The sequence below is a fragment of the Podarcis erhardii genome, assembly GCF_964252035.2.
Source record: "Podarcis erhardii genome assembly, chromosome: 3".
Classification (NCBI taxonomy): domain Eukaryota; kingdom Metazoa; phylum Chordata; class Lepidosauria; order Squamata; family Lacertidae; genus Podarcis; species Podarcis erhardii.
The window spans coordinates 28,269,429-28,557,786 of record NC_138507.1 but is presented as its reverse complement, the minus strand read 5'-3'; the positions used below and the strand labels follow the sequence as shown (position 1 = coordinate 28,557,786).

Below are 288,358 nucleotides of genomic sequence, written 5' to 3'. Positions count from 1 at the left end.
TGAGCAAGGCTGACTCCACTACTTTCCCTTATATAGAGATGGAGATAGCACAATAGTGGGCTATTGCCAGTGCAATGCTGAGAGATGTTCCTTCAGGCCTTGCCTTGTTGTGGGACATTTTGAAAAATACGTTTGGAGGGAAGCTTCCCACTTAAGGACTATCCAAACGCTACTCACTGACCAGCAGATTATATCTTTCTCACATTGTGTATATTTTTCTAACATTTGTTGTTGATTTAGTTTGTTAGTCAGCATTTATTCTATTTAATTATAGTTTTATTTATTCAATTTATATACTGCCCTTCAGCATAAGATCTTGGGTTGGTTCACAGAATAAAATATAGGCTAAAAACAAGTAAATAATTAAAAACAAAACAGCAAAACCATAACCCACACACACTTAAATGGCAGTAGAATATTAAGCAGCCAAAGGCCTCATTGAAGAGGAACATTTTCACCTGGTGCCTGAAAATCTATAATGAAGGTTCCAGGCCAACCTCCCCAGGGAGAGTGTTCTACAAATGGAGATCCACTACGGAGAAGGCCCATTCTCGGGTTGCCACTCTCTGGATCTCATGTGGAGGAGGCACATGAAGAAGGGCCCCAGATGATGAACGCAGAGTCTGGGATAGTTTATATGGGGAGAGGCGATCCTCTCAGCATCCTCACTATTCTGTTTTGGAAGATTTAACACATAAATACTAATGAACATTCAGGTATGTGGTTGGTTGATGCACCAGTGACATAGCGTGGGCCTACACAGATGGTTGCCCCGGGCACAAGATTTCAACACCTGGTGCTGCCTCAATACAGTGGTACCTCAGGTTACAGACGCTTCAGGTTACAGACTTCGCTAACCCAGAAATAGTTCCTCAGGTTAAGAACTTTGCTTCAGAATGAGAACACAAATCGAGCAGCGGTGGTGCAGCAGCAGCGGGAGGCCTCATTAGCTAAAGTGGTACCTCAGCTTAAGAACAGTTTCAGGTTAAGAACGGACCTCCAGAATGAATTAAGTTCTTAACCCGAGGTACCACTGTACAGCTGCACACTTCCATCGCTGGGCTTCATTGAAAATGGCTTCTCCATGTGAATCAGGAAGTGAACTCTCTAGACAAAGGAACAACTGTTCTTTTCTTATCTCTGCAGCTGTAATCTCCTGGGTGACGCGGACACTGACACTGTTAGGCAGTTGAATGTACATGCGTACTCTGTCCATTTCCCTCTCTCTCGCACCTCACCTCCTTCTGCACGGCCCCGGGCACTGGCAAACCACGCTACACCACTGTGATGCACTATTGAACTTCTTTTATGAATCTGGACATTCCTTAATGAGGAGTTTCTTTAGAAATTGAAATGCTTGGTTGCGATAGAAACCCTTAATGGAGGAAGAATGACAGAGCTACAGTTGGGCTGATCTCTTAATATGCACAGGATAGCAAAGGTTTTTAAGACATAGCCCAGTCCAACTGACCTACAACCTCTGGTCCCTGCTCCACCCATCTAAGACACTTCTTGATAGGTTTCTCATCACTAGTTTGAGGTGCTGTTTTTTTCAGCAGCGAGCTGGCATCATTCATATACGAAGCTTTGCATATCCATGCAGCATTAAGCAGCAACTGACTGACATGTTTTATTTAGCAGTAAACTGCTTTTAAGAAATGCAAAATCATCTTGATACCTTTTCAGATTTACCCAGGCGTATTAGATGGTTAAAATAATGCATAGGAAAATGTGCTGGGCTGACAGTAGCGGCTCGTCCGTCTCATTACACTTCTGCTGGAAGGCGATTTTTATCACATAGCATTACTTATGAATCACTGCAATGTACAGAATATTTGAAAGCAGCTTGTGGCCATTTCTCCCCCTTCTCTGTGTACAGAATCGTGCATGGGGAGGGAGAGTTAGGCCTCAGCTTCTGTGCCAGGGTTAGATGATTTATCGAATTTCCTTGCCCAATTATATTATACCATTTTATATGGCAACTTATCACCTCGGAGAGTCGTTTTGTGTATACAGAGGCCAGGAAAATGCTTTATAGATTCCAACCCTCAAAATATTTTTCATATTATATTAGACGCGTTGCCATTTTCTAAAGGTCTCTGCAGTCTTGGGCAAAATATGTCGTAGATTCAGTGCACAGAGGGACCAAGGGAACTTTAATTCAAATCTGATTTGAATGATTTTCAGCAATGCAGACTGGGTTTGCTCTTGATATATTTGTCACTTGAATTTACATCCCGCCCTCACAGCAAGGTCATATGGTGGCTAGCTGCAACCATATGCATAATAAATAATCAATAAACCATTTTAAAACCCTAAAGATAGCAGATGAAAACAAAGAAGTGAAGAATCTAAAAGCCATTAAATATCATTAAAGGCTCAAGAAAACAGAATGCTTTTCTCCTGGTAACCTTAAAGCACATTATCTCCCTGGGAACAAGAATTTCCAGCACCCTTAACAAACTACAGATCCCAGGATTTCCCACGACTGTTAAAGTGGTATAATAATGCTTTAAATGTATGGTGCGGATGTGAGCTGACTGACACACTCTTCTTCCTCCTCTAGATTCGAACTCACCACAAGCTGCTTGTTTGAATTTCCCAGAACCTCTGATCAGTGTCACATTCTGAAGACAGGGGAGAGAGATTTCTAGGCCATTAAGGAAAACATCCCCAGTCATTAAAGAACATTAATGTTCTTTCGAGAAGCCCCCAACTACCCATTAGTCTCCCAGGCAAAAACTATAGCGATCGGGCCATTCGTGCTAATCAAGACAGCAAAATTCATAAAATATATTCAACACATTAGCACAACTTCCAATTAAGACAGGGGAAAGGGTGGGAGTTCAGCATCTTTTGCTAATGGAATCATCAAAGAAAGCTTGTGCTTGTGGTAATACAGCCACGTTGTAATTGCATTTGCGTCACTGTCAACTTTGCGGCGTCGGAGGGGGATTGTTTCATTTGAGAGCCAACGCGAGAAGCCAACATAATAAATATACGGGCAGCAAAATGCAGTGCATTAGAGCAAGTTCGCCTACGAAAGACGGGAAATGCAGATGACGACTTTGGACAGGGAAACTGGCATCAGAGATCAAATGCTCAGGCTGAGCTTTCCCATCACCTCACATCAATAAACTCAAAGTCATTGCAGAGTTCTGTGTGCTCAAACTCATTGATTTTAAGATTGTGTAACTCTGTGCTGGATTGCGGCTAACACGTCTCGAAAGAGGCAGCTCATACATGCGTATGCGATTTATTGAAAAGGGGTGTTGATGCGTATGTGAACTGGATACAAGAGCCTAGACATACTGTTCCCCCTCCTCCTGCTGTGGTACAACAGCTAAATAGCCAGGCGTTCCATTGTACTAAATCATCCTCTCTCTTTTCCTTTCTGTGATTTCGAGTCAAACCAAGATGCCCTCAATAGGTTGCTGGATCGCAGCACACACCAACCTCAGGCAATACAGCGAGTGGCCCAGGGATGATGGGAGCTCTTGGAGGGCCACATTGTACCTATTGCTGGATTAGATGACGATCCACAGTGAAATAATTATTGAATTTGACCTGTCTGCCGGGTACCTCTCTCAAAAATTCTTCCCTCTTAAGGTTGTTTGGCATAATGATATAGAAAGGTTTGTTTCTGCCACCTGGTTGGATCGAATAGTTTTCTGTCACCTTCCAGTTTACCTGTAGGAACCTCTACGACTTGCATGACAATATTTTATTTTATTTTTAAATTCCGCTTACAGAAATGTGGGTGCTCCAGCTTAACTTCTGCTGTCACAGACACACCATGCTCACAGTTGGTGTGGGGTGGGCCTAAAGAATGGAAACGGGAGACTGGCAATGGGTTGAATTAGGACACAACTTTATTGATTACAGGAAAGAGTAGGTTTGGCTAAGGTACTGGACATGTATCCAGCATCAGGCAGCCCACCTACTACCTGATAGGAACCTGGTGAGGTTGATCTTGTGCTGGGGAACCATCCCAAACATGGATTGGTGCATGAGATTTTATTTTTAAAAAAATTCTGGTTACAAAAATTCTGTTGCTCTTGTCTATTTTCCCCCACTGGAAGGGAAAACTTGATCCATAGCTCAACGGCTTCAGGCAACAGCAAAGCTATGTTTTCTGTTGCATGTTCATAGTGCAGTTAGGGATCAAGCAGAAATTTTAATGCTACACTTCCCAATCCACACCTCCTGAAACAGTACGTGAAACTGAAGTGGAGCTGTCCTTCAAAATGTTCACCTTCCCCATTTTTGCTAGGCAGTTCTCTAGCCAAATATTGCGTGTAAAAAAATGTGTATACTGTGTGTAAGAAATGTGTGTATCTAAATGTAAAATAGCATGCAGTAATGCGTGAATTATGCGTGCAGATGTGTGTATATCTGTACAAGTTCATGCTAAAATGCTGATGAATTTTCACGAGAACTTGTTTTTTTTAAGAAAAAAGTTCACAAGCTGATGTGGAACTGTGAAGAATGGAACATAAGACAGGACCAATGAGAGACAGAGAGACACAGAGGTTGACAGATGCATCCGTCTCTAGACGCAACCAAGGTAGCAGCTGGGCCTCCAGCTGTGTGGGGCTATCCAGGTGGCCCCTAGTTCCTGCTGTAGCCTTCAGAACTCAGTCCTCTGTGCCATCCCTGCTGATCTGCAGCTGGGAAACAGCTAAAAGTTTGTTAGAAACACATACGCATCCCTTTGCATTTGCAGACTTTGCTGCCACCTGTAAGTCGAACCAAGAAACTTTGCGCAATTTACTTTGGCATGCATAATAGATTCTACCCACAATATTTTTGGTTGCCTTTCTTACAGAACTTGGAAGCTGTTCAGTTCAGAATTCATCAGGGCCGGATTACATGGTTTTAGAATAACTGTTCAAACAGCCTTTTTAAACCGTGTAATGGTGGCCCCGATGAATTCAGTTCATTGTGTTCTAGCTGAGGCTGAAATAAACAAGACTGTGACATGGGAGCACGAGGGGATTCTGCTGAAAAGATGCCAAGTTCTAATTCTTTTTGAGGATCAACAATGAATCCCCAGCATAAATGTCAGGTGTTTGATGAACTGTACAAAGTGGCAGAATCCCATACTTAACATCTTTCTCCATCTGGAAACAAAATCCTAATGTTTGACTGTTGTCTCTGAGGTTAGGTGGTTCAGTATCAATTGGGTCTGGTGCAATTATCAGGCTTGCTGGTCACAGTGTTTTCTTGCAAACAATCCCTCATCTTTCCCCGCAATAATACGGTGAGGTGACAAGCTGCTCCTGTTGAAATTCCCTTTTCTACACAAAAGATGATGGTCACCAGACCATCCTGTTGCCCACTGAATTTGACCTTGTGTAAACTGCTTCACTGATAGATGCCAGTTAACTACTTGGTACTTCTGTCACCAAGTGCAATATTTGCAATTGCATTTTCATATTAAACTTCCATAGAACCATTTCATAGAATAATCAAACTGTAGGGTTGGAATTGACCCGAAGAGTCCGCCACCTTCCAAGGTAGTCAACCACCTGCTCCCACCAAAAATACAATTTCTTATGTTCCTTATAATCTTTATAACTTTTGAAGGTAATTTTCAGTGGGGAAACTATGGGAGTAAAGGGTTTAAACCTCCTTTTCAGGGGCAAATCTGTCAGCTTTGCCTTATCTCATTTTCTAATTTTCATAATCTTAAATTTAGTTTTCCAGATTTCCACATCAGTTCGCCGTTTTTGAAAAAAATCCACATGAAAATTCACCAGCATGTTAGTGCAAATTTCTCCCAATGTGCATATTTTTTTCTTTGCCTAATCTACACATTTGCTGTTACAGTGCCACCCTCCTCTAGCAGTGACTAAAGTGAGGTGTGATAAAAGAAACTCAAGCAGACAATGATTTGGGTTTTTTAAAAATGGGCACAACTTTGTTGATTACAGATGTAGGTGGAATTATGGCTCAGGCATTTGGTGTATATCCATTTTGGCCTCCTGCTAGAGGACTGAAACCGCTGCAGGGTTGTGCCAAGGATTATGGCCTCCCCACTGCTGGAAGCTCTATGGCCATCTGACCCACACTTGGCTTCGGGACAGAGACTTCCACCTCTAACAGGGTCCCCTGAATATGCTGCTGGTTCAGGACAGGGTGATGCACTGCTTCTCCCAAAAGCTTCAAGACTAGGATTCCACCCAATGCCTTAACAGCCAAAAGTTGTGCCGTTTTGCTATGGGGAAGGCCAAACCTCTAGACTGGCCAATTGTCTACAGGCAAATTCCTTCCTGGCTCCGAATACGGCAACCACTGGCAACCATAGCAAGGTCAGGAGGCACAAAGCATCAGAATTGATTAAACAGAATAAAACATAGGGAATAAAGCAAGGTTAAAGCAGAAAGGGACGTGGTTGGTGCTGTGGTCTAAAACCACAGAACTTAGGACTTGCCGATCAGAAGGTCGGTGGTTCAAATCCCTGTGACGGGGTGAGCTCCCGTTGCTCTGTCCCTGCTCCTGCCCACCTAGCAGTTTGAAAGCACATCAAAGTGCAAGTAGATAAATAGGTACCACCTTCCGGCGGGAAGATAAAGGGCATTTCTGTACACTGCTCTGGTTCACCAGAAGTGGCTTAGTCATGCCACATGACCCAGAAGTTGTACGCCGGCCACATGACCCAGATGTTGTACGCCGGCTCCCTCAGCCAGTAAAGCGAGATGAGCACTGCAACCCCAGAGTCATCCGTGACTGGACCTAATGGTCAGGAGTCCCTTTACCTTTACCTAAAGCAGAAGATTGGAGAGTGAAATATTTTTAAAATGCATGATAAGGAATTGACCTAAAAAGTAACAAGCGATTAATGATAAGGGAGGGTTTGCTCTTTGGGTGAGATGTGGAAGGCATGCACAGCTGGCTTTTATGTGTTGCTGCCCAGCTGGGTGTAGCAACAGCCAATGCCTGACCAGTCAGCAGGGCGCTGCCCATCAGGTGGGGCCTCTGACTGGCCCATTTGAAGCTAGCCTACTGGCAGGAAATCCTGCGTGGTGATTCCACCAGTAGGGGGAATTCCCACCGGCCAGCAAACACATGATTTTGGCTGTCACCGATGGCGGCCAAGGGCGAAGGGCTGCAACCGCTGCCCACCTGAGAAAGAGGTGAGTGGCCATTTGTGCAAAGCATATTTCTCCCAATATTTCTATATGCCAAAATGCACACCTTACCCTAGTACATGTAATTTTGTAAAGATTATTGGACTGGAGAACTGCACTGCAGGTGCAGATTTTGAAAAATGACTGGTTTTTGGTTTGCATATTGCAGGCTTCCTCAAACTCAGCTCTCCAGGTGTTTTGGGCCTACAACTCCCATGATCCCTAGCTAGCAGGGCCAGTGGTCAGGGATGATGGGAATTGTAGCCGCAAGGCATCTGGAGGGCCTAGTTTGAGGAAGCCTGGCATATTGTTTCAGAAAGTGTGAATTAAGTAGGCTCACCTTTAAATGCAAACTGAATTGAACTTTCCCATCTCAGCTCATGCCACGGCCTCAGTCTGGATTGAGGTACCCTGTGGCTCCTTTCCGTTAAGAAAGAGACAAGAGAAGGTCCAAGTACGCTATTACATTTTTTTTTTCCTTTCCAAAAAAGGCATTGAACATAATGTGTTGTTGGCCCTAATAGTCCATTTTCCCTTCCTCTGGTGCATGAAACCACTTTCTCAGTACTTCAGCAAAGGTCTTCTAGCTTTATGTGCCCCCATATCACAGATCCTGTCGACGTTATGGATGATAATGCTAGCTTGGACTCATAGACCCGTTTTTTTAAAAATAGCTGTCATACATTATAAAGGCTCCCCTTTGTTATGTGTGCACTGTGGTTGGTTCTAATTAGAGCACCAAATTACTTAAGAAAACAGAAGGAGTTAGGTTGTTCTCAAGCTTGTAATTATCTAACCACTGCATGAGCTTCACAACACCCCCACAGCTCAGTGATTTCTACTCCATCTTCCTAATGCACAATCTTTGAAAACTCTTCCACATGTTACTACTCACAAACTTTCATACTGCCAAGTCTTCAGCCTTTAATTCTGCATTGTATGGGAACATAGCAGAGACAGTAGTGCTTGAATTACAGTGGTACCTTGGGTTAAGAGCTTAATTCATTCTGGAGGTCCATTCTTAACCTGAAACTGTTCTTAACCTGAGGTACTACTTTAGCTAATGGGGCCTCCTGCCACTGTGCCACCTTCACGTGATTTCTGTTCTCATCCTGAAGCAAAGTTCTTAACCCAAGGTACTATTTCTGGGTTAGCGGAGTCTCTAACCTGAAACGTCTGTAACCTGAAGCATCTGTAACCCGAGGTATCACTGTACTGGAGTCTGCAGAGTGACGATTTATCACCCTTACTTTTTGTGTGGTTGTGTTTGCTCTTGTTCTTAGAAGGCAAATGTGTGTGTGTGTGTGTGTGTGTGTGTGTGTGTCTGTCTGTCTGTCTGTCTGTGTGATTTAGGCAAAATTTCAGAAAGGCAGGTGATACATTTTGCAGATTTTATTAATGGTTCACCTTCTCCCCCCTCCAATAATTCAAGCACTGGTTTTCAGAGTGCCTGAAGCAGGTACCTTTTGCAAGACATTGCCACAGAGAAGCAGAAGGATGTCAATTAGATTTTCCTACCATTTCAGACATTCAAGTACAGTCATACCTTGGTTGTTGAACGCCTTGGTACGTTTTGGCTCCCGAACACCAAAAATCCGGAAATAAGTGCTCCAGTTTTTGAACGTTTTTCAGAAGCTGAACATCCGATGCAGCTTCCGCTTGGGTGCAGGAAGCTCGTGCAACCAACCAGAAGCCACATCTTGGTTTTCAAATGGTTTGGGAGTCGAAGAACCAAGGTTCCACTGTATAGAATGATTAATCTGTAGTTAAGCATTTATCGGTACCATAGGAAATTGTTTTTTGTTTCAGCATAAAAGAAATTAGTGAAGGGTTTTTCAAACACTCTTTGCCAGCTAGTGCAAGGGCTCTTGCAATAGCAGATTGATGTCTTGTAAAGGTAAAGGACCACTGGACTGGTAAGTCCAGTGGAATTCAACTATGGGATTCAGTGCTCATCTCTACTTTGAGGCCGAGGAAGCCAGTGTTTGTCCTCAGACAGCTTTTCCAGGTCATGTGACCAGCATGACTAAACTACTTCTGGTGCAATGGGACACCATGATGGAAGCCAGACCACATGGAAATGCCATTTATCTTCCTGCCACAGCGGTACCTATTTATCTACTTGCGCTGGCATGCTTTCGAACTGCTAGGTTGGCAGGAGCTGGGACAGAGCAATGGCAGTGTACCCTGTCACACAGATTCAAACTGCCAACCTTACAATTGGCAAACCGAAGAGGCTTGGTGGTTTAGACCACAGCGCCACCTGTGCTTGTAATGCAACGTAACAGAGGAATCCTGTGCAAAGGTTGTGCTAGCAGAGACTCACAGTTGTGAGCTATCTGCTTACACAGTCTTTTGTGCAACAGCGTTTCAAAGCATTTCACATTGGACACAAACCCAAATAGGTAAGCTTAAAAGCTAATGTGTGATGTTTCCATCATACCAGTATTATGAGGCTACCCATGACTTCTGAAACCAGCTTTGGTCAAGTACCTAATTGCAGCATCATATAAAGCTGTTCTAGGGTACAAGTACAGGTTGACTTGCCTAGGGGGCTTTTGTCCTCTATGGGAATCATCTGTATATCAGCAGACTGGAGACAGTTTTTGTTTTTTGTTTAAAATAGTTTTGAAGACAAGGGATCACTGCTCATTCTATTTTTGACCGAAGGTAACCACTAGATTATACAGGGTTTTGCATTATTTCAGAAGCTTGCAAAACCTCTTTGACCAGCAACAGTGGATGTGTGTATATGATGGGAACTGACACAACTGTCAAACCACTTTCAGCTCCCTTTAAAGCTGTCGTCTCTTTCCATCCCTCTATGTCCTTCATGTGGTAGCACACTATTAACAGAATTCAAACTGAAGCGGCGTATCAGTAGGAGATTGCTTCACCTTTCCTCATCACACAGGAAGTTGCCCTGATAAAGTCTCTGTGCACCACCGCGATGTGGGCTGATCTCAGATATTTTTAAAGCCATCGCGTGAGCTATCTCCCTCACTTTTTGCATTCCTGAGAAGTGGCCTGAAAAAGTCAAGGTATAAATTTTCTCTCAAGGCAAACAGATCTGGAACTGGTCAGCTGAAGGAGATACTGTCTGGGAACTGCACATTTACAAAGCTTCTGAGCCCTTTGGAGGGAGAGAAAGCTCCAAATGCGATCAATAATAACATTAAGGATTTGTAAACCCTTTTTGTCCTGGAGAAAGTGCTTATACACTGATTGAATAAAGAAACTCCAGGAGAATAACTAAACTTTATGCCCAGGCAATATGATGGTGGTGCTGATTCAACTGTGCTATGTCAACAGATGCTCTTTGCTCATTGAAATGATACCATTTGGTCGGCCTTTATTTTATCTGTCAGGTGCTGAGAAACTTCCCAAACTCCTTTCTGTATAGTCAGCTGCTCTTCACCTACAAAACTGATCCATCTTGTTACGTGTGCATATGACAGAAACAGCATTAAAATTTAAGGGCACCTATATGAGGGCAACTCTGAAAAATCCTGGTTCAGATAAGTACACCAAAGGGTTTTTTTATCTTTGACTTCTGGGTCTCTTTCAAATGTAAATTGGGTTACCAACACAGCAGCTCTGTTTATGAGTTCTGCCATATGAACAGGTGCTTTATTAAAAAAAAAAAGTGTTAGGAATACAGGTGCAAAAGGCCCTTTTGCAAAGTATTCTAATATCGTCCTCATTTTTTTTCTCTTTTCAGAATGGGGAAATGCAGTCATTTAGTGAGAAAATGCAAAGCTGGTAGAGAACAGGTTTGACAGCAAATTGTGGCCTACTTTGCAAACCAGGGACAATCCCCGCAGACCCATCTTTGAGCAGGTTAGAACCATATGTTTCTCTACGTTTTCTCTTTATCTCCTTAGTTACACCAGTGGAGAAGGAGTTCTTTTTTCCTTCTTCAAAAAAATCCCCTCTAGCATGGTTACAGCTCCCATCATTTCTTGTCTCCCTATTAATAAAATGAAGCAAACTAATTAACTAATTAAGTTAACAGGTGCCAGTCATTCAAACCTAAAGCGCTACAAGATAGGCAAGAGCCAGGGAATTCTTTTTCCAGAAGTGTCTGTACTTCAAGTTTTAAACATAATGATGCTGAAACAACTGACTAGGACTTCTTCTTTTCTTAAATACCACTCTGATCAGTACTTGAGGCGCTCACCTGTGAGGCAATTAAGATTGCTGTTCCTACATTTAAATATGTTGGCAGCTTTCCCGCCAAATCCTCTTGATGTCCCCCTGGGTCTCAAAGGTCTTCAGGAAGATAACGGTTGTTTGTACAATGATTCTGACAAGCTTCTAGTTAGAAAAGCGAGGGGGGTTTTGAAGACTTTCTCCATTTGAAAGTTGCTTGCAAATGTGGGGGGAAGTCATAGATGCGAAGGAAGGAAGGAAGGGAGGGAGAGAGGGAGGGAGGGAGGGTTGGTTTCTGGACTGCCCTTTACTTCTGCTGCTCTGCAAGAAGAAAGAAGAGAATAGGGGAGACATGTAAAAGCAACAGAAGGGACTGTTCACCCTCCCTGTCTGCAGAGGGCCGGCTTTACAATTTATATATTTATTTCAGCATTAAAAATATATATTGTAAAGCTTCTTGGGGGCCTTAGCTGAAAGGCAGTATATATATACACAATACCATATATATATACTCAGGGCTTTTTTTCAGCTGAAACTTGCTGAAACTCAGTCCCAGCACCTCTCAGGTGGGTGCCTTTGCCATTCTATGAGAACAAGGGAGGTGTTCATGGTGAGTTCCGGCACCTCTTTTTCTGGAAAAATACCGCTGTATATACTGAATGGCGGTATATAAACGCAATATATAAACAACTTCATTTGCATAGGCAACAGAATTGTTGCATGCAGTGTCAGAAATGGCACCTACCAAAACCCCACTGTTTCATATTTTCTCATCCGTGTTGACTCTGTGGCTTATCCATACTTCCTCTCGTCCCTCTTCTAGGGAAAACTACTCTTTATTGCTCAACCAGAGCAAACAGCAATCGGGTTTTCTATGGGATGCTGTTTGTTCTGATTTAGAGCTAAAGAGCAGGCTTTCTCTGGGAAAGGAGCGGGGCTTCACTTTATTCATTTGTGTTAACCAAAGCATGTCAGCCTGAAAACTGGTTTATTTGTTGCAATACAGGTAAGACTAAAGGGAGCAAAATATGCAACTGATAAATATATGAGCAAAAAGAATTCAGGTGCGTCATGCTGACACCCACAGAAGCTTCCTAAAAACAACAAGAAGAACTACACATAACAATGAAGCTATTATTGTTGCTCTTATTTTTTAAAAAACAAAGAGAGTGGCATAATCTATACTCTTAAATATTTAGCTGATTATTCACTGGGGAATAATTTTAATCAGTGAGGCTGAGAGCACCCCCCCCTCACTGCCTTAATTTCTGAGGCTATTTTAGTCCTGTTGTTTTATTTGGAAAGGGTATGGGAAAGATGTATTCAACATGGCATTTTCTTCTGGCCATGAGTGATAGGTTTTCTGCAGCAAATTATTAGTTCGATTAAAATCCTTCATCATCCTGAAGATGCACGTAATAATGTTTCAGTGATATGCAAATGCATTGAAATTAGATAAATTAGTTGAAGGCATCACAACCTCCAAAGTCTTGTATCAGCCCTTTCTTTTGAATATTCTCATGAGATTTGTGACGTATCGTCTATGTTCAAATATGGGTTCATTGGGAAAGTTGGGGCAGTATATAACGCTAGCACTTCTGCCTCAATTTCTAATGTCCCTTTTGCACTGCAATGCCTGTTGCATGACGTTATGCTCAATTTTAAATGGTGGGAAAGAATTCTGTGCCAGGATACTGCCCCAAATTTGTTACATGAAATTACAATGCAAAACTCCCAAGATCTTTCAGAGTTAACTGGGGTGCAAATAGATTATTTTTCCTAGAAACAGAGGACACAGACAGGAGCACTGAACTAGATTCCACTAGATTTCCAGAATTGGCTTTATGTCATGTGAAAGATCACTCAAAACACAGAAATTAATGTGTAAGGAAACAGAGTACCTTCTGTATGCAAGGCAGATGAGCTACAAAGTTTACAGAAGTGTAAGAAAGAAAGCATTGTGCCATGAAAAGCGAGGCGTAGGCTTGGGAAAAAACAAACAAAACAAAGTATTTCATTAGGTGAGCTCCTCACAAAATATTTGCTTCATATGATGCTTCTGAGGTGTCAAATGTGTCTCTGTTATGAAGGCCTCTCAGATCCCTCCCCCCCAAAAAAATCCAATTTGGATATCAGCAGGTGTCGAGTCTAGAAATGTTTTAATCAGTCATAGGACTGCTTAAAATCAAATGCGTGGCATATCCATGATATACAAAACACATTACGTTTTATGGAGGGGGGGGGAATACAGTGAACCTAATGACCCATTTTAAGATCTGCCCCACTTAATTCCTACTGACTTGCCAGTTGCCATTGCTTGGCCCTCTTTCCAACTGAAAAGGGTTTCCTTTCTGCAGAAGTCAGCATAGCATTATTCACATTAAGCATGATTACCCGCTGGATTCAATGCTGAAGTTGCTGACCAGCTGGCAGAAGAAAGATGGCAAATCTGAAAAAAATAAGTGGTTTTATATGCTGCCGTAAAACTCATTTTCTAGCCCATGCCATGCAGGATCAAAGAGCTATTCAGCCTGCACAACTGCTATATGCTTGCATTAATGCAAATGATTTGATACTTTTGAATTTATATTGTCTAGTCTTTCAGAAGGAAAACTTGGGGTGCACAGAGATGTCCATTTCCTATAAGCATTGTTAGATGCTGCCTGAAGTCAGACTTTCTGCTGATGCAATGGCTGAGGAATTTGTTCAGTCTGCTTGGGGGCAGACCTTGAGAATACAGTGCCCTCTGCAAGGCAGAAATTTAACACACACACACACACACACACACACACACACACACACACACAGGTGTTGGGCTTTGGAAAGGAGGCCCAGGGCTCTGGCAGGGCCCTAGAGCCCTCCGGTCTCCTTCTCAAAGCTGAGCAAGTTCTAACTCAGCTTTGGGAAGGGAGTGGGAAGACTCTAGGACCCTGTCAGAGCCCTCATGTCTCCTTTTGAAAGCAAGTACTTACTAGGTTTGGGGAAAGAGGCAGCACCATGTGTACTGCCCTATATCAGCCTCTGATCTGCTTTTCGCAGTGAACTGACCTGATCTGACACTCCTCAACTTGCTTGCAGAGTGGAGTGCAGCTCTCAGGCAGATTGGACACTTTTCCAAATTTTTGGATACCGTTTCGCTGCACATAAGAGATGTACAGAAATATGCACTCCACCTGAAAAATGAGTACAAAAATGGACATTTTTATGGAAAACTGCATTGAAAAGTATTCAAAACGTGTACAAAGCACATAACATTCAAATCTGACTTTGGATTAGATTTGTTAATACCAGTGCAAGCTGAATTTTAAAAATTGCAAAAAAAAAAGATCATAAATGTATATTTGTATATTTGCAATAGTTACAATTTGATGTGCCTGTTTGGTTTTGATTCTTTTGATTCTTCTCTTACAACTCTGTTAGCATGGGGGGGGGGGGAGAAGGAACCACCAGAAATATTTCCACGGCATGCATATAATGTTTTTTGTTTTCATATCTTACATCCTTTTAAATTAAGGAAGTGTCTTTGAAAACTTTGCTTAGACGAAGAATAATGAGAAGCAGGAGATTGGAAAAGTTTTGTGGCATATTTGGGAAGAAATACGTTATATTTTATTTCCTCAGCAGAATTATTTTCATGGGTATTGTAGCCCCCACTGATCCCTGAATGCCATTGATTTCCACTGCCCTTCTCTTAATAGAATTTATAGGAGAAAACTATCTGAGGCCTGTATTCAGCGCCTCCTTCTGAATGGTGAAATAGTGCTGAAACATATGGTATTGCAGTGCTGCCTGTCAGCTGTGCTTTTTGATAATACAATACTTAGTAGAGAAGTAAACTTGTCGGGAACAGAATATACAGTTGCTTCAACATAGCCATTTAAGGCAGTATGACAGTGTTGTATATTCTTGCATTGTGGAGCTTTTTCAGGTTTTTAAATGTAGGCTATAAATGGAGGTCATTCACTTTGTGTGTGCTGTTTGATTTAGGTTGTGTGGGTGTGCATGATTGCAGATGGTAAATTTGAAGCTCCTAAGTTGTGAGGTATTCTCGAGCTGGTTTGTAAACATATATGGGCTTACTGAGGGTGTCAACTACAAAATCCCCCTATGCTTTTTGACAGTGCATAGGTCCACCATATCACTGAAGCTTGGTGCTAGTAGACTAACTGAAACTGAGCCAAGCAGAGCATCCACATCTAACCAGCTGCATTTTAAATAGCTTAATTAATTAAAAGATATCTGTGATCAATTATAATAATGAAATCTGAACTGAGGTAGAGTTTTCTTGGGGGGCAGGGGATGTACAAAAAATATGGCTTAAGCAAAAGTTCCAAAAGTTCCAGTGTAAATTCTAGAGTAGATGTTTAGGTATTGCAGGGTGTGTGTGACAAAAATGATTATAGTGATTGTTATTTACTGCACCATCTATGGGCCCAGCACCGTAGACAGACAAAAGCCACGGAGTACCATCCTCAAAATTGAAGCTAACCAGCGTGAGGGAGAGCCAGAGAAAGAGGAGGAAAGGAATAGTTGCAGTTGAAACAAAAGTTAAACACACACAGGTAGCACACTCTTGGTTTGGCTTGCTTTTTCAGCAGTAATGCTTTGTGGCTGATTTGTCGCACTTCTGTGTTCTTAAGAATATTTGGTTTTTATAAATTTTCATGGGTTTACAGCTCTGCCCCACTCACTGTGAAGCAGTCTCCTTCCTGAGCACAGAGCACAGTTTCTGAACCAATACACACATTGAAACAATCTCTAGTCCAGAATCCCCACTTCTCCATATTTTACAATGCAGTTCCTCAACAACAAAAAATAGACACAGCGATGAATATATTTGGGGAAAGTGTGCACAGAAACTAGAATAAGGGCAGCGAAGTTGTGTCTTCACTCCAGTGCAGAAAAAGGTTCTCCCACACCAGAACCACAAACTGTGAATATGGACTGAACAAGGGGAGAAAGGGGAATTTTTGTGAAACCTTTCACAAAGTCCATCTCTGCAGCAGCAAACTTTCATTGGAGCTCAGCCCAGACCATTGCTTCATATCTGACAAGAACTTTCTGAGGTCCAAGAGGCAACCTCTTCTCTTTTACAACCATACATTACGAGCAGAAATTGCATCTAGATCTTCTGAATGAACATTGTAAGCTCTGCTGGTGAATTATATCCCATGGCTGTTTATAGGTGAAAATTCTTGATAGGCCTTGTTGCAGCATACAAATGTTGTTCTAGACATTTTGTTTCCCTATACAGAGTTTGCTGTTTCTGCAGGAAAGTATAATATAAGAAGAAGCCTCTAAAACCATAACCTGACAGAATTTGCACAAGCAGAATACGTACCAGCAGACGTTAAGCTTCATAAGTAGTGCAGGAAACTAGAGTCAGGAAACTGTGACCCTTCAGAAATTGCTGGACTTAAACTCCCATAATCCCTAACTCTTGGCCATGCTGGCTTGGAGTCCATCATTGGTGTCCAGAACCAGCTGAAATGGTACTTTCCCTGTTGTATTTATCTTATTTCAGCATTCACTTCAAGCAGTGTAACCTGTTGCAGCTGTTAAGTCAGGGCCTTGATTTCCTCCTGTTTTGCTTGTGAGAAGAATTCCACTCCACCCCTCTCATCCTCCAGAAGTTTATTTGTGACTGGGGCGCTGGATTCCCTTTTTAATGGTTTCCTGCTATTTTTATGTACAGTACTTAGTTTTCCAGACTGATGAGAAGGAGCCTCATTTGTGCAGATGGGAAATGCTTATTATGCTAATAGTGTTCTGCATTGTTAGCAGAGATTATTAGACTAGTTGTAAGAATTGCCTCCAGTGGAATTAAGTAGGTGACAAGGTAAAACGAAGAGATAAATGACAGCAGCCGAGCAAATGGATTGCACTAAAGGAACGCGGCTCAGAGTCGAGAAGTCAGAGGCTGCTCAATTTCTTACAGAATGGGTTGATCAATACTGCCCTTTCATGCCCGCGAGGAGCAGGTTCAGCTGAAAGGTAATCGACTCAACTACTTCATGGGTTACGGTGAATCTGCGAGAAACGGGGCTGTACATTTTAAATCCCATAGCCGAGACAGATTGCAATGAGTCACTAACAGTGATGGATTCTTCTGCCAGAATAGCTCCATAAAGGGCTCTCTCCTGTTAAAGATGCAGGACCTTCCAGGACAAGATGCTGAGAAGAACAGGTTGCAGCAAGGCATCCTGTCCATAACATTAAGCTTAAAGTCACTGCAGCATCTTACTCATGTCCAAAACCCTGGTAATATTTGAAAGGAAGAAAATCTAAAATGTCAGAATGGTCAGCACGGAGGAAAACCAGAATACTTAAAACATGTTCTTGTTTTTCTTATTTTAGGGAAAGACAGCCAGATCTTTTAAATAGTCGAGCTATCCTGCCAAATATTTAGAACATGTGCTTTGCAATTGGGTTGGCTCCCCCCTCCCATTTAAACCAATGAATTGTAAAAAGTACAGCTCAACTCATCAGGACTTATAAGAAGTTGGAGAAACCTATACATTGGTGGCAGGTGTGTTGGCTCACCATATCAACTGGGTTGCATCGCTAACATAGACTACGTCTATGTTTGTTCCACAACTATCTTCACTGTTTGATAGAAGCTATCAATTTAGAGTCATTAAAAGCTCATGGTATATGATGCAGTGCAAAGCTATTGCCTGCTAGCCCAGACCACTCTTTTTAATGTGTGTGACTCCTCAGCAGCAAGGAAGAGAAAGCAATGTGCTCCTCAAACTAGCAGTGAACATGTGTGTGCGTGTAGGGTCACCGCTGGAGACAGCCAAAATATATTTTATTTCCCTGCATTTATCACCTCTCCTCCGACATTCCCCTATGTTAAGTGACTATGAGTGGTGTTAGAAAGGTGGGGTAATAAATCCCAGTGTAAAACAAATTCATGACCTGAGGGTGGATGCAGTCTTTCCTTTCCATGGATGGAAGAGATCCTTCCAATAACAGAAGGGCCCTGTGATCCAGAATTGGTTTCCCACAGGAGGAAGAGGATGGAGGCAATTCCCCCTAGCACCAACTCCAGTGTGTCTCCAGAGGGTCTCCCAACACCCCCAGAGAGCCACTTTGGGAGGGGCAAAAGGGCCTACTCCACCCTTTAGTGGGGGTATCTTGTGATAGGAGCAGCACTTGCAGCAAATGTGGATCCAACCCACTGGAAATTTAACTACTGTATGCATTCGACAAAGAGACCTGGGGACCAGCAGCCCACCCTGGCAGCAGAGGAGAGGCAAATCACACAGTGTCATGTACGTACTTGATTGAAGACCTTTGGGGGTTTGCAGCTAGCTGCGGGGCCACTTATTCAGCTGCAAAGCAGCATTTTGATTTGTCTGAGGAAGTGGACAATTGAATAAGGAGGTGAAAGAGAGGCCATCGCACACTCCGTCTCCCTCTCTTTCTCCTTTTCTCAGGCACAGAAAGGTCAGGCTTCATCTGTCATGCTTAATCAGCTGATGAAAAGTCTGCAGATGCCCAAAGTTCTGGCTCCTCTATTTTCGGCATAAATCTTAATGGGAGAATCGCTCTGTAATGTGTTACTTCCTGAAATGTGGAGCTGCTCTTTTGAGGAGTGTGCTGCAGGCTCCTGGTAGCGTGGGGAGTCTCCCTGGGTGCCACACTTTGGTCTGGTGATATATGTGACAGCTTCCTGAATACTGATTTGCTTATGATAAGGCTTGGGTATTCAGCCTTTGGTGAGGGATTTTAACAAAGCGAAGAGCTGTCTCTGCCTTGCCTGGAATGTGAGGCAGATAGTTTAAACATTGTTAATTAACAGGCGGCTGCTTAACGAAGGAAAGAAAAAAACAAGAAAAAAACCAGGAGGCCGACTGACAGGAACCCTATGTGGGGGACCTCTCTGTAATTTAAAACGACAAAGGAGTGACAGTAATGTCTTCTGACAACGCTGTGTACAGTAGGATTCCAGAGATAGGAGCAGGCTGGTTGAACACTTCTCTCTCTCACACACAGAAACTCTTCATGTTCACTGATGCCCTGATCCCAAACCTTCTTACTCAAAGAATGCTACAGATTGCAGTGGGATTTAATATGAGTTGGAACGATCGTGTTGTCGTTGTTTTATTTAGCCAGTCACTTAGCAGTGAAAGCAATAGTTACGTCAGCATTATAACCCTATGTGGTTATTGCTCTCACACAAATAGGGTCACCACCTTATGAGGACCTACCCACATTTGCCTTCCCTCCTCCAGCATCAGGAGACTAAAATGGCTTCTTAAGGAGATAATGGAACTGAGACTTTTTATGGAGGTAACAGGGTCCCATGCCTATTGAAACCCTTTCACATGTGGAGTGAGCAGTGTTTAGCTACTGAATCTTGGCTGGAAAGCAGACTTTGCCTGTTCGTTTATTGCATTAATATCACACCGCCTTCTCCAAGGAGCTCAATATGGTGTACATGATTTTCCCCCTCCTCATTTAATCCCCACAAGAACCCTGTGAGGTCGGTCAGGCTAAGAGGCAGTGATTGGCCAAAGGTCAGCCAGGGAGTTTCTTGCAAGCACATACAGTGGTACCTTGGTTCTCAAACTTAATCCGCTCCGGAAGTCTATTTCAAAACCAAAGCGTTCCAAAACCAAGGTGTGCTTTCCCATAGAAAGTAATGCAAAATGGATGAATTCATCCCAGACTTTTTTTTAAAAAAACCCATAAAACAGTAATTTAACATGAATTTTACTATCTAACACAGGCTTCCTCAACCTCAGCCCTCCAGATGTTTTGAGACTACAATTCCCGTCATCCCTGACCACTGGTCCTGCTAGCTAGGGATCATGGGAGTTGTAGGCCAAAAACATCTGGAGGGCCAAGGTTGAGGAAGCCTGATCTAACGAGACCATTGATCCATAAAATGAAAGCAATAAACAATGTACTGCAGTCACACAATCAATCAATCAATCAATCAGTAGCTGAACTGGGTTCCACACAGTGACAAAAACAAAACAAAAAAACCCACAAAAACAAATAGCAAAACCAGATAGAGCTCAGCGTAACACTCAGAATGGAAGTGTGGCACTCAAAAAGGAAGTGTGGCACTCAAATTGGAAGCATAACACTCAAAATGGAGCATGTTCTGCTTCCGAAAAAAGTTCGCAAACCGAAGTGTGAGAAGAAGAAGCTGTAAACAGGGTACAACCTAAGATGTATCAATCTAAACAAGGAGTTCTCCAAGTGACAGGTCAGAGGCACAGAGATAGTCTGGAAATGTAGATGTCCCTCACTTTATCTGAGGTCCAAGAGGCAACATAAAGGTAAAGTTAAAGGACCCCTGACAGTTAAGTCCAGTTGCAGACGGCTCTGGGATTGTGGCGCTCATCTCGCTTTACAGGCTGAGGGAGCCAGCGTTTGTCTGCAGACAGTTTTTCTGGGTTATGTGGCCAGCATGACTAAACCTCTTCTGGCGAAACCAGAGCAGCGCACGAAAACGCCGTTTATCTTCCCGCCAGAGCGGTACCTATTTATCTACTTGCATTTTTGGTGTGCTTTCGAACTGCTAGGTTGGCAGGAGCTGGGACCAAGCAATGGGAGCTCACCCCATCATGGGGATTCGAACTGCTGATCTTCTGATCAGCAAGCCCAAGAGGCTCAGTGGTTTAGACCACAGCGCCACCCGCGTCCCAAGATACAACATATATGCATATTAATTAAAGTTTTGTGGAAACATGCATTATACTACGGGAGATGGGATGCAAAAATGCTTACTTTAGGCAAAGCTGTATGCAAAAAAGTATGTATTAGGATGAATGTTCTAAAAAAAGAATAAAATAAATCCATATAACAGCTTCATGTAGAATTTCTTTTTACAAAATTCACAAACTGAGGCAAAAATTGGGGAAACGGAATTTCCAATTGGAAAAAATGAGAAATAGAGAGAAACTGGGAAATGCTTCCATTCCTGTTCCTATTTTGTGCACAGATAGGACAGAAAGTGTTGAAAAGGGGTCATTTCATCATGTGTGTGTGTGGACAGGGGAGTAGTCTGTAGTGGCTACATGGGTTGGTCATTAGTTTCCCAGAGCTCATACAGCCAGAAATAGTGAATGACATTCCATCGTGTCCATTTGTCTAAGGCTTAATAAAACACAGTACAATGCCTAGCAGTCTGTCCTTCATCCTGACAAGTAGAGGTAGCTGTGATCAATGTGATTTAACCCTTTCTTTTCTGTGCCCCTGACCATTCCAATGTAGGACAATGGTGGTCCCAACCACAGAAAAGTTAAAAACAGGTCAAGCTAGCCGCATAAACAAGGTTATACCCACAGCCATGTAATACCCTATTGGCAATGCATATAAAACACTGGAGCTGTTTTCTTTCAGTTTTGTTTTGACTACATTCACTTTGGCCGGCAACTGTTGACCACCATCCTTTGGACTGGCCTGTAGGACTGTCGTCATTTGTGAGCATTTATTTAATAATATTTCAAAGGTTCCATTTCCTGCCAGTTCGTCTCTATTTCACCAGCTCCACCCACGTCCTTAAGTATCATTTCCTTCTACACTATCTATAGCAAATATCTTCTATAAGGTGGCAACCGCAAAAGAGAAGTATTATCTCTGTGTGCAGCACCGTTTTCAGGAAGTGTAGCATCAGTTTTCTCCCCCCCCCCTTTTCTTTTGACACAGCCTTGCTATTAAATTCAAAGAAGACTTAAGCAAATACTGGACTAAATTTGTGTGTGGATCTCAGGGAATTCTATAGAATCAGATTAGCTCCTTGGGTCTTATTCAGAACGAAAGCTGAATGGTGAGAGGCCCACGTTTACTCACAGCATTACTACGTCCAAATGAAGGTAAACCCCATTACTTATACAGGCAGTGAAATAATGCAGTCGTCCCAGTAAAATCAAATCCAGGTACTCATCTCCCAACATTGTGGTAACTATCTACCTATTCAAAGTGTTGGTGTTGACCTTTAAAGCCCTAAACGGGCTCGGTCCAGTATACCTGAAGGAGTGTCTCTACCCCCATCGTTCTACCCGGACCCTGAGGTCCAGCACAGAGGGCCTTCTGGCGGTTCTCTCACTGCAAGAAGCAAAGATACAAGGAACCAGGCAGAGGGCATTCTCGGTAGTGGCGCCTGCCCTGTGGAACGCCCTCCCATCAGATGTCAAAGAGATAAACAACTACCTGACATTTAGAAGACATCTGAAGGCAGCCCAGTTTTTAATGTGTGACATTTTAATGTATTTTTAATCTTTGTTGGAAGCCGCCCAGAGTGGCTGGGGAAACCCAGCCAGATGGGCGGGTACAAATAAATTATTATTATTATTATTATTATTATTATTATTATTATTATTATTATTTGAAAGTACAGGAATGTGCACCATTCTACCCTCAAATGTTTTGCGCTAGTGGCAAAAAACTACCCTCTATGCAGCGGTGCTTCAGTGTTTGCTGGTGCCAGGTGGTAACACGGTGTGTGCCAGCCCAGCCCTTGCTGCCGATGCTGCTGGGAGGGAAGGAGTGGGGTGCCTGCCCAGTCCACACCTCTGGAACCAAGCTGGACCACGCTGCCTGCCTACCTGTGCAGGGAGGAGTCCGGCTGGCCAACACGGCCCTTGGCAGGCGTATCCCCCTGACGCTGGCCAGGTGGCTGTGGAGATCACACAGGGTCCCCAGACGTTTCACCGTCTATTGATCCCTGTGCCACCTCTTTATTTCTTGCTGCCACCACCCCAGCCCTACCTGGGACAATCCTGAGTCCAGTCAGGGTTAAATTGGAACATAAACTTTTGTTTATTTATTGCAGTTTAACAAGCATGTGGTTTCATAAACAGTATCAGTCAGTTACATTCATGGGGTGCCTATCCAGTCCTATAACTTTCGCTACCTGCTCTCACTCACTAAACCACCTCTCCGATATTTACTTGTCTGCCTAGCCCCTAACTGTTTCTGACTCAGCCTATTTCGTTACACTAACTCAACCTCCCCACAACTCTAGCCCAATTCACTCCCACTCCAACCAACCACCCAACTCCCAATGAACTCCTCCACGAACTCCCCCCAGAGCTGGTTTTATAGTCCCTCTGACTCCACCCCCCTGGTGTCCTGATTGGGTAACCTGTTTAACTATTTCACCTCCAGCACTCTTGTGTTAATGTCACAGTGACCATTCAGGAAGGGGATTGGGGATGCAGCAGCAAAGCCAGGCCAATCTCCAGAACCCAGAGACTCGTGGCAGAAGGCAGGATGGGATAGGGATCCCTGTGGGGGCACTTGGTTCATGCCCCCTCAAAATTGTGCACCTGGGGCTACAGCCCCCCCATGCTGCGCCCCTGCATGTGTGGCATTAGCACTGACCAATAGAATTCCCGATTCCGCTTCATACCTGAGATAAAAGCTTTTTTCCACCTTGTCCATTAGAGCATGACAGCCTGGATTCTTCTAGTGCTGATGTCTGACTTGGAGCTTGTCTGCCTGCAGTAGTAGGTCAGGATGCTTATTTCGTTCCAGCTGCTTCTTGAACCATGCTCAGTTCTCCCCAAATGCTGCCTTAGACCAAAAGGGGAAAAAAGAAAATAATAACCGTGAGCGTTAAACCATCATTAGGACAAATGGTGACAATTAAATGTAATTAATAAACACTCTCCCATGACAGGGCATATGCATGCTGTGCGTCTTGAGTGGACAATACACGGAAATCGGCACACCTCATTACCCAAATGAATGGCTATTGCACAGCCCATCTTCTACTATAAATAATGTACTTGAGAGAAATCTTCTATTTTCTCAGGCATGTACACATTTCCCACAATATTAGGCTCTTTCTAGTTACAGGATGCTAGGAGGCACCTTGCTAATCACAACAGTCCAGATGGTTGGCTCTCTTCTTGCCAAGGAGGAGCACTGGGTATCCTTTTAATGTTCATTTACATAAGTTGCGTGTTAAGGAAGGCGCCTCTTCCAACCCAACTTGGTTTTTTGGACTCAGTCCCGAAATGTGTTGCGGGCAACCTGAGAAACATAAATCACTGGCAGCCACTGAGGCCGCTTGCTTAACACCTTGCAGAAGCTGGCATCAACGTACCTTTTAAGAGATTTACTGCTTCTTTTTAATGGGTCACTATCTACCTTTTTGGGGTTGTAAGCCTTCTTGGGTGCAGACATGTCAGTCTCGGTTAGAACTTCATCGCCAGATTGATGCTCATGTTAAAACTCAGTAAAACCAAGGTTGGATTTTTCTTACGGCCTTGGCTGTGATTTGTATTGCCTGACTTCCTTTCCCTAAAACAAAGCCAGTTTTTAAAAATAAACTAATAATAAAAACAGCAGGAATAACAGAATTAACCCCTTAAGCCGCACACTGAATGATCCCTGCTGCTGTGCTACTGACAAAGGTCTATTTCTGGTCTGTGCCAGCTTCAGATGTTTTCATAAGTCTGACCTGTCCCATTTCTGCACAGGCCTACAAAATCTGCTTAAAACCGCGCTGAGAAACAGTCACATTTTTTGGTCTGCATTTCAGCCCCAAATATGCATCTCGATGTACATTTTTTTTAGCCAAGAAGGGTAGGGAAAGTGCAAAAAACTATAGGATAAGTACATTCCAATCTCCCATATTAGTGCAGGAAGTGCTAATCAATCTGTTTGCTTGAAAATGTGGACTGGAGTGAATACTTCAGCACTTCTACATCTGGGTTATAAGGGGGACCTGGAGACAAGACGGGTTTGCATAAACTGTGACCCTTTCAGAGGCTCAATTTTATGTATTTATTTATTTTGCTGCTTGCCTGGTATTGAAAAAAAATCAACCAACCAACCAACCAACCAACCAACCAGGGCTGTTGTCAGGCTCCTGTCGGGGCATGATCCATGATTGCATCTAGCTTCGTGGGTCACAAGTGATGCACGCCTAAGGGGAAGCTGACTGAGCTATTTTGAAGCAAGCTTGTGTCTGGTGTTGCATCTTGTTTCAAAGGGTAATATTTAGCAAAACATCGGGAAAATGTTCTCCCCATCCACAGAAAGATCTGAATGATTTGTCATCACCAGGGGAGAATTAATTCACATAGCTTCTTATTGTGCTGCCGCTAATGCCCCTGTTGCTCTTACCTCTGTCGTGCTGCAGAGCTGTGGTAGCGCTACATTTTAATCATTTTAATTAAAGAAAAATCTAATGTACTACTTTTCTTTTTTTAAAAGAAAGTAGAAGGACAAATTCCAAATTATCTATTCTGGCAGGATGAAGTGGCGATGAGGAGCAGGGAGGATGGGTAGGTGCCCCCACTCCCTCCACCCTGGGGAGGAACTGGGATGCCACTCCTGAGAGATTGTTTCTGAAGCACCACTGGCAGTGCCTGGCTCCACCTTTGCCTAAAAGAATTGGCCAGGGATAGTAGGTACCAGTGGCGTAGCGTGGGTTGTCAGCACCCGGGGCAAGGCAAGTAATTTGCGCCCCCTAACCCATGGATTTGCGCCCCCTAACCCTAACCCCCAGTTGTTGCGCCCGGTGTGGCTGGCCCCCCCTGCACCCCCCACGCTACGCCACTGGTAGGTACTGTTCATAGAAGACTTCTCTCATTTTTTTTTGCTGTAGTCAATTCATGACACATTGGAGGGTGAAAAGGGGTCACCAAACTTTTTGGTCCATGCAAACAAGTGAAACTGTTGTGGGCAGGGCATAAAAAAGGTAAAGGATTCATGGATGGTTAAGTCCAGTCAAAGGTGACTATGAAGCTGTGGCACTCATCTTGCTTTCAGGCTGAGGGAGCCGGTGTTTACCCACAGACAGCTTTCCGGGTCATGTGGCCAGCATGACTTCTGGTGCAACGGAACACTGTGAAAGAAACCAGAGAGGACGGAAATGCTGTTTACCTTCCCACTACAGCAGTACCTATTTATCTACTTGCACTGGCGTGCTTTTGAACTGCTAGGTTGGCAGGAGCTGGGACAAAGCAACGGGAGCTCATCCAGTTGTGGGGATTCAAACCACCAGTCTTCTGATTGGCAAGCCCAAGAGGTTCAGTGGTTTACACTACAACACTACCCGTGTCCACAGGGCAGGGCATAACACGAGTACCCACCACGACTATTATATGGCCAACAACAGAATGCTTCTTTAAGCCTAGTTTCAGTGGACAGTGGGGAGCCTGTGGGCACTAAGAAAGACGTCTGAGGGTGCATGTGTGCTCACATGTGCCACATTGGCAACCCCTGCTAAGAACTTTGATTAGTAGTTAAATCGCTACAGCATGTGGCCTGCATCAGGGTGACTCATTTTGTGAGAGGAGGGCAGCTACCAGCTCTAGAGCAGAAATATTTCATTGTTTTAGATATTATGGCTGACAGAAATTGGACTTCACTGACAGCACTATAGGAAGCCTACGACACAACAGGAGCGTAGATTCTATGCCTGGATTACTCTCAGGTAAATACTGCAAGAGGAATTATGTGGTCAATTCCGCTTTCTTGGCCTCAACCGAAATATTTCCAGGGAGGGCAGCTCTGTCAAAATCCAACCAGTTCCCTTTGTGATTCCTGAGTTCATTAGTACCTCAGTTTTTCTATCTAAACCAGGCCCTGAGCAATGCTTTCATTCAGGGACAGCCCAAAGTAGAATAGCAAATGGTCTCTCCAACCACAAGTCAATGTGCATACAGCTGAAGGCTGGCCAAGTTATTCTGGCACCTGAGGCAGAAAATCTCAGAAGAGCTTCTGGGAGTAAAACTGAAATGATAATCAATTAAATAACTATCCATTCACCGCCCATTTGTGACACCGAAAATCAGCTGCCTAAGGTGTCTGCCTCAATCTGTCTAATGGTAGGGCTGGCTTTGCTCTCACTTACAGATGAACTTCATCCTTGTTTTTGAACTCTTAAAGCTATATAAACACAACTTCATCATTGTTATGCATGCGTCTTGAACTCGAGTTCCCCTGTCAATATAAACTGAACTTGGAGCAGAGTTCATCTCTTAGGGTGAAAGTTACTCTTGGGGTCCAATGGACCTCTGTAATGGTGGCTTTGTTTTTTGTAATCACAAGAATGTATAGACTTACATGCGGGGGGAGGGGATATAATTCACTGCTCTGAAAGTGATCTGATCACATAAAAATGGAATTTGTGATACAGCGTTTTCTCTACCCTATTTTGTGAAGTTATTGCAGCAGAATGGACCCTAGCTAGCTTAGCTATTTCACAGATTCACGTTCTATTCATTTCAATAGGTTAAATTACTGATAGTTGGTTAGTGAGTTTTATCTATTTTTTTAAGGCCAATATTCTAGGCATTCTTGGTTTTGTTCCTCTCTTCTGTAATGGGCCCAGTATTTCAAATATGCTTCTCTTCAATTTTCTCCTCCATGGCTTCCTGAGAGTCAAGTGAGGATCTGAGGTCAACCCTGTCGTATTCAATGCACACCAGTAGGTTTTGCATTAGACTAGATGGGGAAGCTTTGGTCCTCCAGATGTAGAGTTCCATCAGCCCCAGCTAGCATGGGCAATGGTCAGGGATGCTGGATGTCATTCTCCAGCAACATCTGGAAGGCCACAGTGTTACATTATGTTAGTCTTTGCTCACTGAATGTGGTGCATATAACATCTTTTGCTCCTTGCTGTTGTTAAACTGGAATAACTTTGAAAGCCATTAGAATATTAAATTCAAGCTAGAATATCAAAGGGTCTGTTGGACCCAAGTACTCTTAAAAATGATACTCTTAATACTCTTGATACTAGGAATGGCATGGCACAAAATGGTTTGCTATCATGACATGCATAATATGTAAGCATAACAAACAAACAAAATAGATGTTTCGGTTGTCCATAGGAGCAGGATTCGGATTTGCTAAAACTGCAATATTCAAACCAAATATTCAAACCAGATATTTTCTGTGGCATTTTTGCTAGGACCACATATTAATTGAACCACATATTAACACAGGACAGGCTTGGTTAAAAAGAAGCAATAAGGGAACAATATAAAATAGTGATATGCTGCATGAGTAAACCAACCAACCAACCAACCAACCAACCAACCAACCAACCCACCAACCCAGAACTCTAAAATTTCATATCCTTTATAGGGGGGAGTTCTCGGAATTAAACCTATATCTTTCAAAAGCAGAACAGGAGGTTTAAATACTCCTCACCAGCACTATGAACAGAGTGAATAAGGTGAATTTTATTATCACTTCTCTGCTGCAACTGACTTCCCTTTTGTGGTGGTTAAACTTTTCTATTTGGCATGCAAGAGAATCTGAACAAAAACCTTGCTCTGCCTAGCCACTTTCCACCAATAGGAGGATGAACAGTGGTTCTGTCCAACGCTGTCTAACTGTCTGCATTTAACACTAAGTTTTTTTTTCTTTTTCTTCCTAAGGGAAGAGATGCTGTTTCCCTTGCTCATGTCTAAACCATGAGAATGTTGATTTCCTAACATTTTAGAATTACTTTTCACTTTTAAAAACATCTCTGTGACATTAAACTCTACACCTTAAAAAAAACAAAAAACCCAAAAATCCACACCGAGAATGGTTTTCTTCAAATCTATTTCTGTCTTGCCTTAAGTGCTAGAAGATAACCCCTGAACTGTACTTAAACAATAAACTTTACAAAAGTCCAACAGAAGCTCATTAAAGCCAAGTAAAACATTGTTATATTCAACACATCCCCTGCTATATTTACATATTTCCTGAACAGGATGTCATCAAGATGCTGGCGCTGATAGCACATACAATGCTATAATATACTTGCCAACAATAAAAATACTTGCAAAATAAAACAAAAATATCCATGTCTTAAGACATAGTTATCATTTATTGACTAGGCAAAAATGTTACTTTGCTATTGTCAAATGAGTTAGCCAAAATCACAGTAGCATGCGTAGTCACAGCAATGAGAATAAGCAAAGTTCTACATTTGCTGAAGTCCAACGTTCTACAATGATTGTGTTGGCTATCTCTTGGAACTGATATGTGCCCTAAAAGGTGATATATTGATGGACTTAACAGTAATGATTTTGCAACTTTTCAGTCCCACTGATTGTTAGATTGCACATTTCCCCAAAGCGTAGGAACCAGTTGTCTAAAATGATTGTAACCTAGATATATATATACAGTGGTACCTCAGGTTAAGTACTTAATTCGTTCCGGAGGTCCGTTCTTAACCTGAAACTGTACTTAACCTGAAGCACCACTTTAGCTAATGGGGCCTCCTGCTGCTGCCGCGCCGCCAGAGCCCAATTTCTGTTCTCATCCTGAAGCAAAGTTCTTAACCTGTGGTACTATGTCTGGGTTAGTGGAGTCTGTAACCAGAAGCATATGTAACCTGAAGCATATGTAACCCGAGGTACCACTGTGTGTGTGTGTGTGTGTGTGTGTGTGTAGTCTAAGAAAAGTATTGTGTGTTGTGTGTTGCTTCCAGAGGAACACTATAGATGTAAAATTAAGCCACTGCATGTTAGTTTTCAATAGGCCTTGGGCAAGGTCTTAGAGAAGTAACCCAGAGCCACTGTGGAGTCCCTATTCCCCCACCTGGAAAACCAATGTATAGTTCTTAAACCTGGAATGGTGATCAGGTAGCTGTGGGTGCAGCAAGGGATTATTACATTGTTCAATGTTTGTTTGGACTAAAGTGCGGTTTCTGACAGGATGAGGAGAAAACTGGGCTTTGGTTTTTATTTTAAAGGACTACAGTGGTACCTCGGGTTACAGACATTTCAGGTTACAGACACTTCAGGTTACAGACTCCACTAACCCAGAAATAGTACCTCGGGTTAAGAACTTTACTTCAGGATAAGAACAGAAATTGCGCACCAGTGGTGTGGCGGCAGCGGGAGGCCCCATTACCTAAAGTGGTACCTCAGGTTAAGAACAGTTTCAGGTTAAGAACGGAGCTCCGGAACGAATTAAGTTCTTAACCCAAGGTACCACTGTACTTTCTTTCAGTGGTGGGCCAGTTCTAAGGAAATCATTATGTGATTGACAGAAGACTTGTGAGGTGCCATGCTGCTTCTCTCCTCAGTCTTATTGATTTGTGCTTCTGTATATCAATTTGTTCCTGGTGTCTCCAGAAGCAGGGTCAGTTCACCCATGAGGCAAAGTGAGGTGACCACTTCGGGTGGCAGGATCCACAGCGGAGGGAGATAAGTTCTCCAAAGAATGCATCATGTGCCTGCAGCATGCTCCATGGAGGCAGGATTTCATGGCAATCCCCATCCCATGCCACTTCTACAGTGGCCATTTGGTTCCCAGTGTAGATCTATTTCCCCAGCTTGCCCACAATGCATATCTTCACTCATTCCCTTATTCCCTGCCTGGGGGGTGGATTTTGTGTTTCGCCTCAGGAGCCAAAAAGTCTTGGACTACTGCAATGCGCTCTACGTGGGGCTACCTTTGAAGGTGACTCGGAAACTACAACTAATCCAGAATGCGGCAGCTAGACTGGTGACTGGGGGCAGCCGCCGAGACAACATAACACCGGTCTTGAAAGACCTACATTGGCTCCCAGTACGTTTCCGAGCACAATTCAAAGTGCTGGTGTTGACCTTTAAAGCCCTAAACGGCCTCGGCCCAGTATACCTGAAGGAGCGTCTCCACCCCCATCGTTCTGCCCGGACGCTGAGGTCCAGCGCCGAGGGCCTTCTGGCGGTTCCCTCATTACGAGAAGCAAAGCTACAGGGAACCAGGCAGAGGGCCTTCTCGGTAGTGGCACCCGCCTTGTGGAACGCCCTCCCATCAGATGTCAAAGCGATAAATAACTACCTGACATTCAGAAGACATCTTAAGGCAGCCCTGTTCAGGGAAGTTTTTAATCTGTGATATTTTAGTGTATTTCTGGTTTTTATGGAAGCCGCCCAGAGTGGCTGGGGAAACCCAGCCAGATGGGCGGGGTACAAATAATAAATTATTATTATTATTATTATTATTATTATTATTATTATTATTATTGGACTGGCCCTGTCCAGAAGTAACTGGACTCTGTTGCCACCACACCTTCGCTGACCTCTTCCTCCTGGCCCAAAGAGCTCATTCCACCCCAGGTCCCCAAGTAACAACCTTTCAGCTGCTATTATTATTATTATTATTATTATTATTATTATTATTATTACTTCAAGATCTCACGGCCCTCTCTTGTACTATTGTGGTGATGTGTGAACACAGAGAGAGTGAGTTGCTCTACTTGAAACTGGAGTAACTGTGCTTTTCAAATTCACATACTGTGAAAACCTTTTTAAAAAATAAAAAAATCCCCCCAAAAATAAAAATCCCCAAAGCAGTTCTGAAGACAGACAGCCATTCAAAGAGAGAAGACAAACATAATGGATTTTCTCCCAATGAAAGATCTTTCAAGTGTCTATAATTGAGGCCCATAAACACAGCCTGTTGCATTTGATTATGGATTTTAAGCGTGATTGACGCTGTTGCATGCCATGCATTAGCATCACAACATAGTTGTGTGTGGAAAGGCCATGTCAAATCCCACATCTTTGAGGAGTGCTGAGAAATCAGCCCGCTTGCAGGAAGGTGTGAAGGATGTTTTTAAAAGCTGCAAAATTTTAGCAAAGGTAATGAGGTGGGCGGCGGCACCGATGATAATGTGTCAGTGTTGCTGCATGTCACACAGATGTGTGGGTGTGATGAAGACTGCTAGATATGTGGGCGGAATGAGTCTTTTTGCAAAAGGATGTCAAAGCTTCAGCATCCTGTCTTGGGATTGATTTTGTAAAAACCAGACATAGAAAATGCTGCTTTCTAGCAAAAGAAAAATGTCACTTTTGTGCATTTCAGCATTTAAAACCTGATGCAAATACACTATCCTGGGCATATAAGAATACAAATGCATTGTGGTGTTTATGGGAACCTTCTGCAAATTCCTAGCTTCACAAGAAAAGCATCTGTTAAATTAGAGATTGCATAAGAAGAGCTATATGAGCAGAATAGTAGCTGGGAATGGAACAAATGCTTTAGACTTCCTAGAGCAGCGGTAAGCTAATGTGGAGCCCTCCTGGTGCTGTTAGACTCAGGAATAATTGGGAACAATGGGAGATGCAGTCCAATGATGCCTGGAAGGCACCATTTTGGCTACCCATCTTCTAAAATGCTAAAATGATTTATTTAGGAAATCAGAATAATGGAACTTCATCAATGTCTTACACTGTGCTATTTTTCGAGAAAAAGTGGTGCTGGGAATTACGGTGGTACCTCAGGTTACATACGCTTCAGGTTACAGAGGCATTAGGTTACAGACTCTGCTAACCCAGAAATAGTACCTCGGGTTAAGAACTTTGCTTCAGGATGAGAACAGAAATCGTGCTCTGGTGGCGCGGCAGCAGCAGGAGGCCCCATTAGCTAAAGTGTTCATGTTCTTCATGTTAAGAACAGTTTCAGGTTAAGAACGGACCTCCGGAACGAATTAAGTACTTAACTTGTACTATGAACCCCTCCCTTGTTTTCTTATAATGGCAACGACACCCACCTGAGAGGTGCCAGAACTGAGTTCTGGCTGAAAAAGAAGCCCTGGTCTTACATTGGTTACTGGTCCCAAGGCAAACAAATACCTTTGAGTGTTACATTGGCAACTGTATACAGCGGTACCTTGTGTTACGTATGAATCCCCCTTATGAATCCTTTGGGTTACGTGTTCCGCTAACCCGGAAGTAGATGCCCCTTGTACCGACCTTTGCCCTGGGATGCGAGCGGAAACTGCGCTCCGGCAGCGTGGCAGCAGCGGGAGGTGCCATTAGCGAAAGCGTGCCTCATGTTATGAGAGGTTTCTGGTTACGAACGGACCTCCAGAATGGATTAAGTTCGCAACCGGAGGTATCACTGTATTGGAAAAGGAAATGCTCTCTGTATGCACGGCAAACGAAGGAGCACAATGAGGGCAAAGGCAGAGGAAGAGGGCATGAATATATATGGCTGCATTGGGTATGCATCAGGCAGCGAAGGATCACTAATTGTATTGTATAATATCCAGCATTTTAAAACCAGTCTCCCCCAAGTTGGTGCCCTCCATATGTTTTGCACTACAGCTTCCATCAGCCCCTGCCAATGAAGTTAGAGGGCACCAGGTTGGGGTAAGCTCTTTTGGAAAGAATAAAATAAGTCTTATACATTATGGCCCAGGGCTCCCAACAAGACCTTTTGAATTAAAGTTCTAGTTCCACGGGTTCAAATTCTCTCCTCCGCCTCTCTTTTCCACAGACCTGTTTGCTTGTTTTTTGTTTTGTTTTTAAAGCTGAAATGATAAAATGGAACATACCGTATGTATTTTTCTGAAATGAAATCTCGAGGAAATAAAAAAACACACACCAGTCTTCCAAATCATTTTTCATATGTTTTGAAGTTTCTAAAGAGAGCATCTTCCAGGAATTTTATTAAATGAAGCCCTGGGTAGAGAAAAATCTCCCACTAAATGTCAGTTTCGGGTTACTACAAAATTGCTTCCAGCACAATATATCAGAACGTGCATTATTTCTGCATTATCCTCTTCACGTGTTTCTTCCTCACACACCATGGCATTGCCAGGCCTGGGGCTTTGTGTTTTTGTGTGGTGTGTTTGTGTTAGCCTTTGCTCAAGACACTTAACATTTGCCACCTACTGAGGAAGGAAAGGCCACTTCTCTAGAGCACAGTGGCAAGTAAGTCACTTGGGTCTGCAGTCTCTCTGAGATGATGCTTTCATCTCAATGAGCAACAGTTATTCGTTCTTCTGCTCACACAGAATCAGTAGCTGCACTTAATGGCTCAGTGTTTAATCTTATTTCATTTATTTATTGCCAAAATTGCCACACCTCTCATCTCCTTACAACGGTGATGGGGAACCTGTGGCCTCCAGATGTTTATTTTTATTTTACAGTGGTACCTCAGGTTAAGAACTTAATTCATTCTGGAGGTCTGTTCTTAACCTGAAACTGTTCTTAACCTGAGGTACCACTTTAGCTAATGGGGCCTCCTGCTGCCGACGCCACACAATTTCTCTTCTCATCCTGAAGCAAAGTTCTTAACCCAAGGTACTATTTCTGGGTTAGCGGAGTCTGTAACCTGAAGCGTCTGTAACCTGAAGCGTCTGTAACCCGAGGTACCAGTGTATTTGATTTTGGAGCTTATAGCCCACCTTCCTATGGTAGATTGCAATAGATAATTACATTCACAGATGTAACAAGGTAACTTAGCTTGCAGAAGCTTTATGCTTCCAAATTATTTAAAGTACATCCTGTTAAGTTGTGGGTGAACTTATCAGAAGACACAGTGATTCTTCAAACAGCTCTTGTTTATTCACAGGCCAGAACAGAACTGAACTGAATGGTTCAGCCAGCCTGCTTATATAGAGCTCCACCAGAACGCAACAGTAACCATTTTCTGTGACTAGCCAATCACTGAACGTAACTTTTGATCCCTTATTTGCATATGTGGACCTGAACTATCTACAGTATCCCCCTGCTGGCCCAGGGTGAGAACTTCAGTACATAACACATCCTACCTGCAATGTTAGACCACATCTCCCATCATCCCTGACCGTAGGAATATTGGCTGGGGCTGATGGAAGTTAGAGTCCAACAACATCTGGAGGGCCACAGGTTCCCCAGCCCTGCCTTAGGCCGAGCATTTCCAACATGCTGAATAATTATAAGGATGAGGAATCTTTGGCCGTCCAGATGTTGTTGGACTACAACTCTCATTATCTTCAGGCAGCATGTTTAGTGGTCAGTGAAAGTGAGAGCTGTAGTCTACCAGCATCTGGGTGGGTGGGCACTATTTTTCCATCTCTGTTTTAAAGGCAGTCTATTTCTTTGTAGGTCTCATACTGACTTACTTGCATAATGTTTGACCTATGAGACATGACTCTCAAAAGAAGCTTCAGTTTTTGCTTTGATTGTGTCTGAAATTGATACTTGTGTCGGGTTTCTCTTGTTGAACAGAGGATAGGAATATATGAGGCTTCCTTATACTGAATCAGACCATTGATCCATCTTTTGTGCCACTGCCAGATTGTTGTTGTTGTTTAGTTGTTTAGTCGTGTCTGACTCTTTGTGACCCCATGGACCAGAGGACGCCAGGCACTTCTGTCTTCCACTGCCTCCCGCAGTTTGGTCAAACTCATGCTGGTAGTTTCGAGAACAGTGTCCAACCATCTCGTCCTCTGTCGTCCCCTTCTCCTTGTGCCCTCCATCTTTCCCAGCATCAGGGTCTTTTCCAGGGAGTCTTCTCTTCTCATGAGGTGGCCAAAGTATTGTAGCCTCAGCTTCAGGGTCTGTCCTTCCAGTGAGCACTCAAGGCTGATTTCCTTCAGAATGGAGAGGTTTGATCTTCTTGCAGTCCATGGAACTCTCAAGAGTCTCCTCCAGCACCATAATTCAACAGCATCAATTCTTCGGCCATCAGCCTTCTTTATGGTCCAGCCCTCACTTCCATACATCACTACTGGGAAAACCATAGCTTTAACTATACGGACCTTTGTTGGCAAGGTGATGTCTCTGCTTTTTAAGATGCTGTTTAGGTTTGTCATTGCTTTTCTCCCAAGAAGCAGGCGACTTTTAATTTCGTGGCTGCTGTCACCATAAAAGGTAAAGGTAAAGGGACCCCTGACCATTAGGTCCAATCGTGAACGACTCTGGGGTTGCAGCACTCATCTCGCTTTATTGGCTGAGGGAGCTGGCGTACAGCTTCCGGGTCATGTGGCCAGCATGACTAAGCCGCTTCTGGCAAACCAGAGCAGCGCACGGAAACGCGATTTACCTTCCCGCCGCAGTGGTACCTATTTATCTACTTGCACTTTGATGTGCTTTTGAACTGCTAGGTTGGCAGAAGCAGGGACTAAGCAACGGGCGCTCACCCCGTCGGGGGGATTCGAACTGCTGACCTTCTGATCGGCAAGTCCTAGGCTCTGTGGTTTAACCCACAGCGCCACCCGCTGTCACCATACCGAGCCCCAAACCTTTTAGGGGCCAGTGACAACGGATCAAAATAATATTGATTTGATCTTGAAAGAAAATTACAAAAGTGCAATAGGAGATAATTTGCAAGGGGCTGCCCAAGATTTCAACTGCCTAGGAGCCTCCACAGGGTTTAAACCTGCACTGTTTTTTGGGGGTAGGGGCCCTCTTTTGTCCTCTCTTTTGTCAATGCATTAATTGGCCATCCCAGTTATAAATTAGGATCATTCTAAGAACTTGTATGTGGCAGAGCAGTTTTGGGAATCCTGATTAATGGAGCTGAAACTGAAGAACCATTGAGTATGATATACTGGAGAGTGAATCTCCATATACCGTATTTTTCGTCCCATAGGGCGCTCCGTCCCATAGGACGCACCTAGTTTTTTGGCGGGGAAATAAAGGAAAAAAATTCCCCCTTTATTTCCCCCCCAAAACCAGGTCGGGGAACAGCAGTATGGCGGCGCTGCACCTCCCCGCTGTCCCCCGAGCTTGTGGGGCTGGCCGATGTCTGCCCGGCGCACAGGGTGCTCTGCTTCAGGGCGTCCTGCGCGCCGGGCGGCAGGCTGCTATCCGCAGCGTGGGGAGCCCTGTGGGAACTCCCACAGGGTTCCCGATGCTGTGGATGTCTGCCCGGCAAGAGGGGCGCTCTACTTAAGGGCGCCTCTCGCGCCGGGCGGCAGGCTGCTATCCGCAGCGTGGGGAGCCCTGTGGGAACTCCCACAGGGTTCCCGATGCTGTGGATGTCTGCCCGGCAAGAGGGGCGCTCTACTTAAGGGCGCCTCTCACGCCGGGTGGCAGGCTGCTATCCGCAGCGTGGGGAGCCCTGTGGGAACACCCGCAGGGCTTCCGACCCTGCAAATGTCTGTCCGGCGCGAGGGGCGCTCTACTTAAGGGCGCCCTGCGTGCTCGGCGGCAGGCTGCTATCCGCAGCGTGGGGAGTCCTGTGGGAACTCCCGCAGGGCTCCCCACACTGCGGATGTCTGCCCAGCGCGCTGGGCGGTCAGCTTCAGGGCGCCCCACACGCCGGGCGACAGGCTGCTATCCGCAGCCTAGGGAGCCCTGCGGGAACTCCCGCGGGCTCCCTAGGCTTGCTGATAGCTTCCTGAAGCCTGGAATTTGCCCCATAGGACGCACACAGATTTCCCCTTCATTTTTGGAGGGGAAAAAGTGCGTCCTATAGGGAAAAATATGGTACCTCCATCCTGTTGTAAGAAGGTTAGTGGCTGAGTAAAGGTATGGGCTTGTTTTGAAGCTGGTTGTCAGCAGACAACGCTGAAGGTGGTCGTCTGCCAAATGGGAAGTGATTCTGTAACTGAAAAGTGAAGTCAGGAAGGACAATCAAATCATGCAGAAGTGATCTGATTCCTTTCCTCTTTCTTCTTCCCCATAGGACCCCTCTTTTGGAGTGGGATGATGCTCTGAATTAAGCAGCAGAAAGCCACTTCCTAAATAACCCAGGACTCTCATTTCTCACAGCAGCATTTAGAATGATTCACATTTTTTTTTCTATTTTAAATTGATTATACACTATCAGTGATGGGATTAAAAGGGGGTTGTAATCAAATGATTTCTACTCAGGGCAAACCATTGAAAGTAATGAACCTATGTTAGTCAATTTCATTCATTTCAGTGGGTCTGCTCTGAGTACGACTAACATTATATACTGCCCATAATATTTACAAATAGTTCAACAAAGTTTATTCATCTGATTTGAATCCCTACTTAAAATGTGCACATTAGCATAATCAAGAATCAAGCTGCAGCTTTTACTTTAGAAAAATTGTTAACTTGCCTTCACCCCAAACCATGGACTCCACTACGATGTATTCTCCCTGTACGTGTGTAATATTTATTCTCTAGCACTACTTAGAGATTTTTGAAATGGCATATAAATGCTTTTAAATAAATGAAGTTAATAAACTATTAAAGGAATTTTTTATAAAAAAAGCAGAACAAAATCTGAGAAATAAACCAAAAGCTATCTAACGAGCTAAGGCAAAACAGTACATGTGGAAAAAATAAATATTCAGAGATACAATTCAATAACTACAATCTCCTTTTAGATACAATGCATATATATGGGCTGGTCAGGAAGTTCCATCTTTATTTATTGTTTTGAAAATCTTGCTCTTCAAAATCAAAGAGGCATTTGAAAACTGAGCAATCTTTCCTCCCCCCCCCCCATACAGAGGATTGTATAGCTGGAGAGTAAAACTATGCTTTATTTTTTTTCCCCCTTCTCGGTGAAATTTCAGGGATAAGCTGAGTTGGAGGGTGCTTTCTATCGGCAGAGCAATTCAGGCTCCCTTTGCTTATGGCGATGCTGAGAACTGGATGGAACTGCCTCTTTGCTAGTCCTGTCAGCCTTCGTGGCCCTTTGGGAATGGGGAGGATCACACGATAGCATCAAGTTCAAGGTAGTCCCATTACCTTGGACCCAGGCTGCTGCTCATAGCTGGGCTGCGGATGGAAGAATGGTGGTCCTAACATTCTGTAAAGCGTTGGTGGGTGGTGGGGTGGGGTCCAGTTTGGATTGCTCCCTACACCATTTTTTGTTGTTGTTTAGTCATGTCTGACTCTTCGTGACCCCATGGACCAGAGCACGCCAGGCACTTCTGTCTTCCACTGCCTCCTGCAGTTTGGTCAAACTCATGCTGGTAGCTTCGAGAACACTGTCCAACCATCTCATCCTCTGTCGTCCCCTTCTCCTTGTGCCCTCCATCTTTCCCAGCATCAGGGTCTTTTCCAGGGAGTCTTCTCTCCTCATGAGGTGGCCAAAGTATTGGAGCCTCAGCTTCACGGTCTGTCCTTCCAGTGAGCACTCAGGGCTGATTTCCTTCAGAATGGAGAGGTTTGATCTTCTTGCAGTCCATGGGACTCTCATTTAGCCACACACAAACATGAAATGCACTCCCTTTCCCTATTTTTGTGACCTTTGGTGGGATCAGTTGGACAGGAGCTAAAACATTCTCTTGCTGCTGTATTATGGAAGGCAACCCACCGCAACATGCAGCAGAGCCTGATCCTCTTGGCGGTTTCCCTCCATTAAAAGTGGCACTTGCAGCCACATTACAAAAGGCAATCTGCAGCATTATGCTCAGAAATGCTTTGCCGCTGCCAGGGGGAAGGGATCCCAATTTCACAGCGAAGGAGGGGGGGTGTCTCCCCTACTCCCATATAAAAGGTTGTGCTCCCTGAAACGTCACCTCTTGACAAGGAAACCTCGTGGAAATTTGGGCCGGCCCTAAATATATCTTTGTACGAGGATACTTGAAACTTGGCAAGGGTTCTTGCAATATCACTAATTCCATCTCTTTGCCATGTGAGGATCATCCACTTGGTAGGCGCTGGCACAGAAACAAATTTCAGTCACAAAATACAGAGGCTGGGAGAGGCCCAGGAATGGTTCCAACGTGCTGGCAGTGAGTATCCTAATAGATTCACAGCAGCCCACCTTCCTCTTTCTTTCAAAGAAAATCTCCATTGTATTAAAAGTACTTGGAAAGGTGTTTGTGATTGGTTGCCATATTTTGGAAGACAGCATTTCAGCGGATAATATTATAGGAAGAAACACGGGGGGAATGTCATTTCCTCAATTAATTTTGCTAATGAATGAGCAGTGCCATTCTGTCCGTGTCTACACAGATGCTGTAGTCTAAACCACCGAGCCTCTTGGGCTTGCTAATCGTAAGGTTGGCAGTTCGAATCTGCATGACGGGGTCAGTTCCTGTTGCTCTGTCCCAGCTCCTGCCAACCTAGCAGTTCGAAAGCATACCAGTGTGAGTAGATAAATAGGTACCTCTGTGGTGGGAAGATAAACAGTGTTTCTGTGCGCTCAACACTCGTCATGTTGTCCTATGCACCAAAAGCAGTTTAGTCATACTGGCCACATGACTTGGAAAAGCTGTTTGTGGACAAACACCAGTTCCCCCAGCCTGAAAGTGGAGTTGAGCGCTGCACCCCATAATCAAATTCGACTGAATTTAATCGCCCGGGGGTCCTTTACCTTTTACCTTTACCTTACTCAGAGCTGAGTCCCTCTGAATTCAGGGGGGCTCATTCCTAAGTAAGTAGGTACTGGACTGCAGCCTAACACAGGCTTCTGTAAAGTAATATCTCATTTTAGGCACATTTTGCTTGCACAGTTTCAACCATATGCATTTTAAGGCAGGCTGCTTGAAATTGTCCCAAGCAAGGCAGAGAGCTTAAAAGCTCGATTTGCGCCCAGTCTGCTTGGGGTGTTGTTGGACTGGGAAAGCCACTTCCACCCCAACATGCCCCAGCGCAATTGGGGGGATTCCCGGCCGCATCGTCTCCTGGCCAGCCAATCGGCTGGCTCTGGGGGCATGGCCTGCCCTATTTAAGACCTGTAACCAATAAAGTTGTGGCCTTATTTAGCCCATTAACCTTAATAATTGTGTCATGTGTCATTATTTCCACTAGTGGGGGCGGGAACTCACCACGCAAGCAATCTGAGTTCCTGTGACATCTCATGCAAGCATTCCTGGCCTACCAGAATCGGCATACTGAGTAAGCCTTGCCCCCCAAGCAAGGCAAATATCTTAAGAGCTTGTATTTCACCAAGTTTTAAGCTTTTGAGCTTCCCTCCTTGCTTGCTAGACAAGGCTTACTATGAATCACACATGCATTTAAAACTTGCCTGAGTAACGGCAGTTGTCTTCCTTGGTGGGATAGGAGATTGCTATGCACAGGGCAGAGTGGGGTGGAAGGATAAAGAAGAAAGGCAGAAGGTCAGCTGGGCAAATAACTGTGATTATGCAGTAGCTTAATTTGTTCGTGAAGTATCACTACCTCTTGAATTGGATTTGGAGATGCCACCCTCATTTCTCTTTTTGGCAAATACATCTATCCATTTGTGGGGATAAAGACTCAGACTGCCTTCACATACTAGCTGCGTGAAAGGGGTTCCATGTGTTGGATGGGATTCAACATTTCACAATAGATTGTTAGCCTCAGGATATCACAAGACTCTGCTGTATTCACTACTGCAGACTAACACCACTACCTGCCCAAAGCTGAGCAGATAAAGGAGAAGTTGTTGCTAGAGCATGTATGCTTAGAAATGTCGTTGAGATCACCGTGTTTACTGATCTAATCTAGTAGTTGCCAAAAGTGCTAACAGATATTGAAATAATCATGATTGTGGAATATTGAGATTATTTGGAATTTAAGGCCAGAATTACGCCTTTAACTGATGCATGAAACAAATTCTCCTATTACTATCTATAGTATTAAGGAAAATACTGGTAAGCTCTCGCTTCGTTAGAAAATTTGTCCAAATAGGTGAAATACCTCCTCATGTTGGGAGACTCTGAAGTTCACCTGCACCTCAACATTTGTGCTGAAAGTTCTCAGAACTTTTAGTCTAAACAGTGCAGACTCTTTCTAGAAAACGGCACTTTTGCGTAGGAATTCCTTTCCTGCTGTTTTGGAAGCTCATGACAACATGGCTTTTCAGGAAAGAATTTTATATAGTACTGGAAAACACATGGATAATTTTTTAGCACTGAAATGTTCTTAATGCTATCATTTTGTCTCTGCTACAGCAGTATTAATTGTTTATAGGCTTTTTAAAAAACAGATAGCTTTGTCATTATGTTTTTAATGCATTTTGTTGTTTTATGGAGGGGTTTTATACTGATGCTTCCAGTTACGGTGTTGTATTTATGTTCTCCCCCTTGTCATGTGCTGTGCACCACCTTCGGCGCCACCTCTTGGCATAGAATTGCTGTGTGTACACACTTGATAGACGCTTGAAGTACATCTCTAAAGTGGGGGGAAGCTGCTTGCATATCTCAGGTACCATCTTCTCCAGCTTTATACACTTCTGTCACCCAACACCAATCCAAGGCATGCTGTCCAGACATAGCAATACAGTTTACAATTGCTTAAATGTAGCAGGTCCATGTCAGTATTGTAACAAAGCCACAATGAGAAATACTAGCCTGCAAGTCATACTGAGATGATTCTGAATGGTTTCTGCTAAGGATTCTCATCCTTACGTCTATCCTTATCCCACTCTATGATTCTTGATACATACCGGGCATCCATTTTTTTCAGATGGGGTAGGGATAGGGATAGGGGGGGAAGTTGGGTTCAGTTTGCGTCTAAAAGTGAGCCTACCCAATTTGCACTTCTCGGAACACTGCAATAATTGAAACGCAGTCATCCTTTGAAATTCACACTTCATTGAATTTTGCGGTGCAATGCTCCCGCCAAACAATATGTACAAAAATGTATATTGTAGGGTAAAGTGTGCATAAAAATGTATATATATGTGTGTGTGTTTGGAATTAACATATACTATGCATTATATCAGGAAATTGCTAGAAGAAAAATGGGTATATTTGGAGAAATTTGCAGTAGAATACGGACTGAATTTTCAGAAGGACCTTAAAACACACACACACACACACACACACACACACACACACACACTGATGTGGAAATGTGGAGAGGTTGAACTTAAGATTGGAAAAATGAGAAACTGAGAAAAAAGAAAAATTGCCGGACTTGGTCATCCCTAGTTTTTTTTATATAAAGTCTTGCCAGTCATATCAGTACAGGCATCACCACACCAGCTGTGCCCTATTCTTTGTAAATCAGGGCTTCATGGAATAAAAAAGAGTTGCCTTATTTGGTAGAACAAGTGGGGGAGTTATCCAGCTTGGCTGTCCTCCTTTAGCCTTGCCTTGGGAGTCTGTAGTTCCTCAAGGGTTTTTTTTTGGTAGTTTTTTTCACTTGGGCCTGTACTTCTTCACTGTGAAATAACAAGCCCTTCAAAATGCCGGCCCGGCTTGGCAACTGACCACTGCCAGAACTACAACCGGCACAAGGACTAATTTGGGAATGTGTGGAGTTTACGGAGTGACAGTTGTGGTATCTTTCTTGGTCCTTCTGATAGAAAGCATGAAACTCACGTCAGGTCCTGCACAGTTGTTTGCAAAGTGTCAGCTTGAGAGAGTCAGGCTGTTCTCCTGTCAGCTGTGGGAGGCGATGGCAGCCCGCAGCCCATCAGATCAATCTCCAGAAAGTATAAACAGGGAGATACCCTCCCCTTTCCACAATGTCACTTGCCTGTGCCTCTACTACAGGTCATATCATTGTGTCAACACAGGGAGTCACTGATAATGGAGAAACAGGGGGCCTGAATAGATATGGGAGATAAAGGGATCCTTGAAGAAACAAAGCACAGTGAAGATTCAAGGGTTTGTTTGGCTGGTATTGTTTTTTCTCAGGAAAATCCACCACTGGAAAGTTTGTTCTTCTTGATGTGCCTATTAGCCTTGCTAAGGATTTACTAGAGGAAAGATTTCTGTATACCTGAGAAATTCATTAATATGTTAGTTATGGCAGCCTATACGAACAACAGCTTTGGGCAGTAAAAAGACTTGTAATATATTTTTCAGTGTTCCCAGCATCTCCCTTAAGGACCAAGTGTCCGAGAAGTGTTCATTTCAGAATCCTGTGCAGCCATTTCACGTTTCTCCATGTGTAACAAAAAGTGATGGTGGTTGAGGGGAGCTATACCCCCCTCCTTTGGGGGGGGGGCATTTCGCCCTTATCACCAAAACAGCCTGTTTAAACAATACAACATGTTCCATTCTTGCATCTTTTCTCCACTGACTTTCTGCCAAGACATAGCGCTTAGATCTCAGTTACTCAGCAGTCTGTGTTGTAATCTATCTAGCACAGTTTTCAATGGTGGGGTATCTAGTTTTAGCAGTCAGCATCTCCCCCAGTCAGAGACTTGCTCAGGAACTAGGAAACTGCTATCGGCTGCACTCCTTGCAAATGGAAGGTTAACTGCACAGCAGCAGCTTATACCACAAAGACCTGAAAATGGCATAACAAGAAACCAATACCCTTTCACTTCCTCCTTAGAAATGGTTTCAGAATTAGGAGAATTCTTATCTTCCAAGAGCACTGCTGGTATGGAGTCATCTGCATCTCTCAGAGTGTTGCCTCCCTTCTTTTCACCAAGACTGCAGGGATGCATTCCTTGGGGGAAAACTGGCATATCGTTCCATGAAACATGGGGTGCAGCAATCCTGCAGGTACTTAACTTGGGAGTGAGTCCTATCAAGATAAACGAGACTGACTTCTGAGTGGGCATGCAGAGCAGTGTGCTGCGCATGAAGCATATCCAGACTATGTGGGGACTATGTGTACAAATCAGGTGTCTTAATCAGTTTATAATCATGTGCAGAGCCAGTGTGGTGTAGTGGTTAAGAGTGGTGGACTCGTAATCTGGTGAACCGGGTTCACGTCCCCGCTCCTCCACATGCAGCTGCTGGGTGACCTTGGGCCAGTCACACTTCTCTGAAGTCTCTCAGCCCCACTTACCTCACAGAGTGTTTGTTGTGGGGGAGGAAGGGAAAGGAGATTGTGAGCCGCTTTGAGACTGCTTCACGTAGTGATAAAGCGGGATATCAAATCCAAACTCTTCTTCTTCTTCAAGCCAGAATAGAAAGAATTTGATGAATAAATATGCAGATAGATAGATAGATTATAGATAGGTAGGTAGGTAGGTAGATAATAGATAGATGGAAAGAGCGAGCAGTGGGTTGAATCCAACTAAACCATTACATGGGTGGAGCAATTTCCATGCCCACAACGGGCCTTCCCCTCCCTCCATGGGTCCCCGCCAAGCAGATTTTGGAGATGGTAGGTAGAAAAGGGAAGGAAGTTTCATAGTATGAACAGAAGATACTCCATTCATGCAGTGGTAGTTGGATTCAATCTTCTCTTTCAGGATTTCTGACTGCTGGAAACAATTATTTAGTAAAAATCCACTCGTATTCTTATTTTTAATCAAGCAGCAGTCATTCTACTGTGGTTAATCTCTCGTCTCATGGAATGCTGGGCTGAATTCCCTTTCCAAGCCTTTCAAAAAATATGCCCCTACTGAGAAAATGGCGTCTGATTTCTTACAGGTGAAGGAATTGCTCTGAGATGTTCGGGAAGAGGTTGCTCATCTCCCTGAGTCTCACCAGGCGGCGTGGCCAAAGGAGAGAACCTCGTACCATTCCCCACGGTTCCTGGAATTCCTTGTATGCAATGTGATGCAACTATACTCCCAATACATTTGAGGAACAGTAGATAGCTGGAGAGAGAGCCTCAAACTGCTGTGAGCAGCAGTTTAAAAAAACAAAAACCATACACAATAAAAAGAAAAAAGCAAGGGGGAAAAATGGAAACCCTTGGCCACTTTATAAGGTTAAGTAAGGTTAGTGTTAGTCCCCCCTTTTTATCCACCCCCATCTATCCCACAAATGGCTGCTGGTGGAAAAATGTTTGGGGCAGATTACTGAAGGATGTGGCTGATGTCAGGCTATCTATCTATATGCATGGGCATTTAATTAAAACAGTTGCACTTTTGACATGCTGCTCACAATACCTCATTGAAATTTTCTAAATACGACAATTGGTAGTCTTTGCACATTGCTGTGATTATTAGATCCAGTTAATGCATACTTGGGAGAGCATTCCAGATCTTTCCCCTCTGGTCCCGAGAGGACACAGTTCTGGAATTACATGCAATTTTAACCAGCAGTTTGGCACATCTTTAGACTTTACCTCATTTTGTAGTAGAAAACTACAACAATGTGTGCAAGTCAAATCACCAGGATAATTATCCCATGAGAGAAACGTTGGCTATGCTTGTATTACAGTTTTATAGTTCTCTAAAATCACATTACTTCCATTGTTCTGCTATAAAAGTTTTTTTTAAAAAAACTTGTACTTCAAAGCATTACAATGCAAGAAACATAAATATCTGGTTTCATTTTATGAAAGTTAACAAAGATTATTTCATTATCTGCTCTGCAATCACCTTGTCTTCTCCTGTTCTCTGTTTGTGATGCACTGTGGTCTAGATTAATCCCACATAACTGGGCGGGCGGGCGGGTGGGGGGCAGTTATGTTCCACAGGTGAGCCTGTCATGAGGCGGACCTCTTGATCTTTGGGTGCCTTCCAATCCTTCTTATGCTCTTCTTTGCTCTTACTCAAAATATGCTAAAGAGTAAAATTTGACAAGGAATCTTAGCCTTAGGAATTGACTCAGACTTGACTTAGGAATCTCTCAAAGCCTAAGAGAGTGTGCCAGAATGTTCTCCCTTGTGCAGTAATGTTCGTCCTAGTGATGTGATGGTTTTAGTGCTGTGGTATCTTTGCTTGGATATTTTCTCTAATGGTGGAGTGAATCACCCATTTGAAAGGAGAGAATTCAATATACCATATTGGCCTGAATATAAGCCGCACCTGAATATAAGCCACACCTTTAAAATTGGAGGGGGGGGAACACACCTGAATATAAGCTGCTTGATTCCTCATTGCTCCTGGCTGCAAACTGGGGCGGGGGGGGGAACCATGCTGCATTGCCGGTGGCCTCACTCTGTCCCTTCCTAGCCTTGGGGGAGAGGACGAGGGACTACGCACGGGGTGGGCGCTACTTTGCCACGCTCCTGGCTGCATACCATAAGGTTGTGAATATAAGGCACACTTTAACTTTTTGCGGTCGGAATTTGGGGAAAAAGTGAGGCTTATATGCAGGCCAATATGGTGTTCCATTTTGAGTTGGGCTTGGACTTCCTCAAATGTGGGACCAGCAAGGATTGTGGTTTGATTCTCACATCCCAGCCTTCGCAGTCAGTTACCTCTACTTTTTTTTAAAAAAACAGCAGGGAATAGCAATTCCATTCTGACTAAATCCATCCTGTAGGTGCCTATCATACTGCTCTACGAGGGGGTAAGGTGACTCTGTCAGTTTCAGGTTTTTTCAGCTTCTCATTTTTCCAACCTTAAATTCAGTTCTCCACATGTCCATTATTTTTAGCAGGGAGATGGTAGTGGCAAGATTTCACCAGAATCAGGAAAAGTCCTTTCAGGCCTCCCATAGCTGAGAAAGATACTCCTTAGCACCAGGAGCATGGTATTTTAGTTTCTCTTTCTTCTCCGTTTAAGAGCCATGAAAATGACAAATCTCACAGTCCACATCAGGAAATGAAGTTTCTTAAGAATATTCAAGGTCTTGAGCCTTTTGCATTGCTCATTACCCACTATCCTCTTTCAATGGGAAGCATTTTGGAACACACACTTTTTTGTGTGCACATTTTAAAGGAAGAAAATGATCACAAAATCAGGAGATGTATGTCATTCAACTGATAGTCCAGGACAAAAGCATTAGACTGCTTTGTTTTAAAATGTGAATTGAATGAATTTCTCCCCCAACCCTAAATCCAACCAATTATCAGACGAACCCTTCACACATCTCTCATCTGATCAGCAATTCCCATTGCTTTGCAAGTATTTTGTCACAAAACATGAAGAGAGTGTGGAGAGAGAGAGAGAGAGAGAGAGAGAGAGAGAGAGAGAGAGAGAGAGAGGAATGTATAAATGCTCTATGAAAGATTTGACTCTGGTCTGGTAGCCTTGTCCACACAAAAACACTACCATAGTAACTGGTTTTATTTTCATGTTTTATTGAGCTGAAACGATCGTCTTGGAGGAGACAACTCTGGGCTAATTCTAACAGTGAATTCCCAGTCAAACCAGCTTAAGGTCAGAGGTTTCCCCTCCTTGCTGTTGCTGTCATCCAAAGGAGAGAGGAATCATTGCTTTAATTATTTGCTAAGCTTTTCCTTCTTTCAATTCTGCCGCTTTTAGATCATTTACCTTTTGGGCATTTTGGATGCAGTGTAATGAGGCAGTAGACACTGCGAGCGGTTTAATATTTGCACTTAAGAGTGAAGTATGAAAGCACGAAGCTGTAGCTATAGCTGTGCTTGCTTAGAAACTCCATTAGCAGCCTCAGACAAGCAATGCCTGTAGAGCCTGATGGTGATATATAATGGAAATTAGAAAGGCAGGAGGGATGAAAGCCAAGTTTTGTGTAGTTATGGGACATTACTGACGTAGCTGTGACACTGCTGACAAGCAGTCATAAGACACCTTTTGTATACAGGCTTTGAATACCAGCTGGCAATTAGAGCACTGCCACCCAGGCAGCTCCAAACATTCAAGCTTGCTGGATAAGTTCCTCCATTCAAAGAGGATGTAGAAAAAGCTGCCTATGGTGGTCTTACAAATGTATCACTATCCTCGTGTACCAAAGTTTTGATTTTAATAATTTCCCTCTGATCTGAAGGTTTAGGCCTAGGTTCACAGAACCGTGTGACTGGTAGGTTCTCATATCTAAGGGGGCTTTGGACAGCAGCTCACAGAAACATCTTTAGAACTGCAGGGTGCTTTCAAAAACAGTTTGTGGTACAGTGTGGTGGTAGTATCTGTGGTTCAAGGGGGGTGGGAATCAAAGATTCTACTGGGAACACCAGAAATAGGTCTTTGGATGGTTGCATTTTCTAGAGCTGCAATCTGCCGGAATAGGAATAGGATGTAATGATCCTTGTAATATTTTGTGGGGGATTTGGTGTTCATATTTTAATTAACAGATTATCATACCACCTCTGATCCTGAGATTCCAGGGCACTTTACAGCAGGGTTGGAAAACCTCAGGCCCGGGGGCCCAAATGAGGCTCCTCCAGCCACCCTGACCTTTGGGGCTCTGATTAGGCCACACCCCCTCACTAGCCACACCCTTTTTCTCCAGGCCACACCACCTCACCAGCCTTGCTTCACATTCTTGTTTTCTGTTAAAATCTATATTATTGAGTGTTTTCAACAGAAAAACAATAAAAACCTAACTGATCTAAAGAAGATAGATAGAAGCAGGGCTTTGTTTCAGGGGGAGCTTACAGGAACTCAGTTCCTGCACCTCTCAGGTGGGCACCATTGCCATTCTAAGAGAAGGAGGGAGGTGTTCATGGTGGGTGGGTTCTGGCACCTCTTTTTCTAGAAAAATAGATAGAAGAGAAGGAAGAATAAGCTAGAGAAGAAAATAGATAGATAGATAGATAGATAGAAGAAGAAGAAGAAGAAGAAGAAGAAGAAGAAGAAGAAGAAGCAGCAAAACATATATCATGATTATATCTTAATCCTTTTTCCACAAATAGGTGAGTGAATCCACCCCTCTCTCACTTGGGAAATTTCCCCTCTTCTCCCACCCTCCCACCCTGGGAGAGCCTCTCTACCTTGCCTCTCACACAAGGCAGCCCACGGAGGGAGAGACGTAATTGAATTGACCATGTAAACCAGACTGCAAACGCAGAGGATAATTTGCAGGTGTGACGCAGCCGTCTCAGGTGAAACACTCCCCTCCACCACCAGTGTCTCTTAAATCACTCATGCCATCGCCTTACAGAAACAGTTTAGGGACTGCAGAAGTACCAGTGTGCCTAAAATGCCTTTGGCGTGCTCCTTTTTATTATAGAAGAGCAAGCCTGAGACCTCAGCGCTCCCAGGTATTAGAGAACTGTCATGCTGGGAAGTGTCTGTCGGCGTTTATTGACTTGCCAAGATGAATGCAACTGTTTTGGAGGGTTATCTTGTCAAGCTGAAGCACAATGATCTCACATAGCACATTTTGTGTCCTCACATGGTGTGTGGAACTTGGAAAACAGTCCCCCCCAAAATCATACTCTTTGATAAGTTTCAGGAAATGTTTACCATGGGAGTGCCCAGAGTGAGAAGTCTGCTGCTTCCAAACCCTACAAGGCAAACTTGCATACAGGTGTGTGGGTGGTTGGGGTTTTTTTATAAGGGAAAAAAGGAAGCAGAAGGAACATATGAACCACACAGTGGGACTATATATACTTTGGGGTCCTTAAAAAATTCAGAGCTTGAGAGCTGTATGAATAGAAACTTCCTATAACGCAATTGCTACATAACCCATTCAGTGTGGCATAAATTTTACCTTATTATCATTGCCTTATTATATTATCCTAAAATGAGGTACCTGCTTGCCTGACACAAAAACATTCCAGATTTCCAGGTGCTGTGTTTAGGATTTTTGTATTTGCTCTGTTTTGTAAGGATTTGAGTCAAATTATTCCATATTATTCTACCTGTGTGCTTATATTCCCTGCATTCCACTTAACTGGGTAGCATGCTTTATAAATTCTTGAAACTTGAAATGAAAGAGTATTCTGAATGGGATCACATTTGTGTGAGCCGAAAGATTAAAAAATCCATTTGTGCTTTTTTAGAAGTTGTCAAGACACAATAATCTGTTTTCCTGCTGTGTCTGTATGATATCCTCAATAATCAGTCAGTTTTATGTGGAAAACAGGAACAGAAATGACATAGAAAGCACTTCCCAAAGATGATTTTTTTTTTGGTAGCTGTAAACTGTTTTCATTCTGCTTTGTCGAAAATCAAACAACTACACTTTGCCATTAAAGAAGCTGTTAGTGAGAATCTATTAGCTAACTAGCTCCCCCTCTTGAAAATTATAAAATCTGATGGAAAATAGCAAATTGCACACAGATTAGCAATGAAATCCAAATATGTTGGTACGTTGTTTTATTCACATATTATTTTTAATGCTCCTAATGTACCATTATGTATGGAGTTGAAAAGAATGTTCAAAAATATTTTGATATTCACATAACTTTTTCAATTTCAGTATGAACATTTTCAAAGGAGAAATGGGAAATGAACATTTTGAATGTGAATTTTTAAACAAAATCTAAATCCTTTGGGCTATGATTCTCTGCATGCTGACCTGAGAGCCAGTCTCACTGAACTCTTCTTGGTTGTTTTCATTTTTGACTGTTGCAAGCATGAAATGTGTTAAGATACCAACTGTAAAATACTACTTATCAATTCATGTTATCCATCAAATGCTACAAAATTATAATGTTTTGAAACCACACATTTATAAAATACCAATTGCATTTAAAATATGGTTATATGCTGGTCATTTCTCATCCAGAACTCTAAGCCACCTTATGATGAAACATTCAGGAGAGAACAAATAAAATATTTATTCACACAATGCATAGATTAACTATGGAATTTGCTCCTATAAGATGTAGTGACGGCTGTCAACTTGGATGGCTTTAAATGAGGATTAGACAGATTTATGGGTGATAATGACTGCTCCCCACATTAAAAGGGGGCACCCTTTGCGTGGTCGCACGCAGCCCCCTGGACCCTATGTGGCACCATTAGCACAGGCTTGGCTTCGCCTTCCCCAGGTAGGATACCTAGAGGTCTCCGCCTACCTCAGCCAGTTGCCCAATCCTGGCTGGGGAGGTGTTGCCAAGGTGATCAGGCCAGGTAGGGGGAGGGACCGCCTGCCCACACAATAGGGGGAGAATCTTACCTGGGAATTGTCAGTTGGGACTGTTTGAGGGGAAGCTTTGGCTGTACACCTAGAGGTTGTCATTGCTCTCCCCTGCGATGGCGGCATAACAGGGTGGACTCTCTCTGCTTGAACATATGTTCTCCAGAGCCAGCCCCCCCCAACACTAGATAATCCTGATGTCCCCCAGATCCCTGGTGGGGGACTGGGAGGGATAAACGCCCAATGCCTGAGCCAAGGTCTACCCACATCTGAAACATAATAAAGTTGTGGCCAATTTTATTTTATTTTTTTAAAAAAATATTTATTGACAGTTTTTATTTTTAATTACAATACCAATAAGCAATACAATATAACACATCTCTTAACATAATTTTCTTAACTTCTTTGGACTCCCTCACATCTCCCGCTCCTACGTTCCTAACTATAAAATTTTATCCAGCAAATTTATCCCCTTATTTCTATTCTTATTATCTAATTTTCCAATGTTGTGTCTCTGATTTTAAATATCCTTTATTCAGATCTTAAAAATTTAAATATAACCTGAAATTTCCAAAAAATTATCTTTTCTTAAATTTAGCTTATCTTCATATTTCACTTCATCTAGCTTAATGGTGCCAAGTTGTTTGTACTCTAGCATCCTTCTTAACATTCATACAATTTAAAGTTGTGGCCAATTTTAATCCCATAGCACGTTGTCTTGAGTCATTATTCCACACGGGGCCGCCCAGGGTTTGGGGGACTCCGCCTGTCCATGCAATGCTATCACTGACCACTAGCAACCATGGATGTTTTCTATTGCTTTCACTGCCCAAGGCAGTATGCCTCTAAATTCCAGGTGCTGGGAATTGCAAATGGAAAGAGCAGTGTTGTACCCAGGTCCTCTTTGTGGGCTTTCTATAGGAATCTGGTTGGCCACAATGAGAGCAGGCTGCTGCTGGGTGAGGCAACCTTTGACCTAACCAAGCAGAGCTCTTATGAATGTGCAAGTGTGCAAGTGATTGTGGCTGCCTTTTTCTTCTCTGGTCACTTTGTTGCTGTGCTGTTCTGAGCTAAGTCATGGTTTAACTCAGCACGTCATTCAATTCTGGGCTCATGCTTTTGGACAAACTTTGGTCGCAGTTCATGATTTGTCTGGAGAAAGCCAAAACATAAACCTGGGCTTGGATGGCATGCTAAGCCAAACCACAGTTTAGCTCCGTGTATTAGAGCAGCAAAAATGAGAGAAGTCAAGTGCCCACAACCTCTGCAGGAACTTGCTTGTTCAACTATGCTATGGAATCAGCATATTGCATATTTACTATACAATATGTACTATACAGTCTATGCAGGCTTCCTTAATAGCAAATTCATAGGGGACCACACAACAAAGGATTATAGTCTTTAAAAGGAGTTTTAAAACAACAACAAACCCAAAATATGGAGCAGCGTTCAGTATTATTACTTTTTTTAACCGGATGCACTTTTTGTTATAAAGAGGGGGGCCTTTTGGCAACCAGTGACTCTCCAGTGCAGAGGTGACACAGAGAAGGTCATCTACATTAAGTAAACCAGTCTGGGCGCAGGAATACAGTGCCATTCTCTAACTACAAATGACCATCTGGATTACAGATGCAGCATCCAGATTGCCTGTTGTGTCCACCAAGTGAGTTGTCTTACCCTGGGACAAAAACTGTCATCTGTCTGTCTTGCCCTGTAGACACAAGCTTTTCTTCCAACCTGTCCACATAGATTTACTGGTGGCAAGGTCATCCAGTTCTCTGAAACATCACTCACTCAGTGTTTTTCTGTCTGGTTAGCAGCTGCCAACATGTTTGGAACAGAAGAGGAATCAGGAAGTGGAATTGCATTATTTGGGACAATTTCTTTCCCCATATAGTCCTCTCTCTCTCTCTCTCTCTCTCTCTCTCTCTCTCTCTCTCTCTGCTGTACATCTGACACTTGAGAGAAAACAAGCACAATGCCTTAGCTGAATAGCAATTCCATTATGATTAAATCTATTATGTGGGTGCCATCTCTATAAGCCATGGGGGAATCTGTCCATTTCAGCTTCTCATTTTTCCAGTCTTAAATTCAGTTGTCCATATTTCCACATTGCTTTGAATAGTGCTTTTTAAAAAAAGTTCTCATGATAATTAATCTGCATTTTAGTGTGAATTTTTCCTAGTAGTATATGTAATAAATATATGTATTTATATGTAATTTCCCCCAATATATATTTTGTTGAAAAGCAATTTCACTTAATATAATCCATTATTGTATGTTTTCCCACTAATATATAATCATGCATACTTTATCCTGCGCTATACATTTTTGTACCCATAACTCAGCTTACTTGGGTGGAGAATTGTGTTGTAAAAATCCTGGCTTTCTTTCCAAATACAGTGGATGCTCGGGGTTGCGAACGTGATCCGTGTGGGAGGCACGTTCGCAACCCACAGCATTTGCAACCCGCAGCACCATGTCTGCGCACGCGTGGGTTGCGACTTGGCACTTCTGTGCATGCGCAAAGCATGATTTAGTGTTTCTGCGCATGCATGAGCGTCCAAACCTGAAAGTAACTTGTTCCAGTACTTCCGGGTTCAGTGCGGTGCACAACCTGAAAACGCACAACCCTAAGCGTCTGTAACCCGAGGTATGACTGTATGAACTTTTCTCCAGTCAAGTAACGCATACAATATACTATATACTAATGTATGCATTTACATATATTAGTGAAAATAACATACAGAAATGGACTGTATTAGGGGAAATTACTTTGCAAAAATATGTGTATTGAGCAAAATAGAATAAACCATTTTACATGACTACATATAAATGAGTGGTCATTCATTGTAGCAGTCCATTATTGGCAAGAAATAATTAATGGCTAAATTAGAAGTGCTACCTGCATTAAATAGCACACTGATTCCAGAAGCTTAATTAGGGAAGCTAGATGTTGTGATCCATGCCAACATTCATTTCCAGGTCAGTGCAGGGAAATGCCCTTGTACAGCACCCACATGGTACCGCGATGGGCTAAGGGATATTTGGTGAGAATTTCTGAGGCATTCCCCAATAAAATGACACACGATTGAAGCTTATATTTGTCACAGCCAGTCAGATATAAATAGCATGGAGTATGACACATGATTTCATGACTTTCTCCCTGTTTTAGGATATCTAAACATGAAGAGGTCAACACAACCAATTAGACTCTATTTGAGTGCTATCCTGGCCTGGTGTTCAATAGCAATACACTTCCTGGGCAGGGGCCTGGTCCTCTGTGGCTATTGAAAGGCCAACAAGGCCACAACAGCATCAGGAAGGCTAAGGCGAGGACTTGTTGCATCACTCTTCCTCACTCTTCCACCAAGAGTTCTGATGGTGCCATCTGCTGACTTAAGGAAGAGTGCAGAAGGAATTGTAGGATTCACATGTTTTAATTGCTGCCCTAATTTACTATGCAAACTCTGTTGAGTAACTTTGGTGAAGACTCTCTCTCTCTCTCTCTCTCTCTCAAAACTATTGAGAAAATAAATGAACCAGGCCCTACTCAATCCACTTTAGTTGTTCTGACATTTGGGGGGCAAAGTGAGGATGAGTTACGTAGTGAATTTTGGCAGCCGTTAAAGAGGGAGAGAGCCATTAAAGGGAATTATGGTAGGAATGAGATTATCACTGTAGTAGTAGTAGTAGTAGTAGAACATATTACCCTCCTTCACCAGGAGGTCCCTGGGTGAGTTACAACATTTAAAATTAAGAATTCAAAATAGTTAAGACAGATTTAGGGTTGGCTCTAAAAACACACATCTCAGGTGTCAGAGTTAAAGAGGTGTGTTGTGTAGCTGAAGGCCCCCTCATTCAAATACCACAGGTTGCTGGGGACTGGAGATCCTGATGAGTGGCTTCTCTTTTGCTTCCACAGCTGACATCCAACCTCCTCACTGGCTGCCCTTTAACCCCTTGCTACTGGTAAGCCTGTCCCATGGACCTATATAGCTTTAGGTCAGCCATATCCAACCAACATGGTGCCTTCCAGATGCTGTTGGTGTCCAACTCCCATTGATCCCATCCAACATGGCTGATGAGCAGGGATGATTGGAGTTGGTGTGCAACAACATCTGAAGCAGGCCAGGCTGGGGAAGACAGCTTTCAGCCTGTAGCTTTCCTTTCACCTCTCCACTTACTTATGCCAAGATGACTCTGGAAACAGAAAGTCCTCTGTTCTCAGTCCTGCTTCTGACATCTCAGGAAGTAGCTTGCAACTTTCAAAAGCTTATGCTGTATTAAAACTAGCTATGTGATATATATGTGTGTGTTGTGCATCACACTGAGGCCTAGGTTAACATGAGGCCAATAAAATAATTGATATGATTTTGCAGCATTCCATAGGGATAAGAGGAAGCTGTGCTGAACTGCACCTTCCTAGCTTGGTTCCCTGCTCGCATGAAGGGAGGAGCAAACCCACAACAGCAGGAGACTCATTCCTATCTTGGTTTGTTAAACTGAGATTTGATCGGCCAAATCCAGGCATTCATCCACAGCTGAAAATAATGAATGCAGAAAATGTCAAATTGCTAGTAACCAGCATATGCTAATCTGGACATTTTTAAAAGTTAAATGAAAGTTCTAAATTTTTTGAAATCACGTTTAACGTTGGATTAGATTGATTGTAGAGCTGCTTTATGCTGCCATCTCTGTATCTGTTTTATCCACTCTTGAAAAAGAAATACCGTATTTTTTGCACCATAACACTCACTTTTTTCCTCCTAGAAAGTAAGGGGAAATGTCTGTGCGTGTTATGGAGGGAATGCCTACGGGTGGCATGCCTACGGATTTTCCTCCTCTAAAAACTATGTGCGTGTTATGGTCGGGTGCGTGTTATAAAGCGAAAAATACGGTACCCTGTTCTGTTGTGTGTACATCCATGGAGAATAAGGCTAGGCTAGAACCTTCCTGCATTTCCATCTGTATTTATTACTTACTATCCACCCTATATCTATGTGTGGCCAGCTATCCTAGTGACATAGAACAAGACAAACAGAAAGGCTAGCGAGGAGGGTGGATTTACTATGATTATCTCTATATTAAGAGACTACTTTACATTGCATGAAGGATCAAATGATACATATGGAGTGATCTGTTCTTCACTGCCCACTCCTGTTGCCATGGTTTTATACCACCTGTCTCCTCTTAGATTAACATTCTCAAGACAGGATTGTATTATTTTAGAGGAATATGTCAGCAATGACTTACTTTACATTGCCTGTCTAGATATATGTCATAAGAATCAGCAAATCATGTTCTCGTGTATCAGCTTCTTTCGCCGATGCTTATTATTTGAAAGACATGATCAGGCTTTTGAGTTCACTCAAAATAATTGAATTGATGTTTATAAAGAACACCTGCCCTTAAACACACACAGAGAGATAATGTGAGCAATATTTTGATTACAAACTCCATACAGGCATAAGGGTTCAGAGGAGAAATTATTAGTTGTCCATATTTCCACATTGCTTTGAAAAGTGGTTTTTTAAAGTTCTTGTTAAAATTAATCTGCCACTAATATTTCAGATATCTGGTTTAAAAATATATATATTTTCAGATGTTCTGCATCATGATGCTTTTTCTACATGCAATAGCCATTTCGTCAGGTGCCATGTTCAGCACAATGTACAAAAATATGATGCCCCACATTTATAGCACTGATGGAACAGGTGCATCTAAAAGCACACAGGGATAGTGGTATATAAAAGAGAAGGTAAAGGAGATCTGGAACTAGTTGCAGAAAATGTTTGATTCTGATTCTGGGGCCCCTTTTTTCCATAGCAGCTGAGTTGTGAAGGTGGGGCCATGGCAGGACCGGCCCTATCATTAGACAGAGTGAGACAGCCACTTGCATCTGATTTTGGGTGCCATGAAAAGGTGGCAAAGGGTTAGTCTTTTATTTGTTTTGCCAGGGACTGGAGTGAGAGAGGCACCTGTAGCATTTTCTGCCTCATGTGCCAAAATAACCTAGTCAGCCTTGCAAACCTTAACAGGGTAAGAGTGCATGTGGAGACCCTGTTTTCTGCTTTGACTCAGACGGCAAAATGTCTTGCGCCATTTCACACTGAAGGTCCTGCATACAATGGTAGGGCTTTGCTTGCTCTAACAGGCAGCGGCTCAGTAAAGAAGTGCCATGCAGAGGTCTTTCGTAGACTTACTAGAAAACAAGAAGAGCCCTGCTTGACCAGGCCAAAGGTCCATTTGGTCCAGCATCCTTCTCTCATGGCAGCCAACCAGCTTGGAAAATATTTGGTAAAGGGGATGGATTTCTGAGCTATGCCCATCTCCTCTCTGTGCAGTTCATTTTAAAACCGGGATCTTTGACCCTTCATGCAGAACAACCATATTTTTTGCTCTATAAGACTCACTTTTTCCCTCCTAAAAAGTAAGGGGAAATGTGTGTGCATCTTATGGAGTGAATGCAGTCTGTGCAGCTATCCCAGAAGCCAGAACAGCAAGAGGGATCACTGCTTTTGCTGCGCAGCGATCCCTCTTGCTGTTCTGAATTCTGGGATTCAGAATATTTTTTTCCTTCTTTTCCTTCTCCAAAAACTAGGTGTGTCTTATGGTCTGGTGCGTCTTATAGAGCGAAAAATACGGTATATGAATTTAAATGGCTTGGAAGATTTAAACAATGAATAGACTGCATTGATAATTGTGCACTTATGATAATGGGTGTGTATTTTCATTTATTTTCATTTCTAGCAGGGGTGGAGAATTTGTCGCGCATCACTTGTTGTTGGAATCAGCCTCAGCCAATGTGGCCCAAGATCAAGGGATGATGGGACTTTGAGTTCAGCAACATCTGGAAGGCCACAGTTTCCCCAACCCAGAGCTATAGATGCCAGCTCAATCATTGATAAGGGCAACACTGCAGTGCCTTGGTTTTAGCAGCCTTCGACAACCTGTGCCCTCCAGATAGTTTGGGCTGCAGCTTCCCTGTCCACCAACTTCTGGTTTTACTGTACTGTGCAACAGACTCTATTAACAGCAGAAAGAGTTCCTTCACAAATTAATCTATGCATTTGAAAAAATTTGTTTTAGATTTCAGCGCATATACTGGTGGATACCTTAGGTTGGGTTCTGAGGCAGTGAATGTAGCATGAATAGTTCAGTTGAGGCCATATTATCAATTTAGATCAGTCAAAGATCAGGCGTAGAATTATGCATTTTTATATATATATATAAAATACTGATTGGTTGGCAAGAAGGAGAAGGATGCAATTCCTTTATTGCTGAAACAATCAGGTCACCCACCACAAATTAGGTGAATACAGTGATTCCCTACACTGTGCATCCCTATTGACTTTTAGAACATGAATAACTGAAAATAACCATATTCCATTAGTTAAATGGAAAGTATTTGCTGATTGTGTTTTCCACAGCACTAATGCATATGGTTCACAACAATTAACTTAACCTAATCCCTTGCCTTTAATAACTTACCATCAGTAAATTGTCTTTCCATCACAGCACAGTATTTTAATGGTCTGTCTCAGATTATTTCACAAAAGGTGATTTCATTTTCAACTATTAATGTCAACGAATCTCTCCCATTTAATTAATACAAAAACTCTGTTGACACCAAACTCTTTGACCTTTCCTGTGACTCATCTATACTCACACAACGAAACGTTCCTGTTCATCTGGGGAATCCTCTGATGGGGCCTCAATGGAAGGGGTTTCCTCATTTAAAATTAATTTAGAAATTCAAATTTTATTCAAAACAATGCAAATTTCCATCACTTTTGATGAGAATCCAATAGCTGCATCAAAACTGCTTTGTTATGTGAAACTAGGCTGATCTTGAAAGAATCAGCAACAGGGGCCTTTAACTGGCAAAGGGAAAAGCTCCTGAATTGATCTGAAGGTGAAATGCTGCTGAAATTGCCTGGATTCGTATGTTTCCCTGGGTGCAAAAATATGGATCCTTCTTCCATATTTCGGATGTGCTATAGCTTGTCATACTAAATTAATTTTTTTTCTCACAACCGTGTAGTTTTGCTAGCTGCATGAATAGCACATTTGCAAGCTTTTCTGAATACCCCCGTGTTACCGTATTTTTCGCTCTATAAGGTGGACCAGACCACAAGACGCACCTAGTTTTTGGAGGAGGAAAACAAGAAAAAAAATATTCTGAATCTCAGAAGCCAGAACAGCAAGAGGGATCGCTTTGCAGTGAAAGCAGCAATCCCTCTTGCTGTTCTGGCTTCTGGGATAGCTGCGCAGCCTGCATTCGCTCCATAAGACGCACACACATTTCCCCTTACTTTTTAGGAGGGAAAAAGTGAGTCTTATAGAGCAAAAAATACGGTATTTTGTAGAAGGGAGTGGGTATCTTGTAGTAGGAAAGCTGGAGGGAGTGGAACTTGTCTCGACTTCAGGCTTCCAATTTTTCTGCCTTTCTTCTTAGTCTCCATTCTGTCTCGATCTGCGAAAATAAGTTATGAAAATTGGATTGCATTTTCCAGGGGCAGTACCAACACACACACCCTTTTTACTTCTCCCCATAGCAATAATATCATCGGCAGAGCCGAGCCTGTAATCTCATCTATTATAACATCTATATAAAAACACCATTTGTCTGAGAAGGAGGGCGCCCCCCCACCCTTCTTATTTCTCTGTCTTTTCTTTGCTACCACTCGTAGTTTATGTTCTGTATTGTTTACACAACAAAGAACCGTTACCAAAAGGAGGAACAAAAAAGCAAATTGTTGCAAAGATCCAAACTGCCAGAATTAGACCGTCACGTTGCAAAGTGGTAATTCTCTTTGACAGCCTCAGCTGTACCAATCATGACATTCAGCAAATTAGCCCGGCCAAGAGCAAACAGAAAGAAGAAACAGGTGTGAAACCAACTTCCTGCCTTCCAGGATAAATACATTGTACACTGAAGGGCAATGCACCTGCGCTATTGTTACAAGGAGTGGGGTCCGGGGTGGGGTGGGGGGAGAAGCTTTTAAAGTGCAAATACACTCAAATCTCAATAAAGACAAGCGAGTTCTCTGTAATTTGAAAGAAAGTGGCCATTTTCCCATCTGGTTTTATTTTTTTAAAAAAATACAATTTACAACATATTAACTCTTTAAGGAAAGATTTGATACACCGTTTAAACATTCAAAGGCTTGAATAGGAAGATGCCAGAAGCATTGCCTGGATTCTAATAATTTATAGGAAACTTCCTTACTGCCCTCACTACGAGAAGTGAGCTTACAGGGAAACAGAGAGGGGGCCTTCTCAGCAGTGGCACCCACCCTGTGGAACGCCCTCCCATCTGACGTCAAGGAGATGAGTACAGTGGTACCTCTGGTTACGTACTTAATTCGTTCCAGAGGTCCGTTCTTAACCTGAAACCATTCTTAACCTGAGGTACCACTTTAGCTAATGGGGCCTCCCGCTGCCGCCGCACTGTCACTGCGCGATTTCTGTTCTCATCCTGAAGCAAAGTTCTTAACCCGAGTTACTATTTCTGGGTTAGTGGAGTATGTAACCTGAAGCGTATGTAACCCGAGGTACCACTGTAACTATACAACTTTTAGAAGATACCTGAAGGCAGCCCTGTATAGGGAAGCTTTTAAAGTTACTCTTTTTGACTTGTTGGAAGCCACTCAAAGTGGCTGAGGCAACCCAGCCAGGTGGACTGGGTACAAATAATAAAATTATTATTACGCCAAATTAGATCATTGGCCTATCTAGCTCAGGACTGTCCATGCTAAGCGACAGTTGCTCTCTGGGGTTTCGGACTGGGAATATTCCCAGGCCTAGCTCGAGGTCCCAGGGATTGTACCTGAGATCAGTTGAATGCAAAGGAGATGCTCTACTGCTGAACCCTTCCCTATACACTTAGCCTTTATCAGACAAACTTCACAATGATAACACACAACGGCACTAAAAATACCTGATTCCCAAGACAGAAGGATTCTGGACTTTGGTGCTAGCAACTCAGTTAGAGTAATAATAATAATAATAATAATAATAATAATAATAATAATAATAAATTTTATTTATACCCCGCAGTCCCCAGCCAAGACCGGGCTCAGGGCGGCTAACAACCAATAATAACAACAAGTTGATTGAAATACAACTTAAAAAACAAGATTAAAATACATTAAAACATTAAAATGCACCCTCTTCATAGGAGGAGAAAGGGAAAAAAGAAAGAAAGAGGGGAAGGGAGTCAAATTGATTCTAAGCCAAAGACCAGGTGGAACAACTCTGTCTTACAGGCTCTATGGAAAGAACTCAGATCCCGCAGGGCCCTGGTCTCATGAGACAGAGCGTTCCACCAGGCCAGAGGCAGTGTTGAAAAGGTCCTGGCTCTGGTTGAGGCCAATCTAATTTCCTTAGGGTCTGGGACCTCTAGGGTGTTGCTATTTATGGACCTTAAGGTCCTCCGTGGGGCATACCAGGAGAGGTGGTCCCGCAGGTACGAGGGTCCTAGGCCGTGAAGGGCTTTAAAGGTCAAAACCAACTCCTTAAATCTGACCCTGTACTCCACCGGGAGCCAGTGCAGCTGGAAAAACTGTAAGAATCACGGAATTATATAGTTGAGATTCCTGCATTGCAAGAGCCATCTACTCTAACCCCCTGCAATGCAGGAATCTCAGCTAAAGCATCCATGACAGACGGCCACTCAACCTCTGCTTGAAAGCCTCCAAGGAAGGAGAGTCCACTACCTCTCACGGGAGTCTGTTCCACTGTCGAACAGACTCACTGTCAGAAAGTTCTTCCTGGTGTTTAGTCAAAATCTCCTTTCTTGTAACTTGAATCCGTTGGTATAGATCATACCCTCCACAGGAGAAAACGAGCTTGGTCCATGCTCCCATTTTGTTCCTTTAATCAGCAAGGCTGGTGTATCAGGAAGTAGGGATTAGAACAGGGGTCAGCAAGGTTTACCTCGCCTGGGCTGGTTCCCTCCCATGGAGATCGCTCTGTGGGCTGGATCGCATCTGCGCAGATGCAATTTTCTGTGTCTGCACAGATGTGATTTCCAGCGCCGCAAAAACGAGTCCCCGCTCCGCGCTGCGCCAGTTTAGTTTGGTTCGGGGGCAGCTCGTGGGCCATTTAAACGACCCCTGTGGGCAGCTTGTGACCCATGGGCCACAGGTTGCTGACCCCTGGATTAGTAGATACATCTATCAGATTGGCTGCTGAGGCTGCTTGGAGCACAGTAAGACCGGCTTCAGCAGTGGGAATTTTATTTTTTATTCCCTTTATTGGACTTACGAATTTAAATCTAGAATACAGTGGTACCTCGGGTTAAGTACTTAATTCGTTCTGGAGGTCCGTTCTTAACCTGAAACTGTTCTTAACCTGAAGCACCACTTTAGCTAATGGGGCCTCCCGCTGCTGCCCCTGCGCGATTTCTGTTCTCATCCTGAAGCAAAGTTCTTAACCCAAGGTACTATTTCTGTGTTAGTGGAGTCCTTAACCTGAAGCTTCTGTAACCTGAAGTGTCTGTAACCCGAGGTACCACTGTATAGTGTTTTGGGTAACATTAAATTTATTTATTTGCCAGTTGCTGATTTTTGACTGACTGGAATGCATTTATAGGTTTTGTAAGCTGGCTTCGCTCTCCCCACCCCAATGTATTTGATGTGAATGTTTGCTGTAAGCTGCTTTTGGCACAGCTCACTATGAAATATAAATAAACCCAATCAGCTAATCAATCCATTAAATTTTTAGTGAACATCAGCTAGAACAGAAGAGCAGAGAGAGGATTGTGAATAGATAAGATGGTATCTTCTTTGGCTTTTTTTTCCTATAGCAAATGGATGAATTCGAAACAGCAGCCTGGTTTGAGGGATGCTGTTCCTTAGCTTATCCTTACATGTAGTGAGGGAGCAATGTCACACCTTCCTGCCCCTGCAGTGCCCACCAGGCATATTTCAAAAAATTGTGGCGTCAAAAGGGACCACAAGTGTCATCTAATCCAACCCCCCTGCAATGCAGGTATCTTTTGCCCAATGTGGAGCTCTAACTCACAACCCTGAGATTAAGAGTCCCATGCTGCAAACAACCAGCACTATCAACATGCATGTGTGAGCAGTGGTGCTGCCAGGATGCCCCCCCAAAACAGGATGCCCCCCCCAAAAAAACACAGCAGGGCCATCTCACCACATTTTGAAATAAGTGATGTAATACACATTGCCTGTTGTCTTTGTGCATGGGGTTTTCTTGGCAGGGATACTGGAGTGGCTTGCCGGTTCCTGCTCCAGGTGGATCACGTTTGGTCAAAACTCTCCACTATGACCTGTCCATCTTGGGTGGCCCTGCACGGCATAGCTCATAGCTTCTCTGAGTTATTCAAGCCCCTTCGCCATGGCAAGGCAGTGATCCATGAAGGGGATCACTGCGGGAGGCAGTGGAAGACAGGAGTGCCTGGCATGCTCTGGTCCATGGGGTCACAAAGAGTCGGACACAACTAAACAACAACAACAACAACAACAACAACAACAACAACAACAACAACAATACACATTGCCAACTAAAGACCGGTGTGTTTAGGTGTGAATCCATTACGTATAGCCTAAAATTACCTAACTGCACCACTGTGTGGACTGTAATCTTTGAACAGGGTGCACATATGCAAAAATTAATTGAGGTCAATCTCCCCCTCCATTTGCAGAAGTGGGTTGTGCGATTTTGATCTTCACAGACTAGATTTTCAGCAGGGCACACTCTGCTAAAAACAACAACTCAACAACTTTCGGGGAGTCCCTAGTTTTTACTTTTTGAAATATGGCAACCCTAAATGAGGGTGACACCATCATACGCAGGGAAAAGGTAATCTGAACTGGGTCACCGTAGCTCTTATTGACCTTATCTGAACATTAGTCCAAGGTACATATTATGTAACCCAAATTAATCTTTCCCACCATCTGTCGATGTGATGTGTTTTTCTCTCGTATGGAGAAGGCTAAAGATTCTCTAAAGTTCTGTGTTGAACAACACCCACACTTTCATAATGTTTCACATCTTGTAGAGTACTGAATGGATGCTCATAGTGACTGTTATTATAGTATCCACTTAACTATCCTAGCCATCTGGGGTTTGTGATGCACACAGAGGATTATCAAATTTTCTAGAGCACTGCTCCCTCACCAGAAGTATTTCTCAGAAATGGTTTTTTATTCAACGTTGTAATAATTGGGTTGATTCTGAAGCCTCTCTCCCCCCCCCCCGAAAAAATAAATAAATAAAAACACAACAATACAGGAAAATAATTCCCTGCTGCTCTTAAGTCGAACACCTGGCCCTTTTGAATCTGATTGAGATGCATTTGACAAAGTATTATTTCCTCCCCCCCAGGCTGTATGGTAGTTGCACAAATGGTAGGTTAGCGTTCTTGGAGGCAAGGATGGATCTCGTATAAATGCTCACAAATGGCTTTTAATTTCGGTAAGGAAACAATGGGGTCCTGTTCGCACACACACACACTGCTGCCCCTCATCACTCGCAGTGCATTATTGCTGTTTGCAGAGGTAAATGTCGCTACTGAAAAGCCCGGTGAGACATTTTCAAAAGCAACAAGGTACATCCACTGTGTAGTTAGAAAGGAGGGGAATTTTTTTTTAAAGGATATGCCTTGAAGGATGACTCTATCTATTTGTCTTGATGCCAGCTCCCAAAATGCTTTCAACAGAGAGAGTGAATAGGCTGAGTGCTTTGCAGAATCACATCCTGGTCCTATGGAAGTGACAGAGAAGAGACCACTTCTCTGTGTTAGGTCCAACCAATGGATTCAATTTACAAGAAAGGAAATGATGATGATGATGATGATGATGATGATGATGATGATGATAATTTATTATTCATACCCCGCCCATTTGGCTGGGTTTCCCCAGCCACTCTGGCAGGCTTCCAACAAAGATTAAAAATACATTTAAATGTCACACATTAAAAACTTCCCTGAAAAGGGCTGCCTTCAGATGTCTTCTAAAAGTCTGGTAGTTGTTGTTCTCTTTGACATCTGGTGGGAGGGCGTTCCACAGGGCGGGCGCCACTACCAAGAAGTCCCTCTGCCTGGTTCCCTGTAACTTGGCTTCTCGCAGTGAGGGAACCGCCAGAAGGTCCTGGCGCTGGACCTCAGTGGGGGTGGAGACGCTCCTTCAGGTATAATGAGCCGAGGCTGTTTAGGGCTTTAAAGGTCAACACCAAGACTTTGAATTGTGCTCGGAAACGTACTGGGAGCCAATGTTGGAAAGGAGATTCCAACTCCACAATTCTAGGTACATTATCATGTACATTAGGAAGTACTTTCTGATGGTAAGAGCTGTCCAACAGTGGAATGAACTACCTTGGAAGATGATGGACTCCCCTTCATTGGAAGATTTTAAACAGAGGTTGGATGGCCATCTGTTAGGGATTCTTTAGCTATGATTTCTGCATTGCATACAATTGTATTAGAAGATGACCCTTGCAACTTCTTGTTGAGTTTTGTACATTATTTTTTTTACTAATACGCACATATCTGTACACACTGTCCCCTAATATCAGCATTTTTTTTTTCAATTTCAAGTTGGAGGAACACACTGTAAAATTTGGAAAGGTGCAAATTTTGAAGAGCAGCTGCATTTCAGTTATCATATTGATTCTATAACCAGACTTGTTCAGGTTAAGAACATGGTTAACCCCATCCCTTTAAGTGTTTCCCAATATTGTTGGAGGCAAGAGCACAGATTATTTCATAGCTGTAATGTATCCAGCCAACTCTACATGGTTTGTGCTTTTTGTATCTAGAGTGGGCATGTGAACCCTGTGGCCCTCCAAATTTTATTGGACCAACTCCATTGCATGAGCAATGATTGGGGATGATGGGAATTGTAGTCCAGCAACATTGAAAGATCTACAAGCTCCCGCGTTCTGATCTAGAGAGTCCAGGTTGCATAAATCTGCCATGCCTGGTTCCCTGTTATGGTTGGCGAAGACCTTTTTCAAATTTGAGTTCTGGCAAAATTGAACAGACCTGATCTCTGAAACAAGGGAGTCACAGGGGATGATTAGAGTTCGTCCTTGTTTGAAGGCAAAATGAAAAGTATATCAAAGGAATAATAGAGCTATCGGCATTTTTAAGGTGCTTGTCTATGGGCCTTCCTTCTCAGGTACCATGATAATTGTCTTGTCTGCAGAAGTTCTGCACAAGGATTTCCGCTTGTGCAATGGGTCTTGTTTTGTCTGGCAAGGCCAAATGCTTGTGTTGATGATGGAATGATAGCCTTATCACACTGTTGAATTCCTCCTGTGATTATTTCAGTTTCTTGGAACAACAAAACAGAAAAAAAATTTATGTGGCCAGTGGAGCTTCTTAAGCTCTATTTTTGTCTGTCGTCCAAAATCTCCACCCGGATCTTAAGCATCCACTTTTTGACAGCTAATGGTGTGTGTTCAGTCCCATATCACACAAATACTGTAATCAGGTATGTGCCCTGTGCCGTGTAAGCAGGATGAGAACATTTGTGTGAGAACATCTATTTAACCTAGTCTTCGGTGACTGGCTAGCTTTCCAAATCCTTTGCCATATTGGCTAAACAACCCTTTCTGCCCAACCTGATTGGATAAACTTCCAGTTCAGTGGAAGATATAAATAAGTGTCGCTTAGTAGATGTGAGGAGAAAGCTTTCTCTCTCACCTGGATGTGTTCAGCTGAAGAGTAGTTCTAATATCCCATGCCCCAAGCAAAGGAGAAACAAATAGACAGCCAGTGCAACGCCTTGAGTTGGATGTACCGTAAGTATCAAGGCAGGCCAGTTGAGGCAGACTAAGGCTGGTAGACTGGTGCTCAGTAACCCTAACGGACCAGCCTCCAATGAGGTTTCATACAGGAGCTCCCAGGTTCAGTTCCTGACAATGCTGGAAAAACATTCTAGCCTGGTATAAGGCAATTTCCTGTGATCCTATAGCTCAGCTTCCAAGAGTCTGCAATCTACTCACAGTATTAAAAAACTGACAGTGATCTACCCATTGTCAGAGTTGCTGAGCTTTTTTTGGGGGGAAGCTTTGAGGGGGAGGCATTTTGATGGGGGTTCAAAGATCGACAAGGATCGACCAGGGACAACCCACAACCAACCAGTATATTGCAATTGACCTGTTGGACAGCCCTGCTATAGCCTACCCAAATTATTTTCTACACCTCTCTTTTCTGTCTTAAGTCTGTGGAACCGTATGACTATCAGCCACTGGTCTTGATTGCTTTATGAGTGGATCTTGGCTGTATAAATGGACGTGTGAGGTACTCTCTGAAGCATATTTAAGCAAGCTACGGACTGAATAGGAAAGTCTGCATTATTATTATTATTATTATTATTATTATTATTATTAAAAATTTGTCGTGGCCATCTTCTCTTGGGCAAGTTGCAAGCATGCAACCTGACAAGTTAAACAGTTAAATAAAGGATTGGGTGGGAGGGAGGGAGATGTGCTCCTTCTCTTTCCACACAATTATCATTTTCAAGTGGGGCCGAGTTAGTCGGAGCAGATGGTTTATCTTTCCTGGTAGTTCCTCTAGTTAGACAAATGAGACTCATATCATTTCGGCATCCTTACTCTGTCTTGCAGTACCAATGGAGCCATTCCAAATCTGACGCGCTGTGTTTTGACTTATTTAATGCCGCTGTACTTTTCCCGCAGTAAACATGATTATCCAAATACTTTAACTTGAGAGCTTCTGCTTTCCTCTGTGGTGTAATTAGTCACACTGCACTCGCACTGCATTTAGGAATAAACACACAATTGGAGCATCTTCCAAATGTGCCTATATTCCCATACAGCTGCTTACTTCACTTTATTCTTCTTTGATTGCTTCAAATACACAGCGCTACAGCTGGGCAGCAAATGAGCAAATCTGCAAAGACATTCCCTTTCCCTTTTTCATTTTGCGAGAGCCCACCTCTTCAGGTATGTAGGTGTCGCCCCATGCGAAGCGAGAGCTGAGCACAAGCTAAGTTTTCTTGGATTCTATTATTGAAGAACTTGGCAGGATATCTATTAGGCTTAGATTTCAAAGCCAAAAGAGTGATCTGAGATCACACACTGGCAGTTCTACAGTGGTAATTTCCATGTTTAAAGAATACTTATCACCAGCACTGCAGCGAAAGAGGCAACGTTGCACAGAAAGAGCCTCTCGTGAAATTAATTTTGTGTTTATTTTATTAAGCAGCAGTTTCCAAATGACTTTTTCTCCCAACAACATGAAGTATTTTTCCTGATTTTCCTTAATGTCGTGCATTTTAATGGTTTTTTTAGGAGGAAACAAATATATACTCCGAGTTTGTACAGAAGTTTAGAGAGCTGTCTTACCCAGACACCTTTCCCTGAAATTCTTTAGTCGTCTTCCTGGAAATAAAAGAATGATTGGGAAAAGCAAGAAAGGAATTGGAAACAAAAGAATGAATCATTTGTAGGTAACCTAGAGTGTGGCTCATAGGAATGTGCCTCCCCGTCCTGGCTTCTACCTCTTCCAAAACACATCTGGAATCATATCACACTGAGCCTGCTGTACAAAACTCAGGGTATGGTCTGGAGGTATACATGAGGACAGCACCTTGCCGAAGCTAAGCACGTCTGGTTCTAGTCAGTGCCTGGATGGGAGACGGCATGGGAACCATGTGCATGCCGGCCCCCTGGAGTTAGAAATGTGAGCAGATTATTCAATAAACAAAAGTAAGCAATTCTGGAGATTTGACTACCCTCTTCTCTGTAGCCTTTGCTGATCTCAGTCTATATTAGGAATGGAAGAGAATTCCAATTTTGTTTAGCTAATTTGCTAATTTGCGCATCTCAAACTAATACATGAACCAAAACACAACTGCCCTTCAAAATGTGCCCTTTGTGGTGCAGTTTTCCAACCAGATTGTGTGTGTGCTTGTGCGCCTATACATATATATGGGAAATGTGCATAAGAATTAATAAAAAAACAACATTGCGAATGTATTACATTCGGGGAAATACCGGTAGCTTGCAAAATGTGTATATTACTCAACAATGCATGCAAATTATGTATATTAGGAGAAAAATGCACTGAAATGCTGGCAGAGCTCATGAGTATTTTTTTTTTTTAATTAAAAAAAATGCATAATGGTAAGGAAATGCAGAGAACTAAATTTAAGACCGGAGAATTGAGAAACTAACTTGACAGCTTCATCCATCCCAAATCTTAATGGTGGGGTTTTTTTTTTTGTTTTTTTTTTTGGTATATAATTTTTATTACATTTTCTGCTTTACACTTTAGAATATTCATTTAAACCATTTTAAAATGTCAGTGACTTCCCTTATTCTCTTTCCATAGTTCATTTTGCATATCATAATTCCCTGCATATTTTACATAAACTAAACCATACCATTCATTATTCCACTATTACCTCCATCAAAACTTGTTTACACTGTTGAATTTATCTTACTGCTGCCAATGTTTTGAAATGTACACAATTCCCCTCATATATTCAATAAACATTTTCCAATCTTCTTTAAATGTATATTCTTCTTGTTCTCTTATTCTATATGTCAAGTCTGCAAGCTGTGCATATTCCATCAGTTTAAGTTGTCATTCTTCTTTAGTTGGGACCTCACTCATTTTCCATCAGATCTTAATGTTGTCCTTATCCAAAATTCTAAACCTATTCACTTTTTTCATTGCTCACACCCTGTGATGCCTCTTTTTCAAAACGCTGCTGTTTCCTCCCCTTCCCTCTTTCTGCATCCAACACATGTTTACCTTTAACACCTTTCACCGCCTAGACTCATCCTATCACTTATTTCCTGGCATGTGGGAAAATGGGGAACTGCTTTTTACTTAGTAGGATCATTGTTCCATCTAGCTCTGTAATGTCTACATGGAATAGCAGAGGCTCACAAGGGTTTTCCCGGCTGCCCTACCTAGAGGTACGGGAGATTGAACCTGCATTTGGTACCTTCGGTCTGCAAAATAGATGCCCCAATATTGAGTCATGCCACCTCCTCTGCCTGGGACATTTGCTGTTGAACTGTATGACTCTCAGGCTGCCGTCCTATCCCTCCATACCTAGGAGTAACTCAATGGGACTTACTTCTGAGTAGATATTTTAGGATTGTACTGTCAAGTTGCCCACAACCTCCTCCTCCCTTAAACGATTACATCCATTTGCCAGTATCCCTTGCTTTGCTCCTCTACCTGAGATCTTTTAAAAAAACCTTGAAACTCTTGGATTTGGGGATTAAGCGCATATTTTATGCACGTCCTTTGTTTTGCATGTGTAGGTGATCATAGTTCCATTACTCCAAACCAACAGGAAGCAGACCTGCTGCTAGAAAGGTGAAAATCACCTTTCTAGAAGCACAGACCTAAGGTTATGTCACTGGGAACTAATGCATTTGGTTTTGATACAGAGTTGACTTCCCAGATATGCTTGACTGCTCAGTGGGGCAGGATATCACCAACACTCTTAGAAGAATTGGACTTGTTGTGAATTAGCTATGGGGCTACATTCAAGGTGCTGGTTGTGATGTAGAAAGCCCCATACAGCTTGGAACCAGGATACCCGAAATATTGTCTCACTCCTTTTATACCTAGTGAGGATCTCCTGGAGATACTATCTTTTCAGGAGGTCTGTTCCGTACGATGTAGGAATTGGGTCTCTAGTGTTGTGGCCCCAACCTTTTAGAATTCCCTTCCCTTGAATATTAGACAGGCACAATCTCTGTTGCCTTTCCAGTGTCTATGGAAGACCTTCCTTTTCCAACAAGACTTTCAGGTAGAGATCTTACCCAGTCTCCATCGGTATGGAAATTGTTTTTGAGATGTTTAAACATGCACTTTAAGGGGTGCAGCTTAAACTATATAATTGATATCCTCAACTAGTTCATCTCCCCTCAGTCTTTCTCCTAGCACATTCATTATGCTTAATTTTTTCATAGTGATTTTCAAAAGGTGCTCTATCAATGAAAAGGAAAAGCTCAAATATTCCAAATAGTGTAGTTTTAAAAAGAAGAGATGTGCCTTAGGCCAGGCTTCCTCAACCTCGGCCCTCCAGATGTTTTGAGACTACAGTTCCCATCATTCCTGACCACTGGTCCTGCTAGCTAGGGATCATGGGAGTTGTAGGCCAAAAACTTCTGGAGGGCCGAGGTTGAGGAAGCCTGCCTTAGGCCATGATGGTGCCTGATACAAATCTGAATATTTGTGTATGACAGAAGTCAAAGATCTCTCTCTCTAACTAAAAAAATGCAGATATAATTTTACTAAGTTTGTGAATTTTGCAATATTGTTCTTGTTTTCTATTTTTTTTTAAAAAAAACCTTAACATTTTAAAAAAATCTCTTGGCTAATCCTTTTATTAACTATGTTTGTTCTTGAAAATTAAAATTAGATTTGACAATCTTTCCCATTTTTTTAAAAAAAGAAATACACTTTCTTCTTTGAGGGACAGCAACAAACTCAGTGGCATCAGTGGTGAGGTATTGAATCTGCAGCCTAAGAAATTAAGTGAAATGCTTTTGTCTATCGCCGCATGTAAACAAATTGAATTACTTCCTTATTTGGGGCTTTGTTCCTTCAGCAGAATAATTTGCACTACTTGAGGGAAGCAACAGCTGCTAATTAACAGCAAAGAAGAAGCACTTTATCAGTAGCAGAGAGTCATTTTTCTCTCCCAATTTTCAATACAACCTTTTCCCCCCTCCCCCTCCCCTGCCAAGATGTTTTCATGAATCATTGTTGAAAGAAAACCTTGTCATTAACAATGGGGTTTCAGTGAGACTACCTGTGCGCTCCTGCTGGGGGTTAGCCAGGGAAGGCTGACAATGCATCTGAAAGTGCCATTTCCCCAGGCTTAAAAAGCAGAGCTGACAATTAAGCAAGCATAAACCAGGTCAAGAGACGATGACTTTCTTCATCTTAAACACACAGGGAGACATAGACATTTAAGTCTACACGGCCAATTTCCTACAGGACAATCACTGCCATGTAGGAAGTAGTTTATTTACAATTTGTACACATATCGTGTGGTGCCTGAGGAAATGTGAAGTGGCTTGCAGGCTGGGGGAGAAGTCGCTGCAATAGCATCCCAGCAGGTGAATCGCTGCTGCTTCCTGGAAGGCAGCAACCATGACAACTTGCTTTCGAACCATGACAACTTGCATGCCACCTCACCAACCAATGGCGTAGAATGGGTGGGGTCACAAGGGGCAGTTGCCCTGGGCTCAAAATTCTTAGGGCCCCAAAATTTCAAATGGAAAAGAAAGTAATAATAAAAAAATAGTGTGCCCTCCCCCTCACACAGATAATCGTCCAATGTGTTACATGGGTGGATTTGGGCAACGGTCGGTTGCTAGGGTGCCCTCTGCAGAGATTTAGAAAGATACCCACTCCCAGTCACTCCCCTGCCCCGCTCTCTGCCATGCTTGATGCTCACAGGCACCACAGCTGCCACTTGAGTAGGTCGCCAAGTTATTGCCCCTTTATTGTTGTCTTGCCCCGGACACTGGCAGCCCATGCTACACCACTGCCTAACCCTGCCCATTCTCCCTCTTGATAACCCAGAGTGACCTGTCTGCCGGGAAGCTGGCATAGCGATCCCACCTCACTCTGCAGAACACTTCGGAAGAAAACGAGCATGGATTTTTCTGGGCAAGACCAAAGGTCTCTCTAGTGCAGCCCTGGATTCCCAACATGGCTAGTCAGAACCCTTTTGAGGATAAGGCAAAGGTGGCTAATCGAAGGGCCATATCTACCATTCAAATATTTTTGTAGCCACCCAAAACATTTAAAAAGTTTTTGGGGGGGGGCAGGAATGACAAATGGGAGAAAGGTGGCTACATCGCTAAGAAGCCCCAACATCATAACCTTTATACAGAGCTATAGAACTACCAGCCACGTTAGACAAATCAGATATTCTTATTTTCTTTTAAATGTGAAGTATTAATTTTAAAATATACATTCTTAAGTATAATAATAGTGGACGGCTAGATTTTAAGGCTGCAATCCGAACAGGGTTATTTTTGGACTTAGAGAACAACTTTGTATTTGATGTCTGTCACCAGGCACTTTGAGAAGGCTGATCGTAAGGTTTTCACTGCCACCTACCCATGTCTAGCACAGTTTATTTTTGTCAGTTTCTGTTTAGACATTCTTCTTTCCTTCCTCCACAGTGCTACTGTTTTATTTTTCAAGAACAAATGGAGCATAAGAAGAAATCCAGTTCCATTACTCTTTGAGATATGCCCAGTAAAGGCAAAAGGCAGCAAAAGCAAGCACACGAATGTCCTATGAATTTCAAGGGGGTGGGGTGGGGTGGTAAAGCATGTATTTCAATGATACTGAAACCAGTGAGAGTTACTGAGGGGTTGCATATGCCCTACAAAAGTCATCACCCCTTTTCAAATAGACTTGTGTTGGAGTTAAAGAGTAGGACAACATACATCTGCTAAAGAATTAAGATGTGTGATTTTTTTGTTTTTAAGTTTATACAATGATACAGATGGGGGGAAACAAAATTCTGCTACTCAGAAATGAAGGCTGCAGTGCTATAACCAGTGCCGGATTTATGTATAAGCTGAACAAACTATATCTTAGGGCCTCACTCTCTTGGGGGCCCCAAAAAAATTTAAAGGAAAAAAAACTGGATGTACATTTCCAAAATATAAGATAAAAAGCAAATAAAATAAAACCTACATACAGCAACAGTGTTTTGTGTTGTGTAGGCTCCTATTAGGTACATATTTTGTTATGTGCAAATGGCTTTAGGTACCTTTTAGGTCCATAAATGACCATATAGCATATATTCAACACAAAAAACAGCGACAATTTGTTGTTGACAAAGGACAGCTACCTTCAGTAGCTTAGGGCCTCATCAAACCTAAATCCGGCCCTGGGAAATTGGTCCCAATGAACTCAACTCAATCTGAAATGACACACAAAGGATTGCGCTGAAAATCATCGCAAACCTGAGGTGTGTGGAGCCAGCACCACTCCCACTCTTCCTCCCTTTCTTCCTCACCTCCTTTTCTTCCTCAGCTCCTCCAATCTCCCTTCTAGGACTGCCTTCTTTATTTCTGTTTTGGTACTGCTGCAGCAGAGAGCTCTACTTCTCCCTGCCATACTTTGGGAAAAGGACCTGGGTGGACCTCCCTCAGAAGGATCCACACTAAGGACCACCTGTGATACTGCTTTGCTGCGTCACCTTGTCATCTTTGATGACACGTAGGTAAAACTCTTAAGAATCTTTAATGCAATGTTCAAGTCAAATATTAAGCTAAACTTCTAGCCACTGCAGCAAAGTGTTGTTGTTGTTGCTGCTGCTGCTGCTGCTGCTGCTGCTGCTGCTGCAGGTTTTCTTTCTCCAACCTTGCCCAGAATGCCTCACTCTCATTGTTGTTTAGTCGTTTAGTCGTGTCCGACTCTTCGTGACCCCATGGACCAGAGCACGCCAGGCACTCCTGTCTTCCACTTCCTCCCGCAGTTTGGTCAGACTCATGTTTGTAGCTTCGAGAACACTGTCCAACCATCTCATCCTCTGTCGTCCCCTTCTCCTTGTGCCCTCAATCTTTCCCAACATCAGGGTCTTTTCCAGGGAGTCTTCTCTTCTCATGAGGTGGCCAAAGTATTGGAGCCTCAGCTTCACGATCTGTCCTTCCAGTGAGCACTCAGGGCTGATTTCCTTAAGAATGGATACATTTGATCTTCTTGCAGTCCATGGGACTCTCAAGAGTCTCCTCCAGCACCATAATTCAAAAGCATCAATTCTTCGGCGATCAGCCTTCTTTATGGTCCAGCTTTCACTTCCATACATCTCACTCTCATACGCTCCAACAATTCTCCAATGAAAATAGGAACGTCCCATTCCATAATGTTAATTTCCCTATTTATACCCCACACATCTTACTGGGTTGCCTGAGCCACTCTGCGTGGCTTCCAACACACACACACACATATACACATAATAAAACATTGAACATTCTGAAACTTCCCTATACAGGGCTGCCTTCAGATGTCTTCTGAAGGTTATATAGTTACCGTACATCTCCTTGGCTCATAACTCCATACCTTCCAACATTTCTCTGTTATCACTTGATTTACAATTAGTTTTGCTCTTTGTTCTGAGTAAATAGCTTGGACTCCCCTCCTATCTTTTTCTCCAAATTCCATCTCTTCTAGGACTTTTTTCATAAAGTCCCAAGAGATATTATCAAAGGCTTTCTCTGTGTCTATAAACATTAGGGCCGCTTGTTTTTCATTTCTAACTTTCAGGTATTCTATTATATTCAAAATGTTTCTTATATTATCTTTCATTTGTCTACCTGGTAGAAACCCTGCTTGATCTCTATGAATATATTCCTCTAAAGCCTTTTTTAATCTGTTTGCTAAGATGTACACAAACAGTTTGTAATCATTGTTTAATAGAGAAATAGGTCTATAATTTTAAACTGACATCAAATCTGGCTCTTGTTTTGGAATTAGTGTTATATATGCTTCTTTCCATGTCTCTGGAACCTTCCCTATTTTTAAAATTTCATTCATCAGATCTTTTAGAGGGTCCACAAGCTGTTCACTCAGTTTCTTGTAATACTTAGCTAATAGCCCATCCGGTCCAGGCTATTTCCCAACTTTTGCTTGACTTACTGCATTTAAGACTTCTTGCCCTGTTATTTCTTCAATTAATACTGCTAACTTATCTGTTTTTATTTTTGGTAAATTACTCTTTTTAAGATATTCCTCTATCTTTGGTATCTTTTCTGTTCCCTTTTTATATAAATCAGCAAAGTACTTGACAAAGGCTTCCCTAATTTCTTTTGGTTTTTCTGTTATCTTGCCATTTGCCTTTATTTTGTTGATATAATTTTTTGACTCATTTTTCCTTATCTGCCATGCTAATAATTTTCCTGACTTATTGGCATACTCGAAATAGTTTTGTTTGCATCTTTTAATTTTCCATCCTATTTCTTCATTAATAACCATTGAATATTGTGTTTGCAACAACCTAATTGCAAATACAAGTTTATTATGCAATAAAATTACTCTGCACAGAGGCCCTAAGTCTGCTAAATCCCAGGGAGTATCTTGGTCTAAAGAGCATTTTTATCGATTTAATCAAAAAGTAGGAGAAGGAGTTTTCATAATGAGGCACACAATGATTGCTGGAGGAGGTGTGAGCTCTTCTCTGCTCTTTTCTGCCAGTTCTTGCATATGTGTTGATTGAGCCATGTTGTGGAGTGTCAAACAGTCCCATTCCGTTTTGAAAGTTAGAGAGGATTCACACTTTGCATGGCACTGTAGTTGCATCAGTGTTTGACCAGTGTTACCACAGTAAATACATTCAGAGTGAAGGAGATACAGATCACTAAATTCACTTGACACATGGCAGGAGGGAGGGCGGCATTTGGTTGAACTCAGTTGACTGGCTGACTCTGCGTCTCACCAGCACATCTCTTTCTGTTCCTTTTATATGTTGATGGATTGTACTTGAGATACAGGTGAACGGAACAGGACAGTTCTGCTCAAGAAGTGTTCCAGAATTCTGGCATTAGTCCCACCCTAGCTTAATTCTGCTTGGAAATTCAGGTCCCTGGAATTGGGCTGGTGGAATTCTTCACATGTGCTGTTCACTTCAAGACCACCATTTTAATTTTAGTTAAGGCTGAAATCCTGTACCCACTTAGGTAAAGGTAAAGGGACCCCTGACCATTAGGTCCAGTCGAGGCCGACTCTAGGGTTGCGCCGCTCATCTCTCTTTATTGGCCGAGGGAGCTGGCGTACAGCTTCCAGGTCATGTGGCCAGCATGACTAAGCCACTTCTGGCGAACCAGAGCAGCGCACGGAGATGCCGTTTACCTTCCCGCCGGAGCGGTACCTATTTATCTGCTTGCACTGGTGTGCTTTCGAACTGCTAGGTTGGCAGAAGCAGGGACTGAGCAACGGGAGCTCACCCCGTCACGGGGATTTGAACCGCCAACCTTCTGATCTGCAAGCCCTAGGCTCTGTGGTTTAACCCAGAGCGCCACCCGCGTCCCTGTACCCACTTACTTGAGAGCAAACACCACTGAACTCAATGGGACTTTTGAGTAGATGTGTATAGGATTGTGCTGTTGGTTGGAATCAGCAATTTTTTAAACAATAACAACAACATCTTTGGTTAGTTCTTTAGGTAAATCAGAATGGAAGATTCCTAATCTTATGGTGATTATTGCTGCCCCCCAGCCCAGGTCTCAGAATGAATACACAAGTCAGAGCAAATGAGCCAAACTAAATAACTGCCTTCCCAATTATTCAGTGCAGGTTACCCACTGTCAAGATGTGACCTAGGAATCAGTTACCTTCTGCCATCTGCTTTACTAGGGTCACCCCCCTCCCAGCTCAAAGCAGTAAGTTACTAATTGATCTTTATTGCCCAAATGCCAGGAGCAGTGTTGGACCCCCAGACAGCAATGGTTGCATTCAATGACGCCATCCCAGATTAGTAGTGCTTCTCATCGCAGATCCCACGTGCTAGCAAGTGTTTCTTGACTTGTGTTAGCCATGCAATACCTTGGGCTGCTCACCAATGTATGTTGTGTTGAGCCTCTCCTCTGACCTGCAGAAAATCTCCCAGTTATTAGATAATTAAACAGCAATGTGGCCTAACTTTAACAGGACAACATAACTATTAGGGCTGTGTGAGGCCTATCCCCACTAGAAGCAAACACTTCAGAAAGTCTGGTACTGTATGCTATTTAGACCAGGCTTCCTCAAACTTGGCCCTCCAGATGTTTTTGGCCTACAACTCCCATGATCCCTAGCTAGCAGGACGAGTGGTCAGGGATGATGGGAATTGCAGTCTCAAAACATCTGGAGGGCCAAGTCTGAGGAAGCCTGATTTAGACACCCATCCTATGGTGTCTTGAAGCAGACTACAGCACCCTTCCTGGTGTTCCCTTACTACCTTGCTTCCTATCTATCATTGCAGCTCCTTCCCTGCATCATTTATCCTATTATCACCAGGTTGGCCAGTCTGAAGACAGGGGCAAAGTAGATGTTGCAGAGTTCTACTTCCTCTTTGTCACCCAAAATAGCATTTCTCAGTTTTTTTCCCATGCAGAAGACCTATTACTTTTTTCTGCCTCTTGCTTTGAACACAGCAATCAATCAATGAATCAGTCGATAGATCCTGAATATTATTTTTAACCTCTCTTGCAATCCTAAGCTCATTTTGAGCTTTAGCCTCCCTGACATTCTCTCTGCAAATGCTGGCTGCTCATTTATCCACTTCCTTCATTATTTACCCCTTCTTCCATTCCTTATAAATCTATTCCCTTTTAAATCTCAGCTCATCTATAAGCTCCTTATGCAGCCACACTGGTTTCTTTAGATGCCTCCCACTTTTCTTTCATGTGGGAATTGTTTGTGATTGTGGCTTCAACAGCTCACCTTTAAGAAACTCCCATCCATCATGTACTCCCTTCTCTTTGAGTATTTCTAGACATGGGATCTCAGCCAGTAGTTCTTTAATATTTTTGAAATCAGCTTTCTTAAAGTGCAGAGTGTGTGTCAAACCACACTCAGTTTCCCTTTCCTATGTATAATGAATACCAAAAGAACATAGCCACTTCTTCCCAAGGTTCCCACTACTTCTATCTCATTGATCAGTTCCTCCCTGTTGGTGAAGGTCAGGCCCAAGATAGTCAATCCATTACTGTTTCTTCCACCTTCTGGGAAATGAAATTGTCAGCAAGGCAATTGAAGAATGTGTTGGACCTTACATTCTTGGCAGAGTTTGAGTTCCAAGAGATATCACGGAAGTCTCCAATGACTACTGTACATCTCCTTTTTTGAATGTTTGGTAATTAACTCTAGGAAGTCATATTCTGAGTCTTCAGTCTGGTTTGGAGGTCCATTGGGGGAGAAAATACATTAAAAAATTCTAATTTCCATGCAAATTTATTTATTTAAAATGCAGATTAAATGGGACAGAACTTTTGTATGGGTGAACACAAGCAGAAGTGACCTGGACTGGAAACAACCTGATTCATACATCTCTAGATGAGAGCAGATTTAGGGTGCAGTCCTATTCTAACCTATGAGTGAGTCCCATTGAACGCCATGAGAATTACTTCTGAGATCACACTGTGAAGCTGCTACACTATACACACTTAACTGAGAGTCAGTCCCATTGAACTGTATACAGTTTAATGTTGTGGTATTTGTTTGTTTTAAATTGTCCACAAAGGTTATTACAACCGAACAGGACAAATTTACTATGGGGGTGGGGTACGGGAATAAAACCTTCTCCTATAAAGCTTTTACCTATCCTCTACCAAATATGGACCAGAAATATAAATATAAAAAGAGAATTGTAGATCTCAATACTAAAAGGCTCTCATAAACTGTTTTGAAAAACTAAAATAGATTAATGAATGTAAAGGGTTACACTGAAATCCATTTATGTGAACTGAGATTGGTTTTGTTTCTTAAGGGTAGGGAATAACATATGAATATTGGTAACTCAGAAGCAAATGAAACAATCAGAGTTTAATGAAAACCCACAGTTTTCAGCTAATCAGTTCAGCTTGGTGACGGTTGGACTGTTATTTTGCAGGGCAAAGCAAAAAACTAAAAACCGCAATTCGATGCCGCTTAAGTTATGGTAAGAATATTAGTGGGAAATCGGTGCCACTGTGTGAATGGCATTTAAACGTTCTTTGCAGGTTGCCATAGCAACACACTTTGATAACTCACATATCGGCACCGGAATTAAACAAGGGGGCACGGGGAGATGAGGAAGGTGTAGTCTCCTTTAAGCAGATCTATAAGCATCACAGATGAACAGAACGCGAAACATTCCTCCATGAATATTCATGAAGTAAGTTGTTTTTTGTTGCCTGCCTAGTCAGCAGTCACAAAACACATGGTGTGTGTTGGCAGCATCTTGCCTAGGTAGAGGGCTATGGACTGAGGCAATGGCAGGAACCAGGACCTGTGAGGCTGACTGACATTTCCATCTGTAGCTAAGGCTGGTAATTAACAGGAAGGAGTGTGCCTGCAGCACTGCACCATCTGCTAGGGAAACGGCTCAATAAGAAAGGAGCTGGATATCATCTCAGTGGTGGCTCGAGTTGGTTCCGACATGAGGCTGGGCATCTGTTAGCTGAGGAGATAGGCTATTAGGAAATTCGACTGGGAATGAACCACATGGAAAGAGCACTCTGACCTAGCCCATAAAAGCATCTCTTCAGAAACGGCGCCTTTTTATCTTACTTACACAAGACTTCTGAAAATGGTTTGCTGAGGGACCATTACGGGTCTGTTTGAAGTAACACAATGATTCCCTCCCCCCCCCAAAAAAAACCCACCACACTGCTTTATTCCAACATGAAAATTCTTGAAATCAGGATACAGCTGTCATCTTTTGACAATGGAGCTAATTTCAGAGTGAGGATGTGAGGTTGAAATCCTTCTTCTGCCGCTTTCCTTTTTCAAAAAGAAGAAGAAGAAGAAGCTGGAATTGGCTATTTGCATTTAAGTATTTTACCATTTAACTCCAAGAACACAGACTCATCAGGGACAGAAGACTGAGAGAAAACATACCAGGCCGTGGGATGAAAATGGACACGAGCCTCTGTGGCTTTTGAAGGAATTGGCACATAAACACATGCCCGCCCGTCAAATACTCCAACGTACAGGACATTCCACTCAAACTTTGAGTAGATTTGGATGACCAGCTTGCCCACATCACGAGACAGACGCATTTACCCCATGTGGGAAGCTTGGTTACCTGGATCAGTCCCGTGTGTGAGGGGCTCTGTAGCCACCATATCAGCAAGTACGGCTTTGTTTGCAGCTGTACTAAACACCAGTGGCCGAATACTCCACTGAGCGTGACATTCCATCAGACAGCCTAATTCCATTGAGACCCTGCCAGGCAGTGAAAACACAATGCCGGTTGGAATTATCAATTACTACAGAAAAGCTATGCTATTCCTGAGGTGGTGAGGGATATAGGAGGGCACAGGCCCCAGAGAAATGAGAGTAGCAGCGACACCGTCTACAGGGGGATTCCGAGAGAAACCGGGAGTGCATTTAATTGATGCATGTGCAGCGCTCGTGACCCCATGTACTTGTTCAGCACCAGCCCCCTTAAATAGCACACAGATGGAGCTGTAGCAGATGGAGCTGTAAGATCAACTCCACCCATGCAGAATGTGGAACTGAATTTCCAATATCATCTTGGGAATCCTCCGGGTGGAAGGGAAAAAAATCTCTCCTCTTAAATTGAGGGACAAAATTCACATTTCTGGTTTGCTGCTAAAGTGCTGAACCAAGAGAAGAAGGGGACATGGGTGGCGCTGTGGGTTAAACCACAGAGCCTAGGGCTTGCCAATCAGAAGGTCAGTGGTTTGAATCCCCACGACGGGGTGAGCTCCCGTTCCTCAATCCCTGCTCCTGCCAACCTAGCAGTTCGAAAGCACAAAGTGCAAGCAGATAAATAGGTACCGCTCTGGCGGGAAGGTGGGCAGGGGTACCTTTACCTTTACTGGTGGGAAGGTAAACGGCATTTCCGTGCGCTGCTCTGGTTCGCCAGAAGCGGCTTAGTCATGCTGGAAGTTGTACGCCGGCTCCCTCAGCCAATAAAGTGAGATGAGCACCGCAACCCCAGAGTCGTCAGCGACTGGACCTAACGGTCAGGGGTCCCTTTACCTTTAAGAGAAGAAGGGGCTGCTGTGAAACTTTAGAACTACTGTTTACATCAGGGGTAGGAAATGTGTGGCCCTTCCGATGGTGTAGGATTACAACTCCCTTCTTATTCTCCGACCATTGGCCAAGATGGCTGGGAGAAGGGACACATGTTCCCTCTCTCAGGAGGGCATGGAACAAGGAATGCCGCTTCTTAGAGCAGAGATGAGAAACCTGTAGACTTCCAGATGTGTTAGAAATAAAACTCCCATCTTCCCTGATCATTGGCCAAGCTGGCTGGGACTAGTGGATGTTGCAAGTTCAACAACTTCTAGAGGGCTCCACATTCTTCCCCCTGGTTTTATATGATTCCAACCTACTCTGGGCCAAATTGGTTTGTGACCATGTGTCAGGCATACTTTTTAAAGGCTTGGGGTTGTTTTATCACATTTATGTTTATCTTGGATTGGTCCTTAGAGCCACCTGTCGATTTGCAACTGACTCTGTATACCACTTTCATGTAAGTATTTTGTCTGGGGTGATATTCATATAAACAAGATGGATACCCACAAAGAATGTGGTTATCCATTTAAGCCATAGGGATGGAGGGGGGATTATTTGGGGTCATCTGAATATGCATGAATCAATTCAAGTAACATCCAGCCTAGGCTGGGTTCAAACCACACCCTGTCTTCAACCTGCCCTCCTCCATCTGTTAAGCCTTCCCCAAGGCCCCAGAACAGGGCTGGCCCATCCCAGAGGCAAGGTGAAGCAAACACCTCAGGCGGCAAATTCCAAAGGAGCAGCTGTTTCCCAATGTAGCTCTTTATTCTCCTATTGTTCCTGATACAGATATTCACTCACCCCTTCTTCTCTGGCAGAGAGCGGGTGCAATTTTGTGATTTGCCTCAGGGACCAAAATATCTCAGGCCAGCCTTGCCCAAGACTCCGTTGAGAGTTACATTCATGGAAAGATCCAAGGGTATCATGTGGCAAAAGGTGCTATTACAGAAACTTGAAGCCCTATATAGTCCCTCCCCAACTGCAAATCATTGGTGGAGAGTCATTTGAAACAGGTTCTCCAGCCAAGGAGATGCCTGGGACCTCTTAGCTGCAAAAGGATATGTGGAATGTCATTTCCAGTAGAGGTCCTGCAAGGTCTCCCTCGTGTTGTAGTGAACACTATGCCCTTCTTGAAGGTAAATCTGTTTTCAACTGGGAAAGTGGCAAAATTTGTATGGAGCACAAGTCATGGAGCAAGAAACAAACCAAGAGAAGACCATTTCCAGTTGAGCCCAGTCTGGGAGAGAATTCAAAAGGGGTCAGACGCTTTTTGAGTTTGTATTTCAAGCTCTCCTTATTCAGAGTCTTACACCATCTTTACATATGACAGGATGTCTAGACTATGCTTTTGTGAGTGGAATTAAAAGTGCTATTACCTCAAAGTATGTGTGGTGAATATACCTGGCACAATAACTATAGAGTTAGGGAAGAACTTCTGATCAAAAACCATGTAAGAGTGGTATATAGTTTAGATCAAAGCCACAAATTGTAGTGTTTGCTCTCTGGGAAGACTACCCTTACCCTCCCCTCAGATCTTAAATATGTTTAAAACTTGATGGTTTCTGTCCTGCTGCACACCCTCTACTCCTTTGTTTCAAAGGAACTCTTCAGGTGCAGTGTGAAGTCCACAACACACACACACACACACACACACACACACACACACACACATCTTGATTCTTGGAGGAGAGAGATTGGGGGGGGGACTGGATTCCTGTGTGCTGGCGGGTAGAGATGATTTTAAAGTATTTTTCTAGCTTTTGTGTGTGTGACAGTCGGCATGCCAATTCCGCCTCTGATGATCACTTTCCTGACATTTATGTGGGCTGCCTAAGGTCTGATAGCCCAACACATCCCAGTTGACTGAATGCAGATAAGAAAGTCTTGTAGGCTGGTAGATTATGTTTGCATGTGTATGCTGCTTTGTGAAAAAAAAATAGAAAAAGGGAGAAGAATCAGGATCATAGCAGCAGAGATGCGGAACCGTAACTTTTCTGTCTCATGGAAAAAAATATACTCCTAGCTTTTACAGCCATTTTACCGATGTCAGTTTATTTCCTTTTTTTTTATTTAGCCTCACTAAATTGCAGGTTGGGTGTGGCTTAGAGTTACTTAAAATTTGAAGACATAATATTAAAAGAAGGCTGAGAAAGACCCAAGGAGGATTATTTTGAAAGAGCAGCATAGTGGGAGTTGGGGTGGGGGTGGAGGATAGGAAATATTTCAGACTGGAAATAAGAGAAACCACAAAGCCATCTGAAAGAGAAACTTATTGCCTTAAGACTAAAATGATAAAAGCAACATGCCTCTCACCCACTTTGCCTTTTCTAAATCTCAGTGCCCCATGCTCAAGAAAGCCCCAGCCCAGGTAAATCACCCATCAGACTGCAGCCAACAAAATAACATGGGATTCCAGGTTAGCAAGAATAGGAGTCAACTCCTAGGGGCTCTTCAATAAAATATTTGAGGGGGCCGCCCCCAAGTTGATGGGCATTGCCATTCAAATTGTGTGCATGCATCATGTGATCAATTATGTATGGTGGGACTTACTTGCCCCCCCCATATTTTATTCAAGTTGGCACCCCGATGGCAATTGCAGTCCAGCAACCTCTGAAAGGTCACAAATGTTCCCATCTGTGTTCTCAAATAAGTGTTGCTCTTTGTTCTGTCAATTTTCCCCCTGCACCTGTGCTCAGTCTGCAGATAGCTCACTATGGTAGCTCAATTGTGATTTAGGGTTGTTGCAGGCTGCCCTGAGTAGTGCATAAAAGGTACTGGAAGGGTGTGGTAGAAATCTCAAACTGAATAAATAAATATGGCTGCATCGTCCTCAACTCTTTCCTGTAGCAGGTAATTGAATGGAGCCTCTTCAGTGGGATTTCGGAACATTCATGATTATTGCTTAGGTCAGGTCCCTCTTGAAAAGAGCTCCGGTCGAACCTGCAAACTTGGCTAAAAACAAACAGATCCTCGAGGGCAGTCTGGAAACCCATTGGATCCAAACTGGCATTCATGCTGGCAGAGAGGGCAGAATGAACAGCACCTGCCCACAGTATATTTGGCTTTAGGCAATGTGATTAGCTATTCATTTCCATGAGCACTGAAGTCCCTCTATAAATTAAACAGAAGGGGCAGGGAAAACATTTTAGAATTCAACATGAGGGTTTAAAGAATTAATATTTGAAGGCCATATAGGAATTATTTACAGTTTGTTGTTTGTCTTTTTAAAAAAGGTCACTGTTCTCTATTTTTTTGTTCTAATCTCGTACAGATTAGAAAAGCATCACACAGCCTAGATGTATATAGCTCCCATTGCTATTGGAGACAACAAAGGAAGGGAATATCTATGAAAGACATGCTGGAAACTGACACAAGAATATTGAAAGCTTATAGCATTTGAAGCATTTTTTAAAAAATAACCCCCAAAAACAAAACCCTGCATAGAACATATATTGGTCTGTGGACTTCTCAGCAGCCTTAAAAAAAGTAAAAAATAAAAAATACAAGGAAAATGGATATTTCCCCACCCGCTTCCCCAGCACTAAATATTTAGTGGTCTTTTCAAACCTTTTGTAATCTCAACTGGAGAAAAACACTGAAAGATATTAATTCTTAGCCATGTGTCTCATAAATGAAGGCCATTCTGCTATTCTTAATGACAAGGCTGAGGCAGCAAGATGTCATTTGCTTTTTTACTCGGTTTTTAAATTGCTTTCTAAATGAACTACAGCTGTGAGGGCCAGGTGCTGTGATCCCTTTAGAAAGATCAGGAAATGATGAAATCCAAAATTTCAAAGTGTGATGGATGTCAGCTCCCGATTTGGTGTGTGTGTGAGGTCACCCTCATGCACCTGGTGCTATCTCCACAACAGCAGCAACGCTTCTCTGTGAAGAGAGAGAGGAAAAGAAAGAATTAGAGGCACATGTCGAATATCAGTCTAACAATACGAGAAACAGTTCAGAATTATCCCTTTGTTTTCTCCTCGTTTCTAAGACAGGAGTGCTGTTTATGCACACATATTCTTCTTAGAGGTACAGCAGGGCATTAAAATCAAGTTAGCAGTGAAATATCAAAGGTTGGCTGAACAGCAGCAATGTTAAACAGCCTAACATGCAGGAAATCCAGCCTTAGAAAAATAAAGGTTTATTGACTGTTTACTTAATTAGAAGCAGTAGCTGCAAGTTTAAGCACACTATTGGCTGAAATTTATGATATGGAATATAGATGGGGTGGGATCTACTATAGTTGTCCTCTTGCTGCCTAGATGCCAGCAGTATTAGCTTGCATCAGCAGAACGGTAGCCCAAGGCACATTTACGAGGGAGCAAGTCCCATGTAAAATCAGTAGGATTTATTTCTGAGCAAAGCTGAAATTCTAACCCCACTTAGCTGGGAGGAAGCCCCATGGGACTTACTTCTGAGTAGACATAGAATCATAGAATTGTAGAGTTGGAAAGGACCCCTAAGGGGTCTCAACTAGATCATCCATGACAGATGGCCATCCAACCTCTGCTTAAAAACCTCCAAGGAAGGAGAGTCCACCGCCTCTTGTGGGAGTCTGTTCCACTGTCCAACAGCTCTTATGGCCAGAAAATTCTTCCTGATGTTTAGGCAGAATCTTCTTTCATGTAACTTGAATCCATTGGTTTGGGTCCTACCCTCTGGAGCAGGAGAAAACAAGTTTGCTCCATCTTCCTTGTGATGGCCCTTTAGATTTTTTGAAGATGACTATCATATCTCCTCTCAGTCTCCTCTTTATCAAGCTAAACATACCCAACCCATTCTGTTAATAGAATCGTGCGTTTTGTGATTACATACATATTTCCTCTGAACTAAAACCCACTGGATTTTAACATGCCTTACTCCCAGATAAATAGGTCTAAGGATTGCTGCCTCAATGTGTGCTTATCTGTTGGAAAGGAAGTGAAAACAATGAATGGAAGTGAAAACAGTGGACAGAGAGAGAACACACACACACTCTTACACTTAAATATTTTATCTTCATTGTTCAGTCTCATATTTTTCTAAAACACAAATGGGACTTCATTACAATAAAAAATGCTTAGGGCGGCATGTACAGTATGTGTATGATCTTTAAAATAGCAGCACACCTGTACTCTTAATGGCAGCATTACAAATGTATGGTTGACTCAGAAGTCATGAATTTACCATCTGGATAAATGGGCCATGCCCTAAGATCATGCATTGAAAAGGTGTGGAATGAAATCTTTTAACTACACCATCCGGCAGCTTTTGCACAGTGTCTGTATGTATGCATATGTCAGTGTGAAAACCAAGAGTGCTATCTAATATTACGTGGTTCTGCAGCATCTGAAGAGACTCAGATTGCCCACTCCTGGACTGGATCAACACTCATGGTTTTTAACGTTAAGGGTTAAGGAATGGTTTTGATAATGTAGATGCACACATGACGTCCTGCTTTTTACATTCATAATGTGTTATTATCCTGTCTTTTTTATCGCTTAATTGTTATACAGTGGAACCTCCAGATACGAACCTAATTCATTCTGGGGGTCTGTCTGCACCCCAAAAATTATGTAAATAGAGGCATGCGTGGCGTGATTGAGCGCTTCGGCGCATGCATGCTCAGCGAAACCCGGAAGTATACACTTCCAGGTTTGCTGTGGCCAGAGGGATGCATAAGTAGAGGTACAACTGTATTGCTAAATTGGTAGTATATCTGCTATATGCACAGGTAACAAAAGACATGCAGAGAAGGAGGGGTGTTACTGCTGAGTAACAGACTGTAGTTTAAAGGGGATGTGTTTTGTTATGGTTACCTTCTTTGAAATGCCCTCATTTTGATATTATGACTTGCAGAAATAATTTTTTGAGAAATGCAATTTGAGTGCAGTTTGGTTACAGCTGGGAGGAGGGTTGAGTCGATGGTTCTGTGGATCAGCTACTTGGTAATTCTGAGCAGGGCTGCTGTCTCTCGTTTTCACATCTCACAGTTTGGGCACAACAGGAGGTGACACTGTTAACTGTTACTCTTTTCACTTACTTCTCTCCCCCCCCCCAGCTGAACGTAAACATATCATTAGGCAGTTACACTACTCTATATTTAGAGTAGGTTTTTAATGATCTATTAGATAAAACATTGGAGCACAATGGAAATAGCTGAAATGAAACCAGATGACTTGTAAGGATTTGGAAGGGCCTCCTTAAAATTCCAAAAGAGTGCAGGTAAACTCAGCCTTTTAATTTTGCCGTCCCTGGGATGTGTGGCTTTTGGTCTGTGAACTGATGCAATACAAGCTGAACAGAAAGAGAGTGTGTATTCTGTGTTCCTTAGCTGCAACTCCCATTTCAAGAACACAAGCAAATGGTCCCATCTGTGTGAGTCGTCCTGATTTATTTGTCTACATGCGGCACATTGCAATCTGGATTTATAAAGTGAATTGAGTGGAAAAGGCTTGTGGATGCTTCTAAATTTCAGTGGCTGGAAACTGCAGGAGAGCTGGAGAGTGCTCTAGGGCTCAGGTCCTGCTGCAGTCTTCCCATAGGCATCTGGTTTGCCAATGTGAGAACAGGATGCTTGGCTAAATGAACCATTTGCCTGTTCCAGAAGGCTCTTCTTAAATTCTTAAAGCTACTACCTTGTGTCAGGGGTTGAAACTAGATGGATTTTTTTGGACCCTCATTATTATAGAAATGATGACACAAATAATCATGCTAAGACTCTGGGAGCCAGTGAAGAACTGATAAGTGTGTGTGTGTACACACTTCATTAAGACACGTACACACGTACACATGTGTGTACACACACACTGTAATGGAGGAGTGAGGTATCTGTGGACTTCCAGATGTTGATGGCCTCTTAACTCTCCTCAACCCCAGCATGGCCAATGATCAGGGATGATGGGAATTGCAGTCTAGCAACATCTGGAGAGCTGCAGGATCTGCACCCCTGATGTGGTTGCATTTTATATTGACAACCACACTGCAGGCTTCACTCTTGGATAATTAAATATATATCTATAGCCAATCTATGTCTTTTTAAATAATAATATGTTTTGTGGTGGTTGGGATGTTGCTGTTTTTATGTGCACTTTTATGTGTGAGCAACTTCCAGCAATTCTTATGTAGAGAAGAAAGGCAATGATAGGATAGATGAGATATAAATAGGCTATATGTGTCTGCCCTTAATTTATAGTAGCCAGTGACAAATGTGGGTTTTGCATTGACTTTTCCTGCACACTCTGCTGCTGATTAGCTTCTCCAGTCTTTATATTCAGTTGACCTATCCAACTCAGCTTTTTGACTTCTAATCTGGCAGTTTTCCCAACCATGTGTTTAATCATATGACTCTGTATATTGGCTAAATTAGTTTCAATTCTGTGTGCTACTTCTTCAGCTGGTGTAAATTGGAACAATTCCATTGAAGTCAGTCAAATAATTATTCCAATTAGCATGCGTCGAATATCTGATGCTTAAAAAAAATAATCCTTCCACCTACACAAATTATTAGATCATCCTAAGAGAGTTGGGTTGTTTCATTTTTTTTACATTATATTTCAAAACAATGTTTGCCATTCTATGTTCCTGAGTGTGTCCCCCTCCATCACTTCTCTTCATACTTCTATATCTCTATAGCTCTGGGTGACAAGGGTATAACTTGGTTAGTTGTTCAAAAGAAGCAAATATCAGTTCATTCTATTGACTCACTGTTTTTTCTTGGAGATCATTAAGTATACAAGTGAAGCAAACTATCCCACACTGGGAACATCCACATTCAGGTAGGTAGCCATGTTGGTCTGATGCAGTCAAAATAAAAGAAAAACAATAATTGTCCAGTAGCACCTTAGAGACCAACTAAGTTTGTTCTGGGTATAAGCTTTTATGTGAAGAAGTGTGCATGCACACAAAAGCTTATACAGTGCCTCAGGTTAAGTACTTAATTCCTTCTGGAGGTCCGTTCTTAACCTGAAACTGTTCTTAACCATGAAGCATCACTTAAGCTTATGGGGCCTCCCGCTGCTGCCGCACCGCCAGAGCACGATTTGTGTTCTCATCCTGAAGCAAAGTTCTTAACCTGAGGTAATATTTCTGGGTTAGTAGAGTCTGTAACCTGAAGCATATGTAACCTAAACCATATATAACCCGAGGTACCACTGTACCCTGAACATACTCAGTTGGTCTCTAAGGTGCTACTGGACAATTATTTTATTTATGGGAACATCCAGTCACATTTCAAGGAAGCATGCCTGAGCTGAGTGTCAGCTATAAGCATAGCCAAAACCTTGAGCATGGAAAATTTGAACTGAGCACACAACTGCAGTTACCTAAAATTGTTTTTGTATTAGATGAAGAGATTGGGTGTTTCAAAGGAACCTCTCATCACACCCAAAGGCTTCTTTGCCCCAGAAAATCTAAATGTGACTGCTCTCTTCAAACACTTCAGTTCATGTTTCTCTTACACCTGATACTTTTATTCCATGGTGAACCCATCTCCACTGTACTCTAAGGATGTGGCTGGCAGGGCATGTCATTAGAAATGGAGAGCTTGCTCAGGCACCTACTTCACAAAGGGCAAAGTTTCACATGAACCAATGCTTTTGCGAGTACAGTGGTACCTTGGTTCTCAAACTTAATCCGTTCCGGAACTCCGTTCCAAAACCAAAGCGCTCCAAAACCAAAGCATGCTTTCCCACAGAAAGTAATGCAAAATGGATTAATCCATTCCAGACTTTTAATAACAACCCCCCAAACAGCAACGTAACATGAATTTTGCTATCTGACGAGACCATTGATCCATAAAATGAAAGCAATAAACAATGCACTGCAGTCACACAATTGATCTGGAGCTGAACTGGGTTCCACACAGTCACACACACACACAAAGAGCCACAAAAACGCAAAAAGAGACAAACCTCAGCGTAACACTTCAAACAGAAATGTGGCACTCAAAACAGAAGTGTGGCTCTCAAATTGGAAGCGTAACACTCAAAACGGAGCACGTTTGAAAAAAGTTTGCAACCCGGAACAATTACTTCTGGGTTTGCAGTGTTTATGTTCCAAGTTGTTTGAGAAGCAAGGCGTTTGAGAACCAAGGTACCACTGTACAGTATAGGCCCATTAACCTCAGTTAACATTAAAAGGTGTATATATGGGATTCACTGGGGGTTTTTTCCAGCTGGAACTCACCAGACCGCAGTTCCAGCACCTCTCAGGAGGGTGCCATTGCCAGTGTGAGAGCATGAAGGAGGCGTTCAGGGTGAGTTCCAGCGCCTCTTTTTCTAGAAAAAAACAGCATTGATGGTAGTGGTTTGCACAAAAGCTGGAAGCTTGCCCCTGCACCTTGCTGCATGTAGAGCATGCAAACTGGAGCTGTGTGCAAATCTCCCACAATCTAAAAAGGCTTTTCAGTATCCATAACTTTAAAAGCACTATTTTCCCTCACACAAATTTCCCTAACTCATATATCATACTACCATTCTCCCAGCCTCAATCCCAATTGGTCCAAATATTTTAAAAGAAATTTTATTCCCTTTTTGCATAACTTGATTTCCTTTAATATAGTATTTAAAGAGTCTAATATTTGGTGTCCAGGATGTTAAACAAACCTGTGGATACTTGACTAGACCTGGAATTCACCTGAGCTCAGAGTAGAGTCGTGCCTTGGATCCTGAATGCCTCCGTATTCGGACGTTTGGGCTCCCAAACGCCGCAAATCCGGACGTGAGTGTTCCGGTTTGCAAACGTTCTTTGGAATCCAAATATCCAACAGGGCTTCCATGGCTTCCGATTGGCTGCAGGAGCTTTGTATTTGTGTTAGTTGATAGCACTGAGCTAAGACAGTCTTGTTTCTCTAAGTCAGGCATAGGCAAACTCGGCCCTCCAAAGGTTTGGGGACTACAACTCCCATGATCCCTAGCTAACAGGACCAGTGGTCAGGGATGATGGGAATTGTAGTCCCAAAACATCTGGAGGGCCAAGTTTGCCTATGCCTGCTCTAAGTCATTGAAAGGACTAGTCAGGCAGTGGCTGTGTGGCTCAAGAAATGTGTAACATCCACCTTCTTAGTGTATCTAGTAGGAGTGTGCATTGGTCCTGAGTGTACTCTGAATACAAATGCAAATTGTGCTTTGGGGGACTTTTTCTGAAAACATTTTTCTTTATTTTTTATAACCTTTATATACCACTTGATTGTAACCCCCCCCCCAAAAAAACCCCTCAAAATAGTTTACTAAGAGCATGATCACATCATTAACAAGGAGGTGGGTTCAAATTGGATCAGTTAAAACTGAAACTCTGTTTTGCCCACCATGACATTAAAAAGGAATCTTAAAAAGGCTACTTTCCCCTCCTTACACAAAAGTGGATGAAATTTGCAGGTAAACATGCACCTCCATAGTGGACTGAGCCTGTCAAATTGAAGGCAGATCTATTAGGAGATTTCATTCACTTACATGAAAAGGAGGGAAAGTAGCTGTTGTTTTGTTCCTATGTTATAGTCAAAGAGGTTTTGGTTTTAACTGATCCATTTTGGAGCAAATGATGAATCAGAATGGTAACAGAGCAGATTCAAAACAAGATTGAGCTGCTTCCAAATACTAAAGATGTAAGGTGAATCTTGTGACTGCTTGCACACCCCAATATTTGGGGAATGCCCAGGCTCATCTGTTTGTGCTGGCAAGGGTGAGGGTTGCAGGAACAGAGAGAGCATTGTAGGCTAAATCACACTCTAAGTTTCTAGACAACTTCAGTGATGATCCCTGAACAGAACTGGCACTTTTTCCTAGATGGAAATATTGCCATACTGTTGAATAATGAATTCTGCATCACATTACTGCTGCTGCTGCTGCTGCCATCTTCAGCAATATGTTGTCTACAGAAGGGTACTTTCGCAACTCTTTTTATACTGATTTCTGTTTATTATTAGCTCTTCTTTTCTGGACAGTTGACATGCATGTTTGAATGAGGGGAAATGGCAACAGAATGGTTGCACGCCTGGAATACTTCACTAGTAAGTGGAACTTTTATGAAGTCCAGTATGATGAAAGATACACTGATTTTACAGTATGGTGAACTGATTTTTTAACAAGGGGGGGTGGCTTTGGGGTGGCAAGTAAACTCTACTTGCCAAAGAACAATTTGCAGCACGCTTTAAGGTCTCAATTGTTATTTTGCAGCTGAATCTATACTTGCCGCACACCTGATGTTATATATGATGTCAGGTGGGGAAGGGTGAGTAGGTGGCCATTGTTGGTGGCCAAATTGCAAGCACAGAAGCCCCCCACTGCTTTACAGGGAAGAATTCCTTTATGAGTCCCATCAGGGCAAGGACTTCCACTTCTGCAACCAAGTTTCCTCCCTTGCCATGCCAGTGTGTATATATTGTTTAAAGATCTTTCTCTCACACAAGATGATTTTTAAAAAACCAAATCTTTGATAAAAGCTGTGCTTTGGTATGCTTCTAAGATGTGCTTGGTGTTTGATTATCATTTCATATCATTTGGACTCACAGCTGTCCATGGAGGTGCAGGTTAATTCTGTGTCCACCAGGTATGCAGGCTGAGACCCTACCTACCCGCGGACTGTCTCGCCGGAGTGGTGCATACTCTAGTTATCTCCCGCTTGGACTACTGCAATGCGTTCTACGTGGGACTACCTTTGAAGGTGACCCAGAAACTGCAATTCATCCAGAATGCAGCAGCTAGACTGATGCCTGGGAGTGGCCGCCGGGACCACATAACGCTGGTCCTGAGAGATCTGCATTGGCTCCCAGTACGTTTCCGAGCACAATTCAAAGTGTTGGTGCTGACCTTTAAAGCCCTAAATGGCCTAGGTCCAGTATACCTGAAGGAGCATCTCCACCCCCATTGTTCACCCCGGACACTGAGATCTAGTGCCGAGGGCCTTCTGGCAGTTCCCTCATTGCGAGAAGTGAGCTTTTTAACAATCAATTGGAAGCCGTTCAGAATTATTATTATAATACAATTCTGTGATAATATTAGTCATGGCATGTGTGACGGGGCTGTCCAAGGCTAAAAGCTACAATGGGAAGTATGTACATAACTTGCCTATAAGACGAACTAGATGACACTCAGCTGAGTAAATGCTTCAGTGATTCCTGGATTCATAGGAGAGTGCAAAATGAGCCAGGTCTTGCCGAGACCTTGAACGCAACCGTCAAGCATTACCTTCTCCATGCATTTCAGAAATGACTTGGGGAATCCGTGTTAATCAGCTTAATGCCACTGTAAACGTTTTGGAGCATCCCTGCTGTAAAATTGCCAGGTGTTGTAGATTCCCCTGTTCAGGGAAGTTTTTAATCTGTGATATTTTAGTGTATTTCTGGTTTTTATGGAAGCCGCTCAGAGTGGCTGGGGAAACCCAGCCAGATGGGCGGGGTACAAATAATAAATTATTATTATTATTATTTCTTTTTTAAAAAATCAGCCACCACAAATGCAACATTTACCAGAGAAGGGGAAACAGTATGTGTGAGCAGCTTCAGAAAACTGAAAAGCATGCATATTGTTTGTTGTTTTTAAGTGCAAGAAACTATTCATGAAGTTGACCAAAAGCTTTGGTTCCAAGGCAGTTATGTGTCTGCTCTGACTTCCAGTAGTAGAGCATCTCCTTGGCATGTAAAATATCACAGGTTTAATGAGTGCCATCTCCAGGCAGGGCTGGGAGAGATCCTGTCTGAAACCCTGAAAAGCAGCTCTCAGTGCGTGCAGACAGTATTGAGCTATATGGATCAATGGCTGCCTTATATTCAAGATAAGTCAGTTTTCCTATGTTCCTCTACCAGACAAAACATATGCGCAAAATCTCATCTTGAAAATGCAGAGGAACGTGGAGATGGTCCAGTGAGTGATAGTTCAGAATAAAACACTTCTGGTATCATACATGAAAGAGTCTACAGGTGAGATCTATTTGGATGTCATCATTAGTTCCTTTTAGAGTTGACACAGCTTTTCTCACCTTTCGAACATTTTCTTGAGTGTTGAGAAATGCTTCCTTTGTTCCCTGCATTGTAAACAAATTGGCAATGTTTGGATAATTATCTCCTCTCTCTCATTTTTATTCATTACCATTGCTGTCCTCAGCTTGACTTATCCCCATCACCATTTAATTGGATTGATTGTAGCTAGCAACTCAACTTGATGCCACAAGGCTGCATCTAATGTGAAGATGTCATAGATGCCTAGAAACAAAATCATGTAGGCTATTACAGTCAATAGGATTATAGAGGGATATAAGGTAAATGAGTCTAGTGAGAGTGGAAAAAACCCCAATTCCAGTCCACCTTCGTAAAGGTAAAGGACCCCTGAATGGTAAAGTTCAGTCAAACTTGACTATGGGGTATGTTGAGGAAGCCGGCATTTTTCCACATACAGTTTTCCAGGTCATGTGGCCAGCATGATTAAACTGCTTTGGGTTCAACGTGACACCGTGACGGAAGCCAGAGCGCACCAAAATGCTGTTTACCTTCCTGCGTCAGCGGTACCTATTTATCTGCTTGCACTGGTATGCTTTTAAACTGCTAGGTTGGCAGGAGCTGTGGCAGAGCACTGGGAGCTCACCCCGTTGCGGGGATTCGAACCGCCGACCTTCTGACTGGCAAGCCCAAGAGGTTCAGTGGTTTAGACCACAGCGCCACCTGCTCCCTGGGCATCCACCTTGACACCTAATTGACAGCAAGGCTAATTCTATTGTACAGGAACTCAAGCAATGGCTGATGGTGCCCAATATTGGTCTTGGGTTGGGTTGTTTTTGGTTGTTTTTTTGCATGTTCCTGTGGAATGCACATAGTTGCCATTTCACCAATGAGCCTACCTCCACTTCACATGAATTTTCAATGTCATACCACTGTGGTCCTCCTATTAAAAAATAGCAAGACAGTCTCCCACTTTGGGTGCTTGGTATTGTTTTTCAAGGAGATCAGACATGATGATGATGATTTAATTAATTCATTAATTAAATGGATTTCTAGCCTGATTTTTAGGTTGTATGTAAGGACTGTCATTGAAGGCTGGCTAACCCTCTGGAGGTATCTTCCAATGTATGTGTCTGACAAGTGCATGGCCAATGTGACTGATACATGTTGTCCTCTGTGAGTGCAACACGCCCGCTCACTCACCACATTCAGACCACAATGTCCCTACACATTCAGCCAGTTAGACACACACAGAGAGAGAACTCTCCCGACCCTTCTATCCCATCACAGTGCTGTGAGAGGAGATGTCCCTTTTATCCCAGCACTGCGTTAAGGAGACCAAATGTTGTGGTTTTTCTTCCTGTTGTGTTGGCCTTTCCAACACTTCCAGTATTAAAAATAAAGAACAGTAAAAGATGACTATCCCACATGATCTTGTGGAAACCTTATAATAAATAAGCTGTGGAATTAACACAATGGAAAGCAAGTCCTGCTGTCTAACAAAGGCACATGTGAGGCATTACCAAAGAGTAGGATGCATTGTCCGACTCTTCGTGACCCCATGGACCAGAGCACGCCAGGCACTCCTGTCCTCCACTGCCTCCCGCAGCCTGGCCAAACTCATGCTCCGCTCTTCCTCAGTAGCTTGTTGGACGCCTTCTGACCTGAGGGGCTCATCTTCCAGCGTTATAACTTTTATATGCCTGTTGTCTTTGTCCATGGAGTTTTCTTGGCAGGGATACTGGAGTGGCTTGCCGGTTCCTGCTCCAGGTGGATCACGTTTGGTCAAAACTCTCCACTATGACCTGTCCATCTTGGGTGGCCCTGCACGGCATAGCTCATAGCTTCTCTGAGTTATTCAAGCCCCTTCGCCACGGCAAGGCAGTGATCCATGAAGGGGGTCACAAAGAGTCAGACACGACTAAACAACAACAGGATGCATTGTACTCAGATTTTGTGAGCATGGCTTTTGTACACAATTTCTTGGGAAATGGATTAGCTGTGAAAATTGGTTTGAATGGCCAGTGACTCATTGTGTGGGTGGTCAGGTATTTCAGTTCTATCTTCTGGGTGCCCCTAAACCTTTTGGTTAGCAGAAGTAGGAGGTAAATGGCAGTGAATAGAAGTCTCTATAATTGTTTTGTGGATTTCCATATATGCCTCCATAGCATCTGGTACCAGATTTTATCGGGAACGATACTGACTGAATGGACGATTGGCCTACCTCACTATGGCCATTCTGATGTTCTCATTCTATATTTGCCCCTCCTTCTCCCTACCATTTGCTTTTGACATGGGATCGATTTGCTCATTTGAAAGTCAGCTTTGCAGTTGAGGACCTAAAAGGCAAATTATGTTAACTATAGTTTTAAAATCTGGATGAAGCAAATCCACTTGTCATTATAGAAAATAGAAATCTCCCGAACTGCCCTAAAGTAACTCAGGCAGGAAGCATTCGCCAGCTTGCAAATTCTATTGATACATCCGCTTTACTACTTTCTATCCATCTGCCAAACCCACCTGCTTTTCAGATGGGTTATTTGCAATCTCTGTTAATGAGAAGCTACCATCTAATTCTTCCCTCCCCGCGCAACTTTTTCTGGGATTTTATTTAGTTACTAAAAAAGAAGAAATGTTATGATGTATATTAGTAAGTCATGCTGTGTTAGTCTGAATTACACAGCAAGCAAAATGCTGTATAAACTAATGTGCCAAAGAGTGTATTTCCATATATCTGCTATGGGTTGAAATGGGAAACATTTCGTCCAATGCGAGAAGCCAAAATTAAATAAGTTCCTGCTAAAACATAATCAAATCTATTTTTATTAGGCACCTCAAACACAAGTAAAGTAAGTTGCATTGTGAGGAGATGCGAGAGCCTTGCCATGCTTAGGCAACTGTGTGGCGTTTTGGAAGAAGACTTTCTTGTGTTATCTGTAGTAAGAATGACACAAATAAAACTGAGGAGCTTCAGCTAAATTCCACGCAGGACATGGATCTGTGTAAAATGCAGCCTCCATTGATGCTGTACCCAGGTAGAGCTAGAAAGGTTTCCCAAACACAGATGGACTCCAAAGGAAATCTTTTTCAAGGCAGCCAGTGCTCAAAAGCATGGTTCTAAAGAAATTCCACTTGCCTTCTACTGCGGGTGGCATTGTGGCATGCTGCTGTCCCATCAGTTTCACAAGTTGTGTCCCTGACTGAAGGCCTCTCCTGGTGTCTGGGGCCTGGGGAATCTGCTAGATGCCTAATTTGGTCAATAGCATCTGGGTTGAAGGGTGAGCTCACTCATGGGCAAACCTGACCGATTCCCTCAAGGACTTCCTTCAGGTCCGCTCCTGGAATTTTTAAAGGGTACCAACCATATAGACAACACCTCGAGATATTGTGGATCTTTCGCCAGCTCTCCCTGTATTTAAACTGTCATCTATCATGAGGTGAAATGGGATAGTGACCTTGCTATGGAACATTATTGGTTGCTGTATTAAGGGCCAGGGACAAATTTGTCCTTCAGTCTGGGTTTTTTTGCCTCCCTCAAAGCAACTGTCGCAACTTTGGTGGATAAGGCATTGGGTGAGGGACGCGGGTGGCGCTGTGGGTTAAACCACAGAGCCTAGGACTTGTTGACCAGAAGGTCAGCGGTTCGAATCCCCACGACGGGGTGAGCTCCTGTTGCTCGGTCCCAGCTCCTGCCCACCTAGCAGTTCAAAAGCACGTCAAAGTGCAAGTAGATAAATATGTACCGCTCCAGCGGGAAGGTAAACAGCGTTTCTGTGCGCTGCTCTGGTTCGCCAGAAGCGGCTTAGTTATGCTGGCCACATGACCCGGAAGCTGTACACCGGCTCCCTCGGCCAGTAAAGCGAGATGAGCGGCGCAACCCCAGAGTCGGTCACAACTGGACCTAATGTCAAGGGTCCCTTTACCTTTACTAAAGTCTTGTAAGCCTTGGCCTGTCCCTTCAAGGGAATGGGGTATCCTATTAAAGGGATCCTTGAGGAGATGCTCCTATCTGGATGCCCAGTTGGGGCTAGGGCCATAACTCTCCTCTCAGGTGAACTTGGTTTGGAGTTCGTACTTGGTGTATGTCAGGGATGTCCAACTAGTCAATCACAATCGACTGTTCTATCCCTGGGTAGTTTTGGTCAATCACGGTCAATTGTGGACTCCTTTCCCATTGCGGAGGCAAAAGCGCACCCAGCCCTTTGCCCTGTCCTCCAATTGCACATGATGCTAGAACAGAAGATGGAGTTTTCACTGTGAGGTTGATTGTATCCTTAGCGATCTTTTGGTGAGCGACTTTTTCCCTTCCCCCTTTACGAAATATCAGCATTCTTGTCTCCCCTCCCTAAAAAAAGCTTAACAACTTTGACCCACACCCCAGAAAAAAATGGGATAGATCACTGTTTTTTATTCTGTGAGTAGATCGCAGTCTCTTGGGAGTTGGACGTCCCTGGTTGTATGTCATAGGCCTCCCTAACCATCAAATTCTACCCCATGGGGAATTGACCAGCAGGTGGGCTGGTTGATACGGGTTATGCCCAGCGCCTAAGCCAAAGCCACTTATGTCTGTAATCAATAAAGTTGTTGCCTAATTTGCACCCAAACAAGTTTGTAATGTGTGGTCATTTCATTCATGTTGTGGGGAGGTGGGTCAAAGTGCCTGGATATTCAATGGACAACTTCACTGGACTATTACACATTCACATCATTAACACTGCACATTATTTGAAATAGTCCCCCTTCCAAATTACCTGAGAGTTGTCCATTTCTTAAGAACCATGGTTTTGAGCAATGCCTACCTTGGAAAATATATCCTTTGTAGTCCATGTGTATTTTGGAGACCTTGTTACTGAGCAATGCAATGCAAAAGGAAAGAAACAAAGGAGTGCCATTTTACAGTTTCATTGAGAGCTCATTACAAATATGTACGGGTGACTTCACCTAATTACTGTTGTTTGAGTAAATCCACCAGTAAAATATGCAATAAATAATGAAAAAGAGGTCATTATTCATTGTCCCCAGACATTCTGTTTCTTTTTGTAGGAAAGCCAATGACAGATCCTGAGAATATTTTTGACATTACTTTTGATTCATGCTTGGCACAATCTTTTTTTCTTTTTTTAACAATCCCTCTTTTGAACTGCAAGCATTAAAGAGCAACACTTAGCAACTAAAGAATAATACGGTACATATATTTTTTAATGGGTGTAAAAGTTTCTTTTAGACTACAGTCCTCTCATTCCTTACATGGTGGTCCATTGAACAGAGTGGATTTACTTCTAGGTAAACATGAATAGGATTAATCTGATTAATTTCTTAAATCTGCATAAAAAGTTGTATTTCAACAGAATGCATATTTAGATGCATATATTTTATCAAAGTGCACATTTCTGAACTATGGTGTCCTGAAATATGTACTGTATTGCAAATTTCAGAGAAGTGCGACATCTGAAGGGAAATTATGCTCCCATGTATTAGCCTCAGAGGATTGAATGGGGTGAGTTTGCTTTAAAATGTGGATCAGACAAAATTATCCTGCATTCCTACTTATCTTTGAGCAAATATGCGTAGGGCCAGACTTTTTGTGCAAGGCACTGCTTGGTTCAGTTTAATTACCATGCTACTATTAGGAGTGGAAGAAAATGTACCAGTGGATTCTGTTTTCTTTTTAAAAAAAAAGTTTTCAAAATGAAATCTCATACAGCTGGGGGGGGGGTATTTCTGTATAAATGGGGGATTCCGAAGAAAGAGAGGGAGCTTGGGCTTTGGGTTTGTTACAGGGACTTACTGTCACAGAAGGATGTATAGCAACCAGCAGGGCTTTTCTTGGCCACTCGGAACTTGCCGGAACTCAGTTCCGGCACCCTTCAGGTAGGTGCCATTGTCATTGCAGTGGTACCTCGGGTTACAAATGCTTCCGGTTACAAACACTTCAGGTTATAGACTCCGCTAACCTGGTAGTAGTACCTTGGGTTGAGAACTTTACCTCAGGATGAGAACAGAAATCGTGCAGTGGCGGTACAGTGGCAGCGCGAGGCCCCATTAGCTAAAGTGGTACCTCAGGTTAAGAATGGTTTCGGGTTAAGAACGGACCTCTGGAATGAATTAAGTTCGTAACCCGAGATACCAGTGTATAAGATAAAAAGGGAGAAATTCATGGTGAGTTCTAGAACTCCTCCCCCCTCCCCAGAAAAATAGCACTAGTAACAGGTTTTGTCGATACTGGACTGTTGCCTGGATTGCTAATGTGATCTGAGGCAGATGGGTGGTTCAGAGTTAGTCCAAGCTTAGAAGCTGGGGACATCATTCAAAGTTTCATTGCGGGGCAAAGAGATTTCAGTAGGCACTGCAAGATTTACAGCAAGATCGAAAGACAAAGCTATCACACCCACACAAAGTCAATGAAGTCTAAAAGCATTTATCTCTCTCCCCACCTCTCTCATAATGAACAGAGATAGCCCTCCAGACATTTTGGAGTACAATTCCCATTATCCCATGCTGGCTGGGGCTGAAGGATTCTTGTAGTCTGAAGCGTCTGGAGAGCACTGTGTTGGGGACCCAAAAACTAGAGGTAAGTTGCCTCTGAAGAATAATCACATGCACTTTAAAATATAGGAATGTGGTAGCTTTTCACCACCATGTTCCCCAAGAGATATCTTCCTCTTTTGCTCTTACCAAATCTTAATTGTATCCTGGGCCTGAGGAACTATTTTATATCTAAACTATGAAAATTAGAGCAGCAACTGAGGAGTCTTTTTAACTGAAACAACAACAACTTTTTTTTAAAAAAAGCTTTCTTTTTCTTCTAGGAGAATTGAAATATACTTTTAAACATATTCTCTTCTTTCAGGGACATTATCTTTTAGCATAGGCCCGAAACAAACCTGGTAACTACAGTATTGTTTTATTGATTTTTAAAATATATATATAAAAGCTCTTTTATTTTAATAACTTGCTAAGGAAAACAAAAACAAAATAAACACTATAAAAGACAATATGAAAACCAGGCGGGAATTGGGAAAGTAGCTTGTTATCTAAAAAGTCATTTTGTCGTCCCCCCCCCCTTCTTTAATTTAAACTGACTGTACAAAACATATATTAATTTTAAATTACCGATTTGAGATAGCATTAGTGGAACAGTTTTATTATATTTCTTTGTTATCCTTCTGACTTCAACTCTGGCTCAGAAATGCAATTAATTCTGCAACTTGCGCTCACTGGCGGGTGCCATTCAAGCTGCGGCTGCTTATGGGGTAGTTAAAAGGATAAAATCAAGTAGTCATTCTACTAATCCCTTTACAAGGAAACAGCTTTCTGCATAAAAAGTAGAACTTATGTGGTCATTAGCAGATGCTACATCAAGCAACCCAAAATATACACATTTAAATTCTTAAGCACAATCTATGAACACCACACAGATGGTTTCCAAGAAACTGTACCTAAATTGATTACGATAAAAATGATCTGCTGCAATTGTTTCTGTCAAAAGGGAGAACAGAATTTGTCCCAATGTGTCGCTCTGCCCACTCACGCAGAGAACCCAGCTGCTGGGACAGATGTTGCTCTAAGCACTTTATTTTAGGGTCATTAAAATGGTTACAGGGGTTAGTCATTCATTGTTTTATAAATTGTGCTTACTAGCTGAGCTCAACAGACGCTCGGCAAAAAGTTCCTTTGTAGCTGATCAGAAAAAAGTTGCGCTTCAGATCCCTGTCTCGCGCAAGCGTGGTGTCTGCATGTGTGCACGCGCATGTGTTTTAAAGTTGCCAGTGGTGATATGCACAAAATAAGGTCAAAAGTGATGTACAGTGATACCTCAGGTTACATACGCTTCAGGTTACATACGCTTCAGGTTACAGACTCCGCTAACCCAGAAATAATGCTTCAGGTTAAGAACTTTGCTTCAGGATGAGAACAGAAATTGTGCTCTGGTGGCGCGGCAGCAGCAGGAGGCCCCATTAGCTAAAGTGGTGCTTCAGGTTAAGAACAGTTTCAGGTTAAGTACAGACCTCCAGAACCTGAGGTACCACTGTACTTCCTTAATTGTTAAGCTTAGTTTATTTGAGGGTGAGGTTTTTTTGGGGGGGGGTAGGCACCTATCACATCCCCAAACAGACGAACCTCACTTCGTTAGGATGTATGTGGACCACAGTTAAAAGCTGCATTTCAAAGTCTTTGTCTTTTGGCTAGAAATATTATTCCTTTATTCATTACCAGCCTATTTGAAGCACTCCTGAACAATCTGGTCTACAAGAGATTAGGAGGCAAAATGGTCAGGCAGCCGAGGCTTAAGATTGGTCGATTACAATAGAGCAAAATGGGTTCAGGTACCACCATGCTCCCTTTGAAACAACCATGCGTTGGCAGGTTATGTTGTGTGCACCAGGCTTCCCTCAGAAATATTTGGCTAAAGTCTTTCATCGCTGGCAGGTTCTGTTCTTTTTCCCACAGCTTATCTAATTAAAAAATAGACTTTGCCTGGTGCACTTATTGTTGAATCGCTTAGTATGCCGATGAGAAGCGGAAGCGTAACAAGATGGAGGTTAGAGGATAAAGTGTTGGATCCAAACTAAGTTAGTGGAGTGAGATTTCAGTGATGGGATTTCAGTGGAATGAAGTTCAACCAACTATGTCTGCCCATTTGTGCCAGGCTGGGAGGTTTTTGATGGCCCTGCCAGCCTCAACCTATGGAGTGACACTGCTCTGCCAGTATGGAGCTCCCCAGTCTGTCTGAGGAATGTGTGGGGAGGTGGAAGTACCACCATTGGTGGTAGCCCATGGGGAGACCCACAGGGGGATGTTCTGGGGACTGGATTCTGAGCAGGTGCAGCTGCCATCACAGGACCATATTTGGCTCAACCATTGCACACTCTCCAGGCTGGCAGAGCAATTTGCCTGCACCATCACCTTCAGCCCCAACCGGCATGAGCAACAGTGCTGTGAATGTGGTGGCAGTCCTTTCACTCTCCCATGCCCAACCATAGGCTGGAACATCTAGCCCATCTGGATCCAACCTATTCTTTTTAATAGTGCCAACCTGTGAAAAATCTACTTACAGAATCCTCAGAATTTTGTGGTGCAATGCTGGAAAGTACTGCTTCAAGCAGAACCGTGTTTGAAGGATGCCCTGAAGTGTTTTTTATTTTATTTTATTTTTTTAAAAAAATCCCTTAACAATTGTTGTCTGCATCTGGAACTCTCGAGAGACAATGAAGTTGATGCTGAAAAATCATTGCTTTGACAATGGTGATCTTTGCTTCTTCTAGTACACTGGCATTAGTTCGCCTTTCTTCCTGAGTGTAAAAAATTTTTTCGGAGACACCATTGATGGAATCTTTCAAGGAGTTGGAGATGGCATTTATAAATAAATAATAGAATAGAATAGAATTTCAGAGGAAAGGCTAGCAGAATATGCTTCTCCCTCACAGGTTAGTCTGTCTTCAGCTGATGGCTTTGTGAATATGAACCTTCACAAATGGGAACTGAACTGAAGTGGAAACTGGGCTTAGCGTCTCTAAATACCACTGTCTGGAAGATGTCAGCAGCCCCCGGCTCGTTGCCCAGGAAAGTATAAAGACAAGGGAAAGTTTCTTATAGCCCTTTTTATTTCAAACTTTACAGAGAGAGGCAGTAGAAACCAGACTCTTGGATAATGGCTTTGTCCTGAGTGAATCTCCACCCCCCTTCAGTGGCATAGCGTGGGGGTGCAGGGGGGGCCGGCCGCACCGGGCGCAACATCTGGGGGGGGCGCTCGCCGCCTCCGGAGTCACTGAAGAGCCTCGGGCGCAGGCTGTAGCAGAGCCCCATGTCTCGCGGAACCGACGAGCTGTGCGCGCGTCTGGGCTGAAGGCATCTGGCAGGCAGCGGCTCTCAGCGCTCGCTGCGGTCCCTGCGTGTCAGGGCCGCGGAGGGCGCGCCAGGCAGCCCCTCCTCACAGCCCCGCCGCCACCGCTGCTGCTGCAGCTGCTGGGCCATGTTGCATTTTCCTCGCCTCTCTGTCCTCCTCCTCCTCCGGGCAAGCGGCATCGTTTGGGCGGCAGCGCCAGCGGCAACTCGCCTCAGATCACCTGACACGGACCCGCCACCGTTGCTGTGGCTACCTTACCGTAAATACCCCAGCCCAGGCAGCAGCAAGAAGAAGCTGGCAGCGGCGGCAGGTTAGGGGTTAGGGGCGCAAATTACTTGCCTTGCCCTGGGTGCTGACAACCCACGCTATGCCACTGCCCCCCTTTTCTCCCACTTCCTCGTTCATCGTCTTCATCACCTCCTCTATGGGTGCTGCTATGTGCCCTCTGTCTTTGAGCTCTTTGCTCTCCTACTTTTAAGGCCTGCCGGGTTCTGGGAGATGGAGGGTCTGGAATGCTTTCTAGTGACAACATGTCAGCCAGCTGCTGCTCCAGCTCTGCCTGCTCGTCCTCTCCCATTATTTCCCAACTTTTCCCTCATCTTCCTCTAAGCTATGACCTCTCGCAAACCCCTGTTGTAAATTTATATTGTCTTCGTCTTCCTCCTCCCTGGAAGGGTCAGGATGGGGAGGCACTGCTCCTCCTGTGCCCAGCGCCAGACATCCACTGGAATAAAACAAAAGCCAAAAGATTAACTGAGGTGTTTGGTGATAACTATTATCCAAATTTCGCTTTATCTTAGCAGACATAATAAATTCAGAAACATATTTCTTCTCTTCGAGAAAGCACTTTTATTTTCTTCCGTAACATCTGTGATTCATTATATATATATATATATATATATATATATATATATATATATTCCTGATGATAAAGCAAGCTAGATTTTTTTTTTTTATGCAGCACACAGCAGACGTAGCAAAACAAAGATGTTCACATATGCCACTCAAAGTTCTGTTATGCATACACTAGAATCTGTTCTTTTTGTACGTGCACAGGAAGATTTCAACAGCCCCGTGCATAGCTCGTAACTGAAGCGCACAGAACCTCTGTAATTTTTAAATTCCAGCGCAACCTTTCAGACACCAGCTCTTTCTAAGAAAATCAAAGTACCGTATTTTTTTCGTGTATAACATGCCCCCGTGTATAAGATGCCCCCTATTTGGAGGGACTCCAAATTAAGAAAATGGGAGGAGATTGCCAATAGTTGTTAAGCTTTCTTTGGGGCGGGGGGGTTGCCCAGAGTTGTTGAGCACCCAATTGGCAGCAGCCCTTGCCACAGCAACAAATCAGCTGCCCAATCACCGCTGACAATGTCCTGCTCACGGCTGCAGCCAATTGCCTGTCCCATCTGCACTATCCGTGTATAAGACGACTCCCAATTTGTAACATTTTTAAAATAAAAAACCCCCTCATCTTATACACGGAAAAACACGATATACTTCCTTTCAACTAGGACTCAGCAATCACATCAGTCCCTCGCAGCCTAGACCCACAATATTCTGCTTTGTTGTTATTCAAATCTCAGTGAAGAATAAGGTTGAAATGTTCCCCCAACTTCTACCTGCTAATTTCTGCCCAGTTTCAGTAGTGTATTTTATCTTCCTTATTCTCAGACTCCATTGCTCTCTGCTCACCTTGTTTCCCACACTTCCATGAGATTCACAATATGGTCCTGTTTATTCTTCCCCCATCTTCCCCCCTTCTTCTTCCCATTTTGATAGCACTGCCTCCTTTATCTGCCCCAGGGGTAGCCAACAAAATGCTCTCCAGATGTTGTTTGACTCCTGACTCAAATCAAGCCCATCCAGCATAGCCAATGGGCAGGGGTGATGGAAATTGGAGTCCACATCAGGAGGGCATCCCATTGTCTACCTCCCACAATCCATCTCTTCTCTGTAACCATCAGGATCACATTCCACCACACACACCCAGGGTCAAGGCTGTTGCTGCCCTTCACTGTTCAGCCTCACACCTGAGAGGCTGGGAGGAAGCTGCTGTTTGCTTCTCTAGATTTCCTACAGCTAACCATGGGAGGTGTTTCAACATGCAATAAGAAGATGGGATTGGAAGACAAAGAAAGAAAAGCATTTATAGCCCTGACTCGCCGCAACCCAAAGACATTTCTTGGTGAATATATCCATAAACAAATTCTTCTAACTGTTATTTTCCTGCAAAATAATAATAATAATATCAGATTATATTGTGTTTTCTCCCCAGTATTTCCAAATATGACACCAAATAAACAGAAGTACCACTTCTTGGAAGAAGGAAACAAGCCTTAAGGGAAAAGCTTGGCAGAGTTCTTGTCCAACAGTTTTTAAGTGGGAAATACATTATTTCATAACTACTCTCACCTTCTAGAAAAGTTAGGGAGACGTGATGTATTTTCGTTTGTGTTTAGGAGTACAATTCCTAGCAGCCTGGGTTCAGAAACAAACTCTTGCTTCCATATGCAAGCAAAGGAAAAACTGATAAGGTTAAGTGAGCAAATAAAAACTCATGATAGGGGAAGGAGAAATGTGTATTTTTTCATGAAAATTAAAACCTAACCTTTTTATTAGGGAGCTCAGTGTGGCATATATGGTTGTCCATGTCTCCATATTATCATCACAGCAAACTTGTGAGGGAGATTAGGCTGAGGGCTGGTGACTTGTCCAGTGTCACCAAGTGAGCTTCATAGCCAAGTGGGAATTTGAACACTGGTCTCTCAAGTCAAACTCTGGCACTCTAACCAATCCACTTAGCAGTGTGACTGGAGCCAACATTGTTATCATTTGGGTGGCTAACCAAGGCTTATTTATTTGTCCAGGCATTTAAAGAGCTTTACTGTTTTGACCTAGTCTACAGTTTAATTGCCTGGCGTGCTCTGTTCCATGGGGTCACGAAGAGTAGGACACGACTAAACGACTAAACAACAACAACTATTTAATTGAACTCTGGTCTCCCAAGTCTTATTCCAATGCACTAACTATTATGTTACAGTGCCTCTCAGTGCCTCTATGTATCTGAAGCACCTTCTAGTTTGGCTTGGGAGGGGGGGCGGGTCTCCTTCCAAACTCCAAATACCAGGTAAACATTTTAGGTGCTAAGCATGAAAGGAAAATCTTGATAACACTCCATGATATTTTCCCTTGTATAATCTTTCATCGCAAATCCACCTAGAGTGATATCCCATCATTTCTTGCATCTACTGTTAGAAAATGATGCTAATTAATGGACAATCAGTGTATAAAATATTTCTTTGACCTTGTGGGTCAAGGCACCCAGAATGGAAGAAATTGTGAGATTGGGTGTACACTCTTAGTGTGGGATGAACGTGCAATGAGAGAAGGAAGAAATATTGCGTGGTTTGCTGTTGACTCTCGGTGTTGGTGAACCATTCGTGTAGAGAAGCAATATCAGAGTTTCAGTAATTTTGCTGTCCCTTTGGAACTGATGCTGATGTGAATTTAGCACTCCTTGCATTCTTCTCACTTTCAAATAAACAACATCAAACGAAGCCACCATTAAAAGTCCAGAATAGATGCCTCTAAAAAGAAGCTGGTCCTGTCATCTCTCCTAAACACTTCTAATTTCTGGGAGTCGAAAACAGAGCATAAAGAGATGTTCATGCATTTGGATCACTTCTAGAGAGCAATCTTCTGGCTCGGAGAAGCACCAGCTGCTGCCTAGGTGTGTTTTTCCACCCATGTTGATTATCTTATCTAAGGCAGCTTTCCTGGTAACCGTAAGCTTTTCACTCACAATCAGGTTGAGTTTAATTAAGGTAATTAAGGTAGTATGTAATAAATCTCTCCGTCAAATGAGACCCTCCGTATTGTTCCGTGTCTGCAGCTTGTAAACACGAGCCTTTCTAACCTCTGCACATCAGCAGTTCTTAAGAGATGGAGCTGCCTTGGGCTTGGTCTGGAAGCTGCAGCCGGTGGATGATGTGGCAGAGATGAGGACACGTGACACCTTTATTAGCGCCTGCACTCACTGCCCATCTGCTACCGAGCCAGGCTTGAGGGTCTTATTGCAACTTACAAAGCTCTAAACAACTTGGGTCCAGCGTACCTTAGGGACCACCTGAGCTCAGTTTGCAGGTACCAGGAACAAGGGACGCGGGTGGCGCTGTGGGTTAAACCACAGGGCCTAGGACTTGTCGATCAGAAGGTCGGTGGTTCGAATCCCCGCGACGGGTTGAGCTCCCATTGCTCGGTTCCTGCTCCTGCCCACCTAGCAGTTCAAAAGCACATCAAAGTGCAAGTAGATAAGTAGGTACCACACCGGCGGGAAGGTAAACGGCGTTTCCGTGTGCTGCTCTGGTTCGCCAGAAGCGGCTTAGTCATGCTGGCCACATGACCTGGAAGCTGTACGCCGGCTACCTCAGACAATAAAGCGAGATGAGCGCCGCAACCCCAGAGTCATTCGTGACTGGACCTTATGATCAGGGGTCCCTTTACCTTTTTTAACAACTTGGGTCCAGCGTACCTTAGGGACCACCTGAGCTCCAGCTTATTGGTGAATGTTCAGTTTGCAGGTACCAGGAACAGGGTCTTCTTAGCGGTGGTTCTACAGTAATAGGATTCTCTTCCCGGGGAGATCCGACAAATCCACTCTTCCCACAGTTAAATGTTGGAAACCTTTTTTATTCCCTGCAAGGCATTTTATGCATGCTTTCAGCAGTTCTTAATGACTATTTTGTGCTGGTTTAGTGTTGTGTTTACTGCTTTGTGTTTACTACTTCAGTGTTTATATATTAGTATATTTTATTTTATATAGGAGCTGCTTTGATAACTGTTGTTAAGAAGGATATAAATTACTTGAAATCAATAGGAAAAAAATTAGAGGCAAGATGTGCAGAACATCTTGCAACAGATGTTTATATATCCCCCCCATGCATTCTTTCCACTTCTATAAATACTGATGTCTGTGGAGCCTTTGTAAATGCTAGTATAATAATTTATCACCATATAATAGTCATGCCTCATTCATATGCCATGCTGTATGCTCTCCTTTAAGTGTAAATGCCAGGCTTTGGGGTCTTGAAGGAAGAGTTGCAAAAGTGTGTTGTGTGTTCTGGTGGGCTTACTTTTTCAGGACTGGCAGCCTGGAGACAGACATGTACTGACAAGGCCAGGGATTGGACAAAAGATTCCTGCAGGGCAGGGGGTTGGACTAGAATTCTATGGGTCTATGGGTTATGGGCATTCAGCTAACTTTTACTCAGACTAGACCCATTGGAATAAGACACCAAAGTTGGTTGTGTGGTCAGTGGGTCTATTCTGAGTAACAGCTTTCTGGATAAAACCCTGATGTTGTTGGACTCTCTTTCCCATAAGCCCTAGTCAGAAACCATAGGATCATAGAATTATAGACTTGGAAGGGACCCCCAATGCAGGAATCCTCCCACAGTGGTTCCTGGGTGGGCTTGAAGCACCAACCTTTTGGTTAACAGCCAGATGATCTGACCCATTGCACCACCAGTGATGGGAGTTAATTCAGAAAGGAAAGAGGCAGTTAGTGATGGCTCATGGGGCTGGGGGTGGAGCCAGTGGCATATTCCCAGGGGTGGCACTGCATGCATTGGGACTGGGTGGGGCAAAGCAGCAACAGCAAGGTGGGGGAAGGGACCCTGAGGTGGCAGCAGCACCGCAAGAGTGCGCACACAAGTTGGGCCACCACCACTAACCCAGGTGTCCTCCAGCTTCAAAACTGGCTCACCTGTAGAATGCAGAAATTAACAGTTAGGGAAATACAGTGGTACCTCAGGTTAAGAACTTAATTCGTTCTGGAGGTCAGTTCTTAACCTGAAACTGTTCTTAACCTGAAGCACCACTTTAGCTAATGGGGCCTCCCGCTGCCGCCGCGCCGACAGAGCACAATTTCTGTTCTCATGCTGAAGCAAAATTCTTAACCCGAGGTACTATTTCTGGGTTAGTGGAGTCTGTAACCTGAAGTGTATGTAACCCAAGGTACCACTGAATAAGGAAAGCAGAATAAACAGTTGTGTGGATGCAGCCCAAGTTACAGACCACCATGCCTTTTCAAGAGGACTCAATTTATAGTGCTCTTCCAGGCACAAAGCAACCAATCTGGAATACTTATATTTATTTGTTGTGAACAACTTTGAGAACAATGATGGCACACAAACCACTCTCACGTTCAGAATGCATTTGCAACTGCAGTTGTTGTATAGAACTCGAGCAACACAGAAACAAGAAGTTTGTCGTTTTGGTTTTCAGGAACTTTTTGAAAGCGAAACTAGTAAGGCAGACAAACTGAGTGCAGCGGTACCTCGGGTTATATACGCTTCAGGTTACAGACTCCGCTAACCCAGAAATAGTACCTCGGGTTAAGAACTTTGCTTCAGGATGAGAACAGAAATCGAGCGGCGGTGGCACAGCAGCACCGGGAGGCCTCATTAGCTAAAGTGGTACCTTAGGTTAAGAACAGTTTCAGGTTAAGAACGGACCTCCAGAACGAATTAAGTTCTTAACCCAACAAACCACTGTAGTTTATTTATTTTAAAGGAAAAAGAAGGGTGGAAACCAGTCTCTTCCCTCTTTAGGACACAGACAGATTCATGCAGCGATACTGTGAAGCTGGTCCAAGTCAGGTTTATCATTGTTTCACATATACTTGAAAGCTTTCTTAAATAATCAGGAGGCAATGGCGAATTTGGCGTTTTGTCTGTCTTTGTTTCTCTTCTGTATTGACCCTTTCCCACCCTCCATGTTTGGGGAGCCTGAACTTTGAGTAATTATCATTCCAAATAATAATAAAAAAATCTGTCTCTTCAGAGTTGGGCCAAAACATGTTTTAGGCCAACCTATAATTTAAAAAATAAGGAAAACAGTTGAACGGGTCAGGAGGGCTCCTTTGTACTTATAAATGTTATGTTGGTTTGGATATTGGCAGCATTGAGGTTTTCATATGTGACTCAGTGCCAGTTGATAGCCTGTAAGTTGGATCAGTTCTTATTTGATTTGTGGGCCTATTTTCTTTCCACTGGTTCTCATTATGGTTCTCATTTGAGATTTATATATATTACATACATGCACACTTGCCAGTTGTTGAATTTATCTCCTTCTCTTTGTTGTTAATGGATGTTGCATTTTATTAGGATTTTTAAGTTTATTGTCTCTTTTCTTCAGCCACATTTAATTTACATTTTTCCCCAGCCATTTTCAAAATACTGGTGCAAAAGAAATTGTTGTTGTCAGTACCAATTCTATTTTCAGTTTATACAGAGAGCCTGCGGTTCTTTTATTAATTGCTCTACCCATAGCCAAATCCTTATCTTTGCTCAAATAAACCTAATTGTATCAATAATCATAACAATCTTTGATGTGTTCACTACAAATGCCTTTTATGTTGATTAACCTAAAATTGTTGTGCCAGGAAGCAGAAAGTCATTTGGTAGTCTGTCAAAGAAGCTAACCTCAAAATATGGCTTCGTACAGATTTTTATATACAGAATGTAAACCAGTAACCATTTTGTAAATATGAGAAAGACTTGCATTCTGGTCGTAAATGCATTTACTTGGAAGTAAATCCCAAGGTGCCTACAAACTATTTCTAGAAAGTGTGTGCACTTAGGAGCTCGGTCAAAGGCAATCATATATTTAACATATTTATATTTGTTATATTATATATTATATTAACATATTGATATATGGCCCTTCATAAAATTAATAATAATCTGGGATTGTTTCACAACATAAATACATTTCCATAGACTGAACTATCGTAAACAGTAAATAGATCAACATCCATCGTAAGCCTGACAGTACAATGGGCAGCAAGTGCCTGGGTGAACAAATGAGATTTCAATGTGTCCCAGAAACTCACCAGAGCTTTTCTTGCCTTATTTCAGAAGGAAAGTGATTCCATAAACCAGGTGCCACAATGGGAAAAGGCCCCCTATTTATGTATACGCTGTCAGATTTTCTTCTAGTAACACCCCATTGCAGACAAAACCATCTGACCACAAAAAAACATGGCAGCCAAATGTAAGCTTGTGGGACAATGGCCATGGGGCTGTGGCTATAGGCTTTGAGAGGCCAAGGCTGGATCTACACTGACCTTTTTAACGTTACAGTGGTACCTCGTGTTACAGACACTTCAGGTTACAGATGCTTCAGGTTACACCGCTAACCCAGAAATAGTACCTTGGCTTAAGAACTTTGCTTCAGGATGAGAACAGAAATCGTGCAGCAGCAGCGCGGCGGCAGCGGGAGGCCCCATCAGCTAAAGTGGTACCTCAGGTTAAGAACAGTTTCAGGTTAAGAACAGACCTCCAGAACAAATTAAGTTCTTAACCCGAGGTACCACTGTATTGGAATGATATTAGCTGTATTGTTCTAAAACATCACAGGGCATACTCCTAACAAAGCATTCATTACTTTAATGTTGTTCCTCCGTAAAAGCAGTTCCCTTTACTGCCTGGTTCCTGGTTGCTCTGCAGTGCCTTCTGGTGTCACATTTTAATAACACATTCTTAGCATTCTTTGCAAAACGTACTGTGACCCTTACGTTTTGAAAAACATTATTCTTTCTTAATGTTATAAACCATGAGTTTAGATGCACCTCAGGAGGAGGGTCATGTTGTTGCTGTTTGCTGTGGTTATTCGGTTCTTAGAGTTTCTTTTTTATACTGGGTGGGTGTTTTTTGCCTTTAAGCAATTTATTGGAGGAGGTCAACGTGCATTAATCCCTATGCCTTGACGTATTCTGGCACACCTTTGCAGTTTGACGCAGTGCCCTGGTTTGCCCCAAACATGTAAACAATTGTTTAAAATAAGCTATTGTCAGAGCTGCCTCTAGGTCCCAGCTCACAGAGGACCAACGCTAGCCAGTAATAACGTATAAAAGTCTTTATTGAAGGTTAGTTTCCATTTCCAAACCGCAGCGTGCAACTCTACGTCTTAGAAGCTAGACCGGCGAAGCTCCATCTGAGTCTCCGCCTCCTAGACACCAGTTTAAGACTCTAGCTTTACTCCACCTCTTCCGTTGTTCTTTCCTCCTCTGGGTCCTTCTGCCCCCTGGGGTTTCCTCCTTTCTGGACTCTTCTGACGCTGACCCCCCTGAGTCTTGCCCCTCCTTCCGGCGGGCTTTAGGACCTGGCTCCCTATCCGGGCTGCCTGCTGTGCCGCTCGCCTGTACATTTGAACTTGGCGTGCGCGCCCAGCCGGTAACTTTCCTCTTGACCGTTTCCCCGCTCTCCGATGGAGGCGTGGTCAATCCTGACTCATCTCCTCTCGCTGGTGGTGAGAACACTGGTCCCGATGCCTGGGACTCCTCCCCCCCACTGCGCTCTGGTGGGGAAGCTGGTCCTGATTTCCAACTGCTGCTCTGGGAGTCCCCGCTGCCCCCTTCCTTCTGGGGTTTCCCCCTTGGCACCCCCCTTGCCCTGGCCATCGGCGCTCCCTTCTGTGAATCTTCCGATTCGCTGGAGAGGCTCATGGAATCCCTCGGACCACTTTCATCTCCTGTGCTTCCCTCGGATTCCTCCCCCTCGCTCTCCATTTCCTCCCTCTCCTGTGCCTCTGCTCCTGAGCCCCTGACAGCTATGGTTCAGTGTGTGCTAACATCCTGTGTGCCACATGGGGAAGTAAATAAGCCAAAGTCTGGCACGTCCTGATCTCTAAACCCAGGTTCATAGTTTGCTTCTCTGCAAACACACTGTAAATGAAAGCCGTTCATGGTTTGTCTGAAAAGAACCCAAGTCAAAGCCAAGATTTGCAGGTCAATGACCAGCCAGGCTCCGGCTTGTTTCATCTGCTGCGTGGCACAATCCACAAAGTGGAGGAGGATCAAAACACTTGTTTGTGTTAAACCATGGTTTGTTTAAAACTATGGGTTGACACTGCGTGCAAACCAGGTCAGTATATGTGAGCCACTCAGAGAATACATGTCAATAGGCAGCCATACAGATATAGTAAGTAGATAAATAAATGTGATCAATTATTTCAGCCATCTGGCTTAAGGCTGTGCTTTGTCTGGGCAGCAGAGACACATCTGGGATCTCAGGTCTTTGGAGGGTCCTTGTAACATTGCCAAGGAGTTACTCTGCTTCTTTCCCCTTTCTTTGTAGTCTACCTTAGCTTTTTGGAAAACACACTCTGTTGATGCATCATATGCAGAGAGATACTTCCATTGCTGCTGCGTTCCTGCTTCTAGAAGGACCTAGAAAAAATAAAATAAAATAATAAGCTGCTCCAGGCAGATTCTGGTGTTCCCACAAAGTCTCACTCCATTGTCTGCCACTGATAAGTTGGTTCACATGTGCTGTGCCAAGCGACATGCACTGATCATACCCTTTGCATGTAAACAGAATATATTTCGTCAACACGTTTCCCCCCAGAGTTAACTTTGAGACGTTTTCAAATGCCCTTGCCTGCATACATGCCGTACACTCGAAGCATGTATAAAGCATATCACTTCCCCTAAAGAATCTTGAGAACTGAAGGACTTCCGGGTTAGCACCATCGCCTAATGGCGGATTCCCTCCGAGCTCCGGAGGGAATCGGCTCAGTAGGGATCGGGTTCTGCCGTGCCAGCGACGCAGGGACCCTTAAAAACCACAGGCGCGGATGCCTGTGGACTTGGTGACTCGGTGGGCACCATTAGCGCCCCCCCCACCCGCAAAGGAGCCTTTTTAAAGGCTACGGAATGGGGGACGGGGAGCGGCGCGGTGCTGAGAGTCCTCTGCTTCCCCTGCTGAGCGAAGCCGCATGCCATGGACGGAGAGCGCTGACTTTTTCCTTTGAACATTCGGACTAAAAGCAACAACCCGTGAGTAATACAGAAATTGGACTTAAAAGGGAAATTTCTTCTTTTAAATTCGGCACGATCGGGGGAGGTGTAAAAAGGAAGTCCACCCCCCCGCCTTGTAGATAATCTAAAGCAAGGACTAGATAACTAAAGTTGAGAGAAACATCTTTGTCTTTTCCGAAGAAAAATTATTAATTACGTGATTGGACAGTACAACTAATTTTGCTGGAGGATAAGAGTCGGTTTGGAAAGTTAAAGTGCAACCCCCGGAGACCCGGGAGTGATCCGTGAGAGAGCCTGTCAAAAAGATACAGAAGACTTTGACAGCTGTCAAACTAGCTGTCAAAGTTGGGGAATAAAAGGAAACTTTGTTTCTGGTGACTCTGCTGGTTAGATTTTCTTTAATTTGGATACAAATTGTTGGGAACAAAGGAAAATAAGTTACACTGGACTTTTGGATTGAAACTGGAAAGATACTAAGTAAACATAATCCCCCTAGAGGGGATTTTTGAGACATTGCAAGAAATGGCTGCAAGTGGAAAAATACTCACTGAGTTGAATAGGACCTTCTATCTCCTGGGAAAGCTCCAGGAACTCCAGGGAGAGCTCCAGGACCAGAGCGATATTTTGACTACAAGGGTAATAACATTGAATGAAACAGTAAATAATCTTACTGGAACAGGAAGAGACTTGACACAAGTTTTTGTTGTTGAACCAAAAGCCCTTGAAGTTGGAACAGAAGCCGTTGCAGCTGGGAAGAAAAAATCTGATAAATCCGAGAAAGTGGAACAAGAGATATATGAGGATTTGGTGGAAAATGAAGGTGAAGCTACAATGTTGTGGAAGATCAAGCTAGACCAGAGGCTTGGTAGCACAAATTTGATTAAGATGGAAGTTGGAGCTTTTGGGACATATAGATTTAAAAGATTTAAGAAACAAAATTTGAGCTCCACTCTTAAATACAGAGGCCTGCTTGGAAGAAAAATGGACATTATTGGGACAGAGCTTCTTCGAGAGTTGGTGTTGAATATAAAGGACTGTCAAAAAAAACCGGCAGAGAGAAATTGAGAGAGGTCTAAGAGCCTCGGAAGTTTGGGATCCAGGTTGAGAATAGATGGACTGATGGATATTGGTTTGGGGATCAAAACCGGGAAAGGGAGGGTGGGATTTGGGAATCCAAAGGGTGTTAAAACATAATTTGTTAAGTTCTTTTTATATATATATTTTTTGCAACTTTATGGAATGTGGGAAAATCGTGGAAGGGAAATTTGGGTCGACTTTAGGAAAAAGGTTTAAGATTAAGTTAAAATTGGGTTTTTTAAATTAAATAGATATAAGGTTCTTAAAAATAAATTGAGGAACGGAAGAAAGAAGAAAAGGAAAATAACAGCATGATTTAAATAAATTATTAAGTTAAGGTTGAGAAATAAGATAAGAACTTGTTGAGCGGATAACATAAACTGGAATACAAGAAGGGGAGGGGGGAGGAAGTCTGAGAAATAAGGTGAAGGAAAATAAGGTTTTTTAAATATTATGTGTTTTTTAATTGTTTTCTTTTTTGATATATTTTTTTTGTTCTTTTAATTTTTGTTTTTTGTCTTTGTACTATTTGGAAAATTTCAATAAATATTAATTAAAAAAAAAAAAAAGAATCTTGAGAACTGTTGTTTACTACCCACAGCACTACAGTCCTTAAAAAACTACAGTTCCCAGGATTATTTTGGGGGTAGTTGTGCACTTTAAATGTGCTTTAAATGTATGGTGTGCACACAGCTAAAATGGCAAAGGATGCCACTCTGCAATGAATAGAATGGTAATAATTCAGTCTCTCGAATGTAAGTCCTCACTTTCATTGTGCAGTAAGTAACTCGCCTCTATAAAGGATGGTGAAAATGCCTTCTTGCTTCCTTTGGCGTTTATGAGGGGAAATCAGGGCTTGCTTGGTTTCTAATGATGTGGAAACTCACTTTGCTCCCACTTTGAAGCAAATGTCATGGTTCCAACACTGGCTGATTTTGCCATTACATCAGGCTGCGTTGAGCCCAAGCTCATGAAATGTCCTCGATTTCTTCCAAACCCTTCTGCTATTCCTGTTACTATACAGGACATAGACAGCATCTGTCAGTCAGCATCTACAGCTGTATTGGTGCCATTCACTTGAGCGGCAGCATCTATGCTCATTTCTCTTCTTGCCACAATGTGGTCCACTCTGTGTGGGCAGCTGGTCTCCGAAACAGCGTTGGTGGCAGGGCTGGAAGAATGACCCCCTTCCCCCTTTTCCTGTCCTGACAACCATGACTCCTCGGTTATGAGAAGATTGGTTTTGATCACTAATTTTCATTTTTGCGGCGGTGACTTGATCATTGATTGTATCCATTCTTTCCACGGGAGCCATCCAAAACTCTGTTTCTTGTTAAAACGTGAAACTCTAGCTCAGTACACTGTGCTGCTTCTACTTCAGATTATACTTTAAATGAAAATGTATGTTTTCTACATTAGATTGTGGTATAATGGAAAAATCATGCTGATCCTGGATCTCCTGCTAGCTTTGTAGTTTTCAAACTGAAGTATTTTTGCAGGGTCTTTAAAATCTCTAACCATTTCCCCCTTTTCTTCTAGTATTGGTACCTCAGGTTATTCAACCCCCATATCTCTTCTTTCCAAAAAAAGAGGGGGGGAGGCCATCTGAATGCTGAGCAGGTGGCACTATCACTGTCCACTCAGTGCACTAAAGGGCCCCCTGGCCATTAGGTCTAATCATGACCAACTCTGGGGTTGCGGTGCTCATCTTGCTTTATTGGCCAAGGGAGCTGGCGTACAGCTTCCGGGTCAAGTGTCCAGCATGACTAAGCCGCTTCTGGTGAACCAGAGTAGTGCACGGAAACACCGTTTACCTTCCCGCCGGAGCGGTACCTATTTATCTACTTGCACTTTGACGTGCTTTCGAACTGCTAGGTTGGCAGGAGCAGGGACCGAGCAACGGGAGCTCACCCCGTCGCGGGGATTCGAACCACCGACCTTCTGATCGGCAAGTCCTAGGTTCTGTGGTTTAACCCACAGCGCCACCCACATCCCAACTCAGTGCACTAGATGTCTCTATTTAGACAGGGTAAAGGCCTACAGTGACCTGAGAAATGTCCAACAGCCATACAAGGCCTCACCTTGTCTCCTCTGATACCTCTGGTCCCTTGAAGGACCATATTCAGCACTCCTGAAATAACAGAAGCTGCCCTGGTTTCTCATTTGATCCCAGAATGTCACGCTTTTCCTTAGGATGTCTCTATTTTCATCAGAGAAATGTTGGAGGCCATTGAATTTTGCGATTCCCGAGCCAAGGAGATAATTAACTATATAACCTTTAGAAGAAATCTGAAGACAGCCCTGTAATGTTTTAATGTCTAATGTTTTATTTTGTTTTTATATATATTGGAAGCCACTCAGAGTGGCTGGGACAACCCAGTCAGATGTGTAGGGTATCAGTAATAAAATTGTTGTTGTTGAATAGGATGTCCCTATTTTCATTGGAGAAATGTTGGAGGGTATATCCCATGGCATCTTGCATAACCTTAGTGTTACCTCACTCTTCCCACCAGTTCCAAGCCTTTCTCTCTGACGGTTTGCACTTGGGAGTGATAGTGAAACACTGTTTTAGATTCAGGTAGGTAGCCATGTTGGTCTGACGCAGTAGAAATAAAAAATAAAATATTATCCAGTAGCACCTTAGAGACCAACTAAGTTTGTTCTTGATATGAGCTTTTGTGTGCATGTACATATAACTGTGTAATGGTGTCCACATCACCCAGGAGATTGCAGTCACAGAGATAAGAAGAGTTGTTCCATTGTCCGGAGAGGTCACTTCCTGGTTCGTATGGAGAATTGATTTTTAATGGAGCCCAGTGACAGAAGGGCACAGCTGTATTGAGGCAGCACTGGGTGTTGACATTTTATGCCCCCTAACAATTTTGTGCCTGGGGCAATTGCTGGGATAACAGTGTTGCTTCCCCTACAAATCACATGTTAGGGCTGGTTGCGATTATGTCAATGGTAGCAGTTGATACAGGGATAGCTATTATTGCTTCCATGGTTAGTGGGAGGTAGATTTCCTGCTCCAGGTCTGGGGCTGGTGTGAAGTGATGCTGCCAATGGGGGCATGATCGTGGACTGAAAAGCGGCAGTGTTGAGGGTTCTCCTTCCCCTTGTGGCTCTCCTTCCACCCATAACTTATTCTCATTCCAGCCATTCATTTTCACTGATGGAGTCTTCTGTCAGTCTATCAGCATATCAAGTGACTTCCATATCAGGCATGTGGGGCTTCTGCCAAATCCTAAAGCCCATCAGCTGGCACAACACCAGTGTAGTATTAGCGCTCAATAAAAGTGTGTTAACCTGGCACCTAAAACTCAGCAGAGTTGGCATTAGGTAGACATTAGTCGGGTGTCTATTCCAAAACCAGGTCACTGCTACAGACAAAGGCCCTCTCTCTGATCAGCTCCTGTTTAAGAATGGATGACAAGGGCACAAAGAGAAGAGTCCCCAAGGATAATCTTGGCAGTTAGCAAGGTTTGTTCTTTGATTTGATTCTAGAGCAGGTGCAAAACTAAAACGGGTCTTAAATTGTGGTCGTGGAGGGGCAACCGGGCCCATCAGACTCAGGGTGTTCGAATTGTATTGAGTAAAACAATAAAAAATAAAGGAAAATAATCACCAGTCCTCTAAGTTATGAACATGGATCAAGTCAAAGTTAAACACATTGAAGTTGATTGATTTATATTAGTGAGTTTTAAGCACATCCTTAATTCTCTTCCATTGGAACCAACAGCACTTTTTAACAGTCCACAACCAATGCACCCGCAATGTGGAAAGTTAAAGATATAATTGTACTGTATGCATTTAATGGAAATGTTTTCCCTATGAAAGGAAGTTAATAAGTATTATTTCCTTTGGCACTCATTTTATGACTTTAATCATGGTGGCTGCATTTAGTATCACTGTGAATGTAATATAACCCTTTGGGCAACTGATTGTAATTAAGCTAATTTCAGCCTTTCAAAAACAACAACCAAACAAAACAAAAAAATGAAACCCACTACTCTTGGCTCCCCCCCTCCTTACTTGTATTTTTTTTTTTTTTTAATGTAGACAGTGCATTATATAATTAAGAAATTGGTTTATTCCAGTGACTTTGGTACAAAGCAAAGCTGTGCAAGAAAAGAGATAATGGCTACAAGTAGCCTAACCATGGAAACATTCATTGGGTTACATTGTTGATGCGATTTGCAAATATAACAGAAGGAAACGGAAAGGACATCACCAGCTCACATTAAAAATAAAAACATTTCATCAATCCTATCTTAAGCATATGAATTAATAGAAGTAGTCTTTATGTCCAAATAGGTATCTTAAATGAGACTGATGATGTTAAGTCATGCATTAAGGTGTAGAAACCGCAATGAGATCTTTGGCTTACTTTTGGTTCCTTCCATCCCAAAGGATCAGAGGAAGTAATAATGCTTTAAGAGAAAGTATATGTGCAACCTGATCCTGTAACCTTTGAAGGAACCTTCAAAGTACCAAATTCAGCAACCTTTTTTTTGTGTGCAACAGAACTTACTCTTTGGCAAAATTGCATGGAATTGTACCTAAATCACCCAACCCTCTATGCTGATTTAAACCTATGATACGCCCCACCAAGCCAACCTAAACAGAGAGGTTTTTACAATGCTTTTGAAAGTCTTTCAGACTTTGGCAAATCTCCCTATGTGCCATCACCGAAACATATATCTGAGTGCTCTTCCTATTTGAATGTAGTAGGCAGTCTAGGCTAGACTGAAAAGTTCAGTTTGCCACACCTCCAGTTCAAAATTGTGAAGGTCTCCCCTAAACTGGAAAGAGATTTCAGATAGAGGTGGGGGAGAAAGCTGGTTTTGTCCACATTTTAATGTGAACCTACCTACTCTGCACTTTCCAGTTTGATAAGGGAACTGAAAGACAGCTATTCTTTGAAAGCTGCACTCCTCTGAATGTTGTGTTGCAGTTCTCCAACCCAAGAAATGTTTCTACAGAAATATGTATATTAGGGAGAAGTAAGCATAAATTGCTTATCTTTGTGTTTATGGATAAATGCATATTGTGTTTATGCATAAATGCATTCTCTGCCTGGAAAAATTTATGCATTTGGCAAAACTGCATGCAGACAACTCGCCATTTACGAGCGTTGAAGACACATGTGCATAACAGCAAACCCAGAAGTGGCACGGAAAGGGGCAAAAACAGCCCTAAAAGAGTTCAAAAATGACAAAATGGTGTGAAAATAGTGTCTAGCAATTCAACAATCCATTTCAAGTGCAATCCCAGGAGCCTTTTGCAACAACTTTTGAGGCCTGTGGAGAGTTGGAGTTTGAGCAAGGACATTTTGAGGAGCAATTATGGTGGAGCCAGGTGGGTTTTTGAGTTCTAAAAGGGGTTTCCAAGGGTTTCCAGAGGTTAATAGGGTGTTTGCAAGCTTTTTCAATGGTGTTCCCAATATACACAATTTCACTTAAATGTGTGGTGCCTTGGAACATAACTCCCACGTAAATGGGGAGCTGCCTGTACAAAATGTCAGAGCGGTGCTGAACTTTTATTTATTTATTTATTATTATTTTATCCTGTTACATTTATATCCCACTTTCTTCCAAGTAGCTCAAGGTAGTTCTTCTGCTCCTCATTTTATCCTCACAACAACCCTGTGAGGTAGGGTAGGCTAAGAGTGAGTGACTGGCCCATGATCACAGAGTGAATTTCATGGCCAAGTGGGAATTTGAACCCTGGTCTCCCAGCACTTAGTCTAATGCTCTAATCACTACACCACATTGGCTCAAATTATTGTACAGGCTTCAGTGTGGGCCGCTTACTTTGGAATGAGTAGCCGTTTTTCCTCTCCTTTTTCTGTCTGTATCGTTCTGTACTTTTAAGTCGTACAGAGGTCTTCATGAGCCAAAGCCAACAGCCAATCTTTTATTGTCTAAATTCGCATCAGATTAGACCCATATGGCATTCAGTTCCTACTGCAGCTGATGAAAGGCTGAGGACTTAGATAATACTTTGACAAATCCCAAGTATTGGAAAGAGGTCTCCTAAGCCAGTCCGTGGGGTGGCTCAACTTTCTTCTTAGCTGCTTAATCCATTCCTAAGGGTTCTGGCATCACAAAGGTCCTGGAAAGGAGGAGAGCATTCCCAGCATGCATCTTTATTCTGTCAGAGAATGCCCATCTGGCATCGAATAAGCATAATCACCACTCTGAGCTATCTCTCCCCACTGTTTCCACCTTTGCACCACTGCAGCATAAAGGCAATCTAGAAGCCAGGGGAGACATGGCAGGAGAAGTGGCCCTCCATCCCTTTCCAAAGTCAAACTTTTTCTCACTACGTGCACTCGGCCTATCAGTGCCTGCTGCTGAATATGCGAACAGCACACAGATATACTCATCTTGGGGTTTTTTTAATGCCAGATTTTACAATTTGGCTGAAATGGACTGAGTTTTGAAACTCTGGCAGAAGTATCAGCACTCCCCTCACTTACATGCATTCCACTTGCAGATCTCCGTTCTCCTTTCACATAGAAGGGGGGGGGGATAGCGGAGAGCCAGACAAATTAACTGGAACTTGTGAGACAGTAATTGTCATGGGAACCTTGCGCAGTCCCTAAATCAATGGCTAAAAAAAAATAAATCACTTAATGTGTTTTATTTTGCCTTTCTAGTCTCCTACCGCAGCATTGTCTCATATGCTACGTGTTAGTGTGCTTTATGTATTTTGAAACGGCATCATATTGAAGATTTGTTATCAGTCATCTCAGTTTTGTTGTGGTCATTGTCCACTCCCCAGGGAGAGAGCAAGTAGAAACCGACGGCAGTTTGAGCTGTGGCACCCAAGATACTGAGATGATAAGGAACGAAGATGTGTGCAAAGCTCAGAATTGCTGTCTCCTGGCTAGGGATGGTGAATAAATTTGATTTTAAAGTTGAATCTATCAAATTTGCAGGACCTAAAACAAAATCAGAACTGAAAGTCATTTTTTCACAATTTTCACTTATCTGAATTTTGCGACGCAGTTCTCCAACAAACCAACATTTACATTCAGAAAGGCATTACATTAAGAGAACTTGATTGGAGAAATGTGCACATTAGTTAAAAGTGCATACAAAAGGTGTGTTTATTTGAAGAAACCTAAAATGCTGAATTTTTTTCCATATGGATGTGTGTGTGTGCGCGCACGCTGCAGAAATGAGAAATGGAGAGAACCATAAGTGACACATCCTTCCATTTCTACTCCTGACCCATGAAACACTACATAACCTATTTTGTGCTCTTCGTTGGAGTGAATGGGAGTGACCAATCCCTAAAGCATTCTAAGTACCTCCATGGACATCTGTGAGTCCAAAATAACCCCAACACTACACATCTGGTCCTTTAGGGTCACAGTTACTCCATTCAGGACCAAGGAGCCCCCCACCTACCTGCCCCCAGAAACAGTACAGTGGTACCTTGGGTTAAATACTTAATTCGTTCCAGAGGTCTGTTATTAACCTGAAACTGTTCTTAACCTGAAGCACCACTTTAGCTAATGGGACCTCCTCCTGCTGCTGCGCCGCCGGAGCACGATTTCTGTTCTCATCCTGAAGCAAAGTTCTTAACCCGAGGTACTATTTCTGGGTTAACGGAGTCTGTATCCTGAAGCCTATGTAACCCGAAGTACCACTGTACTTCTATCTCACTGTGATTCAACCTCAATCCTTAAGTAACGTATGGATAGGAAGATAATATATTTTAGTTAATCACACACACTCCCAGAAATCTGGAGGGACATTCCACCCAGCCATCTCCTTCAATGAAGAGATTCTGCAGAAATGACTTTTACTGAAATTACCCTGAAATGCCTTATTTAAGGAAAGCTTTTTTCATTGCAGCAAGAGAAAACTGTCTGGCGTTTCCCTGAGCCGTACCGCATCCTGTTTCGGTGGTGTGCACCTTGCACGTGAATAATGTGTTGTTGTCTCTTTTGAAAGCGCCAAAACAGCTTTCTGATTAATTTACTGTGCCACAAATGAATCCTTAAGATATAGCTTTTTATGCTTTGGAACTAGGCGGCAGAACAGCCTAACTAGTAAATTAGCGCCCATTATGCATTCGTAAGATGAAAACCCGTAATTCTTTGTGAAGGTATCTTTGACCTGTCAAACAAAATATCCTTTCTGTGAGGATGATTAGGTGGGAAATGTATTGTCCAGGTGCTGGTTTCTGCTTGCTTTAAAGAGAGAGAGAGAGAGAAAGAGATAGAGAGAGAGAGAAAGGGAATCACTAAGCTACGGCTGCTATTGTGGTCTAATCATTGGTTTTCGGCAGTAAATGACAAGCCTGCTTCCCTGTAAGTGGCAGCGACCACGTTGGTATTATTTCTTTCTTTTCATAAAGTCTAATTGTTCTCATACGTTGACAATAGCAAGAACCCTATAGATTCCAGCATAGATTGAGCAGGTCAGAATTCCATTCGCAATGTCATTTCTTTGCCTAGGTGGCTTTAAAAAGGATGCAGAGAACTAACAATTGAAAGGCCGACACCCTTACCTGTGACTAAGTCTCACTGATCATTCTGGGATGTAGGTCTTGAGAAAACATGTGCAGGATAACCTGAATGTTCCAGACCGCCTTTTCTTTCACGATTGTGATGTCTTTATCATGCAGCACAAATTGTTTAGCCATTTGCAGGAATTATTATTATTATTATTATTATTATTATTATTATTATTATTATTATTGTTGTTGAATGTGTTTCTATGCTATTTTTCATCACAAGTGAACCTCAGAGCAGTTGACATTAAAATCTTAATATGTCAGGCATTGCTTAAAATCAAACGTTGGCAGAACAATAATATTACTCCGCTGTAGCGGTTAGAGAGTTAGACTAGGACCTGGGATGCCAGGGTTCAAATTGCCACTTAGCCATGAAGCCCACTTTGGGCGATTTTGGACCAGTCGCCATCTCACAGCCTAGCCTACCTCACAGAGTTGTTGTGAGAATAAAAATGGGAAGGGGAGAACCTTGCATGCCACCTTAAGCTCCTTGGAGGAAAGGGGGAATTTAGCTATAAAGCAAATAAGTGAAACTTTAGAAAAGACTGCACTTATGTCAGGCTTCAAGGAATCAGCTTCCTCCTCCACCCCCTTTGGCATTAGATAAGCAGAACAAAGAGAAAAAAGTCTTCTTACCAGTTAGAACTTTAATGACCACAGCGAGAGAACAAAGAATCCATTTCCTAGGAATGAAGGTGCTCCCAATTAAGGGTCCCACCCACTTCTTCCCTAGTTACCTGTGAGATTTTGACCAGCTTCGGCCCATCTGAAGCTGATACAGGCTTGTCTTATCTTGAGCCCAAGCAGAGTAGTCCACACAGCAGAAGGATAATCAGTATGTGCTACATTCTTTAACTTTATTTACACTCTATGCTGAGAGAATACAAACATGCATCCTGCCTCTGTGAGAACAGAGAAGCAAAGAACACCGAGAGAACAGTGAAAAACAAGAAACCAGTATACCTCACATCCAGTCCCCCATTTCCCGTGGGAACCCAACAGTAACTGACTGTGGAATGTAAACAATTGTCTTGTGACAAGCATTTTTGCTGCACAGTGAAGAAAGCAGAAACCAACATCACCCACGTCACTACTGCATCTTGTAACCTGATGTCACAACCACAGTGCTTTCTGTGCTGCCACCTTATCTGCTCTTCTTGACCTTGGGTTGAGTGGATGAACAGCAGAGAGTCTGTTAACTCTCTCTCTCCCAGTTCTCCTCCTTCTAGCTGTTCCCCATCCAGTACTTCCCAGCTTCTGCCTTCTGAACTATGTCCCTCTGCAAACCACTGTTCCAAATCTATACTGTCTTCCTGCTCCTGGGAAGATTCAGGATCTGGTGCAGGAGCAGGGGGAGGGGAAGGTTCCCACCCTTCTTCCTCAGAGCAGCCCTCCTTATGAGATAAGATAGAATACTGGGGCAGCCAACAAGGTTTCATCAAGAATTTCCTGAGAAGATGCAGAGACAATACTGAGCTGATACTGAATTAAGCCAAGAAGAGTTTGGCTATCACTGGTACTGAAGGTACTAAACCTCATTACTCTATGGGCTTATTCACCCAGAGAGGCCTGCACTTCATTTTGAACAAAAGGGGATAATATGATGGAAGCATGTGGGGCCTCACAAGGAAAGGAATAATGATTGCTCATCCCCAATATCTGTGATCTCCAAGTGCAGCTCCACTGTAAAATGCTACTACTACTACTGCTACTAATCTGTATGACAGATGAATATTCTATAGAATCTCCATGCCACAATCAATTTTCATTTTCCTATTATATATTGTAAGATATTCTGTATGCTAATAAAATGAGGTTTGCTTGGGGTCCCTCCCCCTTCATCTCCATGCTTTGAGGTTGTCATTTCAGCAAGACCTTTGAATTTTTTCACAGTTATCACTTTAATTGAATAATTTACAATGCAAACACATCAAAAGTTTATTTATTTATTCAGTAACGGCAAAACGCCAGAGGCTAAATTCACTCTGAATACATGGTGATGGAAAACTAGTCACTGGGAAAAATATGTATGCATTAACACTATCGGAACAACATGTGATAAGATGATAAATAAATAGCGCTGGCAACTTAATGCAGTGGAGGCATCACCTCAAAGATATCTTTATGCCATTCAGTTTTTCATAAAATCTCTTTCATGGCCTTTTTGGATAATCTGGTAGAGCATTAAATTCACTTTCATGTTTCTGTTTTTCAAAAGAGTCATTCCATGTGTACCATCAAACATTTAGAAAATGTACATGATGGTCCACAAAAAGTGCAACACTCTGGATTCTAGGAGATGCCCTGATTTAGGGGTGAGTGCACTCAAATTATGCAGTCTTTGATGTCCAAGGCAGGAGGTTACTGCAGCCAATCTTGTCTGGTACATATATGAATTCTGCAAAGCATTCTGCAGCACAGATGCTAGAAAAGAGAGGCAGGCAGGTGAGAAAACCCCCTCAGAAATGTAACAAATCAGTTCAGTTCAGATTGATTAATTATAACCATTGATCATCACAATATAGGCAGTTGTATACGGTGTGATGAGGAATTTTCACTCACCTGAACACCTATCAGCCATGTTGCTGCTGCTTATAGGGAGATAGAGGGAGGGGGTAAGGTGGAGCCAATCTGAAGCTCCTGTTGGCACATGGGCACCGACTTTACTGCCACGCTCTTCCTTCTCTCCATCCTGGGTATGTGGCAGTGAGGCAGCTAGAGAGATGTCAGCTGAACAGTGCAGCTCCACAATGCTGTCTGCTATTGTTCAAGGGAACTGTTCACCTGAACAAAAACAATGTATGAAGTTAAGGTCAAAATAATGTAAACGATCGAGTTTCTTTGGTAACGTCTTTTATATATGAGCTTATGAACCGTGACTTGGGCTTTGGCTAGAGCCATCAAGAAGCTAGCAACTGTCCTCAGTACCCTGATACCTTTATTAAAAATCCAAAAATAGCAACTTTTGACACACTGACCAATCAGAAGCTAAGTTCAGCAAGGTGTTTCAGTTCAGCAACAGTAGAGGCATAGTCTATGTCGTATCTTTGTTCATCTGCCATCAAAACGTGTAGCCCAGATGTGCCCCTTTAAAGACCAATGAGAGGGAGACTTTAAAGAAAACAACAACACTGAAGAGGACGTGGGAAAAAGAGGGGGAACACCTTTCTGAAGGGACTTGGGTAATGGGGCAAAAGGACAAAGTAGGGCTGGGTCACAAAACTTCACATTTGCTGTAAGAAAAGGCTCGCAGGGTTGTTTACAACATAAAAGCACAAAACTGCCCTATGATCCATGGAAGAAGGGTGATATAGAAATTTAATAAATCATAATAGTAATAAATAATTATGCCCTTCTTGTTCCTACATCAAATGTGAAGTTGTGTGAGCCAGCTCTGCTTTGCCCTTATGCCACATTACTTGTTGTCCTTCTGGAAGGATCTGGAAGGAACCTTCCAGATGGATAGGGAAGGACTGGAGAACGTGGGCCAAGGGAACTAAGAGACAAAATCTGGCCATTGTAGACAGAAGATTCCCCCAGTGGTGGCTTCTGTTGTCATTCCTTAAGGGGGCAAGAAGAGCCTAGAAGTGAGAGAGGGAGGGCGCTTAACTGGCTTGGAAACAACACATTTTGCCGTAAACAGGAGACTAGTGTGCATTTATGGTGATGTGGTAATTATTACTTCAACCACTTTCTTTACTTCAACCATATCTCTGGTATCATCTGGTGGCAGTTGCGGGCCATCAAAGTATTCTGAGGCTGTTATTGGGATGGGTGGAGTTGTTATGCACATTTTTATGAATTGTGTGTTTTCATATGAATGCATTAATGTTGTAATGTATTTATGTTTTTCTTTGTAAATGGGCTGTAAGCCGCTTGGAGACCTCTGGGTAACAAGCAACTAGCTAGATGACCCTTGAGGTCCCTTCCAATTCTACAATTCTGTGATTCTGTGATTCTGTTAAAAAGTCTAAATAAATAATGGTTGCTGATTCTTTTTTTTGGGGGGGGGGGTTTAAATAGAAAAATGGAACTTTGATTACTAAAACATATTATGGCCAGCCTGTCTATATGTTATCATTTAACCAAAACAGTCCAGAAGGCATGCCAAATGATGACAATTCACAGTTCAGATTAACAAGAGGGATGTTTTCATAGTGTCTTACACAGATGAGCCACAGGGGAAAATACGTTATAATTTCAGGTTATTAGTAGATTTGAATTTGCGAGGCCAACATAATAGAGTATTTCCTGTTGATCTGATTGTGAAATGCAGCACTAAATCCACCCTGCTCCAAATCTGCCCAATGATCACGTTGCTCTTGCCTTAGCAAATGTCAAATTTCACAGGCCAGGTCCTGTGGGGATTTCAGAGAGCTTTCTTGATGCTGCTGTCCATGGTAGACATATATAGACTTTGGCTCGGTGCCCATAAATAACCACACCACACCACACCACACCTAGCCACCACACCTAGCCACAAACGGCCTCAGGTTTTCTGGTTATTCAGTGAGGTGTGAGTAACCACTTAACCTTGTGTCTGATGGTGCCTCCTCAAATAAAATAAGTCTTGCTCCCTCCCTCCCTCCCTCTGAATCTTGCTTCCATTCATACTTTCCACTCTGTTCCACACAGAGTCGTTTTCAACAAAGAACCACAAGATATGGTCCTCCCGGGACTGTACCTGATGAATATAGTGGAGCAACAATATCTAAAGCTCTGTGACTGGTGTGTGTATGTGTGTGTGTGTGTGGATTCTGTCAGAAAGGATTCTAGTCCATCCTTTTCTTAGATGTTCTAGTTTTCCACATGTAGGAAGCATTTCATCTGCTGGGCAAGTACTCTGTGGTGCAATGTCCACCTGTAGTCTGAAGTTGTGTCTCTCAGGCATCCCCTGACTGACTAGAAGCAACCTGTATCTCCCCAGGTAGATTTGGAATACAACATTCATCATCCCTACTCATTGGGCATACTTGAGGGGGGGTTGATGGGAGTTGGAGTCTAACAACCACAGAATAGGCATTCCCTGTTCCAGTTAACCCTGGTAACTTGATGCACAGCTTGGAGGGTGAAGCAAAGATTTGAAGATGGATTCCACAGGACTATTTATAAAATCAAGTTAAAGACTCCTGGTTCGTATCAACTCCCCTCAAACCCCATGCTCAGAGTTCCCTTTCAGTTCTATCACATTGTCTCAAGAAACAACAGGACTCAGTGGCTGGAAACATGTCAGAAGGTAGATGAGCCAAGAAGTGGCACGGTTCCTGCTATTATTATTTGTCATGCTTCCCACCAGCATCAGTACCTCTCCTGTGTGACACTAGAGGATGTACACTCGGTAGTTTAAAGTGTGATTGAAATTAGGGCAAACCACCAGTACCTTATTTAGGGAAGATGAAATAGGAATCATTTCTTCTTCTTCTTCTTCTTCTTCTTCTTCTTCTTCTTCTTCTTCTTCTTCTTCTTCTTTGCAAAATATGCATTTCTTTGCTCTGAGTTTCAGTAGGATCATATTGTAAGTTTGAAAATTAGAAACTTATTTTATGTGATATGAATTACATGTTGCCTCTCCACTTCGATTCTTGACTCTTTTAAATCTGGCAGCTTACCTTGAGGTTTTTTCAGTCTCTGTGTGCTTGCAGGTCTCTTTCAGCGGCATGTGTTATGTATTAAAGCCAGCTTTTTCTCATGTACACAGCCAACAAAGCTGGTTCTTTTCCTTGCCTCAAGTCAAAAAGGTATGGTTGCAAGATGCAGTTGCATATTTTGAAGATGCCACTCCAAAAATGTCAGACAGTGTGTCTTATCCCTAAATAAATCAGCTTAACATCATCCCCCTTAAATAAATTCCTTCATTAAATAGATTATAATTATTGATCAATACATAGATGTACAGGGTGATTTCTATCCCTGCAAGGTAACTGTATACCTTATGGTCAAGAACTAAGATATAAGGCTTGAGTATACATACAGGGTCAAGAGACAATAAATCTTCAGAACACCATCAGGGATACCAGGCAATTATTGCTGCTAAAATCAGGGCTGGCACCAGCTTTGAAGGGGTTCTGTGACTTGGTAGGTCACCAGGGTCTTGCCAGGGAGTGATGGGGGTGTGAAGTGGTGCACATTCCAATACTCTGAAATGTTGGCCAAGTCAGCTTACATGCTGCTACAATGGGACCCAGAGGCATTCTAAGAAAATTAAGATAGTGGCAGTCAGGACATACTTTAAACAAAAGTTCAGGGAGAAGAGCATTTGCAGGAGAGGGCCATCTGAGACCTGGCATTTGCCTCACTATGCCAGATGCTGATACCAGGCCTGTCAAACCTCACATGGGTTTTTAGTCCCTATTTATTTCATAAGATTTATATATCACTTGGTTGTAAGAGAACACCTTGCAGTGCTTTAGCGTGCCCCCTCCCATGTTGGATGTTCCCCATGACCTATTTCTATGCAGAACTTTCTCACTATGTCCTGGGGGAAGGAAGGAAGGAAGGAAGGAAGGAAGGAAGGAAGGAAGGAAGGAAGGAAGGAAGGAAGGCAATCATGAATTCACCTTGACTTTTCTTGCCTAAAGATTTGTGCAGTCTCAGGTATCTAAGGACCAAAAGATTTGAAACCCAAAATGGAGACAGTGAGGAACAAGAGGAAAGTATCATTCGCCTGTTTAGGATCTGCAAGGTATTCAAAAGTACATTTATGTGTACTTTATACAAGCCTAAAAAGAGTCTCTCCTCTGCATTTTCTTACATACACATTAGTTGTGAAAAGAAGGTCAAAAGAGGATTGAGGCCTCTTTTCTACCCTCTATATCAGTGTTTTCCAAACTTGGGTCTTCAGCTGTTTTCAGACTACAGTTCCCATTATCCCTGACCCCAGTCTTGCTAGCAAGGGTTGATGGGAGTTGTAGTCCAAAAACAGCTGGAGACCCAAGTTTGAGAAACTCTGCTCTAGATCCTGCCAGATGAGAAGACTTGAAGAAGAACCCTCCTGAATTCCTATTTTTGACAACTCTCTAAGAAGGGATATGAGGCCACCAGAAGAAGGGCTTGACCAGAATACAGTAGGAAAACAATGAAAGAGGCTGGCCTTTCTCAAAACAATTGTTACTAACAAATGCCCAGTTAAGTTCCCAAGCGCTCTCAGACAACTTTGCTCGTGATGAATTTCATGGATTTGCACGGTTTAAATTCACGCTTTCAAACATAAATGAGTATTCCAATTTGACTGGCAAACACAATTTGTTTCAGCTTTAAAGGTAAATTAGTAATTCAAAAAATGATATGTAAAAGCTTTAAGAGGTCATACTGGAATACACTGAAGCAGAAAATAAGGAATAAATATTTTGTTCTGCTAGACTCTACATAATAAGGCATGTCTGTTTACCAAACTGGTTCTTCAATCCTTTTGTGATAAACATGTTCTGAAAATAAATTGGGACTATAGATAGTATTTCACATATTCTTCTCATGCTATTGTGTTTCATTACATCAGGGCAAGTCAGCCCCAATGAGCACAATGAGGCTTACATCTGAGTAAAATTGTATTGGATTCTGCTGCTAGTGCATCTCCTGAAAAACACAGTGGCACAGCCAGGCTTCGGGGAATCGGGTCACTCCTCTCCCCCCTCTTTGGCAATAAATAAGCAGAACAAAGAGAAAGAAGTCTTCTTACCAGTTAGAACTTTAATGATCACAGCAAGAGAACAAAGAATTCATTTCCTAGGAATGAAGTTGCTCCCAATTAAGGGTCCCACCCACTTCCTCCCTAGTCATCCACATCACTCCCGCATCTTGTAACCTGATCTCACAACCACTGTACTTGCTGTGCTGCCACCTTATCTGCTCTTCTTGACCTTGGGCTGAGTGGCTGGACACTTTCCAGTGACAGTGAGCATGTTAACTCTCTCTCCCTCCCAGTTCTCCTCCTCCTAGCTGTTCCCCATTCAGTACTTCCCCGCTTCTGCCTTCTGAACTATGTCCCTCTGCAAACCACTGTTCCAAATCTATACTGCCCTGGGGAGATTCAGGATCCAGATCTGGAGCAGGGGGAGGGGGGAGGCTCCCACCATTCCTCCTCAGAGCAGTCTTCCTCAGCATGGTCCCTGACAGTCATAGAAAAGAAGGAGAAGGAGAAGGAGAAGGAGAAGGAGAAGGAGAAGGAGAGGAGGAGGAGGAGTAGTTTGGACTTGATATCCTGCCTTTCACTCCCCTTAAGGAGTCTCAAAGCAGCTAACATTCTCCTTTCCCTTCCTCCCCCACAACAAACACTCTGTGAGGTGAGTGAGGCTGAGAGACTTCAGAGAAGTGTGACTGGCCCAAGGTCACCCAGCAGCTGCATGTGGAGGAGCGGAGATGCGAACCCGGTTCACCAGATTAGGATTCCACCACTCTTAACCACTACCCCATTTGGGACATAAGCGGGAGGGGAGACCCTATCATTATTTCAAGTCAGCTGAAGGAGTGAGAACTTTAAAAGAGCTTCCAAATGAAGGTCTTTTTATATATATATTTATATAAAAAAACAAACTACACTCCTCTTTCAGTTGATGCAAGCCATTGTTTCAGTGAAAACATGGGGACTCGATGTGAAAATGTTTTAACATAATCCAAAAAACGGCACAACATTTCTCTGGAGCCTTGACTCATTTATTTCTAGCCTGGTCTAAATTAGCCAATTAAACATTTCAGAAATATAATTGTTTGGCCCACAAACTATGTGGACTGAACTGTTTGAATAGCTGGAATCCATAAACCCACCTATGTAACATAAGACACGAGTCATGTTTTTACCTATCCTTTTTATGGGATTAACAGGGAACTGGCAAAAAAACATGGCGATGTTGATAGGAGTTTCCAGCTGGGGTTGATTAAAGGCTGCAGACTAATGCAGTAATGCTTTGTGCTAGCACAACAGTTTAACTCAAGAGTGCTCACACAATGCAAATCCTCCCCACCGTCTGCCCGTCGAGCTGTGGCATAAAGGAAGAAGCTAATTTTGTTGTGATCTTGACCTTTGAGCTGATGCGTTCCCAAATTAATTCTTGGGCAGACGCAGGGTCCTTTGCCTTGGTAAACATGACCAATATTTGGTCAGTCACTTAGCTTGAAATGCGCAGCTCGGCGTGGTGTGGGTAACATGTTCCTAGCAGTGCGTACAAAGACCTAGAACTTATTTCAGCAGGCAGTTTGAAGAAAGTTTTCTTCCTTGATTTTTACGGTTCATTTTAACTGATCTTATCGCTAACTTATCGTACTATATTTAGAGCCCATGATGTTAAATATTTTAGCTGTTACATTGCTTTAATAGACTTGCATGTTATATACTGTATTTTAATTACGGATGTTTAAATTTGGTTGTCTTACCAATGTATTTTCATATAGGATAGCTATATTTTTTATAATTGGTTTTCTTCTTGTTATTTTGCTGCCATCTCTTATCTGTTTGTGAACTGCTTTGATATGACTTCTTGAAATAAAAGCTGTATAACATATTTTTAATGATAAATAACTGTGTTGTTGAAATAAATTATATTAAATAATAACTAAGGCTTCAATCTTAAGCATGCTTCATACCACTGAACCTGGTGGGATGGACTTCTGGATAGACATGCAGAGGACTGCATTCCAGTGAGTTGCAACAATGGCTTCTTAATGTTTCGTCATTGTGTCAAACACTTCACTACAGAGATGAAGAGAAACTCCATTTGTTGTATCGACTACTGGACTGTGACAATAGTTTCACACCATTTGCAGGTGTAGGAGGGTGTGTGGATTGTTTGTGTTTGTTTGTTTGCTTGTGTTTTTAATGTAGCCACATGTAAACTAAAGGATTGGTTCAGCTGAAACACCAAACCATACTTTGGACTGACTTGTAGTCATGTTTTTATTTTACACCAAACGATACTTTGGACTGACTTGTAGTCATGTTTGTATTTTATTTTTTTATATAATAATTTTTATTAAATTTTTAAACAATAAACAACAACATACATAAAAACATGTTCTTTTTCATTAACCACATTTCATTCTCATCTTTGGACTTCCTCACATCTCTTGTTCCTGCACTCTAAACACATAAATTTTTCTAGCAAATTATTTACTTAGTTCAATTTATATTATATAATTGTCCAATATTGAATCTCAAATTTTAGAGTTTAAATAACTCTTATTCTTTAAAAGTTAATTCTAGGATATTTTTTATCCAAAATTTGTCTTATCTTTCAATTACATTTAAATTCATATTCCTTGTTACTAATTTATTGGAGCCATATTATTACGAATCTTACATCTTTCTTAACATTCATACAATTTACAGTATTTTTGTAAATAGTCCTTAAATTTCTTCCACTCCTCCTCCACCAGTTCCTCTCCGAGGTCTCGGATTCTGCCCGTCATTTCTGCCAGTTCCATATAGTCCATCAGTTGCATCTGCCATTCTTCCAGTGTGGGCAAATCTTGGGTTTTCCAGCCTTTAGTGATGAGTATCCTTGCTGCTGTTGTGGCATACATAAAAAAGGTTCGGTCCTTCTTTTGCACACTCTGGCCGACAATGCCCAAAAGGAAGGCCTCTGGTTTCTTAGGGAAGGTATACTTAAATACCTTTTTCAGCTCATTATATATCATTTCCCAGAAGGTCTTCACTCTAGGACAGGACCACCAGAGGTGAAAGAATGTTCCTTCAGCTTCTTTACACTTCCAACATTTGTTATCAGACAAATGGTATATCTTTGCAAGCTTGACTGGGGTCATGTACCACCTGTATATCATTTTCATAATATTTTCTTTCAAGGCTTTACATGCCGTAAACTTCATACCGGTGGTCCATAACTTTTCCCAGTCAGCAAACATAATGTTATGCCCTATGTCCTGTGCCCATTTTATCATAGCTGTTTTAACCGTTTCATCCTGTGTATTCCATTTTAGCAGCAAGTTATACATTCTTGAAAGTGTCTTAGAGCTGGATTCTAACAGTTCTGTTTCTAACTTTGATTTTTCCACCTGGAATCCTATCTTTTTGTCCAACTTAAAAACTTCTTTAATCTGAGCATAATGTAACCAATCTCGCACTTTATCTTTTATTTTCTCCATACTCTGCAGCTTCCAATTATCTCCATCTTTTTCTATTATTTCCCAATATTTCGGCCATTTGGCCTCCATATTGAGTCTTTTCGGGGCCTTAGCCTCCATTGGTGATAGCCACCTTGGGGTCTTGTTTTCCAATAAGTCTTTATATTTTATCCAGACGACTTGTAGTCATGTTTTTATTCCAGCTAACCCAAGAATCCCACCCCCCATAGATCCCTGAATGCTATAAGAAGCACTAGCCTCAGAATACATGCGCAAAGAAGGGAAATTACATATCCCAGAGTTGTTCGTGACTGGACTTAACTGTCAGGGGTTCTTTACCTTTATCATTTATGTTGAGACTTTGGACAGAACAACCGATTTTTCCCAAACTTGGGTCTCCAGCTGTTGTTGGACTACAACTCCCATCATCCCTTGCTAGCAGGACCAGTGGTCAGGGATGATGGGAGTTGTATTCAAAAAACAGCCAGAGACCCAAGTTTGGGAAACCCTGTGTTAGATTTTGGCCAAAGTTCTATTTAGTCCAGAACTCTGCCACCCACACTGGTGAACCAGTTGCCCCAAGAAAGCTCATAAGCACAGCAAGGTGGCCATTCTCTGTTTGTTCTTGACACCTAGCAGTTAGCATCACTCATACTTTTTCTTCAGTGGGGGAGGAGAGTAAAGACGGTGATGTGAGCAGCAGTTTCTACCTTTTGCTCCACTGTTGTTGTTTTTTTGTTGTTTTTTTAAAAAAATTAACTTTTTGCTGCTGACCATTTTAACTGTATTAGCTGTTCCACCTACTCCTATTTACTCTCATTTGTTGAGGTCCTTACCCCCAAGGAAGATAGCCCCACTACTTAATTCTGGCTAAAAGTAATGACCTTGTCCCATTTGTTTCAGTGGAACTTAATAGCAACTGTTCTCTGGATTGGAATTCAGTTGTTTTAGGTTTATGAGATGCAAAATATAGGTCACCAACTTGATCGTTCTTTCAACTCTGATGGCTTCTTGTTTGGCTTCTGTGGGTTCTTTTGGCTTGACCGCAGCTGTGTCTTGGACAATGACAGACATATGCAACACATAGAAACATGAGAACTATCCTCCTGCTCCAAATAAATGTTTAAGGCCACATTTTAACAAAGGAAATAAAATAATATGTTTTGGGATCCATCCATTTCACATTTTGTTTGTCCTTTGCTCTTGACAAGATACTAAAATTGCATTTGAATGTTTCTTGTGAAACTCAAAGCTGAGATTCTCAAGATTTCAGGCAGCAGCTGAAAACATTGAAAAAGGCTGTATAAACCCAGCATTTTGTCACTGATTAGGTAGGTAGGTAGGTAGGCAGGTAGGTAAAGATATAAAAATCTACCTACTTCCAGTTCAGGCCCCTTTTGCAGCGTTGTGCCAGTAATGCCATCCCATTTCCTCAGTAATGCACATTTAAAAAATATTCCTCTCCAAAATATTTTAAATACATATTTAAATTTGTAGTTCTATATGTTGAAGCTGCTAGGAACTATGTCAGAATATTTGGGAAATGCAAAATCTGGTGGATATCCTACCTAATTACAGAGCAATCCAAACCCTTCATCGATGGTGTTATGTACTGAGTTGAATAGGATCCAAACTGCAGCAGTCTGATTGGTCCTAGAACAATAGGCTCCAAAAGGCAGCAGTCTGATTGGTCCTAGAACAATAGGATTCAGAATGCAGCAGTCTGATTGGTCCTAGAACAATGCAGCAGTATGATTGGCTAGCAGGAACCACCCAATCATGCTCCAGATAGAAGTGAATCCACAACCTGATTGGCCTACAGTAGAATCCTGGAATTAGCCAATCGTGTGCAGCCCATTGTGTAAATAATGTATATAAAGCAGATACTTTGAGGGGACATCCATTCATTCCTCCTCACCACTATGAGCTGAATAAAGAGCATGAAATCACTTTGCGACTCTGAGTATATTTCACTGGCGACGAGGATGGGATTCCGCTGAGCTGACTGCCACACACAGCACCGCAGCACTGCCACCTGCCGCACCGCTGCCTCGCACCGTGTATCCAGGCTTCAGCTCCGGGACACAAGGAACTCAGAATGGCAACTGACAGCAGCTTCTCGCCATTCAACCCAGCATCTGGAGACTGGGAAGCGTACGCCTCCCGTTTCACCTTCCTCCTAGAAGCCAAAGGGGTCACCGATGAAGAAGACGCCAAGAAGAGGGCAATATTCTTCAGCGTCTGCGGAGAGGAGACATTTGAAATCGCCCGGGCTCTCCTTGCGCCTGAAGACGTCGCTACTGTTCCATACAAAACAATAATGGAACAGCTGAAGGGGCACTTTTCGCCACAGCCCTCAGTGGTGGCTCGTCGAAATGCCTTCTACGCAAAGCGGCAAGCCCCTGGGGAAACCATAACTGGGTTTGTGACCTCTCTCCGCCAAGCTGCCCGGTTCTGCAACTTCTCAGAGCTGGAGAACATGCTTCGTGACCGCCTCGTCGGTGGCCTGAAGGATGAGAAGCTGCAACGACGCCTCTACGCTAAGAAGAACCTAACGTTCCAGGTCGCTCTGGAGGAGGCCCTGGCAACGGAAGCTGCTGAGAGGTCGACGCAAGAGGCACGGCTGAGCCAGCCGTCTCAACCGAGGGTCCACCACGAAGACCTCACCAACGACTCGGGATCCGACAGGGAGGAGGTGCACCGAGTACAGCAGCGCACTCAAGCAGCCCACATACCACAGCTGCCTCGACGAGAAGGAGGGAACTGCGCAAGCTGTGGAGAAAGTCACGAGAGGAGGACCTGCCGTTTCCGCAACGCAGAGTGCAGGCAGTGCAGAAAATTGGGACACATCGCCCGGGTGTGTCGGGCTCGGCCCACCCGAAGCCAGGCATCAGATGACCAATCCAAGAGCCCCAGGTCCCGGGGCCCAACGCACCAAGGCAACTCGACGGAGCTCACAGACTTCCAGGTATACCAGTTGCCCCACCCCAACGTAGAGAAAATTTATGTAGAGGTACAGATAGAGGGGGCCCCATGCCGCATGGAGCTTGACACGGGTTCAACTCTATCCATAATCTCGGCAAGGACCTTAAGGAAACTGTGTCCTACTGGGGGTCCCAAACTCAGGCCGGCCCCATTCACCCTCCGGGACTTCCAGAAACGTAAGGTCCCCACAATGGGGGTGGGGACCTTCAGGGTGCAATACCGAGGGCGGACGCGGCAACTGGACTTGCTTGTGGTCAAGGGCCCCTACATTAGCTTACTGGGGTTGGCATGGTTTGGACCACTGGGACTAGCCATCACCGGGGTGAACCACATGAGCTTACAAGTGGACGTGGACGCCATATGCAAGGAGTTTCCGGGGGTTTTCGATGGGAAATTGGGACAGTATACGGGCCCCCCCATTGCTCTACAGCTTGACCCCGCAGTACGACCAGTCAGGCTCAAGGCCCGCCGGGTCCCATTCGCCCTGAAACCCCGTATAGACGAGGAATTGGACCGACTCGTGGAGCAAGGAGTGCTGGAGCCGGTGCCTAATGCCCCCTGGGAAACCCCAATCGTCACACCCGTCAAGCCTAATGGTTCGGTCCGCATCTGCGCAGACTACAAATGTACCATAAACAAGGCCCTCATGGCCCATGCATACCCAGTGCCAGTGGTCAGCCATGTCCTTGCCACCCTGGCTGGGTCGAAAATTTTTGGCAAGCTGGACTTGGCCCAAGCATATCAACAGCTGCCAGTAGATGAGGCCACAGCAGAGGCACAGACGATTGTGACGCACAGAGGAGCGTTCAGGGTAAAGCGGCTGCAATTCGGGGTCAGCGTGGCACCAGGCATATTCCAGAATCTAATGGACTCTCTCCTTAAAGGGATTCCTGGTGTCACCCCCTTCTTTGATGATGTGTTGATTGCCGGGCCCACACCAGAGGAGTTTGAGGACCGCCTCCGCACTGTTCTGCACCGTTTCCAGATGGCGGGTCTCAAGGTGAAGCGGGAAAAATGTCTACTAGGAGTGCCTCAAGTGGACTTTCTGGGATTTATGGTGGATGCAGAAGGGGTTCACCCGACTGGGGACAAGGTACGGGCCATTTGTGATGCCCCAGCGCCCAAGAACAAGACTGAACTTCAGGCCTTCTTGGGATTATTGAACTTTTACCATTCCTTCCTTCCCCACAAGGCGGCGGTAGCGGAGCCCCTACACAGACTCCTGGACAAGCGGGCCCCTTGGGTGTGGGGCCAGCGCCAGGAGGCCGCATTCCAGGCAGTCAAGGACTTGCTTGTCTCAAACTCGGTCTTGGCACACTTCGACGAGAGGCTGCCGGTGGTGCTAGCATGCGACGCCTCGCCCTATGGCATCGGCGCTGTCCTGGGACACCAACTCCCGGATGGAAGAGAGGTACCGGTAGCATACTTTTCCCAGACACTCAACGAAACCGAGCGGAACTACTCGCAAATCGACAAGGAGGGTCTGGCAATCGTGAAGGGAGTAAAAAAATTCCATGATTTCTTGTACGGGCGGCCCTTCACCGTGGTGACTGACCACAAGCCGTTGCTTGGCTTGTTTGCCCCCGAAAAGCAGACCCCCCAAGTGCTGTCTCCTCGCGTCCTCAGGTGGTCAATTTTCCTTGCCAGCTACCAGTATGCACTGATTCACCGCCCTGGAAAGGCGATGGGCCATGCAGACGCCCTCAGCAGGCTACCACTACCGGAAACAGGCCCCGACCCAGCACCTGCACAAGAGGTTATGAGCCTGGAGCTGCTTCCTGACCGCCCCATTCAGGCACAAGAAGTTGCACACCATTCCAAGAAAGATAGGGTCATCTCCCGGGTCCTGGACTGGGTGTGGAGGGGATGGCCCAGCCGCAGCCCCGGGCCAGAATTCGCCGGCTACACAACCCGCAAACATGAACTGTCAGCCCACAAGGGGTGCCTGTTATGGGGAAGCAGGGTCGTTGTTCCCCAGCCCCTCCGCAAAAGGGTCCTCACAGCCCTACACGAGACACACCCAGGGGTAGTAAGAATGAAGGCCCTTGCCAGGAGTTATGTGTGGTGGCCGGGGATCGACGGAGAGATAGAGGCCTGGGTCAAACACTGCCAGGCCTGCCAGGAATCCCGCCCAGATCCCCCAAGGGCCCCAGTCCAGTCCTGGGAGTCCGCCCGAGCACCATGGTCACGCCTGCATGTGGACTTCGCTGGCCCCTTTCAGGGGAAAACATTCTTCATAGTGGTGGACTCCTACACCAAATGGCTGGAAGTCGCACTGGTACCGTCCACTTCTACGTCCGCAGCCATCCGGGTACTACGCAGGCTGTTTGCAACCCACAGGCTCCCTGACACTCTCGTCTCAGACAACGGGACTGCATTTACATCAGGAGAATTTCAAACCTTCACAGTGCAGAACGCCATCCGCCACATCCGTTCGGCGCCATTCCACCCTGCCACCAATGGCCAAGCAGAACGCATGGTGCGGACCACCAAGGACACCCTTCGCCGCATGACGCAAGGGGATTGGGAGTACCGCCTTGCCACATTCCTTCTAGCACAGCACAGCACCCCCAGCTCAACGACTGGCCGGAGCCCCGCTGAACTACTAATGGGTCGGCGCCTTGCAATCAGATTGGACCGCCTTCACCCCGATAGAGCTCAGGATGAGGTAGTGGTGGGGGAAGGCAGGAACCCCCGGACCTTCGAGGCCCAGGACCCAGTGTACGCAAAGAATTTTGGGGCAGGCCCTGCATGGGTACCTGCCACAGTCACCAGGGTCACGGGCCCCGTGTCGTACGAGGTGCTAACAGATGGGGGCAATGCTGGCGCCGCCACTGCGACCAGATACGGCGACGATTCCCGGGAGAAAACCAGGAGGAGGAGGACAGGTCAGAGGAGTCCCAAGGGAACAGTGGGGCAGTGAGGCCCATAGAGCAGCAGGGGCAAGCAGGAGAGGCAGAATCAGTAAATACAGAGAGGACCCGCGAGGCCGAAAGGACACCGGAACCAGAACCACGACTGAGCGAGCCGGTTGCGCCAGACCAAACAGCCCCATCCTTGGAACACGAGCCAGAACCTGAACCCCGGACCAGGGAACACCCCAGGCCGCAACGCACACGTAGGCCACCGGCGTACCTTGAGGACTATGAATGCGACCTTCCGGGCAGGACTGGAACTTAGAGGGGAGGGGTGTTATGTACTGAGTTGAATAGGATCCAAACTGCAGCAGTCTGATTGGTCCTAGAACAATAGGCTCCAAAAGGCAGCAGTCTGATTGGTCCTAGAACAATAGGATTCAGAATGCAGCAGTCTGATTGGTCCTAGAACAATGCAGCAGTATGATTGGTTAGCAGGAACCACCCAATCATGCTCCAGATAGAAGTGAATCCACAACCTGATTGGCCTACAGTAGAATCCTGGAATTAGCCAATCGTGTGCAGCCCATTGTGTAAATAATGTATATAAAGCAGATACTTTGAGGGGACATCCATTCATTCCTCCTCACCACTATGAGCTGAATAAAGAGCATGAAATCACTTTGCGACTCTGAGTATATTTCAGATGGGCAGGCTCCAGCCTCTCGCCCATGCTGGTATCAGAAGAGACTCAAGCATGGAGGAGGGAAGAGGAGAGGTCAGGTCGCGGTGGCGGAGGGCCCCAAGCTGCAAGCTCCATGCTAGGCCAGCAGCAGGTGCTGAGGAGGAGCACCAGAGGGAAGGAAGGAGGGGGTGATGGAGGGAAGAAGAGGTCACTCTTTCCCCTTTTTCTCTATTGCCACTCATGCCAGGTTCCTTGTCAGCCACACCAACAGCAATACAGTCGCCGTTGTGGGCCTGCTGGGCTGGAATATGGGGAAAAGACAGAGCCGTCTTTCCCATTGGTGTTAGTGGTTCATTGCCCCAGGGTGCCGGCCTCTCAGGGGCGCCCTAGCGAGTGGGGGAGCTGCGCAGCTTTGCCGGCAGCGTCCCCTTTCCCTGCATGCCCGCCAGCATTGCCCCACCAACTGTATGGCTGGCGGGTGTGCAGCTTCCCTCCCAAGCCTCTACATCTGCTAAAGACAGTCCTGCTGCCAGTCATTGTTGTCCTCCTGCTTCCTGGGAAAAGGCGGTGCGCAGCTGCCTTCTCGGGCGCCCCAACGCCGGAGAGCATGTTCGCCAGCACGTTTTCCTGCTTGATCGCCGCCACCACGCCGGGGATTGGGGTGGTGGGGAAGGCAGAGGACATTTTCCACTGCCCCCTCCCTTGTTTTGGAGTTGCCAGGGGGTGCCAGAGAGATCTTTCCACCACAGCACCGGATATGCTTAAAACGGCCCTGGGAAAAGACACGCCCATTTGAAGTCCAAATGTGACAGGGGACATTTTGTCCAAAAGCAGGGTAATTCCATTTTTGTAGGGACAGGGGGCAACCCTATTTCCAACTCTACATTTCTGTGATTTTAAGTTTGAACAGAAGGTGGGGAAGAAGGAAGGGAGAGAGAAAAAGGAGAAGCAGGTGTTACAGAGAAGAAGAGAAGAAGAAGAGTTTGGATTTGATATCCCGCTTTATCACTACCCAAAGGAGTCTCAAAGCGGCTAACATTCTCCTTTCCCTTCTTCCCTCACAACAAACACCCTGTGAGGTGAGTGGGGCTGAGAGACTTCAGAGAAGTGTGACTGGCCCAAGGTCGCCCAGCAGCTGCATGTGGAGGAGCGGGGAAGCGAACCCGGTTCACCAGATTACACGTCTACCACTCTTAACCACTACACCACACTATGATCCATATATTTGATGTAGTCTCATCCTTCTATGCAGGGGGAGAGTGGGTTTTAGGCAGGGCTTTTTTTCAGGGGAAACCCACAGGAACTCACTTCCGGCACCTCTCAGGTGGGCTCCATTGCCATTCTAAGAGAATGAGGGAGGCATTCATGGTGAGTTCTGACACCTCTTTTTCTTATAAAAATAGCGCTGGTTTTAGGGAGGCGTTGGGAATCTTTTTGAAGTTCCAGCGTGGCATTAAAAACTAAGCTAAACTAAAAAAAGCTCCTTACAGATATGCTACATTGCTATTTCCCCAACACTGCACCCAATTGTTCAAAAACAGTTTCAAGCAATTTAACTTCCCATTGAACCTCCTAAATTACTGATATTAAGCACTTGGTTTCACAACAAACTTAATGAATAGTTCTGACAATCTACGAGTATGGCCACTGGAAGCACACGGGCCAGATGGAATCACAGATTACAGAATTTTCCAATTGGCCTGCAATTTTCTGGCACCTGGTGCTTCATTGCTTTGATATTATGTATTATAGTTAGAATGGCAACCTCTCCTGACAGCTGAATCTAGACTTGAAAAGCTCAGTTTTGAAAAGAGAAAAAGCTGCCCACCACCGTTCTGATTCCCAAGCAGAGTTGATCTTTGAGAATGGGAGTCAGCCAGGCTTCAGGGGATTCAAATTAGTCCTTTGGGTGGCTTTGCCTTCTGCCTTCAGGCATCTTAGGGAAGGAAGATTAAACCAAGACCAAATATTAGAGGGGCTGAGGGTAAAAAGAAGGAAACATACCTGTGAAAAGGAAGAGAAGAGGAAAATTAAAGAAGGGAAATGGAGCCTCCCTCTAGCTTGTGAAGGCTGCAGCTTTCTAATTGCAAATCTGAAGTGATCTGAAATCCCAAGAAACAAATAGTGAGATGTGGTCTGAAATGCAGATATCACTTGAAAACTGGGCACCCTAGTGCTAAACCATATAGCATAGTGCTTGATCTGGTTCAGAATTTGCTACAAACCATCATCTTGAGCTTCAGCTGCCTAAGATGCGCAACTTCAGAGCCCAACTGCTTGTTATGTTAACGTACTTATGTAGCACCCTGCTTGTGGTTAACGCTTAGCTGGAATGAAATATTCAACGCAGCAATAGAGAAATTAAAATAGTAATTTATTTGTCAGACAAATAAATAAGAGGCACAGTGGTACATGGTTACCAAGCTCTGGCCTGGCCTCCTACCATCCTGGCCAGCACTTATATTCCCTTAATCCAGCCCCCTTTGCTCCTCCTGTGGCTGCCTCTGTCCAATCAGCCTGGTTGAAATTCCTATTGGCTGTTTGCTAGAACCAATCACAAAAGATACACCCACAAAAGATACACCCATTTCCTTGCCCTTATAAGGGAGACAAAGAGCTATATATATGACATATAAGTAATAATATATCTTACATGGAATCTTAATTACCAGCTCACCTCTTGCCCTCCTTGCCCTATTGCCTTCTAAAACAAATGGTTAATCTTACATTTTTATGTTCAACAGATGTCAAGGATCTTGAGTTTCACATCAACATTGAAAGATTTCCTTCATTTAAGGTTTCTAAACAAATGCCTGACAACTATATATCAAGACTGCTTGGATGGCGTCTTCTGTCTGGCAGGGGGGGGGGGCTAGGCTGGTGGCTGACTTAATTTCAGGATAAATACAACTCTTACAACCATATGAAATAAGAATCTAGCATTCCTTAAATCCTTTGCATAATTACATTTAAGCCAATATATTTAAGCTAATATATTTCATACATTTATCATAGGTAGCCTCTTAAAAGAATAAAGCTTTTCAAAGTAAAAAGGAAGAAACTCAGTAAAACAGCTTTTAAAAGAAGCCTCTTCAGTGTATACCTCCCCCTTTCCCCCTTTCCAGCCTCAAAATAAAATAGGAAGAAGCTTCTTCTTCTGCCAAGCCAGTTGCCTTTCCAACATTTAACACATTTTAACCTTTTTAACTCTCTCAGTTTAAGAAACAGCTTTAGAAGAGACTTTTCAAAAATGTTCTCTTTTCTTCTAGCTAAATGTTTTTCCCCATTTGCTCCTGGCCTTTGAACCTTAGAAAGAAGATCTGGCTCATTTTACTGGGAGGCACATTGGTATTATCTTCCCCATTCCTAATGGTGTTTTCTCAGCCTTGGGGCAGCATATGTAATTCTCCCTTTTTATGACTTTGAGAATTGTTTTTCTACTATAAATCAATGGGGCCCTCTTGTCTTAGGAGAATGGCCAAGGTTTTCTCTGCCTGGCATGAAACATTTGAAAATCCTTTTTAAGCTCATTTTTAAATACAAGCCTTGATTGAAATATATAGAAGCTTTGATAAAAATGCAGGCTTATGGTTAGGTGCCTCATTCCCCCCTTTCAAGCTCAAGGACCTTCATCCCAAGTGTCCTTGATAGCTTGACCTTCATCATATTCCTGAGGTAAAGCTCTGTATAGGGCCATGATATGAGGTAGAGTTTCATTTGAAACCATCTTGCTAATTGTACTTCTAAAACATGAAATGATACATGGCATCATACATAAAACCAATACTACTACTGTCAAGAAAAACAAGCAAGACAATAGTATCCCTTTGAGTCCTGTGACATTAGGTAACCAATTGGTGAGCCATCCCATATCCCAACCTTCCCATGTTTGTACTGGGACATGTGCTATATTCTCCATCTTTGTGGCCAACACACGGATTGCCTCACCATTATCAGAAATGTTAAAGCAACAGGCATTCCCTGTCAAGTTCAAGACTCCACATAGGCCTCCTTGCCTGGCAAGTACATAATCCATTCCCATTTTCAGCTGCAAAATGGCGGCTCTACTTTCATCCAACTGTTGTGCAATAAGTCTCAAACTCTGGGCCGTTGCATTGGTTACAAGTTCCACTACTGCTTGCAATCGAATTATTCTGTTTAGATTATAAATAGGATCCCGTGCCCCTTGTATGAGCTCACCAGGATTCCAGGAGGCAGGATCATAATAGGCTATAATGCGCTCTGGCGGCCAATCATCAGTACCGCTCCAACTTTGGGTACTTCCTCCTGCTATATGAGAAATATCAGCATTCCTTCGTGTTCGCCTGGCCGAACTAGTGGGCATAATCCACATTGGTGGTAATACCCAACCCAAGAAACAAGTCCCACTCCATTTGGAAGGGAGTTTCTTGTATGCCCATTCTCCACATATCCACCACAACCATCGGGTCTGAGGTTTTTGGTACGGGGAATACAGAAGGCGAAATACCAAAAGGGGTAGAGAGTTCACAGTGCAGTATGTTAGATTGCCTTTTTTTGTCACAGTTATGTTCCACACCACTTTCCATGCGTGAATAAAAGGAGGTGCACAGGGCAAGGTATTCCGAGTTCGATAGGTAGTACCGTGTGCCCAGGTATGACTATTCTTCTTATAATCCCAAGTATAGTGACAATGAGAAGAGCCTATCATGGGAGAATCAGCTGCATCTGATGATTTATGTACACAGAATTCCCCTTGTACAGGTATAACTCGTAATGGTTTAGTTGAGTTCCATCCGGGGAAATTCTGTATTTCAGTTTGGTGTGGCATTTCGCTTACCATACCAATAGCATCTAATGGTATCGGTAATAAGGGCATACCTCCCTCTGAATCATCTGGCCCAAGAGAGCAAACAAGGCAATTGGTCCTATTTGCAACATTAGCTACCATTTCAGCTAAACCTACCCACATATTGTGGTCATGGCTGAATCCATATTTAGCCAATTTGGTCAGATTCAAGGACCCTTCCCCTTCCCAAGGGATCAGGATTAATAATAAAATCATGTTGATGTCTAGTATATGCATTCCTTCCACAAAAGATTACCTTATTGTGATAGCAAATAATTATTAGCCCCAATATAATTCCCCCAGTGACAGAAATGGGGAACCACCAAGACCAAAACATATATCCCGAGGATCCCCAATGAGTAATATCTCTGATAATTGTTCCACAAGGGGGGGGCAGTCAATCAATTGTATTAGAGAATCTTTCCGTTCACAGTCGCTGGTTCAGACGCTCCTCAAGCTTCAGGCGTGCGCAGGTCAGCCAGCTTCCAGGTTGTGGCTGCAGCAGGCCGGTCGTCAAATGTTGCCCGTGACCTAGCCCGTTCCCGGTAGGGCTAGATACAGGGGTTTTTGGAGAGAGTTAGTTTTAAAGGATTAGAGGGGTCACCTTTGCACGTCCAACTGCCTTCAGACTTCTTCAAACGAGAGTGATGAATCCAGGGGGTCACCTCAGCTACCTTCACCGCTGTTGGAGTAGAGAGCAAGACGGTGTAAGGTCCACGCCACTTAGGTGCAAGTGGATCACGTTTCCACTCTTTCACCCATACGCTATCGCCAGCCTGGAACTGATGAATCGGCTCGGCAATGCTGCACGGCGTGCGCTCGAGGGCCCACCTGTTAAGAGAAACAAAAACACGGGAGAGAGATTGCACTTGTCCCTGTGTCACATGATCTCCTATTTGTTTAAGGTCAGCTGGAATATCCTGAACAAAGGAGGGCGGTCTCCCATACAGGAGCTCAAAAGGTGACAACTTAAGTCTTTTTGTGGGTGCACACCGAACACGAAACAGTGTTATGGGTAACATATCTACCCATCCCAATCCCGTTTCCTGGGTTAATTTTGCCAATTGGGTTTTCAGAGTCCGATTCATTCTTTCAGTTTTCCCTGAACTCTGAGGCCTATATGCTGTATGCAGTCTCCATTTTACTTGTAGGACTCGACATACATCTTGTACTACTTGATCAATGAACGCTGGCCCATTATCACTTCCAATGCATCTAGGTAATCCAAACCTTGGGATCAATTCAGTGAGGAGTCTTTTAGTTACCTCTCGTGCCTTTTCAGTTCGGGTGGGAAAAGCTTCAACCCATCCGGTAAGAGTATCTACAAACACAAGGAGATACTTGAATCCCTTAGAAGGGACCAGCTCTGTGAAGTCCACAATTAGGCTTTCCATGGGGACGTATCCCACATGCTGAATTCCAGGAGGTTGTACCGGTCCCTGCCTGGGATTGTTTTTAGCACAAAGAACACATTTCTGTGAAATGCAAGTTGCTAATTGTGATAGATTAATAATATACAACTTCCGACTGAGACTCTCTCTAGTTGCAGTACCGCCAAGGTGAGTAGATTCATGATAATTTCTTACAATTGTGCCTGCTAGATGATGAGGTACATAAATCCTATTGTCCGGCAGGATCATCCAACCGTCCTTCACAACTGCTCCTTCCTGTTCAGCCCACTTCCTCTCTTCTGGGGTATAGTGAGGTTTAACATCTTCTGGAACTACCTCTGGTATGAGGGCTGCTATAAATCCTCCCACAGGCTTTTGGGCTGCCTCTCGGGCTGCTTTGTCAGCAGCATGATTTCCTCTGGTTATTGGATCCCTTCCTCGTCCATGACCTTTGCAGTGCATTACAGCAATCTGTTCTGGAGCCCATACTGCTTCTAACAGGATTTCTACTTCAGGTCCATATTTCAAAGCCTTCCCGTGGGCTCCGATTAGACCTCTTTCTTTCCATAGAGCTCCATGTGCATGCAGGGTTAAGAAGGCATATTTTGAATCAGTATAGATGTTTGCCTTACATCCGGCTGCCAATTGCAGAGCTCTAGTTAAACCTATAAGTTCAGCCTTTTGTGCTGAGGTGCCAGCAGGCAAAGCTTCAGCTTCCACAACTTCCTCATTGGTGACCACAGCATATCCTGCTCGTCTGGCACCTTCATGCAGGTAACTGCTACCATCCGTATAATATACAACATCTGGATTTTTCAATGGCTCATCTTTCAGATCAGGTCTACTGGAATAAACTTCATCCATTACTTGGAGACAATCATGTGATTCCTCATCATCTACCTCTGGTAGGGGCAGCAAAGTCGCTGGATTGAGCATATTCACTACTCGTAGATGAATCCTGGGATTTTCACACAATAGGCCTTGGTATCTAGCCATCCTTGGGTTCGTTAGCCAATAACTACCCTTATATTCCATGAGTGTCAGAACAGCATGAGGTACATTCACATACATCGTCTGGCCAAAGGTAAATTTATCAGCTTCTTTGACAAGGCTCGCAGTGGCTGCTACTGCCCTTAGGCATGGAGGCCATCCTTTTGCTACTGAGTCCAAATGTTTAGACAAATAAGCTACTGGACGGTTCCAACTTCCTAATCTCTGGGTCAGGACTGCCGCTGCAATCCCATTCTGTTCATGTACATACAGCTGAAAGGGTTTTTCCGAATTAGGCAATCCAAGGGCTGGTGCCTCCATAAGTCGCTGTTTGATAACTAAAAAGGCTTGTTTCTGCTCAGGTCCCCATACGAATGGGTCCTTTTCTGCACCTCGAGTGCTTTCATGTAAGGGCTTGGCCAGACTACTGAAATCAGGTATCCATAGTCTACAAAACCCTGCTGTTCCCAGGAATCCCCTAAGTTGTTTTCTTGTGGTAGGTTCCTTGATAAGGCAAATAGCTTCTTTCCTCTCTGGTCTCAATGCTCGTTGTTGGTGTGAGATGTCAAAGCCCAAATATTTGACCTTTTCTAAACATAACTGTGCCTTTTTCTGGGAAACTCGGTAGCCAGCTTCCCAGAGCAAGTGGAGCAGTTCCTCTGTCCCTTCTTTACAGGTATCAAAATCCTTTGCAGCTAGTATAAGATCATCCACATATTGCAGAACCACCTTTTCTCCCGGTATTGAGGGGTAACTTGTTAGATCCCTCGCCAAGGCAGTGCCAAATAAAGTTGGGGAATTTTTGAATCCTTGGGGCAATCTTGTCCAGGTTAGCTGGCCTTTTGTTCCTGTCAAAGGGTCTTCCCACTGGAAGGCAAATATAGGTTGGCTCTGTGGTGCCAGCCGGCAACAGAAGAATGCATCTTTCAAGTCCAATACAGTAAAAAATGTTGCTTCTGGTGGGATCAAACTCAGCAAGGTATATGGGTTTGGTACATTTGGGTGCAAGGTCTCGATAGCCTGGTTTACGAGCCTCAAGTCCTGCACTGGCCTATATTCATCTGTCCCAGGTTTTCGAACAGGCAAAAGGGGTGTGTTCCATTCTGATTGGCAAGGCTTAAGCAGACCATATTTTAATAGGCAGTCCAAATGTTTCTGGATGCCCTCTGCTGCTCGCCGGGGTAAGGGATATTGCTTTACAGATACAGGGGTAGCCATAGGTTTTAGGGTTACTACAATTGGAGCTATATTCTTAGCCATTCCTGGTGGGCTATTTTCGGCCCATACTCCTGGTGGCACCTGTAGAGTTCGGAGGAGCTTGTTTAATTCTGTATTCAATGTGGGTTGGACTTGCAAGGCTGACATTAGGCGCCATGATTGTTCCTTAGGTACTGAGAGGGTAATTATTCCCGCTGCTTTTGATGGCAGTTTCATTTCTGGACCTCGAGGAGTGAAAGTGATTTGGGCCTGCAATTTGGACAGCATATCTCTGCCTAAGAGAGGTATTGGACACTCAGGTATATACAAAAACTGATGGGTTAAACGATGTCCCCCAATCTGGCATTCCAAAGGTTGGAGGAAAGACCTCTTGGCTGACTGTCCAGTGGCACTTTTAATGACTACACTTTTGGATGCCTTTTTCTGCAATAGTTCTGGGAGTACTGAGTATTCAGCCCCAGTATCAATCATAAAGTCTATTAAATGGCTCCCTAATTGAATCGTGACCGTGGGCTCCTGGAAGCCTAACTTTATGGAGTCCGGTCGTTCCTAGTCTTGAGTAAAATCCTCTTCTGCCAGTCCAATGAAATTGTCTCTACTCCGTCCCTGTCCTGGTCTCTGATATCTTCCATCTCGGATCATTCCCCGTCCCCGTCCCTGGTTTCTTGGGCCGGAGCCTGGGCCTGGGCCTGGGCCAGGGCCTGGGCCTGGGCGTACTTCTTCCAACCTCAGGGGTTCAGGACACTCCCGCTTCCAGTGACCCTCCTTCTTGCAATTTGCACATTGATTCCTTCCCAGTGGTGGATTCCTTCCTCGCCCTCGCCCTCCATTTAAGGGGCGGTGGTCTTGCTTCACTGCTGTGGCTAGCATTACCATCTTTTCCTTCTGCCACTTCTTCTTCTCTTGCTTCTCAGCCTCATCCCTATTCCGATAAACTCGGCGTGCAATGGCCATAATTTGGCTCATCAGCATCCCTTCCCATCCTTCTGATTTCTGAATTTTCTTACGAATGTCAGAAGCGCACTGGGCCACAAATGTAGCAGTAATCATTCTACTGTTTTCAGGGGCTTCAGGGTCAAAAGGAGTCCATATACGATAGGCTTCTTGCAGCCTCTCTAAAAAGTCTCCCGGACTCTCATTTGGTTTTTGTTCTACTTCTGAGACTTTAGACATATTAGTGGGCTTCTGGCATGCCCTGCGGATACCTTGCACAAGTGTCTGGCGGTAGGTGGTGAGTCTGGCCAGGTGAATTGCATTGTTTGGATCCCAATTAGGATCTTCCAAGGGAAAGTTATCTTGGAGATGACGGTCAATATTATAAATATTTCCCACTCTGGCCTGCTCACGCAAATATATCTGTGCCTTTTCAATTATGTCTCTCCTTTCCTCAGTGGTGAACAGAGTATTCAGGAGCTGGCGGCAATCTGTCCAAGTAGGACTATGAGTATTTACTATTGAAGTCACCAAGTCCATCATAGCCTGAGGTTTTTCTGCAAAAGATGGGGTGTGTGTTTTCCAATTCATCAGATCTGTAGTTGTGAATGGAATATATTGCAGGGTCGAAGTTCGAGGTGGCCGTGGTCCGGGTTGCCCATTAACCAGCGCAGGCTCCTCAAGTGCATCAAATACTCTTCTAAGAGGGGCTACTACGTGACCTTTCTCTTCACTTTGCTCTAGGGGCCTCAAATCATAGGGGATGGTATCTGTCGCAAGGCGTTCTTTTAGCAGCTTTATACGCCTGGCTGTATTGCTTGCTGACCGAGCAAGGTCTCCCTGTAACTTCTGTAATATTTCTCTGGGACTTGGATGTACAGGGGTTTGGGGTGGGCAATCAGTTGTTCCACTAAAGGAGACTGTAGATGGAGGTCTATTAGGAGTCACAGGTGGAATAACCACTTCTGCTTGGGCTTTATTATAGGACTCCAATGCCTCCTGAAGATATTTATCATAATCTATCAAGGAATCAAACTCTGTGACTCCACTCCCATTATTCATTCCAGTTTCTTGCCTTGGGGTTACAACTGGTGGAGTGTTTGGATTAAGCTCCCTTCGATGTGGAGCATAGGGTGGAGGTGGAAGCACCTCTTCCTCTGGCCCCTCAAAAATGGGTTTGAGTTTATTTGGCAAGATTCCTTTCCTAGCTTCGGCTTTTACAGCCAATAATTTGCATCGTTTGACTTTGCATTCCCTTATCCATGGAGGATTTTTATTTAATGTGCTCAGCCAGGAATCTATATATGGAAATTGTTCTGGGCACCCTCCAGTTTCTTTGGCGATATCAGTCCAAAGTTTGCTTACTAAATTTATATCAAAGGTTCCCTGGGATGGCCATCCAGTAATTTGTTTTGGCCATTCTAGTTCACATAACGTTCTCAAGCGCTCTGGCGTCATTTTGACTCCATATGCCCCTGAGAAGGCTTTCTTAAAATTATTTAACATACACTCAAGAGGTGTATTTCCCCCCTTTGAACCCCCAACTCCCATTGTATGGCCCTGTGAAGTATCCACTCAGTCACTCACAGACGCGCTTTGTGGGTTTCCTTGCCTAGATGGAGTCGCCTCACTAGGAACCGAAGTACTGCCCACTCCACACTCAGGTCAGCTACAGATTGCTCTGTACTTTCTCACACATACAATGCGCTGGATACTTCACCACACTCTACCTCCCAATCCTTCCCTTTTCCTCCACCAGACCACCATCTGATGTACCCAACCACCTAGCGTACTCAGTTTCCCCTTACTGAGACGCAGAAGTTTGATCAAGACTTCTCTTCCTCCTAATTAATTGGAGGGCCAAAAATCCCTTTGTGCACTTACCCTTGGTTGGTTCCCTGTTTCCCCCGGTCCGTCGCCGCCAGTGAGCAGGGTATCAGACAGACGAGTCTTCTGCGTTCCCCCTGGAAAAATTTACCAGTGCGCGCTTTGGGTAAGCAGTTGTCCTCTCTCTTGTACCCTGCCCAGTAGGGCGAAGGGGCTGCGTTCCAGCAGACCACTTATCCGAGTCACAGGGCACCATAAAATGTAGCACCCTGCTTGTGGTTAACGCTTAGCTGGAATGAAATATTCAACGCAGCAATAGAGAAATTAAAATAGTAATTTATTTGTCAGACAAATAAATAAGAGGCACAGTGGTACATGGTTACCAAGCTCTGGCCTGGCCTCCTACCATCCTGGCCAGCACTTATATTCCCTTAATCCAGCCCCCTTTGCTCCTCCTGTGGCTGCCTCTGTCCAATCAGCCTGGTTGAAATTCCTATTGGCTGTTTGCTAGAACCAATCACAAAAGATACACCCACAAAAGATACACCCATTTCCTTGCCCTTATAAGAGAGACAAAGAGCTATATATATGACATATAAGTAATAATATATCTTACATGGAATCTTAATTACCAGCTCACCTCTTGCCCTCCTTGCCCTATTGCCTTCTAAAACAAATGGTTAATCTTACATTTTTATGTTCAACAGATGTCAAGGATCTTGAGTTTCACATCAACATTGAAAGATTTCCTTCATTTAAGGTTTCTAAACAAATGCCTGACAACTATATATCAAGACTGCTTGGATGGCGTCTTCTGTCTGGCGGGGGGGGGGGGCTAGGCTGGTGGCTGACTTAATTTCAGGATAAATACAACTCTTACAACCATATGAAATAAGAATCTAGCATTCCTTAAATCCTTTGCATAATTACATTTAAGCCAATATATTTAAGCTAATATATTTCATACATTTATCATAGGTAGCCTCTTAAAAGAATAAAGCTTTTCAAAGTAAAAAGGAAGAAACTCAGTAAAACAGCTTTTAAAAGAAGCCTCTTCAGTGTATACCTCCCCCTTTCCCCCTTTCCAGCCTCAAAATAAAATAGGAAGAAGCTTCTTCTTCTGCCAAGCCAGTTGCCTTTCCAACATTTAACACATTTTAACCTTTTTAACTCTCTCAGTTTAAGAAACAGCTTTAGAAGAGACTTTTCAAAAATGTTCTCTTTTCTTCTAGCTAAATGTTTTTCCCCATTTGCTCCTGGCCTTTGAACCTTAGAAAGAAGATCTGGCTCATTTTACTGGGAGGCACATTGGTATTATCTTCCCCATTCCTAATGGTGTTTTCTCAGCCTTGGGGCAGCATATGTAATTCTCCCTTTTTATGACTTTGAGAATTGTTTTTCTACTATAAATCAATGGGGCCCTCTTGTCTTAGGAGAATGGCCAAGGTTTTCTCTGCCTGGCATGAAACATTTGAAAATCCTTTTTAAGCTCATTTTTAAATACAAGCCTTGATTGAAATATATAGAAGCTTTGATAAAAATGCAGGCTTATGGTTAGGTGCCTCACTTTGAAAGCATCATGCTTACACTGGCCCCTTCCTTTCTGAAATAACGTGATTTGCAGAGCTCCTAGACCCTACCCATATTGCATGCATGACCTAATCAGGACCCTATGTCTGCAAACAGTGCCTTCTAGGGCAAAAAACAGCCAGGGATCTGTGATTTTATTATATATATTTTTAAAAAGCATTTCTATGGTGCAAATTCACCAGGGAACCAATTCAGCATTCCTGCTGATGCAATTTAAACCCCTGTATCCACAAAGATAGCTGGAAATGCAATATGATGATAAGACATTCTTGTATGGACTGCTTGCTCTCTTATATAACCAAATGCAACATATTAAGCTCGCACTGTGGTCAGCCGTTCAAGTCAAAGCAGGGGGGAAAACAAGAGGTTTACAGCCCTGCTACAATCCATTGGTAGGTCACAAGTTTTTAGGTCTGCTCTTGTCAGAGATCTACAAGAATTTCAGCGCTCTCTCTCTCTCTCTCTCTCTCTCTCTCTCTCTCACACACACACACACACACACACACACACACAAACAAACCACCTTGCACTTGCTAAAGCATATTAGGGATGAAAATGGCAAAAGAAAATGTAAAATGACCCCCCAAAAAACAAACAAACAAGGAAGCAAGCTTTTGAAAAGCCTAACACATTGCCACCATCCCTCCCGTTATAGATTTTAGGTACATTTATCACCATTTTATTTTTCCAGCTGGCTCAGAATATTGTATTCCACAGAATTCAAATTGCAACTCAGGACTCAGCTATACAGCTGCAAATAAAATGTTTTTAAGTGTGTTTTAAGTGCAATATACAATGTGACGCCAGATGGTGAGCCTTATGGGAAATTATGGGAAATTCGATGTATTTTTAAAAACACTTTTGGAACGTATGTGTGTAGATTCCACCTTGATAAAATGCAATATAAGAAATAACAGAAGCAATAAAAATGCAATTAAAAATCAATGTGAATTTTTCATGCAGAACACATAGATTCAGCTTATGGACAATGGGTAGTCCACAGCATAAGGTTTGGGAACCTCTGCTCTTAGCACCCAAGTGTGAGAGTCACTGGTCTTGAGCTCAGGCCAAACCCCATTGCAGTTTAACAGCTCATCTACAAATCACTTGAGAAAGAGAGTATGGATTTGAGTTGGCTTAATGCCGCTGAAGTCAGTAAGACCAAATCATCCTCAGCCTGAGTTCTGCGGCCTTGGTGGTTTCTCGTGTACTTTATTCCCAGAGAGCCACAAATGCAGATGGAGATTCCCACAAGCGGCAGCTCCACTCATCCCTATCCATTATCCAGAAAGAGCAGGTGCTTGAAAAATGAACAAGCAGGCACCCAACACACTTATAGCTCTTCATGCGCTTTTGGGGGGTAAATAACAGATTGCCTCTATTACTCCTGACCTTACATTTCTTTGTCAAATGTATCAATCACTTCTCTCTAACCTTTAATGGGAAAGGCTAAAGTTGTTTACTGCGGCGGTTCACGTGTGCGCAACCGGCAAGGACACTGCCTGCCTTCGGTGCCATTCCAAGGAGTGGGCGTTTTTATCTTGCAACTAACTATATTTGTCCTTATTCATAAACGGGTGCTTGTATTTATGTATGTACAAGTGTGTGTGTGTGTGTGTGTGTGTGTGTGAGAGAGAGAGAGAGAGAGAGAGAGAGAGATATTTCGCAAGGAGGTCAGACATTGCCAGGAAGGTTAAATGAAAAAGTCAGCAGTATTTGGCAGAGATTTATGTGGAAAACGGATACAGGTCTGTCGAGCTCTCAGCCTGATTAAATAAAGGGTGCCCTGGGAATAGAACACAACTATGTGCATACTCTGGTAAATGAAAGTACTGCATTAGAATGCAGGTTTAGGGTCTAATTTAAAAATATAATTCATACCCAAGCAGAAGCCTTTAAAATATTGGCAGATGTCTTTATACTGTTATTTTATACAGAGGACAAAGTGGATTAAAGATAAATGTAATCCAAATAATGGTGCTGTTTCATTATTTTCACTTCTGTTTTATTTCCTTTAAAGAAATGTAATTTAGAGAGGAATATATATTCTGGGAGATCCTCTTAAATGGAGGAAGAGGAAAGCATTTGCCCGCAAATGGATGTCACAGCTTGGAAGCAAGCAACAGTACCAAGTCCAGGACTACTTCCCGCAGCCTAGGCGAAGTTAATAATGTGGCCTTTTGCAAAAAGAAAAGGAAAGAGAAAAAAGGGCACTTACATAAATGGGAACTTGAATTTTATTCCCAATCACATTGTTTTGTCAGGGTGATTAGGCTCAATTAATTACTCTCCACTCAAAAGTTCCCTGCTTTTATTGTTATCTACTGACGAAGGACAGAGGGCACAGTACTTGCTTCTGTTATACTTTTTAATTTCTCCCCATTGATAATCAGGCTGCTGGTGGAAAGTATTTTCATTTTTATTTAATTACTGTCACTACCCCTGTTTCTGGTATGGCATAAAGTTCAAATGCAGCAAAACATCATATAATGCATTTTACCCATTAACATAGTTCATCTTATGGATTCCTTTTTATTAATACAATTGTTGCCAGCAGTCCTCTTTTTCTTGAAAAAGAGGTGCCGGAAACTCACCATGAACACCTCGCTCATTTTCTGGTGCCCACCTGAAAGGTGCTGGAACTGAGTTCCAGCTGGGAGAAAAAAAGCTCACTAAAAGTTATTAGTGAGCAATCTGAAGCCGTAAAACAGGCCTTTCTGGTAGGACCATCACTAAAATCTGAGTTGCTCAGATACTGAGATGGATGTCAATTTTTCTTTAAATATTCAGGTTTTTCTTTACATATTCAAGTTTCTCATGAATTTAATTATTGTGCAAAAAACAAACAAACCAGTGGCTTGTTTTCAACTAAGCCATACTCACAATAAACCTATTGAAATTGATGGACATGGTAAAGGAAGTAATCCAAAGTATGGGCACCTAGCATAACTAAAGGTAAAGGGACCCCTGACCATTAGGTCCAGTCGTGACTGACTCTGGGGTTGTGGCGCTCATCTTGCTTTACTGGCTGAGGGAGCCGGCGTACAGCTTCTGGGTCATGTGGCCAACATGACTAAGCTGCTTCTGGCGAACCAGAGCAGTGCACAGAAACGCCATTTACCTTCCCACCAGAGCGGTACCTATTTATCTACTTGCGCTTTGACGTGCTTTTGAACTGCTAGGTTGGCAGGAGCAGGGACTGAGCAACGGGAGCTCACCCCATCGCGGGGATTCGAACCGCCAACCTTCTGATCGGCAGCTCCTAGGCTCTGTGGTTTAACCCACAGCGCCACCCGCGTCCTCTAATGCTGTCTTAAATTAAGCCAGAGCATAGTATGCCAGATCCAAACTCTGTTCAATAGTGGGAGTACTGTCCGTTTAGCTGGCCTAAACCTGGCAAAAGGCAGACAAGCGTTTGAAATAGAGTTTGACTTGTTGGGGTTTTATTTTTTTGCCAGTGTAAGGTTTGCTAGGCTGTCAGGTTGCTTCACTAAGCTGAATGGAGTTAAAGGACTCTCCAAATGTCCCTATTTTCCAGGGACGACCCTGATTTAGAGAAGTTATTCCAGTTACTGATTTAATCCTGGACTGTTCTGCTTTTCTTTAGGCTGTCCCTATTTTTACAGGAGAAATGTTGGAGGGTATGGCGTTATCCAACGCCCGAGCCGTCTGAAGGCAATCCTGTACAGGGAAGGTTTTTAAAAAACGTTTAATGTTTTATTATGTTTGTATATATGTTGGAAGCTGCCCAGAGTGGCTAGGGCAAACCATTAAGATGTGGCTGGTATAAAGAGTAAAATTATCGTTATGGAATGGGACGTCCTTATTTTCATCAGGGAAATGTTGGTGGGTATGAGTTAGGATCCAGCATAAGTCCTGCCTGCCCAGTACTGCCTTTAGTTTAGGGATCAACAACCGGTTTTTTTGTTTAAATTTTTATTAATTTTTATTAAATTTACATTTAACACAATATACATTTACACAATACACATATACAACACACTACCTTATTTTCATAACATAAAACATATCTACATTACTCTATGTAATACCTACCTATACTATACATATCAACATACCTACACACCTACCCCACACGGACACCCACCAAGTGACTTGACTTTCAGCCGTTCTCGTTATGGTACTTTATTTTTCCAACTAGCTTAAATGCATTTCATTATTTCTTTAATCTCTTCTTCTATCTTGACTATACTCTCCTTTCACTCTAATCATTTTCTGGATTCACTCAATATCTGTCAGAAATTCTTCTTTTTCCACATAAATTTTGATGTATTTCTTAAAGACAGCCCACTCCTTATTCACTTTTTGTACCATATCTCCTCTTATCCTCCCTGTTAGTTTGGCAATATGGAAGTATTCCATCATTTTAGATAACCAGTCTGTTTTAGTGGGGACGCTGCTGCTTTTCCAATTTTTGGCAATCAATAACCTTGCCGCCGTAGTTGCATACATAAATATTGGTCTGACTGTTCTTTTTATTTCCTCTGACATGATACCTAGGAGAAAGGATTCTGGTTTTTAAAAAATGAAAATCTAAACATCTTTTTCAGTTCGTTAAATATATTTTCCCAGAATCCCACTATCTCTTTGCACTCCCACCACATATGTAGAAAGGTTCCTGCCGCGTTGTTGCATCTCCAACAGACATCACTACAGTTTTTATACATTTTTGCCAGTCTGAACAGCGTCAGGTACCATCTGTATTACATTTTCATTACATTCTCTCTTAAATTATAGCATGCCGTAAATTTGATATCTCTTTTCCACAGCTGTTCCCATTGGTTTATCATTATATTTTCCCCTAAATCCTGGGCCCACTTTACCATGATCAACAACCTGTTTTTTTTATGAGGGCCACATTCCATCTGAGGTGATCTATCATGGCACTGGGTGGAACCAAATCTGATAATGGACAAAGTCAGAGGTAAAAGTGGATTAACTAACCTGAAATAGGTACTGCTCTGCTTCAGTTTTCATTATAGCATTTCTAGTCCTGCACAGATCTACTCAGAAGTAAGCTCTGCTGTGTTTGAGGGGAATACTTTGAAATAAGTATACAGAAGTGTTGTTTTTTTTTAATAGTACAAAGAAACCAGTATGACTTCTGTTCTGAAACAGGATTGAAAGCAATTACTTTATTGTGCTACAGACAGAGCAGATGCCTGCCAGTTTGTTCTTAGATAACCGGCAAAAAAAGTTAAAAATAAAAATAATTTTTAATCAAATAAAATACTGCCTCCTTCCAAGTTCTGAAAGTATATCAAAAAGTGGGAGGATGACACTTTTAACAGCCAGAGGAAATAAATAGAAAGGAAGTCTGCTAAGGTGGAAAAATGAAGCAGCTTTAGGAGTTTCAAGGGGCCACATAAAATGAGAACAGGCCCACAAGCAGCCCACCTGGTCTCTAGCTCTTATAGAATCAGATATATCAAGCAAAGAGTCCAGAAATCATGCCAGCTCACCCAGTCATTGCTAGAGATTGAGACAAGCTTTCCTCCTTATTTCATGTAGCCTTACTGCCACCCATGCCTTCCAGCATTCCTTTTCTGCTAGATAGAGTATATGTTTGTGAAAATCATGTGACACTGAACGTATTCCTAGTGTTGGGCCCTACCTGGTGCCTCTTCTTGTTTTCACTTACCACTGCACGATCCACTCTAATTGAAAACTTGATCCAATAACTTTGCTTGGGAACTACTTCTCAGGATTTTGAAAACGCTGGAAGGGAAGAGGTTTACGTGCAAATGAAAATGTTGCACTTTACGGTAGCCTTCTCAGCAATGAGATTGGCTTAAGGGTTAACTTTGCTCCTTTTTTTGCCCCATTTGAAAAGGCCTTGCAGGTGCCCAACCATCACAATAAAGGATGGATTTGAATTAACACAACCCAGTCACTGTTGTTTTTCAGAAACAGTTGCAGCTAGGCAGCTGAATTTGCATGGGCAAAAATTCCTGTTTCTGCTACGCAAATTACAAAGGGGCACCACTCAGATGTGGCAGACATCTCTATTAGCATGCCTTTCTATATTTTCAGAAATAATGTGAACTGCTTAAAAGATAAGCCCATTGAAAACAAAGGCCATATAAACTCCAGCTGCCTCTGTTTATTAGCGTCAGCTCACAATCCCAGTTTTGTTCCTTATTTGCCCTTTAACAAGATCTGGGATGTGCTCTTTAGCACTATGTTAATGTGTACTAGACTTATGAACACAGGAAACTGCCTTATACAGAATCAGTCCATTGGTTCCATACTGTCTACATAAGATTGGCAGTAGCTCACCAAAGTTTCAGACAGGAGTCTGTCTCGGACCTACCTGGAGATGCTGGGGATTGAACCTGGGAACGTGTGAATGTAGTTCATCCTTCTCCCAAGGATCCCTGGAATTCAAATGTATGATAGGGTGGAGGAGATATGCCATGAAATCTAGTGCACAGTATGTATGGCATGGACAGAGAATGCCAGTATCATACACAAACAATGGCCCAATACATTTTGTAGGGGTGCGTGTGAGAGAGACTGCTCTGTGCTGGGGCTGCACAAAAAGGCAATTTGAAGGCTTCCTGAGTCAAACAGTGATGTTGATGAAGCGCCTCAGATCAGATCAGGGTCTCCACGAAACCTTCTGCTGCACTGTTTTCTGTACTCTCTACTTTTGCTACTTTTGCTCCGCCGTTACCTCCCTGTCAATTTGGATATAAAAACGGAACTGGAGGCCCCTCGACTGTCCTCGGGTCCAGTATTGGACCACTTTGACCAAATATCCCCAGCCAATGTGGATAGACTCCTCCGAGCTGGAAAGCCCACCACCTGTCCTCTTGACCCGTGCCCGTCCTAGCTGATTAGAGCATGTCCAGACGAGGTGCGGGGCCCCCTAGGGGATATCATCAATTTGTCCCTTGGCACTGGGACATTCCCAGGGGAATTGAAGGAGGCAGTGGTGTGCTCGGTCTTAAAGAAAACATCATTAGATCCTTTAGATTGATCCAATTACCACCCAGTTTCGAATCTTCCGTTCCTGGGTAAGGTGATTGAGAGAGCGGTTGCTAAACAACTTGGTGGGTTTCTGGATGAAACATTGGCTCTGGATCCATTCCAATTTGGCTTCTGCGCTGGTCATGGGACCGAGACGGCTCTGGTTGTCCTTACAGATGATCTCCGCAGGCAGCTGGATCGAGGCAAGTCGGGGCTACTGATTCTTTTAGACCTGTCAGCAGCCTTTGACATGGTCGATCACAAACTTCTGGACCACCGCCTTGCTGACGTGGGGATCCAGGGCACAGTCCTTCAATGGCTGCGCACGTTTCTCTCTGGTCAGGGACAGAGGGTGGTGCTTGGGGGAGAACTGTCATCACGCCACTCCTTGGTGTATGGAGTGCTGCAGGGTCCGATACTCTCCCCAATGATTTTCAACATCTTTATGCGCCCCCTTGCCCAGCTTGTCCAGAGTTTTGGTTTGGGCTGCCATCAGTATCCTGATGACACCCAACTGTATCTGTTGATGGACGGCCATCCTGACTTGGCCCCAGACACACTGATAAGATGTTTGGAAGCTGTGGCTGGATGGTTACATGCGAGCCAGTTGAAGTTAAATCCTTCAAAGACAGAGGTCCTTTGGCTGGGTCAGGATGATACAGGATTGGGGGGCTAACTCTCATCTCTTGCGGAAGAGCAATTAGTACCAGCACTGTCTATTAAGAGTTTGGGTATAATCTTCAACACCTCCCTTTCTATGGAGGCACAGATTGTAGCTATAACAAAAGCGGCATTTTTTCATCTCCACCAAGCTAAGCAGTTGGCTCCTTACCTTTCTTGCCCTGACCTAGCCACTGTGATCCACGTGACAGTCACCTCCAGTCTTGATTATTGTAACTCACTCTACGTGGGGCTGCCCTTGAGACTGACCCAGAAACTCTAGCGGGTGCAGAATGCTGTGGTGAGACTCCTTATGGGGTCCTCGCCGTGGGATCAAATTCACCCGTTGCTATACCAGTTGCACTGGCTCCTGGTGGAGTCCAGGATCAGATTTAAGGTGCTGGTTTTAACCTTTAAATTCCTATATGGCCTAGGACCCTCGTACCTATGGGACCGCCTCTCCTGGTATGTCCCATGGAGGACCTTACAGTCTTCAAATAAAAACATCTTGGAGATCCCAGGCCACAGGGAGGTTAGGCTGGCCTCAACCAGAGCCAGGGTTTTTTCAGCCATGTCCCTGATCTGGTGGAACACTCTGTCACAAGAGACTAGGGCCCTGCAGGACTTGACATCTTTCTGCAGGGCCTGCAAGACAGACCCTTTGGCCAAGGCACAGTCTGACCCCCCCTCCTTCTGTAATCCTCATAGAACTCTAGCCCAGTGGTTGGCATTAATTTGATTCTGAATTGATTTTAGAATGTATTTTAATTAATTGACTGTGATTTTATGTAAACTGTGCCATTTTTACTGTTATTAGCCACTCTGAGCCCGGCTTTGGCTGGGGAGGGTGGGATATAATTAGTAGTAGTAGTAATAGTAGTAGTAGTAGTTTTCTTTTCTTTTCTTGCAGAGCTATGGGCTTGTAGTAAGGAAACTCCATAGCAAAACTACAGTGAACGGAAAAGTAGAAGGTATTGGAACAGAGAGACACAGAGTGACAAGAATCCTTAGGATACCCAGTGCTATTTTTTCTAGAAAAAAAGAGGTGCTGGAATTTACCATGAATGCCTCTTAGAATGTCAATGGCGCTCACCTGGGAGGTGCCAGAACTGAGTTCCGGTGAATTTCGGCTGAAAAGAAGTCCTGAGGACCTCCAGTCTAAATTCTGCCTGTGGAGCATTGAAGTGCTCTGGGTGATTTTGTTTGTTTGTCTATTAAAGCTGAATAGTGGATGATTGGGGATATATATTTTTTTAAGTTAAAAGTATCAATTAATGTTTTAAAATCTACCCACTGGGAAAAAGAAAACTCCTCTGGAACTCATCAACATTGCACAGGTAGTTTTTAGGACAGCCTCACCTTGCAATGCCTCTCCCAACACAAGCAAGCTCTAAGAAAGCCAAACCAGCCTATATAAAGCTGCTAGTTGTTTTTTTTAACACACACACACACACACACACACACACACACACACACACACACACTCTAATAAGCCCCTCTTGGCCACCTCTTGATTATTTTAAGGTAAGAAACAGTGAGAGACAAATGCCACCACACCCTCCAAAAGTATGAAGCTAATACAGTATGATCTTAGCGTTTTAGTTGGCCTGGTAGAGGTATTGATCTAATATGGATTATGGATGAGAGTAAATCCCATTCACTTCACACACAAAAGCCCCTAAATGTTTTTGTTAAATAGTGGGTAGACATAGTAGACGACACAGCGATTCTTCCAAAGCAGCTCTTTATTTGTAAGCTGGAACAGAACTGAACAGCAAACAGCTCAGCCGGCCTGCTTTTATAGGCAGCCGGCTGTCAACATTGTAGCAACAACAACCCAGGGTTTCCCGCCTAAAATAACTGCCGTGGACCTGAGTGAAAACTACATACACAATATTCCTGGTGGCCAGGGTGAGAACTTCAATACATAACAGTTTTTGTCTGCCATTCAGCAGGCTTCATCAGCTGGAGGGGCTTCTGTGCCTGCAAATTTGTTCTACTTCTTCCGGAAAGGCAGGGGAAGCACATTACAGCCATTTTAAGGTTCCCCATTGTAGTGAAGGGGGAACACATAGCTTTGTCTTAAACCGAATAGCTAGGAATGTGAATCACAGGTTGAAGCAGACAGAGCACACCGAAGCATATTGGGTATTCTTTGCTGCCTGCATCAAAGGGCAATACAGTAGTACCTTGGGTTACAAACACCTCGGGTTACAAACACTTCAGGTTACAGACTCCGCTAACCTGGAAGTAGTATCTCGGGTTAAGAACTTTACCTCAGGATGAGAACAGAAATCACGTACTGGCAGCGCGGCAGCAGCGGGAGGCCCCATTAGCTAAAGTGGTACCTCAGGTTAAGAACGGTTTCAGGTTAAGAACGGACCTTCGGAACGAATTAAGTTCGTAAGAGGTACCACTGTATAGGGAATAACCAGGGGGATGCTGCCAGCCCACTGCCTTCCAGCATCCACCACCTGAGGTAGCTGCCTCACTCTGCCTGTCGGTGGGGCCGGCCCTGATGTATACACATCACCTCTCCCTGCATCCGGACCATAAATGTTGCCCATTTCTTTACCATATTGGTGGATCTTGTCTACCTGTTGTGCAATGTATTCCCCTGTTTGTCAATAACCTGTCCTGCTCTCACGTCCGCATGGTGTAAAAGGTAAAGGACCCCTGGGCGGTTAAGTCTAGTCAAAGGTGACTATGGGGTGGTGGCGCTCATCTTGCATTCAGGCCAAGGGAGCTGGTGTTTTTCCACAGACAGCTTTCTGGGTCATGCGGCCAGTGTGACTAAACCGCTTCTGGTGCAATGGGATACCGTTACAGAAGCCAGAGCATCCTGCTGCAGCAGTACCTATTTATTTACTTGCACTGGTGTGCTTTCAAACTGCTAGGTTGGCAGGAGCTGGGACAGAGCAATGGGAGCGCACTCTGTCGTGGGGATTCGAACCGCCAACCTTCTGATCTGCAAGGTGTGGGTGATATCCAGTGGTGCCCACCTACTTGTGTGGTGGACATTAGCCTAAGCCAGTGTTTCCCAACCTTGGGTCTCCAGCTGCTGTTGGACTACAATTCCCATCATCCCTGACCATTGGTCTTGCTAGCAAGGGATGATGGGAGTTGTAGTCCAAAAACAGCTGGAGACCCAAGGTTGGGAAACACTGGCCTAAGCTACAGGACTTCTGGTTTCTCTTCTTCAGCCTCTCTGCACACACCCCAAAATCTGTGTCGGAGGATGCAGGGGAGACGAGAGGAGAGGAGAGGGGAAAGATGCCCTTTTGTGCAAGCAAAAAGGGCTGTTGCTTATGGGAATGCATTAACATGATTGCATCTCTTCACTGAAACGTGAATGCAGAGAGCAAACCTTTTAAAATAGCAGCATCTTATTAAATGAGATTTACCAATGAGCGCAAGGCACCACAAGCTCTATATGTAATCTCTGGAATGTCCCTTTGATTTTGTTTTAGTCGGCAACAGTCTGCCTTGTGAGGCAGGAGGAATTATTCTTAGACTAATAATGAAAAGTATGCTCACTTGGATTGGAGCAGCACTCTTCGTAACGAAAATACGAATGCCTTATATATATTTTTTCCAGCCTTTGGCACATCCCTTAAGTCAATCGGAGTTCAGGACTCTTCAAAGATAAAACCAGTGCTTATTACAGTGTTTAACCACCCGTCCACTATGTAGAAAGTTTGATAATATTGTTCTAATTAAACACCATTTATTGACGTTCACCTTCATTAAGCCAAATTAGTTCCCTTGGAAACATGCCAATAAATCAGCAGTTCCAATTAAGCATATTCTGTTCAAGCGGAGTATTCTGTCTTTCCAGAGCCAGTGACGTTAATGCTCACAGTATCCAATGAAGCTAGTGACGAACATGGAAAACTTGGCATGTACACAGCAGTCGAGGTGCCTGATATTGCAGGATTTACAGACACACTAATTGACGGAGGCTCCCAAAACTCATTATGTGGTAGGTTAAGTGTTATCACTTGGATTATTATGATTTATATTAAAAAAAACACATGAAGGTTAATCACAACAAAGGCCTTAACCCTATCTTTAAATCAGACTTACCCAAGGAAAGAAACTATTTTACCCAGATATGTTAATCCAATGGTTTTCAAATGCTATACTCTGCACATGAATTTGTCTGCTTGAGCATCTGTGACATGTTGCAGGAGAAACTCTGGCATACGTGTCGAGGACAGGGCTTTTTTTCAGTCGCAGCTCACCCGAATTCAGTTCCAGCTTCTCTCAGGTGGCTGCCATTGCCATTATAAGAGAACAAGGGAGGTGTTCATGGTGAGTTCTGGCACCACTTTTTCTAGAAAAATAGCACCAGGGCACCAGGGCAGGTCTTCATTTTCACTCTCCCTGGTTCTTTTATCTTCACTTTTTCTTCCTTTAACACCTTTCCTCTCTCATCCTCTTCCTTTCTATTCCCATTTCCAGTCATCATCATAACCAACTTTTTAATTTCGTCTGGTCCTTCTCCTCAGAGGAGGGAGACATCCTCTTCTCCCTTCCCTTAATCTCCGTGTCTCCTGGCCATCTTTACTCAGCATGCAAGTAGTTGCTGGTGCTGAGATTGATCCAATCAAAAGGCTAGAAGTCACTGAGCAGGATGTAGCCCTAAAGCCCACTGGTAGGTCCACTGTTTGAGAAACACTGTTCTGGCCAAAGCACAATATTTTTGTTGTTGTTTAGTCATTTAGTCGTGTCCGACTCTTCGTGACCCCATGGACCAGAGCATGCCAGGCACTCCTGCCTTCCACTGCCTCCTGCAGTTTGGTCAAACTCATGCTGGTGGCTTCGAGAACACTATCCAACCATCTCGTCCTCTGTCGTCCCCTTCTCCTTGTGCCCTCCATCTTTCCCAACATCAGGGTCTTTTCCAGGGAGTCTTCTCTTCTCATGAGGTGGCCAAAGTATTGGAGCCTCAGCTTCAGGATCTGTCCTTCCAGTGACCACTCAGGGCTGATTTCCTTCAGAATGGATAGGTTTGATCTTCTTGCAGTCCAATATAACCACTGGTAAATTTCCAAGCAGGGGTGGCCTTGGCCATTTTGCCGCCTGAGGTGAAATGGGAAGATGCTACCACCTCCATCACCCAAGTCTCACTTACTGGGGTCACGGATGAGATCTCACTGGAAGCTGCTGCACGACCCTTGCAGTGGCGGTAGAGGTGGGTGGGGCATCATCCCATTCCACCGCTCAAAGCAGTTGCTTCAGTCCGCCTCATGGGTGGGCCGGCTCTCTTGCCAAGGTCTGTTTTGTCCAGGCACACTGAATCAACTGTGCACTCTTTCCTTAAGAAAAGTCTTCCTTAAGAAAAGTCTCCCAATATATTAATGGGTTATTTTCCTGAAATCCTGAATCACGTTGCATGTCAGCAACGCTCGTTACACCATAAGGCACAAATGAATTTTTGAAAAGCCGAAAAGCCAAACAGAGGTCTTCTACATAGAGCACCGCGGCGTGTAGCATTCTGCAAGCCCTTCCTTCTGTTTGATAAATGATAAAGCACCATTCTATAACATTCTGGCGTGGTGATTAACCTTCAAACTTCTGGGAATCTCGGCAGGTCCTAGGATTTTATGCAGCGGCTATCAGAATAACTGAAGCAGAGTTCCTGATTGGATTCTAGAAGCAGATAGAGGGGAGTGTGTTCCCTCTGCTCATTGCATTCAGTTCCATGCAGGAGAGTTTCCATCTTCATTTCAGCAGAGGAAGCTTATACACATGTGCATTTTGTTTCAGGGCCAGGAAGTACTCGTATTAACCACAGTGCATGCAGCTCTCTCAGTAGGGACATGGGTCTATAGACATGAAGAAGTGGAGTTATCTTAATAGATGGTCCTCGTTGTGGGCAGGCCCTCAACCCCCCCCCCACCACTGGCATGGGTGGAGTAATAATAATAATAATAATAATAATAATAATAATAATAATAATAATAATAATTTATTTATTATTTATTATTTATACCCCACCCATCTGGCTGAGTTTCCCCAGCCACTCATGGTGGCTTCCAATCGAGTGTTAAAAACAATGCAGCATTAAATATTAAAAACTTCCCTAAACAGGGCTGCCTTCAGATGTCTTTTAAAGATAAGATAGCTACTTATTTCCTTTACATCTGAAGGGAGGGCATTTCACAGGGCCGGCACCACTACCAAGAAGGCCCTCTGTCTGGTTCCCTGTAACTTCACTTTTTGCAGTGAGGGAACTGCCAGAAAGCCCTCGGCGCTGGATCTCAGCTGAACAATGGGGGTGGAGACGCTCCTTCAGGTATACTGGACCGAGGCCATTTAGGGCTTTAAAGGTCAGCACCAACACTTTGAATTATGCTCGGAAACGTACTGAGAGCCAATGCAGATCTCTCAGGACTGGTGTTATGTGGTCCCGGCCTCACTCCAGGGTGGCACCACGATTACCCACGGCTATTGCCCAATTATTTTGGGTGGGGTGATTGTGGGGGGTTTAAAAGTGGCAGTGCAATGTGTGCCAAGCACCTGCTTCGCACTGTCACCCACCTGCCCACCCTCCCTTTAATTTAGGTATGCTCTGGCCTTGCTTTGGACTTTGGTTGGTTGCCCGTCTTGGGATGGGGACTGGGTAGGAATTTTTCCATTTGGGAAATTGGCACTGGCTACTTGGTTTTCTCCTACCTCTTAGCAATCATCACAACTTTGTAAGGTTAGGCATTGGCTTATCGCCTGCCCCTCCATTGTCCAAGGGTATTCTGTTAAAGGAATCCGGGGACTGGATCCTGTCTGAAGTCCACTTGAGGCCATGCCAGGCCTCTGGAAAACTAGGAGAGATGCAGGCGGGTTCCCCCGAAGCAGCTCCCCTTTGGGTGGTTTACCCTTACAGACTTCCTGCAAAAGGGGCAGGAGTCCAATATAGTCTTTTGCCTAAGCCAATATGGCTCACATTTCCTGTAATCAATAAAGTTTTGGCCAAAATTTGCCCAATAACCTTAAACAAAAAATCTGTGTCTGTGTGTGTAATGGGATAAGGGGCTGCTTGTGCGTGAGCGCTAAGACTCTCACAGCTTGGTAGTTAGTTCTAAAACTCTCCCTCTCTGCGGAGCCATCAGTGCATGGCTGCCTTAATCGCTGGCAGAATCCGTCAGTGGGCATTTCCTGAATTTCTTCCAGCATAAAAGTTCTTTGACAGAAAGTCTCCTCCTTGATTCCCTACGTGACAGCTTTCTGCGCAGAGTAGGCGTTCCAAGGGGAGGTCCTGAGCTCTCCCCACTGGTCTCGCTGGAAGCGTCTCTGAGCCTCACCTCCGACTCTGTCTCCTCCGCCTCCCCTCCTGCTTCCGTGGAAGCTCTCCCTCTCCCCCTGCTGGTTCCTTCCTCAGCATCAGAGGGTCTCCCAGCATCCGAGAGCCTCTCCACCACCTTAAGCTCAGATGGCAGTTCCCTGACAGTGTGAATTTCTTTATTCTAATGGGGGGTTGGCTTGAGGGTCTTCACAAGCAAATGCTTGAATCAAATCTGCATTCCTTCCCTTCCCAATCCCCATTGTGACCGAGGTTGCTGATGAGAGCAAAAGGGACTCCCACATAAAAGGGGCTAGTGAAAATGGAGATAGAAGAAATGAATGTGCTCGTAAACCTAGACGTGCACCTGAACACCCACCCAAATTATGTGAATAGCATAAATACACTAATATCCTTGACAGCACAAAGGATGGCATATCCTAAGCTGTCCTTAATTTTGGAATTCTATTCACATTTCCTAAAGCCTTCTGATGGTCTCTACTGGAATGGCAGCAATGATAGAATGCTATACCACTATGTTACAGTCTGAAGTTCTCCAGTCAAAACTGCATATAAAAATGTGTTTATCCGGAGAAATTACCTCTAAAATGCTGGTGAATTTTCATGTGGGTCCTTTTTGTAAAAAAATAATAATAGATAGATAAATCATGAATTGCTGTGAAATGTGGGGAACCAAATTTAACACTGGGAAAAAGACAGAATTTGGCATTTTCCATCCCTGCTCCCAGGTAAGTGTATAGAGGATTGTGGCCCGAAACTATTTTATTTTGGGTAATAAGTATGGTATGAGGAGCATGTGAAACATAGTGAGACGAGAGAAATTTTACTAGGCACAAATGGGTGCTTTTTCATGCAATATATTCTTTAACAAATTACGGCGATCCTGAAAATAAGAACCATATGTCATACCAACCAAGAGGTAAACATAGCCAATTAAAATGACTTATTTTTGGTTAATGTATCATATATTGTAACATGAGTAGGCGGCTATAACATCTATCAGAAAAGGCAGTGGTACAGCTGAAGGAGAAGCTGATGAAACTCAGCAGTGTGGAAATAGCTAGCTGTGGAAAACATATCTTTTGTCTTGTAAAATTAAGACTTAAAATTGATCTATTAATCAAAAACTTTTCTGGGGTCTTCTGCAACTGTATGTTTTTATATTCCTGCAAGTTTTTTTGTCACCTTTCCAGAGAGACATGACCCAGGCATTAAATGTAACAGCATCGCCTTGTCTTGTAAGTGGTGAGAATCAAGGAATCAAATGCACCCTTGTCAGTAAGCCCTCCTGTTGTTTGGTTTTGCCCTACAAAGCATTTCTTTTTTATATAGTCACAGGCTATAAACATATACAGAGTTAAGTGTGCATGAACCCATTGATTTCATTGGGCTGAAGACCAACACATAAATCTGTCGAATTGTAACCACTGATTTTTAAATGACTTTAACTCTTAGAAATGGGACACGGGTGGCACTGTGGGTTAAAACACAGAGCCTAGGACTTGCAGATGAGAAGGTTGGCGGTTCGAATCCCCACGACGAGGTGAGCTCCCGTTGCTCGGTCCCTGCTCTGCCAACCTAGCAGTTCGAATGCATGTCAAAGTGCAAGTAGATAAATAGGTACCGCTCCAGCGGGAAGGTAAACGGCGTTTCCGTGCACTGATCTGGTTCGGCAGAAGTGGCATAGTCATGCTGGCCACATGACCCGGAAGCTGTACGCCGGCTCCCTCGGCCAATAAAGCAAGATGAGTGCCGCAACCCCAGAGTTGGCCATGACTGGTCCTAATGGTCAGGGGTCCCTTTACCCCTTTACCTTAACTCTTAGAAGAAGAGTTTGGATTTGATATCCCGCTTTGTCACTATCTGAAGGAGTCTCAAAGCGGCTGACAATCTCCTTTCCCTTCCTCCCCCATAACAAGCAAGCACTCTGTGAGGTGAGTGGGGCTGAGAGACTTCAAAGAAGTGTGACTAGCCCAAGGTCACCCAACAGCTGCATGTGGAGGAGCAGGGAAGCGAACCCGGTTCACCAGATTACGAGTCCACCGCTCTTAACCACTACACCACACTGGCTTTTTGAAGGGATTATAAGCTGCCATGTGTTTTCCATGGGAGGGTAATTTCTAACCCTGGTGATTTAAAAATGCAGAGAGAAAGAGGGAGGCCGAGAAAGAGAAAGGGGGATGGGGTACTTGTAAAATGTCTATAAAATTTGGGGTGCTTTAAGATTCAGAAAGACAGCGGTTGCATTCAGAGAAAGTGGTGCTGTTCTGCAAAGTGTTGCATTGGTGGGAAACTTTGTGCAGCAGGTATGTAGAATGCTTCCAGGTGGTTGTTTATTGTAAGATCGGTGTTCTTCATGCATGCAAGTCTCTTTTTTTGCAGTATCCATGTGGCATCATCAACATGAAAATGCCAAGCCATAGTACCCCCCCAACATTTAATCCAGATTTTGCCTGTCCTGGCAGCAGCAGCTCACACAGTGGAGTGATGCCACATAAATTACTTCCCAGCATCAGCATTGCTGCTGCTTACCTGGAAGGGTGAAGTGCCAGCTTTGTGGATGGCGCACTGAATTAGCCCTGCTTCTGCTTCCACACAAGCTCAGCCTCTCTGCCACCACCTCACCCCTTTCAATGGAGGCTATTGCTGTAAGTGTGCCTCACTCAGAGAGCCATTTCTGCTTGTTGGGGAAAATCGGGTTTTGTTTTCTTTAAGCCCTGTTTCCAAGGAAGCATTCGTGATATCACAATGGTCTGTTTGCAGATGACACCCTCCTCTGAAGGCACGCTTATCACAAATATGAATCTTGAGACACTGTTAAGCCATAGCTGTCAACGTTTCCCTTTTTTAAAGGGAAATTCCCTTATTCCAAATAGGATTCCTTGCAAGAAAAGGGAAGAGTTGACAGCTATGTGTTAAGCTATTGTAGGAATGCAAGAAGCTGACTTGTGGTTTTTTCCCTGTAGCCTTTTTCCTATCAGTGTAAAGGTAAAGGTAAAGGGACCCCTGACCATTAAGGTCCAGTCATGGCTGACTCTGGGGTTGTGGCGCTCATCTCGCTTTATTGGACGAGGGAGCCAGCGTACAGCTTCCAGGTCATGTGGCCAGCATGACTAAGCCGCTTCTGGTGAACCAGAGCAGCACACGGAAACACCGTTTACCTTCCCACCGGAGTGGTACCTATTTATCTACTTGCACTTTGATGTGCTTTCGAACTGCTAGGTTGGCAGGAGCAGGGACCGAGCAACAGGAGCTCACCCCGTCGCGAGGATTCGAACCGCCGACCTTCTGATCTGCAAGTCCTAGGCTCTGTGGTTTAACCCACAGCACCACTGTGATCAGTGTAGATCTATCAGTGTAGCCTTAAACCGAGTCAGATCATTGGTAAAATGTTGGTAAAATTGGCAAAATGTCCAGCAAAACCTGAATGTATGGCAACAACAACAACAAATAATAATAATAATAGCCCAACAACTTTGAGATGAACAATTTTGTCCGGATTTTCACTTTTGGGAATATGGCAATTCTAGTCCAGCTGAATATTGTCTACACTGAGCGGCCACTGTTGTCCAGTGTTTCCAACAGGGATATTCCCAGTTGTATCAGGAGATGCTGGGAACTGAACTAGGAACTTTGGCATATGAAGCAGACGCTCCGTTGTTGCCAGTCAGTGTGGCCAATACTGGGCTAGATTGACCAATGGTCTGATTCAGTCTGAGGCAGCCTCTTGTGGTCCTGTGAAGCTCAGGGCCAATTGCTATAGCAACAGGGTTGTTGTGAGGAACAAAACAGAGGGATATTATGTACGCTGCCCCGAGCTCCTTGGAAGAATGACAGGATAAAAATATTGTTAGTGAATAAATAATTATTTGGGAAAGGGTCCCTATCAGGCATGCCAACTCCTAGGGGCAGAGGTGTCTTCGGCCCCCTCAAAATCTGCTGGCACAGGATGGGCCCCTTCAATGCTGAATAGGCAGAGGAGGCCGATTGGCAAGCTAAGCACAGCACAGTGCAGGTTAGTGGCTGGCTTCTCCTGAGTGCGAGAAAGGAAGTCGTGATGCGCACCAGGCACATGATGTCATGCACACACACCGCCCCCTGCCCCCAAATCTTGGGTGCAAGATGGCGCCTCTGGTCCCTTGTGTGATCGTTTGTGTTGGCAGTGTCACTGTATGAGGGCGATGAGATTGCTTGTCTGCTGCCATTACAGATCATAATGGTGTGGTTTGTTTGTTTTAATGTGTCAGTTGTGTAGTTGTGAAAAAATGCTTCCTCTCCACTCATACCCACTCATATACCCTTTACCACCTCTAGGGGTCAGTTTATGTGAATTTCAATGTGAACCACCCTGTTTTGCACCTCCGAGGACTAATGTTCAGCAGATAATTACCCTTCTTCCATTATTGCAGTTCTTCAGGTTTTGCAATATCGTTGTCAGCTGAAAAGGGGTAAGGTACCAAACTGCATTTTAAAACATGCGTTTTAGGAAGGAGTTTGCTTAGAAATCTGTGCAATTATTTAACATATATATTTAGATATTTATTTTGTGATACAATCAGTATTAAATGTGAATTTCAATATACAGTGGACGCTCGGGTTGCGAACGTGATCCGTGCGGGAGGCACGTTTGCAACCCGCAGTGCCGCATGGGTTGCGATTCGGTGCTTCTGTGCATGCGCAAAGTGCGATTTAGTGCTTCTGCGCATGCACAAGAGCCCAAACCCAGAAGTAACCCAATACTTCCAGGTTTGGCGCAGTGCACAACCCGAAAACTCACAACCTGAAGCGTCTATAACCTGAGGTATGACTGTACATTTTTGGTTAAAAAGATTGCAGATTAACTTAGAAACAGGATGGGATGGCTTTCTGAATGAACCCACACAAAACTGGACACGGGCCAGAAATGCAATGCTTCATGTATCTCTTAAACACCGCCCCATGCTATCTTAACTGTAGGAAATAGGTTTAGCACGGTCAGTCCTGTGTGACTTTTCCCTTGCTAAATCACACACAGTGCATCATGGAATGCATGGCTGACGCCTCTGGTGAAGCAAGAATGTGAAGTTGCCGTTCTTTAACTCCCTTCTCCCTTTTTATTGCACACAATATTCACAACTAGTCAAAACAAAACAAAACAAAACAAATTCCTTCCAGTAGCACCTTAAAGACCAACTAAGTCAGTTCTTGGTACTAAAGACTTAGTTGGTCTTTAAGGTGCTACTGGAAGGAATTTGTTTTGTTTTGGAAGGAATTTGTTTTGTTTTGACTATGGCAGACCAACACGGCTACCTATCTGTAACTAGTCAAAACAAGTGTGCTAATCGTGGAAACAGGAACAGCAATGAACAGTTGCTTCTCTTTCCCAGCACTCATGTATTCATAACTGTAATCCTAATTGGAGGCAGTAAATAAAAGGGGGATAATTAATGTTCATCAATTTTCACTAATTTCCTACTAAACTATCAGTGTCTCTCTCTGTCTCTCTCACTCACACACTGAAGGCATATGCTCTGTAGTCCTCAGTCTGTCAGAGCTTCAATGTGTGTGAGCATTCTATACTGTCACATTCGCTTTGAGCAGATAGAATATTCACAAGCATGTCATAAAATCACACCAGCTCTGCTAATAGCTCAACGGACTCTCAGACAAACAGTTCTGTGGAGAGACCCTGTCCACTCCACACTTAACACACCTCCCTGTGTACTGTATTTCAAATAAAATGCTGACTAGCGCCACCCACAAAAAAAGCACTGACAATTTTATTGCAATTCTCTCTCTGCTCCCCTTTCTGCTCCCTTCCACCCACTGGCAACCTATTCAGAAATCTGCAAATCCCTGAAGAATATAGCACTAATTTTCTTCCTGCGGAGGCTGCAGATTTTCTATTTGCATTCATTTACTGAAGTTTCACTTTCAAAGAAAGTTTCACTTTCATTTGAGTATGATAATGCCTTAATGTGAAAAGTCTGTGAATATGAAAAAGGTCCCTCTAGGGTGTGTTTCAGTAGCATGTTGACAAAGACACTGTTGAGGGTTGAGTGGCAGAAAGTAAGTCTTTAGTTACAAATGCTTTTTTTAAAAAAAGTGTAATGTCAAGGAACTAACTGAACATCATATTGTTTGGCATTGACCTGATTTTTCAAAAAACGTATTCATAAATTAAACAATTTCTGCTTCTTTCCCTCCAGGACAGGAAAAGAAAAATAATTAGGTAGCACTTTAACTTGCAAGAACATTAATTACCCTAAGCTATATGTGAAATGTTGCTGTATGCAGATGAGGAGGATTATAATCTATTCAACTTTATAAATGTCCCACACTTGCATGAGTGAGCTGTGCATAATTATTTGAGCTGAGTTGAAGTGCTCTCTCTCTCTGTGTGTGTGTGTGTGTGTGTGTGTGTAGTTTCACAAATATTTCATCACAGAAAAACACTCATTTTGCTCAGCAATTTTTTAGGGAAGACTTAATGAGGAGGTAAATGTTCCCATTGCCAAGACAACCAGGCTAATGCTCCCTGCCTTGCAATGTTGTGATGTAATGGGGGTCGCTCCATTGCCAACGCAACTCTTTCCTGCCTTCCTTTACCATACTGAAAAGGAAGAGTATCAACCTGGCTGCCATGGTAATGCGGGAATGAGGTTTCCTCCCATGCAATGAAAGCAACACAGCTTCAATTGACATCAGAGGCATTGCCAGAAAGCAAAGTACGATGGGCTGCATAGCACCATGACATTATTTCGGTCGCTACGTGATCCCTGATTGCCTGGGATCGTTCAGTGAAAGAAAAATTGACCTGAATCAGAAATGGAGAGCAATGTGGTGGTAAGCAAGCCTTTACCCATAGAAGATGTGTGGCTGTGACATTAACATATGAGAGTGCTGGAGGTGAAATAGTTAAGCAGGTTATCCAATCAGGACCCAGGGGGGTGGAGTCAGAGGGACTATAAAACCAGCTCTGGGATGGGCGAAGGGAGGAGTTCGTTGGGTGTTGGGTGGTTGGTTGGTTGGAGTGGGAGTGAATTGGGCTAGAGTTTTGGAGGGGTTGAGTTAGTGTAGCGAAATAAGCTGAGTCAGGAATAGTTAGGGGCTAGGAAGACAAGTAAATATCTGAGAGGTGGTTTAGTGAGTGAGAGCAGGTAGCAGAAGTTATAGGACTGGAGAGGCACCCCATGACTGTAATTGAACGATACCATTTATGAAACCACATGCTTGTTAAACTCCAATCAATAAACAGGAGTTTATATTTCCAATTTAACCCTGACTGGAGTCAGTATTGTACCAGGTAGGGCCTGGGTGGTGGCAGCGAGAAATAAAGTGGTGGCACAGGGATCAATAGACAGTGAAATGTCCGGGGACCCTGTGTGATTGCCACAGTGGCATTTTTCAATCATTTCTATTCTTCTTTCTTTCTTTCTTTCTTTCTTTCTTTCTTTCTTTCTTTCAACATGGCATTTGGACTTTTCTAAGTGCCATATTATGTTTGCTCCACACCTGCGAGGAGTGAAATTTTCTATCTGGCAGTACCAATGCCTTGGAAATCCCTGGTTATTGACATCTAGGATAGCTCAACTTGGTAGAACATAAGACTCTTAATCTCACAGTCATGGGTTTGAGCCCCATAATAAGCAAAAGATTTCTGCATTGCAGGGGATGGATAAGATGACCCTCATGGCCCCTTCCAACTCTACACTTCTATGATTTTATGAGGTAGGCACCCTTGCAGTACTGCTGCAGACGCCCACCTTACTCAAATCTTCCATTTCCCCAGCTAAGCTGCAATTCTCTTTAAAACAGAGGGAGCAAACTGATCAGATTGCAAACCTGCCGGTTCATTAATACTGGAGGCTTTTCAGCAAACACCAAATCCATTCATTGTCAAGAATATGAAGGAGGAGGACGAACAGAATGCAAAGTAGCACAGGACCATCAAAGGCAGAGCATAGCAGAAGCTTTACCCTGGGATCTCCTGTCACAGTCTTCACACCTCCCTGTGTGCGACAGCAACTTCCGTTTGACATACTGCTGAACAAAATCCACGGGGGATCCACACACCCACCACATTTGATCCCCCGGAGTGCTGCAGTTGCTGCAAAATCTTGGGGGAAATCTCCAAGGCCTGTGACTTCCCTGCTTCCAAGAGGAAACCATTCACAATTGTGAAATGCTACATGATGTGGTTCTGTATGAAGGTAAGAAGAGCCTGCTAGAACAGGCATAGACAAACTCAGTCCTCCAGATGTTTTGGGACTACAATTCCCATCATCCCTGACCACTGGTCCTGTTAGCTAGGGATCATGGGAGTTGTAGTCCCAAAACATCTGGAGGGCCGAGTTTGCCTATGCCTGTTCTAGATCAAACCCATGGTCCATCTGGTCCAGCCTCCTGTTCTCATAGTGGCCAACCAGATGCCAGATGTGACAGGCTTGCAAGCAGGAAACTGAGCCCCAAGGCACTCTGTCCTCCTGTAGCAGAGGCAGACTTTGGACTCTCAAATTTCAGCAGCGTCCTGTGTGATGCTAAAATTTGGCACCCCCGGAAACTTGAAGCCTTCCTTTTATGAATTCTAGGTGCCGGAAACCCAAGGGAGTAGAAAAGGCTATTTATGTTGGTAGTGGCGCCCGCCCTGTGGAACACACTCCCACCAGATTTCAAAGAGAACAACAACTACCAGACTTTTGGAAGACATCTGAAGGCAGCCCTGTTTAGGGAAGTTTTTAATGTTTGATGCATTACTGTATTTTAATATTTGTTGGAAGCTGCCCAGAGTGGCAGCCAGATGGACGGGGTATAAATAAATAAATTAATAATAATAATAATAATAATAATAATAATAATAATAATAATAATAATTAATGTATGCAACCATGGCTGCACAAATGTTATGGGCCCAGAGATGGAAAGAAGATAAAGTCCCTACCAGAGATGAATGGGAGATGAAGTTGATGGACTCTGCTGAAATAGCTAAAATGACCAGAAGAATCAGGAATCAGGAAAACCAAAATTTTAATAAGGAATGGGGAAAACTTATAACTTATCTTAAAGACCATTGTAAACAGTTGGATTGGAATATCACTTGTAGTTTAAGGGTGAATTCTGGACACAATAGAGTTGTAAAAGATTTGGATCATCATAAAAGATGCAGGAAGAAATGATTCATAATAAGACCTACAATGGGGAGGGTGAAAGTCCAGGAGATTTCAAGGAATCTTATTTTTAATGGTCTATGTTCGATTTACGACTGTAAAAATTTAATCTGAAAAACAAAATAAATGAAAATTTTAAAATAAAATAAAATTTGGCAACCCCCGCCTCTCACACTCCATTCTACCATATTGTTGTGGCACCCCCTGCAGTGTGGCTACCAGTACAGCCAAACTGGTTGTGCCAATCTAAAACCGCCTCTGCCTAAAACCACCTGGCCTTCAGAAGCATTATGGCCTCCAACAGTAGATCAAGGCTACAGGCCATTAACAGCCCGATCCTCCATGAATTTGTCTAATCCTCTTTTAAACTCACCCAGGTTGGTGGGCATCCTCACATCTTGTGAGGAGTGCGTTCCACAGTCTGCGCACCGTGCGTTGCAATCAAAATGTCGGTAGAAAACAGCATCAGACAGATGTCTGGAAACATTGACTTTTCCTGCCACGTTCGTTCCTTGCACATGGCATCATATTAACAGCAGTTAGCCATGTTCCTTGAATGACGGCACTGTCCAAAGGTAGCCTGTTGAGATACTGATGAAGATAAGCTTTTTAAAAAACATCCTCATGCTGCTCTTCAGTCTCTCAGCTGATCATGCCTCTTGAAGTACCCATGTAGCATGCCCATGCCAATAGGCATTGCAAGAATCCAATCATGGGAGGTTGATTTAAAGACCCACTGAGAAAGATTTCAGTTGAACCATTCAGTATTTTTAATGGGGTTCCATTTCAGCAGTCTTAAACGATAGTGAGCGGATTGGTTCTGTTGCGTTGGGGAGGTTCTGCGGTTTTCCTGCATATCCCTGCATTGTAAGGGGTTGGACGAGGTGATCATCAGGAACACTTCCAACTCTATAATTCTCTATAATTCTATACCTACAGGACCGCCTCTCCTGGTATGCCCCGCAGAGGACCTTAAGGTCCACAAATAACAACACTTTGGAGGTCCCGAGCCTCAAGGAGGTTAGATTGGTTTCAACTAGGGCCAGGGCCTTTTCAGCACTGGCCCCGACATGTGGAATGCTCTGTCACAAGAGACTAGGGCCCTGCGGGACTTGACATCTTTCGCAGGGCCTGCAAGACAGCTGTTCTGCCTGGTCTTTGGTTTGGACTTGGTCTGACCCTTATGTTTCCCTCCCCTTATGGTCTTGATTTATCAGCTACTTTAAAATAAGGCTGCATTTTAAACTGCATTTTAACCTGTACAATGGTACCTCGGGTTACATATGCTTCAGGTTACAGATGCTTCAGGTTACAGACTCTGCTTACCCAGAAATAGTACCGCGGGTTAAGAACTTTGCTTCAGGATGAGAACAGAAATCGTGCTCCGGCAGCGCAGCAGTAGCAGCAGCGGGAGGCCCCATTAGCTAAAGTGGTGCTTCAGGTTAAGAACAATTTCAGGTTAAGAACGGACCTCCAGAACGAATTAAGTTCTTAACCTGAGGTACCACTGTATTTAAAATTGGTTTTTTTCTTTTCTCCACCACCCCTCTTTCCCCCCTGTTATGTTTTTACTGTGATTTTATTGGTATTAGCCGCCCTGAGCACGGCTCTGGCAGGGGAGGGTGGGGTATAAATAAAATTATTATTATTATTATTATTATTATTATTATTATTATTATTATTATCCTATTGCAGGAGTCAAGCAAACACTGGGAAGCAAAGGCTATTGTGAAGCTACATTTTTTTAAAATGTAGAAATAAAACTATACATATCATTTGCCTACCTCTTAATTATGATAGGGTAAAACCAAGCAGAAGACAAACCCTATTCCCCCCATAAGGGATTATGGAAGAATGGCCCCTAAACCTATTTGTCTTCAATGTGAGGCACTTAATCCAGTCTGGAGAGGCTTCCATTCCTTCAGTGTTCATCTACTTTTTACAAAAGACAGGGAAATTATAGCCATTTTTAGGTTCCCCGTTATAGTGAATGGGCAGTGCAGAGCTTAGTTGGGCTTGGATCCCAAATTACACTGGAGAGAGCGTAGAGTGGCTCAAAAACCTATCAGAATTTTTAAAAACACAGAGATAGAAGGCAAAAGGTGGGGTGGAAGTATACTTCGTACAACCTTAGTATATACATCTCTCCTCACATAGGAATGTGATGCATATAATTCCTACATCCACTCTTCCCACTAAAAAACAGCAAACACCCTTGAGATTGAAGGTTGCCAAATCGCTACTCAGAAAAGCTAGTTCTGAGTGAGCAAAAGCTTAAACCATTAAAAAAAAAAAATCTGCCCAGCATGATAGCACAATCATCTTGAGAGTGGTGATCTCTAATGCCTATTTATTTCTGGATGCTATTTTAAGACACCCATAGAAAGACTGGGGCTGCCACACAGCAGTTTATATCAAAGATCCAGTTCTTTATGACTTCCTGGAAGAGTTCTGTGTAGTTTATCCATGCTTCCAAAAAAAGAAAAAAAGGATGCTTCCTTTCTGTAACGGAAAAGCTGAAGTTGGCACCTGCAATGACGTAAGCCTCGTGACTCACCTGCCTCAATGGAGGCCTCTTTTAGGATCAAAATGTGTCTGGAGAATAGACCTGTGAGGTCCCCAATAAAAGACCTTCTCAATGAAGCCATCGGCCCTACCTCAGTACAATGCAGAGCCCTTGTGAAGGCTGAGGTGGAGCAGCTGGCCAGCAGCTTTTGCGTGAGCCCTCAGAAAAGCCACTCTCACAGCTGGAGAGAAAATAGCCCTGGCAGCATTGGCGTTCCATTATGGGAGCTGAAAAGTCCTTTTCAGGGCGGAAGGGAAACTTCACCAGCTGTCAAGTAGTCGAGATGTTTAAAGTGCACACGCACACACACCAAATACCCGGCACTCACAATGGGTAGAATGCAGAGGCCATGCCACAGGAAATTAGAGCTCCTTTGGGAAATGAGGATATTGTGGGCTGATGAGTTCGCTTTTAGAAATCAATAAGTCTTTCAGTAAGTGGTGATATCAAGCACTTTTCTGTGCTCTGGAAAAAAAACGCTCCCTGGCTGCTGGCTCCATCTTATTCATCTCTGAGCAACCCAAAAGGATGGCAGAGATCTTAAAAAGCTGTTGACCTGTGTCCAGGTATATTGATCGGGAAGATTAATGTTTCTGGGAGAGTAAGAACGGCACCGTGCAGTGCAATCAGTTCCAACCTTGTTTCCTTCTTGCCCACTTTCTGGAGTGTCCATTTATTGAGCGGGTTGTCATATAAATCAGTTTGAGCTTATGGGTTGCTGAATCCACACATTTGCTATGAAACACACGGAGATAGCAATCTGGGGAGGAGGGGAATCCATAAAATGCACCATGGATAAAATTGAAAATAAACATATAGAGGGGGAGAAAAATCTGATTGGGTTGATAACTTTGAAGATTCCTTTATGGGAACATGTTGCATAAACCTTAGAAAATGAAAACGCCTAGGGATGATACCATACCATCCTACTGAAAGCTGTTCTCCCCAAGAATCAGTGTAGTTCTTAAGCATCTGGAACTGTGGCACCTGCTTTCACCTGGAAGGTTGCACAGTTGGCACATCAGTTGAAACTGGGTTAAGGCACTCTCCAAGCCAAGCAGCCACCTGGCTGCCCCAGAGCAATGTGGGGACCAGGAGTATCCCCAAACTGCAAACCTATCCAGAACAGGAGTGCAACCCTACACAGAACAGATTGGAGTTCCAATCCCCAGTCGGCATTTCTACCAATCACTTCCCTGTTGTCTAGAATAACCCATATCCAATCCTTTGCTGTGCACAGATTGTGGTTCAGAATCTCTATCGCCTCCTTGGCACCAGCTGAAGAGGGTCACCCCATCCTCTTGGGCACCAGCTGAAAATGAGAGATAGACTGCGTGCCATCAGCATATTGATGGCATCCATTTCTATCATTCTGGATGACCTCTCCGAGCAGTTTCATGCAGATGTTACAAAGTGTGCAGGAGACAATCACATTGGAAAATTGAGGCCAGTGGCCAATGAGTCAAGCAATAGTCCTCCAGCATGACCTTCTGAGAATGCCCAACCAGCTAAGGACATAGCCACTATAAAATGGTGCCTCCAAAGCTCCCAAACCAGCCAGTTGCCCCAATAGCCGGTGGTGCTGAAACCACCGAGAGGTACAGCAGAAACAACATGAGCACACTCCTGCTGCCTAGTTCCTGGCATGAATCATCCACAAAAGAAGCCAAGGCCATTTCAGTCCTCATACCAGGCCTAAACCCAGATAGGAAAATGTCTATAGAATCTGTTTCATCATGGAAGTTTGGAGTTGAGTTGCCAGCACTCAATCCAACACCTGACTTAAGAAATGGTCAGCTACAGGCTGGCCAATAATTATAAAGGATGGGGAAATTGTATACTGCATGCCGTATACAACTGTGCGTATTACAGTATACAATCATGCAGTATACAAGTGCATATTGCAACTGGATATCCCTCATGTGTAGTGGGTAAAGCATAGAATGAAGGAGGCATTTCTTTTTCACCTTTCTCTTTCCCTCTTGCACCACCCTCCAGATTTCTGTGTCTCAACAGGTATAGTCCATAGTAGTCTACTGAACATTTCAAGGGCATTGAATTCTTTTGCAAGTGTTTCCTGCAACAGTGGGGAGGGGAGAGAGATTGTAGCAGCAAATAACAAAAATCAAAGTACTATGTAGAGAAGCTTTTCCCCCACTGTAAGTGTGGGTGAAAGAGAGAAAGAGAGAAAGAGAGAAAGAGAGAGAGAGAGAGAGAGAGAGAGAGAGAGAGATTGCAGAAGTTAATACGCTGGAAGGACTCTTAGGAGTATGAATATCTCCAATTCTGGAGTTCGTCTGTATTCCAGGACTGACTGTGAAATCAGTACATTTGCTATTGATTTTTTATAGAAAATTAAACACACACACACAGAGTATCTGTTTGACAGAAATGGGAAGAACATGTGGGGGGTTTTAATCTATGAAGTTTAGTTTTTATTCATTTACATATATTACATTTATTTTAGGTGTTTTATTCAAAATAAAGTTTTGGGGGGAACTAAACTGAACAGATGAAAGTAGGTAAAACCTGGTGATTTCCTCCCTCCCCTCATGAGTAGTGTTTGATGATAAAAGCATAAAAGCATAATGTGGTATCATTTTACCAAGGCACAATATGGATCATCCATATGGAGCAGAAGTTGATAATGCCGCAAAGAAGCAAAAATAAACAGAACAGATGTACTTGTAAAATCAAGTCTGCATCCACCCTTGGGTACCTGCTTCTGAGTGTTAAAACCGCCTAACTTTTATCAGATTCCGAGCCCGGCTGTACTCCTCGCTGTGTCAGAAACAGCGAATCTCCAGATCCCCAAAACACCCTTTAAGGAAGAAGTGATGTATTGAGTATATCCAAAGATAGCGTAGAAGGAGGTGCTACGCGACTAAAGCTAGCACAAGGCGAGTCATATCGTAGAGCAGCATCTGGTAAGCTGATGGAACCCTATCGGATTCAATCAGAAGCTGAAGGAATTCTATTAGTTTCAGCGGGCTTTGGAGCAGGTCCCAGAATACTACGTGCAAGCAGAAGCAAGAATCTTTAACATAACATTTGGCAATTTAACATTTTTTTTATTTTTTATTGCATAGGCTGTGATTAAGAGCCTGGCGCAATGTTGGGGAGGAATTCAAACCTGGCTGAAGCTGGGGGAGATGTGAGAGTATCAGGGACTGGGCAGAGGAGGAATGGTGAAGACCACTTCCCCAGCCTGACCTTCTTCCAGAGAAGAAGGAGACAGTTCAGAATTACAACAGGGGTTTGAGGGAGGTCACAGCTCAGAGGCAGATGCGGGGGAAAGCTGGGAAATAATGGGAGAGGAGGAGGAGGAGGAGGAGGAAGAAGAAGAAGAAGAAGAAGAAGAAGAAGAAGAAAAAGAAGGAGGAGGAGGAGGAGGAGGAGGAGGAGGAGGAGGAGGAGCAGCAGCAGCAGGGGAGAGACAGCTGGCGGACTCAGTGCCCTTGGAAAGCTTTCCTGACCCCCTTCCCAGGACTAGGTGGGCATTGAAAGTAGGAGAGCAAAGAACTCAAAGGCAAAAGGCACTTTTCAGCATCCGTAGTGATGACTCATGAGGAAGTGGGAGAGACGGAGGGAGTGGGGTTTGACTCGGAGCAACACCATTACTCCAAGAGACTGCATTTCTAAGCCTCTCTCTGTGAATATTGAATAAAAAGCATTGGTAAGAACTTTCCTTGTCTTATCCATTCCTGGCAACCTGCCATGTGGGGTTGGATCCTCTGACCCCTGACAGAGATTGTGAGACCTCCTCCAAGTGTTTCTCTGGGGCTGACTGCCACTTAGGGGCATAGGAAGGGGCCTTAGATCAGAGGTCGGCAGCCTAAGGCCCATGGGCCACAAGTGGCCCATGGGGGTCGTTTAACTGGCCCATGGACCCCCTCTGCCTGCTCAGGGACCCCCACCACCCACTCGGTTGGCTCCCGTGTGCTGTGCTAAACCAGCACGGAGCAGAGTGGGGACTGCCTTCTGCGATGCTGTCCGGCTTCCCATTGGCTGCTGCAGGAAGCTTTTTATTCAATATTCACAGAGAGAGGCTTAGAAATGCAGTCTCTTGGAGTAATGGTGTTGCTCTGAATGAAACCCCTCCTCTCAGAGGTGGTGAAGGACAGCACAGGACAAGGAAACTGGGTTGCATTTACAAAAAGTACTGCTGCACACATATAGTTGGAACCTGAATAGCCCTCCATAAATTTAGTTTAACAATGGCTGCAGTTTATTTTTCTGCACAAACACTGGTGGCATAGATATGCACACTGACACACACACACACACACACACACACACACACACAGAGTCCCTTCAGCACCTTGAGTGCCACCATTGCAAAATTGTCAATCAGCTCGATGCCTCTAAACTTGCAGTCCTGTGCACACTTTCCCTGGGACAAAACCATCCACACAATGGGATTGCGATGAAAGCAGTCCTTGCACTGAAGCAACGGACAGCAACAAACATAACTGGTTAAAAGCACTTAGAAACAATTGGGAAGCATTTGTTTTTCTTTTTTAAGCACCTAGAGCCTATTCTAACAAAAAACGTTTGGTTTTTTTAAAAAAAGATTTTAAAAAACATGATAAATCCCCACCTAGAGCCTATTCTAACAAAAAAGGTTTGGTTTTTTTTTTTTTAAAAAAAAGATTTTAAAAAACATGATAAATCCCCAGACAGATGTGAAATCGGAAGCTTAACAGCAGCAATTTGGGGGAGATGCATACTTAGGATGCAACGTTTTTTTAAATTGGACGTAAGGGTATCTACTTTTATGCTTGACAGTCAAACTGGTTACATGTCCCACAGCTGGAGGTTACTGTAGATGGGCTGTGACATAAGAGAGTAGCCACCCATCTGCTGCCTTCCCAGAGTGGAGGAGAATAAATAGCATGCCACAGCCCACACACTCCAGCTGTCCCCAGCATCCAGTACTCTGCGACTTGTCTAAAAATAAAATAAGAAACTTTGCTGTTTTTCAAACAAAGGAGGAGGGGAGGGTGCTAGTTGCAGAAAGAAAGGCAGAGGGAGAGGGAAATGGGGTTGTTTTAAAGTATACCTGGGTGGTTGGTTTTTCCCCCCAAAGCAGGAAAGGAACAGATCCTCTTGTCCAAAACCTGTGCTTCTTGAAAAGCTTTGCCGAAATATGGTGAGTGCATTTGATAAGTTTTCTATCCTCCCTGCTTTTCCTCTTCCAAGACTGTCGTTGTCAGTGCTCAGCTACAGGAAGAGAGTGCTCAGCTGAAGCCAGTGGCATAGCGTGGGTTGCTGGTGCCCGGGGACAGAGTACACAAGCACATTCAACTGCCTAACGGCGTCCACATCACACAGGAGAACGCAGTCCACAGAGATGAGAAAAGAAGGGTCGTTCCATTATTTGGAGAGTCCCTTCCTGGTTTGCGTGCAGAAATCATGTTCAATGGAGCCCAGCGACAGAAGTGTGCAGCTGTACTGAGGCAGCATCAGGTGTTGAAATTTTGCACCCTCTAACAATTATGTGTTCGGGGAAACCTCCCCTGTGCCTTCCACCATGCTACATCACTGGCTGAAGGTGGGGCAGAGCCGCTACACAAGCTTGCCAGCAGGTGGGTCACTACTGCATCTTGGGAGAGAGAGGGGATGCGGGGAGGCAATGGAGAGGTCAGCATGGTGCCAACACACCAGCAGGAATGGCAGATTGGCTCCACCAGTGCATGTGCACCATGCCAGCCTCCCCCCACTCTCGGCTCTCCCTCCCTGCCTGCAAGCAACAGCAACCCACCTGCTCCTGGTGCTCAGTGAGATGGGGCAGCAGCTTCGCTGCAGTGAAGAGTTCACTGGGCCCATGAATAATTTATACTCCCCCCCACCGTCCTGTGCCAAAGCCCTTTAGTGTACTTTCATTAAAAGGTAAGGCCAGGTTAAGAGGGTTGTCTATCAGTTGCCAATCCATGCCCTGAGAAAGCATCCCATGCGCTGCAATCTCTACATTTAAAACTACAGAGCTGTGCCACCAATAATGTACCCAAATTCTCTCTCTCCCCTCCCCTCCATATTTGCAGTCAAAGAAATGTGAGGCAGGGGACATGTTTCACCAAATTTCTCCTGGGATTAAGCCAGGGATATATGAAACCGCCTACTGAGTCAGAACATCAGACCATCTTTCTCAGTATTGTCCACACTGTTTGGCAGTCGCTCTCCAGGCTTTGGGGCAGCAGGCTGGACAAGCAGGGGACTGAAACTGGGACCTTCTGGATGCAAAGCACATGTGCTACCACTGAGCTACAGCTCTTTCCTTCTCCAACAGTTGCTCACGGGTGGGAGTCTTTCTCTTTCCCCCCTAAGAATTCAGTACTGGTGGTTGGAAATGGCAGCATCGTCAGCCATCTTGGCAGCCTGGTTGCTATTTTTCATCTTCCACAAAGCCCTAAGCCCTAAGGCTCATGGTTCCCAAATGCCCCCCAGTCCAGGGACCACGTGAAAACTGCTGAGAGTCTTAGCAGACCCCTTAACCATTCTTCTGCACGTGGAAGCAATTGCTGTGAGCTGTGCTAGATTTTGTATGATTCCTATGTGTACTTCCATTGCTTCTTTGATTTCTTTTATTGTATTAAAATTTGAATTCCACTGAATTCCACTTGTAAACATTCTTCACAGACACGTTGCAGACCACCTGAAGGAAGCTTGTGGACCACAGTTTAGGAAGCCCTGTCCTAGACCACTGGGTAGGGGAGGGAGCAGCTGCTCCCCCCCCCCCGCCACCAACACACACAAATGGTGGATAATATTTGGAGAAAGTTCTGCAAAGTGGCCTTCCTTTCTAGAAGAGTGAGAAAAATAAAAATATCAATTTTCTCAAGGGGGAAGTAAAACCCTTTTTCTGCTCAGCTCTAGTCAAAAGTTCATGACTCTGATCTGCTGCAAGAGCCCATATGCTATGCAAGCCATGCTGATCTTCTCAGTCCATTTTCATCAGCTATGTCAATGAGAAAAGATGGATAAAGGGATGAATACAGAGCCTGGGTGCCTTGCTGAGTGCTGGGCATATTCCGTCAGTGCTTCTCACATTGGGTGGGTGAAATCTGACTCCAAAATAAATCTGGCAATAGGTTATGGGCCCATCTACCTGCCCAACAGATGGTTAACGCTATTGCCAATCAATTCTTTGGGGAAACTTAGTGCCGTTTCAAGCTTAGGATTGCTGGCTACAACCTTTACCTAAAGGCATTTGCTTTTAAATGGTCCAACAAAACAAGAGAAGAGGTGGCCACAGCTGTTTCTGCCTAGCGTGCTCCTGGTGGTTCTTCCACCCTGTGATAAATCAGCTATGTACTTCAGGCACATTTGACAAAAATGGGTTTCACGTTCCCCAAACAAACAGCAAATGAATATTAGGACTCAACTAAAACAGGGGAGCGGGATTTTTCAACATTTTCAATAAATGTGAAAATATCCTACTGGCAACACCAACAGCCTGTGGCAGTTTTCGGGGGCCACACTGGGAAAGTGGTGTGTGTGTGTGTGTGTGTGTGTGTGTGAGAGAGAGAGAGAGAGAGAGAGAGAGTACTATACAGTGGTACCTCGGGTTACATACACTTCAGGTTACATACACTTTATGTTACACACTCCACTAAGCCAGAAATAGTGCTTCAGGTTAAGAACTTTGCTTCAGGATAAGAACAGAAATCAGGCTCCGGCAGCGCGGCGGCAACAGGAGGCCCCATTAGCTAAAGTGGTGCTTCAGGTTAAGAAAAGTTTCATGTTAAGCACGGACCTCCGGAACGAATTAAGTACTTAACCCGAGGTACCACTGTATATGCCTAGAGTAAAAGAAGCCAGAAAGAGCCAGTGAACAGCAATGGACTTCTTCTGCACTGTGATCTCCAGTACACTTCCTCACCCCTGCCATACCAGTTTCAAATTCAACTTTTCCCCACTGGCTTGGAGAAGAAGCAACATCCTCTGGCTTGGGTTAGGATTACACGTACGTTCAGTCCATCAAGCATCACCATCATTCCATCTCAGCCTTAAGTAATTCCTCTACACATGCTACAGGATCCCTAATTGGCTGGGATCATTCTAAGAAGGAAAGCTTACTGGGGCAGGGGGGAGAGAGATGGTGCCAAATAGCAACTTGGGGGGTGGGGAATACAGAGGCAAAAACATTTCCCCCTTAACAAAGGCTTACAAGTGAATGTCTAGCACTGCCTATTGAATATCTCCTCCTCAGCTCTTTCAGCACAACAGAGGTGTATTGATTTACGGCAAGCTACATTTAAATGATTACTTCATATATTATGATATGCTACATTACATCCTGTTTCTTTTCTACTCCTGTAGCCCAAAGACTTAACTGAAATCAGCGTGTGTCTCAGCTTCATAAAATATGCATGACTTCAGGGGGGAAATATTGTATAAAATGCACCCGCCTTGAGAAATTGCAGAGGATTTGCAGTTGATGATGCTGAAATTCACTTTTGTTTTGTAATGCAATTTCTATGTTTATCAGCCCTCTGCTCTCTGAAACAATTTTAAAAAAGGAGAATAAAACAGATTTTGAACTGGGGGGGAAATATATTAAGGAAAGCACACAACCCGAAAGCATGATGTTCAGCTCAGAACAGCACTAAGTTATTTTCGCATTTCGGGGAAAAAGGAAATCTTCGATAAGTAATTCCTGCAATGCTGTGCACATGGGCTGCTATGCTTAGGATTTGTTCCAAAAATAATTATGCATGTACATAAAGGTTAAAAGGCTTTTTGTAACTTTGGGGATCTCACCAGTCTTTCAATTTTCTCTCTCTCCTACATTCAAGGAGGCTGTTCCACACATGGGCACAGGGAACACATAGTGCATCATGTACTTGGGTCAGTTTCCTTATCAATATACTAAATATCACTTTGGGGTGCGACTGTTTATCTCTGCCACAAATTCACACAGGCACATTTGCAAAGTGGTTGTTGCCACTGACACATAAAGGGATATGGCAAGCGGTGCAACTCCAGATGTCATCAGACTCCAGATCCTATCATCCCTAAGCTAGCATGGTCAATGGTTAGGAATGATGGGAATTGTAGTTTCCCACCCCCATTCCTGTTGCACAATGGGTCAGTTTGTCTGGTTGTTAACCAGAAGGTTGGTTGGTTGAGCTCACCCAGGAATGGCTGTGGGCAGAATTCCTGCATTGCTAGATGGCCCGTGGGTTCCTTCCAACTCTATTATTCTATGATTTCAGGTAATTTTCAAAGAGGTTTCCCTTGACCGTACATGTTTCCCAGTTGTGTGAAAACAAAGAGAAAGGACTAGGCAGTTAAGATGCAGCCAATGTTTGTGTTACTTGTGTATCATGGAAAAGAAAGAACTCTAACCAGAGGAATATTGAAATTGTTGTTTGTTCGTCTTTTAAATATTTGAAAGCAGCTTCCAGAGGCATTTCTGCCCTGGTTGGCAGGGTATAAATTTACTATGAACAAAATGAACTTGGTAGTATATCAGTACTGCTAGCGTGAGCTACCTTATTTGTTCCAGGCAGATCAATCAAACTTTTGTTTTGATTACAAAACATTATTGATTGCTTTAAAAATAGGGGAACTTCATAATATACGATGATTGCTCGAGGCAGTTCTCCAGCTATCCTTTATAAACTCTGAATATCTAAAATCACAGGCAGAACTGGGAAAGACTCGGAATGATATGGAAAGAAGTTGGAATTGAAATAGTCTTAGAATAAAAGCACGGGAGGAGATGGAAGACTTCGCATTTCCCCCAGTTTGTATTTTTTTGTAGAGGTGAACTGAACAAGAATGAGGAAATTATTCCACCAACATCTCTGCTAACAATTGGCTTTTGTCAGGGAGACACTGCTTCCTTGCCAAATGAACTGAGCTCTCAGCCTAGCCGGTCCTCTCTGGGTTGGTATATCATGAGGTACCGATTCAATAGGGAATTGGTTTTGCTGCCGGAATTCAAACTGGAACAAGCAGACGCTGCACTGAGATAAGAAATGCTCTCGCTATGCTCTGCGGATTCATTGTACGTCTGTGCAGTGTTCAGTGTGTGAAATATTCTTTGGCATCCCAGCCATATTCCACATGCCAGCAAGCTCTTGTGTGCATCTTTGTGCCGCTGCCTATAGATTAACTGCACTTGAGTGAATAGGGAAGGGGGTAAAAAAATAATTAAAAAAGGCCACAGAAAGTATGGGCATGGTGGAAAGAGTATGAGAAACATGAAAAGGGAAAAGGAGACTGGCAGTGTAGGTGTAAGGAAGGAAGTGACACTTACGTCTCAATCTTGGACAAGTTATTAGGGAGCTCTCTGTGCAGGGTATCTGTTGGTAACACAAGACTTCCCCATGTTTGGCGGTGGTATAGTGACATCTGAGGTGCACTGGCCATGGCAAAGGATATGTAGGTTCCTTCGCTTTACTGTCATGGATGCTTTAGCTGAGATTCCTGCATCACAGGGGATTTGACTAGATGTTCGTCCCTTCCAACTCTACGATTCTATAATAATAATAATAATAATAATAATAATAATAATAATAATAATAATAATAATTTATTTGTACCCCACCCATCTGGCTGGGTTTCCCCACCAACTCTGGGTGGCTTCCAACAAAGATTAAAAATACATTAAAATGTCACGCATTAAAAATTTCCCTGAACAGGGCTGCATTCAGATGTCTTTTAAAGATAAGATAGCTGCTTATTTCCTTCACATCTGAAGGGAGGGCATTTCACAGGGCCGGCACCACTACCAAGAAGGCCCTCTGTCTGGTTCCCTGTAACTTTGCTTCTCGCAGTGAGGGAACTGCCAGAAGGCCCTCGGTGCTGGATCATAGTGTCTGGGTTGGATGATGGGGGTGGAGATGCTCCTTCAGGTATACAGGGCTGAAGCCTTTTAGGGCTTCCTTCAGGTATTTGGGTCCGAAGTCTTTTAGGACTCCCCTTCTCCGTTTACTAGACGTGTATCACTATTTACTAGACATGTCTCTGCTCCTCCACCTGCAGCTGCTGGGTGACCGTGGGCCAACCACACTTCTCTGAAGTCTCTCATCCCCACTCACCTCACAGAGTGTTTGTTGTGGGGGAGGAAGGGAAAGGAGAATGTTAGCTGCTTTGAGACTCCTCAAAGGGAGTGAAAGGCGGAATATCACATCCAAACTCTTCTTCTTCTTCTTCTTGAAGAGGTTTGCAATGAATACTACTACAATAAAATGCAACAACAACAACAAAAACCAAACAGTGCAGTTTCATTGTCACCGATTCCAAGGCAGGTTACAACATAACACATAGGGCTGTGTGTTGGCTCCCAAGGAATCCTGGATCCTGAGGTAAATCAGGTTGATGCGAGCCAATTTAGGATTCAGCAGAAGGGTAGTGAGGTAGTCAGATTAGGTTCACATGGAGAAGTGACACACACGTGCCACTTATGTGTGCACATCCTTCTTCCACCTGACCACATGTGCAGTCAGGGTTTCCTGTGTATGTCTGCATCTCTCTCTGCCTCCCAACCATATGCTTTTTTGACTGTGTGAATTAGCTCTTCATGGTTGCACAACATCATTTCGGTATTAAATAATGTCATTTTATATCTTTTACATTTGGCTAATCATATAGGGGTTGGGTCCCCCCCCCATGTTCCTCAGTCTGTGTGAGGGTAGCTGGATGGCAGTGAAGGTTTCTGCAGATACAAATAAATGCTAGGCAATGCTGGTCTCCAGGTCATGTGCCCTGCAATATATTACAGCAACCTGTATCGGTATTGTAGACAGCACTGGCCTTTCAAACCTCTAGGGCAGCCGGAGTGCAGTTCTGCCACTTCTGTGGGTGCCATTGCAAGTCAGAGCTACCACCCCTCCTTGCTTCTTGCCTTTATGTACTTCTGAGAAGTCTGTTCGCCCTGCCCTTTCCTCTATGAACCAGCCTATTGCAGGCCGGATCGTCCTCCTACTGCCAAAACTGACCAATGGCGGTAGGGCGTTCCCCTGGGCACGGGACCAACTGACCAATAGCGGCGCTTGACCCCACACCCAGGGCAAGTATAAATTGCCAGCCTGCTTGGCCTTTCAGCCTCTCTCTCACGTGTGAGTCTACACTTTTTAAAAAGATCTATGACTTCACTTTGCTCCTAGCCATGGTTAGTGAAGCTACAGGGCAGGGCCAATCTATATTTCTTTTTCTTCAATTCGTCTCCCGTGTAGCAGTGGCTACAAAACGAGCAAAGGCTCGTTTGCATGAGGACCCTTCCCAGCTGCCCTAGCCATCTACCCGAATCTAAGATAATGAGGGAGGTGGGGGCACATTTATTTGACCTGCTCCAGAACCAGGGCCACCAACATCTGTTCAGGGCTGTCCCAAGTCACTCAGTGACTTACTGCAACAACTTCACTACTGTAACACGGCTCACACCAAGTTAGAACATTGGACCATCTCGCTTAGTATCATCTGCGGCATCAGATAGTGACTCTCCAGGATTTCAAACAATGAGTTTGCCAGGAACCGAACCTGGGACTTTTTGCAGGCATGTAAAGCATGAGCCCTGCAGCTGAGTTACAGCCACATTGGCTTCCTGGATGTCTGCACTATCCTTGCAGTAGACTTAGCTGAGGCACTCAGTTACCAAAAAGCACTGCTCCAACCTGTTAGGTTTCACTGCAATCCCTGTGAACTTAGAACACAGTCAGCATGCACCCTGTAGACCTCTAGTCAGGGAAAGATCAGCATACCCTCCAACATTTCTCCAATGAGAAACAGGGACGACCCATTCCATAATGATAACTTTATTATTTATAACCCACACATCTTATTGGGTTGCCCCAGCCACTCTGGGCAGCTTCCAACATAATAAAACATTTAACATTAAAAAAACAAACCCTTACTTATACAGGATTGTCTTCAAATGGCTTGGGGGGTTGGATAATGTCATACCCTTCAACATTTCTCTGATGAAAATAGGGATGTCCTAAGGAAAAGCGGGACATTTTGGGATCAAATCAGAAACCAGGATGACATCTGTAAATCAGGAATGTCCCTGGAAAATAGGGACACTTGGAGGGTCTGGATCAGTAGCATTATCCAGCTGTCTCCCAGGGAAACTTGTTCACTATTCCGTGTTTTTTCATTACAGAACCATAACTTTGCAGGCATTTCAGCAATAATTTTTACAGCTTCTGTACGAACCTGAATCTTTACAAGAACTTTTAAAGACGCTCACCAAGTACAGTTCATAGTACATAGTAGTTAGAAGAAAAAGACCCCTCTCCATTTCCATGTCTAATCAGGTTCCAGACCAGAATCTCCCCTGTGCAGCTAAATCTGGATTATTGGGCGTATCTGAACATCTAATAATATTTGCTTAAGCCCACTTGAAACACAAGCAGCTCTCAAGGAGCAAATACATTTTTTTACTGCAGCTTCTTGAGATCTTCTTTGCATAATGGTTTTATTTGGTAATTTAAGTTGAACATCTATAAGAAAGCAAGCTGTCTTGTTGCTCACTTCCCTTAAAAATGCACCCTAAAACTAAAATATACTGCATAAACAGCAGGCCCGTTTTCTTTATCAAGCTGCTGCTTATGCCTCAAGCAGGACACTTATAGTCTGTGTATTTTTATTATAGTCGGGTAAAAAAAACAAAAACCTTTCAACCTAAGAGACTCAAGCAGCTGTGAATCAATATCACACGGCTGTGATTTCTATGGCAACCAACTCAGATATTTGGGGAAAAAATAGTACGTGTGAACTTTCTCCTTCTCGAACACTTACACAGGGTTCTTTGATCTGAGAGTGACTTTTCCAACTAATTATACACACATCTAAATAAAATCATATGATAGTGATGTGATGTTACGGCATTTCTTTCCTTTTTTTGAAAAATGAGGTTACTGTTTTAATTAAATGAGGTTATACTGGTACAACTCAGTGCAGCTTATTGTGGGTTTTTATGTTCAATCCAGAGAAAAGCATGTATGCAAAAGCACCATTGAAATCAGCAGCTTGGATTTATGTATTAGATCAGTACCCTCCAACATTCCTCAGATGAAACTGGGACATTTCTCGCTCCCCTCCCAACTGACCCTCCTCAACCCCCACCCCATTTTTGCCCCCACCTCGGCAGAACATTTCCTTTCTGAAGCAGGGCAAGTGCCATCACCATTTCATCAATGGGACACAGCACAAAGGCCCCCCACCATCCTGGAAAAAAACCCTTAATCCTGATTTTGTTTTATTTTATTCTTAGATGGGTAGATTTACAGAAATAAAAATATACACCAATAAATAAATTTTAAAAAGGGCAATATTAGACAAGGATTCACAAAGCAAAGACTCCGTGCAATCTGCTCCACTCTTTCTTCCTGCCCAGGCAGGGGTGGAGGAAGGGGGGTGCGGTGGATGCGGGCCACCCCGGGTGTCACCAATGAGGGGGGTGAGAAAATGTCGGGTGGCACTCACTGCGGGGCCTGCAGCGTGCCCGAGCCATCCGTCTCTCCTGGGAGAGGCGCAGTGGCTTGGGCCCGTGCAGACTCTGTGCTGCCCAAAAGGTCCACCCGCTGCCTCCCCCCAGCTGTAGGGCAGCTGAGTGGGAGCAGGCAGGCAGACTCTGGAGGCTCCATGGTGTGCCCTGCCCCTATGGCCGCCGAGACCACATAACACCAGTCCTGAAAGATCTTCATTGGCTCCCAGTACGTTTCCGAGCACAATTCAAAGTGTTGGTGCTGATCTTTAAAGCCCTAAACGGCCTCTGTCCTGTATACCTGAAGGAATGTCTCCACCCTCATCATTCTGCCCGGACACTGAGGTCCAGCGCTGAGGGCCTTCTGGCAGTTCCCTCGTTACAAGAAGTGAGGTTACAGGGAACCAGGCAGAGGGCCTTCTCGGTAGTGGCGCCTGCCCTGTGGAACGCCCTCCCAGCCGATGTCAAGGCAATAAAGAACTACAGTGGTACCTCGGGTTAAGTATTTAATTCGTTCCGGAGGTCTGTTCTTAACCTGAAACTGTTCTTAACCTGAAGCACCACTTTAGCTAATGGGGCCTCCTGCTGCTGCCGTGCCGCCAGAGCACGAGTTCTGTTCTCATCCTGAAGCAAAGTTCTTAAGCCAAGGTACTATTTCTGGGTTAGCGGAGTCTGTAACCTGAAGCGTATGTAACCTGAAGTGTATGTAACCCGAGGTACCACTGTATTTTACTTTTAAAAGACAATTGAAGGCGGCCCTGTTTAGGGAAGTTTTTAAGGTCTGACGCTGTATTGTTTTTCATATTCGGTTGGAAGCCTCCCAGAGTGGCTGGGGAAACCCAGCCAGGTGGGCAGGGTATAAATAATAAATTAGGGACATTCTGGGATCAAATAGGGACATTCTGGGATCAAATCAGAAGCCGGAATGGGTTTTTGGTTTGTTTGTTTTTTGTAATTCTGGGACTGTACCTGGAAAATCGGGACACTTGGAAGGTATGTAGATCCAAGCACATTACACACATCTGAGCATTTCATTCCGATGGATCTTACTGATACATTTAAGTTCATGTAGGTTTGCAGTCATGTGTACATCTGTTTCCTGTAATGCGTTGTGAACCACCCTGAGATCAGTGGGTATTGTGTGGAATCATCATCATCATCCGTTGCACAGGTGGTCTTTCATGTACAGTGGTGCCCCGCAAGACGAATGCCTCGCAAGACGAAAACCCGCTAGACGAAAGGGTTTTCCGTTTTGGAGGCGCTTCGCAAAACAAATTTCCCTATGGGCTTGCTTCGCAAGACGAAAATGTCTTGCGAGTTCCTGCGGGTTTTTTCCCCCTTTTCCCCCCTTTTCCTAAGCCGCTAAGCCGCTTATCAGCTGATCCGCTGATAAGCCGCTTAACAGCTGATCGCTAAAAGCCGCTAAACTGCTAATAGCGCTAATCCGCTAAGCTGTCAATGGGCTTGCTTCGCAAGACGAAAAAACCGCTATACGAAGAGCCTCACGGAACGGATTAATTTCATCTTGCGAGGCACCACTGTACAACAGTATCAAACACCATAAAATAAAGAAAACCATATGTTTCTGTTCCTTTTTGCTTCTTTTCCTATCTAAGGACTGACATAATCATTTTTGGAATAACTATTTGGACATTGCTAGGTTTTGCTACCCCATAACTTTTGTGACCCTCCGTGGTTCAGGGCAGCAGACTTCCTGTCAGGTTCTGTTATCTTTCACTGATTCTTCCACACTTTTTCTAGGGGCAGGCAACTCACTTCAAATTTGGTCAAACCCTTCATACCACATCTGTTCTCCGCAATGTGCTTGATCAAGGAAATGATCAAGACGGGAGGGAGTATATCTGTGGTGTCTCTGTGTTAGCATTTTATTTATTTATTTATTTATTTATTTATTTATTTATTTATTTATTTTGGTGCTGGAATGACGTCAGCACTCAGATGTTCCTAGGTATAGCCAGAGAAAGGATAGGAAGCTCTGAAAGGCAAAACCAACCTGGAAGGGTTTGAAGGAATTGTCACACTTTGGCAAGATGAGACCACAAAAAAGATCTAAGACAACAGTGAAGCAAGATTCAAATGGATCATTTGCAATTTGCTACCCATTATGATAAGCGGGGACAAACCTAGACAGCATCATAAAAAACAGAGACATCACCTTGCCGACAAAGGTCCATATAGTTAAAGCTATGGTTTTCCCAGTAGTGATGTATGGAAGTGAGAGCTGGACCATAAAGAAGGCTGATCGCCAAAGAATTGATGCTTTTGAATTATGGTGCTGGAGGGGACTCTTGAGAGTCCCATGGACTGCAAGAAGATCAAACGTATCCATTCTTAAGGAAATCAGCCCTGAGTGCTCACTGGAAGGACAGATCCTGAAGCTGAGACTCCAATACTTTGGCCACCTCATGAGAAGAGAAGACTCCCTGGAAAAGACCCTGATGTTGGGAAAGATGGAGGGCACAAGGAGAAGGGGACGACAGAGGACGAGATGGTTGGACAGTGTTCTCGAAGCATGAGTTTGACCAAACTTTGGGAGGCAGTGGAAGACAGGAGTGCCTGGCGTGCTCTGGTCCATGGAGTCACGAAGAGTCGGACACGACTAAACAACAACAACAACATGATAAGCGGGAGCTAGCAAAAGCAGGATGTCAGAGCACTTCTGTGATTCCAGTGTGTCCCGCTTAAAAATGGGGAAGTTGCGGGTGTGGCATGATGTTGATACTTCCATAGCACAGAGGGGAGGAACATCAAATGCAGCCTAATGTCCCTTGTTTCATTTGCTGCCTTGGATGGGGGAGAAGTTCTTTAGCTTCACATTTATACACAGACTGACATTTTTAGCATTTCCCATTCTCTCTTGCAAAACTATAGACAAATTTTAAAGGATGTGTTTCCCAAATCCAATCTTCCAATCTTTAATTTGGATGGCTATACCTAAACCCTGTTCTCATGAGATTTTGCGGAGTTCCAAAAGTGACTTCCACCAATATAGATTATATTTTGGAAACTGAAGCATTTTTCTCCTCTTTTGTTGTGTTTAATAAATTTTCATATTGTGTTAATGATCTAAGTGCTTGTGCCATCACATGTTCTTGTATAATAAAGCTATGCATTTGATTAAATATGAGCCAGATTGTGTTGGGTGTCTTTCATTGCTAATTTCATTTGACTAATACATATATTATGATAGATGATAGATAGATAGATAGATAGATAGATAGATAGATGATAGATAGATAGATAGATAGATAGATAGATAGATAGATAGATGATAGATAGCTAGCTAGCTTGTGTGTATAAAATGGATATTACACACACACACACACACACACACACACACACACACACACAGAGTATAAAAATCACATAATGTATATAGGCCATAGGATTCCATCCGTTCAAATCACTTGTCTCCATTTTGAAAACAAATTGAGAGGCACTGATAGACTATTGGAATTAACAGGGAAATAATAGGTGCTAATTTGGATTTCGTTTCCCCAAATTTGAAAATTGCAATTTATAAATGGATTTGATACAGAATTTATTATATTTTAGTTAAGGGTTTTAAATGGTAAGACCCATAGGGGGAAAGTTTACTGGTTTAGTTTCTATATCTACCCAATGTTGGGTTATTTCTCCCTTGCTGATATATAGCAGCTCTCTTAACTGGAATGCAGAACAATACAAATACGAATTCCCCCCACACCTTACATCTATATGAGGAGGAGAGATTTAAGATTCTTCACGGCACTGAGATCACAGACAGATAGGAACCCTTTTGCCTTGCACTGCATCTTCCATACCACAAATATGGATATCAGATTGACAGTCTTTAAATAGTGGTGACGAGAAAAATAAAATCAGGCAGGCAGAGAGCAGCTGAAGACGCAATATTCGTGTGTGTGTGCATGCAGACTGTGGAGCAATTATGCTGTGTATCAAAAGTCTGGCCAAATGGCACATCCTATAAAGGTTCAGTCTTGCTGAAGGAAGGATAAAAATAGCCAACGGCCACTGCAGCTTGTGAAGCCTCAGTAGCTTAAGTGAGATGGGGGGAAGCCAACAGGAGGAGGAGAAAGCGTGTTCTCCTTCATGGAGAGCATGTGTTGTCGTGGGGGCTGACAAGACACTCCAAAGTTGTGGGGCGGGCTAATTGATCATTGGTCACTGTTGTGATTGGGCTTCCCTTGTTGTTGGGAAGAAGTTAATGTTGCCAGAAATGATAAAACTCCCTGCACAAAGAGTAGAGCTTCCTCTTTTCGCTCTGTGCATCGGATTGCCCGTCCCCCCCCCTAGAATTAGGGTTGTTCGCATTGACCTTGCTATGCCTGTCATGGGTCGTCTGCTTTTGGGGCAGGGGCCCGGTAGGAATTTTGTCCATCTGGCTGATTGGCTGGTGCCATTTGGTTTTTTGCCTACTGCGTAGCAAATCGTCACAACTTGTAAGGTTGCGGTTAGGCATTGGTTTACGGTTTGGTTGGTTGAGGGGCATGGATTGGCTGTGCCTGCCCCTCTAATGCTGCTGCTGCAAGGGATTCTGTTAAAGGAATACAGGGGCTCACCATTGCTTTTGTCCAAACCCTGTCAAGGAGCTAGGGCCACGCAAGAGCCCCTGGTTGCATTTGGGGAGGGCTGAGGGCAGGTTCCCTGCTCCGCCGCTACCCCCAAATGTATTCCCCTTTTCTGACTTTCGCAGGCTTGCGAAATGTCAGTCTGCCCCCCACTGGGGGGCAGATAGTCGCAACCAATGCCTAAGCAACCACTCATATTTTTGTATTTTAATAAAGTTGTGGCCAAAAATTATGCCAAAAACCTTAAACAAAATTTCTGTGTGATGTGTGAGTTATTTGGGGTGGCTTGGAGACCTTGACACACAACTGCTAAAGAAAGCATGCATCTGAACTGGGCAGGCTATGTTGAGGTTCAGAAAACATTTCCCTAGCTTGGGAATATATCACCACATCTTAATAAAAATGGCTTTCTTGGGATCAATAGCCAAGAAAACTATGGGTGCCATCCTTCAGAGCTTTAAAATTTGTTGCTGTTGTTATTACATATCATTCCTGATTTCTACTTGTTTCGAAAGGCAGAGGTCCAGCAGGATGTCTAAAAAGAAGGCTGGACCGGCCCAGAAGTTCAGTTTAAGCTGAGAATTCGGAGACAGATGGGTAAGGAAAGCAGCACTCCCATGGTAGCTACCCGTATTCAGACTGCCAACTTGCCAGCCATCTGGTCAGAATTTCAAACCACACAGCAGAAAAAGAAAATGGAAAGAAAGACGAGAGAAAGGGTGGATTTGAGTGCAACGAGGGTCAAGAGGGAAATGAGGCCGTTTGTAGGACATGCAGCTGGGATGCTGATTAAAATGTTCATACACAAAAATATGGTGTTTTCCATAAAAAAATAAACAGTATTAAAAAGGCCTGTGGTTCTATCATTTAATAATGTCCCTGGGCCAGTTCTTTATGATGCCATTGCTTAAGCAGTTCATAAAAAACAAAAAACATTTAGATGGCCATTTTTGAAACTGACAAGAAGTTTGGATTCCTAGCCCCCCAGACCTCAATGAAGGGAAAATCTGTTTATTTTTAAATTTGTTCAGGTTTCACCGATCATGTTCCAATATGTCCTCAATTATTCATTTTAATTCAATGTGCTCAGTGTATGCATGTGTGTATTTTCACTTGTGGGTAAAAAGCACCGCAAGATTGGTATTGTTAAGATTTGACTGATGCTGAAGTCCTGTGTGTGCATACCTTACTCAGTGTTGCATTCTGTTGAGGGTTATAGTCCAATGGTTCTCAAACTGTGGGGACATCCTCCTCTGCTTGTAGGACATGGAGCAACTGGAAGACATTCCAATTTCATGTGAGGCAAAGAATCCTGAGTCAGGAGAAACCTTTCGCCCATCACCAGCCAAAGACATGGATGGACTGAACATCATCTGTCAGAAGTTCCTCATTGTGGGAGGATGATTCCACAATGGCATGTTGTTGGCTGTGGCAAAGGACAAACGAACTCGCTCCCAGACCCCCCATTTTATGTACTTGACTGGCTCTTGAGACTCATTCCAGCAATAAAAACATGGCAACAATCTCCACACACCTGAGGGCAGGCTAGATTTGGGGGTACAGGGCAGGCATCAAGGCCAGCAACAATCAAGGACCTGAGGAGAACTAGCCAGGTGGGGTGAATTGCTGCCACCCACCACTATCTACCACCTGAGGCCTCCCATTCTGTCTAAGGGTAGAACCGGCCCTAATTATTGCTCCGACACTTGACCCATCAACCCAAACTGCTATGATATATTCCTGCTTTGTTCTTCATTTGGTTTTTTTTCTTTCTGTAGTTTTATGTGTTGGAGGCAGAGATGTCTTGTTTTATTCCTCTTTCAGATTGCATTGTTGAATTAGCATCCTAATACACACAGTTAGTGCTGTGGGTTAAACCACAGAGCCTAGGACATGCCGATCAGAAGGTCGGCGGTTCGAATCCCTGCAACGGGGTGAGCTCCCATTGCTCGGTCCCAGCTCCTGCCAACCTAGCAGTTTGAAAGCACATCAACGTCCAAGTAGATAAATAGGTACCGCTCCAGCAGGAAGGTAAACGGCGTTTCCATGCACTGCTCTGGTTCGCCAGAAGTGGCTTAGTCATGCTGGCCACATGACCCGGAAGCTGTACGCCGGCTCCCTCAGCCAATAAAGCGAGATGAGCGCCCCAACCCCAGAGTCGGCCACGACTGGACCTAACGGTCAGGGGCCCCTTTACCGTTTTACACACAGCTTTGCACATGACTGTGTGAAAGGATCTTTGCATGTCCTGCTGTGGAATGCAGATGCTGTAGAACTGCTGAGGTTTGAGAAGTATAAATTTAAAAGGTGGGTGAAGCTCAAAAAGCTTAGGGAAACACTATTTTCTCTAAACTGCAGATATAGGAAGGGACCCACATGTTGAAGTCTGGAGCCTAGGACCATCACTCATCACTGGACAAGCTTGGAGCACAATCCAACCCCCTGATTTGCCAGTAGTAGATGTTGGAGGACTCCCTTCATCTAGTCTAGAATAGCTCCACTGGCTTCTGGCAGTACAGATATACTAGTGTCACTTCACTGGTGCTGAGCTTCCCATCCTGTCCTCCAGCATGCTCCCTGCCAGCAGTTGTCCAGGGAAACTCTGAAACAGGGACTGGAGAGGAACTGAGCTGGCCCAGAATCCAATGGATCCTCCAAATGGAGCAGAAAAGATTATTTATGTATGTGACCACGGCTGCACGGATGTTATTGGCCCAGAGATGGAAAGAAGATAAAGTCCCAACTAGAGAAGAATGGCAGATTAAGTTGATGGATAATGCCAAAATGGCAAAAATGACCGGAAGAATCAGGAATCAAGAAGACCAGAATTTTAATAAGGAATGGGGAAAATTTATAATTTATCTAAAAAATCATTGTAAACAGTAAAAAATCGTTAGTAGGATTGTAATAACACTTGTAGTTAAAGGGTGAACACTGGACACAATAGAGATGTAAAAGAATATGGATCATCATAAAAGATGCAGGAAGAAATGATTAATAATAAGACCCACAAAGGGGAGGATGAAAGTCCAGGAGATTTCAAGGAATCTTGTTTTTATGATGTATGTTGGATATATGAGTGTAAAACGTTAATTTGAAAAACCAAATAAACAAATTTACCATAATAATAATAATAATCCAATGGAGCCTGGATCTTCTCCATTGCCGTCACTCAAGAGTATTAGTCCTGATCCTGATCTCAATGTTATACCAGCTCCGGGCTGGCACAGCTCGGATAATGCTATTGCTTGCCTCATGTGAGAAACAGAGATTATGCTGCTATGTCACACCCCATTGCTGCCTGGCCAGGGTTTTGGATTAGTCTGTAAGCCATTCATCTTTAAATACATTCCCACCCACCTCCCCCAATTAAAAGAGTTGCATTTGAATATATTGCTGGTGTCAATAGAAGCTGCTCCTCTGTTCAGCTGAAAGAGAAATCCGGATGTCATTCGCTGATAATAAGGAAGGTGTTATCCCATTACTTTGATTCACCCATTCAATTATACTTGCTTCATAAGGCAAGTGGGGAGATGGTGGCTGCTTCGCTGTGCTCAGCTCCCTTTTCTCTGTTTTTAATGAACTGCTTGGAATTAAACTCTTGCTATATTCTAGCTGGAAAACAATTAACCTCCAGATTCTCCACTGGATCTTCTGAAAAGCCTTTTTCAATTTTGGAATGCCACAATGAGAGTCGGGCTATGCCTGAATGGCCAGCATTGATCAACCTCGTGTGTGTTGCCACAGGGATCTAAGAAGTGTTCCTCATTATCCATTCCCTCGAGCAAATGAATGGACAAATTCTTGAGACTGAACATGACTCGATATTGGCCGAGGAAACGTGTCTTGATATATTGGTGATAAGAATTGCTTCCTGAGGTAGGAGCTGTTGGGGGGCTTCCAGATTTCAGTCCAGAAAATGGTCTGGAGCTAGCTAAGCCCTGGTCATCACAGGAAACAGAAGGAGAAGGCAGAGTAGAAGGTACCACGTCAAGCTGCAGGGAGGGACTCACATTTTTGAAGGCTCCCCTTCATGAAAACACTTACCCCAACAACAAAACTAGCATAGTAAGCATACTTTATTTCTTTCCATGCAGTCTAAAGCAGTCAAGCCCACTCTACACCTCCTTTTTTAATGCATGTGGAGACGCAAACTTAAATCCATTTTTACCAGATAACCAAAATTTATATTGGCCATCTCTTTGACTTTAAAAAATATGTTTTATGTGTCACTTTCTTATTTGTTTCTACATCCCCTTTCCCCCCTTGGCTTCTCCAGCCTTGAGGAATTCCTCTTTAAATTTTCACCCCGGTCCTTTTTCTGCTGTCTCATCTTCTTCTCTTTCCAATTCTGGCAGGAACTTTGTCTCATTAATAAACCATTCTTGCTCATTTATCTTCCTGACTACCTCCTTCCTCCTGTTCAAGCTCTTTCACCCTCAGCTACTGTAAAGATTGCTTACTGTTACATATCCGCATTGTACCAAACTGAATTCTCGGTAGGCTTCTGACTCAAAGGAAGGCGAAGAAAGTTCTGCCAATCCACTGATTACCCTGAAACCCACCTTAGTCCATCGATATTCTCAATAAGATGAAATATATAGCCCCTCTAGCATTGGTGCAAACACACACACGCAAAAAAAAAAAAAAACACCAGGTGATAACCAGGTAAATGGAACAAATGCATAATAAAACTACTAAAAATGCTTACTAAATGTAAATAGTTGAAGTTAGAATGTAGGTGTAATGTAGAAGCAGGTAAATAGCCCCGCTTCCCCAAACCCCCTGTTTCTTCACATTTTCAGACCTCCAAATCTGTCACAGGAATGGGGGAGAAGTGTTTTCATCATGAAGTTCATTGTGTGGGTGCAAATAATTTTTAGAAAACTAAATAAAAGGACTGTAGTGGCTGCAGAGATAGAACTTTGCCTTCCTTCCTGCTCCTCCCCCCCCCCCTCAACTCTCTCTCACACACACTGCCATGAACCTTATGATAATCACTTCCCTAAAAATGGCAGTATAGTGGTACCTTGGGTTACAGACACTTCAGGTTACAGACTCCGCTAACCCAGAAATAGTACCTCGGGTTAAGAACTTTGCTTCAGGATGAGAACAGAAATCGTGCTTCAGCGGCGTGGCGGCAGCAGGAGGCCCCATTAGCTAAAGTGGTGTCTCAGGTTAAGAACAGTTTCGGGTTAAAAACGGACCTCCAGAATGAATTAAGTACCGGTACTTAACCCGAGGTACCAGTGTATTTGCAAAGGTAGGGAATAGGGAAGCTTTCCTCCTTGCTTATCCAAATGGCAGCTTCAGGGTTTGTTGGTTTGTTTGTCCTGGCCATAGCAGGAAGAAAAAGGGTAACCTCTTGTTCCTTATGGTGCCAGTTCCGCTCAGATGTCCCCATGACTGGGATGACTGAATACAGAAAGGACGAGGCTTGTGCCTCTTTTAATAGTTGTATATGCAGAGGAATTTCCGCAGGTGTATCTGACGCGGCAAGGCACACCTGCTGAAATTCTCTCATCTATGCAGTATGCAGGAACCCTGGCCCTTTATACACACCTGGTTGCCCTAGTAGTCATGGCTGCTATTTACATAACAAAAATGCTGCATGCTAACATGCAGTTAACCTCATGTCTAATTTTGCCCTGAGTGACAGTAAAGGATGGGCAAATTTGTCAACTTCACTTGCTCTCCATTCCTCTTCTCCCCAGCCCCCATCTTAAATTCCATTATCCACATTTTCTCTCCACAAGACTCTAAACTGCTTCTTAAAAATGGAATATTAATGTTTTATCAAAGTTTACATATTATAAGAGAGCGGAGATTAGGCAAGGTAAAAGATTTCTAGAGAGATGGTCTTTATTTACCATGTCTTGGAATGATAAATACGTGGGGAATATATATCCATATAATCTAGTTGCATTGTTCCAGAAACATACAAGATAATAATAATAATAATAATAATAATAATAATAATAATAATAATAATAATTTATTTATACCCTGCCACTCTGGGCTGCTCCCAATAGAATATTAACAACACGATAAAACATCAAACATAAAAAACTTCCCTAAACAGGGCTGTCTTCAGATGTCTTCTAAAAGTTTGGTAGTCGTTTATTTCCTTGACATCTGTTGGGAGGGCTTTCCACAGGGTGGGCGCCACCACCGAGAAGGCCCTCTGCCTGGCTCCTGTAACCTCACTGCTCACAGTGAAGGAACCACCAGAAGGCCCTCAGAGCAGGACCTCAGTGTCCGGGCTGAACGCTGTTACATGGGCAAGTTAAAAGTATTTTGCTTTATTATGTAATGCAGTATGCTGTAAATGGTCAACTGGTTTAAAAAATGAAGTGCGCAGTGCACTGGTCAGTAACTGCTGGGAGCTGTAATCATGTAAACATATTTGAGAACAGGGGTCTGGCTGATGTTGTTGTTGGGGGTCACAAAATTGCTGGGACCCACATACTCAAGCAGCCTGGCTGTGTTTGTTCTCCTTTGTAGTTGCTATGGAAAAGATGCATGAGGATGATGATTTCTCACAAGTGAAGTCACAGGCAGACCAAATGAGGCAATTCCTCTACCTTCTGTCTGATCTTCCTAGTGGGGGCATCTCTCACAAGAAAATGGACAGAAAGGTCGACAGATTACTTACACCATTTAGGAGAGGTATAATGCTTATATAGGGAAGCTGGTTATGTGGTATGAAACATGCTGGTATGAGGAAGTCAGTGGCATCTGAACCCTTGCATGTTCTCCAACAGTGCCAAAGTGGAAGACATCCACTACAGATTTTAAAACAGTGTGGCAACAGGAAAAATCAGTGGTTCATATTGGGGAAAGGCTCAGCCTGCTGCTGAAATGAAGAAAACCCAGTACAGAAGAGTAACCAAATTATAACATTTCATTGTGACGCCACCAGGGACGCAGGTGGGGCTGTAGTCTAAACCACTGAGCCTCTTGGGCTTGCCAATCAGAAAGTTGGCGGTTCAAATCCACATGACGGGGTGAGCTCCCATTCTTCTGTCCCAGCTTCTGCCAACCTAGCGGTTCGAAAGCATGCCAGTGCAAGTAGCTAAATAGGTCCTGCTTCATCAGGAAGGTAGACAGCTTTTCTGTGCACTCTGGTTACCATCACAGTGTTCTGTTGCGCCAAAAGTGATTTAGTCATGCTGGCCACATGACCCGGAAAGCTGTCTCTGGACAAACACCAGCTCCCTCAGCCTGAAAAGTGAGATGAGCACCGCTCCCCATAGTCACCTTTGACTGGACTTAACTGTCCAGGGGCCCTTTACCTTTACTTTTTACCATATTTTAGTCATATTATCTTTGCTAATTACCATTTCTTCACTTACATGGCTAAGTTCTCTATATGATACTTATATTCCTGTGGCTTTAGAGAAAAACACACCTTTGATTCACTCTTCACTCCTGTCACTCACTTCCAGGGGTGCCAACTTGAATAAAATATTGGGGTAAGCCCCACCCTGCATTATTGATCACAAGACACGGCACACGCATACCATCAGAATGGCAATGCCCATCAACTTGGGGTAAGTGGCCCCCTCAAATATTTTATTGAGGGGGCCAAAGGGACCTTGGCCCCTAGGAGTTGGCTCCTATGGTCACTTCTGTAGTCTGAATTCAGACTGTAAACTGCTGCTTGGATTAGGGACCTGGGTTGTTGTTGTTTTACAGTTTTCTTGTTTGCTTGTTAAAAACAGTCTGTAATGTGCCAAATCATCAACAATGATATACTGAAGTCAAGCACACCATCCAACTCTCAGTCTTCAAGATACAATACCTTGGTTGCTTGAAGAGAGAGAAATAGAGATCTGTCTGTGGTCATTCTTTAGGCCCTTAAGTCAGGGGTGGGGAAATATTTTCTGCGTGTGGTCACATCTCCTTTCCTTCTCAAGGTTGCATGCCTGTGGAGAGCAGGGCACTGCAGTGTAATCTGATTTCAAGGGTACATTCCAGCCAGGCAAGAACATTCAAAGAAGGTGCACATCAGGGTTCATGAAGGGTGTGGCTTAGGAGAGCATAGGACCTGGGAAGATCCTCAAGGGCCAGAAAGAGAGGTCATTTGTCTTCTGGGCCTAAAAATTACCTTAACCCCGCTTTAAGGGATGCTTGGCACTTTTGTGTTACTCCTGCTTAACTGGTAAAGTTTCTTGTACAATTCTTTTTTAAAAAAAACACAGCTGTTTCCCAGCAGATCTAAAGCTAATCTTTTGATGTGCCTAGTAGTTAATGGATTTCTCAAAATGAAAACACAGAGATGTTAACCAAAAAGGTTTAATGAGTGTTTTAATTATGGGAACACTGGCCGCAATGCACTGAACGACTCTGACCTTTGGTCCAGCCTCAGAAAGTCTCATGCAAAACGAAATGTCCCAGCCGTGGCAGCAAACAAAGGTCAGCTCTGTCAAAAGATCCTTATCAGCCCCTGCTGTCAGCAACTCAAGGCAAAATTAAGTCCGCAACTGGAGCTCTCGGTTCGGTTTGACCTTGAATTCTCCACTGCGATGTCCCAGAACGCAACTTGTATAATACCATAAAACTGAATGAAGAACAGGGGCTAGGCAAACAGTTGTTGTTTTTCCATCCAAACAAGGCCAGAGGGCCATCATTCAAGTCGCTACACGTTGTAATTAGAAAGAGGAACAAAGACAAACTAATTAGCCTTCTGCTTGGGATGCCTTTTACCTTGGCACTGAAAGGTCAAGGGAACCAATTCTTTTCAACTGACTGTCCTTCAAGTGGTCATTCAAAGGATCATGCCATACATTACCCAAGACTCAGCTGACCCAGGCAGCCATCTGTCTATTCAAACATATGGTTAGCTGAATGTTTCAGACTTTACGTTTGGGTAAATGAAGTTAATCAGATGTAACCTGAAACTTTGTGCAGAGAATGACGGATAGATCCATTCAATGCTACAACATAGCAAATTCTGACCAGTGCATTAATGTTCATTGGGTTACATAACACCAAGGTCTCCAGGAGCCTCATCAAAAGCAGCAATCATGTGCCCAAAGGCCCAAGCAACTTCTACAGAAGGGACAGAGACATGGCATTTGTTGTCGTTGTTCTTTAGTCGTTTAGTTGTGTCCGACTCTTTGTGACCCCATGGACCAGAGCACGCCAGGCACTCCTGTCTTCCACTGCCTCCCGCAGTTTGGTCAAACTCATGCTGGTAGCTTCGAGAACACTGTCCAACCATCTCATCCTCTGTCGTCCCCTTCTCCTTGTGCCCTCCATCTTTCCCAACATCAGGGTCTTTTCCAGGGAGTCTTCTCTTCTCATGAGGTGGCCAAAGTATTGGAGTCTCAGCTTCAGGATCTGTCCTTCCAGGGAGCACTCAGGGCTGATTTCCTTAAGAATGGATAGGTTTGATCTTCTTGCAGTCCATGGGACTCTCAAGAGTCCCCTCCAGCACCATAATTCAAAAGCATCAATTCTTCGGCGATCAGCCTTCGTCAGCCATTTTGATCCACCATGGCTGCTCTACGGTGTGCATGAAACACACCATAACTGCTGGTTCCAATGGATATATTGTTCTAGCAGTGCCCAGATTAACAACGTGCAACTTGAAAAAGGAGCAGAGGAAAAGCATCGCGGGCCAAGGATACAATGTGGACAGCGGTACAATGTTATCTAAGGATGTAGCCAGAAGAGGCCTGAAGGCGGGTAGGTTGGAATCTCCCCTCTGTAGGATATTCCAGAACCCTTTCCAGCATTTTCAGGTTCTGTTTTATAAAATGGTAGCTCTTCTTTTGCTATAAAGAAAACAACACAGATAGCATTATACTCAAATGCTCAGAGTTAAGCTATTGCATGTGTACGTCAGAACCCCCATGTGTTGGATCCCAACCATTTGACCCTTAAAAAACACCTTTATGCATGAGGAGGATCTTTCGCTGGAGTCAGCCATGCACTGGACAGCTCAGTTGGTTAGAGCTCAGTGCTGATAACACCAAGGTTTCAGGTTCGATCCCTGCATGGGACAACTCTATGATTCTATTCTATGGGTACACACTCAGAGCAGCTATCTGGTTACATTATCCATTTCTCCTGATCATCAAGGGCTGCATTCTCCAGCTCCTTTCACCCACTGCTGATACTCTAGTTTGCTTTAGAACTTCCCTGCATCTAATCTAGAAGACACCTCATTCTGCTGCCTTCTGTGGCCGATGACAGGGTTATTATTGACTTTACGTGAAAATAGGGCGAGATCTCAAGCATCTCAGCAGGTCTCAGTGGGTGCCCGAAGTTTTGCCCACCACATCCGTATCAGTTTGTCAGCAATAATGTTAGGAACACTTCAGACCAAAGATTAGGAAGGGTGATGGGAGTGGGGATGCAGAGGGTGATTGATTATATGTGACATACATTTTGGGTTTATGCATTCATGAAGGCCGTGCCTGCAAGATCTGTAATGCCAGCTTGCACACACTGTGCAAAGATGAATAAATGAATAATTGTTTTGATAATATTAAACAGCATGTGTGATGTCGCAGAGCAACATCTGTTATTAACAGTATAAACAAAAGGGGGATTTTTTTCATCTATTTTTTTTTCTTAACTGATTACGTGTCATTCCACGGAGAGGAGCAATGTGGTGCGTCCACCCGCCCTGCTGTGGTAGGCATGAAAGAAGTGTAAGTAGGCAGAAAGAAGTTACTTTGGTACAGAAGAAAGTCCTCTTCTGAAAGTCAAGGAAAGAGATACAGTACAAATTAAGCATTATAAAATTATTAGGGTCTCATATTACCTTGTGAGTATGTGATGACACCATCATCCATTTTACAACCCAACAGCCCATAGTGATTAGAGATGGGCTAGTGTGTCAATTTTACCCATAATTCTGTTCTAGTCCATTAATTTACATTTTTTAAAAATATATTAAACAAAAACCCAAACGCACCATGCATATTTTGATATGTTTAAACTGTCAAGAGCCACGTCATAACATTCAGAGATGTGTAAAATCTGGCAGTCAGCTAAGTTTTGATCCACAAATTAGTTTTGAATGTGCAGATTAGGAATTCGTAAATACTGAATACCTCAAGCACATACCCCCTCAAGTGTACTGGAAAAAAAATTGGGACATCCTGCTTTGTCCCATGAAAGCATGGCATCCCATTTGGGTGCCATGATATTGTGTGATTTCGCATCAAGATCTCACTCTGAAAAAGCGCTTGGGAGGGCGGGCGCTACAATCTCTGGACATTGTATTGGAGCCTTAATTTTCATTTGATTTCGACCTATTTAAGCTTGCCTTTGCCCTTGTTTTATTATTTGCTGTGTCTTATTTCTTATAATACTTCTCCCTTCTATTCCATTTTAGGCAGCCTAAAGACACACACACACACACACACACACACACACACACACACACGAACGATATGTATTTTTGTTTGTAAATCAGTATATATAGTCCCTGAAACAGGCTGTATTTGCCAAGTGGACTGAGAGGCAAAAGCATTATAATGTATAGTCCTGTACATTAAAGCTGAGTTATTCCTGCATTATTTTACTCTGGAAATGCTAATATAGATGCCTGCTGTTTAACATATAAGCAAGAGGCTTACAAACTATCCTTAAGGGCTTGTATTATCTTAGATCTGAGCTATTTGGCAGCTCAGCTCAGTTTTATTCTAACTAGCTGGCAAAGATATCCTAAGCAACTCTGCTCTGGTGTGAAGCAGCACTCCCCAGCCTGGTGCCCTCCAGGTATTTTGGACTACAACTCCCATAAACTCTGACCATAGGCATGCTGGCTGAGACTGATGGGAGCTGAAGTCCAGCCACTGAAATTGGCTCTGGGGTGGACTTGGGATAGGTAAAAAAAAAAAAAGGTAAAGGACCCCTGGACAGTTAAAATCAAAGGCAACTATGGGGTTGCGATACTCATCTCGCTTTCAGGCCGAGGGAGCCGGCGTTTGTCCACAGACAGCTTTCGGGTCATGTGGCCAGCATGACTAAACTGCTTCTGGCACAACAGAATACCGTGATGGAAACCAGAGCGCATAGAAGTGCCATTTACCTTCCTGCCGCAGCAGTACCTATTTATCTACTTGCACTAGCGTGCTTTCGAACTGCTAGGTTGGCAGGAGCTGGGACAGAGCAATGGGAGCTCACCCTGTCGCGGAGATTCAAACTGCCAACCTTCTGATCGGCAAGCCCAAGAGACTCAGTGGTTTAGACCATAGCGCAACCCACATCCTCTTGGACTTGGGATAAAATTCCAGAGAGTGGAGATTGTTCCATCCAGCAAGCAGGAATTATTGCGCAGGCAGAATGACTGGAAGAGTACAACACTGAATTTCACCCTGTGAGTCGGTTAATTTACCCAACTGTGTTCACCCTGGTGCAGGTGACTGTCCAGACCAGGAGATTGTGTTTTAAAAGTGGAGGATATAAAACCAGTCTGAAAATCAGGATGCCCTGTTTCTTGCTCTGAGCTGACAGGTCTGCTTCAGTGAAGGTTGTGTCATCTGAAAAAAATATGAAAAGTTGTACATGAAGATTTGGCTACATGGCCAGTGTGAAAACAGGTAAAGGTCCAAAATAATTACCATAACACCACAATTTAGAGAGGTAAAGTAGTTACGTACCTTTTTCAGAGCTATGGAAACCTAGCAAGAGGCTGCAGGATAATGGACCTGTTCCAAAGACTTGGTGTTCTTCAACAGAAATTGTGATTAATTTTTGCCAGTAGATTCTCCCTCAAAACACTGAACTGTGTGTCAGCTGTTGCCTTCTTGTTAATCAGATAACAGTACTTTTACTTCTTTGGATAGTTTTAGCTAATGGAGAAATGGAATGGGAGGGCAATTACAGTTCATCAACGTTGATTTTCGTGAGTGTGTGTGCCTTAACATTGGCTAAACTGCTACACTTAGGGCTGACAAGGTCACTAAAAAATTCCAAGTGCACACTTCACGAACACCATGCCATCCCACACTCCTGGACCGCATTCCTAATGGCAATTGCAGGGTTATCAATCTAGCGGGAGTCAGGGTGCTTAAAGTCACGTATGTTAGCTGTCAATGGTATTATATGGTTCGCTGGTTTTGTGAATGTGACTGACATTATTTCTGTTGCTTTGGCAGCTGTAAAAGGGAGTTTCTTTTCGAAGCAATGAAGTGCATGGACCCAGAAATGGATTGCCACCATGGATGTATAATCAAGGATATAATGGAGCGAACTGAAAAGGGGGCAGTGTGGGAAAGCAGTCGTTTATCAGGGAGGCAGAGTCATTATTCGGTCTGGATGCTGATACTCGAAACACAGGAACAAATTTTCAGGTCTCTAATGCGAACACCTTGGGGTTTTGTCTACTACTCCCTCGTCAGCTGTGGGAAGTTTGAGAGCCAAGATAGGTAGGAAGGACAATGTCTGTAAAACAGAAGAGCACCCCCATTGTTCTACCCGGACACCGAGGTCCAGCGCCAAGGGCCTTCTGGCGGATCCCTCACTGTGAGAAGCCAAATTACAGGGAACCAGGCAGAGGGCCTTCTAGGTAGTGGCACCCACCCTGTGGAATGCCCTCCTACCAGATGTCAAAGAGAACAACAACTACCTGGCTTTCAGAAGGCATCTGAAGGCAGCCCTGTTTAGGGAAGCCTTTGATGTTTGATGCATTACTGTATTTTAATATTTTGTTGGAAGCCACCCAGAGTGGCTGGGGAAGCCTAGCCAGATAGGCGGGGTATAAATAATAAATTATTATTATTATTATTATTATTATTAAGACTTTATATGTATCAGGCATAGACTCAGCCCTCCAGATGTTTTTGACCTACAACTCCCATGATATAACAAGACCAGTGGTCAGGGATGATGGGAATTGTAGCCCCAAAACATCTGGAGGGCTGAGTGTGCCTATGCCTGATATATATAAAATCTCCCCAGTTCAAATCCACAGGAATGTTAACAGCTGGGCTGTAGCTCCGTAGAAGAAGAAGAAGAAGAAGAAGAAGAAGAAGAAGAAGAAGAAGAAGAAGAAGAGGAGGAGGAGGAGTTGTTGTTGTTGTTGTTGTTGTTGTTGGAGGAGGAGTTTGGATTTGATATCCCGCTTTATCACTACCCGAAGGAGTCTCAAAGTGGCTAACATTCTCCTTTCCCTTCCTCCCCCACAACAAACACTCTGTGAGGTGAGTGAGGCTGAGAGACTTCAGAGAAGTGTGACTGGCCCAAGGTCACCCAGCAGCTGCATGTGGAGGAGCAGGAAGCGAACCCGGTTCACCAGATTACGAGTCCACCGCTCTTAACCACTACACCACACTGGCTCTCACACTCACACTAGAGCATTTTCTGTTGCACACAGAATGTACCAGGTTCAATTCCCAGCATTTCCAGGTAGGACTTGGGTAAACTCCTACCTGAAACCTTGGACAGCTGCTGCCTATCAGTGTAGACAGCACTGAACTGATGCACCAATGACCTGATGTGGTATAAAGTGGGTTGACTGAGTTGAACGCATACCCCAACAGCACTGGAAGAGGGGAAATAACAAAGCTTTTTGTGTCAGTGTTCTATGACAAGATGTGAGTTACTGTGCAGTGTTTTTGGTTCTTCCCCATTCATTAATTTAGTGGGGAGAAAATCAATGTTTTCATTCTTATGGCTTTGGGGGTCAGCTTTACCTCTATGCATTGGAAAGACTGAGAAAATCGAAAACTGTGCACATATGGTGCTAGAGGTCAAAGGGATCCTGCCAAATGCTGTTTAAATTTATTAGTTACTCATCCTGTCTGCAAATGCTCATTATGTCTACAAATGCTTAACCTGGTCTGCTCATTTAGTGGGAGAAAGAGGCAGAGAGGTTTAAAAAACAACAGTAGTTTGTCTGTTTTTACAATAGACAAAACATTTGCTTTTCTTAATATAGCTACAAGTAGTATGAGTGCTCATACCTGAATTTTAAAAAACCCCACTTTGTTTTACAAGGAAAACCTTCCTTGTGATTCAGGAAAACTGTTTTCTTTTTCATCATCATTCAGCACAAAACAAATTCAGTTTCTTCCAATTGCACCTGCAATTTTTTTTCCAAACCACTTGAGAGTCTTTAGATGACCATTTTTCTCTGTGCATGAAAAAGTATTTGCAAAATTTGGTGATGTGGGCGACCCTCAACATTTCCAAGGCACAATGTCACTGGCTTGCTTTAAGTGGACCAAGCAAGCCTTCCGGTTGGATGATTGCCTCAATGCTACCAATGGGAGAGGTAAGCTTGCCTTTCTGTGGGACCTGTGGAAGATGCTTGCAAACATGCTTCATGCCGCGCAAGAATGTTACAGTTGGCCGCAAATCCTATGCCAGAAACCGTGGCTGAGAAACTAACAACAGGTTCAACAGATAACTTCTTTATCAGTGTATAAGGATGGGGGATAAATTCCATTCAGTTCACACTTGAAGGCAAACCTACCTCTTCTCCACACTTCCTGAAACAATGTGAGAAGCAAAACATAGCCACCCTTCAAAATTCACAGCTCTCTGAATTTTGTGGTGCAATTGTGCGATGCCCAATTATGGTTCATTTCTTTTTTGCAAATAAAGACTCTCTCACACACACACACTTTCCAGTGGCAGGAAGGAAGACTTATGCCTCCATTCTTTCTCCAGTACTTGTTTTCTACAAGACTACTTAATATCCTAGCTCAGAATGAAACCCGGGGTAGATAGTGGAGGAAAAATGATGGCCATATCTGGCAAGCTGGTTGTTTGTTTTATTGGCTTTAGAAGATCTGTCTTCCTCACAGCTTGAAAACTCTACCATAAATATCAGCCCCAATAGGGATCATTTAATGATGACTTAATGATCCTGAATGAAGAGGAGACTGGGTGAAAAGCAGTTACTGAGACTGATGGAGAGAGCTGCCTTACCAAGCAAGAGAGAGGTCATTGATCCATATAGCTCCTCTCCAACCTTCAGCAGACACCCAACGTTGCAAGCAGAAGCCTTTTTGAGGTCTGCTGCTGGAAGGGTCTGTCTTACTGTGATGAATGTCAATGCTCCAAAGCTCTGTCTCTTTAAGCAAATTATGTCAACAACAACAAAGCCCTCTCCTTCCAACACAGATAAAACATGCAGGCACCCTGCTTTGCTTGAATACACAGAACTATGTTTTTCCCCTTGTTCATCTAGGCTGACATGAAGCAACAGGAGATCTCCCAGAATTTAGACCTCCCTTTTCCTGGTCTCCAAGAATTGTGCTAAGGACCCCATCTCCAAGGGATCGAGCCTACTTGCCAACATTGCAGCCCTCCATGGCCTCTTTTGATTAGATAGTCCCCCCATTTGCCCTCAGCCTCCTAATGCACACAACATAGAACTGTAGAGTTGGAAGGGACTACAAGGGTCATCTTGTCCAACCTTTCCCGCCCTGACCTGGCCACAGTGATCCATGCGACGGTCACCTCCAGGCTTGACTACTGTAATTCGCTCTACATGGGGCTGCCCTTGAAGCTGTCCCAGAAACTCCAGCGGGTGCAGAATGCTGCAGCGAGGCTCCTCACGGGGTCCCTGCCATGGGAGCATATTCACCCAGTGCTTTTCCAGCTGCACTGGCTCCCGGTGGAGTACAAGGTCAGATTTAAGTTGCTGGTTTTGACCTTTAAAGCCCTTCACGGCCTAGGACCCTTGTACCTACGGGACTGCCTCTCCTGGTATGCCCCACGGAGGACCTTAAGGTCCATAAATAGCAACACCCTAGTGGTCCCGGGCCCTAAGTAAGTCAGAATAGCCTCAACCAGAGCCAGTGCCTTCTCAACACTGGTGGAACGCTCTGTCTCATGAGACCAGGGCCCTGCAGGATCTGATTTCTTTCCGCAGGGCCTGTAAGACAGAGTTGTTCCACCTGGCCTTTGGCTTGGAATTGACTTGATTCCCTCCCCCTCTTTCTTTTTTTCCTTTCTCCTTCTGTGACGGAACTCCTCTTTGGGGACTTCCCTGGCTTTTTTCTGGCCCACGTAGGACCAGTCTGGATAGTTAGCCTTAGTGAAGACTTGACATTTTCATCCCCCAAAAAGTTTTTGATTTGAGTTTCTGCTGAAATTGAGGCTGCATTTTAATGTTGTATTTTAATCTAGTTTTTAAAGTTGTATTTCAATCAATTGTTTTTATACCTGGTGTTAGCCGCCCTGAGCCCGGTCTTGGCTGGGGAGGGCAGGGTATAAATAAAATGTTGTTGTTGTTGTTGTTGTTGTTGTTGTTGTTGTTGTTGTTGTTGCATGAATCCTTTGCCCAACATGGGGCTTGAACCCATGACCCCAAGATGAAGAGCTGCATACTCTACCAACTGAGCTATCCATGTATAAAATGTGGTTTGTGTATGCCAGGGGTTGTCAACCTGGTCCCTACCGCCCACTAGTGGGTTTTTCAGGATTCTAGGTGGGTGGTAGGGGGTTCTACGGCATAAGCTGAATCCTCCTTCCACTGAGCACTGGTGGGCAGTAAGGAAATTTTACCATCAAGAAAGATGCATTAGTGGGCGGTAGGTATAAAAAGGTTGACTACCCCTGGTGTATGCCTTTGTCCCTCTCTGCCCTGAAGATTTTATTATTTATACCCTGCCCATCTGACTAGGTTGTCCCAGCCACTCTGGGAAGTTTCCAACATATATAAAAGCATAACAAAACATTATTATTATTATTATTATTATTATTATTATTATTATTATTATTATTATTATTACCCTGCCCATCTGGCTGGGTCTCCCCAGCCACCCTGGGTGGCTTCCAACAAAGTATTAAAATACAGTGGTCTGATAAACATTAAAAGCTTCCCTAAACAGGGCTGCCTTCAGATGTCTTCTAAAAGTCTGGTAGTTGTTCTTCTCTTTGACATCTGGTGGGAAGGCGTTCCATAGGGCAGGTGCCACTACCGAGAAGGCCCTCTGGCTGGTTCCCTGTAACTTGGCTTATCGCAGTGAGGGAACCACCAAAAGGCCATCGGCACTGGACCTCAGTGTCCGGGCAGAACGATGGGGGTGGAGACGCTCCTTCAGGTATACTGGACCGAGGCTGTTTAGGACTTTAAAGGTCAGCACCAACACTTTGAATTGTGCTCGGAAACATACTGGGAGCCAATGTAGATCTTTCAAAGTAAAAATTTCCCTATTCAGGGCTACCTTCAAATGTCTTCTAAAGGTTGTGTAGCATCACCTCGGCTCGGAGGTTGCATAACTTCATATTCTCCAACATTTCTCCAATGAAAATAGGGACATCCTAAGGAAAAGGGACACGGGTGGCACTGTGGGTTAAACCACATAGCCTAGGACTTGCCGATCAGAAGGTCGGCGGTTCGAATCCCCACGATGGTGTGAGCTCCCATTCCTCAGTCCCTGCTCCTGCCAACCTAGCAGTTCGAAAGCACGTCAAAGTGCAAGTAGATAAATAGATACCGCTCCGGTGGGAAGGTAAACGGTGTTTCTGTGCACTGCTCTGGTTCGCCAGAAGCGGCTTAGTCATGCTGGCCACATGACCCGGGAGCTGTACGCCGGCTCCCTCGGCCAATAAAGCGAGATGAGCGCCGCAACCCCAGAGTTGGTCACGACTGAACCTAATGGTCAGGGGTCCCTTTACCTTTAAGGAATAGCAGGACATTCTGGGAACAAATTAGAAACCGGAACAGCTTGTATAAATCCAGAACTGTCCCTGTAAGATGAGGCAAAAGCTTTTTCAAGGGTCCATGATAGACAATGTGCAAAAGGCAAGCAGACCATGCTTAATAGTATGCAGAGGGGTCGACGACCTTTGCAAATCAATGGAGAAGGGAGCGTGCATAATTTGGTTCCCGCTCAAATATTTTACCTTTCCGTCGTGCCGGCGAAAAGGGTTTGCTGCAGAGCTTGCATCTGAGACTTGCTTCACACAAAGAGGGGGGTTGTTATGGCAGCAAAAAGCAGTGATGCCAATCCCGCCACACATCTTACGCTAATTAATGTACTACTGTGCGTGTGAAGTAGCTCTCAGCAAACTAATTCTTTAAAATTCTTGAGAGTAATTGTGGGGGCACACAAAAAAAATGGAAACAGGTGCTGGGCAGATCAAAGAGCAAAGGAAGAGCTATCTAGCAGGTTTGCTAATGGAAAGATAATGGCTTTTATAAGGATGATGGGGAGGGGGGGAATAAAGTGACAGACCTAAGGGTGAATTAAAAGAAGAGAAGAGTCCTTGTAAAATGAAGCTGTAACACAAATCCATTAGCTGTAAACACTGGATAATAATAATCCTGTAAATGGTACTCCACTTCCATTTTGTGCAACATTGTAGGTGAAAGGTGGCAGCCTGCCACAGAGAAAAAGGTTTTGCTTTTTTTATTTTATTTTTTGAGAATGGCACTGGGTAAGTCTACTGGGCACACTGGGGTGTTGTTGGAGGAGAAAGGTTGTTTAATGTGCAGCATGGCATCTTGGGGTACCTGAAGTGAAGACTTCTCATGTGGTTTTGGAAATAGCTTCAAATAAATAGATTGTGACTTTCTCCCAATGTATGCTAGCCCAAAGGGCACTTCTTGCATCTTCTCCAGATGACCTATTTATTGAGCATTCATCCTGATTTGCTTGCACAAAGCTTATATGGAAGTTAGACGATGTCTGCTCAGCCATTACTGAACATTTGTTCTGATATGTTCACGGGGCAGGTATACAACAATGAGTATTCATCCAGCCTTATCCTGATTTGCTTGAGAGGTGCAAACGAGTCTTCCTTTTGGTCATTTGTTCACCCCATGCTTTTCAATGCATTTCTGTGTCGTTTTCCTAACCGCAAGAAGTGGCTTTGTAGAGTGAAAGAGCACTTTAATCCACTTAAAGTGCACTACCCTAGATTTACAGTATGTCCTTGAATCCCTCTCACAAAACAGAGACTACCTGGAAGCACTCTGAAAGAGATGACGGGTCCAGCAACCAATTGTGCTATGTCAGCCATCCTCAGTCAAACTGCAGACCTGATGTAGTGAAATGATCTGACAATGTCTCGGGAAAATGTGGGTTGGATGTATACATTGGGTGGGTTTCTCCCAAGAAGTCCTGTCAACAGAAGGCCTGCACAAAGACTTCTGCTTGCACAACAGAGTTTCCCTCCTCCTCCCCCTGTGTACCCCCAGAGCCCCCCGAAAATTGGATCAGAGGGTCAGGGGAACACTCAGAATAGTGTGCAAGGAGAGAAAAGAAGGAATTGTTTGTGTGGATAGAATGTTCATCATGGCACGACTTTGTATTCTACTCTACAAATTTGTAACAATTGGGAAAGCATTGTTTTCAATATATATTTATTGGATTTATGACCCGTTTTTCACTAGGGCAGGTTACAACAATATGATCATGCAATGGGAAAGAGGAGACTGAGAGGAGATATGGTAAAGGTAAAGGTACCCCTGACCGTTAGGTCCCGTCACGGACGACTCTGGGGTTGAGGCACTCATCTCACTCTATAGGCTGAGGGAGCTAGCGTTTGTCCGCAGACAGCTTCTGGGTCATGTCGCCAGCATGATTAAGCCACTTCTGGTGAACCAGAGCAGCGCACGGAAACACCATTTACCTTCCCGCTGGAGCGATACTTATTTATCTACTTGCACTTTGATGTTCTTTCCAACTGCTAGATGGGCAGGAGCAGGGACCGAGCAACAGGAGCACACCCTGTCGCGGGGATTTGAACCGCCAACCTTCTGATCATCTCTTTTTTTAAAAAATATATATTTATTGAGATTTTTAAACATAAGTGCAAAGATAAAGAACAATATAACATATATCATAACATATTTTCTTAACTTCTTTGGACTCCCTCACATCTCCCGCTCCCACTTGCATCATTGTCAATTCTTGCCCACAATTTATCATCTTGTTTACATTCTTGTGTCCCATTCATTTAAATATAGTCTATTAATTCTCCAAAGGGTATATAATTTTTCCTCAACTTACTTGTCATCTTGATTCCATCTAATTTAGTGGTGCTCAATTATTTATGATCTAGCATCCTTTCTTAACATTCAACCAAATTACAATTTTTTTAAAATAAATCTTAAATTTCTTCCAATCTTCTTCAACCCTCTCCTCTCCCAGGTCTCGGATTCTGCCAGTCATCTCGGCTAGTTCCATGTAGTCTATCAGTTGCATCTGCCACTCTTCCAGTGTGGGTAGATCTTGAGTTTTCCAATGCTTGGCGATGAGTATCCTTGCTGCCGTTGTTGCATACATAAAGAATGTTCGGTCCTTCTTTAACACCTTCTGGCTGACAATACCCAGAAGGAAGGCCTCTGGTTTCTTGGTGAAGGTATACTTAAATACCTTTTTCAGCTCATTATATATCATTTCCCAGAAGGCCTTCACCCTAGGGCAAGTCCACCAGAGGTGAAAGAATGTTCCTTCATTTTCTTTACATTTCCAACATTTATTATCAGACAAATGGAATATTTTGGCAAGTTTAACAGGGGTCATGTACCATCTGTATATCATTTTCATTACATTTTCCTTCAAAGCATTACATGCAGTGAAGTTCAACCCAGAGGTCCACAACCTTTCCCAGTCCTCAAACATAATGTTGTGCCCAATGTCCTGTGCCCACTTTATCATAGCCGATTTAACCATTTCATCTTGTGTGTTCCATTTTAACAGCAAGTTATACATTCTTGAAAGTACCTTAGTCTTAGGCTCTAACAGTTCCGTTTCCAACTTCGATTTCTCCACCTGGAACCCTAACTTTTTGTCATTTTTAAAGACTTCTTTAATCTGAGCGTAATGTAACCAGTCTCGCACTTTATCCTTCATTTTCTCCAAACTCTGCAATTTCCAATTGTCTCCATCTTTTTCTAGTATTTCCCAATATTTTGGCCATTTGGTCTCCATATTGGGTCTTTTTCGGGCCTTAGCTTCCAGAGGTGAAAGCCACCTTGGAGTTTTGTTTTCCAATAAATCTTTGTATTTTATCCAGACATTAAACACTGCTTTCCTGACAATATGGTTCTTAAAGGCCTTATTGATCTTAACCTTGTCATACCATAAGTATGCATGCCAACCAAAAGCATTGTTAAAACCTTCCAGGTCCAGTACGTCAGTGTCTTCGAGAAGTAGCCAGTCTTTTAGCCAGCAGAAAGCTGCGGCTTCATAATACAACTTTAGGTCTGGCAGGGCAAAGCCCCCTCTTTCTTTCGCATCAGTTAATATCTTAAACTTGATTCTGGGCTTTTTGCCCTGCCAGACAAATTTAGAAATATCTCTCTGCCACTTCCGGAAGCACTCCGTCTTGTCCGCAATCTGTAGTGTTTGAAACAAAAACAACATTTTTGGCAATACATTCATCTTAATAGCAGCAATTCGGCCTAACAAAGAAAGTTTCAATTTTGTCCAACTGTCCAAGTCTCTCTTAATTTCAGACCAACATTTTTCATAATTATCCTTAAATAGACTCAGATTTTTTGCTGTTATGTTTACCCCTAGGTACTTTACTTTTTTAACCACAGTTAGTTCTGTCTCTCTCTGAAACCGTTCTGACTCTGTATCTGTCAAATTTTTTCCCAACACCTTAGTTTTCTGTTTGTTTAATTTAAATCCCGCCACCCGACCAAAGTCTTGAATCAATTGTAATACTCTTTTCGTACTAGATTCTGGCTCCTGCAGGGTCAAAACTAGGTCATCTGCAAAAGCTTTAAGTTTGTATTGTTTCGCTCCGACCTGGATCCCTTCCACCAACCGGTCCCCTCTAATCATATTCAAGAGCACCTCCAGAACCGAAATAAATAACAAAGGGGAAATAGGGCAGCCTTGTCGTGTTCCTTTTTCAATTTTGAACTCTTCTGTAACCACATTGTTAACTACAAATTTAGCCTTTTGTTCTGAATATATTGCATCAATCCCATTCTCAAAACCCCGTCCCACTCCCATTTCTTTTAGATTTCCCTTCATAAATTTCCAAAAGATATTATCAAAGGCCTTCTCCGCATCTATAAAGATTAACACTGCTTTTGTATTTATGTCTGTTTGCAAAAGTTCCAAGATGTCAATAATGTTCCTTGTATTAGCAAACAGATGTCTACCTGGGAGAAAGCCTGCCTGGTCTTTATGAATTACTTCATTTAAAACTTTTTTAAGTCTACTTGCCAAAACATCTGCAAATATTTTGTAATCCACATTTAAAAGGGAGATGGGACGATAGTTCTTGAGTTGTGTCTTTTCAGCTTCCGATTTTGGTATCAATGTGATGAAAGCTTCCTTCCACGATTCCGGCGCCCTCTTCCCCTCCATAATTTCATTGCTGACCTCCATCAGTGGTTGTATCAAATAGTCTTTTAATGTCTTATAATACTTGGAGGTCAGCCCATCTGGCCCTGGAGATTTGCCCAGTTGCATGTTCTGTTCAATCTCTCGTCGTGTTATTTTGCAATTCAGGATTGATCTATTTTCTTGTGACAATTTTGTTAGTCCATTTTTTTCCAAAAATTGTTTAATCTCAACCTTGTCTTGCGGCCCTTGAGTATATAATTTTTTGAAATATCTCTGGAAGCACTTTCTGATCTCCGCAGGGTTCTGAATATTTCTTCCTTCAATTTCTAGATTTCTGACTGTATTTAATTTTTGTCTCCTCTTCAACTGCCAAGCTAGCAGTTTCCCACATTTATTTGCCGATTCAAAAGTTTTTTGTTTCATTAATTTAATCTTCCACTCTATTTCCTGGTTTATCAGTTTAGAATATTGTGCTTGGTGAAGTTTAATTTCTCTCAGAGTCGGCTGTGACTTCGGATTTGATCTTAACTTCTTCTCGAGTTCTTTAATTTTCTCCAAGATCTTATCTTTCCTCTCATTTTGTGTCCTTTTCTTTACAGCATTCTGTTGTATCAAAAACCCCCTCATCACAGCCTTGCTTGCATCCCAGATAGTTCTTTTTTCCACCGTAGTGTTCATGTTTATCTCAAAGTAATCCTTCAAAGCTTTTTGGGCCTTCTTAATAATCTCCTGATCTCTAAACAAATTGTCATTCATCTTCCATCTAAAGGAGCCGGTTGGTAGTAGTGTCATGTCCATCTTCAGTGCATTATGGTCGGAGCAGGTCTTTGGGCACCTTTCTGACCTTAGGTGCCAGATTTCCACCTTTCTGACCTTAGGTGCCAGACCTCTAGTTATCCATATTTGGTCGATTCTTGTCCAAGTCAGCTGGGCTTCAGAGAAAAATGTTCCTTCTCTTCCCAAGGGGTTCTTCGTTCTCCAAATGTCAATCCAATCCATATTGTCTGTCATTTCAAAAAAAGTCTTTGGTAGTCTGCCGTCTTTTGTAACATTTTGGCTTTGTGACTTATCCATGTTAGTTGATACAACCCCGTTCATATCTCCCATCATAATGATGTTGTTGTAATCCAGATAGTCCAGCATAGTCTCATGCAACTTCTTGTAAAATTCCGATTTCCCCTCGTTTGGTGCATAGATTCCTAATATCAAAATCTTCTCTCCTTGATGTTGTATCTCGATTGCTAAAATTCTTCCATGTTCATCTTTAAATAAAAATTTAGGTGACAGGCTCTCTTTTGCGTATATCACCACGCCTCTCTTCTTTACTCTGTCCGAAGATATAAATTCCTGGCCGAGTCTTTTGTTTATTAACACTTTTCTGTGGAGCCTAGTCACATGTGTTTCTTGTAGGCAAATAATATCCAATTGTTCCTTTTTTAATATATGAAAAATTTTCCTCCTTTTTTCCGGGATGTTACAGTCATTTATATTCCAGCTCAAAAGTTGCAGAGACATCCTGAATAAATCTGGTTATTTTCCTGGGGGTGGTACCTTATTCGCTGGATCTTCAGAGTCCAAGGGTGCAGGTACCCCTGGTGCTCCAGGCCCAAAGGGTAATTCAATTCCTTTTTGAAGGTCCTCTCCGTATGCAGTCACAAATTTATCCCTGTCTTCCAATGTTCTAATTTTAACCTTCTTCCCTCTAAAAGTGAAAGATAGTCCTTGGGGAAATTCCCACCTGAAGATAATTGAGTTGCTCCTCAACAGTCTAACCAGTTCCAAGTAGTCAGATCTGAGGTCCAACAGTTGTTTAGGGATATCCTTGTAAATTTCAATTCTTCTGTCTGAAATGTCCAGTGACTTTCCGTAGTGTAAGCCCAAAATCTTGTCCCTTTCCTCCTTTGATCTCAATATTATCAAACAGTCTCTGGGCTTCTCTTTCTTTATAAGTCTTCCAAGCCTAAAAGCTGATACAATTTTAAAGTCCTTTTCCTCTAAATTCCAAAACTTGGAAAATTCTTTAGTCAAAAACTCAGCTAAGTTGCCTTCTTCCGCTTCTGGTACCGACCTTATCCTTAAGTTGCTCTCCCTGCTCCGCAGTTCTATCATAGAAAGATAGGTCTGGTGTTCACCTACTTGTTTACAGAGTGGTCTTACCTCTTGTTCTAAATTTCCAAGTCTTTGGCTAGTATCCTCAGCCAATTTCCGATTTTCAACTGTGGCCTCCGTCAGTTCTCCAATTGCTTGTGCGTTCTGTGATACTTGTCCAGTTAATCTATTTAGACATTCTGTGTTTTGATCAATTTTAGCTGTTTGCTTGTCAGCTTTCTTATCCAGAGATTCCACTCTCTTATCCAAAGATTCCAATTTTTCATAGATTTTCTCTAAAATAGAAGCAGTTGCTCCTGAGGCCATATCTTCCAGTTGTAATTCCTCAGTTTCTCCCTCCCCTGCCCCTTCTGATCATCTCACAGCTTAGAAAATGCATTGCCTTTCGGCAATGTCACACAGTTTACTCCCTACTGCTGTAATTTTTTCTTCACTGAAAGACTCATTCCCATATGCATATTTGTCCCTTGATCATGTCTCCATAAAGTGTTGGTTTTCACCTAAAGGAGTAATTAAACGCTTTGCAGGAACTCAAACACAGAATAGTTCCATTGAAAACATGGGAGTGGGGCTAACTTAGGTCCATTAATTTCAGTATCACTTAGTTGTGTACAAGCCAATGTTCTCAACAAGTGTGGTTAAATTTAGTTCCCAGATTTGGCTGAACTAATCAAGCATTGCATAAGAGAGTAACATATGCTTATTTGAACCATGGCCCTCACAGATTCTGATGCTCACCTTTACATCTCTCTCTGAAGGTGAGATGCACCTCTCCCCTCCTGCTAAAGTTAGAAGTGAAAGTGTGTGAGTCATCCACTCTTCTGATTTCTTCACTTTTTGCATGAAAGAGGCTGCATTCTGATGGCATCTATTCCATTCTCCCAACATTTCCTTACTTGATAATCTTATGTGATCTTTCATGTGATGTAAAAGCAGTTTCTGGAAATCTAATGGTATGTAGCAGAAGTTTAGTGCTCATTTCCACGTTGTTCCCAGAAACAAATCCATTTGTAACCCCGCTAATTCAGAAAATCACATGAGTTTTGCATTGTAATTTTCGTGCAGTTTTTAATGATTGTGCCGCTACTACTCACATGATGAAAATTGTGCTGGTATTCTGGCATACAGCTCTTTTACATCATTTGAGAGTTAACACAACATGGCAGTAGTAAACCAATCAAAAAGGCTACAGTTCCAAAATGCAACAGGGAAAACGAACATTGGAAATCAGGACAGAGCATTATAACCAATAAAACTGACGCAATAAACCCCACGTCTGAATGCAGCCAAAGGACTCAGAGAAGCTGTCTAATTAATTTGCAAAACTAATGTGATGATACATAAACATATTTTTTCTCTTTCTGTGTCTCTGACATGTTGCTTGAACAAGAACTAAGTAAAGATCAAAGGTTTGTATTATTCTGGCATGTCAATCAACAAGTTGGGTCATTAAAAGATGTCATATGTGCAAGTCCTTTGATGGTGTCTACACACTTCATTTCATTTTCGTTCACTTCTCTGTTCTGTCCTCATGGAATTAAGACAAGTGTTTCCTGTGCAAAGTTCCTTCCTCCTTATGGAACTGCAGCCTCCAAGTTTAATGTGTCCCCCATCTCTTTCTGGAAAATGCTGAATTTGCACATTTTCACCCTCCCCTGAATAAATATGATAAAATATGCCGGAATAAGGAAGCAAACACTGAGAGAAGATTGCAAGGCAGTAGCTACATCACAAGATATTCAGGATTTTAGTAGCTCCTATGGTGCAAAATGAGCCAGAGTGCGAATCTGTCTTAGCAAAGAAGATTTGTGAGTGAAGGACATGACATCAAAGAATGGCATGAAATGTTGCTCAGCATCAACTGCAACAAAACATTTTACCTCTTTAATCTAATAAGCCAGTGGTTAGATAGCTTCTGCGGACCCCTTGTTTTTCAAAGTCAAGCTATGGCCTCCCTACTTTTAAAAATTTTGATAGCTCTATGGTAGTGTTTGTTATGTGAATGGCACCACAGATTCCCTGGGTGTGTTATGCAGACCCCCTCAGATGAAAAGCACAGGCTCAGGGGTGGTTCATAGAGGGGGAGGCGATCCTTAAGGTATTGAGGTCCTGAGCCATGTAAGGCTTTATAGGTCAACACCATAACTTTGAATTGGGCCCAGGGATTAATCGGCAGCCAGTGTAGTTGTGCTACAACTGGTGTTACCTCTTTGACTGCTGTGAATAAGTTCCAAAACGTTTTCAATTTTCTTCAGCAATTCCAACAATACCACCCCATTCTGTCCTTGGTGGGGTTGTCCATGCGACTTTTCTCAGGATCCTGTAATTAAACTGGTGGCGGGGCCAGAACTGGTGCTGATTCATCAGCAAATTGAGGCACCATGATAGAATCAAAAGGAAGTGTACCGTTCACACAATGCAAAGTTTTCAGGACAGTATTCCTCATCTCTCTCTCTCTTACTACTACTACTACTACTACTACTGTCAAGTCTGACTTGAAAATCAAAATGGGTGATCATTTGATGCAACCCTGTACAGACTTCATCTTACAGATTTTCTAAACGAAGGGTCAACCTCAAAGCGTTAGCACCAACCATCAGAAAACACGGCAGGCAGCTTTCCTGGAGCCTGCAGACAGTCCAGCTGCAGCAACAGGAAAGCAAAGAAGCCAACCCAACAGATAAATCAAAAGCCAGCCAGCCAAGCCACCAGCAGCAGGAGGACACCAACAAGAATAGTCGAGGGCAGCCAAATATGGAGACATCACAACACTTTGCTGCAGGGGTCTCCATTATGTGGTTGTGGTAGCAGACACTGGTTGCTATCTGAAGCAAAGGAAATAAAACGTGGAAGACATGAAAAAAAAATGTCGTTCTCGCTCCAGGCATTTCCATCGACTAATTTATAGCAGGGGTTTCTTATGCGTCTGATCCTAACATGGTAAGTGGAGGGAGGGGCGCAATTGTTTCAACTGAAGAGGTGACATCCATTGGTAGTCATGCTCAGAGTAGACCCACTGAAATCAATGCTACTTTAGTACATTCATTTCCTTGCAAAGGAAACACAAGGCAATTGCAGGGAAATGTAATTATGTAACACTGGAAGACCGAAAAAGCAAGAACAATAATGAATACCAATGCCATTCCAGACATGGGAATAAATAAGGGGAAACCAGCAATTTCTTCAACTGTTTCCTTTTTCACTGGACTTCTCTGACAGCTCTACTCACTGCGGTGGCTATATGCTACCACCAGTATTAGAGACAGACTATTTCTGAGCACCTGGGATGCAGGTGGCGCTGTGGGTTAAACCACAGATCCTAGGACTTGCCGATCAGAAGGTTGGCAGTTCGAATCCCCGCGACGAGGTGAGCTCCCATTGCTCGGTCCCAGCTCCTGCCAACCTAGCAGTTCGAAAGCATGTCAAAGTGAAAGTAGATAAATAGGTAGTGCTCCAGCAGGAAGGTAAATGGTGTTTTTGTGCGCTGCTTTGGTTCGCCAGAAGCGGCTTAGTCATGCTGGCCACATGACCCAGAAGCTGTCTGCGGACAAACGCCGGCTCCCTCGGCCAATAAAGCGAGATGAGCGCCACAACCCCAGAGTCGGCCACGACTGGACCTAATGGTCAGGAGTCCCTTTACCTTTACCTTATCTCTGAGCACCAGTCTCTAAGGATCAACAGTGGGAGAGTATTATTGGGGACTTCCGGGTTGGCGCCATCGCCGAATGGCGGACTCCCTCCGAGCTCCGGAGGGAGTCTGCTCGGCAGGGGCTGGGTCCTACCGCACCGGCGATGTGGGGACCCTTAAAAACCACGGCCAGAGGAGGCCGTGGACATGGAGACTCGGCTGGCACCGCTAGCGCCCTCCCGACTCGTGAAGGAGCCTTTTTAAAGGCTCCGGATCGGGTGCCGGGGAGAAGCGTGGTGCTTGAGTTCTCTGCTATCCCTGCCGAGCGCAGCCGCATGCCATCCGGCGGAGAGCGCTGACTTCTTCTATTGAAAATTTGGATCTAAAAGAAGAACCCGTGAGTAATTGGAATATGGACTAAAAAAAGGGGACAAATTTTTAAAATTTGGAGCGAACGGGGGAGGTGGAAAAAAGGAAGTCAGCCCCCCCCTAAATTGTAGAAGAGCCAAAACAAAGGAATGGATAACTAAGATCGAGAGTAACTTTATTTCACCGAATTAGCAACTTCGCGAGGGAAATTTATAAGATTGAGCCGGAGGAGAAAAGTGGAATTTGTATTAGGAAGCAACACCCCCCCCCCCCCGGAATCCCTGGAGCGATTCGTGAAAATGCCTGGAGAAGAGTAACGGAGGTTTTGACAGGTTTTGACAGCCGTCAAGGAGCTGTCAAAACGGAAGAATGTAACAGAGACTTGGTTATGGACTTTGCCGGTTACATTTGATATAAGTTGAGTATAAATTGTTTCAAATTGTTCAAATGAGGATAAACAAGCTATTTGGACTGGTGGATGGGCTTTGGAAGGGAACTTTGTTACGGGAATCCATCTAGAGGAGCTGAGGGATATTGCATGTGTTTTTGACAGGAAACTTGTGCAGTTGAATAGAACTTTTAATCTCCTGGGAAACTGCAGAAATGGAACATTATTTTGTCTACAGAGGTCTACACACTATAGGAAACAATGGAACTATCTGTTGGAAAATGAAAGGATCATGATGTAATGTTTTGTTCCTGAACAACAAGCCTCTGCAGGGATATTAGAAACTTTTGGAGAAAGAACATTTCTGTGGGAGAACAGAGAAACAAAAAGGAGGAGAATGGCCGACAAGAATAAGGAAACAACAAGAACTGGACAGAAAGGGGAAAGGGGATATTTGGGATATCCAGATTTGACAAGCTTGTGGAATTAAAATTGGAGTTTCTACTCCTGGATATAAAAATCTGGATAGAAGAAATGGACCCTCTTCTCGATAGACTTTTTTCAGGATTGGACATTCGTAATTAAATGATTGGACATTCGCAATTAATAAGACTGGCAAAGAATCAGAGGGATGTGGGTTTAATGTAATGTGGGAACTCCAGGAAGATATTAGAGATGGAGGGCTAGGAGGAACGTAACAGGGAAAAAGGGGAGGGAAAGTTGGAATCCAAAGGTTGTAAAATTACTATTTAATTCTATGTTGTTGTTTTTTATTTGTATTAAAGGGGGAAACTCGTGGAAGGGAATAGATCGATCTTAGGGGGATGGGAATTACGCTAAACTGGGTAATGGAGGATGATTGCAATTTGGGGATAATAATTTGTTGAACCTAATTGTTTATTTGGAAGATTTGGAATACATGAGGGGGTGGGGAGGGGAAGTCCTAGTTATTGGAAAAAGTTTATAAATTGGATTTAATTTGTTTTAATTTGGAAAACCTTAATAAAAATTATTTAAAAAAAAAAAAAACAACAGTGGGAGAGTATTATTGACCTCATGTCTTGCTTCTGGGTATCCCATTGGCAACTGGTTGGCCAATGTGGGAACCTTGATTCTAGATTAGATGGGTCTTGATCTGATCAAGCAGGGCTTCTATTAGGTTCTTAGGATTCTATTTTTTCATGGTTGTCTACAATAAGCTGTTTTCTTTTTCTTTTTAGAAGACGAGACGAGAAACATTATAGAAATAATTGCAGCACTTCCCTCTGTGCTCCGGTACACTTCAGAACTTCCTGACTTCTGCAGTAATAGCTTGCACTCGGCGGCAGCACCTGTTAAAAATGTACTGTGCCCTTTAGAATATGTCTTAGCCGATCACAAAAGATGCTCCGCTTTATTGTGCGATTATTACCCGCTCTCTTTGGAGCCCCACAGCTTCAGACAAACTAATTCAAGCCATTGTTGCTGGCCAGCTTGATCCTGGAATCGCACAATCCTTAATCAGTTTAATATGCTTCATGTTCGCGATTTGAAAAACACATAAGAAAGCAGCCTGCGCAGTGCAGATACGACAATTGGTGAAACAATCCCTTTTTTCATTGTGTTTGGGTAGTGCAAATCTTACCCGTCAGTAACTTTGCCTTCCTTTGCTTGGGAGAGTAAACGAGACAGTTGTTCTCATGCCAACAACTTTTGGTGCCAGGCTAGTGATCGAAATATGTTGCCTCTGGAGGTTCAAGTGCATTTAATAATCCCCCACAACACCTCCCACTTTTATTTTCCGTGACTGGTCCCTCTTCCCTCATCCCCGTTATCATGTTGTGAGCAGACAAAATTTGCCTATACAAACAAGGGGAGAGAAAAAACTTTAAATATATTTTGCTATCTGTCAAAATTCAACAGCTCTCTTCCTTCCCCCTTCTCCAAAATAGACAGAAGGAACAACAACAGCAGCAAAATCCTCAGCCAACACTGTCACACTTTAAAACTTTATGTAATGTTAAAAGTACAAAGACCAGGGGCCTTTGTTCTCATTCAAAATAGCTTGCCAGCGTCTTTCAATAAACAAATAAATATTCGATAGCATATCAGAGTACTTAAAGCACAGTACTTACATTTGTCTAGCTGTAATCCTCAACTCACCTCAACAGTCGTAGGTCCGTGTTACTATCAGTATCCTTCAAGGCTGGGCCTACCATTAAGAAGAGTGAAGCTTTTGCACTTCAAGACCCCCATGCCACCCCCAGGAGAACAAAGACACAAGGACACAGAATTTAGGTTAATGTTAATGGGCAAAATTTAGGCCACAACTTTATTGGTTACAGAATGTGAGAGGTATTGGCTTAGGCACTGGCATCAATAGACTATATCTGACTCCTGTCCACCTTGCAGGAAGTCTGGAAGGGTAAACCACCAGTGCGAAGTAAATGGGCCCTGGCCATGCCCCCACAGCGCCCTGATTGGCTGCCTGGCAAATGGCGTGGTCAGGTCACCCTCAGCATGACACGGGACGCTACCCCGCACCACGCTGAGGCAGGGGTGGGACCTGGTGGCCCAGCGCAACCCAGTCCCACTTGGAAGCAGAACCGATTTACCTCATCTTGGAGATGTTGCAGTGGAGAGGTGGGAAGATGGTGGAAGATGAAGCTTTGTGTAACACACAGCCTGACCTGGAAATTTTCTTATTGCTCTCTGTTTTAGTAGAGGACAAAAGCAGGTGTTTAAGTAAGATTCAACTGCTAGTCCAGCTGATCGCTCTACATAGAATTGGTGGTGCTGTCTCGTCCTTCACCTCAGGATGCAAAATGTCTCGGTCCAGCCCAGACCTCAGCATTTCAGAGGCTGTAAGAAGTGCTTTGTCTAAGTAAGTTAATGGCAGGTGGAAGATTCAAGCCATGGACTGATTAGTGGTGTAGCTAATATGCCACACCATCCATACCCTCCAACATTTCTCCAATGAAAATCAGAAAACCGGGACATTCCGGGATCAAATCAGAAACCAGGACAGCTTTGGTAAATCCGAGACTGCCCCTGGAAAATAGGAACACTTGGAGGACTGCACATTTGTCAGCTTCTATGATATGGAGTATTACATGTTCTGCAAGTGGCCCAGGCAGCCAAATGTTGTGGCCATCCTGTACTGGAGCAGGAGGGTCTGTGGTCTTGAGTATAGCCTAGAGTTAGTCCTGCAGACCAGGCATCCTCTCCATATTTGCACTGCTGCTTACTACCTCACCCAGAGGACCAAGCTAGAATCAAAATTACCCCACGTCATAAGAGCTAGTGCTCTAAAATATCTAGCCTTACACTTCAAGAGCAGGTAGATGATATTACTAGGGCTGTAGACTGGATTCAGCCAAGGCTTGAGCCAAGTCAAGCATGTTTGGAGAGCCTTGGATGAGATGCATACCCACAGCCTGGAGGTGAGGCTTCAGGCAAGGAAGGAGAGGCAAGCAAAGCTGCAGGAAAAGTTTGAGATCTATCTGATTAGTGGGTGTGTCTATCCAGGAGAAGGTGTGCTCATTGCAGCAGCAATCGTTCCTGCTGGACATCCTACCACACAGGATCAATGTGTCTGCTGTTTTGTGCAAATCTGGTCAATTATTTTAAAAAATAAAATAAAGGTGATTTCTGGCAAGGTCGTGCAAGATCTCATCAAAGTCCTGCAAGATGTCTAGGAGAGCAAAATATCTCTTAAGATTTGGGAGCTCTTTCGGGGATCAACGCCAGGAAAGCTTCTCCACAAGTGGCGGAAGTGAGTATCCCACTGGCGGTGTTGGTGTTGTGGTATGGCAGAGCAGTTTGGCACTTCCTGTTTTGCCTAAAGTGGCAAAGTGGGACGTACCACGCCTGACTTCAGGATTTCAGAACTAACAGCTGTCAGTTCTGAGGGAAACTGGCAAGGACCCACAGCCCAGGTGGGGCTCACTAGCTCGGGGAGGAGTTGTCTGATTTCTCAGCTGGGGAAGGCTCAAGACAGGTGAGGCTCACATGCCTTGTCAACCCCAGAAACTAACAGAAAAGCTGCCCTGGCCTGGCCAGGAAATGGGGAGGAAAGGCTGTGGAAATGAAGCAACAGGCAACATTTCTTGTGAACAACTCCAAATCCTTACCTAGTTTGGTGTGAGGCATCTCCTATTTTTATTTTTGGACTGCTCTTTTGTGCAAATGGTATATGTGCACATGTAAACAAGTACATAGTGGGTGCTGCATCACACAGGATCTGATCCTCCCATTTATCACTGATTTTGGACAGCTTCTTCATGAGCTGCTTGTTTTCTTTGCTTGCAGAGAAGCCACTTGAAAACATGCTGCAGATCTGATCCTGTGTCATCCCAGGTCACTCCCCCTTCAAGCTTTTAAAAACTCTAAAAATATAGTTTTAAAATCCTTTTAAAGACCTTTAGCCCTACCCCTCCAAATTGCTTTAGGGTCAAATCTGAGGTGGCACAAGTGGTTCCCAGTGCAGCAGACAGCAACTCAACCTGAACCAGAGGCAACAGAACAGGACCACAGGGCTCACCATCACTTGAGTTTCACCAAATGTCACCCATTTTGCTTTCCATACTGAAAATGTAGCTTCAGTATAGGGACATAATGTTTCTAAACAAAACTAAATTTTAATGGTTATCATTTTTCAAGCCTGTTCACTACTGCAGGGGGTGGGGGAGAGAAGTTTCACCTCTGGTTTCTTTGTTTCAGCACTATTTTCATCTGGCAAGACCTTTTTTTCCTTCTATGGTGACTCCAATCCGTCAGAAACCTCGTAGTGAAGCTGTTGAAATCACTGTGCTATGCAGCCAATCAGATCTGGCTACATGGCAATGCCACAGGGAAGGGGGGGGGGGAGACAAAGCCAATTGTGAGTCAGGGCAATGCTTCTTGTATTGGTCACATGGGTTATCCCAGCCACTTGGTTGGCCAGTTGGCACCACTCTGTACAGGGAACACTTTCACCTTCTTTGGGTACAATCTCTGAAAAAAAATCACAAAAAGCGGATAGGTAGGGCAGTTTCGGCCTCTATAGAAATGAAGTTCAAAAACTGTACAGTGATACCTCAGGTTAAGTACTTAATTCATTCTGGAGGTCCGTTCTTAACCTGAAACTGTTCTTAACCTGAAGCACCACTTTAGCTAATGGGGCCTCCTGCTGCTGCGGCGCCGCCAGAGCACGATTTCTGTTCTTATCCTGAAGCAAAGTTCTTAATCTGGAGCACTATTTCTGGGTTAGTAGCGTGTGTAACCTGAAGCGTATGTAACCTGAAGCGTATGTAACCCGAGGTACCACTGTAACTTAATTCTGGGACTTTCGGTTCTGCTTAGATGCCAAATTCCCTTAACTAGATGCTGTAACTTCTGACATCCTGACTTATAAACACATTGGAGGGATGAATAGGAAGCAAGAAATGGCCATGATTGGAGACGCAACATTTTTTGATTAATGCTTCACACATTGTAGGATTGACTCCTTGTTGTAAACAGGTGTCCCACTACTTCAGGGCTGAGCAGTGGGTGAGTGTTGGCTGTAATGAAACAAAAGATACTTAGTGCTATGTTATCAGCACCAAGGGCCAAGGGAAATCATCGCACAGTTTATTAGCACTGGAATGCTAAAGGTGAACACAATGCTAACTGTTATCCAGTATATATTAATACCATCATCATATCCATGATTCCAGCATCTCCATCCGACACAATGGAATCCTGTTGACTTCAGTGAAACATACTTCCAAGTAAACGTGCTTAGGATTGCAACCTTGGATGCTTAATCCCTGGACATTTTACAGTTCATTAGCAGCAGAATCCACAGCCATCTGACAGTTGGCCAGAACACTGTGCTAAACTCGAGGATAATGAGGTTTAGAAACTATCTTAGAGGAATGCGAAGTCTCTGGAGTATCATTGGATTGTACATGGGAAAAATTGCAAATTGTTTCACAGATCTTTTTGTTTGGGAAGTCTCTAGGACGGTGCCTCGGTGGCACAATTGAACTAATTCCATTTCAGAATGTGCGCTGATGAAAAAAAGTCCTCCCTCTTCCTCCACACTTCCCTAGTTAAAAATTGAAAATCCCGTGTCATGAGTATACTGTCATCTCAATGGACATGGCTTTACTTGAATTGCCTTTGTCCCAAAGGCCAGGGGGACTTTTAATTCCAGAAACAATAAATCCCATTTATTTGGACTGCCTGGTTCAAAAGTTTTGAAAATATAGTTTGCCTCAATACCTCCAGAATGAAGACACCAAACAAGTAGTAAGATTCAATGGTTGCCACTTATTAAACTACAGCGGTACCTTGGTTTAAGAACAGCTTGCTTTATGAAGAACTTGGAAATAGAACGCTGCAAACCTGGAAGTAGGTGTTTTGGTTTGTGAACTTTGCCTTCGAAGCTGAACATGTTCCGCTTCCTGTTGAGTGTGTTCTGTTTGTAAATTGAGTCCCCCACTGCTAATCAGAGGCTTGTTGTTGAGTCTGTCAGCTGTTGAGTCCCGAGCACCCACACAACACAGAAGTGATAATTGGAGCTTTTGTGTTTGCTTTTTTTCATTTTTTGACTGTGGCTTGTTCTTCATTTTATGGGATTGACTTGTGACTGTGGCTTGTGACTTCATTTTTGTGACTGTGGCTTGTTACTTCGTTTTTGTGACTTGTTTCTGTGACTGTGTGGAACCCAGTTCAGCTACTGGTTGATTGTGTGACTGCAGAAATAGATAAAAGCCCTCCATTCAAACAATGACTAACATCAGTACATGTAAGAAAAAAATAATAATTTTAATTTCTATCATCTACAATACTGTCTTATTTATTTAGTACAGTGGTACCTCAGGTTACAGATGCTTCAGGTTACAGATGCTTCAGGTTACACACTCCACTAAAGCAGAAATAGTACCTCGGGTTAAGAACTTTGATTCAGGATGAGAAGAGAAAATGTGCGGTGGCGGCGTGGTGGCAGTGTGGTGGCAGCGGGAGGCCCCATTAGCTAAAGTAGTACCTCAGGTTAAGAACCGTTTCAGGTTAAGAACGGACCTCCAGAACAAATTAAGTTCTTAACCCGAGGTACCACTGTACAGTACATTGATTATTGCCTTCATTTTATGGATCAATGGTCTCGTTGGATAGTAAAATTCATGTTAAATTGCTGTTTTAGGGGTTGTTTTCAAAAATCTGGAACGGATTAATCCATTTTGCATTACTTTCTATGGGAAAGCAAGCCTTGGTTTTGGAAAACTTTGGTTTTGGAACAGACTTCTGGAACGGATTAAGTTTGAGAACCAAGGTACCACTGTATAAAGTTTGTTTTATGGAAAGCAAAGGACCACTGGTGAGAATTATTGCGACCCAGCCAATTGAAATTATGAAATGAGATCCGTTCTCAGCTGGAGAACAGACATGAGTTGATTTCTTGCTGTTATCAATAAACAAACAAGTGGACAAAGGATCTTTCCAGGCTTCAAAAACCACACCTGATTCTGAAGTCTAGTTCTAGCTAATTTGACACAAATATGGGGTGTCAAGTATAATCAAGGGCCTTCTTAGTGGCTGCTCCCAGATTTTGGAGCTCACTTCCTAGAGAGGCTACACTGGCTCCCTCTTTGTTGTCCTTCCGCCAGCAGGTGAATACAGTTTTATTCTGGAAGGTTTTGGGGAAGTGGTTGTTGTTTAAGGAAAGGGCTCTTAAGAGTGCTGTGCTGCTCTCTGCATTTTAATATATTTGTTTTTATGCTGTTTTGATTCCATTACAGTTTAGAATTACAGTGGACTTTTTGGATAGGAATTTAATTCGTTCTGGGGGTCTGTGTGCACCCTGGAAAATCCGTATCTAGAGGCGCTGCTTCTGCGCACACACGCAGCCGATAGAACGCTTCTGCACATGTGCACGGTGCACAGAGTGCTTCTGCGCATGCGTGAGCGTCGAAACCTGAAAAAATACTTCCAGGTTTATCACTTTCACAAACCAAATTTTACGTTAGTCGAGAGTAACGTAACCCGAGAGTAACGTAACCTGAGGGTCTACTGTATAGAATTATGACCATCTGATGAAGCTGAATGTCGGAAGATTCAGGACACCCAGAAGAAAGTACCGTATTTCTTTGCACGACACAGAGTTAAACTATGGACTTTGCTCCCGCAGGAGGCAGTGCTGGATGTGAGTGCAACAGCCCTCCCTGCCCCCCAATTGCAATTCCATCAGCAGCCTCTGACAATGGAGGTGGAACATAGCCATCTTGCCAACCCTTGTGCCCATCCTGCATACACATTTTTACCCTGCCATGTGGACAGACAGGCTCAAACATGCACCTGCAACTTGCATTCATTTGCTCCTGGATAAGAAGGATTCATTGCATTGCACTGCCCTCTCATTCTAGGGCATTTCAACAGCATTGCTTGCTGGACGGACAGTTCTGTTTTATATCCCATTCTGATGGTACCATTTCTCCTCTCTTGGCTTACCAGCCCAAATACTTAACCATCGAGCAAAGACAGGTCATCTGAAAAGGGTTCTTAAGGAGGAGGCGTTAAAGCGCCACAAAATCCTTTTAAAACCTTTGCTAGCACTGTTTCCTGGGGATAAATCCTTTTAGGAACATTCTAGCTGAATACGGGGCTTAGGACTTGAAACTCACAAATAGCTACTCTCCTTCTCTCTCTCTTTTTTTCTTTTTGGCACCAGCTGTGTTCATGTTTCTGAAACAACATCACCAGCCGGACTGAACATTCACTATGAACATTTCGGCAGTAATTTAAATGTTAAAGGGCAACATGATTTTTTTAAGTGCCTTCCCTCCCCCCCTCCCTTCCATGGCCAGTTGTGGCCTAACAGCTTGTGTGAGAGCAGGAGGCAGCACGCAATTTTCAAGAACACTAACAAGGGCAGCTTGTGTTTACTGCAATATCTTCTACACCACAGAATGTGAGGTGTTGAATATGGAAATGTAAGCTGTGCCAAGGAATGGTATTAATAGGCAGTGAGAATGTGATGTTCAAAGGAGGAAAAAAACAATGATTCCATAATATATATTTTTATTTATGTATAGATAAAGTAGTACACTTTTCATTCCTTGTACGCAATACCTTCTCAGCCTGGGTTGTTTTCATTCCAGCAAAGTTGCCAGTTTGAAAGCCCAGGGAAATACAGTTCCATTATGTGTGTGTATATTTCCTCCTATCGTAAGTGGTTCCTGGTATTACTCCAGTAATTGAAGTCCTGTGCAAAGGCAACTATATCTTATTGTATGTTTTGGGCTGTGTGTGGGTGTGTGCAGGGGGCTAGGAATCCTTTAACTTTAGACACAAGGTTTAAAGGAATTTTTACATGCTGTGCAGAACTGATTTTAAGGTAAAATACCTGGCTTCTTGTGCTGGTTCAATAGTGCTGCAACTCCAGGTTAGATCTGGGTGACACGACCTGGGACCCAGGTGGATGTTGTGGCCCAGGAGGCATGTCAGAACCCATAGCAAACACACCTATGCTCACACTTTCTGTCACAGAACACACCTCTGAAACACAATTGACCTCAGCCTGCTAAGTGCTGAGTCTGCATAAACACGTTGTCTCAGCCACAACCACAAGATATCTGTGCCATTGCCCTGTATTGGTAATGTACTGGACATATAGTCATCTTTCTCCAGCCTGCTTATTTTGGAAGGAATTCAGTGCTGCCTTGAAGCTCTAACAGCTTGCTAATTCTCCCCGAACCTCCTACCTGTGAATAACAAGGTGCATTTTCGCATTTTGCTGGCATAGCACCCATTGTGGACCTCTCTTATCAGCTTCCAAAAGCAGAGAAGAGCAAGCTAACCTTGAGCAGAAGAAATAGTGGGAGATCTTCAAAGAAGAAAAGCAGTAAATTCTCCCAACCTAGACAAGTCTTCATGTAGCAGATAGCAGAAAAGCAACATTTGGTATGAAATTTGCTTAAAGATGAAAGAAATTTGCTTAAAGTTGTCATAGTAATTAGGGGCAGGCTGTTCTGACCAATGAAATTTGTTTTAGGGGTCCACAAGCTGCCCTTGCATTCTGTTATCCAGTGATATTACAGTCGTACCTTGGGTTACAGACGCTTCAGGTTACAGACACTTCAAGTTACAGACTCTGCTAACCCAGAAATGGTACCTCGGGTTAAGAACTTTGCTTCAGGATGAGAACAGAAATTGTGTAGTGGTGCGGCGGCAGCAGGAGGCCCCATTAGCTAAAGTGGTACCTCAGATTAAGAACAATTTCAGATTAAGAACGGACCTCCGGAACAAATTAAGTTCTTAACCCGAGGTACCACTGTAATGGAAAGGATCGTGCACGAGGTGATCACACATGTAAATGTTATAAAAGTGTCTTGAATTTTGTATTGGGGTCCAGAATTTGGAGATTTCCTCTGGGTCATTTATTCTTGCTGCAGCCTGCTGTCTTTATTTGGCTAAAGAGGACTGTCGTGTTTCCAGACCCCCTTTGTAGGGTAACACAGGCAGATCATGAGGTAGGATTGTTGTGTTTTACCCAGAAAGGCCTGAGAAAGCCAAACTATAGAATAAAGGTTTTCAGGAAAGGTAAGCCTGTTCTGTTTAAAAAAGCTTTTCATGACTTTCTTGTAATTAAAGTTTAAAATTGTTTGTGCTGACTGTGGAACTTGTTGTTTTTAGATATGAAATGTTTTTTTAATGATTTTATGATATTTCTGTATTGTCTTTGGTGCCAGTTACTGAAAGATGGAATATAAATGCTTTCAGTGAGCAAGCAATTGGCCACTTTCAACTTCTTTGTAGTTTGATTTTCTGAACCACAATATAGAAAAACTATTTAAGTATAACCAAGACCTTGGAAATGAGTCTGACCTTTATTGGAAAAGCAAATTCCCATATTGTCAAAAATGGGTTTTTGAACTTTTTTCCAATTTCAAAAGTTTGCCCTGTTTCTATCCAAGCACAAATCTTTAATCCTTTTGGGTGCTCTGAACTCTGAACATTGACCCTGACCACGCTAAAGTCTTAGAGTACCTCCACCCTTCAAATTTCTCTAAACACCCTCCTCTGAGTAGGATGAGTGAATCTGTCAATTTCAGTTTTTCTGTGTTTTTCATTTTTCTAATCAATTCTCCACATTTTCCACATCAGCTTGCATTTTTTAAAGAAAAAATGGTCCTCATGAACATTCACCATCATTTTATTATATTTCCCCCCATTATACGTATTTTGTATGTAATTTTGCCTAATATACACATTTTGCAAACAATTTCCCTCATTATAATGCATTTTGTACATTGTTTTCATTAATACATGTTTTTAAGGCACACTTAACCATACATATATTGCCCAGCTGGAGAAAACTGCTTTGCAAAATTTGAAGAAATACACATTTCAAAGGATGTCTGTGTTTTGGTTTGCATATTGTTTTGGGAAGCAGTAATTGTAATTGCTGTTCTTTTTTCTGATTTCATTTTCATGCTTTATGATTTTAAAACTGAAGAGTCATTATGTTGCAAGTGACTCATAAACTGAAAATAATAATAATACCTAATACCAATGGAACTAGTTAGTCATATAAGCTAACTTGAACCTTGATGCTTTTAAGGGGACTTTGTCTTTGATCCTATGCCTAATTTAGCGCTAAATTTAGCACCAACAAGTAGGTTTTTCTGAGAGAAAGCAATGACCGCTCCCTGCATAAAACGGGGAGCGCCCTTTGCGTGGATGCGTGCGGCCCCTGGATCTGGAGCGGCTCCATCAACAGGCTTGGCTTCGCCTTCCCCCAGGTGGGATACCTAGAGGTCTCCGCCTACCTCAGCCAGTTGTCCAATCCTGCCTGAGGGAAGCATTGCCAAGGAGACCAGGCCAGGTAGGGGAGGGATTACCTGCCCACACAATAGAGGGAGGATCTTACCTGGGAATCCTCACTTGGCTCCAGAGCTTCTCCCACCCTACCCACCCTCAGTTAAGTCTTATTTTGCAGGTTAACTTTTCTTCACAGGTATGTGGGCGCTGCTACGTCAAGGTCGCTGTTAAAGGGCCGGAAAGGAATTCCCCTGCATTGGCAGGTTTTGCCTTTCCCGTAGCAAAACGTCACAACTTTGGCGGTATCAGGCCTTGGGCGGAATCCTTTAGTCTATCTTCCTCTTTGCAGCGGCGATACCAGGGTTCCCCGTTAAAGGGGTTTCTGAAGGGAAGCTTTGACCGTACGCCGAGAGGTCGTCATTGCTCTCCCCTGCAGCGGCAGCATAACGGGGGCGGCTATTGAACATATGTTCTCCAGAGCCAGCCCATCCCCCCCCACACTGGATAACCCTGATGTTCCCTAGGCTGGGGACTGGGGAGGGATAACGCCCAATGCCTGAGCCAAGGTCTACCCACATTTGAAATATAATAAAGTTGTAGCCAATTTAATCCCATAGCACGTTGTCTTGAGTGGTTATTCCACATGACGGGGGGGGCGCCCGGGTCTGGGGGACTCTGCCTGTCCACGCAATAGGGTAAAGGTGAAACCGCTCAGACCCATGCCTAAGACAAGCAGAAAACCATGAGGCATCAGGCAAGCAGAAATGTGGGCAAACCCTTAATCACAACTGAAAAAAAGCAAGACAAAAGTCCTTATATATTAATGAGAATAATGGTTTTTGCAATTTGTACATCTTTTTAAATGTAGCAATACATTACCCTGGAAATGTATCCTGGTCTAAATGTTCTCCAGATGAATAAGCTGAATTCATTTTTGCTTCTTGAAAAGATGAAGTGGCGATGGGGGGGGGGGGAGAGAGAGAGAGAGAGAAAACCCTTCCCATGATTTGAAATGTTGTTGCTGTTTTTATTAAGGGATGACCTTTGCTTTCTGTATGAAGACTTACTCATGATTAAGGTTTTGTAAGTAGGCATACAAGGATACAGCAGAGAATAGTTCCCCAACACAGAAGCTGAGAATGTTATTTTCCCAAGAAATGCTAGCACAAAGTTGCTATGGTATAACTAAACAAGTTCCAAAGGAAATAACATTTACAACTTATATTCAGCTGCGCTGTTTTTCTTTGGAGTTTGTGTGCTGATGATCTGAGTCAGAAGCCTGAGCTTGAAGCAATTCCGAAGCTGGTATTAATCCAGCAAATTCCATCATCTATCGCTACTGATCTAGAATATTTGAAACTCGTGACCTTCCAGCATGAATTCACCATTTGCTGTTGGCTTGCCTTCTGAATGGAGCCTTTCAACTGGAATTCTTTGCCGGGCAAACAAATAATGATAAATCACTTGCAACTCAAAACGTGTGAACCCCAATTGCTTTTCTCTTTCTATCATATAAATGTCAGGCTGATCACAGGCCCAAGAGGCTGCTGGCTGTCGTTTTCTCCAAGGAAGAATGGCTTTTCGCACACTGAGTACTTTGTGAAAACAAGAACAATTTGTTTCCCTAATACACTGGGTGTAATTATGTTTTCCATTGGGAGTGGGTGCTTGGGAGCCAACTTTTGGGGCAAGTGTGATATGAATTAAGCTCAAAGTATGAGAAAGGTCATCAGTTATAGTGGATACTACATACACATATAGTGGATACACTCTGTGGGGTGATTTCTCTCTAGCCTACTCATGGTGAGGAAATATGCTTGAGAAATGGCATCTTCAGATGCATTGTGGCAGGAGTGGGAAAACTTCAGCCTTGCTGGATTTACTTCAGCTTTCTTGGTTGTTGTTGTTTTTTTCCTAAAACTCCAAGATCCACAGATGTCATATACAAAATAGTGGTGTAAGTAGCGATTAATGTACCCTTCCAGGGAAAGGGTGGCTCTGAACACACAATTGGTTGTATTTCTATGCTGATGCTTTTGACACCTGGATAGCTCAGTTGGTTAGAGCATGGTGGTGATAACGCCAGGGTTGCAGGTTCAATCCCTGTATGGGCCTATTCCTGCATTGCAGGGAGTTGGGCTAGATGATTCTCTGGGTCCCTTCTAGGAGTCTATGATTCCAATGAATCCCAAAGTGGCTTACAAACAATAAACAACAGTATTCTGATACAGCATAATAGAACATCAGAAGTATAGTGTAGTAGATCATATAAAATAATTAATTAAAAAAGAAGCTAAACATCAGACTTACAGCAAAAGTCATATTAGATGATTAACCAATACAGTATTTATAATCTATAAAATACTATTAGCAACTTTAAGCAAATAGCAACTCCAAAAAAACAAAAACCAAGCTAAGCACTGTTAAGGTTATACACACATTCTCCATGCCCCTATGACTCATAATCTTGCTCTCTATTAAATTCATTAAAATACACATAAAATACACATCATGCCCATTGTTAAGCCAGCTCAGTCCAATGCTGCGGTCCCCAGGTAGTGGGCAATGGTGGAGACAAGGGTCTCTTGGGCCTATCACCAGTGGTAAGGTGGATGTTGATTCTGGGTAGCGCACCCAGGTGTCATCAATGAGGAACATCTTCACGTCTCCACACTCAATAATAAGAAGGTCCATTCCTACTCAAGGAAATTCAAGACATGGTCATTCTAGGAATTTGTTTGAGCTCCTAATCCTGTTACACACAAATCCACTCCTAGTCTCCCCATCATCTTGCAAAACAAGCTTTCTTAATCTCAGCCATCTAATTTAGAAAAGGGGTGCTTTTTTGTTGGTGTTATTGTTAAAAAAATTGGGAGACTGAATCATTGTTGTTCTACAGCAAATTGCTCAGAGATCTATCAGAAGATGCCAGGCCACCTTCCTCCTACCCCTTCATTACAGTATGCGCAAAGGAACACAGGTATCAGTCACAACGTGGGAAGAAACCCAATACAGTTTGTTTGATTCATTCCTTCATTCTCTTTACCTGCCATCCAGCAGCAATCATCTTCTGGGCACTGTGCAACATAAAGCAGATTAAAAATCACAATTGCAATCAAACATGAAATCAATAAAGCAGTGAATAAAACAACTATTAAAAACAAAGCAGCCATTCCAAAATCGCTAATAATACAAACCGCAGTCACTTGATGAAATTAGCAGGCATCACGGTTAAATTGAGGGTGACAAGAGGATGTACCTCTTTAACATAGCGGATAATCAATAAGTGGGAATCAATCCCTTATATCGTTCTAATACTATCATTTGTACCTCTCTCTCCTTCCAAAAGCTCAGCCAGCTTCAGAGCACTTTACAAATGGTTTCCACAAAATCTCTCCTCCAGGAAGTGTTTGTCGCCAGAATTTATTTCTTTTATATTATCCCCACCACCACCGCTCTACACACACATTTTCCTCCAAGGAGCTCATAATTCTCCATCATTTTCTCTGAATGATAATAATAATAATAATTTATTTGTACCCTGTTCATCTGACTGTGTTGCAGTCAGGCAGGCAAGACTGAGAAATAGGTGCAATATGAACTTCATGGCTGTGCAGGAATCAGAACCTAGATCTTCCCACTTCCTTAGCTAATCAACACCACTCTGGCTTCCAAGCAGTAGAATGCCATGAGACACATTCAGTCCATGAAACTGTGGTCCCTAAGGCTACAAGGGTATAACTTCTCCAACCTGGTGCCCTCCTGATGTTTTGGACTATAATGCCAATCAGCACCAGTCAACCTGGCCAATGGTCGGGGGCGATACTAGTAGTAGTCCAAAACATCTGGAGGGTGGAGGATTGGAGAAGGCCCATAAAACTGGGTTCAAGAAAGGAAAATACAAATTCATGGGAGAAAGCAGTCCATCCATGACCACTGTTGGGTGGACTCAAGGTGTATGCCTGATGGCAGTGGTGGGAAGCTCTGGCTCACCAGCCAGCCACACCCATCTTTTACTACACCTTGATGATGTAGATCATGGGTAGGCAACCTAAGGCCCATGGGCCAGATGCGGCCCAATTGCCTTCTCAATCTGGCCCATGGGAGGTACGCAAATCAGTGTGTTTTTATATGAGTAGAATGTGTCCTTTTGTTTAAAACGCATCTCTGCGTTATTTGTGGGGCATAGGAATTCGTTCCTTCCACCCTCAATAAAAAAAATAGATACTCTGGCCCACCACATGGTCTGAGGGATGGTGGACCAGCCCACGGCTGAAAAAGGTTGCTGACCCCTGATGTAGATAATGCAAGGTGTGGAGACAGGTAACATTATGGCTGAGCCAAGAGGCGTCAGCTGATCAGCGATACCTGCAAAGCCCTGTTCAAACCATTGTGCACCTTGCGTTGGAAGTCCCAAGGATCAGCTGGTTTTTTGAGCTTCTGAAGCCCCATGTACAACGCTGTGCAAGACCCAACGATCATCTGTGACTGCTGAAGCTTTGGACTGTGCCTTTGCTTGCGTGGTTTGGTTTCAAAGCATGCGGTGGTAGAAATGGATCACCTGCCCACCTGTCAAACTTAGCCACTGGGGGGAGATAATGATTTGGCCTGCCTTTCAATTGCAGTCCCCCTCCACTGTCTTATTAAAATAGGAACTGGACTCTTGAGGAACCTGCTGCCCCCCCCCATTGCCCCTGCTTCCCTATTTACCTGCCCGGTCTTTATGATTCACATGAGAGGCCCTGCTTCAGGTGCCACATTAGAGATGAGATTTACAGCCTTTTAAGCAATGGCACCACAACTGCAAAACACGGTCCCCAGAGCCACTCACTGGTGTCTATATTGCCAGCTTTGCTGAGCTTATAAACATTGGTTTCATTTACTCCTGCTGTCATGATTGCTAGCTGGTTATACCTGCTGGGTGCGTTCCCAGGAAGAACTGGGGAGGGGGATGGAATTTACTCCTGGGAAAATTGGAAAAGGCAAAGGTTTTAACTTTGCAATATGAAGCACTCTCGCCACCTGAGAATTACACTGTCAGATTTGAGGGGGAATGGCTCTGTTCTTTCTGTCTTTCTTTCTTTCTTTCTTTCTTTCTTTCTTTCTTTCTTTCTTTCTTTCTTTCTTTCTTGGAAAACTTTCTCAAGCCTGACAAATGTTAATGCACAACCTACGGCTTCCGCATGACCTGGCATCCGCCCAGCCTATGCACCTGCGATATTACAGCCAAGCTTCCCCAAACAGTTTTTCTTCCCTAACGACTTTGCTCTCTTTGGAGGGTAGCTGCTTACAAAGTTGCTGGCTTTCCCCTTTTCTTTCTTTCTTTCTCTTTCTTTCTTTCTTTCTTTCTTTCTTTCTTGTCAAGCACTTTTGAGGCAGGCACTATTTTCCTTCCCCGCAACTGTTGTCTTGGCAAGCTTATTGGAGCTAATCATATCTGTCCCCGGAGAGGGACTGCGAGAGTGAGACGGGCCCGCTCTGAAGCAAAGAGAAAAAGAGTTCCAGCAAAGATGGTGCTGGAGAGAAGCGGCGGGGCGGCGGCAGCAGCCACCTGCTTTGCCTGAAGGGCAATGTAAGATTCTGCTCAAGAAAGGCAGAACGAACATCTGCTTTCTGCTCAGGCCATTCTGACAGTTCCCATTGCACCAATAAAACATAAAGCTATCAATTCCTAAATAAGGCCGGGCAGAATTTCACCAGTTTCATCTCTCTCTCTCTCTCTCTCTCTCTCTCTCTCTCTCTCTCTCTCCCCTTGCCCCCCTCCCCCAAAACCCTCTCTACTGAAAATGGTTCCACATCAATGCGCTGTCAGGTGTGCGTTTACATACAGTTCATTTGCATGAATACACACGGTCCACCAAGGCAAACAAAGGAAATGAGCACCAGCTTGAGTTGCAACTCTTCCAAAGCAACTGTGATCATTTCGGGGCTGTATTCAGAAACAGAAGCTAAAATCCGTCGCTCAGAATCCATCAGCGGAGCTTCCCCTTGGGTTGGGTTGGCTCCCACGACTCCTCCAGAGGAAAGCCCACTCCTAAAGTCATGTTCATGGATAGCAATGGAAACCACTTTCAAGTTCATGAAACAGAGCCCTGGGGAGGGGCTATGCATATCAAAGGGCAGGGCTATTCAAATTAGATCTGGATTTGTTCTTTGTCATTCTGGTGTGGTTCTGTGGGACAAAGCCAATGCTCTGTGACTGGAGTCATTTGCACAGGAGTATAGTGAGCTCCTACATCTCAATAGTTTCTCCTGTGCACTCCTTTGTTCCAACTCCTATAAAGGAATGGCTGTCATGGAGAAAAGTGCAGAGCTATATTATTATTATTATTAGTAGTAGTAGTAGTAGTAGTAGTAGTATTAAATAAATAAATTCATATACCACCCTTCAGCAAAAGATCTCAGAGCAGTTCATAGAATAATTAAACCAAAACAATAAAAGAATAACCCTGCTTCCCGCAGATGCATTTAAAAGGCTGTAGAAATCTCCTGGTAGCGCTTGTTGCTGTCATAGGCATCAGGCTTCCACCAGGTTTACAGGTGAGACCCAATGTGCCAGGTGCAATGCGTCTCCATGCAATATACAGGTCTTCCGAACCCCTCTGCATGGTACAGGTTTTCCCTCCTTAAACCTTACCTTTCATAAACAGTTCTTCAGTTGGACCACTTGCGTCCTACTTGCAGACTTCTCATAGGCATCTATGAGAACAGAATGCTGGTCAAGGTGTGCCTTTGGCCTGATCCAGTAGGGCTCATTTATGTCCTTACATCCTTCTGTCATCTGTACTCCAGGCAATCTTCATCATGGATGAAATGAGGAGTGGAGGCATTTGACAACTCAGATTCCCATGATTTGTATGTGCCACCTACTGATTCAATGATAATGGTGACACACCGACTCCCCCAACAGCAAGACAGTCCCAAACATTTCAGATGTGCTGTGCATGCCAATAATGAGCTTCTGCACCACTGCAACCTCTCTTCCAAGAGAACTTGCTGTGCACATTGCATATTGAGATCAGAGCATTCTGAGACAACCATGCACTTAAGATTCTTTACACGTGTCTTGCTGTCAATGGTGACAAATTTTCATGAGGACTTTTAAAAACATAACTGATGTAGAAATGCAGATAACTTGATATTGGAAAATGGAGAACTGGGAGAAACTGAAATTGACAGAATTACCCAGACCTAGTCCTTTCCTTAGGAAGTTCTCTCACCTTCCGTCCCTCTCAGTATAAACCTTCTACCAGTCACATCATCAAATCTTAAGTCTGTTCTTAACACCAAACAAGAGGCACAGAATAACTTACTAAAGGAAACATTGGACAACATACCCTTGCCTTATGTATATTTGCCTAGTAGCTATGGATTCCAACCTTGTTGTCAGGCAAATCCTCTAACACTTCGTAGATGTTAACCACAAGTACTGGGAACATTAAGAATCTGTGTGAGATCATTAGTGTGCAGCTTGCTTCCCCTACCTTAGCGACATCCAGATATAACATTAGCGAAGAAGTGGGTGACTTGGCTCAATACAGTATACAAGGTCACAGATGAGATGCTCACGGTTGAGTCTCAGGTACACAAACCAGGCTTTGTTAGATGAGAACAATGATTCACAAAGAACGCTGTCAGAAGTGAAAACAGAGGAGTGTTTAAGCCTCTTGTGTTTTCAGTCCAAACTGTCTGCTCATGAAATGCATTATAAAACACCCGTTCCAGAGATGTGTACCCTCATTGGTGCCAGACCTCAAGTGGAGTCAGATTCCAAGTTTGAAATATGTCCCTGGAATATGTGCACCAGATGTTCCCATGATCATTAATGCAATCATATAGAAGATCGGGACAAACATCCCTCCCAACACTTTTTTGAGGCCCACTGTCATTGTCCGCTGACCCTGTGTGAAAAGGAAGATCTCTGGCGACTTCTGCTGCTGATGAAAATCCTTTTGAGGACAATGTGCCTTAGCATTCTGATGTAGTGGACAAGAGTATATAATAATGGCAATGTAAAATGAGCCAGCTTCAACCCCCAACATCTTCAGGTAGGGCTGAGAGAGACTCTCTCCCTGAAACTGGCAGTCACTTTAGACAATGTTGAGCTAAAGTGTCAGGAGCTAGATGAGGAGGAATGATAGGAAGCTGAAGCTGGGGAAGCCCCCAGAGAAGAAAGACTCTGAGCCAGGAGAATGGTGGTAGGATATAGAAGACAGGTCAGAGGAAGGAGAGCAGATGGGTTGAAGGCTGAGTAGGAAACAGGTATGAATGGGGGTGAAGCAGGAGGAGGAGGAGGCTGAGGATATGACAGATCCTCAGGCTGCCAGTTCCACTGTTTTCCTCTCCTCTCCTCCCCTGTCTCCAAGAATGGGGAGGGTGTTAACATGTAGCAGAGCAAAAGGCACAAAGAACCTCTCCTCGAAGGAGTTTGAGACTGTTGGGAAGACAGTTGCCTGGGGAGGAGCCTTTAGGAGGAAGTGGGATGCTCAGAACCACAGTCCTGTCAACTGCTTCATCAGGTTAGTCCTTGCCAAGCTCAGCATGAGGTCGGGGTGGCATCCTTCATAAATGTTTGGATACCAGGAGCCATTTTGAGACAAGATGGTGGACTGAAACATGACTTGGCCTTACTTCACCCATTTTTGACATGAAAGGTCCAAAACCACAAATTACACTATCTATTTAAAATTCATAAACAAAGGTTTCTTAAATTTCCAGGCAGCACCAGGCACTCCCCGTTAGTGAGAGTATATAGTACAATTCCATTTATACAATTAGCATGGGGATGTTTTCAAAAAATTAAGAGCTCGCATAAAGAGGAGTGTTGCTTACGTAGGGTTTCACTAACATCTGAATACTTAGGAAATGCGCAATGAAATTTAATAACCAATAGCAAAATATTTGCTTAGCATCGCCAAATAACACAATGACCGCTCCCCGCTTAAAACGGGGGGCGCCCTTTGCATGGACGTACACAGCCCCTAGATCTGGAGCGGCTGCAACAGCATAGGCTTGGCTTTGCCTTCCCTCAGGTGGGATACCTGGAGGTCTCCGCCTACCTCAGTCAGTTGTCCAATCCCACCTGGGGGAAGCATTGCCAAGGAGACCAGGCCAGGTAGGGGAGGGATTACCTGCCCACACAATAGAGGGAGGATCTTACCTGGGAATCCTCACTTGGCTCCAGAGCTTCTTCGGGAAGGACGTCGCTGGACTTCCTCGCTCCAAAAGGTGAGCCTGGGGCCTTTGGCGTCCCCCCACCCCGGCGAAAGGGTTCCCAAAGGATAGCAGGGGGGGGGGGAACAAAATAAAAAAATTCCTTCCAGTAGCACCTTAAAGACCAACTAAGTTAGTTCTAGGTATGAGCTTTCGTGTGCATGCACACTTCTTCAGATACTGAAGAAGTGTGCATGAAGAAGTGTATCTGAAGAAGTGTGCATGCACACGAAAGCTCATACCTAGAACTAACTTAGTTGGTCTTTAAGGTGCTACTGGAAGGAATTTTTTTATTTTGTTTTGACTATGACAGACCAACACAGCTACCTATCTGTAACTGATAGCAGGGGGGTAATGGATTTCAGGATACGTGCCTGCGGGGGCGTGTGGGCCGCGGGGGGGGGGAGCGACGCTAAACGCAGCCTTACCCTTCCCCCGCCAGGCCTGGCAACCCCGGGGTGCAGCGGATGGTGGCGGGGGGGTCCCTAGTCACCCCCAGGGCCTCGGAGGCACCCAGGCGGCTTTTTTAGGCCGCAGGGAGGCTCCGCTGTGGCGAGAGGCCTACTTAGGCCTCGGGGAGGTTCCGCCGCATCGCACGGCCTAGTTGGGCCTTCGGCGGCCTCGGAGCCTCCCCTGGGCGGCGGGGCCTTCCCGCCGCCCCCAGCTTTGGCCGGCCTTTTAAGGTCTCAGGAAGGCTCTGCCGCCTCGCGCGGCCTACGCCAGGCCTCTGGCGGCCCTGGAGCCTCCCCTGGGCGGCAGGGGCCTTCCCACGATTGTCCCACCACCACTGCTAAATAGAAGCCCACCACCACCAAGCAAAAAACAACAACACAGCCCCCCCCCACACAAATTTTCTTCTCTAATAACCAATTTTAAACAAATGACTGTTTTACAATTTGTTTGAAAAAGCAAATTTCCTGGGTCAATAAAATTGCATTTTTGAATGGAAGAGATGCCTGGATGTGCTGACTAAGAACCCAGTAAAATATCAATTTTAACACTTTACACTTTAATTAAAATGTATACCAGTGCTTTTTCATTTCCCTCAGCACAGCAGTATGGTAATAAAACCTTAAATGTTGAGATCATTCCAGTTTCATTGCAAGTTGTTCAAACTGATGGATTTTTTTTTTGTACTTTATGCACATGATACGTTTTATTTTGTTCCTTTATAAATTGTTACTCTATATTCCTGATGCACTTAAGAACACAAGCATGATTTGAGATTTCGATGCCGTCACAAAATATGCAAATTAAAGCCACGCTACCTAACTCTAACTTATATTTCCAGTTCTGTTTTTTGGAGTGTTATTATTTTACTTTTAATATATATATTATTCTCATTTCAACTACCCCATCTTTTGTTTTTCTTTCTGCCCACCCACTTGGGATTTTTCTGCTTTTGCATATGATTCGAAAAGTTCATCAAAGCATACATTATAAAAGAAGTGCAAAATGGAAACCTAGTGTTTGGCCTACCAGAATTTAACATGACTGCTTGCTCATCTCCATCCTGTGAAGAGAGACTGAGCAATTGGGAAAATCTTGGCAAAATCTCCTGCAGTTAAAAGTACCACAAAACATGGAATCAGGGGTCTAGGAAGAGACTTGGAAACATTACACTGAATTGGTGTTGATAAGCTTTATATTCTCCATCATTTACAGAAGAGTTTCTCTCAGTATGAAAAAGGTGCACATAATAACCCAATATTCCCTTGTATTGGGGCATTTTTAAACATCCTGATCTGTTTCTGTGCTCTCTCCATTTCAACCTGCAATTCATGTTCCAGGATGCTCTGCATGAAACAAAGCTCTAGGTTCCCCCTTCACTCTTATGGGAAATTTAAGAATGGCAGTAACTTGTTCTCCTGTTGGCAGAAGACTATAAAATTTGCAGGCACAGTAGCCTTTCTAGAGTGGATTACACATACCATTTTTTTCAGGGCACCTTTAAAGTCTGATTTCTTAAAAACCAATGGAAAGTCTATAATTGGTGCGTGGTGATGGTGGAAAAATCCCCAGGAAAGACTGGGGTGGGGAAAATACCACCCCCACAGTAAGGAACTTATTGTTCCAAGAGTATTTTGGCCCCCTCCATGGATTTTGCGGGATACAAGGCATAGATCCAAATGAAAAACAAACACAGTTTTTAATCCCTTCCCCAAACCACTGGGATTGGAGTACCCTGGGAAAATAAATCACTGTGATTAAGAGCTAGACCTATGCATCAAATCAAAATATCCCCCCTCCCAGCTTTGGGCAGTTCCCCAACCAACTTAATTTTGTTTCTCAGGGAGAAAAAGGCTGTGTCTTTTTTTCTGAGAGCTTAAGCCCCAGAGCCACACAGAATCTTAGGAATATCCTGATCTGCCTCATCATACCTTGTTAATGGTGCAATCCAACTCACATATGTGAGAAATTTCCCCAAATCACTCCAACTGGCTCAGAATTCAGGGTATACACAGAGGTGATACACACCCCTAATAGGTAACATGTATATGGGCAAGTTGGATGACCAGAGTCTTAATATTCACTTTTCTGTTTCTTCTCTTCTGTAAACTCCTCTCATTTGCTCCCTGTAGAAGAGTCGGATATCAATACTAAATAACAAAATGGCAGCTAAACATCCACTGTAGTTGCATGTTTAGCAGCAGCGCCATGTGGAAACACCAGTAAATGATAAAAGTTTCCCTCCATGCTGCGATAAGTTTCACCTGCCAGTTCTTATTGATTTATTAATTTTGTTCAGCAAGCTGCTGTGACAGGCACAAGAGCAGTTCCCGATCAGTTGGCAACCCCAATGTGTATAGTCTGAGCTGGAAGCTCCATTAAAACCAAAATGCTCAAATGAACTGAAATCCCCTATTGTTTTCATACACTGTTTTTTTAATTTAATGTTTTCTGCAAGAGAAAACACATTCCTGCTGTTGCTTCAAAGCTGCTTTGTCTGAATGTCCTTACTCTTCCACTATAGTATGCTTTATGGTGGGAAATTGGGGAGCGGGAGAAAGAAGCTCTGCTTGGTTTAAGTTGCAGGAAGTGCAAGATATTGTTGTACCTGGATTACTATGGCAGCAAAAGATATGGTTTCTTGACCGGAGTGGAGATTTGCTGTCTTTGTCTGGGGACAGTGCCGGGGTTTGTTGTGGAAAATCTATTTCAGCCCTAATTCTTCCAGAATGATTGCTTTATATGTTCCAGACTGAACATGCCAGGGGTTCGTGGGTCAGGATTCAGGGAACCATCGGTCGTTGTCCGGCCATGATAATAGTTGGCTGCAAGTTCAGTCTAAAATTCTGCAAACTGGGAGATGAATTCTGCAAGGCTGCTGACAACAGAATAAACCATGCTATGTGCACACCTAATTTAGAGATTATTTGCAGGGCAGCAAGCTTCAGTGGGCTTAATTCATTCATCAAATAATTAAAGTTTGATTGGAGACCTTTGCGTGTACTTGAGAAACTATCAAGCTTATTTTTATAGGCCTAGAATCTTAGTCCCATTAAAAATAAATAAATAAAAATTCATCACAATCTTAGCCCCAGCAAGAAATTCATCAATTTAAGGATTCAAGAAGTTTAACGGGACATTGAAACAAAGATGTTTCTGGAAGAAATTTAAAGTTTATTTACAGAAACATTGTAAAATTAAGGAATGTTAGAAGGAGGCTGGAATGAAGTTATGTGGCTTTAGCAGAAGTATTATAAAGGACGAAGTAAAAATAGATTGTTAATGGATGAAAGGAGGGAAGGTAAAGTTACATTGTATCAGGATAAAAAATGGGAAGGATGGAAAGGATTTGTTGAAATAGCTAACCGAACTAGAATACAAAAAAGGGAGGTGTGAGGAGGTCGCTGAAACAAGTAAATGAAAGTTAATAATATTGAAAGTATTGGATGTGGGTTTTTTTTCCTTTTAATTGTTTTTGTTTTATTTTTGTTATGTATATGTAGTAGTTTTGTCTTTGTATTGTATTGTATGGTTTTGTTATGTCTAATTCTTTTTTTTCTTTCTGTAACTTTTAAAACTTTAATAAATATTATTTTAAAAAAATGAAACAAAGATGTTTCAATAAAAGGCCCTGTAGACTGACGCAACGCCCCCCCCCCCCCTTCATGTCTGTGTTTCTCGGTCTATCTGCAACATGTCATTGGTGGTAGATTTATACAGGGCTATCAACTTACCATTCATTGTTACCATAATATTGTTAGAACAATATTGTCACTTGGAGGGGTGCTTTCGCCCCGTTCCACAACAAAAACGGGACAAAAATAAATGAAAGATTTCTGAAATGCAAAGTTGCAGGATTTCAGCAGGAAGCAATGAGATATACACTGGTTAGATAGGATAAAGGATGTCTGCTCGGAAACTTTTGCAGGCACAAACCGCATTGAAAGTGGGATTGCGTATAACCACCCCAACGTCATCAAACTCATTATGATTGCATTATAATAAAAACTAAGGTGTCTGGAGGGGTCTCATTCCACAAATAGTACAAGAACTTAACCTAGCCTTAGCAAGCTCTTAGTTTAATATTTATTGCTGTGATTTGCTACCCATTTACTTCGGTTCATGTTCTTAATAGGGCTACTTGAGATAAATGGGTTTTGATGTGTGGGGGAAAAAAAGCTTTATAAATCACAGTAAGAGTGGATTTTTCAAAAAATAAAATAAAAAATAAGGCTTTTAAAATCAAAGTAAATTTGACAACTTTCATGTGCATCAAAATAGGAACAGATTCTGAAAATGTGCCTGTTTCCTGTGAAACCCTTTTCTTGTGCAAGAAGCTCTCCAGTGTAAGAGCAATGGACTCATAATCCCAGAGATGTTCCTAATTCACTTAATGTTCTCTTCCAAATATGCGGGATCAATATCTAATTCATACTGTAGTCTGTCACCTCATCTGTTGGTATGTGCCAGTGGGGGCTTAAATATTCTGTCCTTTCTCTGCTTTGAATGAAAAAATGTCCCCAACTGCTATTTTTGTTTAATGTTCCTTGTTAATGTGTGTGTTATTATTTGGGACAAGCTGAATCATAACAACATCTGAATTTCTGGATTTCGGCTGCGTTTGTGTTTCATGCTTGGCCATTCCTGTGGTTGGCTTTAATTGTTTCATTGTCCTATCTGTTTACCTCCCTACATATGGTCTTCTTCACTACAAAGAACGATAAAATGTATACACAATGAGTAGTTCAAACATAGGCCCACAGAATTTGCCAATGGGGGAAAAAATTGTTGGCGTCCATTTTACTCCTTACCATAATTAGCACTGCAATATAAACCAAATCCCTAATTAAGGAATGGAATGCCAATGTACATATAATCAGGACTGATTGCACTCTGCACATATATGAAGAAAAATCTAATCCTAGACTTGGAATAAATTATGCACATTTTGAAAATTTTGCCAATATTGCTTTGCATAAATTATTCTGACTTTGTTGTGGTAGTTTCCACCAAATGGGGAACGGTTTCTCTGATGCCAAAGCATTAAAGATCCAAGAGAAGAATAAGAATAGCCAGCAAAAATAATTGATGGACTAGAGGTCACAGGACAGGCACGGCTATCCACAAGAGAAAGAAGCTGTTCCTCTTTCTCTGACCGTGGCTATCTATATATTTTAGATTATTATCCGTAAAGCCTTGAGACATTAAATACCTAAGAAGGGGGTGGAAAACCTGTGACCTTCCAGATAGTGTTAGTTTATGGCTACCATCAACTCCAGCCAGCAGTGCCAGCACATTTTGATTTATGACTTCTTTTCCAGGAAGACTAGAAACTTGTTTCTTTAAAAATTGAAGCTCTGAATCTGTGCACCCTGCTGGCCATGGGCCCAGTACATTTGTGCCCACCTATGAGCAACCCTGAGTCCAATGAGAGTTGTACAACATCTAGAGATCCACAGGTTCCCAATGCACGATGTAACAAAATTCCCAGAGAACCTATAAAATGCCACATCAAGAACTGGATTCAGGCTATCTTACACTTGAGCCTCTCCAAGAATTGCTGAGGCAGCAGAGCAGCCATCAAGAGCACTTCACTACAGACTCTTTTGGCTTGACCTCGGAGCATGGGTCAAGTGGGTGCTCTGGACCAATCTTAGAATTCATGCTGAAACATTAGGGAGCAGGGTGTCTCTAAAGTTCACAGGAACCAAGCTCTTTCCTCTGAACCTATGTCCAATAAGCTTGCTAATTTCTAATACGTCTTATTAATTTTGGGCTTCAGTGTGGTAAAGCTACCAATTTTATATACTGGTTCTGCAGTGGCATAGGCAGGCAGCCCAGTCACCCAGACACTTGGCCGGTCCTGAATGGTGGCTTCACTGTTTCATGTATTTGCTTGTGGCAATAAACACACACCTCAGGCTGTATGTTTGAAAGAGTTCTGACCACCTCAGTGCATTGATTACGATGACTGAGCTTGCCAGATACTGTGTGAGAGAATCTGGGCGTTTTTAATAACCTGAATCACATTCCTACAGAGGCATATCTCCTCAGAAGTAAGTCCTACTGAGTTCAGTGGTATTTACTCTCAGGTCTACGTCAACATATCCATCCTTCTTCCTCTGACATTCCGTCAGGGGAAGGAGTTCTTCCATCACAGGAAGACTCCTACCTTTGTAGGAAGGCAACCTTTGGGCCCAGCCCCAGGTTAGGGAACATTCTGCAACCTCCCCTCTTCTGAAAAATAAAAGAACTATCCTGACAAAAAACTAAGGTATCAAGCAGCCATGGTGGGTATACTGTTACGTATTCAGTGGTCTGTGTTTGCCTGAGCTTGAGTCTGGACTAAGGATTCTGAACTCCTGTGTTTTGATTCGATACATGATATCAAATCACAGAACATTTCAGGATTTCATCCTCTGCCATTGGCCCTTAAATTCTGAGTCATGATTCACAGCTTGGAAGTTTAGACAGCCAATCATGTTGGGCGTGGGAGTGGCCCAGGCCTTCAAAAATAAGCAGTTGTTTTGCCCCTGTTGTCCAGTTCTGTTAGTTCAATAAAGGTTTTTGCTGTTACCACTGTGTCTTGCCTCATGGGAACCCACCTACATTTCATATACAACTACTTCCAGCAATCAGAGGCCGCCCCTCTTTGAATCTCAATTGACAGGGAACAACAGGGAGAGTGCTATTGTGCTTATATTCTGCCTATGGACTTTCCAGGAGCACCTGGTTGGACACTGTGGAAACAGAGCTCTGGACTAGAAGGTCTTTGGTCTGACCCAAGAGGGATGCTCATATTTTCTTACGGCCGAATCTCTATAGGCTAGGGTGACCAGATGCAAATGAAAGCAGGGGGCTTTCAGCAGCTGCTGCCTGTCAAGCCTGGGTCAGGATGCGTGTGCACAAACATTAAAGCACCATGTAATTTTAGTGCACAGCTTGCCATTTCACACCCTGCAGCTCTTGAAGTTTGTTTCGAATTGCTGATGACATATACTGTGCTGTTCACCCAAAGAGCAAGCAGTCTCTGGGCTTTCAGATCATGCGCAGAAGCTAACTGATTGCTAACGGACACAGAAATACAACAGGAAGTGATTAGCCTTCAGTGATGTGAAATAGCCAAGCAAGTGGGCTGAAGTTGTGATCCTTGGTGGTATATGAGCAAAGGTTTCCCTATTTTTATCTAGGAAAAAGGGTGCAGAGCTGGAGATCCTCAGCCCCTCCCTTCCTCTCTGGCCCAAGTTATTAGTGGTTCAATATCCACAATTTTCTAGGTCACGACGCAGGCCTAGGAAGTCGACTGCAAGTCGGGGAATTACAGTGAGTAAGATTAAGTGGTGGTGGGCAAACTTGGGGAAAGTCCTAAAGACTGGCACACCCCATCATTTAATTACTAATGTGGTTTCACTTTTCTAGGCCACCCAGGTTGAATGTGTCCTCATGCTGAACCTGTTGCCCTAATGGTTCGCCGTGAGAGCTTGTGTTATGCCACAGCCTGAACAACACAGCGTTACCAGTTAATTGCGGTGAACCACACAGATGAATACGCTAATTATTCAACCCATATTGCTTAGTGTGGGTGTGGAAATGCATGAATCCAGGTTGAATAACAAAACAACTGGCATACTGGTTTTGTCTTTCAGCATAAAAGCAGAATAAGAAGAAAATGTTGCCGTTTCATGTTGAAATTACACTTCTATAGAACACCAGCACACCACTTCGACTGAGGCCTTGGCTCAAAGCACTTTACATGCATTTTCTCAAGGAGTCCTCTAAGCTAGGTCAATGCTATCTTCCCCATATTTCAAACTGGAGGAGGGGCAGAAGCTGAAGGAGACAGCCAGCAGAGGCAAACATTCAAAAACCCATGGTTTTAATTAAGCAGAGTCTGTGGGCATGCAAACTCAAGAAGTAAAATGTTTAGGGCAGGCATAGGCAAACTCCGGCCCTCCAAATGTTTGGGACTACAATTCCCATCATCCCTGACCACTGGTCCTGTTAGTTAGTGTCAGGGCTGCCTCTAGGTCCCAGCTCACAGAGGACCAACGCTAGGCTGTCGTAATGTACAAAAGTCTTTATTGAAGTTCAGTTTCCATTTCAAAGCCGCAGCGTGCAGCCCTACGTCTTAAACTCTAGATCGGCGAAGTCCTGTCTGAGTCTCCTCCCTTCTGACACCAGTTTAAGATCCTAGCCCTGCTCCACCTTTTCCGCTGCTCTCTCCTCCTCTGGGTCCTCCTGCCCGCTGGGGCATTGCCCTTTCTGGACTCTTCCGAGGCTGAGTCGCTTAGCTCCTCCCCCTGCCTCCGGCAGGCTTTAGGACCCGGTTCCCAATCCTCATTCTCTGCTGTCCCGCGCTCCTGTACATTTGAACTTGCCTCTCGCGCCAACCCAGTGACCTTTCTCCTAACCGTTACACTACTTCTGTCACTGCTTCCCTCTTCCGGGATACTGGCCGGATCTGACCTCCCCTCCGTTGTCCGACTCTCCGATGGAGGCGTGGTCAGCTCTGCCTCGTCTTCTCTCCCTGGTGGGGAATGCACTGGCCCCGATGCTTGGGACTCTTCCCCCCCACTCTGCTCTGGTGGGGAAGCTGGTCCTGATTTCCAACTACTGCTCTGGGAGTCCCTGCTGCCCCCTTGCTCCTGGGGCGTTCCCCTTGGGAACCCCCTACCCCTGGCCACTGGATTCGCTGGAGAGGCTCATGGAATCCCTCGGACCACTGTCATCTCCTACGCTCCCCTCGGATTCCTCCCCTTCGCTCTCCATTTCCTCCCCCTCCTGTGCCTCTGCTCCTGAGCCCCTGACAGTTAGGAATGTTGGGAATTGTAGTCCCAAACATCTGGCGGGCCGGAGTTTTCCTATGCCTGGTTTAGGGCTACTTACAGGGCTATGAACATCTCAAGGGAAATGCTTGCCATTTGAACAACTAACACATTTCAAGTAGCTTGCCGCTTGAATAACTAACATATTTTATTATGGCATGACCTTTGCGATGACTAAAGTCCACTTTGCCAGGTGCACGTTTCTGCAATTTTTCAGCCTCTAAGGTTGAAAAATGCTTTTCATGATTTTGCTGTATCTACCCGTTTGGAAACCGGGAATCAGAAACTTCTGCTGATAATTGCAGATCATTCAGACATCTACCCAGAAACATCCAAGTTACCTTCTAGACTGTGGTGATCCGACTCTGGAATGTTCTTCCGAGGCAGGCCCACCTGGTGTTTGCTCGGACGTTCTTTTGGCATGCAGGCAAAGTCCCTTTTAGACTCTGCCAGTATTGCTTTATTATACAGGTCTGGCTCTACCATTAGACGGAGTGAGGCCACCACCTCAGATATCGAATGGTGCAAGAGAGAGAGAGAGGAGTGGCAAGGTGTTTTAAGAGAGCCTGCCTGTGGTCCCTAAGCTGCCCTGTTGCCCTCAGAATGATGTTGTCCCATCACCAGCAGCGTCAAAATAAAATACAACTGCCAACTTCTGTATCTCAAATGTGGGTGACATCATGTCCTTCGCCTCAGGCGGCAAAATGTCTCGGGCCAGCCGTTTTTTTATGCTGCACCTTTATCCTGCTGTTCCCTTCCTTGTGTTATTTTTTTCTTTATTGTTACAGATTTACGGTAATTCCAATTGCTAGCTGTCCTGAGGAGGCTCATATTATTGAAAAACAGGGTAGAAGGAACATAAAGCAAAATGAGAATTATATCGAACAAAACCACTTTCCAGTTACTCTGTTGGCAAAGTGACCTTCCTCTCTTGATGGGGTCACCTGAGGGAGGCGGGGGATGCTGACAATAATTAATGTGACCACAAGGCCCTGGCTGAGGCAAGCAAACATGCAGGCCTTTTTCATTGTTGGCAAATGGAGCCTTGGAACGTGAGTCGGCAACCAGAACAAGTCTTGACATGAACATAAAAGTTCTTGAACAAAATCTATGATCTGTCCATTTTGTCAGCAAATTCATCTCTGTTATGACTTTGCAGGGGCACTTACAACCCTCTGGGGGAAAAAAAGCCACAACATCACCATAGCTTTGGAACTTTTTGCTCACATTTTCTGACTTTACATGAACATGTGCTGCCACCTCTAGACGACTGCATAAAATTACTCTTTAGGTTTCCTGTTTTTAACCACAACATACTTTTTCTCCCTCCATTATATACTATTAGAGTTACATTTCTCTCCGGAGAATGAAGAACACGCTTGTAAATTGTCTGTCAAAATGCCTAGGAATATGGGAAGCTATCCTGGAGTTGTCGATATTCGAGATGGAACATGGAGTCACAAGCTTTAAACTGGAACGTGGATTGGTGTTCTCTTCAATAAATTGCAGCTATATTTGCGCAAAACTCCTGGCTTATTTTGGTGCGCAACATTCTGATAAGGGGAAAGGGGAAACGCATCCATGCTATCAATGAAGGGCCAGTCCTACTGTTAGGCAGAGTGAGGCAGGCGCCTCAGTCGGTTTGGGTGTCATGAGAATGCAACAAATGGTTAGTTGTTTAGTTGGTTATTATCAGTGCTTTTTTTCTATAAAAAATGTTTAGGGGTACTCTCATTTTGACTCAAGAAAATCACCCTTTTATAGTTCAAATCGGGAGAAATAAATACAGTAAATGGACAAAAGTACAAAGATTCACAAAATGTTTAGGAGTGTGCATACCCCTGCGTTCCCCCCAGAAAAAAGCACTGGTTGTTATTGTCTTCATTTATACCTCAGATGGGCGGTGTATAAATAATAAATTATTATTATTATTATTATTATTATTATTATTATTATTATTAGTGCTACTGGGCAGAGACACTGGTTGCATGGGTGTCCACAGGAATTTTTTGGAAGAGCAAGGAAAGATTTATCAGGGAGTGGGGGGAATGAAATACTAAAAGAGTGCAGCAAGCTAATAAATATCTCACAAAAAATGAGGACTTTTACTTTGTATCTCAGGTTCTACAAATGTTAGAAACTTTTAAAAATGAAAGCTGGGAATCTGAGGATTATGATTCATGGGGGGTGGGACACAACTGCCCCACTCCCTTCCACTGTGGGGTTTTCTTGTCTTGTAGAATGATTGTCATGCATTTACTATCTATTGCAGGGGTTGCCAAATTGAGTGGGGGGGGCACAGGCACATTTGCAAACTGGATAAAATGCTGTAGTGCCATGCACATGCTGCAGCCATTTACACATCACCTGTAACATCCATGTGCATGCAGGCACACTCATTCCCCTTCCTCCCTGTCTCCAGTTAGGCTTGAATAAGTGTTTTTATATTATTATTATGGACGCGGGTGGCGCTGTGGTCTAAACCACAGAGCCTAGGACTGGCTGATCAGAAGTCAGCGGTTCGAATCCCCACGAGGGGGTGAACTCCTGTTGCTCGGTCCCTGCTCCTGCCAACCTAGCGATTCGAAAGCACGTCAAAGCACAAGTAGATAAATAGGTACCACTCTGATGGGAAGGTAAACGGCGTTTCCATGCACTGCTCTGGTTCGCCAGAAATGGCTTAGTCATGCTGGCCACATGACCCGGAAGATGTACGTCAGCTTCCTTCGGCCAGTAAAGCAAGATGAGTGCCGCACCCCCAGAGGTCCCTTTACCTATTATTATTATTATTATTATTATTACTATTATTATTATTATTATTATTATTATTATTATTATTATTATTATTATTATTTCTGATTTCTCCCTGTGTGTGTGGTGGGGAGAACTACTCTTCCTAAACCTATTTTCTGCAGGAAAACTACCTGATATTGCTGATATGTTCTTTTGTTCTAACATGTCTTTGCAAAACTATGGACAGCACGATAAAGGGGCATGTTTAGGCTTCTTCTGGCATCGAGTGGGGAAATCCTAGCTGCCATATTCACAGCTTTCTCTCCTACCCGTTCTCCACTACCACCCATTAAGGCAAAGAGGGAAATTACTTTTAATATATCATCGACTTCTTATGCCCAAACTGTGGCCAGTTTTCCATTTTTAATCTTCTCTCTAACAAAGAGCAGTTGGGCAGCTCTCGATGGCGAAGACACAGCAGTCAACTACCTTGTAAATGAGAAGCGGTGGTAGTAAAAAATGAATTTGTATATCACCAGGAGTAGAGAGTGTGTCTGCCTTGTAAATTTAATTAAACAGCAGGTGCAAAATCAGGTCATATGGCTTTCATGTGCCCCATGTGAGGATGACAACTAAACAATGATTCTAATATGAAGAAATTTGCATACATTTGCATGGGATTCCGTGGAACGCACAGGGCAGCTCTCGCCTCCTCCTTGCATTTCACTTCTGGGAAGTTGATTATCCTGAATCAAGGGAGTGGTGTCCCTTCCGCAATGCTTCCCAAATGCTAGAAATGCTTCCATTCTGTCATAGCTGGAGAAAAGGGACTCCTGCCTGATAATGGAGCACTTTCACAATGCAGAATACAGTGGTACCTCAGATTAAGAACTTAATTCGTTCTGGAGATCTGTTCTGAACCTGAAATCCTTTTACATGGTTTTGTACATTTTGTGGTATTTTATGCATTGTGCTGTTATTTTTATAGATTGGTAATTCTTTATTGTGGTTGATAAGTATGAACTGCTTAATTATTATTTGCTGATGTTTAATTTTACCGTTTACCACAGTGGTACCTTGGGTTAAGAATTTAATTCGTTCTGGAGGTCTGTTCTTAACCTGAAACTGTTCTTAACCTGAGGTACCACTTTAGCTAATGGGGCCTCCCACTGCCGCCACGTGATTTCTGTTCTCATCCTGAAGCAAAGTTCTTAACCTGAGGTACTATTTCTGAGTCTAACCTGAAGCGGCTGTAACCCGAGGTACCACTGTACATTGCATCCATTTGCTTAAAAGCAAAATGAGAAGGACACAGCGGGGGTAAGGACATGCCCCTACATTTTGGAGGGACTCATTTCTCCAAATAGGATTTACTTGCTGAAGTACTTCAGCAAACCTGGTCTTTGTCCCATGAATGTCACACAGAATTCTGATTGCTCTGTGGGTTTTATTATAGGATGAACAAGAACCTTTGTCGGTTTTCATGCTTTCCAGACTTTCCTATTGGTGTCTGTTCCCCGTTATGTTTTTATTTGGAAGGATGTGCACTGATGAAGATGATGATAATGATGAAATAGAAAAGCAATATTTCAATACATGTTTGATTAACACTGGTTTCTTGGGACTCTACACTGTTTTATTGAGGGAGAAAACTAACACTTCCTTCATTTTTCATTTACAGAAAAACTCACACATAAATCACAAGAGTGTCATCTTTTCCACAGGAGCCAAAGTCAATATCCCAATCCAAAAAGTGCCATGTGGTGGGAATTAAAGTGCAATACAAAAAAAAATTATAAAATAAAATTTGATATGCAAACGACAAAGGCTCTATTACATTCCAGCAACTGCGCTCTGTCCACATTTAGCCAGCAGTCCCAAAGTGTTTTACGGTGTTTTAATTCTAAGCACTGAACTTTTATTGGTATTTTTAGTTTTTGTCTTGGCTTATGACCAAACAAATCTAACTTACTTACAATGTGCCTTGTTTCTCTACTTCAAAATAAAAATGCAAAAATCTATACCTTTGAAAATAAATGCTTGCTTAAGGCTTCATGACGCTGTAGGGATGAATGGATCCACCAACTTCAGTTTCTCATTTTTCCAGTTTGAAGTTCAGTTTGGCACATTTCCACATCACTTTGTCATTATTATTTTTTATTATTTATATTATTAAAAGACTTCTCACAAAAATTCATCACCATTTTAGTGTATGTTTCTCGTGGTATACTCATTTTTTTCATGCAATTTCCCAAGACATACCCATTTTTTCAAGACATTTTTTGTGACATAATGTAATTTTTGTATATTATTTTCACTGATGCGCACACATATTTCCCCTAATGCACACCTTTTTTTCTACACGTTGTTTGAATTGCGTCGCGGAAAATCATAGAAGTGTGATTTCAAAGGATAGCAGTGTTTTGGTTCGCCTCTTGTTTCAGGAAGTATGAACTAGGCAGGCTCCCATTAAAATGCAAAACTGAACAGAAATTCTTCTCATCCCTAATTCCTATGAGCAACACATTCCAGTCAACCAAGCGGAACGTACTGCTGAGTCACTAGTGATTTCCTAATGAATAATTGCAGGCTGTTGATCTATAAAGGCATGCTGACTGTGAATAATGTCACCTTTGGAATCATCGCAAATCACAGTCATGGGGGCTATGTTCTACCTCTGCTGTCAGATTCAGCAGACCTCTGGTTGCAGATTGTTGGGAATCACAAGCGGGAAGAGTGTTGTTGCCCTCAGGTCCTGCTTGCTGGCTTCGCATAAGCATCTGATTGGTCACTTTTCAAACTGGCCAGAGTAGATGGACCATTGGCCTGATCCAGGAAGCACTTCTTATGTTACTTCCTAACCTGGCCACCTGCATTGTGGCAGAAAAGGTTGGAATGAACACTAGACAAGTCTATGATGTCGACAGGCACCATCTGCCATCTTGTGGAGACTTTGTGTAGTATAGGGGTGTCCCTGGATGCCAGCCTTTATGCTAGACCAAGAATGGAGAATTTGTGGACTCCAACCCCCATCAGTCCCAGTCAGCATGGTCAATGGTCAAGGATGATGGAAATTGAAGTCTGACAGTGTTTGAAGAACCATAGGATCCCTATCTCTGTGCTAGAGTATCCAAGGGAGGGGAAAACCAAAGGGTAAGAGGATCACTCATGATTCATAGAACTGTAGAGTTGGAGTGGTCCTCCAACACAGGAATCTCAACTAGATCATAGAATCATAGGATTAATTCCCTCCCTGAGTCACTGGGCAGAAGGACCAATGAACCAGAAGGAGCAGGGGGTGGGGCAAATACATACATATGCATACAACCATTTTATTAGTTGGTCATCTTCAGTTTCTTTTCTTTTTAAAGATGTACTTAATTAATCACAGTTACAAATACATATTTGACCGAGAAAATAATTTCTTGAGACATCAAACATTACCACATATTATCACTACTATCAGAATCCTGAAGCATATTAAATACCATTAAAACATGCTGGCAAGATGCAAAATATTAACACACTTTAGTTTCCATTAGTCATAAAAAGGCATCAAACTCCATCTATGAGTGTTCATAACGTACAGCCATACATTGATAAATGCAAATGTTACTTGTTCTTTTTAAGTTACAATAAATCAAAAGGATTTCCACTTACGCTGTAATCCTGAAAACACATTTACTAGGGAGTAAGCCCCATTGGGACTTAAATACATGGATGGGATTGTATTGCTATCGCCCAGCATTTAGGACACCAAAATCTCTTAACATGCTCTCGTTCTTGTTCACATCTATTTACTTGATATCTTCCTTGCTTTACCCAAATGAAACACATTGGTTTTGCTTCCAACTGCTAATTCCTAAAATTTAGTGCCACACTCCCTTAATGAAAGAATTTCCTTCCTTGTCCACTACTTGACATAGATAAGTTGTGCCACTATAGTGATATATGAAAAAAGTCCTTTCTCTTTGTCCCTTGGTACAAAAAAGGAAAACGTTATACCAAAAGGCAGTAATCAAATCCCCAAATCAAAAGAAGTGTACCCATAGAGAAACTGCAACACATCTTCTCATTCGCATGTCGACAGGGATTTTTCTTTCCCTGACATGAAAACGTAACCCGAGGAGGGGAAAACATCAGAAGTAATTGCAAATGTGGATTAATTATGACATCAAAAACCAAGTTCAATGGCTCTGAAGAAACATTCAAATAACCTTGCACGGGGAAAAGAGAAGCGACAGCCATGAATAGTAAGGAACCTGTAATACATTGCTTATTTTAAAAAAAGAAAAAGCTAATGTGCTTTGTGAATTGAAATTGGTTGGTGATGTTTGTTTAGCTGTGTTAATTAAAGAGAGAGGTTACTCTAATAGATTAAAGACCAAAAAAAAAAAAAAGAATAACAAAGAAAATTGAAAAGACTGCATACAGTAAGGTAGTATTATCAAAGGCAAAATAATGTAGCCACAGCAAAACATCGCCTTGAGGTGCCCTCTACATCCATCATTTCAACACAAGGAGCAAATTGTGCCAATGTTCCAGTCATTATTTAACAGAGAGATGAGGACAAGGGATGGGGATGAACTTACTTAGTCCTCTGCGAAAAGTGGACTCCAGTGGACCAACCCAAGCTTAAGCTTCCAAACCTTTTTTTGTAGATCAGAGCACAACTCTGAATCCCAGTCATAGCCTTCTCTGGGTTTTGCAGTACATTTTCAGGGCACCCAAAAGCATGTATTCAACATAAAAGAAGCATACAAATGAGCATGTATCTTATGTATAAAGTGCATTTTTACATAAAGAGGTGAGCGCAAAATGCATGAAACAGGACAGAAAGGGGAAGGAAATGGGGTAGAATCATGTCTATGTGGTGACATAGCCTGCTACCTCATACATAAGGACAAGACAAGATGCACGAGAGCCAGTGTGGTGTAGTGGTTAAGAGCGGTAGTCTCGTAATCTGGGGAACCGGGTTCGCGTCTCCGCTCCTCCACATGCAGCTGCTGGGTGACCTTGGGCCAGTCACACTTCTTTGAAGTCTCTCAGCCCCACTCACCTCACAGAGTGTTTGTTGTGGGGGAGGAAGGGAAAGGAGAATGTTAGCTGCTTGAGACTCCTTAAAGGGAGTGAAAGGCGGGGTATCAAATCCAAACTCTTCTTCTTCTTCTTCACTTCCACGTAAATAGCAGCATTCAGGGGCTGGACTTAACTGTTGCAAATAATGAAACAACCACCTCAGGCACCTGTTTTTCCTGTCAAGGGAGAGAAGCAGGATTTTCAGCAAACGGGTCCCAAAATAACTTGGCCACCCTTTGGCACTAAGCCCTTTGGCTGAGGGCTGGGTTGCAATTTGTCGTTTCACCTCTGGCAGCAAAATGTCTTAGCCAGCCTTGGTAGCATCTGGGGATTCTTCCAAAAGTGTCTTGCATACTTGCTCTCCACCTCACTTGGTTCCTCAGGCCAGAGGTGGACTTAGGGCAACGTGATTGAACTCCGGGTGCATCCACAGGTGTGTAAAGGATTCAGTCCTGCTTTCTGCAGGTACTGACTACATAAGCAGCTGATCCATTGCTGTCTCTACTTGCCCCTGACCTGACATTGCAGATGACATCAGGTATGGGAAAGGTGGGCTTGATTTGGGGGAAAGGGTCTCATGTAGCCACTGCCCACACTCTCACCTGCAGCAGCAAGAGGGAGGAAGTAATTGCAACAGGCGGAGCAATGCAGAGCATCATGTTGGGGAGGGGGGAGTGACTGGCAGGCAGTGATTGGCATTGCATTTGGCTTGCCAGGAATGGACAAATGTCCCGATTAAGCCCATGAGCCCAGAGGCTCCTTAGTGCATATGTGGTGAGAGCTTACATGTGCAGAATGTGTGATCATAGAATTGTGGAGTTGGAAGGGACCATGTGGATCAGCTAGTCCAACCCCCTGTAATGCAGGAATCTTTTGCCCAGTGTGGGGCTCAAACCCATGACTGTGAGCTTGAGAGTTTCATGTTCTGCCAACTGAGATGATAATACAGTCTACATCATCAGCACAGTGTGGGGCAGGACATGTATCTGTCATGAAATTCTACTCAATATTGATCCAGAGCAGAATTCCAATATATTGTAATTCAATGTAATTCCAATGTATTCCAATGCAGAGTCAAAACTTAAACACATTGCAGGATTCCCAAAAATAGAGCAGAGGCAATTGTATTGCATCCAGCAGAGTTTTCATGCTGCTGAAGGCAAATGAGCATAATGGTCGCAAATCCAATACAGTGGTACCTCGGGTTAAGTACTTAATTCGTTCCGGAGGTCCGTTCTTAACCTGAAACTGTTCTTAACCTGAAGCACCACTTTAGCTAATGGGGCCTCCTGCTGCCGCCACACCGCTGGAGCACGATTTCTGTTCTCATCCTGAAGCAAAGTTTTTAACCCGAGGTACTATTTCTGGGTTAGCGGAGTCTGTAACCTGAAGCGTCTGTAACCTGAGGTACCAGTGCACATTCAGGATTGGCACTGTCCTTAAGAAATTCCGTTGCAGCAGACTTAACTTAACGACTTACAAAAACTTATAATAAGTCTAAACCTTAACGCTAAGCATACTATGTACAGAACACTACACCAGAAAGAACAAGAGACAGAAAGAGAAAGTGAAACCCAGACTCCTTCTGGCCTCTTTTTATAGTCAACATGTCCTTGACAGAAGAGATAAGAGAACCAGTTTAAACCAGCTGTACTCAGCTTCTCTGAAGGAATAACCCAAACATCAGGAACCATCTGCTTGTTCCTTTCACACAGAGAAGCTTCCAGAACCCTCTTGAATTAATTAGAACAGGAAAGATCTCTACACATCAGATCAATACCTTCTGCACTAAGAAATGCAAACTGAGAGTATCACGCTCCCTGGTGGACAGGACAGCTGTCAAGGCACATGTCAAGGAGGCAAGGGTGGAGCCCAAGTGGAAGGTGAATGGAGCCCTCTTCCAACAGGCTCCTCGTCTGCTGCCTCCATCCACCTGACCACTAGGCCAACCTGCCTGTTGCCAGCTGCCAGGGCTCTGTGCCTGTTGTGGGGGTGCTTGATTGAACCCCCTCAAAAATGTGTGCCTGGGGCCATGGCCCCCACCTCCCAACATTACGCCTCTGATTTGTGTACCTTCAGCTGAAAGCATGGAGGTCAGAAACAGGGATGAAGGGCAGGATCCATCTTTCTTCATAGGTTAACTTATGGATAGGATGTAAGTAGAATAAGATCTACCAATACAGCTGGAACCCAGTTAAATTGATGCCACTCACTTGCAGAACTAGGAAGTAAAGCCCATCACGGTCATTCGGTTTTATTCATATGCATTGGGGTGGCTATTATCCTGCCCCTCACAGGGAACACCCAGATTAATCCTTTTATTGCCATCTGCAAGAGGTGTTTGAGAGCAGTCTGTGGCACATGCAATACCCAATCTAGTGGGTTCTTTTCTCATTTCATTCGGAGCAAACATGTGTAAATACTTTATTAAAGTAAAAAAAAAGCGCCTGAACTGAAAGCTGTTCCCCACTGATTGATTTTTCAAAAAAGCTCCCTAGACTGATTCAACTGCAGATGTTTGGGAAATGATTGGATGTAAAGTGCTTTTAATTCATAAAAGCAATAAAAAAAAATTGCTTATTGACGGAACAGATGAGCGAGCTAAGGGGACGTAATTTGGAGGGTTCTTACAGGAAAAAGCTTTTGGGAGGCGGGTGGGAAGGTAATGACAGCGCAGAAAAAGAGCCTGGTTAGATATGATTTGAAGGAGGAGAAGTATCTTAAATGCAAAGTGGTATAATTTAGAGAAGGATCCTATAGTCCCCAGGAGGATGTCCCAGAGAGAGAGAGAGAAAATTGGATCTCCCTATGATGTCATAGGGGACAAAAAGGAAATGTGCTGGGGAATGCCTGGAAATATTGTGGAGCCCCTCCACAAGAACAAATGGATGTAAAAGGCTGGATGAAAAAGGAAGCCCTCCCACACTCATTCTGCCCTGTCAGCATAGGAAAAGGCAGCTCCTCAGCCTCCATCTCCCCTTCTCCCTCTCCCATAAGGTTCCTCTGCCTGCTGTACATTTCTACCCCCTACAGCTCAAGCTCCGGAACAGGGGAAAGTAAGCTGGTAGGATGTTCTACCATTCCATCAGTGGCCTGTGTTTCTTGGATGGGGAGGCGCCCAGCGGTCGCTTGGAGAGCTGGTGAACTCTGGCTCTTGGTTCAGAAGAAGTCGCCTTTCCCTAGTCAGATGGGAACTTAGTGTGGTGGAACACTCATCCACCACAGAGCAGGCAAATTTAAAAACAATTCGAGCAAAGGTCTTACTTTTAAGGATTTGTGTGTGTGGTTTTTTCTCTCCACAGCAGCAACAACAAAACCCTTAGCACTGAATCTAGTTTGCCTACGCTCAGCAGCACAGTGGCCTTTGTGAGGACAGGATGACCTGTGGAAATGATGGTACAGGATGCAATGTCATTCCCAGGGGCACTACCGCCAATGGTAGTGCCCTTCCCAAATGTCCCAGGAATGCTGTCAGGCTGTTGAGGGCATCAAGTCACTGCTTTTGGGTGGGCGAGATGGGGGCAGGGGGAGCGACTTGTTGCTTGGCCACCTTGTTCTTCCAGTTGCTGAAAATCTCAGGAGGGGAGGGCGCTATTGTGCTCCTATGGTTCTTGCTGGCTTTCTATAGGCAACTCTTGAGAGAAGGGTGTTGGACTAGATGGGTCATTGGCCCATCTTAAAGTTAAGACCCCTCACACAGACACATACAAACAGTTCTTAGATTCTTCTCTCTCCCCCCCCCCCCAATTAATCCAGTCTTTGGAAGACATGTTTTCCCTGCTTCACTAACCTAAGAAAATTGCTGGTCTGAATAACCCTGGGTGTGTTAGTCTAGGAACTCTCTTCCTTGAGCTCTATCATTGCAAAAAATGGCAGCTATACAGTTGTACCTTGGGTTACATACACTTCAGGTTACAGATGCTTCAGGTTACAGACTCCGCTAACCCAGAAGTAGTACCTCAGGTTAAGAACTTTGCTTCAGGATAAGAACAGAAATCGTGCGGTGGCGGCATGGCAGCAACAGGTGGCCCCATTAGCTAAAGTGGTGCCTCAGGTTAAGAACAGTTTCAGGTTAAAAACAGACCTCCAGAATGAATTAAGTTCTTAAACCGAGGTACCACTGTAAATGCAACCAACCATCTCAGTGCTGCCCTTCAAGGATCAGCTACCGGTTCAATTGTCTAACCGCAGCTAAAACTTACATTTTGCGTGTGTTTCAGAAGAAAAGTTCATACTGGGGTAACTTTTGTGAACCTGAAGCTACCAGGGTCATTAAATTGAGCACAGCACAGCACAGTATCTGCCTGTCTGCTCAGCAACTACCGGAACCTATCCCCTCTTTCGACCACAGAGCAAACCAGCGGAGCACAGCCATTCCATTTGCGAGGAAATGGTTCGGTGCTCCCCAGAAGACAAGAGACAATTTCACTCAAGCCTATTAACCGCACAGCTAGTGACACAGATGTTGACGCAGTCTGCAAGATGGCACTTTGGGGAATGAGGGTGCTGTACATCTTGGTAGTTTAGGTTTTAAGTTCTCGGCTTTGGGGAAGAAACTCCGCCTGGATTGGGATGGCATCCAGGGACTGGCAATCAAAGACAATGGTGGAGGGAGGTGGGGAGAAAAGACAGAGGGATAAGTAACAGGGAGGGAAGGCAACATCTCGGGCTTTTCCTCTCAGAGCCATTTACGCCTTCTGCTCCTCCAAAGGTAGGCACCGGTCCATGCAACTCCCACAGCCATATGGGAGGCTGAGAATGGAGTTCATCCCAAACAGGAGGCTGAGCAGTGGTGTCCCTATTACAACGCAGCAGCCGGCATATCAGAAGTCTTTTTCCAGGGTGCCAGAAGGCTCCTCTTCAATCAGATCTCCGCCATCAAAGCTTCCTAGGATCACTTAGTAGTGTTCATTTGGATTGGAAAAAAATATCCTGGAAATAAAACATCTGCTGCAGCAGCAGATCGACTACAACAAAGCAAGGAAAAGAAGGGCAGAAAGTCACTCACATTGCGTGGGATTTCGCTCAGGAAGTGTGAAGATGAGCTGGGTCACACAAAGGAGACCACCTATGGAATGAAGCTGTGTTAGATACAGCAGGCAAAATAGAATTAGTTTGCTTTTACTGTAGATGGAATAATAATAATAATAATAATAGAATTTCATTTATGAATTGCTTCCTATGAAGCATCTCAAAGTGGTTTCGCAATGCAATTAAAAGCATATATAAAATGCTTGATTAAATAAAAATAAGAAAAGGCTACCCATATAAAAAATGATAAAAGAATTCAGATTCATGCCTTTGTTTTCTAAGTCATTAGACCATTGCAAAGCAAAGCTTGACAATACAAAACAAGTCAAAAATAGAAGTTGACTTGTACACAGATAAACTGCAACCTAAACAAACTTAGAATGCTGGATTTCCTTGGCATATCACACCTTGCCCCTTTCAAAAAGGAAACATTATTGCTCTCAGTGAATATTAAAATGATTAAAAATGAAATAAACTATAAGCTGTGAAAAACTGAAATAAATTTTGTAGCATCAGAATAAATTTAAAATTCTGAATAACATCCGCTGTGGTACTATAATTATTGTTAGGTATTTTTTTAATACTAACCCAGCTCCCCAATCAATTTCCAAGGGCAGTTTGTCAGAAATAATAGAGCAAATGAATGAATGAAAGCAGTGTTTAATAAAACAATGAAAATGTAAGTGATAGATATTTTTTTAAAAAAACCCCACAGATTTGCCATAAAAGCATTCCCCTTTCTTGGTCTGGTAACAACTGATATTGAGAGGTGCACTGCCACTGAACAAAACTAGCATAGTGAATAGCCACTGGTAGTCAAATTCAATGGGACTTACTTCTGAACAGGCCTGGTTAATATTGCAGTCTTCTACTCCATGAAACTGCAGAATTCCCTGTTAAAACCATCTAAGTTGTTGGGCATTCACATATATTGCAGTAACACATTCCATAAGTTCAATGCTCATGGTGTGAGCTTTGTTGTGTATCATGAATCCTACTGCCCATTAACCTCACTGGAATACTATGAGAGAGAGAGAAGAACTTTTTTTCTATCCATTTTCTCCACATCATTCATAACTTAAGCTGGGGGAATGGAGGTGGTGCCCCCCAGAAACTGTTGTACTATAAGACCCATCATTCCTGACCACTGACCATGCTTGCTAGAGCTGATGGAACTTGGAGCCCAGCAATGTCTGGAGCCAATATGTTGTCTACCCCTGACTTAGGCAATCAAAACCGGGTGGAATAAGTCCTACTAAACTCAATGCAAATACCATTTTGCTGTCAAAAGTTTTCTTTTGTCTGCTGTCATAAAAGGCAAATTTCTTACTTGCAGAGAACCAAAAAACTGAAAGGCAGCAAGGGAGGGAGAAATCAGTAGATCATCACAATATTCCCAAACTTATACTGATGCCAAGTTCCTCCAACAGCCATAGCAGATCAGTCTATATATCGTTCTGCTTATCATGCACCCCAAGCAGAGAGCACAAGGGAGTGAGGTGCTTATGGAACAAAGAACGTGGCTAAGCAAACCTTTGCAGCCCAAAATTCCGGCTGTGTCAGATGTTACAGCGGGAGGCAGAGCTATCCAGGGACACCCATCAAATTCAATTTGAAGCAAAATATGGCCATCAAGTTATGCTTCACTCTTCACAAAAAAATGATTTATATGCTGGGATTCAGTTGGTCTTAAGCTCTCTATTTCACCGTTGCTGCTCAAAAATCAGATCTGTAGTTTCCACTGATCCCCTTCCCCAGGCCAAATAAGTAGGGATGCTTGTGAAATTCTCGCCATTCAAATTTATATTTGGATTTATCTGCTCTTGGTTCTAGAAGTAGCATGGACACATGAATCAAAGCCTCCCTGAAGATAACAGAGCTCAGCTAGGAACCATCTTACTACAGAGGGAAAGTATAGAATATTAAAAGATGGTTCATGGGTATGTGAATCTAAACACCCTGGTACTTAGTTGGAAAGTGTTTCTGGAACCATGATAACCTGATAACACAGAGGGAGAGAGATAACTCAGTCACCCTTCATTGTGTGTTTCCACCTGAGCATTTGCTGGTGTGATCTGGTCTTGTGGTACCCAGTTCTGGGAAATAAAATATGCAAGAATATTGTCTGCCACACGATCTGCCAGAAGTTTGTTGTTATACCATCTGGGCAGCTTTTATTTATCCAGCTGTATTTCTTTGGCTTTGCATTTTTAATTGGCACATCTTTCAAGAGGGGCAGCATTGCTTTAACCTCTTCCATTCCACTCTATGAAGCTATGTCTACAAAGCAAATCACCTCCCCCCAATCTCAGCATTTCCATTTCATCAAGGGTATATCGGTACCTGAGCAGTTTCTCGTGTATTCCCCCCCCCCCCAATGCTCCTCATCCAAACATCCATGGAGTGATTGGGAACTTGTGGCTCTCCAGATTTTGTTGGACTGCAGGTCCCATCAGCCTCAGCAAACATGGACAATGGTCAGGGATGATGGGAGTTGTAGTTAAGCAATGTCTGTAAGGTCACAAGTTCCCATCTCTGCTTGAAATGGTATAAGAGTTCATATCCACATACTCAACACTCTGTAACCGTAGCATGAAGTGATGGCTTGCAAGCATGAAACGGGCCATCTCAGGTCAAGCACAAATGCTGGAGATTTCATAACAACTCATATCATGTTAACAAATGCAAGAAATTTAGTTATTTCACACATCCCAGTGCAAGGCACTGAGATGCTATTTTGTAACGTGCACAACGAGTTGTGAGTGCCAGCTTGTTGCTGAATGAGCTTTGTGCCCAGCCTTCAGGAACTTGGGGCTCTCAGCGAAAGCAGTAAAGTGAGACCATAAATGCATCTAGACAGCTCCCAAGCACCTATAAGAAACTTAGCCCAATATATGCTGATCATGCTTGAAGTGTGCTGGGCTCTATCTTCCTGAAGGAACTAAAGACTAAAGAGACCTTGCCTTATATTATATTGAATTTGGTTTCTGAAGACTGGGAAGAGTACAGAAAGGGACTAATCCTCTCAGCTAGAAGATGGTGGCTGGGCTGTGTCCTCTGTCTACGAGGCCCAGGTACTAGCTGTTCTCTCCCTGAGGAAGTAGCCTGAACCCAGGGGAGTAGCTAGCGATTCATGCTTGGGGGCGCTGTGGCGATCCATGCTCCTCCCAGGGTGGGGGGCGCCACAGTGATCCACCCAAGGGGGCACTGTGGCAAGCTGCTCACAGAGTTTGCCTGGAGGGTTCAAGCCCCACGCTGCAGTTTTGGGCATCGTGGGGGCCCGAGCCACCGCGTCACTCCTAGAAGAGACGCGTGGCTTGGGCACGCTGCTGGCCAGGCCCCGCGGTAAGTGCCACCCCCCTCAGTGTGCCATTTTGTCACCCCCAGGGATGATACTTGGGGCGGACCACAACCCCTGCACCCCCCTTCCTACGCCCCTGCCTGAACCTCATCTGAGCTCTTTGCTATGCATGGCAAGATCTCCAGGTCATGGGTTATGATTTCACCTTTCCCATATTTGGAAAATGGCGGACTGCCACGGTATATGCAGCATAAGCACATGCAACATGCCCGTCAACTGCCCCCTAAAAGGCAGGACATCCCATTTTGTCACTTTGCTCCTGCAATTTTCTGGGTTAACAGAGTTGCAAACCGATTATTATTTGTTCAGGAAGCAATTAACACTGGAGTGAGCACCAGATTTCCCCTACATTCCACTGGGTTTCCACAAGTGGCTTTTACATCATGTGAAAGCTGAACTATAATTTGGGAATTAATGGAAAAACATGGGCATGGGGCGCAGAATAGACTTCAATGTGAATGCAACCTACCGGTAAGTCAGTATTCCATAGCTAGTGGGCACACTCAGATCTCGTTGGGAAGTTTGGGGGAATCCCCCTCCCAGGATTTCTTTTCTAAATACAGTTTTGTACTTCTGCAAATCCCATGGTTCCCCATGTCTGCTGCTACCTCCTTCTTGTGCATGGGCAGAGCAGTTTTGGCTACATTAAGGCCTGGCACCTGAAGAAATTAGAGATGATGATGAGGATAATGATCCTACATTTTCTTTTCTTTTTTAAATAATATTTATTGAAATTTCATAGACAGGGATTCAAGGTGCCTTATACAAATTAGAACAACACAGATAAAATGCTGGAAGCTAAAAACATATAAATGACTATTGTAAAATAATTAAACTCTAATAGAATTAAAATGATTTATTTTTAAAAAATCTATTAAAATAGATGATACCTGTAAAATTTGTCCTGAACATTTGATGCCAGTTTTCAGAAAAGCAGAATATATCCAAATCAGGGAAAAGGAAGGTTTGTTTGTTTGTTTGTTTTTCACTTTCAGAGCTTTCAGAAAGGCAGAATACATTTGGGATGGGTGTGGAGGGGAGAGAAACAGTATTCCATCCTTACACTTTGGGTTGATATATTATTGTCTCTCCGTTTGAGAGATCTTTTAATATAGTGCATCAGAAAAGTGCCTCATGGTAGGAGGCTTGGGAAGTATTGGGAAATGGCTACTCAGGCTTGCTAACCAGTTGAGGCCAGCAAACAAACTCAGCTACATCTAAACAAAGAAGCATCCCATAAATCTCGGTGGACTTCTCCAAGCGTTTTCACAGCCTTCCTTCCTGGGCAGCTCCAGCAGAAGATCGCAAGCTCTTCCACAGTTGTTTTCAGCATCTAGCTAGGTCTGTAGCAGTCAGCTCTGGTCAAATTATTAAGCCATGATATTTATGAGGTTGTGCATTATTCCATCCTTGCCATAACTGTCAAATCAATCTGATTAAAAGTGCTCCCATCTGGTTCTCATGAAAATAAATTATCGAAATAATCTGCTTCTTTCCCTTCTTCCTTTATTGAAAGCCGGTCTTTATGGCTGTCAAATGTGTTACCCTCTATTTAACAAAATGGACAATGGAGATAGCCGCGTTTTTTTGCGGGGGGGGGGATAAATAAATAACGCAAAACAAATCACAGCAGAGTGGTTTGTAATAAGGTTCAGTGCATTTAAATATAAAAGCCCAAGAGTGCAGTACTGAGAATTGGAGCTCATGGGGGAGGCTAAGAGGACGGCAGTTTTGAGCAAACACTTCATTAGGGATGAATAATGGATGTGATCTAATGAGAGCAAAATTGTGGCTTGAGAAGGATGGGGAGCTGAGCTGTCAATGATTCACAATTGCCTCACAGAGAGAAAGACTGGTCAAGTGTGCCTCTGCCTGTCACCATCTAGATCTTCCTTGCATCCATGGACCTGAAGCTGAATGCTCATCCTTTAATTAGGCTGCAAGCACACCATACATTTAATGCATTTTTCCTGCCCTCTCCCCACAAAACCTTGGGAACTATAGTTTACGAAAGGTGCTGCGAATTATTGGCTCTGTGGCGAGTAAACTAAAGTTCCTGGGATTCTTTTGGGGAGCTATGTGCTTTAACTATCTGGTGGCTATGGAGCCATAGTTTCTGCTGTTATTTAGCATCTTGACCGTTGGGGACATGAAATCTCTGGTGATTCACGTTAAGGAGTCCTTGATTGCTTCCCAACCAAATAATTATTTTATTGTCAAAATGTGCTTTGCACAGCTAGCTACAGTTCTCTGAAGATCTTTACCTGGTGTGTTTTTCTCCTGTGAAACGTTCATTGGTGCAAAATGTGTGGTTCATGAAACTTTTCCATCTGCCCCCCTGCCGCTGCAGCTATTTCTAACATCCTAAAGATTGCACCTCAGGATATTTTGGGGTGACTTTTATGGTCTCTTGCTCATTATTCCCCATTGAAAGCAGTGGTCACGTCTAGCATTTCACACTGGGCTATATTGCTTCCTTAATGCTACAGCTTCTAACATAAGTGGTTTAGCAACTGTTTGATGCAACATGACATAACTTCCCCACAAAGAAATCAGAATACAGTGGTACCTCGGGTTAAGTATTTAATTCGTTCTAGAGGTCCGTCCTTAACCTGAAACTGTTCTTAACCTGAAGCACCACTTTAGCTAATGGGGCCTCCCACTGCTGCCGCGCTGCCGGAGCACAATTTCTGTTCTCATCCGGAAGCAAAGTTCTTAACCCCGAGGCACTATTTCTGGGTTAGCAGAGTCTGTAACCTGAAGCGTATGTAACCTGAAGCGTATGTAACCCAAGGTACCACTATAAAGCTCAATAGTTAGCATTGCCTAACCTTGCCTGCAAGCTTTGTGTAAACAACTCAGGACAAATCTGCCATATATTTTGGAAAGTGGCGTCTGCATTTGTCTGCTTGTTCTCTGTGAGTTTGGACACCACTTAGATATTCCCGTATTTTGGCACAGGCTTGGCCACCTCTTGAGATATAGTCACCAAACACAGCATGAAGGTTTCCAAGGTGGGGGTGGGGGGTCGCTGTTGACATTTGGATGCCAGGGACCATTTTGAATCAAGATGGTGCTCTGATAAATGACTTTGGTCTGACTTCACCTGTTTTGGAGCACAGGTTTGGCCACCTCTGGAGACATCATCACCTAACTTGGTACCAAGGTTCCTGAGCTGCAGCGGCAGACTTCATCACCGTTTGGAAGCCAGGTGCCATTTTGAATCAAGATGGTGAACTGAAAGGTGAGTTTGGTGTGACTTCACCAAGTCAATGGAGTGGTGGGTCCAAAGTCACAAATTACAAACAGCACAATACATTTTGGTTTCTAACAAAATCCTGGGCAGCACCAGGCACTCGGCACTAGTCCTCAGTAAACAGGTCACCCAGAAGCAACAGCTTCCTGAGAGAGAACATATTGCCTAAGGCAGATGTGGGGGAACATTGGACCTCCAAATGCTGCTAAACTACAACTCCCATCACCCCTGGCCATTGGCTAGGCTTGCTCAGGCTGATGCGAGTTGTAGTTCAATAACATCTGGAGGTCCAAAAGTCCCCCATGCCTGACCTAGTGCCTTTACAGCAGAGGTAAGATTCAAACCAGGAACTTCCTGATTCATAGCTCAGTGACAGTTAACATTTCAGTGACAGCACTTACCCATCTGCTATGGGCTACTAGGATCATGGAGGAGGAGGAGCGATGGAACCAATTCAGAAGAATAGGTCTATCAATGACTATAATCATGATAGCTAAAGCAGAAAAATGGAATATCCCATTCAGAGGTAGCATTCCTTAAATTATCAGATTTCAAGGACAAGTCAATCTGCCAATTTCAAAACCATTTCCATGGGCCAATAGAACATAAATAATAGAGTGTTATCTGTGCTCATGTCCTACAGTCTCTTCTTGGAAAAATTCGGACATTGGTTATGTTTACTCACAGCTCAGTGGCATTTCATAGCTCAGGGGCTTTCTGAACCAAAATTATCCCTTGATTTCAACACATTTCATCTTGACTATTCAGATACTCTTCTGAGAGCACATCTTATTATCTACACAGAAGTTGCTCTGGGGGTAATCTCACGGAAAGTTTGTTCAGCTCTTCTGTAACATTTCTAAATCAATTTTGTTTCTCCTCTTAACTCCCAAGCAGTCTAGCAGATTGCAGAGGTCTAATTTCTGTGTGTGACATGAGCCACAAAGAAAGCGTATCCCTGGGAAGGACTTCGCACATTCTCCCTCTTCTTCCCAACACATTTAAATGTGCTTTCCATGCCTATCGGTCCATACATATCCAAGGCGACAGCTACAACCAGCAGCATACTGAACATCTGCCATTTTCCTTGCCAAAATCCCATATCTAGTGTGCTAAAAATATGGTAGAATTTGAAGAGGAAAAGCAATGAGGCTGTAGAACCAAAGCATGAACTTTTGCCACACACATATACAGTGTTAGCTCGGGTTACATACACTTCAGGTTACAGATGCTTCAGGTTACAGACTCCGCTAACCCAGAAATACTACCTCGGGTTATGAACTTTGCTTCAGGATGAGAACAGAAATTTTGCTCCGGCGGCGCGGCAGCAGCAGGAGGCCCCATTAGCTAAAGTGGTGCTTCAGGTTAAGAACAGTTTCAGGTTAAGTACAGACCTCCGGAACAAATTAAGTACTTAACCTGAGGTACCACTGTATATGGAAACAAACAATGCTGCACACACATATATATGGAAACAAACAAGGGTCTATTTCACCTCAGATCGTATAAATCTTTCACCTTTTACCAATGAACTCAAACTATACCCATGTTTAATATGTTTTCTTTTAAATTCTGTACACTTCAAAAGAAATCAGAGAACCAGGCAAAACTGCAAGCAAGTAATAGATGACAGAGCTTGCTACCTTGGCAGAATTCTGATAAATGCCCAGTAGATGCTCATTACCGCAAAAGCGACAAGCGAACCCCCAAGCCTAACATTTTGTTGTTTCAGAAACTAGCGAGGCAAGATCAAAACCATTGGTGAGAAAAGAGTAGAGCTGTCTCTAAAGGAAGAGCTGCCATGCTCAGGCCAGATTGCAAATTGCTCCTGTGTGGATATATGAAAAAGCAAAGAAGCAGCCAAACTTTCCTTCACTTTTCTTGAGTGAATGGATACTGTATATTGTGCCTTCCTCTTCTAAACGATCTGGACAGTTGTTAAGATAAGGACCATTATTTCTCGCTAAGTAAATATTGCAATAAAAAAAAAGTATCATCCAAATAAATGGTGTTCATCTTACCTGTGTGGCTGGCTGATGATGATGATGATGATGATACTTTTATTTATACCCCACCCATCTGTCTGGGTTGCCCCGGCCACTCAGGGTGGCTTCCAGCACATAAAAACATAATAAAACATCAAACATTAATAGTAACAATCTAATCCAATATGAAGGTCTCAATAACTTTAAAATGAACAACTTATATCAAACAAAGCAACATTCAACAATACATCAGAATCTAATACAGTGGCACCTCGGGTTACAGACGCTTCAGATTACAGACTCTGCTAACCCAGAAATAGTACCTCGGGTTAAGAACTTTGCTTCAGGATGAGAAAAGAAATCATGCTCTGGTGGCGCAGCGGCAGCAGGAGGCCCCATTAGCTAAAGTGGTACCTCAGGTTAACAACAGTTTCAGGTTAAGAACAGACCTCCAGAATGAATTAAGTTCTTAACCCGAGGTACCACTGTAGTAAACAGTAAAATTAAACATCAGCAAATAATAATTAAACAGTTCATAGTTATCAACCACAATAAAGAATTACCAGTCTATAATCAATAAAAATAACAGCAAATCACAATGCATAAAATACCACGAAACGTACCAAATCATGTAAAAGGATTAATAATAATAACGAGAGAGTCAAGAATCAATGTGACCATTTTATATGCACATACTAATATTGGTAACTTTCATAGCTATCCTCGTTCTGCCACTACTCTCTTAATCAGGGATAGCCAATATGGTGCCAATCTGGACATTGTTGGATTACAATTCCCGTAAGATACACCACCATGGCCTATGGCTAGGGATTATGGGAGCTGTAGTCCACCAACCCATCAGCTACCCGTCCTCAGAATGGATCCATGAAATATCCACACACACACTTTCCCAGTTACCGAATGGTGCTGTGAAAAGTTACAGAAGGGGATCTTAGCTCAGGCCTAGTTTTAAGATTTGTTGGCTACACGATCAGTGGAGAGGCTCCCCCACCCAACACCCACTGAAAATTGCATCCTTCATGAGAACTTCACACTATGGTATGCTATATAATGTACACTTGTTCTTATATGGCAACGGAGCAGATGACAGAGTTATGATTGGTGCAAGATAAGGTAATATAGTCTAAGTCAACAGTTCATCCTTGATCTGAGATAAACATCAAGCTCAGCTTTGCTTCAAGACCTGTGACTCATGTGTCTGTTTCTTCAACACACATGTATAGACATTTGCAGTCCATGCCTCCTTCCCTTACTAATTTTATCACTGTTTTCGAGCTCTGTGTCAGGTATTCATAATAATGCTGCCTTCAACTTCTCCAGCGCCGGATTTATGTATAGGCTAAGTAGGCTGAAGCCTATGGCCCCTAAATCTAGGGGGCCTCACCAGCCCTCCCACTCCCCATCTAGCAGTCTCCCCTCTCCCAAAATTGCAAACCCAAGACTTCATGCAAGGGCAGGGCAACTCAGGCCCAGCAACTATTAGACTCAGGGCTAGCCAGTGGGGCCCAATTTGAAGCAATGGGGCACAACTTGAATTTTTTTTTTGTAGGGCCCCAGTTCACAGCCAAAGTCTGCAAAATCTTATAGATATAAATAAAATCCATCTAGATTGCCCTGGTGCGGGGGTCCTTCAGGAGCAGCCCGCAGGGCCCAGTTTGGCCCAGTTGCTCCAATTGCCTTAAGGTCAGCCCTGATGAGACTGTGCAGGGGTTGGACTGACAAGCCCTGCACCTTCTGGGTCCCTGGTGTCACCATTCGGAGTACAGACTCAAGGACTTGTTATGGAAATAAAGGGTGGCACTTATTGGAAATCAGTTTTGTCACCTCTTTCCCCCCCAAACCCTGAGACAATGAGCCTAGCTACTTTTATTCACAGTCGCATAAGCACTACACTACAGCATGGAATATACACCCAATATGTAGCAATGGAGATTTATGTTGCTGCTTTATGAATGAATACTGTGTTTTATGAATGGACTCTGTATTTTGTGACTTACCTAAGAGCCACCAATAGGGAGCTCTAGAATCTGACAGCTAACCAATTGGGTACTACCAAACAGCGACCCCTATTGCTGAAAGCAGGTAACCAGCAGCAAATGCTTCAGCTCAGCCTTTGCACTGTTGACTGAACACCCCCTGCTGTGCAGTTAATGGAGAAAGCTCATAAATTGTATCCCTTCTGGCATCCTGGCCAACTCTATTACGCTGGTGTAAACCGTGGTGCACCAGAAGCACAGAATAGCAGCAAATAAAATCCGCTCATATGTCAGCAACTGATAAGACTTGTCAACCAAATCTTCCAAAGTCTTCCTAAATTATAAAGCTCCAAAATACATGCCAAAAGAGAGCAGGTCTGGGAAGAACGAGGCTTACAATGGGCACCACCAGTAAAAAGGCCCTGCTCTGTGTAAGTCCTGCCCTGTCATTGGATAGAGTGCCCACTTGCCCTCCTTCTTGACATGGAATGCTCTCTATTGGAGTCTCCAGGTCCAGTACAAAGACCATAAGAAGGGAGAGCAGGGACCTTGAAGTTCCCAACGGCTGTTAATCAAGCAAGCAAGCAAGCAAGCACACAGATCACCTTTGTCACAGTCAGGACGCCTATGTCCTGGCCAGGCCTGCACCCAACCTTGTTTTTGCATAATCTTGTTTGTCCTCAGTGACCAAAATAAAAATATCAACATATACAAGCAGAAAAGTTGTTTTCCTTCATTTGCAAGGAATCATACAAAACAAAGTGGCACTAATAAAGAAAAGTTCCAGGGTGGCAACAGAAAGCAAACTAAAAATGCTTTTGCAGTTCATCAAAACTATCCAGCAATATCAAGTTATAGGAAAACTGGTGCTATTAACAGTAATCCTTCTAGTTGTTTAATTGGTTTGGCAACTTGAATGCATATGACATGTGAAGCTCACCAGAGAAAGATTGGAAGAAGAAATGGCAGGGGCAGGAGCTGGAGGAGAGGAAGAAGATTCGTTGGAGTTGGAGGAGAAAGAAGGAAGCGGTAGAAAGAAGAAAGGAAAGAAAGGGAAAAAAGGAGAGGAACGAGAAGAAAAAGAAGAGACAGAAGAAGAAGAGGAGGAGGAAAAGTAAAGTAATATAAAATAAAGAATATTTAACTGACAGACACTATGGCGATGAAGTTGTGGACTTGGAATGTGAATGGAATGAATGATTTAAAAAAAGAAATAAAATTGGACATTATTTAAAACAAAAGAATTTGGACATTATTTGTTTACAAGAAACTCATGTGAAAAGAACTCATAGAAAAAATTTAATTAATAAGAAATTGGGAAATGAATTTATCTCATCAGATAAAAGTAAAAAGAGGGGTGTGGTACTGTATATTAAGAGTAAAATTGAAGCAGAACAATTATTCAAAGATGAAGAAGGAAGATTAATTGCTGTTCAAATTAATTGGCAAGGGGAAAAACTGATAATTATTGGAGTATATGCACCGAATGGAAATAAAACAGAGTTTTTTAAAGGTCTGGAAGAAAAATTGTTTGAATACATGGATCAAAAAATTATAATAATGGGGGACATGAATGGGGTGGTATCAATGGAAATGGATAGACTGCGAGTGAAAAGCAGAATGAAAGAGGGGAAACTACCAAAGACTTTTTTTGATATGGTAGAAAACTGTAATCTGATCGATATATGGAGGTTGAAACACCCATTAGAAAAACAATTTACTTTTCACTCGGAAGCAAATCAATCACTGTCGCGAATAGATCAGATATGGATATCTAATGAATTATCTTTGAGATTCACAAAAGTAGAGATTCAACCAAAAGTTTTATCGGACAACAATCCGATCAAAGGTATATTAAAATGTTATGAAGAGAAATCCTTCCGGTGGAGATTAAATGAGAATCTTTTTAATGATCAGAAAATTGTGGAAAAAGCACACCAATGTCTAACTGATTATTTTCTAAATAATGTAAATAAAGGAACTAAGATGAGTACGGTCTGGGATGCTAGTAAAGCAGTAATGAGAGGCTTCTGTATACAACAAAATGCGATTAAAAACAGAATGAGAGAAAAAGGGAAAAAAGAAGTCCTGAAACAAATTATGGAGAATGAACAAAAATTGATTACCAGACCTGGAGATGTAAAAGTGAAACAAAGCATAAAATTGCTCCAAACACAATTTGCAATGATGATCAACAAGGAAGTGGAATGGAATATAAAAAGAATGAAACAAAAGAACTTTGAATGGGCAAATAAATCAGGGAAATGGTTAGCATGGCAAATTAAGAAAAGGAAGGAACAAAGTATGATAAATAAGATAAAAATAGAAGATCAAGAGATTGTTAATCCAAAAGAAATAAGAAAAGGATTTGTGGGCTTTTATAGAGATTTATATAAGAAAAAGGAGAGATGCAACAAAAAGAAAATAGAAGAGTATCTAAAGAAGAAGTGCAGAAAATAACTGATAACGACAGACTTAAATTGAATGAACCGATTGAAATAGAGTAAATTAATATGGCTATAAAAGAATTGAAAAGTGGGAAGACACCAGGCCCAGATGGATTCAGCGCAAGATATTATAAAGAGATGAAACATATACTGCTTGCACCAATAAAAGAAGTGATGAATAATATACTAATAAGGGCTGAAATTCCGGAAACATGGAAAGAAGCTTATATAACTTTTATCCCAATACAAGATTCGGATTTGACTCAAGTTAAGAATTATAGGCCGATTTCATTGTTGAATAATGACTATAAAATATTTGCAAGCATCCTAGCAAGTAGACTGAAAAAGATTTTAAATAATATGATACACAAAGATCAGGCAGGTTTCCTTCCTGGTAGACAGATGAAAGATAACATAAGAAATATAATTAATATTACGGAGTATCTGAACAACAGGAAGGATAAACAGGCGATGTTGATATTTGTGGATGCAGAAAGGGCCTTTGAAAATGTTTCTTGGGAATTTATGTTAGAGAATTTTGAATTAATGGAAATGGGCCAATCTTTCCTAAATGGTGTAAAGTCAATCTATTCGGAACAAAGAGCAAGATTAATCGTTAATAATGTATTGACAGAGAAAATTGCTATAACTAAAGGTACAAGGCAAGGATGTCCATTGTCACTGCTGTTATTCATCTCGGTATTGGAGGTCTTCTTAAGATCAATAAGGAATAATGAGAATATCAAAGGAGTGTCAGTAGGGCAAAATCAATACAAAGTCAAAGCTTTTGCGGATGATTTAGTTATTACAATAGAAGATCCTATGAAGAGTGTAGATGAAGTGCTGGAAGAGGTAGAACAATTTGGAGAGGTGGCCGGCTATAAGTTAAACAGAAAGAAAACCAAAATAATTAAGAAAAACATTGAACAGGATGTAACTGAAAGATTGCAGCAACAATTAGGGATTGAAATGGTGAAAAAAGTTAAATATTTAGGGATTACACTAACCACTAGAGGTATTGATTTATTTCACGATAATTATGTACCAGTATGGAATAAGATAAAAAAGGACCTGGAGGTG

General features: G+C 43.4%; 1 protein-coding gene across 4 annotated transcripts; it reads left to right on the top strand.

The window, feature by feature from the left end:
• Positions 1–92,902: 92,902 nt before the first annotated feature.
• LOC309339317 (uncharacterized protein) lies at positions 92,903–262,833 on the top strand. 4 transcript variants are annotated; one of them, XM_081857532.1, is made up of 4 exons: positions 92,940–93,131; positions 164,271–164,331; positions 167,199–167,342; positions 262,178–262,833. In XM_081857532.1, exons 1-4 carry the CDS (start codon positions 93,093–93,095, stop codon positions 262,186–262,188), a joined length of 255 nt encoding a protein of 84 aa, XP_081713658.1. In that variant the 5' UTR covers positions 92,940–93,092; the 3' UTR covers positions 262,189–262,833. The 4 variants fall into 4 exon arrangements, 2 of the variants coding, with proteins under 2 accessions (XP_081713658.1, XP_081713657.1); XM_081857531.1 differs by lacking the exon at positions 262,178–262,833 and adding an exon at positions 235,837–236,103; XR_014155168.1 differs by lacking the exons at positions 164,271–164,331; positions 262,178–262,833 and adding an exon at positions 202,671–204,472 and having other exon boundaries at positions 92,903–93,003.
• Positions 262,834–288,358: the final 25,525 nt, after the last annotated feature.

Bases quoted from the DNA above. Each gene is read 5' to 3' on its own strand.
- LOC309339317 (XM_081857531.1), top strand. From the start codon at position 93,093: ATGGCAACAGAATGGTTGCACGCCTGGAATACTTCACTA. The intron at 93,132-164,270 runs GTAAGTGGAACT...CTTTTCTTGCAG, and splicing joins ACGCCTGGAATACTTCACTA to AGCTATGGGCTTGTAGTAAG. The intron at 167,343-235,836 runs GTAGGTTAAGTG...TCTTTGTTTCAG, and splicing joins CTCCCAAAACTCATTATGTG to CACTATTTTCATCTGGCAAG.